This window comes from Xiphophorus hellerii, chromosome 3 (genome assembly GCF_003331165.1).
Source record: "Xiphophorus hellerii strain 12219 chromosome 3, Xiphophorus_hellerii-4.1, whole genome shotgun sequence".
Taxonomy (NCBI): domain Eukaryota; kingdom Metazoa; phylum Chordata; class Actinopteri; order Cyprinodontiformes; family Poeciliidae; genus Xiphophorus; species Xiphophorus hellerii.
In genome coordinates, this window is record NC_045674.1 from 13716962 (window position 1) to 13954316 (window position 237355).

A 237355-nucleotide genomic window follows, 5' to 3' on the forward strand; every position below is an offset into this window, starting at 1 on the left:
GGTCATAACCGAACCATAGCCATTAAAACCGAAGATGGGAAGCGTCTTATCTTATCAGCTGTGGCTGGTTTGTGTTTTTAATTCAAATAAGGTAGCTGATAGCATTGGTGAAAAAAATGTTAACATTTAATTTTGTGATTGGGCTCCAATTGAGCCTTTCTGGCCTTTTTAAGTACAGCATTTTAGAGACTAGTCTGACTCAAGGACACTCAAGCAGGTCGTCCTAATGCCGTTGTGTCAAGTTTGGATGCTGCAACTGAAACAACGTGGCCATAATGTATTAGGCTAAAGGTCTGACAGAGTTATTTACCTCTCGTTTAATTTACTGGGCTGTAAGCCCAAACAGCTTCTTCAGAGTCTCATCACTCCTTGCAAACATTAGTATACGTCTGAGTCCAATAAGAAACTCACGAGTGACCACAGTGACTAAGCCTGTGTATGTCATATTTTAGCCAGTGTCAAAAAAAAAAAAAAAAAGTCTGTCTGATGTGTGGCTTACTCAGGAAATATGTGGATGCTGTAACTGGGATGAATCATAATAATCTGTGCCTACCTGCATCTTACTGACTCCCTCTGTGTGTGTGTGTGTGTGTGTGTGTCAGGGCTGCTGATTGGAAGCTGGATGCTCCTGACTGGACGGGACGCATGCGTGTGACGGCTCGAGGCAAAGTAGCCTATGTGAAATTGGAGGACAAAGTGTCCGGTGAGAAAAGAAAAGCAGACAGGACAGTGCTGTGGTTTACTACCACAGCTGTAAATCACTTCACTATGTATAGTCTTCTGCTCCACCACTTGCTGTCGATTACTCATCATATCCAAGGTTACCCGGCTTTGTGCCCAAGTGAGCTGTTTACGCTGAAATAAAAAAAAAATCTGATATTTACAATGCTATGCAAAGGTATTCATATACTGTGAAGCTTTTCCATTTTGTAATGTTACAACTACAACCTTCAGTGTAATTTCTTGGACTTTCATGTGATACTTCAACATTCAGTAGTGCGTAATTGTAAAGCAGAATGAAAAGGATACATGGTTTTCTTCATTGCCTGCGTGGTAGGCAGCAATGTGAACGCCATCCATGTTTTTCTCAGTTTCTCTGCTTTTACAACATCCACAGAATCACAGAAGGTGGGATCTAATCCTCACCCTTCCCTCCCCCCCAAAACGACACATAATCAGTGAGTTGCCGAACCTTAACTCGTTCTGAGTATCGATTGCAGTTTTCGTGCCGATGATTGATCTTTAAAACGCCTGACCTGCCAATTTCGATTTTGGCCAATACCTATTTGTTTTGTCTGGAAAGTCGCTAAATATTATAGCGACACAGTCGCTAAGTTAGCAACAGTGACTATTGTTAACCACGTAAGTGCAGTTGTGACCTGGCGGGCGGGTCTGGCAGTCAGCCTTCGCTCACGGCAGAGCTTAAGGAGACAGTGGCCGATTTTCAGGCCTTTGCGGCCTCATATGTATCGGTATCATATGTATCGTCTGAATGCCCGAAATTAAGAAAATCGGATCAATTTTATTGGCTAACTAATTTATTGGTGCACCCCTATTTTCTGCAAAACTGGCCTGGATTTGGCTACATTTCAACCCTTTTCAGTGTATATAGCTTTGGAAAAAATTAAGAGACCGCTGCAAAATGATTGGTTTATCTGAATTTACTTTCTATATTTTTATGTTTGAGTAAAATTAACATTGTTCTTTTGTTCTATGAACTACTGACAACATGTCTCTGAAATTCCAAGCAAGGATTTAGTATTTATTTGCAGAAAATGAGGAATGGTCAAAATAAGGAAAAAGATGCAGTGCTTTCAGACCTCAAATAATGCAAGGAAAACAAGTTCATAATCATTTAGAAACAACAACACTGATGTTTTAACTGGCTCCATTTCAAGAGGAACAGTTCAGAAATCAATATTTGGTGGAATAACCAGGAGGTTTCACTGGGGTTCAGTGCAGTGCTCTCTTAATTTTTTCCAGATCTGTAGTTTTTGCATCAGCTACAACAGTCTGATACCATGTGTCTCTGAAGTTTATCTATAGGCTATCATTTTTGGTCATTTTTCTTTAGAAAATAGCCAAGGCTCCGTCTGATTCCATGCAGAACTTCTGTTCACAATATTTTTCAAGTCTAATTAGAAAATGCAAAGTCTGGCCTTTGACTGGGCCATTCTATCACATGATTTGTTTTGATTTAAACCAATCCATTGTAGCACTGGCTGAATGTTTAGGGTTGTTCTCTTCTCAGGCTCGATTTATTTGTAGCCTGTAATGAGTTTTCTCGCCGGATTGCCCTGTCCATCCGTCTTCTTCACCATCGACGGTTTTCCATCAACTTTGACCTGTTTCCTTGTGCACTCAGAAGAAAAGCATCCCCACAGCGTGACATTGTCACCATATTTCAACGTGGGGATGACGTTTCCAGGGAAATGTTTGCATGTTGACCAAACAGTTTATTTTTGGCCTTTTCTTACCAGATCATATTTTTCTCTCCTACACAGCTGAGTCAAACTTAGCCGAAATGGGACTTCAAAAAGGCTTTTTTTTGGTCTTTCACTTCTACCTCACAATCATGCACTACTTTGTTCTGTCACATAAAAACCCAATAAAAGACTGCGAGGCTGTGGTTTTAATAGGATACAATATGAAACGGTTCAAAGGTGTTTAAATACTCTTCCAAGGCACTAAATCTGTCTCCTTTTGTTTGTATTTCATTTTCCCATGAAGGTCTTTGAGCTGAGCTTCACATGTTTTCATTTTGACCCTGCAGGGGAGCTGTTTGCACAAGCACCAGTGGAGGAATACCCTGGCATTGCAGTGGAAACAGTCAGTGACTCAAGCCGTTACTTTGTGCTTCGGATCCAAGATGACAACGGTGAGTAAACTGTTTATTGCAAGTCTATAAATATTTGAGCTGTCTTATAATAATATGATTCTCCAGAGTTTGGATGCAGTTCTCTGCAAACAAGAAGTGCAGCAAAACAAGGGAAAAATCCTGGCATTAACACAGCTGTTCCACCTTTCTCAGCAAAACGCTGAACTTGTATGTGAAAATGCTGCCAGTACTCGCAAAGCGCCCGTTTCCTTTTGCACACTTACTGCGCCGATACCATGAACCTTAACAGCTCGATAGGTCAAGTAGCAGTAAAATACACAAAGTGCGTTTTAAAGTGAAGCATTCATGTAAAGATTTTTGTGACTTAAGAAACGATGCTGACAAATTGTTCAAAAACAGAAATACAAACAGATCTGTTTGGGGGGGACATGTAAAAACAAAAAGGGTGCAGAGAGAGTGTGCCCATTTTCAAATGTCTGTCATCATGTCTGTGTTTTATGATGTACTTGAGTTACAGTTGCCATGGCTACCATTTTTCAAACTAATTCTTTGTTAAGGACTTTTTGATTTATATTTCGCATTCAATCTCCTTTTTTAGGAGTCCGTTAGTATTTCACATCTTTCCTTGGTAATATTTGTCCACTCTACAATGTCTGAATTCTCCAGCTGTATCAGATCCGGAGGCGTCTCGTGTCTACAGCCCCCATCAGGTTACCCAAAGATTTTGTTAGGTCATATTTAGTTCTGGAGTTGCTAGGCTATTCCAGAATTTATTTATTTTTTCTGCTGAAGTCATTTTTTGGTCAATCTGGATGCCTGGTTGGACTGGATGATGCTGAAAAATAAAACCCCTCTCCATCTTCAGTTTCTTAGTATGTATCTAAAAGTTTCAGGCCTGCACTGATAGAAAAGTAACCCCATGACATGATGCTGCCACCACTGTTTCTCTGTCATTATGGTGTGGTTTTGCTGATGTTTGGTGTGGTTTTTTGGGGGGGGGGTTGTAGCAAACATACCTTTTAGACTTTTGGCACAAATGTTACAATTTGATACTTTTAAGACCAAAATTTTTAACTCATTCTCCAAAATGTTCTTGGCAGATTTCAGCTGGTGCAGGATGTTTTCACCAGAAGAAAACAATTGTGTTTTGTAACCGTACTCCTTCATCCTGACATGTGGACAACACAAAAGATTGTTGTCACATGTAGAACCCAACCAGAACGTACTTCCTGCTGCTCAATTTCCTTTCAGCGTTACTGTCGGTCTTGTGTGCAGCCTCTCTGAGTACTTGCAGTCTTGTCTGTTTGTTACTTTTACTAAAATTTCCAGTTGTTGTAAAGTCATTGTTATCACATATATACTCTAATCACTAATGACTCTTTACTGCACCATACAAGTATTATGTTGTTCTCTAGAAGTATTTCGGACCCTTCTCCTAACTGGTACCTTTTCTTACTGACATTTGTTTGATCTTTTAAAGCATCACCACAATCTGTAGCTTTAAAGTATGCAAACATAGCAAAGTTGCTGAAAAACCTGCAAGGGCAGCTGGACTCTACTTCACGTAGTCATATTCTCTGTAATTAACTACATGTTTGAACTCAAGAAGACTGAATCGAAAGATGCTGCAGGAATGTATTTGTCTCATATTATCAAGAAACTGATGAACTAAGTGAGAATAATAATTTAGTGATTTAATTTGCACAAAATATAAAGGGTTATCTGAGTAGAGGTAGCATCTGCTAGATAACTTCCTGTTTCATGCTAGCTGAAGCGTTGTGACTTAAACAAAGTCCTCCATACTCCTCATGTCTGTGTTTTATGATATACTTGAGTTACAGTTGCCATGACTACCATCTCTTTTAACTAAATGATGCATTACAAATCAGAAGTTACAAAAAACACACTGAAAGTCCAGTTCAAAAGTTTGTAGTAACTTTTAGGTCAAATATCAGATACCGATTAAAAACAAAAATCTCTTGAACTTAAAAAACGCGCGTCGTTTAAACAGTTTCTGTCTGAGTTCACATTTTAGTAAGCAATGAATCTAACCTATTGCCCTTTATCTTTTTGCTTGAAATATTCTTCTGAATGTTTTTATCCATATTTTTCTTCTGGAAGGCCGCAGCGCGTTCATAGGCATCGGGTTTGGAGACCGAGGCGATGCATTCGATTTCAATGTGGCTCTTCAGGACCATTTCAAGTAAGCAGCATCTTTAACAATGTGAACTGTCACCACTTGAGTTGCTATTGATGGTTTTACTTATGTTTTGCATTTTCATCTTTCTGTCTTTTTCTGGTCTCCCTTAGGTGGGTAAAACAAGAGAACGAGTTTAAAAAACAGGCTCAGGCTCCAGACTCTACTCCTAAACTCGATCTGGGCTTCAAAGAGGGACAAACCATCACTCTAAACATTGGGGTACCTTTATTTTTTGTGATTTCTAGTTACGTTTGAAATGTCAAAACTGTGTTTACGGTGGTATTTAGTTTTTGGTTTTCTTCAAAAATAAAAGGGGGCATGCTTTAGAAATGTTTTCCTCTGAAACTCAAATGGGTTTCAGATAAACAGATAAACACTGGATTTTGTTTATCTGTCGGGGCTTTTGAAAGTTGCACTGCTTTCAATCTAACACCATCCATGGATCCTGTCGTTATCTAGCAATCGAAGAAAAAGGACAGGTCTCGTCCGCAGAGTTCAGGAGGCCTCGGTTTCCTTCCGCCTCCACCTGGAGGCAAGCTTGCACCTCCACCTTCATCCAGAGCTACCAATCTTAACACACAGCCAACAGCAGGGGGAGCTGACACCGGTAAGTGCTCCTAAAGCATGACAACTGGGAGAAGTAGTCCACCTAAATGGTTGTTTTAGCCATCAACAATTAAATTGACAGCAATTTCAGTGTGTTTTCTTGTGATTTTGTTAACTAAACATTTAAGCGGTTGAAAAAATTTAATGTTTATAAGTTGTTGCACTTTGCCTTTCTCAAAATCCTTAGCATGAATTTATCTTTTATACCAGTTGTAAAATCTTACAATGAAAAGAGGACTAATCTACTTGATTACATTATTCATTGGGGGAAAAATCCAGTGTTGGTCTTTTATCTTATTTTTTAACAAAGTCAGGTACAACACCAAACAATTAGCTACTGCAAAATCAATTAAGCATTTTAAAATTTTTATTTTCTAATTCCATCACATCTATTTTACTTATATGCAAAATTCAGTGTATTATGTAGTAAATAATGACTACTGGTCAGTCAGAAAAACATTTTACTCAGGTTGCCAAAAAGAGTGGGGTGTGTTGTATGAAGCTAACAATATAGGCAAAGAATCAGATTTTAATCTGAGGTCTTCTGTCTTCACATTTACTGCATGTTTGGCTGAGCCCTTGTAAAAGTGATTAAATATAACTCACAAATGGTAAAAAAAAAAAAAAAAAAAGTAAACATTACCCAATTTTATTGCAGTGATTTACAGCTTGCTGTTCCATTTCCACAGTTCGCAGCAGAGGTGTGTGGTATTGTTTATATAAATGGGTGTAACTCTTCAAATTACAACAGTGTACTACTTTGGCTCATTTCCAGTGGAGCACTTGTACCTACCACCTTTACTGTTACCATAGTGATTAGCTGAGGTGCTGACCCACAGGAGTACCTACCCAAAAGACTAATAAATAGACTGTAAAATGTTCGAATGTGAATGTAATAAGCAGTGCTGGATGTCGCATGTGTTCTGGGCTTTTGAAGCACAGCTGCATCGGTACCAAAACCACAGTTTCCAGTCGAAGCTTTATTCTCTGGTTTGATGTGCCAAGATTTAAAGATGCATCTCCTTAGAGATTTCTGCAGCCATCTGAATATAATTAGAGTGAATGGAATTTTGGTTTTGGTGCTTAAAACATTTGAAAAATTCAACAGAACCCTGAGGAACGTTTTCCCTATCAAAGATTGTGTGCCCAAGAAAACAGCTTATAATATGGCATGTGTGGTTTTTCCAGAATAAAGTGGAAAACTTTGCAAGTGCAGGGAGTCATTGCTTCTGCGTTTCAAAGTTGGGTTTATCTTTGTTGTGTTTGGGTGGTGGCTAAATGTTTCAGGATCTTAAAAGCTCAGCACATTAAACTGAGGCCATTTACAGAGCAGAAACCACTGAGGTAAGCGGTTAAATGCAGAGAAAATATTCATACACACTGAGCTTTTTCACATTTTGTCCTGTTAAAACCACTTTAATGTAGTACACCGCAAAGTGTTTTCGGGCTTGTCTCTGCCAGCTTTGGACATGTAAAGAATAGATTTTTTTTGTCATTTCCTCTTTGTGAAAGTCAGGACTTTGACTGGGCCATTCAAACTTGTGAACATGCTTTGAACTAAACTATTCTTTAGTAGATCTGTCTGTTTGGGATAGTTGAAGGAGAACCTCCAGGCCACTTTGAAGTATTTTGCAGCCTCAAATAGGTTTTTATCGGATATAACTTTGACACAGCATGATTAAATATAAGTCATCCTTAATGTCTTTTATGTTTTCGTCCCAAGAAGCCAGATGTTCCTGTTGTCTTTTTAAAAAGTCTTGATGAATATTTCTCTGATCTTTCTTAAGGAATGTAAGTTTTCTGTAACTTTTGCTGCTCTTTTACTCATTTGCTGTCTAGTCCTTCACCTGGACATTTTCTGAAACTAGTAAGGACAGAAAATGATCTTGTATCTGAAGCTAATATCTGTCATTTTCTCTCAAACCATCAGGTTGCTTGCTAGATCTTGACTCCAGCAATTCCAACTCAGTGGCTCCATCCAACCCGACATCCACAGCCAACAATGACCTGTGGGGAGACTTTGACTCTGTGGCCCAAAAGTGAGGAGATATGTGATCTGTTTTTTTTTTCTTTTTTTTTACAATACAATTATGCAGCGTTTTTGCAAATTAATTTCCCCCAGTCTGGGGTCCCGTATCTCTCCCTGCCGAGCAGGGTAACCCTCTCTTGTTTGCTTTGGTCCTGGATTTCTGGCTGCAGTCTTAACCGGGTCGTTTCTAGCGGTTCCTTGTTCCCGTGTCGATATATTCCCACTTTTCCTCCTCTTACTTCCAATAGTTTCTTTACATATTGACAGAGTAAACATAATAGGCATATCAACAACTAATTAACTGAATTAACCTTCTGTACAGAGACATTTTGCTTTAAATGTTATAGTGTCAGTAGTTATTGGTGGTTTTGCCTTTAATGTACTCTAGCTGTGTTTTCTTTCCAGGTCTCCTGCTGTGAGACTGAATATATGCACTGACAGACAGCTGACTCGCTGTGTAGGTATTAATTCATGAAGTGTGCGTCCGACGCAGCGATCTTCTAATGTCGGATTGAGATTATTGTGAAGTTGACCGCAGAATGAGTTCATTTGAGAGAACTCTGTCAGCCCGGTGCTGATTTACGAAGTGGTCGGTCTCTTTGGCGCTTTCTGTTCCGCTCTTGCGGCCGCGCAGCTGTTTAGCACTTACTCCAGTGGGGATGTGTTGTTTTAACTATAAATCAGGACACATGGAAGTGCTGGATGGGAGAGGGTGTTAGGGGAAGGAAAAGAGGCAAATACTTTTATCTTCGCCTCAAGGGGAAAGAGAGATTATTTTTTAATGTTATGTCATTTCCTCTCAGCACAGCTGTCTAAGCTGTGAATTGTGAGTCGTTTGGGTCGTGACCTCTCTGAAGCTCAGTGAACAGGTCTGATTCTGCTCTGTTCATTCAGTCAGAGGAAGGATTTATCTACAATGTGTTAATTCTGTTTGAAAATATGAAGGTACTTTTGGCATGCTGCAGACAAACAGAACAAGGAACCAAGCTAATACGTGTCCTTTAGTGTGTTTGGTTGTGAAATTATGTATCAAGAGCTGGACTATGTGTCACCGATATCATGTGTTGTGTCTGATGTGCACTGACAAGTGGCGTGGTGATGGGTGTTGACCGGAGCACACTATAAATGTTTATTGTCTTAAATTATATGTATTTATCCTAAATGTTACCTGTTGTTTAAGCTGTAAAGTGTATAAAAATATGCAAATGAGAATAATGAAAATGGAAACATAAAATATAAGCAACCATGCCATTCTTTTCTTAAATGAACAAAATAAACCTATAAATGAAATACTCAGAATCAAGTTTTGTTGTATTTTATTGCTTAAACTGATGTGCACAAAACTGGAATGTCAGTAAGTTTGCAGTGAAGCTTTACTTTTTGTTTCTATCTAACATAAAATAACTCATTACTACAGTACCTTAAATGGATCATAAACCATGGAAGTCCCAAAACTCTCATGAGCGGAACATGACATCAGTATTCACAGACAATAAAAAGGTTGATACATGAATAAAGACATAACTGAAAAGTGAAAAACTCCTTCTGCTGAGTACTGTCTTTATGGTTTTGCTATTCCCCCCTGATGCACCATCCTCACTGATGGATGAAATCTCCTCTCTGGGCCACATCAGGCCTGGTTTGCCCAGGTCTTCGGCTTGTTGCGACGGCTGCGGCAGCGCTTCCCAGAAGAAGACCTCGCAATACGTTTGGGCCACCCAGACAATTCCCTGCACAGTTCAGCTGTCAGAAAGGAAACAGACATGTTTTTATGTTCTGGCCTTAGACAGGGTTCCTACACAGTCTTGAGAAGTTGGATTTGTTGGAATTTGTTTTGCAGGTCTGGATTGGTATGAAATTCTCTACTCTTTTGTCAATTGTTGTTATTTTTGTCCCTTTTTCTGTTCGTCCTTCTTTCCTTTTTTGTATACCTACTTGTGTCCCTCCCTCACTTTTTCTTCTTTGTTCCTGTACTAATTCTTTCTTGCTTCGTGTCCTTCCGTATGTCCTTCTTTCTGTCTTTATTTTTAATTATATTATGTTCTTCTTTCCTTTCTTTCCTTGTGTCCTTTCCTCCCTCATCTTCATTCATCTTTGATTTACTTTTTTGTGACTTTTCTTCCTCTTTGTCTTTCCTACCCTCCTTTTTCCTTCCATTCTTGTATCCTCCATTTGGCCCTCCTTTCCTTTCTTCTGCCCATCATTTTTTTTTATATCCTTTCTGTTTTTCTTCTTTGTGACCTTATTTAATTTATTGTTCTTCTTTGTGATGTCTTTCCTTTCTTCTTCATTCCCTCCTTTCCATTCTTGTATTTCCTAATTACTCCTAATATCCTTCCTTCCATCATTTTTTGTGTCCTTTTCTGTCCAGTTTCTTCCTTCTTTCATTTCTTCCTGTCTTCTTTGATGTATCCTTATTTTCCTGACTTACTTCCTTTGCCAAATAAATATAAAAGACAGAAGTCTGGATAACTATACACATTTTTTTTAAGAAGTGTTTTTAAACAAAGATTTTCTCACCTTTCAGATATTCGTCTTGCTGGCACACCGTCCGCACGCAGATCTCGTTATTGATCACATATACGCGTGGAAGGCTGTTTCAGCAGCAGAAGTAAACATAAACACACGGCTTTATGTCAGAATAGTGTTTAATAAAGCGTTGCAAGCATCTGGGCATTTCATAATTAATTAAAAAATATTGCTAGTTGTATAATGGGGAACCTTTAGAAAAAATTTAGAACCTTATAATCTACAAGACTGAAGTGAAAGCTAACTATCAGAATGAGGAAAAAAGCGATTTTAGTTACTTTGGATGTGGTTGGTTGTGCCAGACTCTGTTTCAGAAACTGTTGATTTGCTGGGATTTTCACACATTTACAGGCAATAGTTAAATAAAGGAAAGTTATATCTACCAAACTGGGTCACCTCACAGACTGGGACAGAACCAAAGGTACATTTTATTTTTCAGTTTCCTTTCAAATACAGTGTAGTGGTGACTTAAGTTGAAAATGTCAAACAGGTTTTCTTCTAAACCGCATAAAACAACAAGATTCTGATTTACATTTATTACTTTGGAAAACGTGTTCTCCACAAATGTTGTTACATTTACTGTCAGATTTGTAATCTTTTAATTCTGCCTTAATAAAGAGGTCTCTACACTTTAAACAAGGGCTTTCAATATTTTTTCTTTCAACTTCATCCAAGAAGAAATTAGACAAAACCAGACATCTGACAGAAAACCTGAAAGGGAAGCAAGTTTGTTGGTGCAAAAAATAAAATAAAAGTTTGTGTCAAACTTTTATTTTCAATGTTTTTCTTAGATCTGTCTGAAAAGTCTCTTGATGAAAGACTCCTAGTTGTTTTTCACTGGTCCATCTCTTGAGATTAGGACCTTTTTTGTGTGAATGTTGAATACCAAAAAATACTTTAGTAATCTCAGAGGGAATTTAATTGTTGTTCTAACTCATACAACTCTCTTCAAGGAGTTGTTGTAGATACTGATGGCTGTGGGCAGGAAGAATCTCCTGTCTTGTAGCCATCCTGAAGAAATTTCTGGCTGAAGACACTCTGTCACAGGTCTCAGATTAATTTAAAAAAAAGAAAAGAAAAACAGCTTTGAGAATGGTCCCATGCTGAACAGGAAAGAAACACTTGAAACTTGAAATAAATATTAACACGGCAGAAAATATGAAGCCAAACCTCATTTAAAATAAATCTGTGATGACTAAAGCAACATCAAGAACTTCTTGAAATTAAGCTGCTACCAAAGAGCCCAAACTAAACCTCCGTGAAGGTTTCAGGTCACCTGTAGAGACAAAGTCTGCCGAGACACGTCTTGATGGGTCTGTGAACTGAGTACATCCTGGTGCAAGGATACATCTCCTCCCTGCAGTCTGAGCATGCAACAGTAAGAAAGTGAGTTAGAAAAGAATAGAACCATATCAGCATCACATAAAAAGCAAAAAGGTTGTAAATGCAACTTTAAAACAAACAGTAAAACGATGCAATAATATCTTGGCGTCATGAAGCTGCTGCAAACAATCATGTTCTAGTCTTGATTTAAAGAAGCAGGAATAATTTTCCAGTACATCTCTGGTCTGAAGATCATAGAAATTAATGTTGCCTCCCTTTGTTTATTTCTGATCTTGTGAAATAAGAGTGAAAAGGTATCTGTATATCTGAGGATCATTTTATACCTGACCACATGCTCTAAGTTATATGTGAGTCCAATAAGACTCAGTGCTTTAACGACCAATAAGAATACTGAACATTGATCTTCTTACAAACAGAGACTCATTGCAGTGATTGAAGCACTGGCATGAAAATATACATCTAATGAAAGGGACCATAAATATTTAATAAAAGTGTCCCAAGAATAAAGCCTTGAGGTGTTCTGCATTATATATTTTTCCCATTCCTAATGACAATTAGAGCAGTACAAAGCAATCCCAGCAACTCACTCTTCTATAGAGAATCTGTTAATTCTCTATATAGTAGACATAGTGAGTATATTTATGAGTGACAGGAAACGGAAACATTCTCATCCCTGTAGACAGGCGACTGAAGACTTTAGTTTGCTGGGATTTAAATTTTGAGGTATAAGACTCAGAACAAGCAAACCGTAGAAGATCTGAACCAATGTGGTGTAGTGTCTGATCACACATGAGGACTTTCTTGGCAATGGGCAAGAGGAGAGTTGAAAAAACAAGTTTCATATATGGACTCCAGTTGCCTTAGCAGACATACCACCGCCGTGACCTGAACATGCCTATATCAGGAAGACAGGCATCTGATAATATACGCTTTGGGGAAGGGAGAGTGTTGGCCAGAACCCTGTAAACGGGATGCTGTCCAACCATCGGGATTTCACTTTGATTGGGCCAGGATTTCCTCGCAATTCGGTCGTGCTGACTTAAACTGCAGTATTGTTATAAAACTTTGCTGTTCAACCAAAATCTGTAGCTTGTAGAGTCTTTTTCCTGCAACATCCCCACACCAGCATCAAGAGAAGACTGACCGAAGATGCCACAGTAGCATTTCGTGGTGTCAAGTCTATCAATCAGTATGTTCTTATGTCTCAAACTCAGTTAGCTACAGAGTTTTTGGATGTATCTTTAAAAACCTTTACCACTGCAATCTCTGCTGGTATTTAAGCGATCTTTGCAACAAATGCTAGGTTTGTTATGGGCTCAGAGTGACTCATAGTTAAAGCATCCAGATTTGGCTTGTCTAAAAGAGAGACACTTACGAGATGGTAATGTGATATCTCCAGGTGGCACTGGAAATAAGAAAAGAAAACAGGATTAGACTGGGACAACATCCTTCTACTGAGAGATTTCACTTGTCCCGATCAAGAGTGTGACTTAGGAGGAAAAGGTCGTTACCGGTCTCCTGGGCTTGGACTACAGCTGTGAGCGCTGTGGAACAGAAACCAGAGGAGGGGAATGTTTCGCAAGATGCAAAAACAAATCAACTCGGTTGTAATTAAACGGGATGATTTGTGTGTTCATTTTGGCAGCGATTACCGTGGAAAACGCAGAGGAGCAGGACCGCTGGGAAGCTGCCCATTCCTTCAACTTGTGAGAGGTGAGCTTTACAAGCTGGAGGAAGAGGAAAAGAGTCAGGATGATTTCATACGGTGGAACTACTCAATATCCTCACTATGCTGTTTATGTTTCCTCCAATCCCAGGCTTGTGTGAATGCTCCCCACATTCTGAGCCACAGTAATGTTTTCCTTGAAAGTTTTCCTTTGGCAAAAAAACACAGATGTGCTGCAGAGAGCCATGTTTTGGGAAGTTATCGTAGCTGTAAAAGTGCCTGATGTAATTTTCCAACATTTATTTAATCTGGTATTTATTGGAGGCTTGTAAACAGCTTGATAAAGTAGCAGTGGAGCAGCTAAGGAAAACACCTCACCTCTGTAAATGTGTTTTTCCTTCTCCGCCTGACTCCTTGATCTCCTTTCCTCCCTTCCTTCTCTCCCGCCTAGCATCATTCCATGTGCAATGTGTCAGAGCAACTTTAGAGTCCAAAATGTGAGTCCTCACAAAAGAATGTGATCTTTTTTTAATTCTTTTGTGTGCCCTGTTTGAGCGCCCCTCAACCCCTCCTCTCCTACACTCTCACATTCTTTCCCAGCTTTCTTTCTTTTCAGAAAACATGTTACTGCTTACAAACGTTACTGGTCAATCTGAACTCGAATGTTTGTTATACACTCGTTTCTCTGCATAAGTTTGGTTGCTAAGGACCAATGTTTTTTGTTTTCTCTTGACATTAACGTTGCAATTAATCATAAATTGCACAACTTACATGTCTGTAACAAATGTAACAAGACAAGCTCCTAAACAGTTGGATAATTCCTACAGTCAGTGTTTTTGGAAGTCTGCTGATGTTCCTGAATGTGTACTTACGACATAATGTGTAAAAATTTGGTTGAAAAAGTAATGAACTCATACTCACAACTTTTGCTGTCCTGCACCACTTCTTTCTGTTTTTATGGATCTTTTGTCTTCTCTTTTTTCCCCTCCTTCCATCCCCTGTACCCTCCTCCTCTTCACTTTCTTCCTCCTCCTCTTTCCCATCACAGAAACCATGTTTTCATCATTTTTCCACTACAATCAATCTCAAATGAATAGCTTTGCATTCTTTCGCCTTCTTTTGGTTTGACCATTTTCAAAGCTAAAGTTAAATATATGAGCAGTTTGTTTACTTTAGGTACAAGGTGTAGATTAAACTTTATTTAAAAAAAAGAAACCTTCCCATCCTGATAAAGAATTTTTTTTCTACTTTCTCAAAAAACTCAAATAAATCATTTCGAAATGTACGTATTTACATTGCATGAAAAGACTTATGGCCTTTCTATTTTGTGCTAAATACCAGAAAACTAAGTCAGAGAATAAGGGAAGTTTATTATTCTGATATTCAAATAAAGGGACTAAAAATTGATAAATTGGGTCAAATGTTTTGGATGTACTTCATGCTTCTCACAGTAATTTGCTGGAAATTTGTCTCATTCCTCCAGACAGAACTTGTGTAACTGAGTCAGGTTTGTAGGCCAACTTGCTCACACATTTTTTTTTTTTATGTTGCTGCTTTGGAGAAATGGCTTCTTTCTCTGAGTTCAGTGTGACAGTTTCAGTTGAACTAAGTCATCAGGATCCACAATATAGAGACTTATATTCATCAAGTAGCTGAAGTTTTTTTTAGCTGTCAGGATTACACAATGTTTTTGTGTAAAAATAAATACAAAAACCATGGTATATTTCCTATCCCGTGGTATTATGTGGGGATTGAAAGTACCAAATACTTGTGGGTGGATGTTGCCTATTTTTGTGATACTTTGCACAAACAGTAGGTGGCGTAATGCACATTTAAAATATATCTTGCTTTAAGGACTAGTCCATTCATGTTCAGTAGTCTTGCAACTTCCATCTTTACTGTATCTTTGAAAGGAAAAACAAGAAATGAAAAAGGTTTCACATGTATGTTCACACTATAATCATTTCAGTTTTCAAACCGAGTTCACGTAAGATTTGGCAAGTAGAGAAATCTCACAAACCTGACATGTGTGCCTTGGTTTCTGCTGAAGTTGAAATTGTTAATTTCTTTTCTCTTTTTTTAAGTGAGTTGTATCTCATGATTAAGGATGTTCCATAAATTTGAACAGAATACCAGTTTACTACTGATAGACCCAGTCAAGAAAATGCGCTAAATGATAACCTGTTTTGTTTTGTTTTGTTGAATTTAGCTATCTGAAATATTCCACAGCCTCTGTGATATCATCTTCAGTGTTGCTATTTGCTTAGAAAGGAAGTCTTGTCATATAAATGAATCACTTGCGTTGCTTATGATTTATGCCTGCTGTATATTTTACATGTGAATTAGGACCAAGGGTGTAACTTTCAGCACTCATATGCATCAGAACATAATACAATACTTTTGCCATGATGTCACCATCTTCCTGTTTTTTTCATACTTCCAATCATCACCTGAACATCTGGGAATTAAATTCTTTATGCACAGTGTATGAGGGATGTCAGGGGGTTAAATTATTAGCTGAATTAATAAAAAAAATAATAAAAAATGGGTCGACCAGCTGTCATTTCTCCAAGCATCGGGAATGCGGAGTTGTATTAAATCTTCATCAGCGCAGATTAAGTGCCTGCATAGTTTAGCATGACAGTAAGACACAGTACTGCTAGCCTGCCAAAAACATTAAAGTAGCACAATGTTGTAGTAGAACTCTGTCTTCAACATGTCAAATAAATTGTAAGTAAGTAAAATTTATTTATCTAATAACAGACAGTAAAATCACAAAATGTTTCACAAAGACAAAAGTAAAATCAAGAATATAAAAGAATATTGTGACAGCTTATATGAGCAAAAGGTCAAATTACCAGGACATGTTATTTTCTTAAAACTTTTATAAAATATATGTTTTTTTATTTGTTAAAATGGTCACTATGTGGTGACGGTGTGGTATAAGAGAAAAAAAATCAAGCTTCTCCGCCTTCTCCCAGTCCTCCAAGTGCTAATTTCAGGAATACACAGTTTAATCAGGAACAACCAATCAGGAGGAGGGTGTTAGCGTTGTCAATCCTCCTTGTATACAAGCTGCTCACACCCTCACCTTTTCTCTTTGCTGCGCTACAGCCAGTGACAGAGCCTGCCATGAATGTTCAGGATAGTCAGCATACAAATCTATGTTGGCGAATAAACAGTTTTTCTGTAACGGTAAGTTGTTTCTCCACTATTAGCACGTGAAGCAGAGCTACAAGATTGATTGACAACACTAAGACTTTCCTCCTAACTCTGATTGGTTGTTTCTGACCAGGAGCTCCTCCTAATAATAGCAGCATTAGGAAGAGGTGGAGAAGTTAGACTTGTTTTCACCGATTATCTGTCATTTATACTGCCATGACATAGTAACAGTTTTAACAACTATGAAAAAATCATATGTTTTATAAAAGTTACATGGCAGTAAAGTACAGCTTTAAAGCCATGTATCTTTGTAGGATGTTTTAATGTGAGGTAGGCACACAAGTGTGACTGAGGTCTAAACATTTGGATAACTGCCAGTCTCCTATTCCTGTAAGAAACATTTAATAAAAATTAATGTAAACAGTTGAATTTGAACTGAAACTTTTAATTATGTTAGTTGTGTATCAGTGTGATAACCATGCTTTCAATCAGTCCAATGAAATGTGAAGAGAACCGTAGCTGAAGCACAGATGCAACTGTCATGGGAACATGTTCTCCTCCTCTTGATCTGTGCAGGGTGTGTTTTCATGTTGATGCAAGTCAAGCCAAGAATTTCAAACAGCAAAGATCATATTTGATCACTTATTCCAATTACAGTTCAGTTATATAATTTTTATCACCCTTACTTATTTCTGTTGGTAGGTTTGGCATGTTGTTCTTTAAAACACTGGTGGAAATGACACCGTGCTTATACTGCATTTCTAGATGGTTTCTGATCCATCATAAGCCGTGATAAGTTTCTCTGTCACCAGCTCGAGCCTCCTGGTACGTCCTCTTCTTGAGTGTGCAAGTAATCATGGTATGATGACGCGCAAAAGGCATCCGTAGAGCGGCGGCAGTGGTAGGGATATGTTGGTTTTATCTGCAGAGCTTGGCATTCATACCATTTGAAATATTTCGCATTTTATCACGTAACATCCACAAGCTTGAATATATTTTATAAGGGTCCTGTGTCATAGATCAACATAGGATAGCTCAGAACTGAGTGAAAGGAAAAGTGTGGTTTTCGTTTTTTATTTGCTCGCCTGCATCAACAATTTGTAGAAACTACATTTGCTGCAATTACCTCTGCAAGTCTGTTAGAATGCCTACCAGATTTTCAGATCCAGAGACAGATTATTTGTTGTGCATTCTTCTTTCCAAAATAGCTGAAGCTCAGTTAGATTGGATGAAGGTCTATTTTAAAATCTTAATTTAATCATTGCAACTTACAAATACGCTTTGATGTAAACCATTTGTTTAGATCAGACTGAATTTTTAGTGGTGTTCTCGTACTGGAAGGTGAACCACTGGCCCAGTCTCAAGTTGTTAGCAGTCTCTTTCAAGTTTTTCTTCCAGGATTGGCATCTATTTAGTTTTCCCAGTGCAAGGCTAGTTTTCTTGGCCACCATGTCGTCATCGGTGGCAATGCTAACTAGCCTTAACATTCATGGGAGGCTCCTTTCTCGGGAACCAGCCGTAGCGTAGCAAAGAGCAAAGGGAGGATGTGAGTAGAGTTCACAAGTGTGATTGACAGCACTAAGACTCTTCTTCTGGTTCTGATTGGTTGATTCATTTTTTGTCTCATGCTACCATATGAGGACATATTGGCAGTTTTAGTAACCATGTAAAAAACATTTTGTTCATAAAAGTTACACACCGCAGCTTTAACAAGAGAAAACTTATAATAATTGCAGGTAAAACAGGACACAAAAGTTCTGGCACGGGCAGAGCAATGGACATAACAAGGAAAACGAAGCAAGGAACCAGTGGAGAACAATGAGAACCAAGAAACTTATAAATAATGGAGAGGTGAACTTGAAAAAGCAACTAGACGGATCAATCAGAGGAAAATGAAAACAGCTGAAGGAGAGTGTGTGCAGAAAGAAATCAGAAGATAGAGGACAGGAGTGAAGGGGAGGAAACAGCAGACTGAACTGAGGGAAGGTGAATAATAAATACAAAGAGCTGAACTGGGACTAGAAAAGGTAAAGATAAAGAGAAAAAAATAAAACTGTTCAAAGAGAAAATAAATCCAAAAGGCCAAAACACAAAACTAACAAATAAAGTGACACAAGAAAATGAACTGGCATGAAAAGAGTAAATACACAATACATAAATGATCAACACCAAAACAGGAATGAAACCCTGTTTGGTGTTTCATTCAAACACCAAACAGGAATGAAACATGGTTTCAGAAATGAAATAGTAATTGTTGCAATTACTATTGCAACAACACATTATCAGTAGGGTAAAACTAACCGACGGTTAGTGGATGAACAATCCAACGCTTGGTGAATTCTGCTTCACAATGATAGGAAGAGCCGACATCGAAGGATCAAAAAGCGACGTCGCTATGAACGCTTGGCCGCCACAAGCCAGTCATCCCTGTGGTAACTTTTCTGACTAGAAATTTCAAAAGGCAGTTGGTTGGATAGTTTTTTTTATTTTAGGGCATCAAAATAAATAGTTGAATATTGATGTATAAATTATTTTTCTTTCTTCTAACAATTGCAAGCTTTTTGTTATCTTCATCTCATAAAATCCACATAAGATTCATGGAAGTTTAAGGTTGCAAAGTGATATAATGTGAGACAGTTTATTGTTTTCTAACAAAGTGTAGCCACACATGTAAAATAAGCTGTTCTTTAAGCTTTTCAGGCGTCAATTCATACGATAATGAAAGTGAGTGTAAGGAACATAGTTTCTGACCTTCTGTCTCAGAAACCTGGGTACAGTTGCTGCAGGACGGAAACCTGATCTGTTTGGCTTCTGTGGAATCGACCAATATAAATATTGCCACGCATACCCCTGAAGTTTGGGACGACGTCGCTGTCACTGGCTACTGCTCTGGCTGCTTGGCTCAAGACGAACACACTCATCATCCCCTTGACATATTGGGGCTACGCTGAATCTGGGGACAGCCTGTGGGGGGGCTCTAACAAGGTCGACCGGGTGAGCCCGATGACAACTTGACAGATGGGGCCGACTAAGCAAAAGGAAGGTTGAATAGAGGCAGGTGGGGTAGATCGGATCGACATGCCAGTCCACTCAAGGCGCTTCCACGTGAGAAACAAAAAGAGCTGAGATGGGTTGAAGAAAGAGACGAGTAAATAGGGCAGGTGGGACAGCTAGGATGGATAAAACACACATACCAGACTGTAAACAGCAGATAATTTCCCTACTTGTTTATTAGTTGGAAGGCATGTCAGGATGCACGCCAGTGCTGCATGCAACTCAATCTGCCTCTTTCTCACCCTGACACACGCCTTACTTCCTCCTCCTCTCTTCTGTAGTCCTGACATTTAATTTACTTTAATGAGGTGCAGGAGTTCTGGTAAACAAACCCAGAAATTATTCATAGCTGTTAATCTCTGCACTTGACTGATAATTGAGTAGTTTTCCAGTTGCATTTCTAGTTTTGCGTCACAATCAGGTGGGTGACAAAGAAAGTTCCTGATATTTTTCCTACACCTAGTGAAATCCTGTTTTGCTGCGCTGTGAGTGTCATTTTTATAAGAGGTTCATATGAGATTCTTTTTGCCAAAATATGCTTCATTTTTGACAATTTTCTGGCTATTTTTATTTGTATCCACTCTACTGTTCTGAATGTTTAAATATCTAAAGTACTGCCATCTAAAATAAGCAAAGCATGGTTAAATTATTTACATAAATTCATTAAAAGCTCAAGAGCCTAAAAAGTATGAACTTTTACGATTAAGTGTTCCTCACACCAGTACCACGAGATCATAGTCCTGTTGACATTACAAAAATAAATGCGAGTGTCTTTGGTATCCTGTTAAGACTGTGTGTCCCTCATATTTGCGGACCTGAAAGGACATCCAAAAGTAAACCAAGCCACCTCTGCCCAACATGGGATTTTTGTTAGAGCTCCAGCAGTCCGAGTGTCTTGCTGTCCCTGTTTCTCCTGTTTTCCTAATCCCAGGTACTGTCTGTCCTGCTGGCGTTCCAGCAGATTTGCACCTCGATCAGCATCTTTGCGTTGGCTCTCTGCGGCCTCTGTGGCTGACAGCATGTGTTTCCACTCGTCAGGCCTTGCTCCTCCTTTTACTCCACAACTGAGTGTCACACGAGCCTTGTTCCTCCTCTGTTTTCTCAGAAAACAGAGTATCTGTTACAGTGACCGTCGATTTGGGAGGTGCAACGCAAACATACACCCAACTGTTAACTTGGTCACATTTTGTTATGTTGTAAACAGAATATTTTTTCATATAATTTGTGGAATTTTATGAGATACAAAGTGGTATGTATTTTATTCCAGTTGTGGACTGGAATAAAAATGGTTTTATTAAGAAAAAAACTGAAAGTGTGGCATGCTTTCTGTATTCAACTCCTTTATACGCTAAATAAAATCCATTGCAACCTATCTATCATCTGTCATTTGAAGTACAATACACTGACATCTGTGGCTGAATCATCACAAAATGTGTAAAGATCAGCTAATGCACTGTTTTCAATATTCACTCTGCACTTTACAGACAGAGCTGCAGAGATTGAAGGAATGAGAGGAAGACAATACGCAGAAAGAAGGTCAGAGGCAAAATGTAAGAAACATCAAAAATCTGTGTAAGAAAGAAAAAAATCAGCATAAGATCTGGAAGTTTAAGCATAAGAGAGGTCAAGGGTAATGATTTCAGTATTCTACCAGATTGTGTTGCCGCAAGCTTCTGGACGCCAAGAAGGCCTCGCTTCTGTATTTGCAGGCCTGCAGTAGTGCAGATAGTCAGAGAAGTGATGATGTGCACACCGTGTGAATGGATGGGCCTGAGATCTATTTATAAAGTCATCTGGAATGGCCCTTAGCAGGAGTTAGCAGACCTCATTGGCACACACACTGCACATTAACAGTTCCTACTAGCAGGGAACCACTCCAAACTGAAATGGTGATATTATTCACATTGCTTAATGGAATGTAAGGCTAAATTTAATTCAGTTCCTTCTAAAGCTGTTAATCGTTTATTGTATTTAGTGCCAAAATCATGTGGAATTGCAGCTAATATTAAAGCATGGTTAATGTGGGGTTCGCAAGAGTGCAAGAAATTTAATTTCTGAGTCTAAATGTTAGGATTTCAACCGGCCTGTCTGTATTTATCACTATTTTTTATAGCAAAATGTCAAGAATGTGGAGTTTAAAATGAGGGACTTTAAGCTTTGAAATTAATTGAAATAAGTAGCTTGGCTCTTTGTTTACAGCTAGCTATGAATCACATTAGCAGCACACAGATTTGGATGAAGAGCAAGATGGTAATAATATCATGCTGTATTGTTCACTCCAATTTTAGATGTGCCTTTGCTGTTGAGCTGCACCTGTTGCTCCATCAAATCCAAGATTTCACCAGCCTCCACCGATGTGCAGTTTGTAGAAACTAGGTTTTATGTTTTATCCATAGACAGTACGTGCAAATATATATTTGATTCATTTATTGACCCGCAGTCTGAAGATTAAATGTTAACACTGCTGTAGAAATGCTGAATTGTAGAAAAATGATCCTAGGTTTGAATCCCAATCAAGGCTTTTCTGTGGGAAGCTTGCATGTGTTCCTTCTGCAGAGTTCTTAGTCACTCCTAAGTCTCCCAAGCTTACTTATAACATCAAACCTATTCACATTTTGTCAGGTTGCAACTATAGATCAAGGTTTTTTATTGGGAAATGAACCAACAGACCAACAAACAGTAGTGCACATTCTGGAAATGGAGTCAGTTGTTTGTAAAAACACCTTTTTATTGTATTTAGTCTTTTAGGCACCAGGTTTGTGTATCTATAGATTGAAATTGTTGTTTTTTGCAAAAGGGCTCAAATTGAGTCATATTGGATGGAAATCATCTGTGAACATCAATTTAAAGTCTTCTCATATATTTTTATATCTTAACTTTGACTAGGCCATTCTAACAAATCAATATGCTTTGATCTACTCTGTCCCACTGCAACTCTCTATTCCCAAAATGTGCTTGGACTCAATGCGTCAGCTCATCAACTCCGGCCAGCTTCCCTGAAGAGAATTGTTTCCACAGCATGATGCAGCCACCGTCATGAGTTATAGTGAAACAGTTTGTTGCGTTGGGCAACATGAGGTCTAATCTGTGAAAAAACAAAATGTTTTGCATATTGAGATAAAAATGCAATATTCTGATCTCCTCTAACCAGAAGAGCTGGCGTGTTCACTGCATGTTTGTGTGAAGTATTAAGAGGATTTCTTGTAGGTTTTTTTTAATCAGTTAAAAGATCAGTGGAGTGCTCTACAAATACTTTTTTTATTGACAGACTCCCCTACCTGAGCGGTGGATCTCTGCATCTCCTCAAGACCTACTCTGTGCCTCTTGGCTGCTTCTTTGAATAACCCCACTGTGCAAAGTTTAGCTGAGTATGTAAAATGTGGTGGCTTATGATGACTGTTGAGACCATGAAAGGTTAAAGAGATTCTTGAAGAATTATTTTATTAAAACACTTTCACCAGAACTGTTTGTATGCAACACAAAAGAGATGATCATCTGGCCAAATTCGAATCCTTCCTATGCAATTCATTCATAAGAACACACACAAAACAAACCAACAATATATATAGCAGTGAAAGTGAAACCTGGATGAAGGATATTTACAGACATATGTAAAAAGCAGCACCTTATACATATGAATTGCAGCATTATCTACAAAACTCATCTCTCTCCTCTACCTTCTCTGAGGAGCTCTTCCTCCACACCTCCTTTTTCTCTTATACTCCTGGCCTCCTTCTCAGCCTCCTCCTTCCTCCTCTGCTCCTCTCTCGCAGTCTCCATGAGCCACGGCCCACCCAAGTAGCTGAGGATCTCCTCCGGGCTCCCTCTCTGTTTGGGGTCGGGATGAAGAAGCTCCTTTAAAAGAGTCATCACTAGAGGGCTGAGGCCCTCAAACTGCGAGGGAGGAGGGTTGCTTTTCTGCTTCTGTTCCATGATTTGGTAACTGTCGGCCTCCTGAATACACCCTGTTTTGTCCTCGGTTTTTTCAGCCTCACGGTCAAACCACGCCTTGTATTTACGGTAGCCAGGGTCGTCGTGCGTGCTCTCCTCCCAGGGGAAGCAGCCGGTCAGCAGGCAGTAGACGAGCACGCCGAGGGCCCAGCTGTCAATGGAGGGCTGCACTGTTATCCAGATGTCCTCCAGCTCCAGCTCCACCTCTTCCATCTCCATCCCCTCCCCAAGCCTCCTCTCCATCTCTTTCTCAAGCGCCTTTTCCGGTTCGACCTCAGGGGTGCAGAACGGAGACTCGTACCAAACGGCTTTGACCTTGGTGCCGACAGCTCGGGTCAGGCCAAAGTCACCCAGTTTGACCCAGCGACAGGATCTGTCACACAGGAAGATGTTCTCTGGTTTGATGTCGCGGTGAACGAACCCCAGGGAGTGAAGATATGTGACAGCGCCGCTCAGCTGGGACATCACCCTCTGGACGCAGTCCTCGTCCACCCCGACCTAAAGCACACAGAACGTCCTGATCATCCACTCTGTAAAATCTAATTAGTTCACCTTACTTGAAAAAATTATGCAAACTCATTGCCTTACAAAACAATAAGCATAAGATTAATGAGTAAGAAAATCTAATTTATTTTAAGTAAGCAGTACTAAATCAAGTAATTCAACTGATGGGGGGGAAAAACTTCTTGTTAATCAAAATTACGGTGTTATTGGCTCTCGTGACCTTCATTTGAAAGAGGTCAGATAGGAAAGTGTGTAATGAGAGAGAGGGAAGCCATGAGCCAAGGGTCATCAGGCCGGGAATCGAACCTGTGACGGCCATGTCAAGGACTAAGGCCTCCTTATGTGGGTTGTGCTTTACCCCTGCACCACCACAACACTCTGTCCCACTTCACAGAATTGCTAATTACATCAAATATTTGAAATACACAATAAATACAAAAGATACATAATTCTGGCTCCAGAAAAGAAAAGAAAACCTCAATAAAGCATTTGCACTGGTCTTGGATACATGTACTATTGAGTCTGAGTACTTTCCAATAATGAAAAAAAAATCCACAATTATCAAAAACTTACTTTTACTAAATGAATCCAGCTCAAGTAGAGTGAGTTAGAAAAACCACAAATTCCAAGTAACTTACTAATAGTGAGTGTTAATAGAAATTTGATAACAACTGATTTGAGTCAACTTACTATTTTCAAATAAATAAAATTTTGCATTTACAGTGTACACTGTAAAACATTTGAAGGTGGTTTAACTTGAAACTGACATTAAATCTCAGTTAAATGATTGTATTTCCACTATGTTATTTTGGGATCTGATGATTACTCTAACAGATTTTACACATTATACTTTTTCCAGCTCTGTCATTGGCAACTGAGTAACAAAATCTACACCGCCCAGATCGAAGGGGACAGATAGCTGTCCAGTGCAAATAAGACAGGGTTAAAAGATTTCAGCTGCATGAGACTAGAGCCATAAAATGACCAAAAAAAGTAACCTTGAAAGCCTCTCTGATTAGTTTTAGTTTGATTCTCACTATTCTTCCAAATGAGAACCATACCGTTCCACTCATATGGGGTTTTTCTTCTTAGTATTTTGGCAAAACATGGACCTTTCTCCTCATGGGTGAACGATAGTGATCTGACAAGTCTTGGAGCTCCTCAGCAGCGCCTTACTGAGAATCAGATCTACGTCACTACAACAGCCGGTGATGCTCTTGGAAATCCCTGCTCACGTAAAGCAAGCTGTCCTTTGTCTTATCTGCTCTCTGCTGTGTTACTGGCAGAGGCACAAACACAGAAATAGGTGTACTGGGGGTATCTTATCAGGCCTGTCTCAAGTTTTTACTGGCATAATAAAGAGCTCAGAGCGAGTGGATCAGCAGAGAAACAGCTGATGTGCGTCGTAACCATCACAGCTCCTGTATATCTGCCTTGCAGATTTTTTGAAAATATGGATTTTTATGATGTGCTTTTGCATGTCTATATTTTCTGGGCTTCAAACTGACCTCTGACACAACAACGCTGTAGAGATCCCCATACAGACAGGCTTGCTGGGCAAAAACATAGTAGGACGGCGTGGAGAAGAAGATGCCGAGGGCCCTGGTCAGAGAGGGATGGGTGCAGTAAGCGAGGGAGAGGTTGTATTCCCGCAGGAAAGAGGTGAGTGAGGTGGACTTCCGCGGGAAGAACTTCAGAGCCATCGGAGTTCCTAGTGGGAATTAAAGCAATGTTGAAGATTTTTAATTGAAGTGGACTATTTAAAACCTGTCATCATTTATGCAGCGCAAGTGCTGCCCATCGCTGACACTGTTAACAAATATAATCCCCCCCCCCGAGCAACTTTGCTTCACGGCTTTGCTCCAGCTGCTGCAACTCTATCCGGAGGAATGCTTCAGAGCCATTCATTACAGTTACAGAAGCACTAAAGATTAAATGAACTCCAGCAAAGGCTGACCAAACACACATACTGTCTTAATTAGAGAGAAAACAACCCCCCTGCATACTGTACTTCACACTCTTACAGTCATTCACTGACCTCTCTTCCTGTGCAATGCTAGCATGACCTTTCCATACGATCCCTCTCCCAGGAGCTTCAGCACCTGAAAGTGCTTCAACACCTTCAGACTGGGCAGGGACTGTGCTGACAGGAAACATAGCTCGTCGAGTTCCTTGGCTGCCTCGGCCTGGAAGGTTGCATGCAAGCAGACACACAAATCCAGATTCTGTGACAGAGCTGTGAGAGGGTGAGGATTTGATTCTGTAGCATCCAGAGAAATTAGATCTACAGTTCGATCAGCATTTGATGATAGACAACGTAAGAAAAATGAAGTGCGACTCCACGGCTGTACATTCTGGAGCACGGCATGAATCTGCAACACGACAAGACCTGGAAAACATAAGTCTCATGTGTCTTATTGATTGCAAAATGAAATTCTTTTTCATTTCTCTGGTTGCAGGATAGAAAATCCATGACTAGCACCTGGCAGAAAGATTAATGGAACATATTGTGCTATTTTACTTTCTGCTAATCTAGTTTGATCTTCCCTGATGTTTACAATAGGTAAGACTAATTCCTGTCATGTCTCTTTGGGACAATCAGACCATTTGGCTCTGTCATTCAGCCGCTATGTCCATCATCAGTCTTTGTCTCATCCCCAGTGATTTCCTTTGAAGTAGAGCCTCTACACAACATAAACCGGGTGTCAACGGCTTAGAAATCCAGCTTAACACAAAATATGAGGTGATCAAAGGTGGCTGGCATGTTTTTACTTCTGACCTTTCACATGTTGTGTAACCAAGCGACGGATCTCAAATACACCGTTGCCTATATACTGTAGCTGTGGAAATAATTATCGCCCAGGTTTCAATCAGTAAGTCCTGCTTTAGCTCAATCAGAGCAATGAAAGTGGCTGCATCAGAAGGCCAGCTGATGCAAAATGACACTGAAGGTTTGCTTTGTAATTTCTGAGGAACCGTTCAAAATAAGTTGCTGTGCACAGCAAAAGTATTGATTATTGAAGTTTTTCAACATTAGAACCACAGACTTTTCTGTATCTTAAAATTGGGATTTTACACAAACGAATATTAGTATGAATTAGCAGGAAACGAGCACATGGTTTTCAATTTCTCCTTTTTTATTCAAGTAGAAATGTCCCTATTTACTCTGATGCTTCTAGATAACCTTAAATAAACTTTCAGAAGTCACTTGGATAGTAAATAAGGTCCACCTGTGTGTCGAGGTTATGGGGAATGACTGTGAATTTTTTTTTCAAGTCGTTCTCTGGATTCTCAATTGGATTTAGGTCTGAACTTGGAGTCACTCTAACACATAAATCAGCTTCAATTGTAGCTCTAGTTGTATGTTCAGGGTTATTGTCCTTCTTAAAGGGGAACATAAGTCATTTTCCTTATTGTAAGGAGCCTCATCTATCTTTCCGTCAACTTTAACCAGCTGCCATGCTCCCACCATCATGCTCAATCACTTCAAATATCCATTAAAATACACAGAGGTTTGAGGTTGTAATGTGTCGAAATATAGAAAAGTTCAAGTAAAACCTTTACACGTAACTGTATATCAGCTTTTTGTTGCTTCAGAAACAAATGAATAGATCAGATGTAAAGCTTCAACCAGTTTGAGAGACTAATATTGCCTTGATGTGATCAATTGTGTCAAGAGTTATGCATCTCCTGAATGTTTTTCAGACCTTCAAGATGTTATAAAAACAATACTTTTACAACTTACTAATGGTTAGAAAGGAAAATATAAAACAGATACAAGCATCTTAACTTTAAACAAAAATTTCAGATTGCGTTCATATATTAATTATTAATTCATATATTTAAACGGGTTTAGGATTAAACTGTTCTTGAATACGTATCAATTTTAGATCATTTTCATACTATAAATATGGGTTGCAGCTGTCTGCTTATTACATTAATCATTTGCTCTTTATTTCTCTTATAGCAATAAAACAGAGTTGGTCTGTAACTTTTTGGTTAATTTAAAATAGATCAAACTTTAGTTTGCAGATAATTTTGCTTTTTTATCTCAGCTGGTGCAGAATCAGTATAGAGTTTTATCAAGAGCACTTCATTAATTATTAAATGTTTCGTATTTGTCACCAATTAACAAGTGCTAAAGGATTTTAATACCATTCGTGACAGAGCTAATTCTTTTAACGCTATTGAAGGAGGCATTAAAGATCTAAAGCCTCTAGCTGGAACATTAAAATACTTTTTGCAATAACTAGCAATCAGAGCAACGCCTGCATGCTGTCTTAGTGTACAGCTGCAAAATCACTCTGCACAATGAACATGCATAGCAAAACACACATATATGCAAAATGTCTAATCTTTTATTAGCATTAGTGCTCACACAGTTTGACACAAACAGACAAGAACAATATTTAATACTTACTGTCATTTCTGGTTCTCTGTTCAGGTTCTCTGTTCAGTTTGTCTCGACTATTTTCATCATCAAAACGAGACTTTTCTAACCTCTGTGTTCAATGCTGGAAATATGTAGTACATCTGCTGCTAAACTGATATATAAACTGGAATTAAAGCTTGTATTTTAGGCTTAGCTCTGTTGATCCACGCAGCTGCCTTGCAGATACGCTCTTAGATGTTTATGGAAACCCAGATATTGGCCGTGTGCATCTCCCCTGGGGATATACACACTCCTCTCTCTCTTTTCCCACTCCTGTGTCAAGACTCCCCCCCTACACACTTTCTCTCTTGTGTTGTTCTGGCAAACATGCGACAACCAGCTACAAAGTATTTCAAACGTTTCCTTCACAGTCCCTACCAGCCCCCTCTTCCCCCCCACTCACTGTGTTGCACTGATTTTACTGGATCCAACATCTTGAAGACTGTCTCCCATTTTCCTTCATTCCAGCTGTCACTCACGTTGTGACCTTCTGCACCCTGCCCCTCCTCCTTTATTTCCACGTCTCTTTACAACCTTGTCAGTAACTGTGTGTCAGTGAAATTCCCCATGCTGTCTAGGATTCCTGTTATAAGCAGTGGGTATGCTGGAATGGCTGGAAGAGGCCATCAAGCTAGTTCTCGGATTCCTGAATAATTACTGGGATTATTTTACAATATGTAAACCTCTTTATTGCCTATTAGAGTAATCACTATTGATCATTTTCTTGCTTTCATTTATTAAATACTAATTTTATTAATATCACAAGTATCTATTTATGTTTTTCTTTAGTATTATAATAATAGTTTAACTTTTTTATGTGTGATTAAAATGTAAATAAACTGTATGGGTCATGTGTATTTGTCATAATGGCTAAGATCATTTACTGTTACATAAACAGTAAATGAAATCAACATAAATCAATTTACAACCAGCACTGAATAAAAACAGTTTAAAATCAGAAACTAAATAGTCTTTCAAATGTGTTTCGTATTATTAAATAGATAAATATTTTGTAGCCATGTGTAAAAGTATCCTGTGTAAAAGTATCTTATTTCTGCATTCATGTCATGATGTTGTATCTTTTTCAAGTCATCTTGAAACGAAACGTTTTATGCATTTGACACTTTGTTTTCTTTGCAGCATATCAGTTCAGGGTGGTTTCACATGATACATTTGGTGTCAATTTTTATCTCTTTCTCTGTTTCCTCCTTTGGTATTTACATTTTTTTTTTGCATAAATCTTGCCTGTCTTTATTGCATTTTGTTTGCATTTTATTGCCTGTCAGCTAAAACTGACATGGCTAACACCTGACATAAAAACCAGCTTCGTCAAACTCAACTTCATACTTTCCTTGTTAGTACCAGCTGCAGGTCAGGCCTCTCCTGCAGCTCCCATGGCTTTAACACCCTCTTCTTCTTTCCGTCCACCCCAGTAAAGTTCACTCATAAGTACAGCTACAGTACTATTATTGCCACCAGCCTGACGGCTGCGCATTATGTAACCCAAACACAAGCTGCTATCACAAGAGCCTGTCTCTGCTCGGGTTTCTAGCAGCACGTCTGTGTGTGTTCATGTTCATGCTTGCACTACAGAGTCATTTGGCCCCTGTTGTGACAACCAGTCTTTACTGCTCCAAAACTAAACCCCACCTTTCCCCATTAATACAAGTTGAGCCGAACACAGTTGCTTTCATTCATGAAATCTGACATTTGTACGGATTATAAAAATATACACACTGCACACAGATGGGTAATGAGGCACAGAGGGATTTCCACTTTTATGCCACAAGGATAGTCTTTGTTGTCAGTCATAGAAGGTTCACTTTCGTAACCAAAGTGTGGCAAAGTGTTACAAAATGCAAAATGTGTAACACTTGGGATAGTTTTTCATAATACAAATCAGTTCAAACAAGATGTGGTGTCCCATTTTTTCTTTTGCATTTGAAAAACATGCATACATGTGCAAAACGTCCGGTCAACCTTATTTCTTCATTTAACTCTAATCTATGAATTAAACATAAAAAGTTCCTAGACTCAGCAGAGAAATTATTTTTAATTAGCACTTTGAATATTTGTTTGCAAGATGACTGTCAAAATGTCACATTTTGTCCCAATTTCCTTTGTAATACTAATGAAAAATCTTAAAAACAACACATTACAACTGAGATAAAGTATTTTAGCCCAATCAAGGTAATTATCAAACAGCAATCTGGCACTCTCTGTGACAAAGCTGAAGAGAATCTCTCAAAATGCTCCCTCTATTCTAAGTCTCCTCGACTGGTTGGCACTCAGTTTTCCTGCATTTAATGATAGGATGACCGAAGTGACGCTTATTAATCCTGGTGGTCCCAGTTTTGCTCCCTGGTGATGCTCTCCTTCAGCATCACCAGTTAATGCAATCATCAAATCCTGATTTTTCATGTCATGCTGCTGACTAAAATTAAGTCTGTCTTTACAGAGAGACAGTAAATAAATACTTATATAACACCCTGTTGTAATTCTCTCTTAGTTGGCATCAGCCGTTCTAGCTAGAACAAAATACTGCTGAAACATTTTTAAATGACACAAGTAAATGAGAACACGTGACTCCGTTTTTAGCTTTTTTTTGATTGGCACCCTGTCAATTTACAATATGTTTTAAAATTCTTGTAATTGCTTTTACGTGTTTAAATTACATTGTCACTTCCCCATGCCTTTTCTTCTTTATAGCCCATCACCAGGCATGGAATCAAGGCTGGTCCTCCAAGATCAAGACTGACACCACACAGTTCTCTGCTACAGTGTGTGAGGTTTTTTTTGTCTGTCCTCTCCAATTCCATGTTGCTGTTAAATTACAGCACTTTATTCAGCTGTAATTGCTGTTTTTAAATGTGCTTTAGAAATAAAATGGCATGGTATGTTATAGTATGGTGTAGTATGGTATGGTATGGTATCATATGGTAAAATGGGTATACACAGTTGTAAACTTTTCTGCATGCTTAAATGTTTGCATCACTAAACATTCAGCAGAAGAAACAAAATCATTCAGCTACATGAAAGGAGAGTCTTCATCGCTGATGTAGAACAGGAGTCCATGTTGTTCTGATTTAAAGGGCTCACATTGCTTTTCTAATTATTATTTTTGATAGGAATCAATTATGGTTTCATTTGAAGCTACAAGTAGCTGAACACTGCCTCTCTGTGGATAAATTGAGCTAATGCATTTCCGGGAAAAAACAGCAAAGATAACGGTGACATAATTTACGGTGGTAATTTTGGCTGGATTTAATTAAACATGTGTCACTGTGGGGCGTGCTAACCCCCTGCGCCGCCACAGCACGCCCCACGTTTGGAGGCCTTAGTCCTCGAGGCGGACGTCGCGGGTTCGACACCCGGTCCCGACGACCTTTGCCGCATGTCTTCCTCACCCTCCTTCCTGTCTGCCTACTGTCGAAAAAAAAATACGAGCCACTAGCGCCGCAAAAACTCTTCGGAGAAAAAAAAAATTTGTCACTGTTGTTTATATGTGCAGTTAGTCTATTGTTTTACTTGAGAAACTATTGAGGAAGTCTGTTAATGAGTTTTCTTGTCTCTTGTCACAAAAAACTGGAATCCTGAATTGATAAAGGAGAATAAACACAGTGAAGTACACATTTATAGCAAAAACTATAGTTTTTGTTTACTTTTTGTCTTCATTATTATGTCAAAAACAATGAAGTCTAGGCTTTTCATATAAAATAACGATGGAAAACAAACCAAAACAAAGAAATAAATAAAAGTCTTGCAAAGAGGATGTCTTTCCTTACAAAGATTAATAACATTAGAAGTACCTTTTTGCAACTTTGAAGACTACAGTCTTGTGTGTAAATATTTGCATTGTTCCGCTTTAGTACTTTATTTTTAACTGATGTTTTATATGATACTAAATTATTCATGAGCTCTACTACCATCGCAGGAAAACACAGCGACAGGGGGTGCGGTCTTTCCTGTAGGCGAGAACGGAAGCGGAAATTCGGCCATCTCCTCGTACATTCAGGCTTCAACAGGGTCAGTGCACACTTCATTTATATATATATTGTCGTTTGTTGTCAACATTCCTTGTGGTTTTGTGCTTTGGGTGAGGGTAGTCAACACTGTCCTGAAGCAGGACGTGTCTTTGCCATCTAAATCCCGTCCAGAGGGAGCAATTAGGCTGTAAGTTGCGAACTAGCATGAGATGCTAGCCAGATAGCTAGCAGCAAGTGATTTCTTTATCAGTCAAACTGACAGGTAACCTTAACCCTTGTTTATAGAGGGGGGTAATTCACTGTCATGACTGGGATAGCTATTTTTGCTCTAGGTTCCGTTGCCTACTTATTAGGGCATTTCTGGTCCAGGCTTGTACATTTCATTTCACTTAAAAAGCCAGACTATGGGGGGAAACTGCTAGTCAACAGTTTCGATTAGCTTTGTGGGAAGAGTTGCTTGCTCCGGGGACCGTTAGTAGGGTGGCTTCTCTCACTCTCTCTTTGTTCAGCATAGACACTCAGAGGTGCAGAAATGCTTGTTTAATGCGAGTTTATGCCCATGAACTTGATTATTGTTGGGTTACCCATTACTAACCTTTCGTTAGCCTCTCAGCTTGCTGTGACAGGGAGCAGGTGTAGATGTGTGTGTGACTGGGCAACCAACCGTTGTTTGGCTTATCTCTGGATGAGTTTACTGGGCGGGGGTACTTTATTACCTGATATAATACACTGAAAGCAATAAAATAGTGCACGTTGCTCTCGATATATTATATAAATTAAGCTTTTTTTTTCTTTCTTTTTAAAAAAAAAATCTGTTTATAGGCATGGTTTTGTATTGCCAAACGTGAACTTTTCAAATGACGCATTTCTGTAATGTGGCAAGGTGTGGTGGTTACAGGTAAACAATTAGGGCAGCACAGCATGTAGCTTTTATTGTATTTGCAATTGCAGTTTCAGCTTGGTTGATATTGATATCACAAAGGACAGGTTGGACCGTGTTATGTGCTAGGTAGAGGATGATAAGAATCAACCATTTTTACAAGATTGGTTGGTAGCGTTGTTACCTTGCAGCAAGAACATTCTGGATTCAAGTCCTGACCTGAGGTCTTTCTTCTCTCCAGCTTCGTCCCACAGTCCAAAACACATCTGTGAGGTTCATTGGTCTCTCTAAATTGACGTTAGGCATCAGTGTGTGCATCCATGGTTGTTTGTCCTGTGTACCCACAAGGATAAGTTTGTATACACAAGATGGATTGCTTTGACTAGACCAGGACAATGTATTAAATGTCAGTCACATTTCAGTTTCAGTGTATGATGTATCCCAACCACAGAGGACGTATTAGTTGCAATATGTGGTGGGCTACAAGATTATATGTGCCGCATGTTTAAACTGCGCTTGCCAGCAAATTATTCAGCGACTTTGATGGGCTTGAATTGTATTTTATGTTCACACACCTGGACTATATCTTTTTAGATCTTGATGTTGAAGCTCATAGAGTGTTGTTGGGGATACTGGAGTGATGGGAAAAACAACTGAGGAAAATACCATTATAAAAATTAACAAAATAATAGTCAGCTATAATATTATGTTTCATTTTTGCAGCCCTAGTTTTGACCAGTTGTTGGAAGGTTTTAAAGAAAACTATTAATCGTTATTGGCCAGTAAAAGCCATATTGGTGCGTCTCTGACAATTGTTAATTACCTTGATTTTATGTTCTGCATGGAAAGAATATATTTGATAATATTTCAGAGAAGCATTGAGGTGCTTTCTCATTAGGATAGTATATTGCCATGAAACTATTTTTTTTTATTCAATTCAATTATCAAATTATGTGAAGATGGAATTCGTGTTATCTTTTTTACCAGTTGTCTGCATAAGCTACTCACAACCTATGTTTGCAGTGAACCAAAAGTCAACAGGCATTAACACTTTAATTATCACAATATTGTTGTGGCAAAATTAAGTAACCGCATTCTTTCCTAATATCATGTAGCCATTAGGGATGGGCAACATGCATTGTTATCACAATACTTATTGTGATAACAACTTCTTTGCAATCTTTTTTAGGTAACTGTGTGGTTGTGACTGCAGATCACACAAATACTGCTTTTAAAAACCACAACCATTTTAAAATGTGCGTCTTCAGGACACCACTTACATTAGGAAGTGTATTTTTTAGCGCTTAACTGTATAGCCTCTGCATTTAATCATATTTTCAGACATGACTAATTGTTAGAGGTGCAACAATATTATCCACCAATCTTATCTACCTCTGCAAAAGTCTGAAAATGAACCTCTGTCCAGTTCCATTGAAAGACGACTGACTGACAGATCTGCCCACCAGGTCATGTCTGCACATGTGCGGTTAGCAATAGTCACCTCTCCGTTGCCATCTTAGTGAACCTTATAACACTTCACAGTGTCAGTTATTTAAAAATTGCATGGCTGATTGAATGTCCTCTACCTATAGCTGTATAGTAGAGGGTACTATACAGTAGAGGGTTGTCTGTGTTGTTTTCTCCTTTTACAATCTAGACAGCAACACATAGCTGCTCACAGACAGGCCTAATGGGCTTGAGGCTAATTATGTTCAGGGAATTAAAAAAAAGATGGGAGTTGTAAGAGCAGATGCTTTTTATCTTGCAGTTTTTCAAACGGTTGAAAAAATTGACTTTTCAAAAATCAATAGATGCAACAAGCAGTGATTTTTCACTCTGACTGGACATTGCAAAGCAGACATAGTCAACATGATGTCACAAAAACATTCTTAGTATCTTGATATTGAAGTTATTAATACAAACGGTTGCAACAAAGTCATGGTTTTAAGCCATAACTAACCACACATCAAGTTTTTTTAATTGTTTTCTTCTCCATTTACAAAAGAGTATAAAGGAAAGGCAAAGGAGTTGTGATGTTGTACTAAATGTAGCACTGGTGGTGAATTTCCTCTTTGTTGCTTCTATGTTTTACAGGTTTTTTGGAAGCATGTGCATTGCTTTAAGAAGTGTTATGGTGCTTTGTCTGAAATAGTAACTCTATGGCAATAAATAAAAATTAATAACCATGGACTAAATTAAGTACAGGCGGCTCAGTAATCCTGAGTTTAGGCAACAAACGTCTGGAATTTTAAGTTTGGAAATGTACAGTAACCTAATTTACATAACAGCTTGGCATGAAATTAACAGCTAAAGTTTTCTGTCAATATTTGTGATATTTATTGTTGTAAAAAGTCAACATCAGGTCACCAGGAAGCTGCTTTTCTTTAACGTCACTAGATTCAAGAACCACAGAATTCCTGGAGGTAGAGGTATGAGCTAAAGAAAGCTAAAATATTGCCACCAGTGAATAAGATTTGCACTTCAGAGATAAACAAAACAGACGACAGATTTTTGAATGATTTAAAATATAGGAGTGCCACAAGACAAACCCTTTGCACAAGCCAGTTCTGAGTTACTAACCAGTTCAGTTATCTGAAAGCTACTGGAGTTAGTTTCATGTTGCTATGCATTGCTTCCATTAAGGATTTTTAAAAGTGGATGTACATTCAGATGTGTGTCTTACTGCAGTTTCCAGAGAGTCAGGAGAGGCACTATAGATAATCTAACAATCACATAGAACTGATTTTGACTCAATTAGAAGCTAGATTCTATCCTTGGAGATGTTAATTCACTTATTGGAAACAACCTTATTTATATTAACCGCTATAAATTCACCATTTTTGAATTTGAGCTATTTTTCATTTGGCTTTAACTCTTCCTAAGAACTTTAAATTGTCTAAACAGTGGAAGGAATTATAAGAGGTTTGCCGTGCCTGATAATTGTAAATGCAGAGTATGGGGCCAATGTCTGTTGTTTCCATTGAAATACAGAACTTTTCCTTGCCATGTAATATCAGAATAAAGACTCGGTAGCTGTGAGATGAAGATGTATTGCTCTAGTAGAGAGCAGCCGTATTTCACTATAGTTAATGTAACCTGATAGTTACTCAAGGTGTCAGGGACAGTGCTGCCGTCTGACGGGGACACAAAGGACATATTATGTCTCTTATCGTAGATTAGGCTGTGTATATGAACTTTGTTATAGAGCTTCACTGATTTCTGCAATAGTAGTTTTGTGTGTAACGTTAAATTTTAATTTCTTGTTCTGTATGAAGTTGCTTTAACTTGCCAAAATCTTGTTTGAACCACCTAAGGGTTTTGTTTTGTATCAGATTTGATACTTCCTGAACTCAAAAGCCAAGCGTCTCATTAACTTATACACTAACTCCAAAGAATATCAGGTCTTGTTTGAGAAAGCAGCTTAGTCTAAACATCCTCTCTCTATCTGTTTCAGTGAACATTTTGTAGAGACTAGTCTTCATGTGTATTTTGGTATATTTGTGTCAAAGTGCAGCAGAATAACAAGGTTTTCCTAGAAAATGAAGGAATATAAAGAACACCCTTGTGCCTTGGTTACCTGGCAATGCTTAGCTGCATAATTATAGGAAGATGTTCATTAAATTACTAGTTTGAAGGGAGTTGAGAGAGCAGCAGAGCACAGTATTGGTTATATATTTTCACAGCACTTTGAAAAACATTAGTAAAAATCTGAATATGTTGTCAGGGAAATTAACACTGTAAGGAAGTTTTTAGAAAGTCTTTGGTTTCTAGCAATTTTTTGCTACTTTTTTGCCATAGGCTTTCTGTTTCGTGAGAAACTGTAGATTGTGCCAGTGAAAGGATGCATCCGGTCAGCAACAACTGCTTAGCCTGCTCTGTTAGCAATATCGTACGTGCGACGTTCAGGAGTCGGTGTGGGATTGACCAATTGTGCTGCAGATGTCATTCATTTGGTGTCATTAAGCTATTAGCAGGATAAGGCCATGATGTTTGTGTCCAATTTAGATTCTGGCATCAATTTAGCATCCAGTATAGAGTAGTGGTATTCAAGGTTAGATCTCAATGGTCCCATTTATTGTTACCCCTAAATGAAATCCAGAATAACTGGTTGCCTTGAAAAGTTACCTTGTTGTTAATGGAGCTTGATGTATTTTAATCTGAATATAAATAAAGCTGTTCTGTGGAGACTTCAGATTTTTGTTTGAGAACATTAGTGATCAAATGGCATCATGAAGACGAAGGTCACTATAAGTTGGGGTTTAAGTTGTGGAGACTATTTAAACTGGGTTAGGTTATAAAACAATACACCAACCTATGAACATGGCAAAGAGCACGGTTTGGTCCATTTTCTAAAAGAGGAAAGACTGTGACACAGCTGCAAACTTACCAAGACATGTCCACCTACAAAACGTGCGCCAGACTGGACAAGGAGAGAAATATTCTGGAAAAATCAGATAAGAAGCCCATGGTAACTTGACCTTTTTGGTTTACATGCAAAACATTGTGTGTGGCAAAAAAAACTAAGACTGGACATGCTTTTGGGACTGTGGGAAGGACTGTCTTCTGCAGGAATAAGATCCTTGTCAGTTCAAGGGGAGATGGGTGGAGCTAAACAGGGCAGTCCTGGAAAAACACCTGTTAAAAAGCTGGAAAGGATTGAGACTAGGGCAGGGTTCACCTTCCTGTAAGACAGCAACACTAAACATTCAGCTAGAGCTACGATAGAAGCATGTTCAGGTGTTACAATGACCCATTCAAAATCCAGATTTAAATTCAGTTCAGAATCTAAACCAGGGCTTGAAATGTGTTTTCACAGATGATCCATTTCCAGTCTGAATTGGCTTGAACTATTTTGCAAAGAAGAATGGACAGAACGAATGTACGCTGCACTTTAAAGATTTTTGTTCGTACAAACCCGTAAGAACTGTATATCATCTTTTCCACTTCACTTCCCAATATAATCCGTCAAAGCTTGTGCTTGTGATGTGACAAAATGCATATAGTTCAAGGGGTTTGAGAAATTTTGCAAGGCAGTGTGTTAAGCAAATAAAGTGGGCCAGAAAATCTATTTTCTGTGTGGTGTAGTGACTGACAGCTGTTTTAAAATGTAATTCCTTACTTTAAAACAATTCCGCACACTTTAATATCATTTTATTATGAACATATTAGGCTTATTTTAGGACAACAAACACATCCATTTATCTAGCTAAATGTGCTCTGTTGGTGAAAGCTCATGGGTTTCTGGTCATTTGAAGGGAATGCAGTGATAAGGGATATTATTACCTGGAGTTAAATAAATAGGTTGGTTGCAGAGTTCAAAGTTCAGATTATTATCAAACTGACTGAGCCACACAATGTTTTGTACTTTTACTTTCATGTACTAGTACACCTTATCGCTTACAGCTTAAATTTATCTGCATTTGCTTAAAGACAATCTTTGTGTTTTATCTGTCAAATTAATTTTAAACTTCACTTTTAGTTTGTAAATAGTGCAAACAGTAGATCTAAATTTAAGTATTTGTGTTATTGATTTAAGTGTTTTAGCATTTCATTTTTAGTAGCTATAGCACATTGCTTATTATTGTATTCTCCATACCTTGTTGTGTATATATCTATGTTAGCTATCTATAACCTGGGTTCTATTAAAGGTAATAAAAAGGGGGTGTTTGGATTGGAACTCTGTGTATGGCATGTATAGAACTTGCATCGAGAGGCATTGGTGGTAAACAGAAGTGTGGTGGTTAGAAACAAATTCACAATAATAATCTACAACAGGGGTGCTCAAGTCCAGTCCTCGAGAGCTATCATCCTGCAACTTTTAGAAGCATCTTTACTCCAACAGACCGGAATCAGTTCTAAACAGGTCTGGTTACGAGCCATTCATTTGATTCAGGTGTGTTGGAGCAGGGATGCATCTGAAAGTTGCAGGATGGTAGCTCTTGAGGATTGGACTTGAGCCCCCCTGAAGCATATTTGGACTCTCTTTCTCTTTTAGAAATTTCAGTGAAATGTGTTGATTCTTTTGTGTTGACTTTCGTGGTAAAATATTGATGCTTTTTGAGAAAAACTAGAAATAACAATTGGTTAATGTTATGTGTTTCTTGAAATAGTTAAAACTTCAGTTCATTCTGCAAGGCAATTCTCCAACAAATGTTAGGTTTTTCTTCATTTTAGTTTAGTTAAATTCTTTTTAACTGAATTGTGAATTGACTGTTTTTTATTGCTGGCAATTAGGAAAATTTATCTCCTTCTCTGGAGCAGAATATTTTAACTAAACAAAATCTTTCTTTCTCTGTTGATCATGTGTGGGTCAGGAACAAATCATGTGATATTCTCAAGATCAATATGTGCTTTGTATTCTATAATGGTTATTTAAAGTTAGTTATGACATAAGATCTTCCCTGTTTGTTCTGCACATTTTTTCTTCACTTCACTTCAAATTTAATTTTATTTTCCTGCAGTTTCCGTCGTCCATCATCTGTGGTTTTCAGACCCAATGTCGTCACGGGAAGAAAAAGATAAACTGAGACAAAACGCTCCATGAATGAGTGGTGGCCAAGGTTGAGAAACAGAAGTTTGCAAAGAGGGAGACCCTTTCTTCACTTCACTTCTTGAGAAACAGATGTATGTGGTCTTTTGTTCTGTTGAAGACAAATTTTCATACAAATGCTGTCTTAGATTATGTCCATTTTAAGATCTACCAATCTTTCTGTGTCTTACATATTTTGAAGATCATTTTCTCTCTTCTTCCTTTTTGCTGTTGGATATTATTTAAAAATATGTTGCCTTATCACCTTTAATCTTTTTAATCCTGCATATCTTTATGTTCAGATTGATACTGAAGTCTGTGGCTAGACAGTTGCCATGTCGACCTCTTCGCTGCGGCGACAAGTAAAGAACATCGTCCACAACTATTCAGAGGCTGAAATCAAGGTTATATTTTTTCGCTTTATCTGGATTTCCTTTTTCTTTCGTTATTTTGTGTGCATTAGACATTTATGCAATCACATAGACCTTGAATAGAGGACAATTTAAATTTATTCCCTCCTGTGTTGTTATCCAGGTTAGAGAGGCAACATCCAATGACCCATGGGGCCCCAGCAGCTCTCTTATGTCAGAGATAGCAGATCTGACCTACAATGTTGTGGCCTTCTCAGAAATCATGAGCATGGTGTGGAAACGACTGAATGACCATGGAAAGAACTGGAGACATGTATACAAGGTATGCAACGTCATGTTAAAGATAGTAATCATCTTAAATCTCATTTAGAGATTCACCAGTCAAAAATTAGTGCCCAACATCTGATTGCTTACTTTTCCAAAGAATTGACCTGTTGGACGTCATTTGATCTGGTTCTGATTTTTAATAAGAACACATACAAGCAGCATTCAAATGTACCTGCCTTGTTGGTCGATAGTTATTTTTTTTAGAATTAGAAAAAATGCCACAGCGTGTGCAAGACAACAGTTACAGTAATCACAGGTTTTGCTTTTCTATAAGATAAAGTGATAGCAGAGTTGAGATTGCATATTAGTTTATTGATCCTATGTATATAAATTTTGACCTTCCACCCTCTTTTAAACTTTATCACTGGTGTTTGTAAATGTGATTTTTTTGGACATGAAGCACCTTTTTTCTGTTACCTTTTTGTCTTTATGCTTTTTTCCCATTATCAGGCTATGACTCTTATGGAGTATCTGATCAAGACAGGCTCAGAGCGCGTAGCTCAACAGTGTCGGGAAAACATTTATGCAGTCCAGACTCTGAAGGATTTTCAGTACATAGACAGGGATGGCAAAGACCAGGTAACCAAACATGACCATCCTCGCAAAGCTGAAAAGAAAGTTGACATGTTTAATCAGTTTGATCTCCTTTTGTTGACTGTAGGCAAACTTTGACTTGCTACTTGGATCATTGAGGCACAAATGTAGTTTGTGCTACATTGTTTCTGACCTTTCACACAACCTCACAAAGCCAGTTGTTTGCTGGTAATGAGTAATTTAGCAAAGTTAATGATTTAGAGTGTAACTATTGTATTAGCAAAAAATCTTAATCCACCCATAATTTATGTGTAGTTTTCAAGCGTGTTTTAACAGATTTAATGATTGAAATTTAAAGGGTTTATTTTCCAAATGGGTCAAAATAGAAGCACAGAAAAGACTCTAGAGACATTTAAAAAGTATTCTGTGACATGTAGACAGAACAGGGGTCCAGATTCTGAGTTAGGTGCTTTTTTTTGCCTGAATGATTCATATGCCTTCCCGAAGTTGATAAACATATTTTATTGGAATGTTCAGATAGAGGTACATCTAAAAAAAATTATATTGTGAAAAAGTTCAATATTTTTTGTCACTAATTTCAAGTGAAGCTTGTATATTACATAGTGAAATCCTTCAAGCCTTCATTTCTTAAAATTGTATATTTGAATTGATGAACCTGCACAAAGGATTACATAGTTGTGAAATAAGAGGAAGAAAATAAATGGTTTTCCAAATGTTTTACATACATGAGAATATTTCTGAAGTGTTTATTTGTTTCAGTAACTCACTTTACTGCAGTAAAACACGCTAGGCAGATTGCAGACACTGATGTTTGCAAGCCTTTACTTCTGTTAATCATGCAGATGTTCTGCTTACAGCTAATGAAAACATGACGTTTAAGATTAGAATATTACAACAGACCAATAAAATAGGCATTTGTGACACAGATGATTGGTTGATTAAATGTATGTTTAAAAAGCGTTAAAGGTTATTTTCTATCTGACAAACAAAATCAAATACAGCTGAAGTCTGTGGCCGAATCACGATGAAATGGCAAAACGTTCAGTCTGTCTACTTTCCTATATACAATCAAGATGTTAGCATGTTTTGCATTCATCTAATCAATGTCAAGGTAACAAATACCTTTCATCTGTGCCTTTAATTCGTCCAGGGTCTGAATGTGAGAGAAAAAGCTAAACAGCTGGTGACATTGTTAAAAGATGAAGAGAAACTAAGAGAAGAAAGGATCCATGCCCTTAAAACCAAAGAGAAAATGGCACAGACCACCAGTGGTAAGACAGCTGAATTAGATACAAATAAGCCACTCTTGAATGAGGGAATTGTTTCATTGTTGCCTATTTGTCTCTGCTGCAGCCTCCTCGGCCCCCTCAGCGCCCAGCCTTGGGGGCAGCTTGTCCATGGGCTCTCATTCTGGAGATCCTGACCAGGCATGGCCACAAAGCTCTGGAGAGGAAGACCTTCAGCTTCAGTTGGCGTTGGCCATGAGTAAAGAGGAGGCAGAGCAGGTAACTTAGTGTGGTTTAACCCGACCAGAAGGGGTTCCTTACGCTGCGCTTTACCTAACCTGTTTCCAGTTGCAAAACAGGAGCAGCTGTACACACACAGAGGAATAATAAGGAACTTGTTTCCTGCTGCTGTACACCTAGCTTTGCTCTCACAATTTAACTGCTGACCTCCCCCAGACTAGCGCGGACCCTCTGGAGGATGCAGAGCTTCACTATGCAATCACACTCAGCAAAGAGATTCACCAAAAGGTCAGGGGCAAGGAGTGTGCTGAGCTGACTGGGGAGCCAGTCATCAACTATTTGTCTTTCTGTCAGATGGAATTTCTCAACTCAATACTAAATATTGATTAATCAAGAAAATTAATTAATGCTAATGTGATTTGTGGCATTTTGCTGCCTATACACATTTTCATCAGACCATTAAAATTCTATTGAGATAATTGAGTTTGCTGTTGCTTTCTGTTTTTACAGTGCTTGCATTCACAGAATACATGTAAAGCCCTGATTCCAATCATTTTAAGATACAGTGCTGTCAAAAAGTGTTTGCCCCTTTTATAAATTCTGTTTTTGCTTTTTTGCCACACTTAAATGTTTCAAACCTATTTTATATCAGACAAGCATAACCAGAGTAAATAAAAAAATACAGTTTTGAACTGATGTTAGAAATGAAAGAAAAAAAACTTTCCGAATCAGCTCAGCACTATGTGAAAAAGTTCCTCTAAAACCAATAAAAAGCTGTCTCAATGACTGCTATAATTGACAATTAGTCTTATACATTTTCAGTTGATAGGAGAGTTGTTAACATGCTTGGGGCTAAACAGTCGATAGTAGATAATGCTTGTTGTGATCAGCAGTAATTTTGGCCTTGGAACTTTGCTTGAAGTGACGTCTTATTGTCGTAAACACTGACCTTAGCTGAAGCAAACAAAGCCTACAGTTCTTGGGTTGTTTTGTGTCTCCTTCGTTAAGTCGTTGATACGCTCTTAGAATAATTTTTATTGGCCGGCGACTCTTTGAAAGGTTAACGGTGGTTCGCAAGAGTCTCAAAGCCTTAAAACAGCTTGCTAACCCTTCCCAGACTGAAAGGTGTCAGTGATTTGTTTCTTTTGCTCCACATTTGTTGTCAGATCATGTTTGAGTGGTTTCTTGACCTTTCTAAAGGTCAGGTAATAATCAGGCCTGGACTGACTAGTGACATTCAACCACAAAATGTGGCTAAGTGTTTTTGTGTCAAACAGAGCCGGGTTGGTTTGGATAGTTTTTTTTTGTTTTGTTTTGTTTTGTTTTTTTTCATTTAAATGAAATAACTGTTTCAAAACCGATTTGATCTGATACTTTTAAATACAACAAGCAAGCAAAATCAGAATAGATCTGTGATGGGGAAATGCCTTTTCACTTCACTGTATATTAAATATGATCTTTCAAGCATTTGATCAACCACGATTACAGTGTTAAATATGCATGGCAAAGACAAATATTTTTCCAAAATGGTAATCTAAGCGTGGATTGTAAGTATTGATCCCTCTTCCTTTCAGCATGCATCTAACTATTGTGTTGATTTCAAATAAGCTTCTTTTGTCCCGTTGCACTTTTTGTGAAGTTGACACCTTTGTTGCTGAGTGTTTGTGTGCAAAACAATTTGTCTAATCAACAGTTAAATCATTTATACATCTTATTACTAATGCTATAAAAGTTTTAAGGAGCTTTTGGACATGATTTCATTGTTGTTTTTACTTAAAGGTGTTCGATATGGTCCATTTATTCAGGGATTAGTTGGTGTTCTGCTGTGTTATAACCAGTCTTCCATGTAATACTGTAGCATGAGAAATAGCATTTGTAAGAATGTCTTATGCTCATATGCAGGCTTCACATTTCTACATTTCTCTTCTGTTAGCATTTGTAATTGGTTGAGTGTTCTCAGCATTTTGCTTCTGCCTTTCTGTCTCAGGGATCTCAACTACAGGTCATTCTGTTCTTCATAGAGTAAATTTTAAAGAGTCTCGACTTTATTCAGCCAGTTCCTGGTATGATAGCCAAGCAGGAGCAATGTAAGCAAGTAAAGCACATGCATAACTATCCTGCAGCTAGGATAGTTATGCTATCCTGGCTGCAAGATAGTTATTCTGCAGCTAGCATAACTAGCTGCAAACAGTTCTGGTTTGGCTGATTGAAGCGCATGAACTCTGATCATTGACGGTTTTTAGGATTATTTTTTTCACAAATTCAGATTTCTTTTGTTAACTTGTAAATGGATCAAGTGTCTCATTTCATGTTATTTTATTAGGTTACTAACATCAGTCTGTGTGCATGCATGCATGTGTGTTATTTTCAGGAGGAGCGGCTGCGGAGAGGCGACGACCTGAGACTGCAGATGGCCATTGAGGAGAGCAAGAGAGAGAAAAAAAAACCTGAAGAGGTGTGTGTCAAAATACTGACCTGTATAGTCATAAATTTTATGGCTTTTTTGGTTGCATCTCTCAATTAGAAACCTTTGTTTTTGGTGGACATAATAGCCATTGATATATTAAATGTCCTTCAAACGAATTCAGACCTTTACACTGCAAAAATTCTAAATCTTACAAAGTAGTTTTGGTCTAGTTTCTCATGCAAATATCTTTGTACGCTTGAAATAAGGCAAAACTAACTTACAACAGGATATATGAGCTTGTTTAGAGTCAATAATACTTTCCACTTAAAACAAGCTTCTATATCTTGCTTGAAAGTTACCTGGAAGTTAGTACACTTGAACTAGACCAAAAGTACTAGCTAAGATTTTGTGTTTTTGCAGTTTTACGCTTTTTTTTTTAACGGTTCAAACAAAAACTTCAATATATTTATTTGGGATTTTTGTGATTGACACAGGTTTGTGATTTTCAAAATGTTTTAGTAAGAAAAATCTGATGAGTGCTAATCCCCTAATTAAAATCCCAAAATAACTTGATTAGTAAATGGAAACCAGCAATGTTTAATTAAAGCCTCAGAAAGAGAGAACTTTAGTGAATAAACGGCACCATGAAGACCAAGGAACACAGCAGATAAATCGGGGTTAAAAAGTTGTGAAGACATTTAGATGAAGCTTATGTTATAAAACTATGTCAGGATTTGAACCGGTCACAGAGCTCTATTCAGTTTATTTTATGAAATCAGAGAGCATGTTTTGTAAACCTACAAAAACTTGGCCGTTATCTCAAGCTAATAGGCTGAGCGAAGACGGCTTTAACCAGAGAAGCAACCAAGAGTCCCATGGCTTTTCGGATGAAGTATGTGGGTGCCTTTAAATTATGGGTTAGCGATGGGTGGGTGTAATGTGGGTGGAGTGACTTCAACCCCACATTCCATGTCGGAACCTTAGAGTTGATCACAAAGCGTAAAGAACAGAACGAAAGGATGATCTGAAAGCAGTGTAAGTTTCACATCCTATCGCCGTAGTAACATTATTCCACTTTCTGTTCCCTGTTCAGGGTGCTCTTATGGAGCTGAGTGCAGTGGACCCCTGGGGGGCTCCTGCTAACGCCACTGTGAGCTCTGCCGGCCCCTCCCCTCCCCTCACACTATCTGGTCCCTCTGCCTCCGGTCCATGGGGTCAAGCCCCAACAGATCCATGGGGAGTAGCTTCACCCACATCCCCTACGAGTACTGACCCCTGGGGTGGAGGAACCGCGCCCCCTGTAGCCCCTCCTCCAGACCCGTGGGGGGAGACATCCCACAAAGTTAACAACGTCGACCCCTGGGGAAACTCAGGTACGCTGCCACAGCTCTTGGTTGTTGTCACATCAGCTCAGTGGATAAAGGTCAGAGGTTTAAAGCAGAAGTTTGTTTCTGACTCGAAGAGGATGTGAACACCAAAGCCTTTGCTTGTTTCAATCCTCATATTCTCTGTTCAAAATGTGTATATTTACATCCAGTCATGTCATGATCCTTTCATAATTAATCTTCTCATCCATCTAAGGGGCGTTTCAACCGCAGGAACCTTTTCCAGGAGCCAGAGTCTTTTACTGGGGTCCTTTCTTTACGTGCCCAGGAAGTTAAACCGAGTTCTGGGGTAAAAACAGCCCTGCTAGGGGTGTAGTACATTAAGACTGCTCTGAAGCCTGAGGGTAGGGTTTGTGGTGGAGGGGCGCTACACATTTCTAATTGGTTGAGTGTTCTCAGCATTTTGCTTCTGCCTTTCTGTCTCGGGCATCTCAACTACAGGTCATTCTGTTCTCCTAATTTCAAATTTTAGCAGAGAACCTTGAGATTTTTCTGCAAAAGAAACATTTAGACAGCTTCAATCTGCTGAGGAAACAACTCTCAGTGGCAGCTCCAGCTACAGTACAAACTTTAGAGTAATAGAAGAAAACATTAAATCAGAGCAATTAAAGACTGCTTCACAAAAGGTTGAATTATGAGGAACTATGGAAATCACTTTAAACTCAGCTGAAGTGATTATCTGTGCAACAGGTTTAAAATGAGACCTCTCCAAAGAGCAAAAGAACATTTAGGTTAGAACATTCACATTTAAATAAGCAAAACAACCACATATTGGTAACAGACTTAAAGCATGAAAACACTGATGCACGCTGCCTCTGTGAGTGTGTTCATTTTATGCAGCCCTTTTCTGTCATCTGGGTGAGAGTACAAACATACACACAGTTCATCCCTGCAGGTTCAGTGCTCTGTCGGCACAAGTGTTTCATCTACAAATATGCTGCAAATACTCATGAAACGTTCAGACGACCGCTAGTAGAGAAGTTTGAAAAGTGCTGCAGTCTGAAGCTCCCCCTGCTGACTTTCTTCAGTTCCGACCTCCAGAGAGGAAAGACTCCGACAAAAATATCAGGAAAAAGTAACAAAATGAAACTTTAACTATAGTTAAGCCCAAAATAATTCACATCTCTGGCAGATTTCTGCTGACTGAAACGTACCAGGATTTTTACAAAATACCAGTAGAAACATGCAAAAAGAAATTGATCATCAATCTATTTGTTCTAATGGCAATACATTGAGGATGTAAAGATCGTATTTTAGATGAAAACAGATAAAACATTTTTTTAATGTTGCTCCGTTAATAAATGTCAAGTCTCAATAGCTGTCAGAAACAAATTTACTGTTGGAATGATAATTATTAAAATTAGGTTTAATTTAGGGCCTTAATGTTTGAGGTCGCTTCCTGCTGTGTTCATAACAGAGCCAAATGAAAGATGTTAAAATTGGATCAATTTCTCTTTTGAGTTCCCGATGGAGCTTTTGTTGCAGCAATTTGAATAAACCGAAGGCTTAATATTTAATATTTCTGATGATGATAAAGAATTGATATATGGAAGTCAAATAATTAACCAATTAACTCCAAGAAACTTGATGAATATATGATTTAAGCAGTATTGGTGAAAGATGACACCAAGTTTGTTTACAATATTATTAGAGGGCTAATTAATGTCATTCAGAGCAAGTGACTGAGCACTTTGAATTTAAAAGTGGAAAATTAAACATCATCCAGGTTTGTTTTCCAGAGATGCCTGACTGGATTCATCAGGCTTTATGGATAAATATGGACGAAAATCAACAGCATAAACATGGACATAAAGTAATAGAAATATGGGTCATATCGGGCAGCTTTGGTCGAAACTCCCCTCTGTGTGCTTTGGTTTTGTCTGAAGGAAAGCAGGCATGCTGAGTCCGTTCTCCCTCTGTGTCTAAACCAGGGATTTTTATCCTCTTGTTTCTACTCAGGGACTGGCTGCGTCTCAACCAGAGCACTGTCTCCTCTGTTGCCCTTTTTTGGCTTCTATTTTTTATTTTTTTTAATGTTTGAGGTTGCTTCCTGCTGTCTCTCCTTCACCTCCACTGAGCTCAAATTGAGTCACAGCAACAAATACAGCTGACCTCTTCTGACCTCAGTCAGGACGTTTGTGGGGTGGAGAGGTTAAGGAGAGAGAAGTGCTTCTGTTTGAACCCGGCTCAGCTTCCACCTCCCTCCATTCTGTGGGTCGTTACCTGTATGGTGTTGTGTTAACCCCTCCCTCCCCTGCATCTCCTCCCCTCCCCTTTAGCCATGACCCCACCCAGTGCTGACCCCTGGGGCTCCCCTGTGCCACCCAGCACGTCCTCCTCAGGGGGACCGGTGGACCCCTGGGCAAAGGATGGGCCTGTCCCCGCCTCTGACCCTATCACCTCCGACATCTGGAGTGGCTCCGCCAAACACACTAATGGCACAGGTACATTCACACCTGAACCTACACGGACTCACACACACTCAGGTGCAGACTCTCAGTAACCCCACCCAACAGTTGTCTAACATTTCATCCTCTTGTAGTGTGTGTGAGTGAATCATTACATTCAGCTTGCTTTGTTTTTGTGCGTCTCGTTTTGTTTACACACACACGCATACACACCTCCCTTTTCACTCTCAGGGGATCCAGAGCGAAGAGGCTCTTCAACAACGGGCTGCGACAGCACGGGCTCACCGGTGCCCTTTGACCTGTCGTCACTCGGCTCTTCGCTTCCTGTTCGTAAGACTCCGGAGTCGTTCCTCGGCCCCAACGCGGCGCTCGTTGATCTCGATTCCCTGGTGTCGTCTAAACCCAAACCCAAACAGCCTCCGCCTCCTTCCATCTCGGCCTCTTCGTCGAACAACCCCTTCCTTCAGAACACGGGTGAGAAACCAGCTGCACCACAGGCGTATCTCAGATGAATACGTTCTTTATCTCTCATTTCAGAAAGTCAAGCTTGTATATTCAGGTTGTTCGCAGATCCTTAGAAAGTCTGAAATTGGTGTATTTAAAATGAAGGCTATAAAATGTCCTTTTGAAAGGATTTTTCTTGACAATCCTCTCAAGACTGCAATTATCCCTGCTGCTGGCAAACCTTTTCCTTCCACTAAACTTCTTCCTGTCAACAATCCGCGTCTTCAAGAAGATTTTACATCCTTGCACAGAAATGCAAGTCACTTTTTTTCTGTTAAGGTGCTACAATATTTAGATGTGGGAACTTATTAAACTTAGAAATATATCCAGCCGATAAATCGACCTCGATTTTCGTAATTGTATGGGGATCAACGCTTTGCCAATACTTACATGTGAAGCCGATCTGATCCATCTGCCTCAGCAAAGGTCTAGAAATCAACCACTGTCCTCTTCGGCTCTTCAGTGAGAGAGGTTTGACTGACCAGGTCCTGTTTGTAACAACAGTCACTTCACTGTTACCAACTCGGTGACTTTCTTGCTATATTTAGCGACATTACAGACAAAGAAAATTGTCTGTAATGTAAACCTGTAAAAAAAATCAGCAGGTCGGGCATCTTAATGATTGATGATCAGCCAGAAAACTGCAGTCTTTGTGTCCCTACTTAGAAGTTTTTATGATTGAATATTGAAGACTTTATTAATAATAAACCTGTTATCTCTGTATTGCAGGCTCGTCTCCTGCTCCTGGCATGGCCGTGACTCCAGGCAGCACCATCTCCAGCAGGGGCGTTTCACCAACACCCGTCTCCTCCAACCCGTTCGGCGTGGCTCCATCCATGACCTCCATCTCCCCCCAGCCTTCGTCCCTTGGCCTGAGCGGCCTGCGTACCAGTCCTGTGCCTCCCAACCCCATGCTGGGCATGGTCCAACCAGGAATGGGTCTGGGGCCAATGAGCGTAGGAATGGGGGCCCCCGGGATGGGCCTGGGCATGATGCAAGCCAGCCCTATGGGGATGCCGTTCAGCGGGCTCTCCCCGATGGGACCCCCGGGCTCTGCCCTTTTGGGGCCCGGAGCTATGCCACCCCCTCAGCAGATTTTGGGTGGGCCTGCAGGAGCAGGAGGAATGATGGGAGCAGGAGGCTCCATGGGCGGCGGAGGAACGGCGGGAGCAAGCACCAATCCGTTTCTTCTTTGAGGACGCGTCACCACTACTTTGCTCACCTTTCTGCCTCAGCTGTCGTTCCTGCTTCCCCCTTCATTCATTCATCGACACCCCCAAAAGCTCTCCCAACACAAGATTTATCCACAAAGAAAGAACAAAAATGTTGTTTATTTTTCTTTAAAGGCATAATATCATTATTGTTCCACTTTTTTTTGTCCCTTTCATTTCAAAATTTGTGTCAAATAGAAGTATTTATTTCCAATCTGTTTCTGTTCTGTATTTTCTGTTTCTGTCCAGTCTTTTGTTGAGTTGAGATGAAAGGTGAGTAGGTGAGAGCAGGGAGTTTTTTTGCTTTTTTTCCCCAGTAGTGTCACTCTCTACTCATAGTACTACTGCACACGAGAGGGGGCCGGAGGAAGAGGTCACACAGCCACTAACGAACTGAGCAGAGAAACTGTCGTACCTGCCTCTTCCTCCTCCCTCCCTCCCTCCTTGTAGAGCAAAGACAAACACTGAATCACTGAAATGAAACGAGTGCATGAAGGATGATTTTTAAACGGAGCCCCAGACTGAGAGAAAAACCTGCATTAACATTTCGGTCACAATGTGGTCAAACTGTTTCAACCAGTTCACTTTTAATTTAATTTAATGTTGAGTGTAATTTATTTTTTTCCAATACCTGGGAACAAATAAACAAGGAAGATCATGCGATGATGCCATTTAAATCAGATGCTTATATATTTTTTTTTTCTACAACAGTAGGGAAAAAAAAAAAAGCTCTGACCTGTGGTCTGATGGCAGGAAAAACAAACCGAGTGTGTGTTTGTGGCTGAGGGCGAATGAGAACACAAATGCTTATTTATCAGATGCCAGTTTGTTTGTTTCAGTACTTTGTCCCATTTCTCCTCGTGTCTGATCTCATTTTAGCGAGTGAATGGGGGGGGGGGGGGGGAAGCATTTCTGAAAATTATCACATGTGATGATATGTAAGGTTGGATTTTAAATGAGGTATTTTATGGGTCATGTAATTTCTCTGCCAATCTTTTATTTTTAATTACCTATTTCAGCTGGGATACCTGGCGTTCAGGCAACCCAAAGCAACACTGTCCTCATGTGTCATCCTCTTTTCCTTTGTAAAGGGAGCTTCAGCCGATGCTTCTTTAAAGAAACAATTATTTCATTGAGTGAACGGAGACAACACAGGGACATGAAAACATGCTCCATAGTGCTCTTTTAATTTAGCTGGATGAATTTATTATTTTATATCAAGAGAAGTATCTTTTATTGGGTAAGTTTGACTTTTGGGTGGTGTCAACTGTGAACATTCACATTTGAAAAGAAAAATGGAGAAAAAAAAATCTACAGAAATTTATGAAATAAAACAGAAACAGGGAGTGTGTGTGTTTCATGACTTCTGTATTTGGGGGGAGGGGGAAAATCTAACATATGAAGCCATTTACCCACAAAAGATAAACAATAGAATTTTACAGCCTATGAATTTAAAAGAAAACAAACATAAAACTCTTAAGATTCAGTCATTAGTGACAAACCTGATCCCAGACTTGCTGTCAGGGAAACAGGAAGTGAAATATTTGGTGTTTTTTTTTTTTTTCCTCCATCACAAGAAAGCGAGGCTCAAAGGATGAGAGAGTCCCAGTCAAAGTCATCCTGGAACTCCTCACTGTTGCTGTGCAGGTTCTTCAGTGGAGGACGCTGTCGTGGCGCCACAGGCTGAGGATGGATCCCTGCTGAGACGTAAAAGGGAAACATGAACTGAAACATGAACTGACCTCAAAGGAAGTGTGAGATTTAAAAAAAAATTATTTCTAATTAACTTCTCCTTTTCAATTGTCGCAGTGACAAACCTACTTTCAGTTTTCACAAGGAAAAAATAGCCAAAGGGATGCATCAACACGTCCAGAACCCTTCAAAAAGTTAATTTATTTGGGCAATTCAATGTAATTTCATACATTTTGATGCATTTATTTCTTTTCAAATAATGAGTCATAGTTAATGAAAACCTCAAACTCAGTTTCTCAGAAAATTAAAGTATAACTGGGCAGATAAAAAAAAAATAATTATTTAACAGTTATGGATAAGACAATGTGCGAGTAGATTCAGCAATGCCCTCTACAAGAAAGCAAAGCCACAAAAAGGTAAGATGGATTTATCCAAGGATATTAGGAGAAAGTTGAATGCAAGAAAGTGGAGACATAAACATATCTCCACTTTCTTTGCAACATTGTAATTTGAAATATTTTTTTAAGAAATGGACAAAATGCTAAAGCTCATGGAGACATATAAACATAAAGTGTCCTCAAAATTAACGATGTTCATAATCAAAAATATTTTTCCAAAATAGTGCAACACCTTCTGACCTTTTGCTCTTTATGGTATTGAGTTGGAATAAAAGTGTAGATTCTCTTCATTCTGTTGGGATTTTACAGTGAATACTACTTAAATGATACATTGACTGAAGGGACCAAAACTGCCTATGTTTGGATCTATGAACTGCTTACCAAGAGTAATATCTCTGGGAGTGAGAATGGTTTGTTTGGAAAGGTTTGTAACTCTTGAGTCACTAAGGGTTTTCCTTAGCAAAAGCATAGCAATGAGGTTTGGATAAATTGAGTCCATTTTTGTCAACAATTTTCTTAAAACAAATTGTAATTTCTGACCAATAGATAAAATATGTTTGCCGTAATTGCTTGATAGCTTGAATAACTTCTCTAACTTAAAATATATGGAAGTACTTTGGTTTCAAAGAGCACAACGATTGAGAAGGTCCTTTATATTGGAAAATTGTTTGAATAAAAGTTATGAAATGTGTGAAATTTGAATGGTTGAAATAGGAAGAGAGAAAAAAAAGCATCTCAATCTTCCAAATGTTTTACATTTTGTGTGTAAAAAAAAGCCAACAAGGGTGATAAAGGGTCAAGATTTCCTTGAAGCTTCCCTAAAATCAGCTTAAAATGTCTGCTACTCACCAGCTGCGTTTGCCAGATGTGGTCTCTGTAGAGCAGGTCCCTGCATGGGTGGGGGTCTCCGGGGCAGCTGGGTGCCATTAGTGGGAGGGAGAGTGGTGGGGTAGGGCAGGGGAGAGGGGTGAGTGAGGCTGTTGAGGGTCGGAGGAGGGTTGGACGTCAGCGGCGATGGCTGCAGGAAGTGAGGTGCACCGTGGGTAACTGGGGAGTTGTTTCCAGGACTGATCATGCCTTTCTGAGAAAAGAAGCGGTTCAGAGAGTCGCAGAGGGAGGTGAAGAGGCCGGGGTCGAGGGCCCAGTCACAGAGCTCAGCCTGCTTCATGCTCTCCAGGAGGTCTGGGACACAGAAAATAAAGACGCCTTTGTTAAAATACAGAAGATCAGGTGACTTGTACTTCAATAAGTACAACAAAACCTTTGATTCAATTTCTGAAATGAATCAGCTGTTCACAAAAGAAAGATAATAAAGAAATAATCTATAAAATCCTGTATCCTGTATTCAGTTACGTATACTTGAATAACTGTTCGGGGGAGGGGGGGGTACTTCAAGGAGTAGTTTTACTATAACATGCGTTATAGTATCATTGCTGTTACTTGAGTAAAATTTGTAAGTATTCTACTCTCCTCTGGCCATAATCACCAAAATAAACATACATAAACACTATAAACGTATCGCTGTATGTGATGAAGCTCTCTATGCATTTCAGTTTATGAACTGAATTACTAAAAGAAATATCCTTTTCATTACATCTTGATTGGTTTGACGGTGTTGTGAGCATTGACGAGAGAACATCTGGAGGCAGATATCCCAGAACCTTGTTATGTAAATCAAAAGCTCTTCCATGACAGGAGGGGACAATGTTGTTTTGAAAATGTTGTGAACTGGCCCTTTAAATCAGATTGTGGCGAGCAGCACAGACCTGGGTGACTGGACAAGTCTATGTTTGCCCAGTCCAGATTGCTGGCGATGCGGAAGCTCTCCTTCAGCGAATCTGTGTTACTGAACCAATCGGCTGGCACCGCTGCAGGGGGAGAAGGGAGGGAGGGAAATGGTCAAAACTTAAAATACTTTTAGTTTTAGTCATGTCGCAGGTTTTATTAGCGTTAGATAATCTTTGGGTCGAGATATTAATGTGAGACTCACTGAGTTGCGAAATGCGCTCCGACTCTGCAGGATGTGGAGCTTGCATGGCCGCTGCAGCTGCTACAGTCGGTGGACCTGCAACCGGTTGTTGACCTGCAACTGGTGGTGCAGTCAGCGCAGGCGTGGGGTGAGGGGAGAACGGCGGCAGCGTGGGAGTGTGAAGAGGCGTAGTGTCGTTACTGGGAACAAGCAGGGGAGCGACGTCCGCTTCAGGGAAAAGAAAACAAGTGATTCCTCCGAGTCGCTCATGTGTGTCGTGCTTGTGCGTCTTGAACGGGCCTGCATACTCACAGATGGAGCCTCCCCTCTCACGCATCGTCTTGAAAAGGGACTTGAAGGAAGCGTACAGGTCCGGTATGTTCAGATCCTCGAAGGAGAAGCGCAGAGGAGGATCGGCAGTGTGGTGCCCCGAACCCGCCGGAGGTGGGGCTACGGCGGGGCAGGAGGAGCTGGGACCAGACACGGTGCAAACGGGTGTAGAGTTGGAAGTGCAGGAAAAAGTGGAAACAGGCAGAGGGCCTGAGTTGGCGGGAAAGGACAGGACTGAGTTAGAATAAGAGGGAGCAGCTGCAGACGCTGCAGGGACAGAAAAGGTGGAGCCAGGTGGGAGGGGAGGAGGGAAGGAATTGATGGATGACATGGGGGCTGCTGGCGGGAGCTCAGCTGATTGAGAAACAGATAAATGAGAGGCAGGTAGAGCGGAGGCATGGGCTGACATGTAGGGCGACGGTTCCTGCGAAGACGAAGATGAGACTTCTATGCAAAACCCGTCAAACATGGCTGTAATATGAGCTGGAATGACGCGAGTCTACCTCGTGTGGGGGAGGAGATGGAGGGTGGTGGGTGGGTCTGACTGGGGACGCGTTGAACTGGTGGGGAGAGGGCCCTTTCACCGCTGCCACCTTTGCAGGTGGAGGAATCTGTAAAAGCACAGAATCAGTCTTTAAGCATGGAAAAGAAGAGGAAATCCCACAGGAATGCAGCATTACAGCATACACAGAACAAAACAAAAACAACAACAGAGTTGAGTCTGCGCTCAGGTCCTACACCCACGCTCTGAATGCAGAGCAGAAAACAGTGACTAACCTCCAAAACCTGTTCACAGGCTGACAATCTCTTCCGTTAAAAAAAGCACAGGAATATTATTTCACACCAGGAAAAGTGAAGGAAAAGCTCTTAAAGCGTATCTCTGAGACGCAGTGAGGAGTGAGCATCAGATCTGGATGTACTGCTGTAGCTGTTTTAGTCATCAAAACAACCATTTAAATCATTCCTTGTATTTTACTTTTTATGGAAACAATATTTGAAATTGTTTTCGATTTTAAATATTTGAAACAATATACATAACAGTCGGAGTTGGGTAGTAACTAGTTGTATTTACTTGAGTAGCATTTTGGAAAAGTTCTACTCTTAGTATTTTTACTATGCTGCATTTTTTACTTTTACTTGAGTACTTTTATTATGAAGTATTGATACTCTTATTTGAGTAGACTGTCTGGGTACTCCACTTTAACCAAAAAGGCACCAGACACAGACTGGTGCCTGGACGATGCAGTTTTTGCTAAAGTCTCCTACGTTTTAAGTTAAAGAATTTGATTTGGAAAACTGTTTATTTTGCCTGAATTTATTTTGCAATTCATTATTTATATAAATTATCTTTAATATGTCCTCTAAAATATCAATATTTTGCATGACTTTGTATTGTGATCTGTCTGATGATATAATTTTTAAGCATAAATGATCGATGATTTGATCAGCTACTCAGTATTTGAGTGCCATTTATACCAAGTACTTTTTTACTCTAACTGGAGGGATTTCTTGGATGGCTACGTTTTACTCTTACTTGAGTAAAACCATGTTGAAGTAGCGCTACTCTTACGTGAGTACAATTTTTTAGCATATTTTCAGTAGCAAGTGAAATTGTATAATTATCCCAGTCCAAGAAGGAAACTACACAAAGACTGAGCCCTGCTAATCTATTTCAGCCACTTGTTTCCAGGATCTTCTGGTCATGATCCATATCTATTGACCACAGGCGAAGGTCAGAATAAAGACAGACTGGTAAACTGAGAGGTTCACTAATTAACTCAGCTCTTTTTCACCACAACAAACTGTAGCAGTGTCCACATTACTGCAGACGAACAATCAACCTGTTAATACAATTCCCGCTACCGTGGATTGTGACCCAGGCCCTCTGATACTTTGAGGCAGAGGCTGACCTCTGACCCAATGGGAGCAGTTCGCCTTCCCATGGTTAAGCGCAGTGACTGCAGAATTAGAGACGACCGTCTCTTTTCAGAATCGCCACCGTAATGTGGTGAAGGGGTTTGAGTTCAGGGTTCAGACTTGAATAGGAAATGAGTGCGACTCCTAGGTCAGCAAAGTCTGTCCACTAGTTGAATTCAGTTTCCATGGTAACAGAATATAAGCAAGAACTTCTGTGTGCAAAAGTCTTGAGTCAGTTTTATGCGGTGGTAATCACAAACTTTCTTTAGTCTTTGGCTTCATTTTACTCATAATTTAGCAAAAATAAATCAACTTCTGCATTTATGCCTTTATATATGACCACATCTTGAACCAGAAAGTAGTTGAATGACATCATAGCCGCCACACATTAACACTAGAGGACGAAACTAGACTCAGAAAAGGCAGAAAAACTCAAAAGAAAAACTATGAAAGACCCTCAGGAAGCCTTTTGAAATCTGAGCGGAAAAATAAAGGATTTTGTTCTATAACACATCTATAAAATTGATCTGCAAAACATGAGCAATTAAAGATCTTTCAATTTAATGGTATTGATTAAAAAAAAGACATTCCAAATCATTGTGGGTTTCTGTAAGGTCTTACGGCACAGGTGTCAAACTCAAGGCCCAGGGGACGAATCTGGCCCGTCGTAGCTTTTAATGTGGCCCACTGGAGTCCAGAGAGTCACATTAAGAACTACATACAAGCCTTCAAAAATAGTTTTGTGCTTAATTATTATTTTATCAATCAAATCAAAGTAGTTCTAATTTCTTTTGTGCCAAATTACAACAACATGAAAAGATGTTTAATACTGTCTAATTTTAAGCAGTAGTCGTCAAGTGAAGAGACACTTATTTCCTAATATTTTACGTTTGATAATAGGTACGTTATCAACACATCATGGCACAACCGGCCCTTTGAGAACATCCATGGTCTTGATATGACCCAAATAAAAATTTGTTTGACACCCCTGTGTTAAGGGGCTTCGCTGGTTTAATGGGCTTTGTAAAGAAAGATTTAGACATTATTACAGCCCCAAAATGAAATATATATGTACAGTACAGACCAAAAGTTTGGACACACCTTTTAATTCAATGAGTTTCCTTTATTTTCATGATTATTGACATTGTAGATTCACACTGAAGGCATCAAAACTATGAATAACACATGTGGAAATATGCACTAAACAAAAAAGTGTAAAACAACTGAAAATACCCCTTATATTCTAGTTTCTTCAAAGTAGCAACCTTTAGCTGTGATTACTGCTTTGCACACACTCTGCATTTTCTTGATGAGCTTCAAGAGGTAGTCACCTGAAATGGTTTTCACTTCATAGGTGTGCCCTGTCAGGTTAATAAGTGGGATTTCTTGCCTTATAAATAGTCATGAAAATAAAGAAAACCCATTGAATTAGAAGGTGTGTCCAAACTTTTGATCTGTACTGTATGTATGAATAAAACATGAGTAATGTATAGATGGAATAATTAAGATCAACCGTACATGCTGAAGCTCCTCTTCCTCGTCTTCCTCAGGATAGGGGCGCTTTGGAGCCCTTGCGGGACTCATGGACTCTGGAGGCCCATCCATCGTCCAATAGGAGCCCTGGAAATACAGGATTAGGATTTTATTTTTTTTCCAAAACCATTTCTTTATCTTATAAAATGAACATTCCCACATAAGCGTGTTAAGTGACAGCATCAAAGAGCCCACCTTGCCGGGGTCATTCTGTGGCCGAGGAACTTTCCTGAAGCATTTGTTCAGGGACAGATTGTGTCTGATGGAGTTCTGTTGAGATCAAGAAGACTCAAGTTATATCCAATACAGTTAGGATAATGTTACACTTTAGTATCATGTGGATGGTAGAGCTTGCCTTCCAGCCTCGGCCGACTCGGCTGTAATAAGGAAAAGTGTTGCTTATCCAGGTGTAGATGTCGTTTAAGCTCAGCTTCCTCTCTGGTGCAGCTGCTATCGCCATGGCTATGAGGGTCGCGTAGCTGTGGGGGGGTTTCCCTTTGCAGTTTGATGGCAAGGGGCTCGGGACTGACGGCACAAAGTCGCCCCTCTCCCTCCCTCTGTCTCTCTTTCTCTCTCTCTCCCCTCCTCCTACCCCTCCTCTCTCTTTCCCCGAGCGCAGGCTGCTGATTCCCAGTTTGGGCAGCCAGTCAATGCTGGTGAGACTGGAGTCCAAGTCAGAAGACATTTCTTTTCTTATTTCCTCTGTCCAGGATCTGGAGGACCAAAGCACACAGTACTGGATTAACATTCTCTACAAAGTTCTTTTTTTTTTTTGAACAAACAGTGACCGGTCAGAGAGGAGATGCCCGTCATCCTGAACTATGAGAGACTCGGCTGCTCTGTTCCCGTTCCTCCAGCCAGCTTCTCTTACAAAACAGTTTAGCTCACACACAAGACACACTGTGCTGCTCTGAGAACTTTCAGTCGACAAGCAAAGACACGGTGAGCGTATGCAGTCATGCAAGCGTGCCACCTCCACCTCTGCTTGTTGTTTTTTTGAAAGAGGAAGGCCGACTTTGCTTACCTTTCTTTGGTCACTCGAGGCCCGGGGCCTTGAGAAGTGTTAATATTTTATGCTGTCATCAGCTGTGCACGTCTGCTGTCAAACTGGCGCCTTCCCTCCACCGTCGGATCTCCCTCCTCAGCGCAGCAGCGTCCTCCAGGAAACCGATCACACCTTCCGTTTGAGAAAGTTTGTGTAACTTTGAAGAAATATACACAAAATACTAATCGGAGAGCTTCCTTTTTCTCTCCTTCTGCCCTTCCCCTCCCTTTCTGACTTTACCAGAAAGACGTCACTCACTCCTCCCCCGGTGTGAGCTCACTTTCTGCTCCCGCCTCTGGGAGAAGGTCCCTCCTCCTGGGCCTGTCAGGTTTGCATTGCAAAGAAACACGTGAACTTTGCACCACACTAAGTCAACACATCACATATGTGGAGGGTGGACTGACTGAGACAAGGACAAAACCACAGGACAGAGGAGTTACAGCAAAAGCAATGTTTTATTGAAGTCCCTGTGTTAAAAACAGAGGGTTGTACAGTGGAAAGTAACAACATGAGGCGATCCCTCTACAGAGCGCTGAAGAAGGCGAGGAGGCCGGTGTCAGGAGACGGCTGGGTCAAGAGCTTCTGGATCTGCCAACAAAGATCAACATTTGTTATTTGAACATAGTCATAAATCCAGCTTGTATAAAAAAAATAGTCTAAAGAGATATTAAAACTGTTATTCTCTGGATATCGATTTTTCAGTTTTTGGTTTTTACTTATCAGGACATGATCAAAGATCTCTCCATTACCAGGCTGTAAAATGACCACTCAGCGTAAAAAAAAGCCCCCCACCATCCTGCTGCTTATTAAACAAAAATGAAGTAAATACAGAAAAACAGTGAGTGAAAACCTCAGCTGATTATTATATTTAGCAGCAGTCACTTGCAGGAGTTGTTTTCTATTGGATTTTCTTAGGATTAATCTCTCTTCTTAGGATTAATCTCCAGAATACGACTGAATGTGAGAATCTCTCACATTCTCAAGGAGGAATCTTTGGTCTCTTCCTGTTTATGTAACATTTGCTTCGTTGCTTGCATGACCCAGTTTCAATCAAGTTTTAGCTAAAGGAGTGATGACCTCAGATTTGACTCCAGAATACATAGAGAGCAAGACCAAATCATCATACTTCCACCACTGTGCTTATAAGTTGATATAAAGCTTTTGAGCTTATGTTCTGTGTTGCGATTTCTTTAGACGTCCTCATTTTGGTCTCATCTGACCAAAGATCAGAAAATCTTAATATGTCCTGATGAGTAAATCCCAGAATTGAAAAAATTTGCACTTTGTTCATATAGTGGCTTTATAAACTGAATTTAATATGAACTGGTGAGAACACATCTCATCATTCATTCACTGGCTTTCTAGTCATTCTAATATCAGTTCTAGGATTTTCTTGTTTAGGGTAGAGATCACTAATGAGTGATCTCATGGCCAAAAACCATTATTAGTTATTAAGAGCCACTGTGGCTCTTAATAACTTTGGTCTAAAATGCTGAAGAATTTGTGTTTTACATGGTAAGGCTAATTTTAAAAATCCAGTTTTTGTGGAATATATGAAAGGACTTTCCATAAAGAATGACAACAGTAGCACAAGGAGGAATATTGTTTTTTGGTTGCAAAGTATGTGGTTTTTTGGTATTTTTTTTTGTTTAAAAGTTTAGCTTCCCTTGAGAAATAAGGTTAATTCCTTTTGTGTAAAAGTTTGATGATTTTCTTTATCTTAAAACCTAAAAAGATGTGTTTGTATATCTTCATTAAAAAAATGTATTAAAGAAGATTTTTTGTTAAAATAAGCTAATTTGTTTCCTGTAATTTTCTTCAATCTAAAATTTTCTTTTGCTGGTAAAAAGACAAAAATGGCTCTCAAGATTGTAAAAGGTTGCTGCCCTCTCGTTTAAAATTTGACATAGTTTTAGCTTTGATTTCTTTAACTGCTCTTAACATTTACACAAATTGAAAGCCATATAATCCTCCATTCAGTTTGTTTGTGTAGATATCCTTCAGTCCAAACAAAAACTGAATTTTATCCATCTTGGTGACTTCCTGAATCATCATTTAGCGTACGTTCCTCTGCTGATGTTTCATTTTTTTGCCCTGACATTTAATTTACACAGACCCAAAGTAGCTTTTGTGTTTTCAAGCAAGTTTTGTATCCTTTATTCCTATTCTTTAGCATGTTGAATATAATTTCTTTAAATTAAATAATATATTAATATCCAGCTGTTTGGCTTAAATGTGAAGCGTGTTGAGCAGATGTAATCAGGACCTCCTTAAAGTTGGGGTGTTTGGCGTCCTGAACGAGCTGCAGCAGGACGGCCTCTGTGGTGGTGAGGTAAGCCCCGCTTTGCTTAATTCGGGACAAAGCAAACAACCGATCCGTCTGGCTGCGGAGTGAAGCATAAGTATTAGGCTAAATATTATGCATATACAGAATGCAAGTGGAAGAAAGGAAAATCGACAGATACCTCCTGGAGGAAACGGCATCAGCCACAATATGGACCTCCATTCCCTTCTCAATAAGGTCATATGTAGTACACTGAGCAAAAGGAGGGAAGATTTTTTAATACTTTAATCAGAAAATATAACTAGCATACTTACTCTTTCCAGCTTCCTTTCATTATTATCAACATTAAAATAAGTCTAAAGTCTGTAGTCTAAATATGATGCAAAAACAAAAATATTAATTACAGCAATGCAGGCATGTGCTTCTATTCCACACAGAATGGCTTGTTTAGGGCTCCCCAGAGCCTTCAGCTCCTTCTCCACTTCTTCTATGATCATAGTGAAAGAGGTCTTAGCATGAGCGGTCAGATCCCCTGCCCCCAGCTCGGGCACGGTGGGTCCCAGGCCTTTAGGGTACTGCTCTGTCAAGATGGTGGGGATGCCCAGAATACGACAAGCCTGCAGGAGCAGTTCAAGGTTAGAGGCGACAAATGACTACAAATTAACAACAAATAACAGCAATAACTCTCTGAAGAATTATGAATTAACAACAACATTTAATTTCCCTTTGGGATCAATAAAGTGCTTTTGAATTTGAATTGAATTAAAATGAGTTGATCGGTATTAACAACCTGGAGGACCCGGGCTGCGTTGCTAACGATGTTGGTGAACTGGAAGATGTTGGGTCTGAACTTCTCCTGCATGTCACACAGGAAGAGGACAGCATCCTTGGTGGAGAGCCTGCCGATGTTTGCCACTGCAACAAAGACATTGCAATCTAAGAAATATAACATCTGGCAACACTACCATTACACATCAAGCAAATTTCAGTGTATTTGTTGGAATTGTACATGTTCAGGCCGCATGAAGTAGTGTATAGCTGTGAAATGAAAGGAAAATCATTCAAAATGTTCATTTTTTTTTTATTTTTACAGATAAAAATCTAATAAGTAAGAAACGCACTTGTATTAACTCCCCCTGAGTCGATACTTTCTAGAAGCATCTTTTGCTTTAGTTGCAGCAACCCTTTTGGAGTACCTCTCCATCAGCTCTGTACATTCAGAGACTGACAGTTTTGCTCCGTTTATGTTCATAAGCAGAAATGTTCTCAGTCAGGTCTGAGAAAAAACTTATACCAAAATGAATGCAAGGTCGTAGTTCTTGTTCTGCAAAGTAGCCACTTGTAGATATCTGCAAATATTGTTTTTAAAAAAACTAAATACTATAGTTTTTAACTCAAATACTGTGTATAACTTTTTTTTTCAGTGCGTCATTGCATAACCAAAGAAAAGAAGCGATAAAAAAAGCAGCTGTGATCCTAAAATGATTTATCAAAAGTAATGCGACTTACTGTTTCTGTGCTGAAGTGAGCAGGATGGGTGACAGGTTCAAGGGGACAGTAAAAACATCAACTACCAGGTTAAAGTATTATTTCCCATGTGACGCGTCCTGAAGGGAAATATCTACAAATTAGTTGCAAGAAAAAGTGGAAGTACTTGAACGCCGAACATAAACAGCCGATAATGCTAACCGAAGAATGAAAAACGTCTGCAAAACAGACATGCAACATACAAATAAAATACCTGAAACTAACCACGATTATCGGGAAATACACGGAACACAAGGCTCTACAATAAGCCCACCCCCTTTCAAATAATAATGGCAAATAGAATTGCCTATTGCTCAGATTGACGTCCCTTTCAACCAATAGCAGGGAATGTTTGCTGCAGCTAGGTTTGCTGAGCTGAGTGAAACCAAAGTACAGCTAAAGATGTCCGACAATGCTGAGTCTCCAACAGAAACACAGAAAGAAGAACTACATTCACCGTCAGAAAACTCCGCGACCAGTGAGGAGAAGAAAAAAAGTAAGGACGCCGAACAGATTTGACGCGAGTTACAAACAATTGCTTATTTGTTGTTGACATGTCTTGCTAACGCTAACAGTGTGTTTTTTTTGAGTGGATGACGTAGATGATAATTGACAGAAGTTTCAACCAATAGGAAGAATGCATTTGTACTGTTCACCCAATGAGCTACGATATTTTAAACACGTGCTAATTTCAGTCGAGGAGGAAAGCTAATGCTATTGCTAGTAAAGGCACAGCATTTACTTGTCCATATTCTGTAAATTTAACGTTAGATTTGTAGTTCTCTGTATATTTCCAATGTAGTTTACGGCAGTTTATATAATCTTAATATTTCCTGTATGTACGTAATGTTATAATTTGTAAAATAAGATTAAAAACGTCCAGTTCGGGGTGGTTCCTCGTCAATGTTTATATTGAACACTGAAATACTTTTCTTCCTTACTGTCAGCCCTAAACATAGAACTGACAATCCTAAATACAGGAGTGTCAGTTCTAAATACGTCTGGCAGTCGTTGACTGTGGTATTTATTTCCCATTACATAGTGATTCTTCTAATTTCAATAAATTTCGCAATCAAGTATTTAAAAAAAAACATACCATGAAAATGATATATGGTAAAGCTATATGCAGCAGGGGTAGAGAAGTCCAGTTCTTGAGAGCTGATGTCCTGCAACTTTTAGATGCATCTCTGCTCCAACAACCCTGAATCAAATGGCTAAAGTCATTCACCAGCAGCCATTCAGCTCTGCAGAGACCTAGTAAGAGACCGTTCTTTTCATTCAGGTGTGTTGGAGAAGGGATGCAAGTTGACATCCACCCCTAAACATTACTGGCCTTGCAGGGGTGTTTATTGCAAAAATACATTTCCTGCTTTTCACAGGAACTGTCATAGATTTCTCGTAAACACTGTGTTGCAACAGAAGCTGGTTTCGTTAAATGTTTATTCTTTCTACTTTTACAGTCGATGTGCTGTTGAAGGCTGTGGGAGACACTCCTATAATGAAAACAAAGAAGTGGGCAGTGGACAGGGGGAGGACGGTACAGTCCCTCTCTCAGTTCATTTCTCGCTTCCTCAAACTTGATGCCAATGAACAACTGGTGAGGATGAACTTTCTGTAGTACATTTGAAAAATATGTAAGAAATTGAGTGCTTCTGTTCTGTGAAGTCCTCACTCAGGCTGTTTGCTTTTCTTAAGTTCATCTATGTCCATCAGTCATTTGCACCATCGCCAGATCAGGAAGTGGGAGTCCTTTTTGATGTGAGTGTTTAAACACTTATAATACATTATTGGGGTATTTTTAGTGTTAATTAATTTTTTTCTTTTAACTTTAAAATATATTTTGTTGTTATTAAAACAGAATACATACAGCTAATTTCTTTATCCTGTTTCTATAGAATATTACAATATATAAACACAAACAGTATCTCAGCAGAAGGATTTTTATTTATTTTTTCTCCTCTTTATTTAAAGTGTTTAGCAATAATCTGATTTACAATTAGGATATTCTAGAAAATGTTGCAATCATTGCCAAGTGGGATTCCGGAGAAAAAAATTTAAAATGATTTATAGATGCAGTACTTTCTGATTTTTATTAGAGTTGCATTCTGGCTGCAGGGAGGAAACTACGACGGAATATTGTGGCCATTGTAGATCAAGGAAAAAATTATGTATCCATGAAGAAGTACATTTTTGCCAGAATTTACGTATTAACTTAACATATTTATAAGGAAAAAAATTATATTTTCTGATGCCAAGTTCCAAGTTTGCAAAAAAATTAGTTTTCCTTGAATAAAGGCATAAATTAACTGTATTAAGACAAAGATATTCTCTGACATTGTAAAGTCAGACATTTGTAAGAGTGAAATTAATTTAGTTTGGAAAAAATGGACTACTCTGGTCACTTTCTTTAATGTACAATGACCCTAATACTCTGTGGTAGGAACTGAATAAAAGAGGCAAAAAGAAAAAGGTTTCAGCTCTTAAATTACCCCCTTGAATGTTCTTTCTTTTTTTTTTGACAAAGAATTTACACAAAATATTTATACACACTTTTTTACTTTGCATATTTTGCTGGAACCCTTTTCACATTGACATTAATGGGGTTTTTGTCAAAAAAAAAAGAAGCAAAATTTACTTTTATTTCCTAAAAGTAATAAAAAAAGGTAAAGCCTCCAAGTGGGTGAATACTTTTTGTAGGCACTGCATATTTCCCTTTTTTGTGCCCTTCAGTATCAGTACAATGACAGAATCCCACCTGCCTGAGTTGATCAGCAGAGGGCGCATGAAGAGGGAAACTTCATAGACCAAAGCTTAAATTCTTCAGCCAGTTCTCTCAGAAGGTGACAGCGAAGGGAAAAAACACAGAGGAGCGTCGATTTTCACTTTCAGCTGCTATGCCTGTTCTTTTCATCTCGGATATTAAAATTCAAATTCAAAAATACTTTATTAATCCCAAAGGGAAATTAATTGTTGTAGCTAATTAATTCAGATTTTTCAAAGAGTTTTTGAAGATGGTGATTCTTTACATTTTCATCAAAATGCAGTTTTGTTATTTTTTAAAAATTCTCTGTCACTGATTTTATTTTGCGTTTGTCTTTTTCTCTGTCTCTCCTAGTGCTTCGGCAGCGACGGGAAGCTAATTCTTCATTATTGTAAATCTCAAGCCTGGGGTTAACTTCTTTTTTTGATGTTTAATGAATTTCTTGTATGCTCCCTCTTTCGATATTTGCTGTCTTTCAGATTGTATGTAAATGCTTTTAAATAAATAATTGCAAACATTTTTCTGTGGCCTTGTTTCTGTTTTCTTCCAACAGAAGTAAATGTTGATTCTTTTCATTCGGTTTGGGACATATTCAGAAAGATACAAAAGAAAAAAGCTTTAGAAAAGCTTACAGCTGGACTTACACCCTTAAATAGTTCATTCATCCTCAAAAACCCTTCACTGTGGCTAAATTAAAGTCATTCTGACACCAAGAAGAGAGGAGCAAAATTCCTCCATTGATCTAAGAGATCCAATACTGATGTGTGTAACAAATGTTCAAGTCAATGTTGCTTTAATTAGTTGATAGGTTTAGAGGGTAATTACTTTTTCACATAGGGCTAGGTTGATTTTAACTATTTTCCCTATTAAAATCATTTGCAAACTGCTTTCTGTAGTTACTTAGGTAATCCTTCAAGCAAAAATTAAGAGAAAGAATCTGTAAGATGGCAAACACTTCGTCACCCTGCTGTAAATCAGAAACTCAGGCTGGTGATTAAGTTGTGATGGATGTTTAAAAAAGGAAGCACCTCTGAAATTAGACCAACATGAAGAGAGGAGGCACCACAGCAACAGATGGATGCAGCAGGATTATGAGTCAGGATGCGTATGTGACATAAACTCCAGAGAAAGAGAGTAGATTGGTGATTGGCGTGGAGGCAGATGCTCTGTCTCTCCATCAGTTCACATCTCCGTCCATCCGCTGGACTGGAGGTTTCACAGGAGAGGAGAGTGGAGCTGGGGAGGTAAGGACCAGCGAGGGAAAATAACAGGCGATAAATGAAGAGTGTTACAGAGGCAGTTCACCATGGAGGATTTAAGTTTAAGTTCCTAAGGAGCTTTTTGATCAAGAAATCTTTTACGAGAAGAGTCCAAGAAGTGACGGATTAAGTTTTTTCTTTTCTTATGCCAGGATATTTTGTATCAAGAAGCAAAAAAGAGTTTGGGTAGGTACATTTAACATTAGAGAAATATATATAACTAAATCATTAAGAAATGGCTGTTATAGGCTGTTTTTTGTCTTTGTGGGAGGAGGAGCATCTTAATAATACATTCTAAAAAAATTACACCTATTGGTAGATTTCCCTCAAATTGTATTCAGTTATAAATGCAAAGATAAATTTGATGACGTTTTATCAAGACAAGTAGCCAAGTCTATTTATTTTTCTCACTAATCTTTCTCAAGATGAATGATTTAAAATGATTCACTTTAAATGATAGACATAAAGCTGGAAATAAACTTTTTTTTTGTACTGCTTTTAAGATTTAAGCTGTTACCTAGCATAAGCTCATTTCTTCGTTCAGTCAAGTCACTAAAACTGCATAACTTCTCCACCTGCACATCCTGTAGTTTGTCAACTGTCCTGGTAAAGGAGAGGCCAAGTCCAGTCCTCAATAACTACTATCCTGCAACTTGTGTGTTGAAGCAAGTGGATCCTTGCTTCAACACACATGAATCAAATGGTTTCAGCTCTGCAGAGACCTGCTAACGAATCATTTATTTAATTCTGGTGTACTGGAGCAGGGAAAAGTTTCAGCAAAGCAGCTCTTACGGACTGAACTTGGCCACCCCTGTCCTTGTATGTTACTTTATTTTTAAATGGCCTCTTACCAATTGGACAGGTACTAATACTGCTGGAATATTTTTCACATTTTGCTGCAAACCTTTGTATGTTTTGTTGGGATCTTATGTGAAAAACCCAGAGTAGTGCATAATTGTGAAATGGACCGTGCATGGGGTTCAAAGCTTCTTACATATAAACATTTGAAAAGTATGATGCACTATACTCATGAGTCAATTCGTAGAAGTATACTTTACTGTAATGTAGCTAGAAGTATTTTCTGGTAGATCTATATAAGCTCTGCCCTGCTAGAAACTAAAATTATAACCTGCTACTCTGCAAAATATCTCAAGCTAGATTGGATCTCAAGCATCTGTGAACAGATATTTAGAATCTTGTCCCAGAATTTTAGCTGGATTTATGTCTGGACTTCAACTGGGCCATTCCATAACATGAATATGCTTTAAACTAAGCCACTCCATTCTAGCTCCGTGTAGAGCTGACCTGCTTTAGATGAACCCCTGTCCCTATCTTAAGTCTCCTGCAGCCATTATTGAGTTTTCTTCCAGAACTGCCCAATGAGGACTTGTTCCATTTTTTTGTTTGTTTGTTTTTTGTCTTTTTAACATCTGAACAATATCACCGCGGTTCAGTAGATGTCAGATTTGTGAATAACTGATAGTTGACTTGTCAGCAAATTCTCCAGAGCTCTTGTTGTCAGAGTAAATACGCATTTCAAATTTTATTCATAAATAATTTTGAATAATATATAGTGTTTTCCTTTCATAATTAGGCACAATTATCACATAAAATCCCAATAAGACATATAAAAGCTATATTATGTGATGAAATGTGTAGCTGTGACAGATATAAACATTTCTGCAAGGCACAATAAATGTTTTAAAGTAATGCACTACTTGAAAGGCTTGTGTAACATTTATTGAAGCAGTGTTTTATTTTAGCTGAGCACAGCAGAACTACAACTGCTACAATAAAGCATTAGTAGCTGCTAAGTGTCCCACTGTACATCTTGGACTGTGTTTCAGCCAATGAGATCGTCTTGATTAACGCCGGTAAATTAAATTTTTTTGTTTACCATTTTCTTTTCTTTCCTTTCAGGGGCTGTGGACTGACAGAGAGGCCCTGCTAGAGAGACAACATGGTCACACTAAAATACAACTAACACAAAGAGATTAAAGCAGATTTCCATGGATTATCTCAGGGGGGGTGGGGGTAGGCGTTTAAATCTGTGTCTCATCCATAAAGTCACAAAAAAGAAATATTTTGTAATGTGCCCTGGTGTCTAGTCCTAAAAGTTCAGCTGGAGCCACCTTAGGAGGAATAATGATATTAATGATAGTCAAGTCAGTTTGTAAAATCTTCCCATAAACGAGTAAAGGAGTTTTTTGTGTGTGTGTGAGCTGAAAGAGCATTCATCAAGGATAAATGTTGCCATATGTTGTTAAAGTTTCTTGACAGATAAAGAAGCCTACTTAGCTTGCAGAATGTATTACATAATACTAAAGTCCTCTTTGCCTTTCTGATGATGCCCAGTCACTGATCTAATACCACCTCAGACAGAATTTAAGGTCAGGGGATTTCTGGACATTTCAGTTCCCAAGAAGACCAATAAAAAGTAGTTCTTTCTTTACATATGAATCAGTCTCAGAGTATCTTATCCTGCTGCTGACTCCTTTTTGAAATCACAGATGTTACTATCTAGCTCTGTTGGCTGTGTTTATTCATCTGTGAGATCAGATTTATCATTGCTTCCTGCTTAAAGCTAGCAAATCAACTCTTAAAAACCAAACCAAAGCATCTGCCCCGACCTGTCCGATCTGTTACTGCCTCTCTCCTACTTGCCTTAAATTCCTCTGTGTTGTGTCCACCTTTCGCTGTCCCACCTCCCCTGCCTCCCTCCTCCGTTTCGTGGCCATGCTCGAGCGTCTGTCCCGCCGCTCTCGATCCATGCTTTCTCTGACATTAACCTCTTTGGCTCTGGCCCTGTCCATCCTGGCTCTCTGCACCTCCTACTGGTGTGAGGGCACCCACAAGGTGGTCAAGCCTCTCTGCCTGTCGCCTGTCAAAATGAAGAACTGTGGTCAGAACAACAGTGAGCCTTACACAACAGGTAATAGATGCTACACATATTGTTTTATTGTGTTATTAAATGTAATGTGTGCTGCAGCTTTGATTGATATTTTAGGAATGCAAGCAGTTTTTAACAGATGTTCAAGCAAAACAATTCCGTGACATTTACATAATTTTCCTACTTTAACACAAAAGCAATGGAAACTGATGTAATAACTGTTCCACTAACACTTCATGAATCCTTTAATTAATTTTCTAGTACATATAACACTTCACATTTATGTTTAAATGTTTAAAGGGAATCTATTATGCAAAATTAACTTTTTTTCACATTTTTTTACTTCCATTTGGGTCTCAACTGCTTCTACAAACAACCCAATCATAAGAAAGAAAAAAAAACCATCAGGCTGTTTTTTGGCAATAAGTTAACCTTTTTGGTGTCTTGAAAATGAGCTGTTTCAAAAACCTCCCAACTGTTCAGTTACAGCCCATCACTTAGCAACCCAAGCCTGTCACCTAGCAACCCAAGCCACTCCAGCATGTTTGGTCAGCTGGTTTTACGTCTGTGTGTGCTGCTGGAAAAGGCAAGAGTTCTGCTGTTGGCATATCATTCAGAAGCTTGCTGCATTCTTATTGGTTGTGCAGGAGCCTCTTCTTCTGCTTTTCAAAGATGTACTGTTGTATAGTTGCACATCTGTTTGCACCCATTTTCACGTGTGAGCGTAATCGTTGAGATGGGGGGCGTGGCCAGCAGGAATCTATTTGGATTTAAAGTGACAGATGTTCCTTTCAGAACGAGCTGATCTGAAAGGAGCTCAAAATGAACAGAACTGACCAGAGTGTAATCTCATTAGCTAAGAATGATTTTGTGCAAAAAACTTTGTGTAGCTCATAGTCCCATCCTAAACTGTTCAAATAAGCATAATAAGGCTGTGGAAAATTTTTCCTAGGTGACTAATTAATTACTCTTTATGTTGAGACATGTTAACATGGGCATGTCACACTTTGTTTTTAGCAGAATCTTATTCTTTATACTGAAGATCAAACCTCATGATAATGTTTTTTGCACTGGGCCTTTGTTGCATATTATAGTAATTTAAAAGGTTGAATTCAAAAATCAAAAAAACAACCCAAAAAGTTTCTTCTGTTTGGGTGGTTTTGCCCAAAACACACACTCAAACATAAATCAAGCAATACAGGAATAGACTGATTAAACAGAGGTGGTATTGGTAACAAAATTCATACTAAGTATATAATAAAATTTTCATTTTATGACTTGTTGTTTGCTAAAAATGTCATTCATCCATCTACTGATCAATTTTTTTTTATTGTTCCCATTATTTAGCAATTTGAGATTTTGCAATGGGAAGTGCATTACAAATTAAAGTATAATTATTATTTTTGAATGTCTCTTCAGTCAGGATTCAAATTCAATGAAAGCTTCGGGAAAGAACAGTGCATGTCTGAGTATTTGTGTTAAATGAGATCCTCCGAAAGCTTTTCATAAATGTCTGACCTGGAATTCACCAAAAACTCTCATCTTGAATTTCAGATCAGCTTAATGAGTGGTGATTAACTTTTGATGAATCTTTCTATCTTTAAACCACCTCTGCATAAAAAGCTGTACCTAGAAATAATCCGGATAGATCAGTCCTGTACAGACAGTGATTTTTCTCGTTTTAATCTCTTTTGTCAGAAGGTGAGTTCCAGGGTGGGGTTAATTGGGATTTAGCAAAGGTCTTCGGGTTGTGATGACGCTTTCTAAACATTTCCTTGTCCACTGAGGGCACGATGACGCCGCCTGCTCTCAGTGGTTTGTGTAAAGCTTGATCCACAATGAGATTACTTTGATCACTACTTGTTTTATTTGTGCAGAGATCTGCTTTTATTGACGCACACTGTTATGAAAACTGCTTTAGAAAAGGCACATGGCGCAGTGAAGTATGCATTAACAGGGATGCATGTGATTGTATTGTTCATGGTGATGCTTCTATAAGTTACAGTTGTTATGTTTTCAGGTGTTTCTGTGTTGCTTAGACAAAGTTATTAAGAGGGTTTTTATGGGACTTTGGTTGTTTTTGCAGGTTTTGAGAGGCCTTGTATCCCTGTCCCTTGAGGTATTTTTGGGTACCAATGATGGTTTTAAAAGCTAGCTGGATCCGCATGCTGTGTCGTCATCCCCATCAAAAGGTTGAATTTGTTCCTGATTCAAGGTGGAGTCCACCAAACTGCCCCTTGTTACCAATCTTTTTTGGTAACAAGAGGCCTTCTTCGAGCGGAGGACTTTATTTGCAAACTTTGGAGTCTTGCCTTTGCTTGTAAAAGATGATTTGTTGGTTCTTCAGTCCGTGTCTTTCAATGGGGATCAGAGTGGTTCACAAAAATGTATAAAGTTATCTTAGTCAGAAGTCATGGTTCTTACCTACAAACCTCTTTCTCTGGCTTGTGGTCTCTGCCTTAAGCGAAAAAGTTAAAGTCCGTTGGTGCTATAAATAAATAACACAGCATAACTTCACATTACAAAATAACAAATCCAAGCAGAAGAAAAACTTTCGCTAATCAAATTTGTTTAAAATAAAACCTATACTCAAAGCACGATGTATTAAAGACCTTTACAATAAATGTCTGAACAGTGTAGAGTATTTACAATTTATAGGTGTTTACTGTACTTGTTCTATCTCCAAATGTCCCAGAAGGCTCAGCAAATAGAAAATAACATTCAATGCTTGTGTATAAACAAGACGTCTCACTTTGACATAAGGTATAGGTGTGTCTGTATTTAATTTTTGCTTGTTCTTCATTCACTGAAGGTACTTGGAGTGGGTAGAGTATCCAGATATTTTATTCAAGAGTAGCGATACTTCGTAGTCATTTTACTAAAGTAAAAGTAAAATTACTTTTACTTTTACTTTAAAAAGTAAAAGTAAAAGCTACTCCAAAAAGTTTTTTTTCTCTTTTTAAAGCTATTAAAGTGAATGTAAATTAGTAAATGTAACTAGTTACTACTCACCTCTGTCCAGAACTCACTGGAACAACTTTAAAATCTGTTGTTGCTCGATGTTTTTTTTGAAAGTCTTGCTGAGGAATGAATGTTTTGACTTTTTTAGCATGTCGGTTTTTCTCCATTAGTTAAACTTTCGCATATGTTTACTGTTTATGTGTCCAAATGTAGAGTATGGTCAAGGTAATATGGCCTTTATTTTACTGTGCTGCTCCTAAAAGGTTAGAAAGATAGATTCTCGATGAGGTGCAAAGATTTTATGCTAACAAGGTGCAAAAGTAAACCTAAAAAACTTAATTTGTCTCCTGTCACACAGAGAGCCCCACACAAAACCCTTTCAACCGGACACTGTCTCCAGCCAGAAGAGATGAGCTGGACAAGATCAGACAAAGACAGCTGGCCAATGCTGTACACTATATCTGGGAGACAGGGGAAGACAAGTTTGCCTTCAGATATTTCCATACAGGCTTCTGGGAAAGCTGTGAAAAGCAGAATGATGGTGAGACCAAGATGCACATTTTGACCCTGTCATATTAACTCATCTTGTAGAGAGAAGTGGGTATGTTAGTTGTTAAAGATCTTTATGATCATCTAAATCTGCACATGCTGTTGGCAGGAGAGGTGTGTCGCAGCTTTATCGACTTAACTCCAGGGGAAACACAAGGTGAGCGGTGTTATAAAAATAGATTTTATGCAATATACACTGTTTCATTTAATGCTTCTTTACATCTGTTCCCACATGTTGCAGGTGTGCTTTGGCTGTCGGTTATTTCTGAGTTTACATATATTGGCCTGCTGGGGATGGGCTTCTTACTGATGTGCCTGGAAGTCATGTGCTCCCATAAAGAGATGCACGCACTAAAAATCAATGCCTTCGCAGCTATTTGTACTGTGCTATCAGGTGGGGGTGCAGCTTGGATTACAGCGCCAACCTCAAGTGTTGGCCCCTGGTAAAGATGTGGAAATAATCTTAAAATAAATTCATCTTTTGCTGCAGGAAGATAATCTCACACTGAAAAGTGCAACACTTGAGAACAGGAATTAACAAACACTGACACAAAGCATGAGATGGTTACAAGACAATAGCTACCTATCCATATTTACTCATATATCCCAAGAGATCATGTGAAAAGCTGAAACAACTTCAACTGTGGTAAACAAGCCTAGGTAACGACTTATTTTGTCACCAAGGAATTTAAGGAGGATGGAGGACAGTGAAGGAAGAAAAAGAAACTCCACTTTAGAAAATCACTGCCATCTTAGGGTCACCAAATCTTCTTGACCACTGGACACTATCTACATACCAACTTGATTATTTAGAACACATAATAGGCAAAAACCTCTATTATACTATCACAATTGGTGTTTGATAAAAGCTACTGAATTAGTGCAACAGGCTTTGGTCAAATGAGAGTAAAACTGCTGTTACATTGATTCCTATTTGCCATGTATGGCCTACTGGAGACAGGAAATGAAAGGAATTATGTTTACCATCAAGTTGTGTCACTTTTAGATGTGGGTTTGTCACTTTTGCTGGATTAGGGTTGAGGGTCGTTTGGTACTAAGAGTGTAGAATTTACAGTGTTCTTCTGTGTCTGGATGGGGTACTATACTTTGGTCATGATGTTACTGTTTTGTTAAACTTTTTTTGTCATATTTAAGGATCATCAGGCCACTTAGAGGTGAGATTTTAATGCTATAGAAATGCTCCAAAGTGCTCAAATAATTATTAGCTGAATCTGTTACAAAGTGGGTCAAGCTTTAGCTTTGCTTAATATTTTCTTGATCTGCCATGCTAAGGTGAGATTAAATCAAGTTATTAACGTGTCATTGCTGCGATATTTCAGTTACAGTTGCATTGATCCTTTAGCAGTGGCATACATGTACGATAGAGTATTGCAAAGTTAACAATGAAATGACTGCCTGACAGATTTCTGAAAAACTCAGTCAGAGGTTGTGTTACTGCAATTAAACATGAATTTATTTGGAGGCTTTTTGCACACCTTTTCCATGGGCATTCTAGTGTTTGAACGGTAGTCCTAGTTTTTCATTTTGGTTTGCTTCCTGCATAGGTCTTCTTGGGATGGTAGCACATATGATGTTCACCACAGTATTTCAGATGACAGTCATCGTGGGCCCTAAAGACTGGAGGCCTCAGTCCTGGGATTACGGCTGGTCATTTGCGTATGTTGCTACTAATCAAAAACAGAATTCAAACTCAAAGTTATCAACATGCTCTAAAGTTTTGGTCGCTTATCTTTGAATTGTATTTTTCAGCCTTGCCTGGGTATCCTTTAGCTGCTGCATGGGGGCTGCTGTCGTCACACTCAACTCCTACACGAAGACCATCATTGAGATCCGTCGCAGGCAAAGACTCCGCTTGGACGAAGCAAGAGCTGCTGCTCGGGCCCCGTCATATGACGAAGTGGTTCCAGGAGGAGGGTTGTACTCTGTCAGTGGCCTGCTGCACTGTCCGGATGGGATGATTGATGTGGCATGGGCTCCGAATGGTAGCGTTGTCGGAGTGGGAAATGGGGACGTGCCGACACTGGTTTTAGTGGGAGGCTGTGGCCCAGAGGGGTGTGAGGACTGCGAGCGTGAGAGGGACCAGATGGGAGCGGTCTTGGATCGGATTGATTCACCTTGTTAGGAGGGCCAGCTATTCACATAAACTAAAAAGGGCAAAATAAATAAATAAAACACTGCATTGCTGCAGTGATCAGAGATGCTGGTTTGCTTTGACTTTTGATTCCTTGGAACACATTTACGAGTCAAAGGTCAAACAAATTGCTAAACAGAAGTGGAAAGTGGGTGTTGAATTGAGTCGCCAACTGATTTAAAATGGAGGCTTCTTGCCTTATGACTTGCACTGAGAGAAACATCCAACCTTCACTTTGCATCAACCTATAATGTCTGCTGTGTGACTGCAAGTAGCAACTGACTGCTTGTTTCCAAGATTCAGGTATATTTGGAGTTTGAAAAGGTCTATCGTTGCGGCAGACCTCTCTCAGTTCTTAAGTTTTGACACAGATATGCTTAATAAGATGGTTAATAAACAAAGAAAAGGTGCTGCAATAGAGGCAGCAACTGAAAAAAGAAATCACTGGAAAATGATGCCACCATAAATATCCCATTTTAATTCTATTAAGTTATTAAGTTCATATTCAAAAAAGACTTAAGTGGGTCTCACAGGCTGTAAATGACGCTCACTCAGTTAACTCATATCAAGACGTGAAGACTTCAAAGCATACATCGCATGCAAATCTGCATGTTATGTGTGTCTGTGCCTGATGATAACAAAGCAAATGTATTTTTCTACATGTAAAAATGTTTAAAATGTTTACCTTACTTTATTGGTTACCATGGACACCCACATATTTGCAGTTCAGTATAGGCAAATTCACATATTCACAAATATTTTGTGGAACGTGACTCAAAATTATTTGTGGAATTAAGTTTTTGCTAACTAAGATATAAAAAAATAGAGCTTGGGAAGATAAAACACCTCAGCACAGTACTACTTGACACACTATTGGATGATGTTTGCAAAGTAGTCAATCCTTGTCGCTGATTGGCTGAACTCCTAAGAGCAAAAACATGGAAGACTGAAAATATTAGTTTTTGTGAACGTGCCAAGATTGTTTTGACTGCGTTTTAAATCATATTTAGGAATATTTGGAGCTTGCACTATTAAAATAGGCGATTATAAGCATTTTAGAGAGGAACTCACAATGGTATATGGAATATCTAATAATTAACCTGAGTTGGACAATAAACTTGATTCTTTTTTTCAGCATCTGCTTTATCTGATGACAAACTTATGTTAAATGATGAACCTTCAACCAAAAGAGCCACCAAATACAGTTTTTTGTGTGAAGATGAGCAGACAGATCCACAGAGATAAAATGATTACAGAGATTTTGGAAAAGTCTGCTCTCATGTTGAACAGAAGATTATGTGTAAACCATTAATCCTGAGTTGGACGGAGCAGAGAAGAGACATGTTGAGGGGACAGAGAGGACCGAGTTGTTGGGGGGTCAGAATGAAAGTTGGAAAGAAATTCTGGCACACTCTTCAAAAAGAGACTGACTGCATGCACTCTGGCCCCAGCTCCACCGTAACGTCAAATAAATCCAGGTTTTGGACATGTGCTTGCAATACTTACTGAGTTTAACAAAAGATTATATAGGCATTAATTCACAGAGCTAGATAAAATGGCCTAAATGTACCTTCAATATCTGTAGGTTACACTTTTGAGATTATCCAGGATTTACTGTTGGGGATTATACAATTGAAAACTAAAAAAAAAAGAAAGGACAAAAAAAAAAAGGAAAGCGTCATTTTTGTCAGCCACAAGAATAATGGTATAAAGTAAGTTTCTGGGTCAAAAAGAAGATTAGTGGAACAGATAAATAAATTGATTTCCAAACAACAGATGTATGAGAAAACCTTTAATTTATTGTTCAGTGAATAAAGTACAACACTTAACAGCTAAAATCTCAATCAAGATATTTCAAGTCTGTAAAAAAAACTACTAACAATTAGATTTTGTATTCCTAACATGTTGTTCTGCAGAAAGAATTTTTTTTAAATACTTTTAAAATTCACCAGTAGTACAATATAACCGATGCATACTGCTATTTTAAGTGCATTAGTTTATATGTAGTTATGATGTTTTTGGGGGACTGTAAGAACTATTCCATAATTTGCTTCTACTAGGTTCTGTTATATTGACATTTATTCACAAACAGTAAAACAACAAAAAATCAAAAACTTTCTTTAAAGTTACAACGGAGCAGAAATTAGTATTTACACAGATGGACGAGTGAAGTGAACGACGGCATCTGATGTGAGGAGGAGAAAACGTACAGGAGCTTCAGGAGTGAAAGACAGGAAGAGAGGGAAAAGTCGGAAGGACTTCATTGTTTAGGGGGTTCGTACTGAATGAGACGCATTGCATTCTCGTTTTCAATCACTCCCTTGATAAACTCTCCTTCAGCCAGTCGCTCTGTGATGGAGTGAAAAAGAACATTAAAGAAAACACTGAACAGATCAATAAAAGAGAAGCACAGAAAAGGTTGAATAAAGACTCTATAAATCCGCTCTTATCTCTTGCATTTGTCAGAGAGACAGTTGCATGCAATGATAGTGTCACTTAAGGTTTTGCATGACTAAGGGATTTTACACACAGTGAAATGAAGGTTTTATGGTTTAAGTGTGGATGTTCTCCAAGTGGATCTACGTCAGGTTATTTTCATTTATTTTAAATAATAAATTGAAGAGTTTTGTTTTTGTTTTACATCAGTTTAAGAAACCAAGTATTCCTAAAACTGTATATGTTTTCAATTATAGAATATCTTTAATTTTTATGCAAAATAAATCTTCCAGAAAGCTGAACAAGAAGAGTGTTTTAAATCACTTTTGGTTTAACATGTTTTACTTCATATACATATAACTCGACGACTCAAGCAACTAAGTTTTAAGAGCAAAAATAAATCTGCTCTTATTCTAAAAACAGATATATCTTAATTAGAATCCAAAAAAGGTAAAATAAACATCAAGTTCAGTTTAAAAATAAATCCCATATCAAATCTATTTTATATAGAACAAAAATATTTTTTTAGGAATTCAATTTAGAAGATTTTATACAAAATATCCAAAATATTTCGTATGACATAAATATATTATAAAAAACATAAAAGTATTAGTTGTAAATGTACAAATATTACAAACTAATTAAAGTTTGAAATAAGTCATAAAATGTATTTCTAACAATCAGAAAAAAATATTTTTATTTGTAACATTGATTTTCTGTGCAGTAAAGCCTTTTAAATCTATGAATAATATTATTTAAATAATAATATTTGACTAATTTGTTTAGTTTGTTTTCCCCTACTTTAGACCACAGAACAATTATATGTAGCTAATATAAGTGCAGCAAAGTCCTACTAAGCATAACATGTTTCAAAGCAGTCCAACTACAAAAATTGTAACTGTGATGTAAAAGACAAACTGTTTTATAACATATTTGTCAAATAATCTAGTTTAAGAAAAACTTTTAAAATGACACGCTGCAGGGGCCTTAGTTATATGTGTAAGAATCCAAAATGTGATGAAATATATAACAGGTTTCAACCCTCCTGAAGACTTACTTGCACCAAAAAAGTGCAAAAATGTAAATAGTTTTTAATCTTACATATTTATGTAATTTTAAAACACAGTTCACATCAAAAAACTATTTTTGATGTGAACTTTTTTGGAGATTGTTAATTATTTATTGTTTGTTTTTTGCTTTTAATTCAATACATTTTGGGGAAACATGAATGTAGATAATACTTAAAGGCAAATAAAATTGTAATTTTTAAAATAATTATAACAGAACAACATAGTGCTAAAATCTTTTGTTTTTCAACAAAATCCTCACAAGTAGACATTTTGCAAATTTTGTTTTTATTACTTTAAGGGAATTAGTTCAGTTATAAGTTCAATTCAGAAATTCAGATTTATTTAGAAAAAAATGTTGATCAAAGTAACATTTTCTTTGTCACTAAATTCTTACAGTTTTATTTAAAATATACTGAAGCTGACTTAAACAGAAAATCATAATTATTTTAGATGGACAGTTTTTAATTTAATGTCACAGTAAAAAGAATATATAAAAGATTACAAATGTGTTTGAATATGGAGCAAAAACTGTGAACGATTAACTAAATATATGAAGGTAAAAATAAAATTTGGAGATTTTTATTCATAAAAATGCCCCAGTGATGCCCTTGCTGTACATTGCAGGGGTAGAATGTGGTGTTCGTGTGAAGCCTCTCACCATTGTCTTTCTTGTCAAAGTAAGCCCACAGCTTGTTGGCTCTCTTCTCGGGTGTGTTCTCATCCTCTGGTAGCTTCTTCTGCTCGTCCTCGGGAATCAGCTTAAAGATGGCCTGAGAGGCGGGGGTTGGGTGGAGAAAAAGAAAAAGAGGATAAAAGTACTGCCACACTCCTTCTCAGCTGCTCTGAACATGCACAAATCACAGAAATGAATGAATGAAGATGCAAGTCAAGTTGTGAACACTTTAGAAAACTAAATGAATCGACATTGTTTGTGTGTGCTGTGAATTTGAGCCTTTGGTTTCAAATTTCCCCTACAGCAGATATTCTGGAAAGATTTCAATAAAAACAAAAGTTTGCAGCTTATGTCAAAATAATGACAAGTCCTCAACTGAAGAGAGCAAGCCAGTCAATCTGCAATGAGCCACTTAGAGTAAAGGGGGCTGAAAAAGACTAAAACTCTGTGTACTTCAGGTTCAGGCCTTTAAATGTGTGTCCCACTTAGAAAAGATGCTCTCATCTCCCAACATTTAAGACACATAGATTAACATGGATTAGTGCCAAGACTCAATCTGCCAACCAAAGGACCATGAAGTCAACTCTTTCTCTTACTTCACTTTACATCAGCCTCGCTGCACTGATCATGTGGTCTCCATAGTGCAAATAGTGTAGTTAGACATGGCTATCTATTCATAATCTTGTTATCTCCGTCTAGATAACAAGGTTGTGAGGATGCAGTCATTTATAAACATAGAAAGGAGCTGTGCCAAAGCGGCTTATCAAGCTCTAATAAAGTCTGCTGTTTATGTCATTTATTCTGCCCAGATGAGGCATTTGTTTCATCTTTAACTTCAAATCTAAATTTAAAAATATGTTCTGTAAAATGGCATATAGTTTTTACAAGACAAGTTTTTTTTTAAATTCAAGACAGACTTGAAAATAATCTGTTGCTCAAGGCTACTTCTTAGTTTTGTTAATAATTTCGTTAAGTTTCTTTGAGTCTTGCAAAAGTTTTAAAATGCAGCTATTTCACATAGTGACCGTAAACATGACTCTTTGTTGGACTGAAGCCAGTTGGCCAGGAAATAAATCCCATTACAATTCAAGCTGGATTCTCTGCTGATCTTCCTAAACCTCTTACAAATCTGTATCATTTGTCTTAAAACAGAATATGCAGACTGATGCTACGTAAACAATGTGTGGTATTTAGCTTGGTGCAGCAGAGTCCAACACCTGTCAAGTAAAAGATTAGACCAAAGATGATTGATAGTCTCCCTATCAGAGGTAGAGCTCGAAAACAGCCCCCTTGCTACTGTCTGCCTCTGCCTCTACTGTCTGACAGCTAAACCAATAATCAGAGAGATTATCAGGAGGTCAAAATGACAGGCTAATTGGAATGACAATCAAGACTGAGACCTACATGCGATGACAAGGGTTGATTATCTCCATTTATAGGCAACAACAGCTACGATGGAACAAACAGAAGACAAGCAAAATGAGAAAACCCAAGCCATATGCTGCTCAAAGTTTACATTTAACAAGCTCATAGTACAAAATGTTAATCTCATAAGTCTCACAATCACAAGACTAATGCAAAACTGTTGAGTTGGATTACATAATGCCAGCTAATACACATAAAACTCACAATTTGAGAGTTGTTTAATAATTAGTGTGAGAGAAAAGTAAACAGGGAGCCATGTTTTCTCATGCACACAATCTCTAAGTGAAGCCAGCCTTCCTACTTCATCGACCCTTTCACCTCTGTTTCTTCTATTCTCTAAAGCTGACCTCACCTGGCAGATTTCCTTCACCTCCGACTTGTTTATGTACCCATTTTTGTCCACGTCGAACAAAGAGAAGGCCCACTCAAGTTTCCTGGTGGTCTTCCCGCTGGAGGTCATGTGCAGGGCAATGATATACTCCTTGAAGTCTAATGTGCCGTCGTCGTTGGTGTCGAAGGAACGGAACACATGCCGTGCGTAGCACTTGGCATCGGTTTCGGGGAAGAACCGGGTGTAGATCTCCTCAAACTCCTCCGGCGTGATGCGCCCCGTGGGACACTGCTTCTGAAAGTTCTCATACCACTGGCAGATTTCCATCTCAGTGAATTTGGTGGTGAGCTTGAGATCCTCCAGGATCTCCTTCGATATCGCGCTGCTGGTGGCATTTCCCATGGCAGTTGCTTTCAGAGTCTTGGTCAGCTGTCAGTTTTGTGCTTCTTCTCTCAGTCCTTCAGATGCTTTTTCTCTCCTGTTCAAAGAAACTGTCTTGAAATATGTTTTTTCTCACTTGTTTGAGTTTTCTTGATGTCAAATGCCAAACAGAGTCCTGCAAGACATTGTAGATATGTCATATGTTACATGTCAAACACAGAAGTTATTTACAATTTTATCTACTTTATAAGTACCATTATGGTGTTGATCGAAGCTGCATAGAAAGTCTTACCTGGGGTTTGTGTGAGCAGCAGATAATGGCTGAACAACTGACTGTTTGTCTCGACTGCCGAACTGTAAGAGATAAGGATGGTGAAGGGAAACACCCCTCCAGGAGGTGACTAGGTTAATTCTGTTAATGCGGGATTTAAAGTGGATGAGTGTTTGACCAAAATGAACCCACTATCCTAATGATCTCTGTTAGATCTGGAAATCTAGAAGGATCTACAACATCCACAAGAGTTCAAAGTGATGCCATGTGTTACTGCACCCAAGACGTTACTTAACAGGCCAAGGTATCGTCTTGTTGTTGCAAAGAAGTTGGATGTTTTGACATGTCTGGCACATAATATCATTAAGAGATCTAGAGAATAAAAAGGAACTTAATGACACAGGGTTCGAGGCTGAAAACCAATGCTAAATGGCTGTTGATTTGTGGATGTTACAGCAGGATCTCTGCATTTTCTGGTTTTGTGCCATAGAATAGCAAAACCAGTAAATGAGTGTAGACCAGAACTCCCAACCCAGCCTGAATGCCTCAATACCCACAATCAAGGCTCACATCACCAACCACATTTTCATGGACTGTTTTCTAGTTTACCTACTTCATTTTGTATTGACAGCATGAGCTCAGAACTACTCCTGAACATTATTGTTAGTGAACAGCGCTTTGTACCATCAGATCATTTCTAAATGTATGCATTTTGGCAATGCGAATGGAGAAATATTTACAGCATAAACAAGATACAGAAAAGCAGCTGGTCTCTAATTAGACTGAGGGGAAGCGGAAAACAGTCCCGAGGCCTGACAAATAATCCATCTATCCAATTTCCAAAATACGCTTTGCTCTGATCTTCACTGCTGTCGTCCGAAAGGTGGCATACTCTCAACTCCATCACATGAATACTCGCTTCTACCACCAGTTCGCCAGCTATCCTAACAGGCACTTCTTTAACTCTGGGAGAAAGCCAGATTACCTGGTGAAACCCAAACAGACACAGTGACAAAACAGAGGCATCAAATAGAAAGGCTTAAACCAACATTTGAACCCGTGACCTTCCTGCTGTGAGGAATCTAATGTGGGTTAAAGTCTTACTTTTCAATCATGATTCTTCTTAAATGAAGAGTAGAGAAACTACCTGGACAGACGTAGAAACACAGCTGTGTTACTATTCAAGTACAATAAAGCTTAATGATAGTGGTGTCTGTAAAACATTCAATTATGAAAACTAACATGGTACATTACAATGATGTGATGGTAACATTGGTTAAGAGTAGTATATACTGCCATCAAATATCTTTTTCATTTAAGTTTTCAATGCCAAAGTGCAGCTACCTGTGCAGTTCAAAAGTATTCACAAACTTCAATGTTTTTTATTGGGATTCTATTTGATTGACTATTACAAAGAGGGTGAATAATAAAAAAAAAATTATACACAGTTTTTAAATTTTGGACAAAAATCATTAGGAAGCTGTAGTATCTGACGCCTCTTAAACTGATAATAAAACCCAGAAGCCACATAACTTGTTAGCAGATTTCACCTCTAATTTAGCTTAGCTTAAACACAGTTGTTTTGTGAATGTCTCAGAGGCTTGTTGGTGGACATTAGTGAACATCAGCACCATGAAGACCAAGCAGATAGTTCAGGAAAGTTGCAGAGAAGCTTTAGATAGAGATTTAGACAATAAAACAATACCCGGGGCACTAAACATCTCCAGCACCCAGAAGTTGGAAGATTAATACAAATACCTACTAAGACATACGTAGTTGCCCATAAAAATTTACAGGCCAGGCAACCAGAGCTTTAATCAGACGATAAAATCAGTGCACCTGATTTTACCGATCTTTCTGTGAAAGAAAGCAATAAGAAGTCCAGGTTTCAGTTTGCTGCATGTAGAGAGCAGCAAACATGGAAGAAGGTGCTTTGATCAGATAAAACCAAAATTAAGCCTTTTGATCTGCATACAAAATGCTGTGTATAGACAAAAACCTACAATGACTACACACCACCCTGAACACACTATCCCCATGGGACAACATGGTAGTGGCAGAATTATGCTATGGCAATTACTTTCTTCAACTGAGGAATGGAAGTTAGCCAAAGTTGATGGGAACATGGATGGAAGCCATTTGTAGACCAGAGTTTTAGCCTCCAGCAGGAAAACTACCCCAACATACAGTCAGAGCTATAACAGAATAGTTTAAATCAGAGCATGTTAATGTGTTAGAGTGGCCCAGTCAAAGTCCAGATCTAAATCCAATTGAGAATCTGTGGCAAAGATTGGAAATTGATACTCACATATGCTCTCCATTCTATCTGATTGAGCTTGAAGACATTTCCTGAAGAACAATGAGCAAAATTTTCAAAGTTCAATTGTGACCTATCCCACAATGAAACATAGTGGTGGCAGCATTATTCTGTGGGGATGCATTTCCACAGGAGGAACAAGAAAATCTGATATAATAAAATAAAAAGTACACGGAAAACTGGGCTTGTAGTGAAGTATGATGAAAAAATAATGCATATTATGCTTTTTTCCAACGCTGTGCTAATTTGTCGCATTTGCAGCCCAGGCCAGTCACACTCAATCTTTTTTTTTTGGTACATTATAACATAAAATATAATAGAGAGCCAAACAGCATTAGAATCCAGCAGGAAACAAAATTGTTTTTTTTTTCTTAAACAAGAGAAAATGCTATATTTATCCATTTTTATCATTTAATACATTGCAAAGATGTTGAATTAGATATAGATCTTTTTGTAGGACACAATTCCTAAGCTTTAACATTTAATTTCTCTTCATGCTATTTTTGAAATGTGCGCCGATCCCTGCTTTGTGACTCTAAAATAATTGCTGACACTGTAGCATCATGTCTCTATATTTTCAGGGTTATAAATTACAATTTAGAACCCATAATTTAGAACCTGTAGTTTACAAGAAACTGAGTGCCACAAAATCTCAAACTTAATCTACACCTTGTAAAATGACAGACAGCAGACATGCAATTGGACGAACTGTGAATCACCCTCAGGCAACATTTCAAAGCTTGCCTTAAGGTTCTCAGCATCCTGTATGCCATTTCAGCGAGCTCTGCCATCTAAATCCAGACAACCATCTGTCCAGTTAGTTTGACTCTCTGCCTCACCTCTAATTCCAATCCCACCTACACCCCTCAAATTACCAACAGTGCGACTGACGTCCTTCCTGTCCTACATGAGCATGGCGCCTGTTTTAGACTGAGCTGTCTGTCGTCCAGTTGGATTTACTAAAGTGAGCTGGATGCTGGAATGCGATTTCTGATTTTCCTACAGTCTAAAATTACATTTGTGGTAGCAGCATGGCAAATCATTTAACATTCACTGGTGAAAATAACTTTACACAACAATTTAACAGAGTGCAAATGCATTGTTGTTAGCTTGTATTTTCAACCAGATTGAGAAAGCACCACACTTACATCAGTGATTTTATTGACCATCAGGAGGGCGGCCATCTTTGATACATCAGTTTGAGTCAGGTAATCATATCATGTGATCCTAATTGTTGATTTAAGATTAATCCTGAATGAAAACGGTGGAATGCTATGCTACACTTAAAAAAAAAAAGATAAAAATATTATAGTACAGCAACATGTGAACTACTCTGAAAACCATACTTTTGGTCTTGAAGGGTGTTTTTCTCCAGGAATATGCTGAGAACAACTATTGGATTACTCCTGCTCTGTCCTCTACCATTAGCCAATTACCATCATCCTGTAAGTGCTACAGCCAAAAGTATTACCCCCCTCCTCTCACACAAAACAATCCCTAACATGTGACCTGAACTATAGCATGGACTAATTGCCAGTGCTAAAACGGGCAAAGATTTGCGGCTACTTTTAAAATGCTTTTTTTTCCAACTGTGATGATGCATGCAACATTTAGGATAAAGCTTACATCTTCGCAGATAGAGAAGTGGCTCACGCCAGCAGGCAAGGCGGTGTAATTATTCTTTAAATCAATGTGTTTTTTATTATTAAAATAAATATATGCCGATTCTGCAAGGTGTGTACATAAATTGTACATGTTAAAGTTTATAGGGAGTGAGCGTTAGTCTGAGAACACCTAAGAAGATCTATTTGGCTCATGGCAACAACCTTATTGGCTGGGCAGGATTATACCCTATTAATGGACTGTGTTGAGCTTTACTTGTGCTACAGTTTCAACGGTGAAATGTCAGCCTGAAATCTGCATTACTCCGTTTTGCTCACATGTTTCCATACTCTCGCTAGGAGCTTATATGCCATATTATTTTGGCCCTTTAAAGGCATATTTGAATTGTTCTTTTCCCATTCTTTCTAGGCACAAAATCAAATCAAAAATCAAATCAAATTTTATTTGTATAGCACATTTCAGCAGCAAGGCATTTCAAAGGGCTTTACATCGTATCAAACACAGAAACACAATGCAACATAGAATCAACAATCAAAACACGACATTAAGTCAGGTTCCATCAATAAATTTGTTATTGATTACTGTTACATCCCCAAGGCAGTCTAGGGGTTTTGGAGGGGGGGGCTGTAACAATAGATAAGCCAGGAAAAATGAAGAGACAAAAACCAGGAGGGTAAAATTAAAGGGTTTATTCTGGGGGATCCAGAGAAAACTCAAAGATGAAAATGAAAACCTACAAGAAAAGAAAAGGGAGAACAACAATGAAAACCAGGGTTTCTAGTAGACCAAAATCCTCATTTGCAGCACCACCAAGCTGCAGCACACATGCTGCCCAATTGGCCAAGAGGCACCGAAAGTCAGTTTCCCAGCTAGTTTTATACTCTGCTCATCAAGAGACAGAGTGAAACCAGCTGGGCCTGCTTAACCCGCCGGAGCTCAGCAGCGACCCGAACTGGGAGGAATCCCACATGCAGCCACCACTGCATGTAACAATTACGTTTCAAATACAATCCTAAACAGGTGGGTTTTTAGTCGAGTTTGCATCCATAAAAGGTTTACCTGTTGCACTCCTACTGTGTTATATGGAACAAAATACCTATTGTTATTTTTATTCCCACTCACGCTCACAATCACACAGTTTAAAACGATGTAGACAGCATTTTAATGGGCTTCTGGCACATAAGCATAACTTGATTATGCCCATATGCATTATGCATATTCATTTAGTATAATGATCTTGTCCACCTAACTCTGACACGTCTCTTTATTTCCCTGTAGTTGTAAATCACATTAAAACGCATAAATTCGACCCTACTTAAAACTGTTTAGATTTGACTTGAACTAATAATGGAAACAAATGGAATTTTGAAAAGAAAATATTATCCAGAACCCCCTTGTCCCTTAACACTTCAGAGGCGTTTTAGATGTATTGTTGGAATATTTGTACGTCACAAGTATTGCCATAAGAGGCAGAGTGTGAATGCTGAGCTGGACAATGCTTTAGGAAAAGAAAACTTCTTTCTTAACCAATACAATGCCTTGGTTGGACCAGACTCATATCTTAAGCTGAAAGAAAAAGAAAAAGAGGAAGGGAGTTGTTTCTAGATAAATATCTGTTAATGGGTCATAATGACAGGTAATGACAGACGAGAGCTTCCTAGCAAAACAAGGAAGGAGAGGAATAAACAAACTATAGCTACAATCTTGATTACTTTGTCCATAGTTTTGTCCAAGAACCCAAGCAGGGAATATTTGTGAAGACTTGGGATTTCCCATTTCTCCATCTCCCGGTGGAGAGAGAACATCAGTAGCAACCGCAGGCTTTCATTTATTACTAGACTATATATTAAAAGTATTTTTAGTGTTAATTATATCGGAACTTTACCGCATAGCTTCCACTGACTTCTGCACTCCCAGTTCAACTCTGAGGTAAGTAGAGATGAGCTTTTTATGGACTATAAAACTTAGCTGTTTGCTTAAGATATATATTTTTTTATTTTGGGTCTGGATATTGGAATAATAAACAAAAAATTTGAGTTTCCAGATTAGCTAACTCACAGTTCTCTAGATCAGAACTAGAGAACTAGTTCTGATCTAGAAAGAGATGCAACTGAAACTAATATATCAAGAAAATGTAATGCCAGAATTATGATTTGGACACTTAAGTGTTTGCATTTTTATTAATTAAATAGCATCAGATCCCAATTATAGCTTGACACGTTTTCTTCTTATTCTCGCACTTTTTTTATATCTACCAAAAATAAATGTTAGCTGATCTCATAGATTCCAGATTTATGAAAAATGCAAAATATGTTTGTCCACCTTCTCAAGATATGTTACAAAAGCAGCAGTAAGGAATAACAATCTACTTGATATTCCTTATCAAGGAATATCAAGTAGATATTGATAATAAAGTAAAATATTTATTTTACTTTAAATATTTTCTCTTCTATTTAAAATGCACATTATAGCTTTAAGAAAGAGGTATAAGTCTCACCTGTGAAAGCAAACAATACTATGTACTTACAGTGTTTTCCAAAAGTATTGACACCTCTTAGGCCTTTCATATCTTGTTATAACCAAACGATATCATTTAATTTATTGTAATTTGATGCGATGAACCAACACAAAGTAATTTTTACTTGTGTACTAGAAGAAAAATGACTCAAGGTTTTCAAATTTTTGACAAATATTTGAATTCGGACCTTTTTAGTCTGATACCCTTAAATAAAATTCAGTGCAAACAGTTTTACCTCCAGAAGTCCCCTATTTGGCTATTTGAGTCCTGATGTGTATACTTTAGTCTCAGTAGGAATAACACTTCTGTGAAGGCCTCAGAAAAGAGCATCTGAGAAAAAATACCATTATGGAGACCAAGGAACACAGCAGTTATAAAGTAATGAAGAAGTTTAAAGCAGGGCTAGGTTATAAAAAAACATATCCCACGATTCGGATGTCTCAAAGATAACAGTCTGATCCATTGGCTTAGTAGGAACAGTGCTGCAAAACTGGATTGAACTTTTTTTATTTATTTTATTATGTATACTGTACACCAGTGTACCTTTGAGGCAGGTTTCTTTTGAAAAACGGATTTCATCCAAAGCAATTTCCTGGTAAAATAAAGGCTAAATAAAAACTTCAAGTTAGTGTAAAAGCATTAATTGAAAAAGCAGCCATGGTATCTCAGGAGGAGCTGCAGAGATCCACAGTTCAAAAGGACAGATATTAATTGGGCATTTCACAAATCTGGTCCAAAAGATTGAAAGAAATTGTGTTCCCATTTGCAGCTTGCCAAATAATGTAGAGAACAGTTTGAAGAAATGTAAGCAGAAATTGAAAAGAAAAAGTGGATAAGAAGTTGTTTTTTTATACATGACTCTGCTTTGTGAAATAGGTGCAGGACAGAAGAAGAGGTTCCAGTGAGATCCTTCTCATCTGTCTTGAAACTGATAAAAAAAAAAAACAGCCATGGCAGCCCAGATGGAGACCCTCGATCCTTCAGCTTTACCAGATATTCCTCCAACCGTCTCCTACCAATGTCAGCCTGAAACTGTTACCTTTTCAAGTGGAGTTGTCTCGGTGGCGGGCATCACTGTGGTGACTGGGGGCGTTGAACTCTCTTGTAGGTCCTGCATCCTGGCCTTTGGTTTTTGGGGAACTCTCATCGGATTGAGCTGTTTGGCTGTGGGGCTCTGGGACCAGCTGTATCAGGTTATAGAAGGGACCTCGACCTTGCTGGGGCTTGGGGTGGTGATACTTGTTCTCAGTTTTTTGGTGATGGCCAGCGTGCTCATGTTTCACCTCCTGACGAAGAAGAAGAGAGGTATCAGACGAGAAGAAAAAAGGGAAGGAAACCAAGTTTTGGTAGAGGAAGGTGAAGTTATAAAAAAAGTCACTGTATAAAACAGCATTATGGCAGAAATTGTTGTGAGCTTATCAAATTCCTCTACAGGATTTAGTATAAGAAATGTGCAAACAGCAGTTTTCCTGCTCCAAGCCTGGAGCATTTTTAACACACATTAGCAGCACACCACACTTCCTGTTTTGTCACATAGACAGTTCTGCCTTCTCCCCCCGGTTTCTACACTTATCTCACTGAGAGGTCAAAATAAATACAAAACAATATTCTTTTGTTGTACTGAAAACTTTATAGAGGTTTTATAAATCTCAACACATTTCAAAGAACCTTTGATTTGGCCAATTTAATTATTTTAGATTACAAGAGATGATTAAATGCAGTCTAGAGTTCTTAAATGAACTGTAAAACAAGAGTTTAATTTCCCAACAATATTGTAAAGCCATTTGCTTATGGCGTGCACATCACATATTGGCGCCCAATTCCCATGAAAACATTGTGCAGATCAGTAATACAAAAGTTGTTCAGGATGCGCCTAAAATAATAACTTATTTTTTTCTAACTGCTGATGACACCCCAATATAACTGCATTGCTTTCATACTAATTAAACATATACATTTATTTTACTCGATTTTAATTTTATTCACTTTAAGGTCATTTTAAACAGAAAATATAAAATCTTTTTAATGCATAAAAGGGTTTTGTTATTTGCATTGGATAAAATAGTTAGAATTTGTGTTTAGTTCTATTTAACAATATGATGGTGTCTTAATTCAGGATGCCGTGTTACATTTTGTTGTGTAAGACTTTAAGCACTTTGTGCTGAAAACTCAAATTCTAGTGTGTTATTAACATGAAACAGTTCTTCTTTTTCCTTGTGAGAATGCCAGCTATGTTGTGTTTGGAAACGTCACATGTAAAATGTTCTCCACAACAATCATGCCAAATATGGAATAGGCAACGAATTATCTGATATGTGAGTTTGTTTTTACATTTGCTTTAAGATTTTTCTTTGTCTGTCTAAAACAATGTTCTTTTTTATACCTCATTATCTTTAGGCTTATAAAGTTTTATAGAATATTTTTTTCTGAGTTGCACATTTTTAATCATTAGTTAAAAATTTTTAAGAAAAGCAGTACAATGCAAAAGCTTATGTATCAGTATAGAGAGAAAAGAAGAATGAAGATGTTTTAATGTAATGTTTAATGTACAGTATGAATTTATCACAGCATGTACAAATAATGTAAGTAAAATGTTGGAATGAAGGTATAAGTGTGGTCTTTAGCATTCATTTAATATGTAGATTGTGATGTTTAAATTCTTAACCTTAGCACTACTTAAAGAACTTATGTGGATGGGTTTGAATTTGGCGATTTGGAGCAATGCACAGTAATCCCACAGGACTGAGATAGGCAAATGGTCTGTGGGTCTGTACATCTAATCAATGATGATGATTGAATTTTAAAACAAAAATCTAATTATCAGCTTATCGGTAAATATAATTAACAGTAGTAAAACTTTGTTTAATTAAGTAAATTCTTCCTGTAAAAAGTTTGCATATTAAAGTCAAGATAACATATTTAGCACCATATTTGTCTCTAAAAAAAACAAATCTTTAATTAGAAACAGTTATATGACCTTCTGACTTTCTCTTTGAAAGGAAAATAATTGTTAAAACAATATAAAGATAATACTTCTATAGAATGAATTTCTTATCGTTATGTTATATCATGGTAAAAAGCAGAAGTTAGAAGTTACATGCAGCAAGGAGACGGTCAGATAAAGAATGTGTTGGTATCGCCCCCTGCTGGAGGAAAAACAAACGTCATCTTCTAATTTGCAGTGAATGTTTCTTCACATTCTATATCTATAGTAATATATCTTTTGCTAAATTGTTTTATGGAGACTTTAAGTGTATTGTAATGTTGAAGCTTTTGCAGAAATAACACTCAGACATTCAAAATTGCTTACACCTGAATATTTCCACCAGCGCCGTTCTCAGTCCCAACATTTTCCAATTCAACAAGCTGCTCTAATCAGCTGACACGGGACAACTCGTTTATTCTCATACATGTAAGGTATTTCAGAAGGTATGAGGCTTGGAAAGGTTTCACCAGGATCACCTGACAACTCGCTGTAACCTCCTCAAGTCACGTGTCATCGTTCAAGTTTCAGGGAACCTTTTTTTTTTCTTTCCGAAAACAAAACTACACATGTCCCGCCCCTTTTCCAATTTCATTGGATACTGTCCACAATATCGGGGCTCTGATTGGACAGTCAGAAGACATGTCTGTGCACGTCAAAAATTGGACAACAACCTCCTTCTTTAAACTGGTTTCAGTAATTGATATCGTCTCCGACGAAAAAGCACGAAACAGCTGAGTGATATTCGGTTGTAGAGTAAAAATCAGCCCAGAATCGTCGGTGGAGGTAAGTTTGTTGCTACACGGCTGAGCATGCTAGCCACACGGCTAGTTTTCTGGCCAACTGACAACTTTGTAAACTTGCTGCCAACGGTCTTCAAGGTGTCCACTGTCAGTCACTTTATTTATTTATACAGGCTGGCAAGACATAAGACATCCAGACTGGACTTATTTATGCTCTTATTTTAATAACTAATGTTAATAACACGAGTCTTTTGCTGGATACAACCTGTTGCTAACCTATTTCCATTTAAAATTAATCTTATAAAGTTCTGAAATTTGTTTGTGGCTATATTTCACAGAAGAAGTCAGGATAATTGGTTTGGGTATTTATAGTTACACAAATCCCATTCGTTGGTTGATTTACGTTTATGTTTTTTAAAATGATTTCTGTCTTTTTTTTTAGTTATACTACTCAGTTTTAATTCAAAACTGCATGAATCCTTCATCTTTCTCAACATTAAACTCAAAATGTAATTGCCTATATTCATGAATCTATTTAAGGAATATTGGCTTTTAAAATATTTTATCCTTTGCATCAATTAATTTCTGAATCCATGAAAAACCACGTCTAATCAGATCTACTGGCTAACAACTTGGCATGCAGTAGATCCTCAGCTTAAAGAGGATCAATTTCTCATGTTCTACAGTCAGTGCTTTACATGACCTCTACAAAATTAAATGCTCTCAAAGAAGCTAGTGTATAGTATATTTCTGTCATAAATGTTATAAGGAATAATAATAATAAGGATGAATGTGTTAATTAAAAAAAGTAACACAAATTATTGCTCAGGCTGTCCATCATGCCCTTGCTTGCCAGGTTTGCTGTATAATTCAACAGTAAATAGCAAGTCCTCAGTTTCCCAACACCTTCAGCGCCATCATTTTTCTCAGTTCAAACCCACCCATTTTGTCGCTATATACTTTAAGCAAGGTATATCAGTTTATTTCTCTGTGTTGTTTGGTATATTTGTTAAATTATGAAAATAAATGCAAGAAAAGCTAAATTCTCAGGCATAATTAAACACGCTGCTAATATATTTTTGAAGACTACATGCTACGTCCTCTCAGATTTTGGGGCTAGTCTCGGTATACCAGCAGACTCTCATGAACCATGAAAGATTAGGACCCCTGATGAACCCATAATTCCTTTGAGAGACCTGCTGTGAGGACGACACCATTGCCTTGCATAAAGAAGGTCCTGGGTTCGAATCCCAGCCTGAAATCTTTATGCGTGGAGTTTGCATGTTCTCTTGCTTTGTAAAAGACAATACTTCACTGATCATCTCTAATAATATTGTTTGAAAAATTGCTGTAATTTATTTTACCAAACAGCACTCAGATATTTACATAGTAAAGTAAAATAGAAATTAAAATGGTAGTAAATTACAAGCATTCTGACTGTCTGATGGCCATGAAACTAAAGAGACTTATTATTTACAAGTTATAATATAAAGAAAAGTACTAATCACTTTATGTTTTTTGTTTTTTCAGGATGGGATCTGAAACTCATTCAGTCATCATGCAGAGTTTGTTGGCAGGCCTCTGAGAGGATGCTCCATTTACTGGTCTGCAAACAAACTTAATGCAGTGAAAAATGGGTGGTGCCAGTGTTAACAGAAATGTCAGAGAGCTAGCTAGACTAGTTATATTAGTTGGGAAGGAAGTCCACTCCAGCATGTTTGTCACAGGATTGTAAGAAATTACTGTTTGCCTCAAGTTTGGAGGACGTTTTTGTAGTAAATTATACCGAATTTCAAAAACTAAAACGCCGATGGACTACAGCGAGAAAGTGCTGTGTGGAACGGGGGAGGTGGAGCTGGATCCAAACATTGTGAGTGAGGAGGCAGGAAAACTTTATGCAGAACTACAAGTAAGTATTTTTTTTTCTTCCTCTGAGTACTTTTTTTTTCTTATCAGTGTAAATGTGAGTAAAATATTATTTGGATATGGTGAAACACCTGGACTCTCTTTCTGCTGCTTTACCCTTCCATAGAATGTCATTGAGACTCATGGTGAAGGAGTGGTGGAGTCCCTGGTGCCCACATTCGTGTGGGTCTTGGAGGGGCTGGCTAACTGCAAGGCCCAGCTGAGAGAAAGGGAGGAGGAGGCAGAAAGGGAGAAAGCTGAGCGAGAGGAGCTGCTGGAGAGATACCAAGCAGAGAAAGCGCTGAGGAAGGAAAGTCAGGAGGTGAGAACTGATCCAGCATTAAGTAGCAGATTGATTTAGTGTCCTGATTCCTGGCAAAGGCGTGTAGCATTTTAAACTGCTACAGATTACCACCAACTTGCATAAAATGTACATACAGCTAAAGCCAGAAGTTTATACACTGAATAAAAAGACAGATTTACTTTTTTTGTCTCACTGTATGAAGTTAAATCAGACCACGCTTCTCTTGTTTTAGATCAGTTAGGATCACTAAAATTATTTCTATTTGCTAGATGCTACAATAATGAAGGAAAGAATATGTCCGATTTATTTAATAATATCTAAAAAATAAGTTTACATACAGAATGATTACTATCTCCGAGTTGACTGGAGGCTACATCTGAAACACAATTCTTTCTTCTTTGATATGATGGGAAAGTCAAGTGTTTTAGTCTGAGATGTGCAAATCTCCCCCAGAAGAAAATCTTATGACTTTGTGAAGATTCTGGCTCAATCTGGTAAGATGGTGTCATTTTGCACAGTGAAACATGTCCTGTACTAACATGGGCTGAAAGTTACTGAGGCCACTCAGTAACTAAAGGGCTAACCTTAAGCATAGTTTGCAACTATGTGATTATAAAGTGGCTTAAGGACAATAAAGTCAATGTTTTGGCATGGCCACCACAAAAACCTGATTTCAATCCTAGAGAGAATTTGTGGTCGGATCTGAAAAGGCGTGGGAGAACGAGGTGACCTACAAGCCTGACCCAGTTCCACCAGTTCTGTCTGGAGAAATGGACCAGAACTCCAACAAATTATTGTGAGAAGCTTGAGAAACAAACACCCAAGTCAGTCAGTTCAAAGGTAACACTGTCAAATTCTGAAGAAATGCATGTAGACTTCTAATCTTTAAGATTATTTAAGATATAAATAATTCTAATTTTCTTTCTCTCATGGTTGTGGCATTAACACATTTTTTAATGCTAACTTATCTAAAACAAGAGAAGTTTGGTCTGATTTAAGTTCAGACAGTGAAACAAAAAGGCTTGTGTCTTTTTATTCTGTGTAGGTAAGCTTCTGGATTCAACTGTATACAAGATATTTATTTAATCCATAAAAATGAACTTTTCTATATCCCCGAGCTGTTAAATATTTGTTTCTTTTAGAAATATCTAGAACTGGACGATCAATTCGAACAAGAGAGGCGAGCCATGAGGGGAAGAGAAAAGGAGAGAGAGCTGCGGGAGAGAGACCTGGAGAAGAAAGCAAGACAACAAGCTGATCAATGTGAGTTTCTGAGGATTAAAGAATATACATTTAAGTAAATTCCTATTTACAGAGTTTATCAGTTTTATTATTTCCACACAGGCTATAAAAATTTCTGTCTTTGTGTAGTAAAAATCAAAGACTAAGCTAGTCATTGATCTATAATTCATGCAGCTCAGAGGGAAAAAACTGAAACATTTTTTGTACAGATTTGTGCATCCATTGACGGAGGGAAGTTGAGGTTCTTCTTCGTCTGTAGCTTTCTACCAGAAGTTTGAACGTTTTGTGCCAACAGTGACTCATGTTTGAAACTATTCACACTTCTCTTCACCTAACCCAGTTCTAACATATAAAAAGCAGCTGCAAAGCATGATGCTGCCATCGCTATGCCTCTCTGTGGTTATGTTGCTCTTTGGGAAATGTGTTTTTGTGTTGTTGGTTTTTTTGCACCAAATATACTCTTTTGAATTATGGATAAAAGTTCAACGTCAGTTTCGACACATAATGTGTAGCACATTTTCTGCGAGGCTTTTGGTAAGAAAGGGCTTCCATCTTTTCACCTTGCCCTATCATTGAGACACGAGGATCACATCTAGGGCTTTACAGAACATCCTCCAGTTTCTTTAATATTCCTGTGCTTCTCCTGACACACTATCAGTTCTCTGGTTTCTTCCAAAGTCATGCAGGTTGGTTTAATTGGCCTAAATTGCCCTCAGGTGTGTGTGCATGTGTTTGCACGGTTTCCCTGTTGTCCAATGACTGCTGGAATGAACTCCTGTTTCTCTGTGGCTCTGCAGGGATAAAATGCAAATTGGTTGAAAATTAGTGGTAAATCACACATTTAGACCGTATCTCCATTTATTTTGGCTTGAAAGACATTCTAACAGTGTCTTCTGTTTCCTTGCAGTGGTGGCCTTGGAGGAGCAAAAGGCAAATCTTTCTAGAGAGCTGAGTACACTGAGAAATGCTCACAACAAGGTCAGATACTCCTCTGCAGCCCAAATATTCTCAATTCTGAATAGAAGTGTGTAAGCAACCATTAAAGACGAAAATTTAATACCAATATGGAGATCCTAGGGATCATTAGACAATTTGTACAAATTGTTGTTCAGACATGAACTGGTTTCAGTTTTTAAACATTTTAGTAAAATGAAATACACAAGAGATACAAATGGTGACATAAAATTGGATAAGATAAAGGATAAAAGTATGTCTGTGAAGTTATATGATCATCATTTTTAATATTTTATATACCAGAAAAGTTACACATTTTTTATTTTAGGTTGTCAAAATAACATTCTGCCCCAGATAAATAATACTGATAAAATATTAATTTTCTCTTTTGTTTACTTTGTTTACCTTCAGTTCAGTTTAACATGGCACCATTTGTATCCCCTGTTAAGAAAGTGTATGTGTGGTTTCTAATGTCATTCATTATCTCTCCTTTAGTTGACTAACTCGTATCGAGAACTTCTGGAGAAAAGGAAGGACTCTGAAAGGGATTCTCCTTTAAGGTTATTTACAGCTCTCTTTTTTGAAACTCAACTTATTCTGCTCAGTTTCTTATGCAGGAAAGCTATAAATTATTCATGGTGGAAGCTTTTTTTTGTGACCCACATTAAGGTTCCAAGATTATTGAGCTTGTCTAAATATCAAACCAGCCTGCTGTTTCAAAGTCTCTGTTTACCTTCTAAAATATTAACAGTAGGAAAGAGACTTGTAAATGTTTAGGTTTGGTTGTAGATGCTGTAAATGAGTCACAAATCATAAGATGATTATTTCTGTTACTTATGAAGAAGTTTTTGTAACTTTTACTCTACATGTTCGGATTTAGAAACCACATCCGTCCCAAGAACGCAGAATTTCTATCTCCAGTGTTATCCAGATCCAGTGTTAACGAAAAAGTGAGTATGACTTTTTCTAACGGCAGCTACAGTACAGCTGCAAGTCTGATTGTAAAATCTTTACCCATTTTATTTTTGGCAAAATAACTCCAGCTCAGTAAGGTTTTAAAATGTTTGTCTTCACCTGTGTTGTGTAATGTTCTCTAACAAACCTCTAAGGCCTCCAGAGAACTGCTGGATTTTTACTAAGACTAAAGTACACAAAGGGTGACTAGGTTTACTAATTTGGGAACTTCTCAAGTTGTGCTTCACTTTATTTAGGGGTGTTAAAGAAAAAGGGTGTAAATATTTTGAAAACCAAGTATCTTTTTGTTTTACTCCATTATTATGAGCTGAATTAGTGTTTCTTGTTGTTTTTTTTGCAGATTTTTCAGAGACCACACTCAAACTCTGGCCCACCAGCTCTGGAAGCTCTAGAAGCCAAGGAAGAAAAAGTGTTTGATGCTGCTGCAAAACCTGCAACGGATCGGTTCGTCACCAGCATAATAAGCTCCACGCCTGAGCTTACACAGTTTCACAGCAGTGTAAAAGCAAGGTAATCCTAAACCATAAATTGGCTGATAAACTTCTGAGATTTGCATGGAAAGCTTGTGAGTGACTGTAATTATTAACTAAGCCAAAGTTCACTTCAGGTTACTGATTTGTTTTGAAAACATCTGGCTCTTCATGCTTTGACTTCCCATTCAGCACCCCTGACAAATCTAAAACCGATGAGCCACTAACGGATGAACTGGAGGACGAGTTGAGGAACTTGGATGAGATGGGAGAAGTAAAAGGAGATGAGGTGGAGGAAAAGAACCAGAAGCACGGGGAGGAAGGAGAAGAGGTGGATGAAGATGACCGCATGGAGTGGGACCTTCGCAACACAGACTCAGTATTCTCCGAACTGTCAGAACTGAGTCGAGATTATTTGGAGAGTGTAGACCAAGGGGCCAGCATCAGAGGTAAGAGAGATCTATTGAGATATTCCCCTCAGTTATTATTTTTTTGTTGAGTTCATGATAACAGAAATAAATAAAGCTAACAAAAAAGTTATATTGTTTTTTACAGGGATTGTGGCATTAGCTCAATCTTAGTAACAAAGAGTTTTTAAATTCCTTTTCCTGTTTACGTCTTGGTCATGAAAACACAGATTAAAGTCATACCACTACTTGCTATCACCAACAAGTGTTTTTAGACAAAAAGTTCTGCTTTTTTTCTCTGTTTAGGCGGTGCAGACCAGTTTGAGGAGATTCTTGCCCAGTTTGAGGAACTGAAAGTCCTCCAGTGAGTCTTACATTTGCATGCGGTTTCATTCACTGTTGCCTATTAGTGTTCTCTTTTTTTAAAGTTTATTTTCAGGTTTCCTGACATGTGAGTTTGTTGCTTCTGTATATACACTAGTTACACAGAACAGAAGGGAAGTGTGTAGATTTACTGTATATTTCTACCAGCATTTAAACATTAGGAAGAACCTTAGGGGTGCATGTTCGCAGATGTTTAGAGCAAAAAAAGAAAACCTATTTTTTGGTTTCTTAAGCAGTCTTGTAAGCATCAAATTTGCTTTCATATTCTTTCTCTAAAGTATGGGAGGAAAAATAGAAATATTCTGTCTGCAGTGAGTCAGTTGAAGCTGCTCGTAAGGCGCTGATATCCCGGGTGGTTGAGCTGACCGACGATCGCTCTGCCCTCACCCTGGAAGTGGCGACTCTTCAGGAAACTGTGGCGCATGTAGAGGGACGGCTAAAGGAGAAGGAAGAGGAAATCAAGAGGTGTGGAATGCATTTCTACATATTTCATTGATTTCAAAACAGCCATTTTTTCCCCTTTTCACCTGAATATATCCTATCCTCTTTGATCACTGCTTGTTGTAGACTACGGAGAGAACTGGAAACATGCCAGCCTGAGGATCCTGATGTAAGGAATTTATTTCAGTTTTAAGAAGAATTGTTTTTTGAATTTAGTAACTATTGTGAATTCTGACCTTTTTAAATCAAATATTAAATCCATACTTCCCTTCAGGCTGCTCTGCCCACATCCATGCGTCCATTTTCTCGCTCTGAAATGGCTCGCGTGGTTATGGAGAAGAACCAGTACAAGCAGCGTCTGTTTGAGCTGCAGGAGGCTCTGAGACACAGTCAGATGATAAGGTAGTTTTAGTACTTTTGTCTCTTCATTCTTTACTTTTTTTAAGGATTTCATAAAGCTGTTTGCATATGTATTATATTGATTTTTTTCCCCTTGCACTGAATTCTTTTTTATTGTTTGTTTTTCTAGAGCAACAAAGGTGGAGAAGTTTACAGAGGACAAAAAATCAAGTGTTTGGAAAAAGTAAGTACAATTACCTATTTATTTATCTATTTATTTAAACATTTTTCTTACCCATAGCTTTCTTCACATAAATTACAGTTTAGTTAAAGAATTGAGCTCTGTAATAGCAAAGCAGACTTTGTTCCCATGTCTGTGTGTGTGGTCAGTAATTAAAGCAAGCTGTAAATGTGTACTGGTAATAAAAAAGAAATATAAATAAAAGAAATTCTACAATACCCGACAGACTCACAAATTATGCCGATAATAAAACATTGCCTTTCTGCATGCTTTGATTTTGGCAAAATGTTAAATATGCTTCTCAGAATACAAGATAAAATATTCAGTTTAATACATGATGTGTGTACCTTAGGGACACGCTTTTGATAAACAATGTTTTGATACAACACTCTTTAGTCAAATCACACCTTAAACATAATTATTTTAGTTAAAACAACCAGGCTTATTCTTAGTCATAAACATTTTATTTTACGATCTAATTATTTGGCATTACCAAATATTACTAAATTGTTTTTTATTTATAGAGCGATTTGTCTAAAATCATATGTAACATAAAAGCTTTATGGGAAATGTCTTCTGTCAATTCAGGGCCATCCTTAAAAAAAATAGATTAAAAAAATACTCGCACTTACGTAAACTCATCCGTAAGATATCTTTTGTAGTTTAAGCAGCAACACAACGGAGTGGTTTCATTTTCAGACTTGTAACCAAATGTTGAATAAACCTTTGCTGCCATAGTTGCTTTTATAGTCCAACTAAACTGCAGGGGTCTCAAACTCCAGTCCTTGAGGGCCGCTGTCCTACAGCTTTTAGATGTGCCACAGGTACAAAACCCTGGAATGAAATGGCTTAATGACCTCCTCCTTGTGTAGATCAGTTCTCCCAGCCTTGCTAATGACCTAATTATTCTATTCAGGTGTGGCGCAGCAGAGGCACATCTAAAAGTTGCAGGACTGCGGCCCTCGAGGACTGGAGTTTGAGAACCCTGAACTAAAGTGAAACCATTGTGGCAATAGATGTTGATGTTTTATTAATTTTATCAACTGGTTCATATTTTTTGTTTATTCAGATTCAACCGCTTATTTGGCCTGTCCAAGGAGCCTCTGGTACCCGCTCCGACATCTGCATTGGTTCTGCCAGCTTCCTCATCACTGAGCCGCTCTCCCCAGGGGTCTTCACAGCTACCAACATTTAATAAAACCCAAGCTGAGTGAGCACTTTTTCCTATTCTTAGCTGATTTATTTTTTACAGTGAATGTCAACTCTTGAGGAAAATAAGATAAATTATACTTTCGCATGAAATTTTAGGAAAATCTTAAACATCCTGTGCAATTTAAACATTTTAGTTTTAAAATTGTGTTGATGAACAAGCAATGGACATTATAAGAGGAATAAAGCACTTAATTAAATTGTGATGGACAAAATATTTGCTCTTTTTTTTTCAAATTCATTTATACAATAATCCTCTAATGTAATGATGCCTGAATTGGTATTAATATTAGTATTAGTATTTTTAGTGTCCTACATTAGCAATTAGCACAGTGAAGCTTGGATGTTTATTTTCTTGGAAATTTATATTTTTGGCTTACCTAAGAGATTTCCAGATGGCTGACAGCAACTTTGCTGTAATCTGTTTAGCCTTCCTGTTATCTGCTGAAAGTCTTGATCTCTCTTGTAGCCTTAATCAACCACAGAATGTAGAGAGAATGTATAAAAAACACTTTTCTTTTAGAAGTGTCCTAACTGCAATTATTCCACATTTTTAACAAATAAAGTCTGTTTAAATGTCAAGTGGTTAAAACACCTTTTTCACCAGATCTGCTGCTCCTGCTGGTGTTTCACCGCGTGCCCGGAGGAGGGAACTCTACAGAGAAATTCGTTCCCATGTTTGGGGAACTCTAGGAAAGCGACACATACATGGCTGGAGTTTGCCACTGGCAAACACTCAGGTACTCTTCTGGCTGCTGTTTTACTATTTGCTTCTTACCTACCTACCATTAATTCTGCTAAAAATTGCAGGAAATTACACAAGCACTAATTCATTAGGATTAAATGTGATTACTCCAGGAGTCTGGTGAGCCTGTTCCAGAGCCTAAAGATGTGCCTGTCTTAGTTCAACTCAGACTCTTAGACCAACGGGACTCCACCGCCAAGGTAAACTCACAAATGTTAACATCACACCTTTTGGAGTAAAACTACCTTCTGACTTTATTTTTCCTGTGCAGCTCAACTGTGCTGTTGCAGTCACACCTGAGATCTCAGGAGAAGCCACAGTAAGTCTGTTTAATGCATCCCCAGTCATCTTCTAATGACGCCTCTCCACCCGGTCATGATTAACACCGCCTAAGCACAAGTCGGCTCATGCTGCTCATGTTTCCACGTTCTGTCATCCCTGCCCTATCAGTGTTCTGTGTGGGTTGTTTCGGGTCCTGCCTCCTGCAGTGAAATCACGGTGATTGACCCAGCACGGTCCAACACAGTACTGGATCAGTTCAGCCTCCCTCCCACAGCCCCTGCCCTCTGCATCTGCGCTGTAGGCCCCACAGGTCAGTCTTGCATTAAATGGCTGCAGCGTCTTTGTTTTATTTTTTAAATGAACTTTCTCTATTGATTTAATGTTTTGCTGGAATCACTTGGAAATGACTCAGCGTTTCCTTTGACACGTTCTGGTTGGTTTTGTTTTGTCAGAAAACTCGGCAGGGACTGTGTGGATTGGAACTCAGGAAGGAAGGTAGCATTGGCTGAGAAAGCAGATCTCTTCCACATGAAACACATTTTCTTGACCCTCATACACAGCTCCTTTCCTTCATCTCTTGTCTTTGTTTTGCAGTATTCTAGTACATCCAGCTTCTGCAGGAAGGAGGCGATGTGTGCAGTCAGTATGTCTCACAGAGGGTGTGCATTCACTAGTGTGAGTACGGTCTGCTCTGTGTTTACATATTAGCATATATTGGGTTCTAAAAACATTTCCGCAGATATTGCCCCCTTACTAAAAATAGTCTACTTTATATTGACTTAACTTTACAGGTACTCCAATAACCAGGTTATTGCTGGTTTAGCTGATGGTTCTCTGGCATTTTTCTCTCAAACTTCAGGTAATCAGCATATTGGTTTCTCATGTTTTATGGTATTAATGTTCAACGACAGAAACGATGAGATATTGTGCGCTTGGATCCACAGACGGATGGAATCTGCAGTCGCACTCCGTGATGCCTCTTGGAGTAAACCCTTTGCAGCCCATTCGCTGCTGCCTCGCAAAAGGTGCTCGTCTTTGGGTTGGATACTGGAACAAAGTTCATATCATAGACACTGACAACAAGAAAGTAGAGGTGAGAAACAAAAATATTCTCTATTATATGGTGCTGACTGTCTTATAAAACCTGTATCAACTTTTTTTAAGTGTATTTTTTTTTTTTTTTAAATGTGGCCTTCATCTTAAAACCAGGACCTCACTATTTATTTGAATTTGAGACCATCTACATAATTGGATTATGCTTGTTTGATTTAATTATTCATTTCGAGATTCATATATACAATGCATGACATCCTTAGACTGTAGCACTGTGTATGTATATTTTTTTATTCGAATAAATATTTACATCATCATGCAGTTCAGAAATGAAGTCACACTTGATGCTTCACAAGAAGAACTTCATTTCATCACGTTTGGATCATATTCCAAATATTTTCAAATACACCAGCACAATATTAATTTGGCTTCCTGTCAAGATTAGATAAGTCTACAGAAATATTGATTCAGTGTTGAGCTTGTTCCTGAGGAATCATTTTAGCTATGGCCGTTATCCAAAACTCTCATAACTAAGATGATTCCTCAGAAACAGGTTCAGCACTGGACTGATATTGATTTTAAAAAGCAGCCGAAGTGCAAAAAAGGAACTTTGAAACAAGGGATGATTCAAGACTTTTGCACTTCTGACTTCTGTGTGTATGTATTTAAGCTTGCTGTATTTGTCTTTGCCATCGTTATTTCTCATCTTTCTTCCCAGCAAGTATTTTCCGTATCGGAGCGCAGTGAACAGCAGGTCCGTTTCCTGTGTGCTGGAGGAAGTGGGGTTTGGACGTCCTGCAGACTTGACCCAATCATCAGGCTGTTTGACTGGACTACTGGGCGACCGCTGCAGGAAGTCGACTTCACATCTTTGGTCACTAAAACATTAGGTGCTTAAACTATGTTTTTTTTTTTTTCTCATGACCCTTTCAGTTTTACATTTATTTGACATCAGTTTGTTTTCTTTTAATTTGCGACCAACTACATTTAGTTTATTGCTTTTGTTCACATTCCTGTTTGTGTTGCAGGTCAGCCCTTCTTGACGCTCTCACCTCTCCAGATCTCCTCCCTCTCTATCATCTCTGGCCGTCTGTGGGTGGGCACTGGTGGTGGCGCCATTTTCTCTATCCCCCTGTCAATAAGTATGTCAAAATGATTATATTTAATATCATTAGAAATGTGCTCTGGTATTAAGGAAACTAATTGTCCACAGCATCAGAGGATATTTCCATCCCATACTGCTCCACTACATCAGTCCAGCTGTCATATCATGGACACAGACAAGCAGTTCGATTCATCATTGCTGCTCCTGGTAAGAAATTAAGAGCTGTTATTATAATGTAGTACGTTTTTATTTTTTTTTTAAATAAATGTTGTCAATTTATTGCAATCTTAATGGGTAGAGTGTTTTAAAATTATGACACCAGATTAAAGTCTAGTTATATTTTCAGGAATATGAGCAGAACAGGGTCTGATCAACTTTTCAGACCATAACTGCAGACTGATAAGTGATAAATTCACTAACCTAATGACAGAAATACACTTTTAATGTCTGTAAATGTTATTTTTTTTATAATGACCTCATGAGCGTTCTGTCTTGTCTTTACAGGCTGTTTGATCACGTCTCCTGGCAGCAGCCATGTAACCACAGCTCAGCTCATCCTCAGTGGAGGAGAGGGCTACATCAACTTCCGAATAGGTGAGTTCAGTTTTAACACAAAATGATGAGTGAGGAGTACAATCAACGCTTCCATAAATGCTGAACAAAATGAACCTTTCAGGAGACGACGCAAGCGATGAGTCGACGGATGTGTCTCAGTCGACGCCCCAGCGGTCTGAACGTAGTCACATGATCATCTGGCAGATTCCCAGCCCTTCTGTGCCCAACCCTGCACTCTGAATGTTCATCTCCTGAATCATGTTGGATGTAAACAAGCATTTACAGCACCAGAGTTTCCTCTCAATGGTGCACTGATCTGAACAGAAATCTCACTGTGGCAACAAAAAGCCTTTAAGATGTGATTTTGTTTTTTCTTTCTTTTTTTATATATTTCTAAGTCCTGTACCTTGTTTGTTTGACTAGATTATGTCTTTCTATGTGCCTTCATCTGATTTTTATACTCAGTCTGTATTTTTCATCAATTATCAACTTTTTTTTTTTAATCTGATAAACTTTTGCACAAGCCATGAATTCAGGTTCACAAACATTGAGATCTCCAGTAGAACAAAAGAACGATCCTCCATCCTTGGATCATGTAGCTTGGTTTATCTGGCTGCTGTTTGCATAACTTTACTGGCATACTGGAAGCGGGTTTGTTTCTTCTTTAAGCATAAAGACAATCATGTCAGAATCTTTTGACGCTGCATTCAAACTGGGAACTTGATGTGTGGTCTTACGTCCTGGGACAGGTATCAAATCCTGCCTCTTAAGTCCAAGTGGAGTAATTGCAGCAACTTGCACATTTTAAATGCGTCTGTGTAGAATGTTCTCTTGAATCTCTTTAAGAAATTATTTATTTTCCTTGTTTGCCTAATGAATCAAAGTGTTTCATGTCTTAATGTGATTTTTTTTAGTGCTTGTAAAATAAGGGAAAGATGTTCTTTAAAGTGTCGTGTACAGTATTAGTGTGGCATTACAAGTTTAAGCAAACATCACAGAAGCCTCCTTTTTTTATTGGACAGACTAAAGTATAGGTTCTCAATCAAATCTTGCAGCATTGGTCATTTTTTTATGTTATTGTGTAAAGCTGTATCTAGATTCATATCAACAAATTAAAATATATTTAAAAGGCCAAGTCAGTTAAAGTAAAACTTGTTGATACACACAGTGATATATTTCAAGAATTTATTTCTGATAATGGCTTCCAGCTAAAGCATGTCTAAACATTTGTGACTCCGGAAATTACAATATGACTTTCAACTGCTTTAAATGTAGATTTTTATTGTTATTATTTACTGACTTGAAATTGTTTTCCAGTAGAGTGTCAATAACACATTTGGCAAAAATGGTAAGCCACTAAGAAGAAGCTGGTTGTTCAAACCGCTATGTAGTAATCTAAAGTTTAGTGGAAGGAAAAAGCGTAGTAGGTCCACAAGCAGTAGGGATAACCAGAGCCTATTTCCAGGCCTCCCTTGAAATGGAGTTTCTTAAGCATTTGGTGTGTTAGGTGTTTTCCAGGCATGTTGTGCCATTTTATAGCACAAAGTCAAATTAAAACATTTTTATATTCGTGACTTCAAGAGAAGAAAAAATGAACTAAACACTTTCTCAGTGTGAAGATCCTCAGATGATTTTGGGTTCCATATCATCTGCTGGTGTTTTTCTAGTATGTTTTATAAAAAAATTTTTAAAAAGTCCAAAATCTGTTACAGGAACTATTAAAGCACCCTTCCCTTTACTGACAAGCTTAATAGAGATGTTTTCATTTCCCAGCAGAACCTTGGACCTGCCCAGACTGCCACAAGTATCAATACCAGCTTTAATGACCATGGTGTTGCTATACTTGAGTGACATGCAAACTGGTCTGATCTGAACCCCAATCTAGAGCATTGGCTCCCAAACCTGTTCCTCAAGCACCCCTACCCTGCATGATGAGATGAGTCTCTGTTCCAGCACACCTGATTCAAATGATCTCCTCTGCAAACACCAAATGCTGCGGAAACCTTTTAATCCACCATCCATCTAAGTCAGGTGTTTGGAAGCAAGGAAAGTGTGCCTTGAGGACCAGGTCTGGGAACCACAGAGGATTGTCAAGTGGAAGATGAGGACACCAGACCCAGCAATGCAGACAAACTGGAAGCCAGTAATAAAGCAACTTGTGGTTCTTTAATGTATCAGCTGACCCAAAGGCTGGTCGTCTCCATGCCAAGCTGTACAGATGCTATAAATCATGCAGTTGGAGTCCCCACTAAGTATTGAGTGCATTTATTTTCTTAAAAGCTAAATTTTGGGTTTTCATTGAGTGTAACCCATGATCATCAAAATACATAGCACTAAATAAATATAAATATATTGAAATATATATTCTGTTTACAATTAATATATGTGAGCATAACTTTTTGAACAGATTTACTGAAATTAACTTTTTGAGGACGTTTTAAATTATTGAGATATACCTGTATAATAATTTAGCAAAGACAATAAATTATTAACGAGGCAGCTGAGAAAAGACATTAATTGCAATAGTTTTAATATTAAAGACTATATAAACTAGTGCATGTGCACATACTTAAGCAAAACATACATATTCTGTTTCTAAAAACAAAGGTTGACAGGTCTTTTTTATCAAAAACTGACAGAAAGAAAAGCCCTGAATTATGCTTTTGTTTCAAGTAATTTGGCTCAACAAGAATCAAAACCAGGCTGATGTCTCGACTGTTTAACTGGGACTGCTGCGCGTCCTGGGGAGCCGCATCTTCCGGCTGACAGAGCGAGCCAATCGGTCCATAGCAGAACCCAAACGTCCATTCAGGTCTTTTTGTAAATGCAGACCTTCGATGTTGCCACTATACCAAAGCACCCAGCCGGCCATGGAAAACAGGACCAACAGAACTCCAGAGTACACCAGCAGATCCCCAAAGTCTTCGCCCTGGATCTCTAGGGAAGCGAAGACGCCTACCAGCAGGGACGTCACACCCAGCACGTCCATCACCACGGCAAACACCAGAGCGAGCTTACAATGGGACAACCCGTCATACTTCTGTCCCATGGCTGGACTGAAAGAGAAAGAAGAGCTTATTTAGACAACAATGTTGTGTATCATGTTAGCTGTTCACACTTGTGACCTTTTGCTCCTCATATAAAAATGGGTGATCTTATACTGGAGACCTAGACCACCCCAACACTAGACATCTTTGGTAAAGATGAGTGAAAAGACAAGAAATGAATCCAGCTTTTAATCAAATTACATTTATCCAGCAAGGAAACAATTCCACATTTACTTTTAACAAAATCACTTGGTGCCACACTGATCCTATCCCCTGTTGTTATTGCTTTGTTTTTTTAATCTTTTCTTAAAAGACCTGGTCCTCTCCTGTACAGTATACTGCAAAGAACAAAAGAAGTGAAACAAGAGACTATGGAAATATATATATATATATATATATATATATATATATATATATATACACACACACACAAATGAACCTAGACATACAAATTAAGGGAACGAGGAGCTTTGAAAAGCAAACCCTGTTGCAAAGATAACATAGAATAAAGTAACTAGCCAAAAATGAGGAAAGAAATGGCACCAGTAGATGTGTCACAAAAATTATTAAAACAAGATAAAAAAAATAAAAAAATAAAAATAAAAGTTAAACAAAAGTGATTGGATTTTGATTCGGTTTAATTCGGTTTGAATACAGAGACAACTCACAACAAATGTCTCCTCTGGTGAACTTTAACTACAAATGCGACTCAAAAACATCATAATTACATGATCTGAAAAGGCAGCATAATGAGATTCTCTTTTAACGAGTTAAAGATAAAAGAAACACAAAAGAAATGTATTCAGAAAAACTACAGGACATGTGTCGTAGCTCTGACTGTCGTTTTAGGACATGTTTACTCTGGTCTGGCCAAAACAGTTGCCACACCTGTCCTGATATTCATCACATTTATTTTGTAAGGCAAACTTAAAACGAAACCTCATTTGAAAGATTGTTTTATTGGTTTTAGAAAAGATTAATCACTTACCTATTTGTTAGGAAGGTGAATGTTTGATATTAAAGAAGCAAATTTGGACCAAGATCGTATGTTGTCTGCCTCTCTGTATCGTGTGTGTGGAAGAAACCAGCCGCTGAAACCTGACACCTTGTCACCTGTTTAACCTGTCCCTCAGTTTTACCCAACAAGGCCAGTAACAAAGGGCACAGCACAGCTGGGATCTTCCCCTTTTACTCTCTAAAATTGTGTCATTGAATTCTTTACACAAACTTAATAGCAATGCGCTTACGTAAACACTTGTCAAAGAATACACAATTATTTACAATAGTATGCCAGAGCGGAAAAATAGTGTACATTTTTGACAGTGTTGAAGTTAGCATCTGATTCAGCTCTTCACTAAAGGGTTATTCCGCTGAATTTCATGAACGCATGACTAACTTCGATAGAGGCCGTAGGTGCAGTTTCATACACCTCAAAGTTGGTGTCCTATATATGTTCGTTCTTCCACCAATAGACAAATAAAGGTGGACATGAAAATATTAAATATAAACAATGTATCGCAAACACTCATCTATAATCAGTGACATAACTTGGTGAATCAATCTTACTACTGAAATTTAGTCAGAAAACAAGAAATTATGGAATTTCTGGTTGTTGCTTCTATTTTTCTGTGAAGTGATGCCTTTATTATTATAAAAATTAAAACAAATAAATCAAAGAAAAGTTGTATTTTCAAACGAAAGAACGCGTGTTTGAACTGGACTTATTTTAAGAGGTAAAGTTAAAAGCAAAAAAAAAAAAAAAAAAAAGACACTTGAATTATTATTTTTTTGTTTTCACAAGTTGAATGACCTTTACAATTCATAAAACGTCAAAACAGTAATGACCATAAAATCACTTGGTTCGAGTTTAACCGTCCTGAATCTTTAGATTTCGATCTACTGTATATCAAGTTAAAGGTAAGATTTTTATTTTTAGAGTGAAATAGCCCTTTACTGAAGGACATACTCGGAATCTACAAATCTGATTCTAACTTCAGCGTTGTTGCTTTTGAGCAACATTTAGTCAAAGAAATATAACTTGTGGTTCATCTCGTTTCCTTTTTTTATCGGCTTATCTTTCAGTATAAACTAAATCCAAAGATATGAATGCTCACTACATAAAACCTTTTGTAAATGTTTTCTCACTGGCATATGAAACGTCAGTCAACAGCCGGAAATGACGTCACTCGGTGCTAAAAAAAATGCTGTAATTGTTATTGTTAGCTTGTTAGCTAGCAGACGAACCGCTGAAATGGCGATATGACTGAGTAATAACGGCTTATTACATATGCACCACTAAGTTATAACTAATCCTAAAGTGGTACGTACCAGTTTCTACGGTATATATTTAAAGCAGAGAGATTTTATTAGAGCAAGAATGACGGAATTAAAGTACTTATTGTGCATAAAAAACAAAATGGTGATTATAGTCTGGCTACATTTTCTGGGCTAACAGGCTAACCTTGTTTTGAGCTAGCTACTTTCTTCAAGACGCTTAAAACATATATTTTCCAAACATTTAATCCGTGTGAAATTATTTTTGTTTAATCGAATATAATTAGCTCTGTTTTTTGTCCTTTTTTTTTTGTCCATCTAGACAAAAAAAGACACAAGTGAAGGTTCCTCGGTGAACAGAGGTTTAGAAATATTGTCTCTATTATTAATAGCTTAATTAAGAATTAAGCTTCATATTTTCTGCACGTGTATTTATGTCTTGATAACATTATTTTTGGTTCACTTAACTTTTGTCTGTGGCAGATGGAGGACGGTAACAGGAGTGATGGAGCTTCCACATCAAAGAGCCATGTAGGCTCTTTTCACCTGCAGAGTAAGGTCTTAGTTGTCAGTATCTACATCTCTGTTATTATTGGAAGGAGCAGAAAAACAGACGTTTCCAGTAATACGTACCCCAGTATAGACAAATTGTCCTAATTTTGAACATTTCTCCCTCACTTGTGATCTTTTTGGTCTGATTTTAAAATTGCACATTGCACACTTCCATAACATCACAAAGATAGTAAATAGAGGACTAATGGTTTAATAAAGACATCAAGAACATTTATTAAAATAAGTCGACAATGAGTAGAAATAACATAATAATCACAAATGAACTAAAAACCCACTGGAACAAAACCCACGCTCTTCTAGCAACTAGACAAAATTAGTGGAGAACTAGACTGTGGAATTATCTAAGTAGTTTTGTATTCTTCTGGACACGGTCACTTTCTGCTCTGTGTGCATTGATATCTGTTGCTGATAAAAGAAGCAATTGGTTATGCACGGGACTGGTTTTATTTAGATTTCTTTTGAAATGCATGAAGAAAGAGTTGGTTGAGAATTTCTAACCCTTCAGCAAAAAAGATTAGAACAAAAGTCTTTGAAGATCTCCAACTGCTGCTTTTCATACCATAAAGGTCTCCAAGAGACTCACAGAGTGCAAGGATGCCTCCAGCATAACCCAGTTTTCCTTGGACTTGCACATTATTCATACATCTGTTGTAGCTGGGTCAGCAAACTCCTATTTGATTATTTTACAGCTTAGCATTTCAAAAGGAGAAGTCACTGTAGAGTTGCAAAATATATCTCTTGATTAGTCTTTAACCATGGACGTATTAAAGTATTAGGAAAAGTAATTGTATATATATTGTACTAAAAAGCAACTCTAAATCAGCAACTGATTCTCCAAAACACAAAACACTCCAATCACTCAAGGGAGGTGAGGGAAATTGGCAACAATTTGCTTCAGATTGCAACCTTGTAGTTAATTGCTTCAAGTAAATGTGATTATCCTGCTTTAGATCATGAGATATTTGATTATTTTGCCTTTTTTTCAGCTCCAAAAAGTGAGGACACTTATGAAATTACCATTCCCTTTGAAGAAAACAACTTTGAGCAGCAGGGATTCTTCAACCAGAGCGATCAGAACTTTGACGGTAAATGTCACACAGTGTATAAAGTAATTGCTGTCACAGTTATTATTTTGTGGTGCAGCACCTGTGAACACTGGAGCTGTTCTTGCCATCCTCAGAACCAGCCTCGAGTGCAGGCCCACCTACAGTCAGCAACTCATACATGGTGATCAACAACCTGCGGACCCAGCTCCAGATCTCTGTGGAGAAAAACTCGTGGCTGCAGAAAAGAATCGAGGATCTGGAGGAGGAGCGGGACTTCCTGCGGTGCCAGCTGGACCGCTTCATCTTTTCCACGAAGAGCCAGGGACCGGAACAGGGTCAGAGTCAGTACAGTAACGGTGAGGAAAGACTCTTGCCGTCTGAAAACACTGTCAATAATAAGATTAATGTTGAAACGTTGTTGAAGCGGTTTTTAAAATAAAAATGTCCCTTTTTGTGTTTTGCTTAAATCAGGATATGAATCTAGACGATTCAACTGGAGGGCAAGAAGAGAGGAAGACCGTCCTGCTGGTAAAAATTCACTTATGCTTTTTGATTCCAGCTTGTGGGGCTGTTTGTTTATTTATTACATTGTTATGATCTCTAAGTCGCAATCCACTTTGTAATTTTCTTTTTTAATAGAACAGCAGAAGGCAGACCAACAGCATTTCCCTCAGCGCCAGTTTGTCCAGCGAAGGCCATGTCCTCCCACTATGGTGCCTTCCAAAAACCACATCTCCAATCCAATGTCCTCTCAGCTCTCTAATATGAATGCTTTGTACAACACAACACAATCACAGGCCCTTTTGCAAGGCCACAGTCAACAGGCAAGTACAACAGGCAGTGGAAGCAACAGCAAACACAGCAATGCTGCAAGATCATCCTTAAACCAACTGAGTGGACGCAATGGCCCAGGTAATGCAAATTAAATCATGTATCTACTTATTTGATTTAATGAGGACGATCCTACAGACCAGTATCTCTTTTTTGTCACCTTGGAGACTTCCACTGGAAAGTTACAAGATACAAGTGTTATGTTAACATTAACACAAATAAATTAAATAAAAGAAGTCAGAGTAATATGATAAAGATAAAAAAAAAGTTAGTTTAAGAATAGCAATACTGCTCTTCACTGACAATCAGTTTGAAAAAAATGTGGTCATTCAGTCAGTAATATAAATACTGATAGGTAAAATGTTTACACTAGGAGTAATGGAGCAAATCAAGCCAAAAGCAAGTCATTTAAACATAAATTGCAAACACCCGCAAGTATTAAGCATTTATAGATTTTGCTCCTTTAGAAGCCTGAAAAAGCAGAAAAAAATCTGGAAAATCAAACCATACTTATGTATATTACTTCTTAATATCTTCAGAAAGATGTGATTATATCCATCTGCAAACACTGTTCTGTCTTAAAGCAATCCCAAAGCCGCATCACTCAGCCTAATATCACTGAGGCGATTTAACAGCATCCATTGTATTATAGTGTTACTTTAATGAAGTCAGTCGGTCACACGTGTCCTTTGCCTACTGGGTTTTGTGAAGCAAATTATTTTTCGCCCTTACAGATTCGCTCTCACTGCTGGGAGAATCGGATGAGTTCTTGGAGGAGGATGGCTTCATCGAGGAGGACGAAGGGGACGATGTAATGTCAGAGGCAATTAGCACCAACAGGCAGCAGTTAAAGAGGAGGCGAGTCCTCCGAGCGCCACGAGAGCGACAGAGAGGTGACGCAGAGATCCTGAAAAAAGACTCCGAATTTCAGTGTCATTCAGGCTGCAGCTAACTCTGCTCTGCTTTTCTCTTTGTCAGTGAAAGACGCTGCAGGAGTGCTTTTTCGCTATAAGAAGATTCTCCTTACGTACCAGCGCCTCAAAAACATGACCAAGGCCTTCCAAATCCACGGTGTTGACCGCAACACCGTGGCCTCCACCACACCCATTGCTGAGCTGCATCTCGTGGCCCCCGAGAAAGTGGCCGAAGTGGGAGAGTTTGACTCCTCCAAGGAGAAGCTGCTGGATTACGCCCGACGCTGCTACCTCGCCCTGGACGAAGAGACGCTCAGCAGAGTGCAGGCGTTGAAGAAAAATAACCTCCTGCTGCCCATCTCGTACCGATTCAGACACGAGATGAGCTGATTAATGTCAGCTGTATTGTGGAGGTAGAGACAAGGGGATTCTTTTGAAATGAAAATAATTGTTTCTGCAATCACAGAGGACTGTAATTATGGTAGTTCTTTAGTCATTTGTTCTTCATTTATGCTTTGCAAAGACATTTTTTTTATCTTGACGTGGATCTGCTGGAGGGCAGGAGTCCAAACACTACTGTAGATGACTGCAGCTTGTTAAATATCCAAATTTATATAACTTTATTTGTATTCTGCTTTGACACAATCCCATAAGTGTATAAACTTCCAGTGTATTTTTAATTTTTATTTTAAGTTTTGACTCATTTTTGGAATACTTTGAACAAATTATGACCATTTCAGGATACTTTTCATTGCTTTATTTTTACTGTGGCTATATTTAGTGTCATTTTTATTTGCCTTAATGCATTTTTATATGATCCACATTTAGAAAAGCTCCATATTTTGCTGCAGACCTCCATATTTAAAGACAAGGAGAACAATCATTAAATGACAATTAGAAAAATACGTAGGTATGAGAGGATAGGTTAGGTCTCGAACCTTTGGCGCCAGGGCACCATATATCAATCAACAACTCACTGGTTTTATACCTAACATAGCATTTTGTCTCAGAAATGTTAGTTGTTTTTATTTATTCTTACTAATGGGAACACCAGTTGCACCTCTGCCTAGTTTTAATGCTGCATTTCTTTCTTTCTTCAAAGGACTCCAAGCAACTTTTGTATATGACTTCTACTATGTTGCTATAAATGTAACCTCCTATGCTTCTGATATTAGGAATCTTGTATTGTATTGTGAAGTTTTATATATTGTGGATCTGAGCAATTTCACTACATAACACTATAGATTTTTTGTAATACTGTGTAGGTTTCGGTTACTTGTAAAAAAAAAAAAAAAAATTGTGGAAACAGCTAAAAATCATCAGCAGAAACAGAGGAACTGTTCTCCACAACGTGTGCATGTAAAAAGAGCGTTTGTGATCTGTTGTGCGGTCTTCAAATTTGAAGGAAGCTGATTGTAATTTGCTATGAAATGCGACTATTTTGGCAGTGAAGGCAATTATTTTGGATTTTGTTCTACAGCAGAATGATATTGTGTAACCATGAGTCCATGAGTAAACAGTTCAAGAGCAATAAGGGAGCTGCAAAGTTAACTGAGATTCCTGCCAGTTCACACATTTCCACCTGGAACAGTTTCTACTTGCAGCATGAGTCAAATGACAGTAAAGCATTTGAATTCATATAAAAAATGTAACATTTTATTCTCTAACCTTCAAGAACAAATCTCTCCAATGAGTGCTGATGATTCAATAAGAAATTGTGTTAATAGAAGTGAAATAAACTATTTGTTTTTCCCTCACTGATTTCTCATTTTCATTACGGTGTTTATGTCATTAACTGTGTTTGATGTTTGAAACAAAGTGATTTGCTCTGACTTTTTGTTCATGTTTTTAGTCTTACTCATGATGGATGAGAAATGCTTCAGTTATTCCAGTTAGAAAATACTGATTGTGTCTGAAACTTGGGTGTCAGTGATGAACTCATGCCTGAACCTTAAGAGACACATAAAGACATTACCAAGTCAGCCTTCTATTACCTTAAGAACATTTCCTAGGATTAAATGACTACTGTCCCTACAAGATCTAGAGAAACTCATCCATGTGTTTATCTTTAGTTGAATTGATTACTGCAACAGTGTCTTTACAGGTTTACCTAAAAAAAAAAAAACAATCAGACAGCTGCAGCTGATCCAAAACACATTCTCACTAAAACTAGGAAAATAAAGCGCATCACCCCAGTTCTAAAGTCGTTATACTGGCTCTCTATATCTCAGTGAATAAATACTTTTGCGGGTTTATAAAACACTGAATAGGTTAACACCAAAATACTTTAAGATCCATCAATCTTCCAGACCACTGAAGCCTTCTGATTCTAGTCTACTCTGTACCACCAGAATCAGAACCAGACATGGAGAAGCAGCAGTTTATGTTCCTTTAATCTGGAACAAACTCATAGAAAACACTGAAACACTTAGTTCCGTTAAATCAAGGCTAATTAGATATTGTTCTATTGCAATGTTGTGTCTTGTCTGTTGCTTAATGTCTTCATCATATAAAACATTTTGAATTTCTTAAGAGCTGAAAGCACGAATTAATTCATCCACTAGATCAGTGGTTCAAGCTGGGGTGGTGGTGTAATGGTGAGTGAGGGATACATTGGCAAACATTGGGCTAACTGAGCACCGTTTGAGTATCACAACAACCCTCGGATATTGCTGATTATTGTTTCCATTCATAAATGCACGCAGGATTGTGAAGTATTCCAGACTAACCATGTTTCTTTTTCATATAAAGAAATACGTTAGCTGAAAATTGTGAGTTATTTCTACTTATATCTACTTGTATCACTTCCTCTTTAGAGAATGAACAGTTAGAAGACAAGTTTAATCTTCGCTTTTATTCTGACTCGATTACTACTGGTAATCTGGATGAGCGGAAACCCCACAGTCATCAACTTCCGATGTCAGGGGCTGCCTGGGAGACGGAGCAGAAAAAGCGGGCATAGCGAAACCTTTATTGTTTTGTATAACGTTTAAACTTCCGAAGGCGCTAATTTCTGGCTTACAACGTCAAATAACTTCAATTTGTAGGTCTGTGACCCTTTAGGACTTGCATCTAGCTCGGGAAAGTGTCTCATTCATTCGTCCGTGGTGTGTGTTGCAGCAGGCCTATTCTTCTGGACTTTGCTACAAGCTAGTCGGCTAACGTTAGCAGGCTAACGAGCACGTTTTCCTTTCTCAATCATTCATGTCGGTTACGTTGTAAAATACACACCACTACGTTTTATGCGTGTGTTGGTCATTCAATTTTGGTAAACCCGTCGTGAAATTATCCGCTCGTCAAAGCTAATTCGTCGAAGCTATTTCAAGCTAACCGCTTGTGTTTAAAAGTGTAGCTCACTTTGTTGCTAGCTGAAGCTAGCCACCGCCGACTGAACAACGCAGTCCCAGAGAGCGTAACAAGCTTCCACCCAGCGATGTCGGACTACGACGAGTTTGAGAGACAGTTGTCTGAAAACAAGCAAGGTAAATAAATTAGCCGCACAACAATAACCAAACAACAGGTTTATGGGTCAGATTTAAACCGCCGCCATCATTTTATCCAATCGTGGATGTGTCTATTTACAGGAACGCTGAAAGGCTCTTTACTGTCATACAGTCTCAAAACCCCTCAAGTGTGATGTCGCTGCACCATTGTTCTCAAATTAACTAGGGTAGTTCACTGTAGGTTATATAAAACAATGAGCTTATTGAAAACTGGACAGCGGTACTTTTTAAATTTTTGATGTACAACGTGGGTTTCCTAATGCCTGGCATCCATCCGCTTCAGCTGCGTAGTGTACAGTGAATATTTATGTGCCACTTACTTTTTATCTACCGATATCAACATTGCATTTAAAAATTTTGCCGACCACGCCTTTAACATCAGGCCTAAAGCAAGCTACTCCCAGGGTCCATAAGTTTAATTTTTTTTTGTAATTTTCTATATCTGATTAAGTATGAAAAAATTTAATTGCAGATTTATTCAAATGGCAAAACTGTACATATTTAGGTAGCGTTGTAGGTTTTATATTGCTTTATGTTAAAATTACATCTTTCAACTTTTTGCGCCATCACTCCTGGAGTTTAGATTTTTAGTGAGCATATTAGCAAAGTTTCAAGAGTTTATTTCAAAACAATTCTACTTGAAAGGGTTGTAGAATATTTTGCAAACACTTCTATTTATTAGGTTGGAAAATAAATGAAGGAGTGGTTTCTTGGTCTAAAGAGTCTCATTAAAACCAAATTATGTTCTGGTTTAAACAAGTAATGCAACAGCAAAATGGCAGCACCTCAAATAACTAATATACTTTTATTTATCCCTCAGTGGGTGAACATAAGTGTAGCCGCAGGAGAGGTAAATGGAAGCACACACTTAACATAAGCAATAATAATAAGAAGTTGTACAGCAGTGACAAAAAAGCAGCGCAAGAAAAAAAAACATTCAGCCATGAATAAATGGCAGATATTGATTCTAGGTCTGTTTTCTCTTTAGTATTCATCAGAGGTGAGTTAAAATACTGGAGGGTACGCTTTTACTTTACAAAGTTAACTTTATATCCTTTTCCAAAAATATAAAGCAGTTCTATTGGTTTACAAGCTTTTTATTTCCACAGCGGAAAGGGACAAAGAGAACCGCCACCACCGCCGCTCCTCGTCCCGCAGCCGCAGCAGAGAGAGGAAACGGAGAAGCAGAGACAGGGACAGACGCAGCAGGGACCGCCGTGGAGACAGTAAGGAGCGAAGACACAGGCGCAGGTTAGTATGGACGTTCAGCAACGTCAACAAGCTGATGAACTTCTGTCAGCTTATGAACGCTGCAGCTGAACTGCTGTGAGGTTTGATTCACTTGACCAAACCAAGCAATTTAAGTTATGCAGCTGCACATTCCTGGCTTTTAATTTGATCTAGAAATATTAAAAGGTGTATTATTGGGTGTGCTGTGGTGGCGTCGCGACCCACGTTTGGAGGCCTTGAGTCCTCGACGCGGCCGGCGAGGGTTCGACTCCCGGACCCGGCGACATTTGCCGCATGTCTTCCCCACTCACCTTCCCACTTCCTGTCAGCCTACTTGCGTATATTCATATAAGGGACACTAGAGCCCACAAAAAAATCCCCTGGAGGGGTAAAAAAAAAAAAAGGTGTATTAATTAACTGATGGGACCGCTATTATACTTATGATTATTTTCCCAAGCCCTTTGCTCCTGATCCTTAGTTTTGTGCACCAAGCATACTTGGTATAAAAGACTTTCAACACACAAAGAAACAACGTATATCTTTGTTTTTGAGTATTACTTGAAAATATCGAGACTCTTAGAACCACTAAAGATTTAATCTGTAACTAGAACATTTAAACTAAGTTCTCCTGAAAACATTGCACAGTTTAAATTACTGAGCTGTTCAGGTTAAAAATATTAGCTGTCAGCATGAATCTTTTCATACAGATGTAAATGCTAGTGTTCTTATACAGCCCCTGTTATCCAGAGGCAGCAGACCCACCTGCTGTAAAAGGAGATGCAGCCATCAGATTTGTGGCTGATGCCATTTGCCAGTTTCCCCCTAAAGTTTATCCGATTCCACTAGCTCTAAGAAAAATAAATGTTTCAGGTTTTTTGATCAATAATATTTTAACCCAAGAGATTAAGATTATTTTTATTTGTGTGTCAAAGTATGTGACTCCAACCTATTTATCTGTTTTATTTCTACTAAAGTCAAAATTAAGTGCATCAAAGAGCCTGCTGTTTGCAGATTTGCTTACAGACAGAAAATGTTTTTCACCTTTGGTTCATTTATTGAGCAGCTGAAAAATGTTTGGTTGATAAAGGAAAAATGGACTGATTTCGATCACTGTAATGGGGATTGAATGACTTTATTCCCTTCTGTAAACAAACATCTGTTTGTTGATCATTAATATCTTCAGCAGACTGCCGGAAACAAGATGTTAACAGTAATGGGAAGATTGACGGTTTAAATGTGTACTCTCTCTCTCTTTTTTATATTATCCTGAATCAAGTTTGCCTGTTGATTCCACCTTGTACAAAGATATTTTAGAGTATTGTATTGAGAATGAGTTGATAGTTTAAATACCTGAACCAGGGGAAGAATTTGTTTGTTGGGTCCAGACAAACAAATGCCAACAAGCTTTCTTTTATTCCCATTCTCATATGTGGGATTTTGATTTGCATGCAACCTCTGGGAAAAGATCAAACATATGTTACCTGCCACTTTAAAAACACACCTGCATCACACACTTTCTAATGTAAAATAATAGCTAACTTCTCAGATTGTTGTAAAATCCTGCAATCTAGTGCCCAGATCTGGTGAGTGTGAGGGTAAAAAGGGCTCAGCTATTTTGAAGTGTCAATGTAAACAGTTAAATTGATGTTAAGAGAAATGTCAATCCCTTCCAATGTCATTTCAGCTCACCATCCAGCTACCCCCAAGACAAAGCTGGAAGGTAATACAGCAAACTAACACAAAGCTGGTTTGTGCATTGTTGCAACAACTGCAATTGTCTGTGCTCAGACAGTTTGTACTGTTTTATTCACATAACTGAGATGGGGGTCCAGTGTTGTATTTTTTTAATGGATGCAAATTGTCAATAGGTTGTTGTTTTTGTATATTTCAGAAAATACAACCTAGTGTCCACTTTGTTAGTCTTTTGGTTTTTATGTAGAAAGTTTAGTTGAATTTTAATAACATCACCTTAACTCTGTTCAACAGCCGTTCTCCTCATCGTGAGAAGAAGAAGAAGGTGAAGAAGTACTGGGATGTTCCTCCACCGGGTTTTGAACACATCACTCCCATGCAGTACAAAGCCATGCAAGGTATCATTTACCTCCATCCATTTGTGATGAACATCATAATCAGAGTTAAACTTACCTCCTTGATAAAGAACGACTGTAATGTCAGAGTTCCCACACAGTCTGGACAAATAGGGAGATTTATTATGTATTTTAAGATCTAGTTAATGTGGAAAAATACAGTAGTAGGATATACTTCCCTGTCCTGTTGTCTAGTCATGGCATCCATCTGTCTGTCCACATATCCGTCCATCACTCACTAAACATTGATGAAACGTTGAGATGTATAAAAAGTGTCTAGGTTTTTAAATATTTTCTTTCTTTATCTCCCAGCGGCCGGACAGATCCCAGCCACGGCCCTGCTGCCCACCATGACCCCAGATGGCCTGGCTGTTACTCCCACCCCGGTGCCTGTGGTGGGCAGTCAGATGACCCGGCAGGCTCGCCGCCTCTATGTGGGCAACATCCCATTTGGAATCACAGAGGTGAAAACTCCTTAATTAAGCATTTTTGTGGTAACACATTTTCATTTTAAATAAACTATGAAAAATTTGAACAAATTTACTGACCTTTTCCCTCCTTTCAATGTAGGAATCTATGATGGACTTTTTTAATGCTCAGATGCGTTTGGGGGGTCTGACTCAGGCCCCTGGGAATCCTGTGCTCGCAGTACAGATCAACCAGGATAAGAACTTTGCCTTCCTGGAGGTAGGAACGTATTACAGGGACCATCGTTTGTGATTACGATGTAAAAATCAATTCGTGTTTGATTACATTATTTTCTGTGCAGTTCCGTTCGGTGGATGAAACAACACAGGCGATGGCCTTTGATGGCATCATCTTTCAAGGCCAGAGCCTGAAAATCCGCCGCCCGCACGATTACCAGCCCTTGCCTGGCATGAGCGAGAACCCCAGTGTCTATGTGCCGGGTACACAGACAATTAATGGTTTTTAACCTCAGTTGCTTGTCACATTTCATTAATATTCATAAAATTCTCTACATAGCCATGACCTGTAATCATCTGATTTGATGTTTTTACTTCCATCCTTGAACATGATGCAGGTGTGGTGTCCACAGTGGTGCCAGATTCGGCTCACAAGCTCTTTATAGGTGGTTTGCCGAACTACCTGAATGATGACCAGGTCAGTGTTTTTGCCTTTAAGCTGGGATACAAGCCATAATCTAACATGCTTTTCAATGTTCACAGGCCTTGAAATGCTAGCTTACATTCGGTTAATTTTTAACAGATCATATATTTGTAAGCAATATGACTCAATGTAAGAACTTTGTGTTTTTCTAGGTGAAAGAATTGTTGACATCATTTGGCCCGCTGAAGGCCTTTAATCTGGTGAAAGACAGCGCCACAGGCCTGTCTAAAGGATACGCTTTCTGTGAATATGTTGACGTCAACTTGAATGATCAGGTAATGGGTCACAACAGAGGAAAATGTGCATCAGTGGAGCTTGTTTCAGGAGGGTGTAAATAATTCTTGGTATCTTTGCAGGCTATTGCCGGGCTGAACGGCATGCAGCTGGGAGACAAGAAGCTCCTGGTGCAGAGAGCCAGCGTGGGCTCCAAGAACGCCACTCTGGTGAGTTTCCAGCTGCTGGCAGCAGGATAGTGGGAACCTCGATGCTAAACTCAGACACATTCCTGTTAAGTTTTCTCCAGTTTGTCTCCTTTTAACAGTGGTAGCAAGGGAAAGTGGGAATCTTTTCTTTTCAGTAAAATTTTGTGTTTTCAGATGGAAACAAAGTGTTTGTCCCACCAAAAGTTACTGTAGTTCTTGGGCCACTATTAGTGCTTGAGCGTTTTTTTAAAGAGTAAAACTGTTAAAGGTCTTCTGATCTACATTTGTTTTACTCTGAATTTTTGTCAGAATGAATATGTCATGTCACCCATTTATTTTTATAAACAGTTTCAAATACCTTTATTGGTGTGACTGCTCTTTACAGTCCTGTCATTCATTTCAGTGCACTGTTGAAAAAGCCCACCAGTGTTTCTATGCAGAGCTACAAACAGCATTTATAAATGCATTTGGAAATGACAAATGTGGAGAAAAGCAGCTCTGTATGTATTGGACTACATTCATTATGCAACAGGCAAATAAACCAAACATCAGGTTAATAAGTCAGCTTGTGTTGTTCCACTGCTAATCTCACATTTTAATGTTAAACATCTGTGTTTCTATTCTTTTGGCCTTAAATTAAGCAGACCAAACATGATCCTCACAGCATTTTAACATATTGATGTTTTCTGTAGCCTAACCTAATCCACTGACAAAACTCTGCAGAAACAGAGCTGATGCCATGATAAAACCAGTGTTATGGTCCAGCAGATGACTGCTGTTGATCCAGTTTAACACTGGAATTGGTTTGGTGGGGGGAAAAAATACATTATTTCAGTTACACATATTAAGCTTAAGATAAATTGTTTTTTGTTTAGCCATTTTCAAAAAATAAGAAAAATTCTATTGTCTGTTCATAATAGTAGGAAAGAATGCACTACTGTTTCTTTTAAATATTGCATGTACTGCAGTGTTTTACCTCCAGACCTGGTTTTGTTTTCATCACAGGTAATAGTTTTTCTCTTAGTTTGTGGAAATTATGTTGCTAAAGAGTAAAATAAAAATCTAAAATATACTATAAATGATAAACATGGAATATTTTGTTGGTTCTTCCAACAGATTACAAGTTAAATCATGCAGTTTTCATAAACATTGTTAGGCAATGCATGAAACTCACACCCCTGACCTCCTAAAATGCAGATTTTTGTTCTAGTGGAGTAATGAGGAAGTGAGTGAATAGTACATCGCTCCCCTTTCAGCTACAGTGTTTTTAAATGACATTTAATAGTGAACATGTCTGTGTTTATCGTATAGTGCAGAACAGAAGGACTGCCAATATGGTGGGGTGGCTGTAAATATTACATGTCACATTGGTTGTTGATGTGGTAGACGTTCTGCATGCTTAAAGCAATCTGATTCCAAATAAATGTAACCTTTTTGCAATCTGTTTTTTTTTTTCTTCCAGACAACCATAAACCAGACGCCTGTGACGCTGCAGGTACCGGGTCTGAACAGCTCTGTGACTCAGATGGGCGGCCTGCCCACTGAAGTGCTGTGTCTGATGAACATGGTGGCCCCAGAGGAGCTCCTGGATGACGAAGAATACGAGGAGATCGTGGAAGACGTGAGGGAGGAGTGCAGCAAGTACGGCCAAGTCAAGAGCATCGAGATACCTCGCCCTGTGGACGGCCTGGAGGTGCCCGGGACCGGCAAGGTAGGCGGTCGAAATCCAGATTTGAACATTTCTGCATGTAGTCACGTTACAGCCAGATATTCAGTTTGGATTTTACGTGATGGATCAACACAAAATAGTGCGAGGTGGAGAGAAAAAGATCTCAGAATGCTTCAAACATGAAAGATGTGGCATGTATTTGATTTTCAGGGTCCATACATCCTTTAAAAGTCTTAAAGTCATGCATCTAAAATTAAGGCCATAAAATGTCTAAAATTCCTTAAGAAATGCAAGTTGGCCTTAAATACAGAACTATTTAATCTTGAATATTTTATGTAGATTTTTTCTTTCCACTGAAATTTTCTGTCGGGCTTAATTTGAGTCGCCTGCACACATCTCTATTGCGTTCTGTGACTCGAAGCGGTTGAGGCTTCCAGTAACCAGCTGCTAATATTCTCTTTATAGCTAACTAGCTTTATTTCGTCTTTTATGGGTAAGGGCAAATTTATCATCTTTTGTACATTTCTATTGTGATATGGGGTGACTTTATTTACATACACCAGAGTAAAGAGGGCTGAAACATATGTTTGCCTCAAAGAGTTTATTAATAAAAGTCAGAGTATTTCCCTTTCTCCTTATATTCATGCACAACTTTAAAAATGCTTAGCTGTAGAATGACAAAATATGAGAAAGCTCAAGAAAGATGAATATTTGTGGCGAGTCGTGGTCTGTTCTATCACCAGACTTCAGTGTTTTGTGTTTTTTTTCCTCTTTTTCCAGATCTTTGTGGAGTTTACTTCAGTTTTTGACTCCCAGAAGGCCATGCAGGGGCTGACAGGAAGGAAGTTTGCCAACAGGGTGGTCGTGACAAAATACTGCGATCCAGATGCTTATCACCGCCGGGACTTCTGGTAGATGGGGTGGTGGGTAACAGCTTGGAGGGGAGGGGTGGGGGAGGAAGGGATGGTAATGTTATGTAAATTGCCCGTTTCCAGACCAGCCCTGGGAGTAATTCAGTTGAGCAACATTTCAGGTAGATCTTTGACTTTTAATCATTTGACGAATGACTTCTGTGATATCCAGTTTATTGTTTCAGATCTACATGACATGTCCAGCTGTTAAAACCTATATTTGTGATCGTAAGGGATGAAGGTCGGGGTTTATAATGAATGCATAACAGAGCAAGGTTTGGGTACTAGTTGTGTAGCTGGGTGGGCGGGTGGGGAAGGCCATGAGGATTTTTGAGAAATGTGTGTATTAAAAAGGGCCAGGGGGCGGGGTTTACTGTTTTTTTCTTTTTATACTTTGTCCGACCTGAGTGTCAGCTTTGAGAGAAAGTTGGGAGGGAGGGGAACTCCTTACTTTAAAGGTTTGTATTTAAAGCCTGTTTTAAATAAATTCAAAAGGAGCTGCCGTACAGAACGACTAGACAATTCTGATTGAAAAGAGTAGAGGAGAAAAAAAGTATGGAGTACGTGTTTGTGAAAGGGAGACGAAGCAGAAGACGAAGGGCATTTTCAATTGATTTAATGTAGATACACGGTAGCCGTAACAACGTCCACCTGTTTGTCATCAGCGTAGGAGAGGAAATTTGTTTTACTTCTGTTATCTCTTCATGTTCCTTCGTTTGATCACTCTGCTGCCCCTACGTCTGATTGGACTCTTATCTGATTGTCGGCTGTAATCGTTCTGATATGTGCATAGCTTTTCTGATTCGAGCTGTAATATCACCTTGTATTCAGTCTGCAAAGTAACACAAACTGCTGAAAGAAAAATTTCAATGATTCCATTTGCATTTTCTTCCTTTTTCTTCCTGTAACTTTTCATGCCCAGGCTTTGTTTTGTGAACAGCTCTTTATATTTTGACCCTGATTCAGAATAAGACGAAACAGAGAAAATGAAAAGCAGATTTCTATTCAGTGAGGGAGGAGGGGATACATCTCATCTTTTACCAGCAAGCCATCACGTCGTTAAATCAATTGGCTTTGGAGAGAAATTTGGCTTGCCCCTCTTTCAGTGATGTCTGTACTTTCATACGTGTCACAATCTTGTACCCTGGACAGCTCGGTTTTCTTCTTGGATGTTAAATGTGTTGGATCCAGTACGTTTTTGTGCAACATCTCACCACCTTTGACAAGACCAAATAAACACATGACTAAAATCCCACGACTCATGTTGTCCTGTAGAATGAAACCAAATTCAGCTGTTTTATGTCTCTGTCAGCAGATTTATCAAATTGATACATTTATTATCCAACACTGGCCTGTTCCATAACATTTGGACCCTGTAGAGATGAATGAGGCCTGTTTCTGCTTTAGTCAGGACGTTGACAACCTGCTGTATGCCCCGACCAACTCACTTCTTTCACTCCCCCAGTCCTTTCACTTTTATTCCTGAAGGACCACATTTCACACTGTACGGGCTTGATGATAAAACTTTCATTTCATATTTGCGGCTCCGCGAGATGGCGCTTAAGAGTGTGACAGAAATAACACTTTTGAAATGTTACTCCTTACTTTTTCAAAGTCTTCTGTGTCTGTGTCGATTTCTTTTTTTTTTCTTCTAAAAACAAACGTGATTTCTTAAATGATTTAAACCTATTAAAAAAAAAGCAGCATCTAGTTTGTACAAGCAGTCTTTTGTTTGTCCAGTTTGTTTCCAAATGTTGATTAAAAGCTGAATTTACATGACTGCTGCCTTTTTTTTTTTTTTCCTTTTATCGTGCACCCTCATGGTTGGCTCCACACTAGAAAAGTCTGGAGTCTTCATTCAGTTGATATCATTTAGAAACATCCTTGTACTTAACAGTAATGTCCAAGTGATGGCGCTATTTCACAGGCACAGCTGGCAAAATTTATATTTATTTAATGGGTTGTATTTATTTTAGGTTTTCAGTATTTCTCTTTATATTAGCACTTCAAGATAAAATTTATCTTGCTGAGAAAATTTACCTTTAAATAGGTCAAATATTTTTGGAAAAGTTTAGAAAATGCCCATTATGTATAAAATCAAAAATGTTTTTCTATCTTTATTTTTTATTATAACTTTATTGCTTTTAGACCAAACTTTTTATTTTTTTTATTATTTTTTTAGCTCAGATTAAAAATTAAATAGTTTTAAGTCTTAATGCTCGTCACATTTTCACTTTTAGGCCTGTAATTTGGACACAAATTGCACACATGTAGAAATGACGGTCTAAAAATAATAAAAAAAGACATCTAGGTCATTTAGATAACCTAAATCTAAATGACATTATCTTCTTCCATAAGGTCATGTAATATTTGCAGCTCCAATAGGAGTTTTATTTAGCTGGACTGAGGATAAAAATGCCTCTTTCCATTGTAAAGGTTGCAGACCCGTGTTCTAGTTATCAGCATTAAACATCCTTAAATTTCATGGTTTTCTTTTGAGCCATCAAATTCTTTTAATCACTAAATGTTTTGCTTCTCCCTCAAATTACATGTTAGCCTATATCAGTAAATATATTTCAAAGACAAGGTTACATTTTTAACTTCAACATTTGGTCCATCAGTGGAGTCAATTACAGCATTTAAATATTATTTGAGCCAGAACAGGCCAGACTAACTTAGTTGGTTTCAATCACACACTGGAATGATAATTTAATAATGAATTTGCAACTACGGTAGGGGTTAAATATACCTGGCGACAAACAGAAGAAATGTATTTAATATTGAACCAGTGACTTTAAATTTTGGCTAACATACATTACAACTGGTACATTTCCTAGTTCATTTGCATCCTAAGTACGTGAAAATATTACAAATTAAAATAATTTTAAATCTGCTCCTCATGAACCATCAAATATACTTTAGTTATCTATAAGTGGAAGTAGACATTTACACTGACTGGATAGCTGAGTGCTCTTGGCGCCCCCTGTTGACCCATGTCCCAGTTTGCTTGTGATTTGTATTGGCACTGGTCAGCTTTATTTGAAAACCAACAGTCTTTTCTTCTAACACCTTTTTTGTAAACCAGTGGTTCCTAATATTTTTGGAGATGGTGCATTCTTTTCAAATGATGTAGGCTGAGCTCCCTTGTTTGCGTTATTGTCGTCTGTACCTATTTATAAATCGCCTACACAAAGATAATTAAATCTCCCATTCGCTGCCGTTAGCTGGCATACGGACACATTCTTAGCCAGCAGTAATGAAAGCCATAAGGAGCATCCTGACTTATTCAATAGGGAGTTCATGTAAAACAGTTATAGTAAAGCAGCCATGCTCTGACATGGAATAATGGCCTGTGTCAGCTCTATACCACCCATCTTCATCCGCATGGCTACACTCCACTGCACTAGACCCAGAGGCAGTTGTCTGTGATGCAGCACTCTGTGCCCGGCTGCTCCCTAAGGACGGAGCTGGAGCATCAGAGCTTTCATGCATCTGAAACCTTTACACACCAGAGCTCGCATGTAAAACCTGACACAGCCGCACCTAGAGACCTGGAGACTCCTCTGACCAATATGAGAGACCCTACATGTCATTGCCGTCCCCTCTCCCACCCTGGTGCTGCAGTGAGGATTGTAAAGTCATCGTCGCCCTCTAGTGGTGAATGTGTGACTCTGTCAGTGATCATTGGCATTCCGGGCAGAGCTTCCTCATTGATCTTCATTCAGAAAGATAGAACACTGCCGCAGCGGGAATGCAACACTGGAGCTGGATGCGGTGTCTGAGCAATATCCTGTGTTTATTCTACACACAGGGGGTTAAGCTCTGCAAATCATCTTCTGGAGAGGGGCTCTGCACCAGCTAAACACATGGATGTTATTAATATGGCACGAAACCTTTAATATGTAAATTAAAACTACAGAGACGGATGAAATACTTTGAGATGCTTCATTTGGTCATGTGCATGCTCCATCGATGTTAGTCATGCTTTGACATGACAGTCAATCATTACTGTTAGTAGCCACGTATTTATAACGTCTCAACAAAAGCCAAAGAACTTAATGCAAAGAGAGCTTTTCTTATTTTGTTTGAAGTGTCCTTCAATTAATAAGTGAAATTATAGGTTTAACTTGTTGGAATGCATCTGAACTTTGCCGTTATGTAAGGAATAGAGGGCGTCATATGTGTACACATTTTGGATCGTTGATCCCTGCTAAAGATAAGCTTCCCCACAGCATGATGCATTCACCACTATGTGTCGATGTGGGGACGCTGTGTTAGTTTCTGACTACAAATATAACTTTGCATGCAAGCAAAAATGTTTGATTTACCATACCAGTTTATTTTGAAACCTCTAAAAACCACAGGAAAACTGACCAAAAAAGCATAACAAAAACCATGAAAGATCAACACAGGTCAGAGAATAAGAGGTAAAACAGAACAGAACACAAATTTTAAAAAATCTAGAAATGCCACTAAAAAAACAAAAAAAGAGAGAGTATAAAACACACAAAACCATCTCACCCTCCACACAACATAGGAGCTTCAGCAGAAAAAGCTTAATCACCTCTCAGTATAGATGATTTTGGAACCACTAAAAGCATCTGTTCTATTGATCTGAGAATACAATGTGCTGCAAATGGGCACATGAGTGCAGACAAATAAAAAATCATTTTAAAATGAATCCAGAAATGATCTGGAGTCCACTGAGGGAAACCAGTAATGGTGCAATCAAATCATACCAGTTTAACTAAAGAGACCATTACAATAATTGAGGTGCAAGGTTAAAATCGTGTCTTTCTGTCTCCAGGCTGGATTAAAAAGACTTCATTTTTGACAGTGGACACGTTTCCAGTGTCTTTTTAACATGATTTGTCAGACATTGCTTTTTATAAGGATGGCGGTTTTCTTCTTAGTACTCTTCAACAAGGCTAAATTTGCCTCTCCTGGTCCTGTAAACAGATTCTTACACCTATGCTATGGATCTCCGCAGCGGTACTCCGTACCAGCGGTACTAAATCCTGTTTGTTGCTTCTCTGATCAGTAAGTTGAGATTTGTGGCTCTTAAAAAGTTACATAGTTAAGTCGTAAGAATCCTTTTTGAATTCACTGTAGCTTTCAAATATTTGATAAACAAAATTATAACCCTATGTTGGGCTTATAGCTAGACATAATTCTTTAGGTCTTTAATGTGATGTATTTTATTGGGGAAAATTTTTACGCTGCAGCAGCAAAGTCGGTAATTATTGCATCACTAATGTAATGCGTGCGCCCACACAGGTGAACACATGAGGACACATGTAAGCCATGCAGAGTGTTGAAGCATAAATCGGTGTTGCTGACAGAAGCCCAAGAGTGATGTGGAGACAAGATTGTTCACATCAGCATGCTGCAGATTATTGATGGCTTCTGACTGTCTTTGGACATTTTCCATCCATCTCACATGATGGAGGAGCGGCGGGACTCTGTGAACTCAGGTGTTTCGAAGAATCGACACACTATTCGTATTAACACAGATTGCTGTCCTCTCAGTTAATAGATTAACTGCAGCTGTTACAGGTTGAACATATGTGACCTCTCTAAGGAAAGTTCGTCTACAGACTGCACTGAGACGGTGTGCAATCTCATAGTGAACATCAGCTACTTTAAAAGGCTTTAGTGTTCATAACTCTATCAGTACTGTTCATCATGAAGAATATTAAAAGTTGATCAAAATGGACGCTATTAAAGATTTTTCAGGTCGAGAGTTCAGTTCCGTCTTAAAATGGAAAATGTTAAGTACTTTGCAAAGTGTTCATCTTTTAATAACCACATTGTTTTCTTTAATGTTAATTTTATTGTGAAAAAACCCAGACACAACCTTTACTCCATAGCAAGCCATTTATTAAACTTAGAGCAAGCGTTTCCAGCAACAAGAAATCCGTATCCCATTCTTTTTACCTAACAAAAAAATTATTCCTCCCAATTTTTTAAAATTAGATGTCCTTTTTTTCCTGAAACATGTGAGACTCTTTTGATATTCTATAATAATTACAAATTCCCCTTAAAAAATCTGACTTCTTTGAAAATATTGCATGCTAAGTTAAGTGTTTGATAAAAGAAAAAAAAATGGAAGAGAGGCGAAACGCATTTTCAACTAAAGAAAAAATTATGTTTGTGAGACGGAAATATTTTCAAAAACTTGAAAACAATTGCTTTATGGCATCTGTGAGACAGAACTAAAGTGGGCAGGGGAGCAGAGTCTCTGGAGATGAAAGGTCAAAACTCAGAGGTGTGTGTCATTTCGGGGGTTTGATAGTTTGGGATGAGGCAGGTGTTTCTTTCGCTGTCACAGCCTACAGCTTGTTTCGTCCTTTTTCTCTGATTTTGTCCCGTTCTGTTTTTCTGTGCCCGACTCACTTTCAGTTTGCATCCTTTCTCAATCCCAACCCCCATCCCTCAACGCTCACTGGCTGCCGGGTTTGGCCTCTCTCTCTCTGACTCTGTGTGTGCCACGTATGTAACCTAAACTGTGGAACAGCCAAGCAGGACGGAGCTATGAGAAAATCTTTCCAGTAGGACGTTACACTCACAGGATTTGGTGTCTAATTTGGGTTAGCCGTTGCTACACCAGCCTGAAATGTTTCTTTAACATGTTTTAAGCTCATCTCGTCTCCCACTTTCCTTTTTAATTTCTCCAGTTGCACTTTTCCTGGATGTGGCTCTCTGTTTCCATGTCAGTGTGCTGTGTAGCTGTCCGTCTCATATAAACACAGGCTCCTCCCTCACCCTGACTTAATGTCATTAACAGGTGGCTGTCAAAAATAGACACACACACTGACAGTAGGGCGGTCGCAGACATGTTTTCACCCAAGCTGGCAGAACCTTCAGCATGACAGCAGACCACCCTGCAGCACCTATCCTCCCTGATTTAAAATTTCAAACATGTGTGGAGCACGAACAGGGTGCCTTTCAGACTGAACATGAGCTGCAAGCACAGTCAGTGGGCCAAAACAGCAGCGACACATCAATAGTGCTAACCAACCAGGCTGCAGCTCCAACCCCAACTTACACCCACTTTCCATAGCTCCTCTGTACCTCCCTCTCTTCACTTCCTCCCCCTTTCCCCCCTTTCACTACCTCTCCCATCACTGCTCTGCCCCTCTATTAGGTTTCAGGCACCTCTTCCTCCCGAATTGAACAACACGCACCAAACAGGTCAGATTTATTTTTCTTTTCACTCACACGCCTTCGCCTGATGTCACTCTGTGGTTGCCACGCATCACACAGACGGCGGCAGTGAGAGAATTCCTGATTTCCACAACAAAATCTGCACGTGTCTGCACAAGCTTGTCCTCTGCGCAGCTTGCTTTAGAAGTAAACGTAGCAGAGCTGCAACAAAACTAATTTTTAGTACTTTGACTGGGAGAATTGCCAGTTCCAAAGCATGTATTTGTTTGCATCACTTGCATTTGGAACGGCCTGACGGTATCTGTGGTTAATAGAATGGTAATGTGATCGAGGTTTGTAACTCTACCTCCACTAACTTGGCTGTCAGTAGCTGTATTCTAGAGATTCTCTGTTACTGCTGGTGTTGAAAATAGGCCCTAATTGTTTAAGGTCTTTGCTTCTGCCTGCTTAGGTCCAACTGAAAACTTTTGCTTAAACTCAAGTTTATAGAATTGTGTGAAATATGTAAAACATATATAAATAAAATATAATTTAAGCCACAAGTGGACATTAGTAAGACAAAAATGTGAAAACAGGATATTTCTCTGTGAATAAAATAGGCTATTAGTTGTAAATTTTAAAGAGGAACAACTCATTTTTGTTTAATCAAATAAATCATATCTAATATAATATAAATAAGCAAAAGCAAAACATGTGTATGGCAGCTGTACCCAGATTTTTATATATGCTTTTTCACAACCTTAAATCAGACTAAGCTTTTCCTGTTTTACCTCACTTTCTTCAAATATTGAGATGTTTTTTTTTTTTTAAAAAAACTAAGATAATTATGCCTTAGACATTTTGGGAACGAGATGTCATGGCTGTGTAAGCTTCTGATTAATTCACAACATTTGAGTTATAAAAGGCACACCTGTAGATGAATTGTAAGACAAAACATCAAACACAGTGCTTTCTTGTGTGACATCATGGAAAACTCAAAAGACCACAGTAAACATATTAGGATAAGATATTTGGAGCTCCACAGGTCCATTTCAATTTCCAGAAGCCTGAAGAAACCACATTCATCCGTTCAAACAATTATCACGGGGATGTCTAGTTGTCTCACTGCTCTGATAGGAGATGGCTTCTGTGTCCCCGAGATTAAAGTGTTTTAGTTTGTAATGTACATATCAAACTCAGAATAAAAGCTGAATCTTATAAAAATGCTGTCTGCGACTAGTAAGAGCACGTCATTGTCCAGTAGAACAAGTGCTGTACTAAAATAGGCTGAGTGGACACTCAGAAGGACCAAGGACATGTACCGACATGAAGACACCATTACCCCAAGCGCAACGTGAAAACCCAGTTCATAGTTTACCAATACACCCAAGGGCAAAGACCTTAAGTTTTAGAAACATGTCCTTTAGACTAAAACTTAACTTTTTGGACATAATAAACATTGCTGCATTTGGAGGAAAAAGTAGGGAAGCTTGCAAGTCTGCAAACACCATCCTATCTGTGAATTATAAAGGTGGCAGTATAATACTGCAGAGGGAGGGTTGCTGCACGTCACAGAATCCGTGACGTCATGAGGTAACAAAGCTATGCAGAAAATTACTTAAGTACAAATGAAATTCCATCAAACTATTATAACAAGCTCAATCCAAGTTAAAGACAGTGGAAAACTTCAATTCTATTAAATAGTAAGAAAATCTATGTGCACTTCTGACTGAAAAGTTCTTTTAAAAATGCTTGTTTTGTTGTTATTTAGCATATGTCAATAATCCAGACAGGAAAAGTTTGTTTGATTAATGTGAAATAATGGGGAAAAATATATTTTGTCCTTTCATAGTGTATGAAAGGATTATGTTAATGTCTTGTGTAAGCTGTATGTCAAACTATAAATTGTAGACTGCTTCATAAAAGCCACGTGCTGTAATAACAAAATACAACACGTGCATTTACAAATAGCATTGTGTAAATGATTGCTAAATAGAGTTTTCACAGTGCTAAAGTGAGATTTAAAAGAAAATCTGGGCTGATGTTTGTTATCAGGTAGTTCAGATTTGTTCAGCTCTGACATCAAATAAAAATTTGATCAACATAAAATTTTAAAAAATGACCCATTCTTTGATGAATGTAAACTGTTTCTCAGTTTAAATCTGGTTCTGGTCACTAATCTTATTCTAACAGTTTTTTGTTTGTTTTTTTGTTGTTGTTGTTGTTTTAGCAAAAATATATATTTTTTATTGAAATATATTCTGTTTGCTTTTCAAGTTACACAGTTGCCCAACAGATTTGCAGGTTAGCGCTCAGTGACATGTTGATATTACTGTTAATGTTCTTCAGAAAACCATTTTGTGGTTATTTAAGCTCTTATTGTCGTGGAAACCGGCCGTTATGACCAATGAGTCAGGCTTTCAGAAGATGGTTGTCATGAAAGTAATGACTGAAAAAATGGTTTGCAGGTTTATATATATATATATATATATATATATATATATATATATATATATATATATATATATATATATATTTTTACAAAATCCCTCACAATGTCTGCACTCGGATTTTTTTTTATTTTGCATGTGACAGAGCATACTGTCATGATACTCCTGAATAACTGCACACGGAGGACTTTCAGTGAGAGGGTTCACGTGTTGTGTTGACTATTTAAAACCGCTGATGGTGTCATGGCAAAGCTCTGAATTAAGTGATCCAACAACTGCGAATAAGGCCTGCTGGTGCTGGCCCCCTGCCTCCTCTCGGCGTTCTGCTGGACGACACGGCCGAGTTAATTACTGCAGCCCCCTCTCTGTCAGAGGGCTCAGGCTTAAATTATCACCTCTAATGCACCCCTGCACATGGCAGCAACACTCTTGTGCCCGGTTGTTTGCATTGTTAGCCACATTCACTCGCATTAAGAAACAACTTAATACCGTGCCCTGCAGAAGTATTCACACCCTTGAACTTTTATAAATTGCGTCATGTGAATACCACAGCCTTTAATGTTTTATATCTAAAAAGAAAGAAAGTGATTGATTCAAAATCTGAAGTTGTTCAAACTAAAACTTTATTGTTTGCTTTTGTGTATAATTTTGTTTATTCTGTTATTACACTACGTTCAAACTCAAACTGCCTAGAACAAAGAGCACAGTCAAAGTTCAGACCTAAATTCATTTAAGCACCTATCTCAAGACGTGAAAACCGGTTTTCACACACAATTTCCATCAAATCAGACTCAGCTTTATCTACTTTACAAACCCTCTTTTTGTGCAAAGTTGGTAGAAAAATACACCAAAAGACTTGCAGCTGGAATCATAGCAATAGGTGATCCTACAAATTCATAAGTCTTGAGGGCTGAATAAAAATGCATGCCACACTTGTCAGATTTTTATTTGTCAAAATACTTAAAAAAAAACCATGTACACTGTAACTTCCTTTTTAGTTATTTTCTACTTTGTGTTTAAGTATTACATAAACTCAGTAAGATACAGAGACGTTTATGTTACAGTGACAACATGTGAAAAAGGGACTGTAAGGTCAAGACCCTGTAAGCTGGTTCTGGAGTTTTACATCTCGAAGACATTTGGAGTGTTCGCCAGAGAGCACAAATTAGGTTGTGGGGTATTTGTAGCAACCCTTCATCCCCTGAGATCAAAGCGGTTCTGTCTCTGAGCTGCAGATAGTGTACCTGCTCAGGGAGAAGCTCTGCTGGGGAAACAAAGATGGGTGGTCCCAGTCATCTCTCATCTTGACACAACACAAACCCACCCTGCTAGCTCCTCCACACCCATTGTTTCTTCATCTGAAGCAGAATCTGCCTTTGAGAGGAATGCCATCTGCTTTATCTGCTGTTGGCTGAGAGCATGTCATATGGCTTTTAGGGAGGGAATATTGTAGAGGCTGATAAAGCTGGTGGAAATTAAATATTATGCTGGTGATGAAAGGATTTTGCTCTGGTGAAGCATATGCTGACTGCTCTTTCATCTTTGTGTTTTATCTCTGTGTTTCAGAAGATTGCACAAAAAAAACACGCAGACTGGCTCTTCTGGTCCTTCTGTGTTTCATCCCATCGTATTGTTACCTTAGTGCATCCGCCCCCAACATCACTGCAGATCTATTCATAGCTCCTTGTGTCTAATTTCAGCATCCAGCCCACTTTTCTTTTTTTTTTTACTAAATTTCTCACAGTTTTTGCTCAATTCACTCATCCAGAAAAGCACAGCTGTGTCACACAGTCGTTACAGAGTTACAACCATCCGTCTCACACCCACTTCATACTGAATCCCTCATTTGTTCCTCTCGTCTTTATCCTGTGATCTCTGCTGCTCCTCGTCTTTGGCCAGTATGTGGTCCAACTTCTTTGTGCAGCAGGAAGAGGAGGGCCGCATGGGGGTCGCAGGGGGCGGTCAGGGTGGGGGTCTGGCCGGAATGAAGGGTTTTAGAGGAGGACAAAGAAGGACCAACAAGATGAGTGACAGCCAGGAGGGTAAGATCAAGCTGGTCTTTTTTGTGGCGATCGTTGGGGTGACCCTGACGGTGCTGGGCATGGGAACAGAGTTCTGGGTAGAGCTGGCCCAGCCAAAGAATTACAGCGGCAACCAGACCTGCCAAATGGCCCACTACGGCCTGTGGAAGGGCTGCATCCGCACCCTGTGGGTGGCCGACATCGACCCGGAGAGGACGAGCTGCGGCCCTGCTGAACTACCTGGAGGTGAGATCAATGGGTGCTGAGTCTGTGGTTGTCTGTCTGTCTGCTTTGTGAGTGAATGGGTCTTACTCTGTGGGGATTTCATAGCTGTCCATGAATGCTCCAAGAAAGCCCAGTCTGAAAAAGGGATAAATTACAGACGTTGTTACCAACACCTAAATAGTCTTTTCATAGATTTTTAGACTTGATTTTTGCAATTTATCCAACACATTTCATTAAAATTTCCTCTTTTTCTTTAGATTTCTGCCTGGCTTCCCTCTGTTGTAAAGATGCAGGAACATAAAACTGTAAACAACATGTATCTACGTCATCATATAGATAATGTGCATACTGAATCATTAAAGACATGGAAACTTATCCAGTAAAATTACACAGCTATTGTGGTATATATTTTATTTTCCCTATCTAATCAAAACAACACTAAAATAAAATAGTGATTTTGTTTCAGTCAAATCTGACTGAACTTGAGCTTTGTTGCTAAGAATAAGCAAAAATGAAAAGCGTCTAGATAATAAAAACTGATAGAAACATACACATGTGAGCAGAATATGAGCGTATAGCCATATTTTCTAGATTTCCAATCGGAATAAATTTTTCACAATTATGCGCTACTTGGTGTTGGTCTATATTGATAAAATGTATCAATGTATGCTGCTGTCCAGGTATGAATATATTTACAAATCCCTGCATATAACCTGTCATGTCCTGTTGTACATTAGGTGATAAAGACCACAGGTTTCTTGTTTTGACAGACAACCATGTTTACTGTAGTGACGGCTCCTTTCCAATAGCGCTTTATGCAACTTGACCGCGGCTGGGTTCTCCGGAGATTATCTGCACAATGACCTATTTCTGTCTGAAAGGTTAGTTTAGACATGGAGAGAGGCATTTACTGAAAGACCTTCTGGATTCACTGACATGCTCAGAGGATTTCTCAAGAGAAAAATAAACATTTTCCTCACAGACATCAAAATGAAGAAGTGTGTGATCCTTCTCAGCCAGCCTGGGAAAATTTACTCTAGGGTGATGGACAGAAGGTTTTGACCATTTGCCTCATATTCAGGAGGATAGTGTTGCTTTCCTCTTGGCCACGGAGGAGAGAGGACTAGATCTTTGCCTGCCCAGAGTTGCTGAGGTTGTCAAGGTGGTTTGGTTGTCCAGTCCAAATGTATCCTGGGGATCTATAGATGGCTTATAGCTGCATCCCCTGAAATTTCTTGTGGTAAGTGAAACAAGAACTGTGTACAGTATGTAGTCTTGGCACAAAGTTGAGCTCTGCCAGGGGTGCTTCTTGTCCACAATCCTGTTAATGATCCACAATACTTTAAAAAGCATATTCTAGAGATTGCTGAGACAAAGGGAGAACTCTTTGAAAAGTATGTGCCTTGCTATATTTGCCCTAAAACTAACATATATGTCTTACAGATATTTCCTAATAAAGCATTGGAAGTATGATGGGGTTGCTTTGCTGCTGGAATGATAAATTCTGGGAAATCCAAAGGGATTGAGTTGTGCAGTAAGACCTTGATTTGAAACGTGTACACCTCTGAATGGCTCAATGAAGCTTCAAAAGTGGCCTAATTAAAGTCTGGACTGAAATCCAACTCTTTGCCAGTATCTCAAATAGTTGGGAGCAACTAGGTTTTGACACTGGGGTATGTTCTGGATCACTGGCTGTTTCTGGCCAGCAGATCTGACTACAAGATGGTTTGTCGATGTGTGCGAGAAGTCAGCATGCTCCTGACAATCTCCTTCTCACATCCCTCCACAGTTGGCCCAGGCTGCCTGTCACAGATGGCTGTGAGCTCATCACATTTGTAGAAAAACAACTGTTTTCACCATCCTCTGCCTTTTCCCTCTCGTATCAATGTTTACGCGCCTCTGGCTGCCGTCCCGGCCTGCTGATGTTGCGTCTGTCATCTTTAGACCAGCAATCCATCTTCGTTGCCCGCTGGACCGAGAAAGTGATGGCTCAATAATTACAGTCTCAGCAGGGGTTGCGAGAGGAAAAAAAAACAAAAAAAAAAAACAAGCTGACTGTGGAAGCGTAATGTGTGACAGAATCAGTGGGCTGATAAATGCCGGATCAGTTTCAGAGTTGCACGTGGGCTAAAGCCATGTTTGTGTGTGGAGGAACTGTGTGTAATCATCTTGGACAACATAATTTTTTTCTGTGGGTTAAAATCATCACTATGCGCCTGTGAAGCCAAGTGGAATCTGACTACTTCACAGTTTTTGTCTAAATATAGAGAGAGGGGGGGCAAGGAAGAGGGACAGACAGGCAGAGAGGGAGAGTGTGTGTCTAATGCAGTATTAACCAACCCCTCTGTGTTTTCTCTCCCTCCTGACTTATCCTCCTCCCTTCACCTCCTTCTCCATCTGTGGCTCTCCTCTATCCTTGCCTTCACTCACCACCCCTCCATCTGCCTGAAACGCACTACTCCATATTCGCTTATATCCCATCCTTTAAACTCTTCTTCTTGTTTTCTTTCCCTCTGCCGCCACGTCTCCTCATCACAATATGCACCATTCTCTCAGTCTTCCTGTCTTTCTCCTCTCTGCTATTTATCCTAATGTTTTGCTGTCTCTCACCGTCTCTGGCTGCACCTTATGTGCAGTGGTATGAGATGTATGCGTGTTTGAGCAGAGGTGTATGTGTGTGTGTCTGTTTTTTTAAGCTCGACTCTTGGATATAAATAGGAATGATGCCTGGAAGGACAGAGTGCATGGATGCGTATAGTAGGCACATCAGAGGAGACCAGCAGCCATCCAGAGGAATGTGGGCGTGAGCTGGTGTGTGTGTGTGTGTGTGTCTTTGTCTTATCTTCTGTTTGTACCCACAGAATCCAACTGCACCTACTTCAAGTTCTTCACCTCTGGGGAGAACGCAGTCATATTCAAGAAGACGACCAACAGAAGTGAGACATGTTTATCCTCTTTACTCCATCACTTTCTGACGAACACACACCGGGTACACCTACCGTCCAATAAAGATGCCCACTGTGGTGCTCACAGAACTGTACCGGCGGTGTTTGTATTAGCCCATTAATTTCCACAGCCACCCATTTTCCAAAGTAAGCTGTATGCTATCAGACTGATTAATGTGTTTACCATCCTGCACAGGGAGCCACTTGTTTCAGTGCAGTTTTCAGATTAGCTTGCTGACACTTAAATCTCGTCTCACACTGAGCATTGGTTATCTTTATCAGCAGCTAAAGTTGTGTTGCTAATGCTTAAAAACCCACTTTTCAAGTAGCTATCATCTTTAAAAGGTGCAGATAAACCTTGTAGCTGAAATCAGATATTTTCATGAACTGTTTAAACATTTTTTGCTACATTAAACATTTCCTGTTAAAGGTTTTTAGAGAAGCGTTATGTCCATCCAAATCAGAAGTCTATATTGGCAAACGGTGCCTTGAAACAGTTTTAGACAGTGTTAGATTACCATGTAATTGCTTTCCAAGACTTCTGAATCTATAATTTGCAACAATTGCATGAAATTGAGGCATGGCAGTTTTAGTTTTATAACACACATCGAACAACAAGGCAATTCAAAGCGTTTTACATGAGGCAACACCTCAAACACACTTCTTCCCTGTGTGACATCATGAGAAAATTAAAAGCCACCAATCACAGGATGAGGAAGAGAATTGTGGACCTTCACAAGTCTGGTTCATGCTTGGGCACAACTTCTAGATCCTTGACAGTATTTTATATGCAAATACAAAATATTTGCATATTTTGTATTTGATTCCCATCACTTTAAAAACTTCAAACTCAGATTTTTATTGGGATGGCAGTTGAAGTAAATACTTCTAAGATATCTGCTGTTAGAGTTATTCCCAGGACAAATAGAAAAACAATTAGCTAATGGTTTTGGGGGTTAAGAGTTCTGAACGAATGCACAAATATCTCAACATCTTCCTTTTTCAGACTATTTTTGTGTGTTTTCATATCTTTTTCTCCTTCAGTTTTCTAAGTTTATGGCACGCTAGAGACCGACAACTCAACTACCTCACCACAAAGAAAAAACATTTATGATAATGTATAGTAAGTTCAGATAATATTATTGTACGGACACTAATAGTGCTCAACTAATAGTGCTATTATTATGCTGGTAAGCCAACTGGATGTCACAGAAATTAATTAGATATGCAAAATCTGTTGTGGTTGTGCTAAGAATTCATCCAAAAAACATACCAGGGGAAACATAACACATGATGGACACGCATATTCTCAGAGAAGAGAAAACATTTTTAAGTCCTTTCAAAAAAAGTTTTAATCTTTAAAAGCAACAAAAATATCTTTGTGTTGCATCTAATCTGGCGGATGATTGGCTTGTAAAGTGACTCCTGGGTGTGATGAAAGCAAGAATATGAGTTTTAAGTTTAATTTGTTATAGAATATTCCATAATAATGAGCAAATATGCAAGAATGAAAGATGTTATTTCATCATAAGATGTCTTATGATGACAGAACATAAATGTATGTTCATTTACAGAGTGGAACATATGGTTGTTAATATTTTGTTCAACAGAAACTGGAGGCAATCTTTGCAAAATCCTACTTTAAACTGCAAAAGGTTTTTATACAACTTTGCATCCTAAATTTTCTGTCTTCTCCCTTTTACAGATTTGAACCTAGCAGCAGCCATTTTGGCTCTTTTGAGCCTGACCATGATGGTGATGGGCTCCATCTGTATTGCCATGTCGCTCAACAAAGGAGTGCCCTTCTTTCTCAAACCAGCATCCTTCTGTTTCATCCTATCAGGTGAAAATCAAGATTCCCATTAAGGCTTATATATTTATAGAGTACAGACCTTATATGCACCTTATTGTCTGTACATGTATTTTATCTGCTGACAGGCTTTAGAACACCTTTTGAAGCTTTGAACATCTGAACACTTTTGCAGCCCCTTTCTTCTGACAAGCCTAAATAAAATGGGTGGAAAATGTTACTTTCTGAAGTCACCTAATTAGTGAATATTATCAGGCTCTTTTCAAACTATTTTTAGTATAAATACAACAGAGAACAATGAACAGGACTAAATCTAAGTTATAGTGTGTAGCAATTACTCACTACTTTGTGTTAGTTCAACACATAAATTACCAACAAAATACGATGAAGTCTGTCTCAAAATGTGATAATCAAGGTGGCATAAACACCTTTGGAAGGCACAGTTTATTTTAGGCTGCAACCTTCACCTAATCCCCGTTTATCATGTGTTCCAACTTGTGCAGGTGTTCTGGTTCTCCTGTCAGTGCTGATTTTCCACCAGTCTGTACTGGCTTTGCTGTCCAGTGACCACTCCATACCTCTTCACCACGAGCTGTCTTGGTCTGTCGCCTGTGTCGGCTCAGCCGGGGCCATCCTCATTATTGGAGGTGTCCTGTTCATCTTCCTTGCTCTCCCTTTTAGTCCCTGGCAAAAATGCTTTCCACACAAGGATAGCACCACCTAGCCCTTAAAATATGAATACTGCAAACGATATCCTCAGTATTTGTTTTGAGGAAGCGAACACCAAATTCCAACAGCTGTGACTTTAAGCTTGCATTTGGTATGTAACTTGTCATAAAAGACACACTAGGTCTTAACTGAAGTTGAGAAGAGGAATGAATGACACATAAAACACAGGAAGGCCTCTAGACTTAGGATTTTACAATAATCTTTGTTATGTCAGTAATGTGTAGCGATAAAGATGAAACGACTCTTTTAGAATTAAAGCCGAATCACAAATAAACCAATATGTCTTTGCATGCCAAAAGCTGTAAAACTGCAAATAAATATTCTATTTTTACTAATATGCTTTTCTGTTTGCTTTGTTTTGAGGTTTGCTTATATTTATCACCGCCGTTATAAATACAAAAACATAATGTAAATCATAGATCTAAATGATCAAATTATGGAGTTATGTTAGTTCATGACAATCATAACTTTTCTGAGATTTTCAAGACATTAGCCATAATGTAAAATGCCAAAATCAGTTGCCATTGTTGTACTTGTTGATCTTTGGACCTTGTACAGACTTTTCCCCGAGAGCCACCAGGGACGAAGTTTGACACAAACAAACTGAACAAAACTTTTTCAAATTTTATGCAAAATGTAATAGACAATGCAATTTCTTCTGCTGATACATAAATTAAGAACTTCCATATTTATTCCTACTTAAGAGACCCATAATTACTTAGATTGAAGGTTAAAACATTGTAACTGCTGTTTGAAGAAAACTGGCACATTTCAAACCTCAGATATTTCGTTCAGTGATTCTGACTTTAAGAAAGAATATAGTGGTGAGACTTTAAGTGCTGCCTGAGGCCTTCAGAAAGATTGTAGCAGCTTATGAATCTGATAAGGGGTTCAAAGAAGTCTCAAAATAATGTGAAATCAGCCAGCTGTCTTTAAAACTGCAAGTGGATGACATTCAAAACAACTGCTGACAGGTACAGGTGTAGATGTTCAAGCATGTTCTAAAAGCAGACCACAAGATTTAAAAATATGTTTCCAAAAACCCTAAAATGTGATTAAAGGACCTCTAGCAGGCTATCGTTTTTGTTGACATGAAAATGCATGTTTCTGCGATTAGAAAGAGACTACACAAGTCTAACTTTGATGAAAGGTGTGCAAAACAAGAAAATGAGGGACGAACGTAGACCAAGACCAGGATTTCTGGAATTATATTGTTTGGGCAAAAGTATAAAAAGTTGTGTAATTTGGACTCCAAAATAGAGTACATGTTTGGCATAAACTATATTAAAAAAATTTCAGATTTTAAGTCTCAAAGTCTTGGGATCCTTTGCTGCAGTAGGAGTTGACATCTTACTGTCAAATAATGAATGATTGGTCAATTCGTACAAGTTTGATAGTACATTTTTAAACTATGATATTGTGTGTGAAACTACAATATCATTGTTGTTCTGATAAGTACCCGAATTATATGAGTTTTATAAGCATTTAAGTGTCGTCAGTCATCATTGTGTATAAATCTTTGGCCTCTCTGCCATTCCGCTTCTACTCGCAGGTTGTCAGATCAACATTTACCAAAATATGAATTGAACATTCAATTATTATCTTACAACTATATGTATTTAGTTTCTTCAAAGTCAAGAGTTTACATACAGTTCCTTAATGACTGCTAGCACTTCCTTTTAATAGTAAGACCTGGGCCAAATATTTAGATTTTACTTTGGCAAGCTTTTCACAATGGTTTGCTGGACCTTTGGCCTATTTTTCCTGACGGAACAGATGCAGTCTGTCTGGATCACACACACCTTTTCAGGTCTGCCCACAAGTTTTCTCTGGTGCTGGTGATTGCCACTCCAAAATATTACCTTTGTCATTCTTAAGACAACGTAACTAACTTGGCAATGTGCTTTGGGTCGTTGTCCTTATATCCAGTTGTGCCTAAGGTTTTACTTCCTGGATGATGTCCTGATAAGTTGTTGAAATATCTCCATGTACAGTAGTGTTATTTTCTCATGATCCCATCTATTTTGTGACAGGCACCAGTTCCTTCTGCAGCAAAACACCAGCACAAAAACAAACTGCCATTCCCGTACTTCCCAGTTGGGACGATTTTTTCAGACTTGCAAATTTCCTAATTTTCTTCCAAAAATAAAAATTGTCATTATGGTCAAACACTCCAGTTTTAGCTTCATCACAAATTAAAACATGTATCTAGAAAATGTGTATTTGTACCTGTGAGCATTTAAAACTGTAATTGGGTTTTTTGTGTGGTTTTTCCAAGTAGTGGAGTCTCCCATGAGACCTTTGAGTGCATGTCGGCTCAGGACTGGTGTTTTGAGTTAAACAACATCTTTATGCAGAAGAATAACTTTCTGAATGGGTTTGCGTAACACATCAAACTGAATGGTGTCCCGTCTTCTGTTTGTGTTTTATGATTGTTCAGCGATTTTCTTAATGAATGCATAACTTCATTTGCCATGTTAATGAAATGTTTTGCTACTTTTCATCCTGAGAAGCAGCTACTACTTTAATTTTCTTAAATATGACAGTGCACTTTGTTTACTGTTGTCATGTATATAGCATCTGTTTTGGTCATAATTAAAACAATATAACATGAAGCAAATGCCTCCCTTTGTTTAGGTATGGCATTTTGTCTGCTCTACTGTCTGACAGCCACCCATTCCCACCACAACTCTGTGTGACTGATAACCTCTCAGCTAAATGTTCCCATTCCCCAGAAAAAAAACAACAAAACACTCTTCTATAATTAGTCCAGAGCTCATTGCCATGCATTTCACTGCAGAGGTTCGGGAAACCTTATCCTTGAATTTCAACCTCATGCCTGGCCCTCCAGCTTGTGCTCATACCTCTCCAACCCTGACCTCGATGCGTCACTTTCCCAGAGGTCTCCAGGAGAGGCCGGTGGGTGCCTTCCTCACCTCACCTATCCACCAGGAAGCCGACATTTTTACGCCACACACGGACAACTGACCGATCTGCTCAGGAGCACTTCAATAAGCACTCGTGCATCCAGACTCACTGGAGAGCAGACGGCATCCAGACAATCTCACCTGAGCCATACTCGCATGCGTTCAGCTCCAAGCAGGCAGAAACTGAATCTACATGACACACTATCCTGCTTGTATATACAGCCATTAATAGCTCCACTCTGACTATGTGAAGTGTGGTTCAGGGGCTTTGGCTGCTTGTTTACAAATAGCAACAAATTTGAATTCTTGATGCAGAACCAAGAAATTAAAGGTGGAAATAAAAGAAAAATAAGCTATTGTTGCTAATTTCTAAATTAAGAAAAAGTTAGTATCTGTCTATTAGATTTAACATATTATCCCAGTGCTTAATTTCCTCATTGAGGTCAGACTGCAGGAGGTTTAGTAATAGCAGACAAACTAATCCTCAAAATCCAGGAAAACTTCTTGGACTTTTAAGATGCTTGTCAAAGATGTCACACCGCTTCTTCCCTTCGGTTACTGTAAGAGACAGGTGTCAAACTCCAGTCCTCACGGGCCGGTGTCCTGCAGTTTTTAGATATGCCACAAGTACAAAACACTGGAATGAAGTGGCTTAATTACCTCCTCCTTGTGTAGATCAGTTCTCCAGAGCCTTGCTAATGACCTAATTATTCTATTCAGGTGTGGTGCAGCAGACGCACATCTAAAAGTTGCAGGACACCGGCCCTTGAGGACTGGAGTTTGTCCCCCCTGCTGTAAGATGAGCCATCTCTCACTCTCTTGCCAGTCACTATCCCACTGCGGTCAAAATACACCAGCAGAGCAGACCTTGAGTGCAGTTTCTAATTGTTCATGCAAAAGTATGCATAAAATAACAGATGGCTCCATCTAAAAACAAAAAGTAAGAGTCACACCAAAGGACACTGAGATAACTTTCTGTTGATTCTCTCACTATGAGTCTCTGCTAACTGCCACCCATCTGCCATTATCTATGTATTTGAACATTTAAAGAGCCGCAGGTTTGACAGGGAAGGTCAAAGTCATCTCCACACAAAAGATTAGACCTTGAGCTGGGGTATAAGAAGCACTTATAACTCAGACACATAACTCAGTTTGTAAAAGTCAAGTTGTAAAATACAAAATTTATGTTCCCATGCAGTGGCTTCCAAAAGTATTCACACTCTTGAATTTCAAGTTGTCGCGTTACAACCTCTAACTTCATTCTGTTTTACTGTGACACACTAACACAAAGTAGTGCATAATTGAGAAGTTTAAGGAAATGTTATTTCTTCAACAATTTTTTTGAATGACAATTGAAAAGGTGTGGTGTGCATTTGCACCCTCACATGTCCCCTCTTTTTAGTAAACAGAGTTCACACAGGTGTAATTTAATTTCAGTATAAATCCAGATGTTTGTGAAACCCTCATAGGTGTGTTGAAGAACATCAGTGAACAAATAGTGCAATAAAAGCCAAGACACATAGCAGACAAGTTGGAGGACATTATAATGAAACTTTCTTTCAAACATGCCAATTGGTAACGTGGTAACACTGAACTTATGGCAGATAGACGGTGGTTCACAAGGAAGCCCTGGACTTGCTAGAATTTACTAGACCAAGTGACCAGGTTAGCTATAAGTAGCAACACAAGGTTTCTTTTTCCAATTTCAAGCATTTAGATATTAAAGGAAAATGTTGACAAAAACAAGACAATTGATTTAAAACCATCAGAAATTCACTCCTTATTAGATTTTGAGTTCTGAGTTGGGAAAACACCTTTTACATTTGAAGGTGGAAATTAAAGTTCAGTTTTCAAATTGGAAACTCAGAAATTATGAGCAGAAAGTATAAACTAAGGACATCCCAATACATCAGTCATTGTCATTATTTTTTTAGATAAATCCTTGATTGTTATCCTTGTTCTCTATATAGTCATATTTGATATTACTTCAAATTGATGCGTTTTTGTTCCTTCAATTATCTACAAAACCAGATCTAGTTTTCATTTATTAAACAAGTTCAATTTCATCTGGTCAAGGCTGGTAAGACCAGCACCTGTTTTTGAAGACACTGGTGGTACTGAATCATTACATATAAAGACAAAAATCGATCTGTTTTAAAAATCTGTCGATATAAAAAGGTTTAAAATCCAAAACATTGATCAAGTTAGAATATTTTATTCTCTCTGCAACAATATCTAAAGCTCTCTATCCTAAGATTGATTCAAAAAAAACAAAAAACTAGCTAAGGCTTAAATAGTAACTCTGATTTAAAAAAACAACCCAAAACAAACAAAAAAATGTATTTCTTGAAATTTTCAAATACTGCTTAGATGTAAAATGATGGAACAATGAAATTTGAAACTCCAAACTGCAGAATTAATATTGAAAAGTAATTTTTCCCCAGATAATGACAGACATTAAAACGGTTTACATCTTCACATACTGTAGATGTAAACTCATGCTTGTTAAGTCTTTGTCTCACAGTAGGAAACAGTCTAACATATTTTCCTTAAAAAATGAACAAAAGACAAAAGTCTGTGAATATGTCCGTTATTGTTTTTTTTTTATAAACTTCGTGCAATACAGTGTTTGAGTTTATCACACATTTAGATAAATCATAGTCATTTGTCTAGATATATCTATTCTCAACTACATACTATTCATATTGCCCACATAAATGCTGTCTGAATGCAGTTTAGACAGATTTTTTTTTTATTTTTCTGAAATGAAATCAAACAAATTAAAAACATATAGAATCTGGAAGCATCTGGTTATTATTTAGTTTCTTCATTTCATCACGTAGCAGGTGAATCCCAGGTTTCCACCTGGATCTGCAGTCACTTGGAACAGTTTAGCAGAGCGGTGGGAGGGTGGGGGAGTTCACATGTGTTTACATTCTCATCAGCATCAACAGCTCTCACTCAGGAGTCGGCAGTTTTATGGGAAGCACAGTGAAAAGACTCTTTGGGGAGGTTTGGGAGTTTGTCTCTGTGAGGAAACTATTATCAGAGATGTGATAAGGTAAAGAAAAAAACTGACCAGATATGGACTGGCTTTAGGTTCGAGTCTGATGGGAACTCAGCCGACAGGTGTCCATCAATCTGAACCTGCTTTTTCCAAATGCTTGAACTGTGGTTCCAAAAGAACGTATCTATAGAGTTTACAAATATGCATAAATTACAATGTACATGTCGTTTTTCCCAAGTTTCCTCTTTGTTTAAACCCTTTTAACCCACATAGATGTGTTTTGTTCTGTGACTGAAAATGATTATTTGCATGGGTCCCGTTAGGGCTTTTTTTTAATGCAAAAAAAAAAAAGATGGATTCTTTGTTGTTGTTTTTTTTCTCTCTTTTCAGGAAGCAATCTTTACCTGATTCTGTACATATGTTATTTTGCTTCTTTGTTTTTTTATCCCCTCCAAAAGAGGTTTCCATTAATGCCCAAGAATAAACATCTTCAACACAATAAAGCTACAAGTACTAACTGCTAACACTGATTAGAATGGAAATAAGACAAACAGAGGCCCATAGAAAACCCAAACCTGCACTAACAATGGAGATTGTTGGCTGCCTCAGTTGCTCATATTATCGTTGCATTTCTTTTAGCATCAGCATTTGGAAGACAATTTACAGTATTCACATCTGACTTCTTTTTTATAAAGGAAAACTACATTATGGGAGTTAAAAAAATAAAACAGGCTCTCATTCGCCAACAATTTGTGCACACTCATTCTTTAACACACGGCTACACACAGCTCACTGTCGGCTCTCAGTGGCTCTGCATGGATTCACAGTAAAAGTCATAAAGATCTAAAAAAAAGTTAACGCAGAGAAAAACAACACCATAAAAATCAACATTTCATTCCAAACTAGTGTTTGCAAATACAACTAGCCTGTAATAACACCGAGAATAATCACAACAACAATTTACATGAATGATGCTCTGGTTAAATTAGCGATACTCTTGCACAGAAATTAAGTGAAGTGTTTTCATAGTAGCCCAAGGTTAATTGCATTTGATCATTAACAAAATAAATCATTTCTAGCACATCGAAATATCAAAATAGTTTATTTTGTGAAAGTTCATTGTTGTTGTTATTATCGTTCTGTTATTACTCTTCTTTTTTTTGTTCTCAGTGAGATTGAGTGAACTAAATAACAGTGAACAAGGAGGAGAGTTATCTGCTGTCCTATTTTTTTTGTTCCCTCTTTCACTATCCCACCATCTTTCTTCTTACCTCCCTCTACACAGGTGTTGTCTTCCTATTAAGAGTGTTAGAGTTGCTCTCCCTGTCTCCCTTCAGTCTGTCCAGAGTCCCCATCCCTCGTTCCCTGTCTACTGTGGATGACGTGAACGGCGGAGGAGCCACAGAGTTAGCCATTGGTGCGTTGGAGTTGGAAGTGTTAGAAGGGTTATGTGACTTGAGTGAGGGCAGCGTGCCGCTCATCATGACTCCCCCTCCTCCGCCACCATCTTTCGGGAAGCAGTTGTGGAGCTGGTAGAGTGTGGCCCTGTCCACGGTGCCGTACATGGGCGGCAGACCTGCCAGTTTGGGGTCGCGAGACAGCGTGTAGAGGGAGATGTCTCCTCCAGCCAGGGCCGTGTGCGAACGAGAGTGCGGGTTGGGCAGAGTGGAAACTGAAATGGGCCCCTGGGAGAGCAGCGCAGAGGGAGGCAGGCCGAAGTTCTTCCCTCCACCTCCTCCGACGGGCGAAGGGTCTCGGGAGCGGGACGGGTCGGTGGAGCGTGACGAGGAGCGTGAGCGACGGCGGAAGCGGTAGCTGGGCAGGCGCAACATAGCGTGCGTTGTGCTTTTAAAGATGTCGGTGCGAGAGCGGCAGCGGAGCTCTTTGTTTTTCTCGATGTAGATGTTGACAGCCAGTACCCCAACCATCTCGGCCATGATGAAGGATAATCCTCCAAAGTAAAAGGACCATCCATAGGAATACTGCCATTTTTTGTCTTCATCTTTCTTAGGCGAAATGTCTCCTAGTGCAGCCGAAATGTAGACGATCACACCAATTATGTTACTCAGACCTGTAAGGGCAAAAACAACGTTCTAATTGTAAAAAAAATATCTCAATTAGTGATTACAATTAAATGTTAAAGAAAAAGCCTGAAAAGTATTCATAAAGTGGATACTTTTATAAAATACTATAAAATATCTCAAGCAGTGATTACAATTAAATGTTAACGAAAATGCATGAAAAGCATTCATAATGTGTAGGCAAGCATCACTTGAAATACATTGTTTATCTTCAAACATCAGGTTACAGGGGTCACAAGTTCACCAGGGAAACCTAGGTATCTCTCTGTCCAGCTCATAATAAAGGATTCCAACGTGTTTCCAGTTGTCTCTCCACTGGGTCCAGGTTTAATACTGGTGTCATCCCAGTTCAGCATGCCTAGAAAAACTGCAAAGAGAGGCATCGGGTCCTTTTTGATCAAATGCCTGAACCATTTGAAAACATTCTCCAGAGAAACACCAAGGATGAAGAATTTTATCAGATGAGGATCTTTATTTCAGCCTCTTCTTCCTGGATTTCATTCTTTCCTCATAGGTGAGGGTTTGAGTATGCATTGCAATTGAGAACCTTGCTTTTCGTCTTAGTTCTTTGTTCCTCATACCAAAAACACTCCAGTGCACACTGAAGACTGTGGCCTTAAAGGTGCCAACCATCTGAAAAAAGCCAAGATGAGACCCTAAGATCCCCAAACCAGAAACAATCCTTTCTAGGACTGAGTCATAGGATCACGTCCATGAACAACACAAACTCAATTGGCAACAAGGGGAAGTCGTGGAGGAGTTCAAACCATTTTGGGAACAATGGTCATAAGATTTTGAGACCTGGCCTAAATGAAGCTAGAAGTATGATCCCTTGACAGGTGGAACAGACTCTCTCGTCACCTTTCTTAGAAATCAGGACCGCCTTCGTTACAGGTACTGTTACACTCTTCCATGGGACACTGGAAAGGCGAGTCAGCCATGACAGCCTCAAATTATTAAATTCTTCAGCATCTCATGATGAATCTCGTCCTTCCGTTGTGCCCTTCAAACAGGGAGCATATTAAACACCTCAATGCCTTCAACCATTATTATGGAGTTACTGTCACCCAAATCCTATGACTCTGCCTCCTCCATGAAGGACATGGTGACTAAATTGCAATCCTTAAAGTGTTCCCTCCAACACTTGGGTCAGCAGTTCTCCCCTAAACTGCACAGGGCCCACAGTGATTCCTGCTGATGCTTTCTGAAGGTTGAAAAGTATTTTTAGAGCTTCCTTGAGACCAACCAGTTCAATTATGTCATTTTCCACGTCTTCTAAATGTCTTTTTGCTTTTGAAACTTTAGATAGCTTCTGGCCACCCGAATCTGTCACGTGTTTCAGGAATCTCTAAAGAAACCAAGCCCTGACGGTCTCCTTTCAAAGTACTTAATTTTTCAGATAACATCTTAGAACTACTCAGATGAATTTACACACACATGTACATATCACAAGTATGTAAACATTTCCTACAAGGTATCTATGCAATATTCATCTATTACCTGCAGCTACAAACAGGATTCCTGCCCCAAGGATGATGTTCCTTTTGCTTTTATAGAAACGACTAGCAGCAATGCAAACCCCACCCATCAGCAGCAGGATGGCACTAAGGATTGGGAAGATGTTGGAAGCCCTGACTACTCCTGAAAAAGAAAAGAGGGATAACAGTGAGCAACTAGCAAGATGACTATGACAAATAAACATAAATAAATGGAAAGCCTTTATACTCCTCAAAATGTGTCAGGGTTAAAGAAACAAAGGTAATGTTTTGGCTTGTTCTTCAGGCTGACTTTGCCAATGTTGCTGGCGATTAATTAATTAGTTAAGAAACTGTTATGTTTATGATAACCTCCTTTTTTATTGGTTACATATCACAAAATGTATAATTTATAACCAGTTACTGTTATTTTATGTTTCAAAGTTTAGAGTATTGTCCAATATCAGTGGTAAAAATGTTGATTTATTTGACTTCACTGGACATGCATGCCCAAAGAAAGAAGTTGATTTAAATTACCCAATTTTAATAAATACATCTATTCTTAAAGGTTACTACAAAAAATTAGGAAGACCCTTAAAAAATCATGTGCCACAATACAAGAATTAAAAATGACTTAAAGAATATTTTACTGTTAGAGAAGACATAGTTTGCTTGATTCTACACTCGCGTTTGAATTAAAATGTTCCCATGTGGCTTCAAATCTTTCTTTAGGTTTGTTAACCAAAAACACAAACACACTCCCCCACACACATTAACACTCCTCTCTCATCTAGGACAACTAGGCCACTGGAGAGAAAATGCCACCTAAATGCCAGCAAAATGCCTCTGCAACATTGTAAACAGAGCACAGGCTTTATGCATGCACAGGCTCACATGTAGCATATCACAGAGCAGAAAGACATCACTGCAGGGCACTGAGTGCGAACTAGGGCACCCCAGCTCCCTACTACTGCATACTGTCATATGTTTGTTTGTGTGTTTCTTTGGGACAATGTCATCAGAGGAAAAAGCTATTTAAACCCCAATTTCTACACTTTCTGCACTGCTATCTGTCTCATCATTCCGATCATACACTAAAGATTTTGTGAAAACCATCTAATGACTGAAAATGGTCAAGTTTGTAGCTTGACTCTGACAGGTAGCCTAAGCTGCTTTCATACTGTTACTTATCTTGCATTGCATGAAGGTAACACATAAATCTGAGCATGAATAAATGAAGGGGAATTTCTGAAATATCAACTCCTGCCATGTTTTCAAAGTATGTGTTCCTTTTAATGTGTTCTCATTTTTAATACAGCATGTAGTCTAAGACCAAAGTGGTGAAATGCCATTTTCTGTGATGTCGTCATGAAGTGTACACATTTTTTTTAATAATAAAAGATCAAAGTTTCATTAGTGGCTGGAAATGAAAGTAGTAGTCTATGAGATGTCACAAAATAGTGACATCTCACAAAATAGTCTATGAGTGCCTCCAAGTGGTCAGATAATTACTAACCAACATAATTAGACAGTAAAGACTACAATAACTTTCACATTCAGTTTCAACCATTAAGCATCTTGAGGTGAGTAAACCATGCAGATTAGCATAACATGAGACAAAGTAATAGTCTTGTTGGGTCAGTACAGGGATATTTGAGTCATAGTTACGCCACTTCTGTTACAGTGGTGAACATTTCCAGTCTACATATGAGCTATAATAAGAATGTGATGTAAATATTTGACATATATAAAGAATCTCTTGGTTCATCTAGTGATCAGTCTGTGTGCGTTTTCCAATCTCTAAATCCAGCAAAACAGCAACACTCTTTAGTTGGATGTTGATAGTAAGGGAAGAAGACTCAAATTGAGAGTTCAGTGTCAATGAGGAAATATAAGTGGGAAAACACATAAAAGTAAAAAGTCATTTTTGAGGGTATGCAAAAACATGTCTGGGATTCATTTTGGTTGTGAGAAACTGAGAGAGGACAGAAAAGAACCACCTTGATTTTTAATGAATTATTGTACACAGCAATTGCAAAATTGTGGTTTTTCGACATTAGCTGAATATCAAAAAAGTTGTGCACATATTTGTAATGGAAACACAGCTAGAGTAGTACTGATTTATTTTTTTGAACTGCACTCTTGTAAATACACACCGAGTGTTGAAGTAATGCAAACCAGGCTTTGTGTACTAGTTATAAATGTGAGATGCTAAAGATAATTAAAAGTGTCCCCTGCAAAATCATTTTGTTATCGTTTTCTAACAGTAAAACCCTGATTTACGGTTACTTATCCTGTTCTGATTCATGAGCACTGACTTACGTAGGACATACTCTGCTCCATCATGGTCAAAGTCTGCATCCTCTGGGAAATGATTAATCTGAGAACACACTCCTCTCTTCACTCCTGGGAAATAAGAGAAGAAAAAGGGTGACCTGAGTCAACAAAACGCCCAAACTCATAATTACAGTTTTAACGATAGAAAACATCAGCAATCCTGGAGAACAGGATCTAAATGACATGAAAACAGTGGTATCTTAATTTTTTTAAATTTTCATCTCAACTCTCCACAGAATAGTAAACTTCAACATATTGGGAGAAATCCCAAGCACTACTGGAACTGCTTCTGGAAGCAAAAGGTGTTAGTGAAAACACAGAGGTTCATTTCTACACATATGGAGACACACAGCCAGACAGATAACTACCCTCATCTTGCATGTAGACAGACAGATGGACGCATGATGATGAGAGCACAAAACTGTTGCTGATAGATGGATTGTGAAACAGATGAAGTGTTGGAATGAAGAGACACAGACGGAGGGAGATGGAAAGATGTGAGATGAGCTGATTTCTGTCTCATAGATCTTTTATTTCCTCTGGTTAGTCTGAAAAAATAAAAAATAAAAAACAGATGTAGGTACAAAGGAGTGGGAGGTCAGTTAGGTCACATTCTTGGATTTGGCCATAATAGCTTCAAGGCAACGATAAGCTGGACATACAGCAACTTACATATGTCTCTCACCACTTTTCATATTTCCTCAACTTATGAGCACAAAATTCAGTGTCTTTACTGATTTGTTTTGTCATAAATTAACACAAACTAAATTGTATTTGTGAAGAGGAAGATAAATGTGTGCCTTTCCATTTTGCAGTAATTAAAAACAAAATATTGTGTTCCTTCAGAGTTAGAAAACATCTGACAGGATTTTGTTTGGGATTTTCCTATGTTTAGCTCCCTTCATCTCCCACCAACCCTTATGAGTTTCCCTGCCCCTCTTTGTGTAAATCACCATGTTTAGCCATATGGATAGGATGTTAAGGATGGTGTGCAGGATTAGTTTTCTGGCACACAGCATTTTCAATGTAGGCCGAATGGTTTTATTTTATTTTATTTAATCTTTATTTCACTAGGTTAGTCCAATTGAGGTCAAAGATCAATTTTACAAGGGAAACCTGGTTAGGGCAACAGTGGCACTTTTACAATAAAAGCAAACAACAAACATTAAAGTTTGTTCACCATAAACACTCACACACGGACAATGTATACTGCAATGAAACTACGATATTTTTTAAACTCTTCAATAAAATCCAAGTTTGAAGTTGAAGCTTAGATTGTAAATTATTCCAGACATTATGTGCCAAAAACTTAAAGCTTTCTTTCCCAGTTCAGTTCACACTTTGGGACAACAGATTTCAGAACCTCCATAGACCTGAGATTGTAACTTCTATATTTCCTTGTAAAGAAATAAGATAGATAAGAAGGCGTAGTATCCAGAATAGTTAATACATAAACACATACCAAATGACTTAGCTGCTTTATATATAAAGATGTCCAGTTAATTTTAGACTAGTGCACATAAGGCGTAGGGAAACCACAGTTGGTAATAATAACCTTATTTTGTGACTCCTCACAAATAAGGTCCCATGGAATACACTATGTGAAGACAGTGGCTCAAAGCATCCATATACAAAGGATCTTCATAGTTCACAATAGGTGGAAAGGTTATTTTCACCAGATTTATTACAACATATTGAACATGGTCATCAAAAGTCAAATGGTCATGATGTGCTCTGTCTTCTCAAACCTACAGCTGGTTGTTGCTGAAGGTTTCTTCCTCTTAAAGGTGAGTTTTTCCTCTCCACTGTCGCTATGCATCCTTGGTAGGAGGAATTGTTGTAAAGTTCAGCGACACAACGCAAGTGATTGTCTACTGTTGCTATATGACGCAATCTGATGGGTTTCCTCAAATAGGAATGTATATATGATTGGAAAGAAATTACTTTTTTTGTAACATGCTTTGAGATGGCAAGTTGTGAATTGGCGCCATGTAAATAAACTGAACTGAATTTGTGTACTTGTAATTCTCATGGCCACATCTCTATCAGTAATCTGCAAATAAGATTGAGCAGAGCAGTATGTCTCCATCCACAGCATAATACTGCTGCCCACCCACAGACATAAATCTTTTAGAGCCAGCCTGTCCCGCATTTCCACCACAGCTACACCTCACTGCATCACTGCGCGACCACTGAGCATCTGTCTCTGATGAATACTCCACATACATCAAGGATACATGACCTCCAAGCTGTGCCAAAACACTGTCAGCTTTACTGCACCACAATGTGAGCAAAAGGACTGAATGGAAGTTACGGAGAGGGAAACGGGGGAAAGCAGTGAAAGATGAAATGTAATGTTTAGAGAGTGAGACAAAGCATGAAGAAGGAGGAAACTGGGAGAGTGGGGTAATGAAAGAAGAGGGTGGGGGTTGCACTGCAGCAAAGCTGCAAGGGCTTGAGCTTATCTGTAATTGGCTGCTTTGCTATCAGGAAGCTTAGCAATGAGGACAAATTAGCTTTATACAATGACCAAGCTCGGAATGGGTTGGAGATGCTTTAAAAAGAGAGCCAAGAGATTTTATAAGGGACCAGAAAGGCTTCCACCTCAATGTGGATGTGAGGAAAGGCACAGATCACTCAGCGCACACACCCCTTCGACTGTGGCTCCTTCGCTGCTAACTCCATCCCAGCGTTCAGTGTTGAGCTCTAGCCAGGCAGTCAAATGTATAATGAATTAGCAGCTTGTGCTGCTGTAACAAACTGAAGATCGAGAGATGGATGCTGCCAGATTTTGTATCAACTGCCTCTTTCAAATCTGAAATCGATGAGAGAGCAGAGGCTTTTGTTTCAAAACAAGACTGAAATAAAGGCGACCTGAATCAAAGACAAGGAGTAATGAATTATTTTGAGAGGAGGTTATGCTTCAGTGTCATGTAATTAGAAAGCAATTGTGCAAAAAATTGTTTTCTTGTTACTCTGGCACCATGTAACAAACACAACTGAAAATTACTGTATATTCTATAATAATACCACTCTCTTCTAAGATGCTTCTCTGACATCCAGTTAATTGTAAAAAGAGTTCTAATCCCTTTGCGCTGAAACAAAGGACACTACAGGATTTTAAAAATACTTTTCAACATGAAATTGTATATATCTCAGAAAACTGTGAGGTTTCTAGAAGTTACTCAAAGGTTTAGAGATTTTTCTGTTGGGACATGTTGTTTGAAGCATTTTGGGGGATAAACTTAAAAATCCTTTATTAATCCCTTTTAAATTGATTTTAGATCTTTAAAAATGCAATATCAGACAAAAAATAATCTAAGTAAAAAAAAACATTTTCAAATGATTATATCATTTGTCAATCGAGACAACTTGGTCTCTTGTGAAAAAGTAATTGTCCACCAACCTAAAAATTCTTTGGATAATCTGAAAAATGAAAAAAAATCACAAAAAAGCAAAAACAGAAGAAATCTGCAAATGGGCAAATCATGTTTAATGGTCGAATAGTAGTTATCTTTAGAGTTTAAGATAATAGTTCAATTTATTCGTTCTAATTTATTTAAAGACAACAGAAGCTCATCATTTTTCTAGAGGCCTGATTATAGGACTGCATGTAAAGTCCTCCTAAATAAAATATCTGTAGTTATGTTGCATCTCACAGTAATACCTGTTTCTTAATCATCAACTTTCTAGTATTTTCAACACTAATTTTGCTTCAGACGTTTGAATATGAACGGTCAGACTGGATCCATTTAGACAGACGGCTTGTGGAAGAAGAAATGTAATTTTTTTTTCAGTCCCTAGAGATCCTAAAGGCAAAAGTTTTACTTCGATTTACATAAAGTTCTAATTTGAAACCACCTATATTTATTCCTGAACAGCCAAATTTTAACCAAACGTCAGATCGCACCTTTTGACATAAATTTTTTCCCATACCTTCCAGGCAGCATATTCTCCACAGCCCCGAGTGGGTGAGTGCCCCAGGGTCCTTCTTATCCTTGTTGTGGGGATCATCCTGCGTGATGTTGGCTGTGCTGTTGCAGATGAGGGCACGGGAATACAGCCAGTAGTCCGTCCCTATGGCCACCGTCATCAGGCCGAAGGCAGCGAATGCCCCCACGGTGGTGAGGAGGATCTGGATCCCCTTCTCACACACCATGCCTTTAGGAGAAGTGGAAAGTGAGGGAGGGGATGGAAAGAGTGGACATTAAAAGACGCAGCCCGGGAACAGACAAGCATTTGTTGTGCAGGAGAGGATTTACAGTCATAGACACTGTGAAGTTAAGCTGAAAAAGCAGCGGGTGAGGTGATAAGCGGGAGGCTGATATGAGAAGTGAGATGATGAGACAAGCAACGACAAGAGGTGGAGGCAGGTGTGGGAGGTGTGTGAGTGGCCCTCATGATGTGTCCTTGGAGGAGAGTTTAATGACTCTGCTGACTCTGCTTAACAAGACTGAATTGATGTGGAGCAGAGAAGATCACACTCCCTCCCAAGCTCTGTCTGCTACATATTCATGAGCAGGACTCTGTTCTCAACCTCACAATCAGCAGAACTGGAGATGAATGTACAAACACATGCACACCAGATTACATGTGATCACCTTGTACCAGTCATTATTAGAAGCTGGTGTGCTTTTAACAAACCAACTCCTTTGCATGCACTTGCACAGACAGCACCCCATAACCTGGTTACTGCATGCCGTACTGCCCTGTGCAAGTGTGCTTTGTAAAGTTGCTCACTATTATACTGGAGCCACGTCTTACTGATGAATCTTTTTTACTGCATGCAGATAAAAACCTGTGAGGAAAAAGACTGGTCCCTACCTGACGGCGAGTTTCTATCCTTCGACTCAATTTTGAAATCTTTTTTTTCCTCGTCAGTGAAGAACTTGCTGCCCCCTCGATCCGGACAGCATCCATCGACTGTTTTCACCTGCTCCCCTCGCTCCTTCTTGCGCTTGTTTTTCCTCTTGTGCCTCTCTCACTTTTACCCCAGTCTCTCTTTTTTCCTTTATTCTTCCTTTCCTGGAGAAAGTGAAGCTTGTGGGGGTTGTGGACAGCTACCCCACTCTGTCCGTCCTCCGTTAGCAGAAAATTTGCAATAGAAAACCCATGGTCACCGCACCTCCTGTCTGTTGCTGCAAAAGAAAGAGAACAAAAATATGAAGTTATTACTAATTATTTAAAATGTTAAGTTGTATTTATAATCTACTAGATCTACATGAAGTAATGATATAATTATCAATAAATAATGTACTGGCATAGATCATTCCCTAGTGCAATGACAGGAATAATAAAAGCATCCGCCTAACATATTTTTTAAAAAACTGTGTTAATTAAATACCATTTGTTGACCTGCAAATTGAGTTTTTGATAACAGAAATTAAGAAACTCCATTTGTGTTGCATTGATGTGAACTGCTTATCAAGTGATAATTAAAAATTACGATGTTGTTGTCTATCAAGCCTACTGTTAGAAACCAGTCATTACGTAACCACTTTTCTGTTTTATTACCACGTCAGACTTGCTTTGTCCTGACTCTGTTTTAATTTAGCTTCATATATAAGCTGATAGGGTCAATTAACAAAACCAGAAGCTGCAATCTCAGAGAAATTGTGAGCTACAATTCACCCAGAAGAACTTCAGCAGTTTTTAGTATCTTCGTTTGAGTTTTGATGTCTGTAGTAATGATGGTATTACCACATGGTGGTTCAGCATTGTTGTTGAATCCCACATACTGCATGGATGCAAATTTTGACAAAAATAAAGTAAAGAATCTGGGTTTAAAAATGATCCTCAGTAGTCTAGTAAGGAACCAAAAAATGTGGCAACATGTAAATGTTACACTCTTTTTCCCAATATAGATCTGATATATTTAAGGGGAGTGCCTCATAACTGACATAGACTTTTCACAAAGTCTACTTCATTCCTTCACATTTTTCAGTCGGTCAACAAATTTTTCTATCGGTCAAAACACATCCACCATAAATAGCATGACAGCATCAAAGCTGTAGCCATCTTACAGAAAGGCAAACTTCTGGTGGTATTTGCCCCAAATTGTGCTTTTTCTAGTTTCAGATCCTCTATGTGGGTTATTTCAAACACTTGAACACACCACTTTGCACAAGATGACTGAGCTGTGACCACATTGCAATCTTGAGCATAGTGTCCTCAGCAAAACCTAGCGTGTCCTCTCAGGTGCTCCTTTCCCTTCACTGCTGACTGACTTCCTGTGATTACCACAGAGAGATGTGATATAGGACGAAACACCAATAAAACATTCTCTCAGTGCATGCAAAAGTTACGTGTTTGCAATATTTTGGACCACTGGGAGAAGTGCTTTAACCTTAAACTTAGTCACTTAATTATTTTCCGGCTCCCAGCTTTTCTGTGAAACCATATTTGCATCCTGCTAAAGAGGGTAATTATAGCAAGGGCACTGTGACAGGCTAAAGTGAGAGTGACTTTAGAGCATGTGCACAGCATCTAGTCTGAAAAGGGAGAGAGGACCAACCCGACGTTGTTACCATAGCAACCGTGAATTCCAAAGTTGGGATCAGCAGAGAGCAAAAGATGGGAAACGAGATGGGCCGACGAGAGACGCAGAAAGGGAAAGGCAGAGAGGAGAGATGGAAATAAAACATAAAAGGGGATATTTCCAGTTACAGTTATTGACTCTGAAATCTAGCCAGACAAACCAGTAGAGAGGTCCACTGCCACTGCAGCCCAGATGCTACCAAAAGCACACACAAAAAATATATTTAATTTACAATTAAATGACCTCAGTTGAAAAAAAACAAACATTCATCCTTGTTTTTTTCTTAATAGATCCAGATAAAGGATCCAAGTAAGCAGCACAGAGCATTCTACGAACACCATTTAGCAGACATAATGCAGTTCAGTTGAGTCTTTGAATATTTAACGATGCAATATGGCACCGTGATCAAAATAGGTTACATCCTGTTTGCATTGTAAGACCCAAAGCAGAGATCTGCCTCAGAGACAGAAGGAGAGCCGGAGTGATTTTTTTTATGTGTATGTGTGTGCAGCCTTATCCTCTTCAGAACATCCAAGGATGGGTCTAGTCCAATCTTATTGAATCCCGGTAATGTTTCCCTCCGCTCCCAATGTTAGACAGTTAGCCTCATATCTCTACGTTCAGGCTCCTCATTATGTAAACTGTCTAAGGACACCACTGCAGTGTGGCTTATTTATTACACACAGCTTGTTTAAGCTATGACACAGAAGCTATTTTGTGTCATACAAACATACTGAATTTTCATAAGGAATAAATAAATAAATTCATCACACTCCAATCACCAATGTTATAATGTGCACAAGTGTGTGTGTGTGGCTCTGGTATTTAACAAATGACCTCAAGGATAACCTACTATGTTATTCCCCAAGGCAAAGCCTCCCCTGAGTAGTAGATTATAATTGTCACTTAATTATCTGTAAATTGCATTTCTCTCTCATAATTAAGGAAAGAGGGGGATGACAGGGAACGTTGGGAACAAGACCAAGGGAGAAACAAGATAAAAGTAAATGAGTGAATAAGTGAAAGGTTGTCAAATTCCAGCATGCTTTGTGTACAAGGCAAGTAGAAGGGCAATGTGCACATTGGGTATTTAGGGCAGGAAATATGCTTACATTGATCATCAACCACTATGTGCAGTTTAGAGGTATGTATGCTTCTTCCAAGCTGGTTGGACTTTTATTGCAAGGAAATTCAAACAAGATGGCGACCTTATTGCAGAAGTACTGTACATACCCCATCCTGATGAAGCACAACTGTAAATTTCACACCCCTGATACTTTTGCACATGCACTATTCAGACCAGGATCACATCAGAAGCAACACAAGTTGACAATCTAAGAGGACTTGATGTTCAACAAAATCTAGTACATTTCATTTCCCAATTTTAAACCTGTTTTTACAGGCTGCAGGTTTTTACAGCAGCTTTAACATTTTAATATTTGTATGCTTTATTCGTAGAACACCTACATAGAGCAAAGCAATCGTTAAATTCCTGTCTGTGTTTTTTAAAATCATTTTTATACCCAAATACAATCCCTTGTTATAGTACACTTTTATGACAACAATGAAAACCAAAACTAACAGGCTTTTATGACAGCCAGTTAGTTTTGAAAATCAAAACTAACTGGCTACTGTTAGACAAAGTCCATTATGTCTAATGTCAAATATGACATTAGACATTGGCTCCACCAAATTGTCTGCATAGTAGGAATAAACAATTTATTTGCATGTCTCTGTAGTTAACATAACTATGTGGGAATGATGCAAGGTACATAGAAATGCAGGTCAAGATGTTGATTTCAGCCTTTACTGGTTATAAGAGTAGATATAAATATCGCCAGAGAGCAGAACTACGATCCAAAACGTTTTTGGATATTTTGTTGAATTACACATAAATAGTCCAATTTATTCCCTGGTGAAAGTTCTTCTCAGGCTAATGGCTAATGTTGACCCTTTGAATGCACTTGTTAACTTTTTTAATTTAATTTTCAGCTTGATTTAATAAGCCAGTATGTTATGTTTTGAAGAAGGACAGTATAAGTTTGTATGTTTTGTATAACAAATACTCCGTACTACAATGATAGCCTTCAAAGTGAGGTTGTTTATAATAAGTCTGCATCACCCAGAGCAGCACAGGCCAGCCAGAGGCCTATTAGTTGCAGCAGGACAACTGCAGCACCAAACACAGCAGCAGCCAAGCCAGTGGCCGCAGAGCCCATTACAAAGCAGGTGTTCACCTGTCAGAAAACCTCAAATATAATCACATCTACCTGCATGACTCATTCCCAGCACGACAGAATGCTTTTGTTTTTGTAGAAGCCCACCCAATATGTTGTAGCTATAATATCGTAGCCATAAATCACAGAGCAGATTTGAGTCTTGTAGCAGCTGCTCCATTAGCTATTCATTGCATAAATCAACCACCAAACTGCTTGTTGAATAAATGATGACAGCTGCAATAAGTTTTCCACACGTGGAAGGCCCTGGTCTTGTGTGAGAATCAGCATAACAAAGTGCCATCCCACTGACTAATACTAGCAAGGTTGAAGAAACAGGTCTTGTGTTGAAATATTAAAAGTCACATTTACAGCTGGTGGAAATGGCAAAGGGATTTACTGATTCCTTAATTGAAAAGAAAAGAAAATGCTCTAGGCCTACTTAAGATGAAAGTTTCTAAAAATAAAAACAGTGCATTCTATTCTGAGACGGCAGCAGAGGGAGCATTTGCAAAAACACACAAACATCCAAGTCATTCTGAGCAGAAATTATTTCTGTTCTCTTGTTGTACACCTGAGCTCACTGCTGAAATGCTGTATTAATATTATTGGAACGCCCGTATCTATGTCAGCAGAAACGACGCACATGTGCAGGTGCACAGAACACGATCCACAAGCAAGGAAATCTTTGGCATGTAAGCACACACACAGGCTTAAGCCCCCACAACTGTCAAAATGATAAAGAAATCCTAAAATAGGTCATTTTTAAAAGCAGCTTCAAAGAACAGCTGAGCAGCCATTAAGCCAGAGTGAAAAGTCCACTAAGGTCCTCAGACTGCATGTAACCCAGGGTTTCCACAGTCTTAGCAGATCTGCCAGAGAAAGTAACACCTTGGTCTAAAAGGTTCCCAAAATAAAGTGTGTCAGAATAACCTTATGCTTATGAACCCACAAACCTCTGCTTTAAAAACAGACATATTAGCAATCATGCATACATAGTACCTTCACTATTTTGCTTTCTGCTGCAAGATGACCCATTAAATGGGAAGATTTTATACAGAAGGAAAAATGCGAAAATGTTACATCCTCTGCAGCAGTGTCCAGTGTTGTTTTTTATTTGTTTGAAAACAATAAATTTGCTTATTATGATTTTGTCATTTTTACCTGCTCTTTAAACTACAACAAAAAAAAACAATAGAAAAAATAGAATATAAAAATACAAGTAATAAATAATAATTGTAGATCTGAAATTGAAAGAGTCATGCACGTTTGCCTTAAAAGGAACATGTGAACAATGAAAATCCAAAATTTAGTGTCTCAAAAGATTAGAATATTAGATAAGATGATTAAAAATGTAACGGAAATGTCAGGCTTTTGAAAAGGATGTTCATGTCTATGTGCTCTATTGAGCATGAATTCCTGCATCAATGCAGTGTGGCATGGAAACAATCAGCCTGTGGTTCTGCTGAGATGTAATGGAAGCCCAGGTTACTTCAGGTAATCTGTAATGTTGGGTCTGGAGTCTCTCATCTTCCTTTTGACAGCAGATCAGAGGTGCTCAAAAGGATTTAAGTCAATCAAGCAGAGTATCATAATTGTCAGTGAAGCAGCTTTTAGTATATTTGATTAAGTCCTGCTAGGAAATTAAATGAGCATCTCTGTACGTTTTGACACCAGATGCAGGCATGAAGTGCTCTTAATTTTCCTGATAGGAGGTGGTGCTGACTGAGTACTTCAGAAAACACAATGGATCAACACCACCATATCCTAGCAAAAGTCATCACTAACTGTGGGAACTTCACACTGGACTTCATTCAGTATTGATGTTATGGTTTTCTACTCTTCCTCCAGACTCTGGGATTTTGACTTACAGATGAAATGCAAACTTTGCTCTCATCTGAAAAGAGGACTGTGGAAAAGTCCAGGTTTTTTCTCCTTTCCACAGGTGAGACTGTTCTTAAATTGTTTCTGGTTCAGGAGTGACTTGACAAGAGGAATGCAACATCTGTAGGATTCCTCTCTGAGTAATGGGTCTTGATGTGCTGACTACAGCTTCAGTTCTCCTAGTGAAGCTTCCCCAAATATTTGAGTAGCTTTTGCTTTTGCTTGACAATCCTCTTAAGAATGTGATTATTCTTTTTGCTTGTGAAACTGTTTTTCTTCCACTAAACTTTCCGTGACGCTGCTTGGATACAGCAATCTGAGTACAAACAACTTCTTCAGCAATTATCTTTTGTGGCTTAAGCTCCTTGGGGAGGGAATATTCTGGAAATCTACCAAGACTCCCCATGACTCTGTGCTCCATATATTGTCAATTTATGAGGGTTTTTAAATGCTTTATTGCAAGCCATAATCATCAAAATTAAAATAAACATTGCACTCATATTGTCTGAAATGAGTGAGAAACATTTAAAATGGTTTCATGATGTTTTAGATTTATCTTTTTGAAACAGATATACAAAGTCCAAAATATTTTAGACTGATGACTTTGCTTCCTATTATACAACTTCATTTTTGAGCAACACCCACTGGATTTGTATTACTATTTCCTTCATTCTGACTATAGGATTAAAAAACAAGTAATGTTTTAAATTAAAATGAATGCTTTGTGTTGTGCCAAAAACAATTTTCATTTTTAGAAGAAGTTAATTTGTCAGCATCTTTCATGAAAACCCTCCCCTCAGCAGAAATGTGACACAAAAATGTTCAAACATCCATCTGGACAAACCGCCTGCGCCCGTGCGCTACATGTTCCATTTTTTTATATTTATCAAAATGTATACAAAATTATTCTAAAGGCCACAAATGACACAGGCCACATTTTAGACACCCATGCACTAGTAATTCTAAACAATATTAGAGTAAGCACAGCAAAGGCAGATAGTTGATCATTTTCCTTTTACTCAAAGAGTTTGCATCTGCCTGCTATGCAAGAGCCACATGATTCACATCACCAACAGAAACAACTCATTCTCAACCTGGATAAAACCTTAAACAAGACATCAACAAGACATTTTAAAACCGTAAAATGTTGATTAAAAACATGACAACATTCTACATTTCTTTTAGCTCCTTATTTGATCGCTCAGGGTTGAAGAGGGAATGAGGAAATATTTATGATGAGGAAGAAAACAGGACCCTAAAAGGTGGACTTCAAAACTTCCAACAAAATGTAATGTATTTACATGAATTATGCAAGAAACATAATGGGAGATTAAATGCATACAAACTCACGTGCAAGTGTTTAACTGCTCTAATGTGAGGACGTCCTCTTTAGTTCTCCAGTATCAGCACTGTGGTGTAATTATGCTCCTAACTGAGTAGGCTGTTTTCTTCAATAGCTTTGTAAGGTTGTTAGCTTTATGAGAATACCCAGAATCCTGGGAAATATTGGCTGGAAGCTAAAATGCTTACTAGATATTAAGAAATGAGAAGTACCCTCAAAGTAACTTAGCACAATAAGATGATACTCAAGAAACCTGACATGAAGACATGAAGAATATTATCCTTTCAAATCCAATAAAAAGACTAATTTGTACAAAATGTAAGAATTTTTTTTAAGTTTACAAATCTCACACATTTAATTTATCCTAGCAATATTTTTTTTTTATCATTTACAAGTCAAAAAATGTGAATTCTCTTACTTTTATTCCAAACCATCACCATTAGGTCTTTTCAAAGAATACATGTCAAAAGCTTTGCTGCATATGGACTCCTTTATATAAATTGAAAATATTTCACTACAAGAAAAATACAGTGAATAGCTAAGTGTGTAGCTTGTACATTACTAAACTAATGGTGAAAATATGGGTGCAGCCAGATGCCATGAGGTTTCGATCAAGGCCTTGAAAGCAATACTGAACAAAATCCAATGATATGGGTTTCTGAATTCACTCTATCCAAATTGTGGTTCATAACCAGACCATCAGGGCAAAGGCCTGATCAGAGATTCCCAGACCTCCCGTCCACGTCTACCTGTTGTAGCTCACTGCAGAGACTCGGGGGGGTTTCCCACTCCATCTGTGAGATGTCATCTCTCCAGACTCTCATGGGTCTGCCTTCAGGCCTCTTCATGAGGACCTCAATTGGAAGGCCTCCAGAAGGAATATTTAGCACTTTAACTGGTTGCTTTCATTGCATAACTCCTTGAATTATCCACAAAGCTTTTAGTTTTTGACAAGACTTGTCATGTTTTGAAAACTGGTTTCTACTGAAGTTAAAGGTTTAGGATTCTTTTGAAGCCCAACAAAGGGTTTAGACAACTGTATGTTTGTACCAACAAATACAGTATGTTCCCCTTGTCCAAAAACATAGGCTCATTAGTTTGATTCAGTGTTGTAAAGTTAGTGATTTTGTAGTTGTATTTAGCGAGTATTCAAATCCCTTTATTGACCTCTGATTAAAAATGAAAGTGACAAATCTAGCAAGCTTTTCTACATCCTTTCACCAGTACTGCTCATAATAACGAAGCACTAATAGTCTATCAAGCTGATGAAAGGTTGTTAATTACTCAAGCTCTGCGTTGGGAGAGAAAACTTTGGTGGCTGACATTTTCTCTGATGTCTTATTAAAGGATCTTGGAAAGGTACGAACAGTCTGACAGAAAATGTATTCATTTTGAAACTGAAACTTTTTAAAACCTTCTATACTTTTGACCAGCCCATTCCTAGATCCTAAACCATTAAAGGTTAATATAGAGTAATACTTCAAAGTACAATTACTTTTTTCTGTTCACACTATTTATCCACTTCCATGTTGCTTTTTATACCAAAATCTCTATTTGGCACGCTCATGTTTAAATTGTCACTATTTCTAATTTAACTGTCCACAGCTGGAATGGCACCACAGTATTTATGGCATGTTTACTTAATAAAAAACCCTTACAATTCTTGCTGGAGAAACACTGTTATATTATTATCAAAATATGTTCATTGTGGAAGCATATGGCATCACAGTTCTTCCAATCATGAATATATTACAGTATTAACATGTGCTCATATTCAATAAGTTAAAATATTAATTCCTATGAAGCCCATTTGTCAAATTAAGATAACTATTTGAAAATAACATTTAAGCTGATATTAAAAATGCTTCTCATTAAACCCACATTTCCTATTTTTATGGGTCTGATATAATATTATAATCTTAAATTATGAGTTTTATCAACTTTGAGTAAATGAAATATCATAGTTAATTCATTTTACTAAAAGATACCAAAACTACGTAACCAGAGGCTGTGTCATCTGTTGGCTGTGATTTTTCAGTTTGAACTGGAAAGCATTTCTTGGACTTGTACTTTACTTACATTTGGAGTTCACATTTTTATTCCACTAAACTCTGAAGTCTGCACAGCTTTTGAAAACCCTGGAATGTTATTTTTCTTTTATGCCTACAGAGACATTTAAAATGTAGATATTTTCTCAGTCCATGGGATGACAAGAAGAAACAACTCATAAATTTGGACTGGTGCCAAATTCAGATCCAGTATCTTATCGCACAGAGTATTAGCATACATGAAAAAACAAACACTAATCATTGTTTATATAATATTTTTAGCACTAACTTCCCACACCATGGCAATTCTGTCACAGTCAGAGAATCACAGACAAATCGATCGGCAACTCAAATCAACAGACCGGCCAGTTGGAAAGTCAAAATTCTGATATTTTCTTTATTGAATGCATCATATTAAGAGACAAAGCTTCACACTGACAGCAAGACTCTTAAAAATGCTTCTGGGGGAAGAAGTCTCACTGGTAGCTTTTTCTAATGCCAGTGAGATGTTTGAAATGAAGCACTGGAAGGAAGAGGGTCATTAATCACACATGGGTTTGTTGTAAATTTAAATTTTCTGCTAAATGTCGAGGCGTGTCTGCTGTTCATTTGAATGAAAAGAGAGCAAGACTTTCTGCTGACAACAGGAAGGCCAAATGATTTAAAGCATAGATTCTCCGCTTTGTTCTTTTAAGCTTTTGTCTGATGAAATATGATTAATTTGGAAATGATATGTTGAAGATCTACAGCTTGTAGAATCTACACAAAGCGACTGCTGCACTACCAAACACAAGCTAATCTGTTACATAAGATTAGCTTTGTTTTAAAATAACGGTAAGGCCTCTTTAAAAGCAACTGTTCTCATTATTATGTCATCTCTCCTCCTGACATAAATAATAAATGATGGCTCACAGCAGAGAAACTAGAAAAAAATAATTTGAATGGCCTCCTAATTTCTATCAGTATTATAAGACCTAAACAAAAATCAGGATTATGAGGTTGGCCAAAAAAAATGCACAATTACTAAAGAAAATGTTATCTTTAACCCCTTTAATAAAGAAAAAAAAATCCACAGCAATAGACTGGAAACATTTGAACATACCACCATTATCTGCTACAGTGTTGTCAGAAATAAAGTAATTATTAAATTAAAACTGTATGATAATTTTACCCTTTGGACCATAAAAAATTATAATTTCTAGTATAACATAAAGAACAACAATTTCACCTCTTCATTATTTAGCTAAGTCAGCTGACGAGCACAACTGGAAACAAATCCTACAGTGTTGTTACTGCTGCTCATTTAATAATTGCAAGCTGTAGCTTAGAGCTGCAGGCTTCAGCTATGTTACTGTATTCACACTTTTTGCAGAATAACACTACTTACATATACAGAGATGCACTACTTCCTATCACCAGACTGGGTCTCCTGTAACATTACTGCACTTGCAATCATCTTAATGTTTTGTCTACAGCACTCTGTTGGTGAAAAAGAACCTAGACCACAATAAGGACGGTCTATCATCACAAGGCTATGAAGCAGAAAGTCCTGAGTCATGTAAAATTGCAACTCAGAGTCATTTTCCTAACAATATGATAATTTTAATAAAGTCTGAATGCAGAGTCTTTCTACTTGGTTGTAGGAGGCTGTACTTTTCCAGTCACACTAACTTTGAGTACATTACTATAGAGGTCTTTTCCACTGAGACTGAAGTCAATTAGAAAACTTTAATAACAAACTTTCTCACTGGAACTTTGAACAATTTTGTTCTTTTTTCCCCCATGATTTGGATTTCCTTAGTCTAATTACTTAAATGTAGCCAAAACAGTGTTTAGATGATAAGTATTGGCTTAAGTTGCAGTATTTGAAACTGACGGCAGTGTTTTGGATTGCTTAATTTATTTGGGATCCTAGAAGCCTATTTAATTGAAACACACAATGTTGTTACACAGCACTGCAAGGCTTTTCTCCTGAGTCTCCGCTTGACTAAAGAGAGGGAGAGTGGAACAACTCTGAAACCTCAGACTACCATAAAAATTGCAACAAAGGCATTGATCCTCTGAACAATAGCTACATGACAGATCTGATGATGGCTGCAGAATCGTTTCCCTGCAGAGGGGAACAGAGAGTAAGAAACAGACCTGGCCACCCAAGCAGCTATCATATGTGAGCAAAACAGCTCAGAAAAGCAAATAAAAACACCCAGAGAGATTATTTCAGGTCACTGGGAACCACTTGAGTATTAGATGATTATGATTTGGCAATCAGTAAAACAAAAACCTAACCCTGAGTGGGCTTCGCATCACTACTGTCTGCAGTGAGTCACCTCACTGTGTAAGCAGCAGATCTCAGAGCCAACTAAGAGGGTTCAGTGTAATCTAGCATCCACAGAGATGATCATCAAAACCTCACAGATCACACCTCGCACACACGGCGCAGAAAAAGTTTAACACACGGCAGGTGGAAGAGCTGAGGGGGCGACCAGCAGACAATAGACCAACTGTCTCTAAAGAAGGAATTTCACATTTAAAAAAAAAAAAAACAGCAGGGAGTCAGTGGGAAGAAGATGAGGCAACAAACTATCATAACTCAGCAGATAGAATGGGTCTGTATTCTGATCCATAGCTTCAGCAATTCACATGGTGATGTATGCTTAGAACAATGTAGGGTACTGCATTGCATCTTATCGTCTGTGTGAATGAACATAATAATAAAAAATGCTCTTTGCATGGGAAGAGTTGAAGAGGGCAGAAAGATCTGAATCTTGAACAGTAACTGAACATTTACGTTGATGTTTAAATTATGAGCAGTAATATGAACTGTTTTTATAATAAGTATATGAACAGGAGGACAGAAGTAGGAAGGTAGATAACTTCCTACTTAGCTTAAAATAGTTATGCTTTCCATTCCTAAGGGTTAAAGTTTCTAATGAAGAGAAAGTAATAAATTCTCCCCCATCTACCACTTGTTGCTGCTCACTGCTAGTCAGCAGACTTATAAACGGTATACTCTTCTTTCTCATTTAAACAATAGATAAGCTGGTCAGTTTTTAAATATTCATGGTCAGTTTATAAAACTGACGTCAGCAGGTTTCAAGCGGTGTATTTCAAGTGATGTAAATTATGCCTAACAGGACTTCACAGAGTTCCAGCTCCAGCCAAGTTTTGTTTCCATGCTGACTGTACCCACAGACAGAGACAATAACACCCAGTCCAAGTGTAAGCACCAAATACACAGCAGACAGGAGAAACTGCAATGAGGGCAAGAAAGGGAGAAGAAGAACAAAAAGACTATGTTTTACAGTACAGTGTGGGATATCTGCTTTATTCTCCATCTGGATAATTTATCTCCCTGAGATCACAAAAGACACCAAACCGATTCTTGCTTTTAAGTTTTGTTTTCTTCTTCTTCTTCTTCTTCTGTTCTGAGGAGACACTGTTCAAAACAGAGCATTAGTGCCCTCCTATGAGCCTGTAGTTAAAACTGTTTATATCTGAGTGAAAGGCTGTGGTTCAATGTAGCCAAAGTATAAACAGCAGAGCGGTGCTGCTGAGGTCCAAGCAGCTCACGCTTACAGACAGGGACAGGTCTGAAAGAAAATGTAAAAAAGGGCCAATATTCTGTGCAGTTAAACACATTATTTTCACTTAAGTCTCTGTGTATAAATTAAAATAACAATAAATAAATGCAACATGGAAATTTTAGATGCAATAGTTGTAATGGTTTCTTTTGCATTTTAAACAAAAGCAATATCATAATCTCAATTTTGTGCACGTATGCATATGAAAAAGAAGTGAAAGTATTTTTGATCAACATTAGAATACTGGGAGAATCTCATGGGGGCCCATACCTAGTTTCCAGACATTCTGAAATGACTGATACATGTGTGAAAAATGAAATGCTTGTCAAACTCATCTACATCAAGAAGGTGGATCAGCATTAAACTGCAGGAGGGGGAACTGCTGGACATTCAGGCTGCATTTGTAGCTGTTCCTGAAACTGCAGCACTTTGCAGACAGATCACCATAAGTACATGAGACAACTGCAGACTTCAGAGTATTTGTTTGCCTCTGTATAGAAAGGTTGCAGTCAGAGTTCAGATGGCATTAATTTGCACAGAAACTCCCGTCTGCTGCAGTAAACATTCTGGTTGCTTTATGACTTTTCCTTCCACTTTTTGCTTCATGTAATCAGCTGCATAGGCAGCATGTGAACACTGACAGCAGTCTGGTAGGAACATGAATTTTCAGGATTCATCACGACGTGTTTCATGGGTTCAACATGGAGCTGTACATTTAGCCCTTCTCTGCACTGCACTGATGGGAGCTCAGCAGCAGGAGTGCAGACCGGTGATTAAACGAAACACCTTTACGAGTTTGGAGCTACAGCGCTGCCAGCGTGGACAGCTCAGTTATAGTGATGCGGACTGCGGTGCATTTATTAGCAGAGAAAGGCACGCACACGCACGCACACACATCACCATGCATGCAGAGGCTACACGGTGGAAAATGGACGCCAGCATCAAGCCACAGAGCAGACAAGAGAGACAAATCACACATTAAGACGCGGATTTTGTCCAGTCATCCATTGGTTGACCTATTTCTGCAAATTCAACAGATATTTCAGCCTCACACCTGCCGTGCAAATGCAGAATGGGAGAGTGGGAGCGGGAGGAAGAAGGGGCGCGGGGGGGGGTTCATCCAAGCAAGCAGTTACAGGGGTCGAATATGCATAAAAGACGTTGTAATAGCTAATTATACACCCGGGCAAATAAGATGGGAACATTTATCAACAGCGTCTAATTAGAGCGATGGCAGAAGTCTGAGAATTACTATCATTATTTGTCGCTGCAGATCCCACACTGTAGCACTGTTAATAGGTGAGTGAAACGGATTAATGTTGCATGTAAATTGCACTGGGTGAACTGGTGAACCGAAACACTGCAAAGTCAAAACACAACGCTGCCACAGTGGGATTATTAAAAGAAACGTGCAGATCTCTTACCTTCAGTTCCTTTTTATATATAAACATATATATAAATTCACAGCGTCCTTGCACTCCCCCAAGAGATGGAGACTGAGGGGGGGAAGAAGAAGACAAGGGGGGTGGACTGTTGAGAGGATAAATAATCGCGGCAATAAATAAATAAATAAAAATGTTTTTAAAGGGATTGCAGCAAGAAATGATAGAAATAAGAAGAAGCACCCAAGGGAGGTTTGCAGCAATTCAAATTAGTCTGATGGAAAAGGGTTGAACATGCATTACAAAAAAAGGCGAATACAGGACACGTCACTGAGCACGGATTTGTCTGCCGTGGATGTGGCCGCTGCGTGTGTGTGTACTCGGAGAGAATGCGTCTCCCCCGCCCCTTGGGTTGGTTGGATGAGCGCTCGCTTGCCTCCCTGACCGCCATGAAGTTAGCTTCCGACTTGAAACTTGACTGGTGTTCTGCTGCATTTGAACTACTTTGGACTTTTTAATCATTTTATCCACATTGTTACGAAATCTAAGATACTCCTAGCAGTCAAATCTCCACCGATTTGATTGTGTAATCTCTGAGGTTATCGACTATTCATTGCATATTCGATAAAACACATCTTATTTTTGAAACCTTAATGTATTGTGGAAAAACAAAAACTTTCCCCCCTCTTGTCAATATCATAATTGCTTTTCTAAGAGTTTTGTAAATTAGATAAAGATGTCACACTAACAAATTGTGTTTTTTGATTTTACTGATTATAAATAAAACCACAATTCTCTCCCTGTAATATTACATAAGACTAACAAAATAGTTTTTTAATACAGAAATTTTGGCCTTCTATGAAATATGTCCATGCACTCTTGAGTACAGTATCTCTTAAAAGCAAGTGCGCCCTTCACATTTATTGTATCTGTTATTTGGACAACACTGAAGACATATTTAATGCATAAAGTAAAGCTTGTATGACAGAATAAATCTGCAGTCCTCTCAAAATAGCTTTCAGAGGACTCCCTACTTCTAGGGCATAAAGTAGCTTGATACTTCCAGAAAGACCTAAACCTTACTGAGCATCTGTGGCGCATCCTCAAACAGAAGGTGGAGGAGAGCAAGGTCTTGAACATTCACCAGTCCTGTGATGCCATCATGGAGGAGAAGCAGAGGGCTCCAATGGCAACCAGAGAGGCTCTGCTGAACTCCAGGCCAAGAGTGTTAAGGCAGTGCTACAAAAATAACGGCAGCCACTGTCACACAAAATATTGACACCTTAGGCTCAATTGGGAGGTATGTGTGTTTTTGTTTACAGCGGTCAAGAGGTATTTTGAGGGGATAATAGAGTTATACTGTTACACAGATAAATTGTATCAAAGTGTTATATCTCCACTGTTGTTCCATAAAAGGATAGAGTGAAATATATATATTTTAAAGGATTTTTTTTTGGCTTAAGCAGCCTTTATTTGAGAGTAGATAGACAGGATAGTGGGTAATGAGATAGGAGGAAGACATGCAGCAAAGGTCATCAGGACTCGAACTTGTGACGTCCGCGTGGAGGACTAAGGCCTCCACACATGGGTTGTGTTTTACCAATGCACCACCACAGCACCCACAATGAAATATTTACCAAAATGTGACGCGTGTTCTCATGTTTGTGAAAAACTGTAATTTGCTCAAATTTGTTCATCAGTGCAGCGCTGCATGATGTAATCCACCTGTGGTTCTGATGAGGAGTTAATGAAGCTGTGTACATACTTCAACTCCTCCAGCATTGTGAGAGTTCATAAAACCTGAAATTACCAGGGTTTTGTGTTGCATTTTTAAAACGTCTTATTGATCAAATTCACCCTGACTGAATAGCATGCTTAAGAGGCCGCTTTTTGGATTACCTGTAATAATGAAGGGTCTCTGAGGCCCTTAAAGCAGAGATTATGGCCCTGAAACTTTCACTTGTCTGGCAGTTTTGCTCAGTCTCATTCTTGTTGTTGAACAATGCTTTTTGATCAAAACGGAGGCAAGTTAGCCCTGCAGAGCTTTAGATGTACTTGCACTTTTGTGACCTCCACGTTGAGTCGCTGGTTTGCTCCTGGAGTGATTTAGTTAGTCCAACCACTTCCGGGTTTCTATTCCATATTTTTTCTATTTGTAGATAGTGTCTTTTTTATTTATTTGTTTGTTTTATTTAACTTTTATTTAAACAGGTTTTCCCATGGAGATACAAGATCTTATTTAAAAGAGAGACCTGTTTTGAAATAAAAATGGTTCTCAAACCCTTTGAAATGGCTTTGTAAGACTTTCTGAGAATGACATTTCAATGACTTTTTGTCTCATCTGTTATTGAAATTCTTTAGGTCAGAGCATGATGTGTTGCTCCTTGAGATCTTTTATGAATCTGTAAGAGGCAGGGCTTGCTGTGCCTCTACTCTATTGTATGCATTTCTGAATTGAGTTAACTTATCAGGGTTATTCTAATTCATGTTGACTTTGTAATCTGTAAATTAATTCTGACAATATTTGAATTGCTACTGACAATGTAGTTTTTAAGTTAGACTGTACAAGCCAGGTGGTCTTAATCCACAACTCAACAAACAAAAAGAAAATTTAAAATCGTTCTGTTTCAAGTTTTCACAGACGGAATAAAAGTTTTACAGGGTTCAAGCCGCAGCTTGAGACCGAGTCGTTAAATTCAGCGGAATAGCCCTTTAGTCGAGTTGCGCATCGCAAGCTATATTTCGGACGCCAGCTTCTGTTCGTTTCTTCCTGCCTGTCTGCTCCTCTATTTCATCCACATCACACCAGACGCATGCAGGCAACTTGTCGCACTCAGCCTAAGAAATGCTAAATAAAGTAAAAACAAATATACCCCTCATTATTGTCAAGTTTCTTGTGAGGTTATGACACAGGATAATAACTCCAACAGTCTGCTGAGATCACGACGCGGGTTTAAACCCCCTAATTTTACCTCCTCTCTACTGCACTGTGGTCTGGATGTGCTTACTGGAGCGTGTGCCGTGCGCGCAGGGCTTTGTTAGTCCCCTGTTAGACCAGGTTCAGTGTGTGCGTGTGTGGGGTTGACTGTAATATTTTGTTACTGGAACGCCTCTGCGGGACACTTGTCCTGCGTGGAAACGATGCTGATCACAGTCGATCTGGGACATGGAGCAAGAGCGCAGCCCTGCGGAGAGATGTTAAGTCACGGCAGCACACTTCCACAGGTTAAGATGTAAAAATGAATTAGAGAGGGGAAATTAACATTATTCATAGCAATTTAATATCATTGTCATTAAATGAAATTAGTAAAGATGTCTTGTTTTTTTTAATAAGTTGTTTGACTGGATTTATTCATCAGTATATAGCCTATATATATTTTAAAAAGTACTAGTGGCAGGGCTGTTGCTTGTTATGACCTTCAATTGCCATAAAATGGCTTTACTACCCAGTTCACCCCCCTCTTAAACACACACACACACACACACACCCCCACACACACACCCACCCATACCCACGCACAAACACACACAGAAAAGAGGGGAGAGACCGAGCTTGATAGAGCTAATCCAGAGTGACAGGTCTTTCATGCAGTAATGGTGAGGGTGAAAAGAGAGATCCACTCAACCCACACACATAAAGTGGAGCACACACTCACACGGATAAACAAAAGGAAAGGACAGAAGCAAACCCACAGACAGAGAGTGTGCTATCACAGAGAGTGTATCAGGAATAAGGCTGGCTTTAGTCTCAGCTGTTGACAGAGTCACTCAGATAATGTTGAATTTCGCAGAGCACACATGCTTTTTTATTGACCTGCTTGGTGAAGTTTGACGTGTCCAACAAACACAAATGTCTGCAGAAGGTGTTTGGTTTTCAGGAAGCCTTGCATATACAGCTCAAATGGATTTTGACAGGTAGACATTTTTTATTAATAGATAATGTCTCTCTTTTTTTTCTTTTGGAATCCCTACTGATTTTGATCTATTTATTAATTTCAGAGTTACTTTTAGGATAAATGGAAATAACCTTTACACAAATGCATAGTGGCAAATGCACAGTCAGACTCGTGCACTCATACACAACTCTGATCAATTCTTGGCTCCAGGCTGTGGTGGCTTGGCGTGACTGAAGAGGGAGGCTGTAAACACCCTGTGGTTCACTGCAGTGCACCACTTGCAGAGATTCCCTGGCTTTTTTTTTTTAAAGGAAAAGCCAGAAAATATTCCTTATTCTGCATGTTTTCACCGAACACAATTAAGATAAAACTTATCTTCATTTTAAATACTGATTAAGTAAGACTCTACTATTCTATTTTTCGGTCAGTTAATATTATTAAAGTTTCTTCTATTTAGTAATTTCAAGAATAATGAGAATTGTTTTTGGAGGGCTTCTCTCTCCAAATATTGACTTTTGCATAGATTGTCTTACTATTTGTTGGACTAAATATCTTGGGTCAAACGCTTTGTGTATCTTTCTTCAAACTTACAAGAGTTTACTAGAAATTGGGTCAATTCCTTCCAACAGATTTAATGTGACACAAGTTTGCTCACATACACCCCTTCAGCTCTACACACATATTTTCTATTGATCTAAGATCCCAAACATTGACTTTGTTATCTGTAACTAAAGTAGCAATATCATTAGAGGTTTTTTTTTTATTTGGTAGATAAATTTGTGACCAAACTTTATCTTCCTGGGTGATGCACTGTGCTGTTTCTTCAATATTTGTACATACTATAATGTTCTTTCCTGGTAATGTCATAAATTTTGTGGAGTGCAATATGATGCTGCCATCCCTGCCCCTTATTTCCACATTGGTTTATATATGTACAAATAAAAAAAAAGCCCAGATTTACTACCAAAGACAAACAGAACCTGCACACATAGATGCTAAAACATGACAAGATGTATCCCCAATAGAAGTTTTAATAAAACAAATTGAGTTACAGATGTCAACTCTATAACAGCAGTAATTTTGTCAGTATTTCCTCTATTGCATTTGATCAGATTTTAAAGCTGCAGTATCATTGAAGCACTGAAAAGCAATTACTTTAGTTTGGTGATATATATATATATATATATATATATATATATATATATATATAACAAAAATAAAATGTGAACTGATTTCTGAGAGAAGCTTAAATTCTTTTGTTGCATTAATACACAGTTTAAAAAAAAAGAGTTGCGTATGCAGATAAAAAACAGCTACAACATTAGAAATAGTGATGCAGTATAACAGCTCGGGGACTTTTGGAGATAATTACATAATCAAACAAATGATTAAAAAAAGGCTGTTTATTTAAAGCAAGATCAAAGCATTCATCATCCACTGGTCATGATGGCGGTTGCGGGAACCCAAAGTTACTGAAGCACATTTTGATTGAAAAAGTTTGCAATTGCAATGTCTGGAGAATTTCTTTTATCTTCTTCAACAGATGCTGCAGAAATGCTTGTGGGCAAGGCACTGAACTGCCTAACAAAGAAACAGTCAACAACTGGGGGCTGGAGTTACATCAACTGCCTAAACAGAAAACAGGAAAACAAACCAGACTGTAGGACATTGGCGATACAACAAACCCACTTCATATTTTCCTTTTTGAGATTTTTATCTTAGTTTTTCCCCCACAATAAATTGTAAGAGCAGGTTTTATCTCTCTGAAGCATCACAGTGATAATCCAAACCAATTAGTTCATGATGACACAATGGTTTTTATTTTCAACTAAAAAGAACAAATGAATATTCAGAATTAAATCTGGTTGTTGGTTATGCTCTTGCATTCTGTTCTTTGTACAGTGTTGTATAAAAAGAGCAATTAGGCTTTTGAGAAAAAAACTGTCTTAACTTTACAACCTGAAATAAATGAGGTCGAAATGCTTCACTGGAAAAGTCTGAATTAATTTCAAGTGCCCTCTCTGTTGTAGGACATCTTAAAGTGAAGTACTCAAGAAACAAGATTAACTTTTTCCCTCTATGAGAAGTCATTCGCAGTTACTTCAATAATCAATTAAATTTAATTACGCTATTCAAGACAAGTTTATTTGTATAGCACATTTCAGCAACAAGGCTGTTCAAAGTTCTCCAAATGCAGGGCTGAAAACCATGGACTACACAGTCTTGCAAATGTATTCATACCACTTTAATATACTTACTGTAAGTTTGATTTTATATGATAGACCAGCAGAACGAAGCATATAATTGTAAAGTAGAAGTGAATGCATGGTTTCGGATATATTTTTACAAATGGGAATTTGAAAAGTGTGCTGTGCAATGAGAAGCAGATTTAGGTTTAAAAGCACAGGTGGAAGAATTAATTGACAGGATCACTAGCCCTGCTCTTAACCAGGCTGGTCTCTATAGAAGAGTGGCAAAGTAAAACAAAAAATCTATTTTTGAAAAAAAAGAGAGAATTTTAGTTTGCGCTTTGCCACAAGCCACAGGAGATATAGCACCTGGTAGGTAGAAGGTGTTCTGTTCAGATAAAACAAGGTTTTACATTTTTTGTATAAATTATGTATAGTGAGGAACAAGCACTGCACATGTGTCACAAACACATCATGCATGCAAAACCTTTACATTTGTTTTTCTAAAAAAATGCATTGTTTTTCTCTGTGTTGGTCTATAACATAAAACCAGTATTGTAAGTTGTTGTAAGTTGTGACAAAAATGTCTAAAAATATGTTTGCCAGTGTAGTTTGTAGTATGCATCAGTGTGATGGGAAAAAGCTGCTCAGTTGCTTTGAGAAAACATTATTTTCTAGAAGTTCATAATTACATGGTCAGTGGAGGCTGATTTGTAATTTAGTTTTGGTGAACTAAGGCTGCTTAGCGATTTAGAAATTAGATTTAATCTAACTGGTCAGTCTAAAAACAATTTACATTGATGCACTATTAAAATTACAGTGAAAATTTTAAGATTAGAATTTTTGTAGGGTATGAAATTTCTGGGTAAAGCAGACGAATTTATCTATTTAGTTTTTACCTACTGAGGATTTGAACCCAGACATGTATAAAAACCGTTCTGCCATATTTTCTTTAATACATTAGAATAAAGTGGGAAAGATGGTTTATTTAAGATTTTAAGTGGCTAAAAAGCTGCATGAGACAAACAATGGCGTTAAAATTATTTGCAAATATAACAAACATTTTTATCAAGTGGGTTTTATAATTATATTTAAAGATACACTACTAATCAGATTATTAGTTTATTTCTGTTTTGCAGTCCTTATTTGTGTGTCTAATAATTATGGATTTACAATTTAAAATTTACAAAACTCTCCATCATTTCTTTAAGAGCAATACCGCACAGTAAAGGCAGAAGGAAAGACAAAGTTGAAGAAATGTTTTGAGCCAGAAACGTTTGCTTCGGGGGTTGCTTCATGGCTGCGGCCACTAGAGGGCGCCAGATTCCTGTAAAACCGGAGAAAACCGAACCGCTCTGCATCCTGAGGCTGCGTTGCTACAGCTGCTTCCCTTCTATTCAAAGATGAATAAGTAAAATATTTTCTCACTTAGACTTGTGCAAAAGCTTCATTTGCCATTTCACAACTCTAGTTCTGATGTGCAGCTATGTACAAGAAGCTGAAGATCTGTATCTTAAATATTTAAAACAATACGTTGTTTGCATGATATTTCTTAATAGTATCTCTGTATGTTACAAAGCTTAACAACATTCATTCTGTGCAGATTAATTTAACAGTTACTGTATTAACTAATACTTAATAACACGAGGGCACTATTATGACTTTATGGGTTGTGGAATCAAACTGATGATGTCATAAAGTCAGACATGAATAGAATATATTTAACCACGCTTTACCGTTTGGCAAAAACGTATGTAGTCCACATGTTAGCGTGACTTATGCATGTAGAACTCTGTGAACATTCAGTCCTTTCAGATCAGTGCTTTGCGTTGTACATTTCCAAGTGTGTACAAAGTCCTGCAGCAATGCAGCATCTTTGTATAACACTGCAGCCCCCTGCTTCACTCTCCCTCCCTTATACCTGCTCTACCAATCAACCTAACCTCTAATGTCTTTCTGGAGAACAGTTTGCCTCTTTCTTGACTTTCTCTTTAACTTCTTTCTTCTCTTTTGTTTGTTTCTTTCCATCCATCACAGCTTCTTTGAAATCTTCAGAAATCAGTAAAAATCCCCTCCTTCTCTCTCTTTGATTTATAACGTCTCAAAGCTACATTTTTCTGCTTCATTTGATGCTAGATCAAAGCTCCGCGCTTACCCTGATCCAATTCAAAATGTTCAGTATATTTAATGATGAAGAGTCAGTGGCTCGTCTTCGTGTGGCTCCCCCTTCTTAACAGGGGGAGGCGCTCATGTGCACATGTGTGTGATAGTGAGGGGGGGGTACAGGCGATGGAGGCATGGTCATGGGAAGAGCCTGGCCCTGAAGGTGGGAGGAGTGGGACCTGGGTAGGGTGTGTGTGGAGGGATAACCAGTGGTCTGTGGCTGCATCTGGTAGCTCCCTGCAGAAGAAGACATGGAGGGCGGGCTCCCCTGGCCGCCAACTTGGAGGGTGCATTTCGGTGGCGCCGGTGGTGTCTGGTTGAGCTGGATGGAGATGTCGCTGGACGCCTCCGAGGTGCTGCGGCCTCTCTTGGGTGGAGGCCAGGAGGATTCTGGGTGGAGGTACTGGCCGCTGTAGTCGCTGCCCTCGGACAGACGGGGGCGGTAGATGGCAGGGTGGGGGCGGTACATCTCTTCCTCTGCGTATCGCTTCATGAACAGATAGACTGATAAAACTCCGGCACCCTGAGAGAAAGTCAATTTTAAAAGAAATAGAATTAGCATTTGAAGTGTTTGACCTGTCAACTATCTTTCCATGAAATATATCACTAATGAGGCTACTGACATGAAATAGGTTTGATGACATGAAGAAGAGAAGCCACAAAGGAGCATGGAAGGCCAAAGTCACTGATGGTGTGCAAGACAATTTCTTACACTAAGGTAAAAAACTAAGCAACTGACAAGAAATACGAAGGAACGGCACAAAATATTATGAAAGAGTTAGTAAACACAAAATGTCAAGGAAAAAAATAATTTTAGCTAAAATGATATCATTTGTACTGAAGCTGCTTTATTCCAGGTTTCCAACATGTATTTGTTCTGCTGCTTATAGAGGATTTAATCCAGTAAGCGTTTTTTTTTTTTAAGTTAACTAATTATGGATCATATAAGAAGCTTTTCTGTAATTCTAAATCATTTTATGATGTTTCATAAAAGATGTATTTTGAGATGTATGCACAGCATTTCAGGAATAAAAATATTCTTGGAATTTTAAGATTCTGGGACATCACTAGCAGCAGATAAGAGGTGCGTTAGCTGATATAAAGAGTCTATCAGGTATATGTTGAAGCACTCTTAAAGGACGACAGGAGTTCTTGAGGGTTAAAGGTCAGATCTGCTGTGTTGGAATGATTAACTTCTGATGTTCATTCCCATTAACACACAAAAACCACAAACTTCAAGCTATGCTGACACAAAATGAGTTAGTGCTTAATTCTGCTGTGCAAATACCAACTTTACTCTTTTGTTACTATTTGATGTGTGTTTTTATGAGATTCAATTCAAAGCTGCAAAAGCTGAGTCCAAGATGAAACAAAGATAACAGACTTACACAAACGAGCAACATAAACGTGTGCTATCAGACAACAGCTCGGACTACGCTAACAGACAGCACTGCACACACACAACCCACACTGACCTCTTTGAGTAAGAAGGAAGAGGCAGCGAAGGCGAAGGACCAGCCGTAGTGGTAATTGAAGAACTGCTCTGGCTCTCTGGGCCGGTTCATCACCTCATCATTAATACTGGAGATGTAGAGCACCAGACCCACCACCAGACTGAGGCCTGCATGCAGCACATTTACGAGGACAATGACAGAGAGAAACAGAGTCAGACACATGGAAGTTCATTATACTGTGATAGAGACACTCGTAGCAGTGTGCCCGAGGAGAAAAAGAGAAAGATATGAGCTGACCATGAAAACCAATTAGCCTCCAAAATGATATTGATAAAGAACAAAGAGATGAATGAAAAAGTGCTTCAGAGTGAGCGTTTACCACACAAATCCAAGTGCATACAAAACATGTTTTTTATTTAGAACTTTTTGCTATGAAACACAAATAAGTCTGAGGTGTTGAGAGTTTCTACAGAAAAACGTAGCGATATTTTTTAAAGTTTATAACTCGGTTCTGTACATAAATCCTCCCTCAAAGTCAAGTTGTTTGCAACAATGAAAAGAGTTTTAGTTTGTGTGACAATAGTAGGCCAATCCTTTTCTGAAGCATTCAAGTTGGGTTTCTCTGAAAAAAGTACAAGAAACCTCTATTAATGGGCATAAATGGTTCCCAATGGTGAAGGATCAGAGATATGCAACAAGACGTGTCCTAGGAGACAAATAGAGACAAGTGTGTTTGCATGAGTTTCCTTTTTTCTTTAGATAAACAATGATGACATTTCAAGTATCTCTAATCAAAACCACAGCCGTTACTTAAACTTGACCCACTGCTTTTATTGATTTATGTTATAAATGGAGCCTAAATGCTCTAGTTTAGCTGGATGTATTATACTGATACCGTACTGATTGCTAAATATATTTCTTCTTCATTCTTTAAAACTACAGATAGCCTGTTCTTTATGTTAGCATATTTTAAAATTATTTTAACAACTTTAAGCCAACATGTTTCTTGTAGGCGTTTATAAATAGAGGTAAATATAAATGAGCGCAGAAGAATATTTTTCCTTATATGTTGTACATCCACTGGACAAAGTAGTTTCAAGGCAAGTTTAGTGAGAAATCAAATATGAATATGTGGGAAAGACCCTCATGCACACTGTTAAAGTAAGGTGGGATATCTGTGATGCTATGGGTCTTTTTTCCTTAAAGACACACTGGGGGGCTTGTTAGATTGCATTCTGGACTTTTTTCCCCCAAGAGATGTTGGATAAAATAAGCTGCACAAAACTGGAAATTGATTTTTTTGTGGGACAATGACGTAAAACATATCAAGATAAACACCAGAAACCTGCAGGGTGAGCTAAAGGAAAGAGACCCAGAACGTAGAAATTCTATTGTGTGAAGAGGAGCTGTTCTTAAAAGGCATTTAATATATATTTTTTTTACCAGGTGTGCTAATAATGTGGCTAGTACTGTAAAACCTTTTTACCCCAGATGTAGCCCATGCATCTTTAAAATCCCCCTGTCCTTCCAGCAACCAGACATGGACTCTTCACTGCCTTGAAAATGTTAAATGCATGAGGTACAACATATGGCACCCATCAAAGAATCAATATTCAAAGACAGAAGCCTGCTGAAAGAACCAGATATGATTAATTTTAGATATGGCTGGAACATTGAGATGAGGTGCTGCGCTGTCTTCAGTTGTCTATTTTTACTCAAATGGCAGGTCTAAGAGGTTCTCTTGTCGACTTAAAAGTTTGAAGGCATGGAAAATGCAGAAACCATGCTGCTGTCCACTGTGACGTGACAGTACATGTTCATTCACGCATTCTCAGTGACACAGAGAGAAATCTTCATGCACATGCCCAACGAGAGCAGATGACAGAAAAGGACGAGTGAGCGTTGGGCAGAAAAGGAACAAAGGCAATTTTTTTTAAGAGGACACGCACGACTGTGGAGTAACAGAAGCGAGGAAGAGGAAAAAAGTGAACATCAGCCTTCAAGCAAGCTCAAACATCTGCGGCTCTATGCTGTTGTTTTTTTTATCATCTGAATTGTGCTATATTAACCAGAACATGGTGTTACCGCTCGCAAACTGCAATATTCACTAGACCACTGCCTCGGGGATGTAAAAGGAATATTCTGAATAATCCATATATACCACCAAAACCACAACAACCACAACGGACAGAGAGGGGAATGTGAGAGGAATGATAGAGCTGATAGTTTACTGCAGCATCACAAACAAGCAATTCAGTGCAATTACTGTCATCATCTTTCAGCCGAAATCTCTGACACCTCAGCGCATGCTGCTCAAATTTTATAACCTTTGTTACATAACTCTTTGCTTTTACAACACTCTTTCTTTTACCCCGGTCCCTGCTTGATAAAGCTGTTGTATCAGAATCTGTTTGATAGTCCTTTCATCTCTGCTTACTCTTCAAAAAGCATCAAAAGGAAAAAGCCTTCAGAGAGCTTAAGCTGCAGCGTGTCTCCTGATAGTTTTTACTCTTATCTCCAGCACAGGAAAGGGGATCATTAGTGCCATCTGCTGCTCAAGAAGCATCCCTACAGAACTGAGGAAAAATCTGCTTGAAATGTCTTTTTCTGCAGAACGTTGACATTCTGCAAACAATTTCAAAAGCCAACTTTGAAAAAGATGAGGAAACTTTAAACCCTGGGGTTGGGATGTTGAAAATGAATCCTGTTACTTCTTCTAATGACAGCTGGCAAACCTGTATCCCAGTCCAAAAATAGAGTCATTAACAAAGCATCGCCATGTGTGACGCAGGACACGGCCGACTGCTGTAATCAATCATAATGTGAGGGAGCAGTGACAGCGCGACATGAGTGATGGGTCCCACCTGAGAGAATGAAGAAGATGCCGGACACAAAGGCCAGGATGGTACGCTGAGGCCGGATGTGTCCGATGTTGCTGATGATGAAGGCCGTGAAGACGAAGAGCAGAGACACCATGGGGAAGGGCGTGGCCGTACGAACCATCTCTGTGGGAACAAAAGGTCGCCGTGTTAAAAATAGCTCATCTGATGTTACCTGGGAAGAATGTTTCCACGGAATAAAAAAATATTCAAAGACAATCAAATGCAGCATGTTGTAAAAATATTCAGACCTCTTTCTATGAGATATATCAACATGAATTTACATGTTTTTCTATTTTATTTCACAAACAAATATCTGAAAAGTTGGGTGTGCTCTCATAGTCAGAATCTCTGATTTGGTATTTTGTGGAAACTTTTCCCCACAGACCAATGCTGCCACCACCATGTCATACAGTGGTGATAATGTGCTCAGGGTGATGTGCAGTATAACATTTTTGGTTTACACCTGAGCTGTGGTTCTCTGTAGCTCCTCCACAGTTACCTGGGCTGGCAGGTTAGGTGGACAGCCATGTTTGTTGGTTTACAGTTGTGCCTTATCCCTGCCATGTTCTGATGCTGGACTGAATGTGATCTTACAAATGTTTAGGACTTTGGATATTGTTTTATAACCCAACTCTGCATCCACTGATAGCACTCAGTTGCATCTCACTTCAAAATAAAGACAGCTTTCCCCAACACTTCTGAGGTTTTATCCTTTTAAATATTTGAAAATTATGTCTCACTTTCGTCCATTTCGAAATTATATGCAACTTTGTGTTGGCCTGTCACATAAAACTGCAATACAATATAGTGACATTTGTGGTGGCAAATTACAAACCAATGTCTATTGTTTTAACTCAAACAATTTGCAATAGCAGATATGTATAAGCAAAACAAAATCTTTCTGTATTTGGAGAAATGTTTGTTGCTTTTTATACATAATCTCAGAGTAAGCAAAAAAGTGACAAAACACAAACATATGCTTTTTATACGTTAGACATTTGAATTCAGGTAAAGGAGCTAGCTTCAGATATAAATTCCCTTCAAACTCAGCTCTTTTTTTCATTTATGACAAGAACTCTGAGTGAAAGGAGGGAAAGTCCTCTGAGACTGACCCCCCCTCTCTGCGAGTCCCTCTTCACCTGAAGGCCTTTTTTCTTTCACTTCAGATTCTTCATCCTCGCCCTTCTCCATACCCACTTTTTAAATCTAGTCAGCTGCACATTACTCTGTATAATTCCAGAGTAAGTTCCCTTTGGTAAACAACAGACGCGTAATATCACATCCATCTTTCACTCACTCAGGATGTTTGCCGTGTTTTCGGTGGTGATCTCTATTTCGGGCTCAGTGAAGTACTCCGAAGCTACGCACCTCCCGTTCTCTGATCCTGTGAGGAAACAGAAATTGGAGAACGTTAGGTTTGCTTTTAGGATCAGAGTCGGTCATGCGTGAAGAAGAGCAGGTCTCAGAGGCCTCTCTCACTGTTAACAATCATGTTTTCTGACAGATTTGATTCCAGAAGCCACAGGCTCCTCTCTTTCTTTTCTCTCTCTAGCCTGACTCTCCCTCAAATTGCCAATCTTCAATATCTCTTTATGATTATTTGTTACTTTCTTGTGCCTGGATATCATGTGTGTGTGAGTAAGTGTAAACATATGCACACAAGTGTGATGATATATTCCTACCAGCCACAAAGCAAACTCTCCAGAGGCCAGAATGCAGAGCCATCTTCACCTCCATGCTCTGGTTTTGCTGCAGGATGATTCCCTCCACCATTATGAGCCAGTAGTCGGTGGACACAGCCACCCCCACCAGCAGCAGTCCGCAGGCTCCAAACACTGTGGACAGGATGGTCAATGCACGGCTGCTGCATGAACTCATCTGGAGGGCAGAGGGGCAGAGAGAGGAGAGGGGTAATTCAAATTCAAAACTGTGGAAGAAGGAGAGACAAGAAGGAAAAGAAGGGGCTGTGGAGAGGAGATCACTGAAAACGGGGAACTCCTTTTATCGAACGTGAATCTTATTCACAGGGACACACCGCGGCTGGCGATTCCTCTGTTCTCGCCTTGTTATTGCTGGAGATGATTTAGTGACACACACGCTGGCAGCCAATCACATTAAAGGTCGGAGAGGAGCCAATGTAACAGATGATGACCTCACCGGCGAAGTTAGACAAGGATTTTAAAAACCCGGCGATGGAGGGAACAGAAGCATAAAGGAGATGGTGACTCAGTCGCAGGCTTTCTGTGGCTTAGTTCTGGCTGAACGGCACATGCACGTTTGAGCGAGATGTCTGTATAGATTCATGTTTCTCAGCGCACGTGTGCTGCATGTGGCTGCTCCCCCTCTGGCCTCTACTTAATTTGGACTGTTGTTCATTTGAATCAGCACAACGGATAAGGAAAAGCACAGAAGAAACAGAGACATGTCCTTTACTCTAACCAGAGAGCCTTGCAAAAGTATTCAGGCCATTCAAACTTCACGACATTTTGTTATGCTGCAACAACAAAAGTTTGATGTTTGTTCAGCTAGAAGTGTTGGGGCATGGCTCTAGCAGTTTTGCACATCTAGGAAATTATATTTTCACTTGTTCGACTTTACAGTCTCAAGTCCTTAGCAGGTTTTCTTCCAGGATTGCTCTGCCTGTAGCTACATTCAACTTTCCATTAAATGTCTCTGCTGAAGAGAGTATGATGCTGCCACCCCCATGTTTTACAATGGCAGTGGTGTGTTCAGGGCGATGCAGTGTTAGTTTGTGCACATTTTGCATAAAGACCAATAATTGGAATTATGAACTATTTCCAGTCTAGGCCTTTACCTCAGCATTAAAAAATTCCCTTCTGTCTCTCCAGTAAAGGACACTTTCAAATCCTCCTCATGCTTGTCGTCTGTGAATCATTTTTCTATTTAAACAATACCATGGAGGATTCAGGCTTCTGCAGCATAACTTGAAAAGCCACCCTGAACTCCAAACAAATATCATCTAAGCTCCCTTGCCCCCTTTTTCCATTTCCATCTCACCTTCTCTATTAGCCTTTCAATTGTAGTGCCATGTAACACCAGAATTATGAGACTGAAATATAAACAGATGGACAAATTTAATATATTACATGTAGGCCAAAAAGTTTCCTAATGAAGCTCTGAGGCTTTCACAGAGCAGCAGTTGAAATTATGCACGAGCAGATGCTATTTACTAATTGGGTGTTTCTGAAGGCAGTTGTTTGGAGAGTAATATATTTATAGGTATCACAGAAGAGAGATCTGAATGTACATGCTCAGCAAATTTTTTGGGTCTTTCAACAACAACAAAAAAAACATCAAAGACCATGTTTTGTACTGTTTTAATTTGACAGACAGGTGCCACTTTGTGCTGTCGGTCACTTCTATTCCTGTTACAATACGTTAAAGTTTGTGGTTGCAACAAGAAAAACTGGGAAAAATTGAAGGGGTAGGAATACTTTTACCCTCATATTATGTTATTCATGTTATTTTATTGACGTTTAAATACCATGCTGCAGTGTAAAATCTAAATCTGTCTCTCTAGCTCATATTTTTATTTTCTTCAGGAAGGGTCAGCTACTTCCTGAACTGTCTTTTAACCTTGTGTGGAACCACAGTAAAAATAAAATAAAGATTCTGGCTCTTCTGATCTTGTCCTCACTTATTACGCTGCACTACACACACAGCAATAAGCCTAACAAACAGGAGGGAGTGCTCAGCAGACTTCATCTTCCACTGGTTTCACCTCTCAGGCAGCATAATGGCTGCCTCACCTTATTAACGCTGGCTGTTTAAGAAAGGTAAAGAGGCTTACTCACCAAAGACCTGCAGACATTCTTACTAATTGTGTGTTGTCCCCTCTGTGTTAATTTACACTTTCTTTTTTTTTCGCATATACATAAACTGGCTCTTCAGTGTATAATATAATTAAAGTTTATAGAGTTTTTCAGGATGATACGCTTGACAGTATTTTAATTGGATATAATTAGCAGAGGGTTAATGAGCAGCTTTTTGGATTCAAAACCTCTGCCTGCAATACAGCATTTGTCAGCAGATGCCCATGTTTCTGTGTGTGGAGGCTGTCGAGCTCATGTTTTGCAGAATATTTGGACACAGTCTTGATAAATCATTAAAAAAATAGATGGACAGTGCCAAACTGCAGCTATGTGACAGCTTCACAGATCCAAATTCAGCAAATTCAAAAGGTGTTGATCCAGCCAACTTTCAATCACATGTTAATTCCCTGTTATTCAGAACAAATGCAACAGACTCTTATTTATATTTTCTTAACAAAAACTCGCTGAGAGGCGTTACCATCATTTTCACTTTTTGGAATCAATTGCAGCAGAATTCAGTGGTGTGAAATGTGAAAAGGTATTCCCCCCCCCTCACAGTTTTTGCTCTCACTCTGTTTTTGCTGTTTTGTCCCACATTGATGTTTGGAACAATCCAACAAGTTTTAATATTAGAAAAGCACAACACAGGAAGATCCAAAAATACATTTTCAAATAATGATTTTAGTGATAAAGGAAAAACAAGTTATCCAAACCAACCTGCCATGAACATATGAAAATGTGCTCTTAACTATTTGTGCATTAAGTCATTAAATAATTGTGATTAATCACTCTTTATTTTGGAAAAATGAGTTTATTTTCACTAGTCACACCTATTACCACCAGGTAATGAAGATGCCATTTGTTGAAGATGCAACAAATGGCTTGAATAGAACCCACCTGACAACATGAAGTAGGCTAGAAGACTTTAAAAAGCAACACACCATGCCCAAATATAAGGGAATTCAAGAACAAACAGGAAACAAACTTATTGAAATCTATCATTGTAATTATCCACAAATCAAGAAATCATGGAATACTTCTGGACAACAACTCATCCAGGAGGCCATAAAACAACTCAAAGCAGCATTCACAGCTCTGCAGATCTCACTTGGCTCAGTTAATGTGTTCATGATTCAAAAGTAGGAAATAGACTCTGCAAAATGGCTGTGCTCTCTGTCTGAAAGTTGTGAAGGTGAATGTCCAGCCATCTGTTTGTAAACTTTGGTTGTGCAGCAGTGGGATGATCAAAAACACACCAGCAAGGCCACACCAAAGACCTTCTCAAAAAAGAAGGTTTTTGGTGTGGCCCAGTCAAAGACCGGATCTAAGTCCCATTTTAGATGCTGTGGCTCCAGTTTTCCCAAAGGTTGATGCCAGCTGTTGCCCCCCACGAGTCAGCAACCCGTTATGGTTTAAGGGGAAATTATATTTTTATGCAAAGCCCGACTGATTTGGATATCTTTTTTTATTTTCCGTTTATGCATTATTTAATTTTGCAGCTATTTAATTTAATTTTGCAGCTAGGTGCAACTTAGTGTCGGTCAGTCACTTCAATATAGGATATATAAAGTATGTTAGATACTTCGATATCTTAAGTATCCAAAATAGATACTCAAGATATCTATATTGTATTGAAAATCAGATAACGAAATGAGGATCAAAACCTCAATAAATGAAAATAAGTTGTTATGCAAAGCTGACAGAAAATAATATACAACTACATTTTAAACATCAATGAGAAATGTGCCTTTTCTGTTTACTTACCTACATTTTGTAAGGGAGTATTCAACTACAAGGTAAAATAAATTGATTGGCAATGATTGAAGCACAGAATATTTAATGAAAGTAGGAAAGTACCGAAGAACTGTCAGGCAGAGACACAATCACATGAAAAATAAACTACAAAACATCAGGTTAAATCTTAATGGTGCCTTTAAACATTTATCAGTTACTTTCAAATCTACAAACAAATAAACCTGCAGCAACATAAAAAAGCCATTTCTTTATCCTGCCTCGTCTTTGTGTGACTAATCCTGGAGGCCTTTTAGAGCGAAGCTATAACAGTAACAGTCATCCTACAGGGGAATGAAATCTTAAAGATTAAGCCTGGTCCCATCTTATCTGGACAACCATTGTGGAAGATGTGACTGCTGCAGAAGTTCTTTGCTGCAGCAGCGTAACTGAATAGAGGCTCTTTGTCAATGAGGGGTGAGAAGGAAAAGTAAAAAGAGAAGTAAAGAGTGCACATCTTTGAGGTGAGAGTTTTCAGGCATCTGATGTGTCAAAGTAAGAAGATCAAGCAAGAAACTGGTTAGCAATATGGGAGACAGATTTAAGAGGAAAGTACAAATCTAATCAGACAAACAGGGCATATAAAAGATGCAAAGCCACTAAGATCAAACAGATTTACAAGAGCTAGAAAGCAAATTGGCTCTGTCATCTGAGGCAGTAGGGCAAAACTAAAGATTTGTATAAACAGTTAAGCTAAGCATTAGTCTGCTGCAGATCTTAAACATCCTCTTGTTTTTCTCCGTTCTCTCTTCTTAACTAGAAGCTTATCTATCAAGGCACTGGGAATTAGACAAAGTGTACAAGAGGAAGTTATGAGTAATTTCACATTAAATCAATAAAAATTCACTGAAATGACAAAGCATGACTGGGCGCAGAAAGGAATGTGACAATATGATCATCAGCACACAAAAAAACTCCAGAATGAAGAGTCACACAAGGAACCATTATGAAAAAATATTTAGAAAGAGTTAGACTGAATTAGAATCTGAATACTGTAGAAATTGAGAATTATTAGTAAATCAAGTTGCTAATAATTTTTCAGCACCATGAACAGCACCTACACCATCAGCATTAGACAGAGAACATGTATTGTTTTCTGTTCGCTTTAAATACAAAACCAGTTTTATGACAAAAAACTAGCATTTAAGGTGAAAAGGTGGTTAAAGTGTGAAACTTTTAACCTTTAGTGTGGATTCATATCACTTCCTCTAAAGCTGACAATTGGGTCACAATCAGTCCCATAAGAAAATAAGAAAACGTACTTCAATCAGAACATTTCCTTTGTGATCGCTCACTCTTTACTTTGCAGTTTTAAGAAACACAAACCCTAATGAAACAGTCAGTCAATCAAACTTCAGACAACTTTGTGCAACACAAGGTGCTATAGATGATTAAAAACCAACATGTCTTCTACAAAAAAGCAAACATGCAGACATAAAGCACTAAAAAGTAAAACAGGAAAATAATTCAGCAGAAACATGACATACAATCTCATCATCATACTTTCGAACCACAGAACATTAGTAAAAATAGATAAATAAAAATGAAGTGGTAAAACCCAAATATCAATAAAGCCTCAAGGAGATTAAAAAGAAGCCAAAGTATAGAGATAAAATTATAAAATCTACCTATTTCTCAAAATCCAGATAAAACCTGTCAGCTCAAAAGGTAAAAGAAAATTATTCAGATTTAAAGAAAAAAAGAAAAGAAAACATCATTGATACTTGATGGAGACGCCATAAACAGCAGAAGAAAACAATTTCCTTCAGAGATGTGTGATTGTAATCCCATTTTAAGGCTTTGACACCTCAGCCTTCTTGGCCTCTTTCTCCCAGAAAGCAATGAACCAATTTAGCTGGTTAGATAGGAGCCACAGGGGGACAAAAGGTTTAATTCACTCTAATCTATCTCAATCTACAGATTGGCACAGCCTTTATAACTCACAGGACAAAGAGATGCCAAGTAAAAAGAGGGTGTGATGGATAACAGGGAGGGATAAGAGTTTTGATTTGGGGGATGTGGCTTTCTGCCCAAAGTGGCAGGACCTGGAGTGGGCAAGCAAAAACATAATCTGGCAGGGAACAAGCTTTCTTCTGCTCACTACGATCACACAGTTTTTACTGTAAATGACGGATGGCTGATGATCCTGAAGTTCGTAGCTGATATGGAGCTTATGCTTCGCTCCTGCTGTGATTTTTGATGTGGGAAATATAGGAAAAGTACTTGGAAAAAAATTTCCTAGGGACACTAGTGGGTAAAAAAAGATTAAAAAATGTTTGAGAAACCAGTGTAAGAAACTAAAGTCCTCTGGTAATTGCAACCTGAACAACTTTTCTGTCACTGATCCAGTCCAAAAAAGAATGAGTGTCCCTCTCTAGTAGCCAAAGAAAACACTGTAAGATAATATTTCTGCGCTTGGCAACAATTAATGAAGCTTAGGCAATTAGAGATTAGAGACTTATTCAGAAATAATTGGATATTTTACAGTGTTTTAAGAACTGATGGCTGCATTTGATCAGAACTAGTTCAGAACCAGAGAGACTTGGACTTTTGAGGCCAGAAAGGAAGGATTCCACACTGGACAGGGTTTATTTGCAAATGGAATCAATTTGTGAAAACACAAAACATTGTGAATGCATACCTGAGACCCTTTGAATGGAGTTAATAGCTTTGTAAGACCCGATTAGCTTAATATGTACTTGACCAGGCAAACCTGAACTGAATTAATCCGCACTGATTACAAATTTTGTGTTTAATAAAACCTTCATTTCTAAACAATAAATAAAAAGAAACAGGGAGAATATGACTGACCCACCCAGACCCCCTCTGGGTAAGAAGATGTGAAAACCTTCAGAAAACACAGCAGTCAAAAAAACAGGAACCGAGAAAAAGTGAAGAATGTATCAAAAGAAAAGTCCTTGGCCCAAAAAATGGAAGGAGTATCCAACGTGGGCGCGCACGACAGGAGTGCGTCCACGCACTGGAACTAGAAGATGTGCTGAACTAATTATCCCTGTGTGCAGCGTCTCACAAATCGGGCTCAGAGAAAAATCTATGAAATCACTCACGGGGAAACCAACGACTTCCCGACAACTGAACGCCGAGATGCTGACTGAACGGGAGGCTTTGGTCTCTGCGAACGGTTTCTCTGCGCAGCACCACCAACAGAGAGGAGAGCTGAACATCCACACTGTCATCTCTGTTGAATACATGTGTGCACAACCAGAACCTAAGCCAGAGACTGCGCACGGAGTTTCTGAGGGACGATAAAGACAGAGTGAGGAACATGTGAACGACGTGAAACTGCAGTGGAGTTGTGTGAGGATAACTTGGCTGTCGGAATAAAATTATTTCCCAGTGCGCTCCGGAACGAGCTGCTGTCTGTCTTTATTAACACGACGCCAGGACGCGTCATGAATCCTGCTCTTTTCACAGCTGTCACACACACACACACGCGCGGGCGCCTACAATTCAAATGACTCATTGTAATTACTGCCAACAAAACACAGGAATTCAGAAGGAGGAATACTCACAGTGCCACTAAGAGTCGTGCGCACACGTCAGGAAGCCAAGAAACCCCACACCAGGGGAGGCTGTGCTGGGGGTTTTGTCCCTTCCTCTCCTCCTCTATTTCTTTCCTTCTATCCTCTCCTCTTTTCCTCCGTCTGGGTGTTTACCCTTAAGTTCCCCTTTCCATCCTCGAAATGTCTTTTCTCTTCCTCTTCCACGCAGTCTGTCCCAGGCACTGCGGTGGATCGTTTACTGAGCTACTTTGGCTACAAACACAGAGAAATGCTGTAGCGGGGGCAGGAGGGAGAAGTGCTGAGGGAGGGAGAGAGACACACAGAGAGAGAGAGAGAGCGAGAGAGAGAGAGAGAAATTTGGACTTTGTGTATTGGTTTTATTATTTCTCAACTGAACCATATCCGGATCAATTTTATTGCTGGTTTTAGTGTTTTCTCACACTGCAAATATTTTAAAAATGCTCGTTCAAAAGAAATCAATTTTTCTCTCTTTTTTTCAGTATTATCCGCTAACCCAGTCCTTTGCCAGTCGTAGATCGATCCAGGTCTGATTATGGGTTTAACCCAGCATACTGGGTTGGAGTTTATTCACCAAAAATGGAAAATTACTAAAAACTGTTAAGCCAAGTAGCAGCCGGTTAGTCCTTGCAGGGTTTGGGGGCCTGGCGCCAATCAAGGTTCTGTGATCAAGGTGAGTTTATTAATACCCATAAGTAGATTTATTTGACAGACCAGAAGCCATCATTAAAGTATGTCAGTATAAAAAAAATAAATTACATGGAAGTAGAATATTTAAGAAGCTCAAGGCTATGCATATATAAATAAATAATCTTTTTTTAAAAACGGCATAAACATGTGGATAAATATTACAACTGCAAATTATTAAAAAATAAGAACTGACTGCAGCAAGGACAAAGCTCTCTCCAGTGGTCAGTAGGGTTTACCCAGGACAGGTTGCTTCAAAAGGCAACACAGAGACACACAGGGCCAACAACTGGAAATGCACATTTTCACACTCAAATATTTTTTTGCTATTACTGAGAAGGTGAGGTTTGGCAGCCGATTCTGTGGTAAAACTCTTTATTTAAGAGCCTCCAGCTCGTATACTGTAACAGTTCAGGGTCATTAATCTGCAGAAGCCATCTTTCAAACATTTGCAACATTTTTTCTGCTCATGTTTTCTTTCATTTTTTTTATCTTCCTTGAGCCAGTAAGATGTTCTTCACTTCTTAAGCTTTACAGTGAGGAGTTGGTGCCTGTATGACTTGCATCACCCTGGAGAAACAACCCTGTACACTCATTCACATCTTGAGGTAGTTTGGGGTGGCAAGCATGTACAGTATAAAGCCGGATTTCCCTGAGAAAACCCAGAGAGAATATGTAATAACAGAAAAGTTCCACTAGCCATTCAGCCTGCACCTTTTATTATATTTATTATAGATTATCATCAGCATCAGCGCCCTTTCCCTAAAGCTGTTGTGTCTTTGGCTTTGTGTCTATTCGAACACCTTATTATAACACAGCCAGAATGAATTTACTCAGAATTCTGAGCTAGAGTTGCTTCTGTTTCTACGTCCATCAATGAGCCTTGGTCACCCATGACCCTGTCTGTCTCCTGACCACTGCAGGCTAAAAATAACCCACAAGAGATGCAGTTCTGATGCTCTGACCCAGTCGTCTATAGCCATCAGATTTTGCCCCCTGTCAAACTCACTCATATTTTCAATTACTAACAAAACAACTTTCAGGATAAACTTAATATTTATAATGAGGGCAGAAACATTTATAAGGAATGTTATTCCTTATAAATTTTATTTGACCTGATGCTGTTCTTTAATATCCTGTTTCTCTGCTAGTGAAACATTTGCACAAGTGTCTCATTATGTGATTGTGCAGGGCTTTGTTCTTTTTAATATCTTATAAATTAAAGGCCTTATATTCATTGAAAGTGTGAGAGTTTATTTACATGTGATATTACTATAATTATATTTAATTAGTGTATACATTGCTGTTTACCGTACTGATTGGGTGGGGTGCTTTTGCTAAAGGAGATGCTCTGCCCCTGTGATGCATTTCCTGGATTAATCAAGATTATGCAAACACAAAAATGACCCTTACTTGAAAAGTGGTAATAAATATTAAACATCAAATCACTGAGTGTGAGTCAAACAACGTCAAAGGTTTAATCAACAAATACAAGCAGCAAACAAAGGTCATGGTATGAATATTCATTTTTATTTCCAGTTATGAGTCCCTTTTATTCAGCTGCAGACTGTGGATGCAGATGAATATGTGACTCTATAGGACCAACATCCTTCACTCTTTCTGCCCCCCTCCTCCTTCTTCGTCCCCTGTGAGCCGTGTCCCTTTATTCTATTTATAACCCGACTGGTGGAGAAATCCTATATATTTAGCAACGATATCAATAGTCTACAGCACACTCTGACCTGAGGGCATGATAGAGAGAGACTTGGAGAGTAAGAAAGGAAGAGAGGAGGAGAGATTAAGGACAGATAGAAACAAAGGAAGGAGGAGGCAGTGCTGAAGAAGAGGGACAATATAATTTCACTGCGACTGACAATGATGGGGCATGAATGCGTGTCCCTCCGGTAAGAGGTCAGGGTTTGGTTTCATGGAGATAGTTAAGCGCCAACAACAGACAAGTTTTCATCTAAAAATTTATGTAGTGTGAGCTGGTTGTTAAATTTCTGCTTCCAGATCAAATAAACAGAGACAAGACTAGAGGGACATTACCTGACGGAGAAAAACATGAATTCTTATTGGGCTTTTTCAAACCTTTTATCATCACAACCTTACACTTTGGGGGGATTTTATGTCATAAAACATCATAAAGTAGTCAATAATTGTGAAATGCAAAGAACATTGCATTTGATTACAAAAATATTTTACAAATAATAGGCTCACATTTGCATTTAGCCCACTTTTATCTGATGGCCCAAAAGAATCAAACCCCTTCAGAAGTCACCTATTAAACAGACTTTACCTGTGTGCAATTTAATGCCAGTAGAGCACTGCGGTGTTTTGGCTTCGATCAAAGCATATTTATCTGTTAGTTTTCCTTTGGTCCTAATCCAATTAGGAGTATGTGACATGACTTGAAAGTGTTCACTGGTGCTCTCTGTCTATTCTAACTTAGCCGCAGCCATTTTCAAAGAAGAATGGGAAAAATATTTGTATGTGTGTAGATGTAAAAGTGGGTGCGGACATGCCTGAAAGACTTACAGCCACAGTAGGAGTAAATGACTGACTATAAATTTACATTAACGTTTCAGAGTTTTAGAAAAACAAAATGTTATGTATTACTTTTCTTCCACTTTGCAAATGTAAACTGTCTTTGTTTGTGGTTGTTATGTGACAAAAACATAAATAGATTCAAATGGAACATATACTTTGTGCATGATATGTTAAGAAACATTTGAAAATAAATGTTTTCACAAAACCTAAGCATTTATAAGCTAAAAAGCCATGTTCAAATTACTTATAAAAACATATTTTTTCAAAATGGCATATAAAACAAATACAATTGTTCCAGATGCTTATGTCTTCAAAATAACAGAGATCTAACAGCAGAATATTTTAAAGAAAATTATTGATTTTAAGATAGGAAAAACCTTACAGTCAACAACAGGGTGTGTAAAAAATCTGCTTACACCAATAAATTCCGATTGTATAGCAAACAGAGCATAATTTAAAAATGTGCAGCAAAGGAGTGGATGTGCCAAACCGTCAGAAAAGTACAAAAGAGCCATGAAGGACGTGCAGAGAAAAAGAGGGGGAAGTACGGAGGGAGATGGGAAGTTGATGAGATTTTAATGTGAAGGTCAACTTGTTATAACTTGGGATCTCTACAGGGATATTAGTCTCTGCTTGGTGCTGGAGGGGCTTAAGAGACGGGGGAGTGGGCGGAGCAGCTGCGGGGGAGGAGGAGGAGAGAGTGAGAGGCTGCCTCAGAGGAGAAGGGAGGGAAAGTGAGACGCAGGGGGAGGTGTGTGGAGGTGTGGGGGGGGGGTTCGACAACTCCGGTCCCACAGCAAACAGAGCGGTCAGCATCTTCTCTCCCAGCATGCGTGTGTGTGACAGAGAGCGTTACCACGCTGGAGATTGCCCTTTTTTGTTGTGTTTTGTTCTGTTTTGAGTGTGAGTATGTGTGAAAGTGAGGGAGTGACAGAGAGGCGTGTGGAGAACACGAAGCGGGAGGCATTTCTCCGCAACTTCACACGATAACAGAATGAGACACGTCACTGTGACTTTCTCAGTTGGTTTATTTTTGAAGTTATTTTTTTCCAGCACATGAAAACAAAAGAAGTTAACTCAACAGACAAATACATAAACTAGCCATAATAGGCTGCTGATTATTATGTATTTCTCTTGTCTCTACTGTATTGAAACACTCAGAAAGTGGTTATAAACCCATAAGTTCTATTAAAGAAATAAAACTCATTTGTGGGACTACTTTGGAGACGTTGCAGCCACCTGCTCCGATCAGGCAGGTTTAAATAAACGCACTGCTTGTATTATTTTTTTCCACGTATTGAACAGTCCCATTGAGCCTCCCTCCTAATTACTCCCAATCGATGCTGTGTGCTGTATGTCATTACACAGCAAAAAGCTTTCCAGTGTACACAGATAAAAACACAAGTTTCTGTACTTGCCAACAAACTTGTTTGGATAAGACAACACGAAGGGCAATGTTTTCTTAATGTGCAGTAAAACAACCAAAGGTTCTAATCAAGGTGCCGCACAAAAATACATCCCTTAAGCCTTTTCACAACTTGTCCCATTACACACAACAACTTCATTGTATTTTATTTGATTGACCAACACAATTAAATAAATTGTAAAGTGGAAGAAAAGGGGATTTTAGATTTTCTTTGTAAAAAGAAATGGTCAGTTGTCAGATAACACCAAACTTGAACTTTTTGACCTCCATATGGGCGAGAAACATGGTGGTGGCCGCATCATTGTGTGGGGATGCTTTTTGTCTGCAGGAGCTGATCAGAGTTAACAAAAAGAATAATGATGCTAAATACAGGAGAGTTCTGGAGAATCTGTCACAGGTCACAAAAGAATGTGATAATGTTCCTAAACAACAAGAGCTACATTAGTTTAGATCAACACACATTCATGTGTTGGAATGGTACAGTCACAGTCCAGATTCATGGAAAACCTTCAAAAATTGTTTTCACATCCAATCAATTGTGCTTGAGATATTTGGAAAGAAGAATTGTTCAAAATTTCGGTCTCTAGTTGTGTAAAGCTGGCAGAAACATGTAATGTAATCGCAACAAAATGAGGTTCTGCAAAGTATCAACAGGAGAGAGGTGAATACGTACCAAACCTTTTTGAAAACCGTGCATCATTTTCTTCTCAGTTCTTAACACCACTGGTGTTGGTCGCTCTTAAATCCAAATGAAATCAAATAAAGTTTGTGGTTGTAACATATAAAAATGTGAAAATAAAACGTTTATGGAGTATTAATGCTTTTGCAAGGACCAGCTTTAATGCAAACATGGTGTTTAATTTAAAGTAATGCAACCCAAAGTCCAGCAGTTTGAGGGCAGCATTGTTGCCTACAGTTACTGTCACGCTGCGTCCGCTGCGTCATTTATGCACCTTCATGAATCAGCTGAGGTCATGACATTAAACTGAGAGGTTGAGGCAGGCTAAAAAGCCCCAGTGAGTCTTTTTATGATGATGTAATCAAATTGGGAAAGAGAAACATGTCTAACCATTTAGATAGCTTTATAGTCTGAGTCAGTTTTAGATATCTAGTCTATCAGTTTAGATCTAGATTTCAAAATTCACAGTTAGGTGCTGTGGAGGCCATCTATGATGGGAATGCATTTGAGCTAAATAGACCTTTAAGGAAATGTAATTTATGAAAAGAAGATAATGAAAAGAAGATTTCTTTTGCATATTATTTTCCGAATAGCTGTACGAATAAAGATGTTACTGGTAAATTGCCTGTTCAGAAAACTGAGGACTTTTATCTTCCTTCTAGCTCTATAAAAACTATCCGCATGCAAAGAGATTCATTTATCTGTCTGACACTACAATAGTCTTACAGCAGGTTAGGACAGATCTTATATAAAAAAAAAGAAGTCTAGAGTGGCAAGCCATAACATTGGCATGGTTAATACACATGCAGTAAGAAGACATGCACATGTCATAGAGAGTGAGGGAATATCGACTTGTGTTGGCATTTTAATGTAAACGTCAGAAGTTTGTTACAAGAGGTGAAATATTTGCTGCTAATTTTCATACTCTGGCTCTCAGCTATAAAACTACTATCTGATAAACAACAGGGGGAATTAGAGGGGACAGTTTTCAAATAGCTGTGAGAGGTAACGGAGCAAAGTCTGGGTTGAAGAAGGAGAATCCCTGGAAATCCTCCTGGTTGATGGCTGCAAGCACATCTGGATCTGATGGAGTGAGAACGGATGGGGCCGCTGTGAAGAATTTGTCGAAGTTCTCGCCTTTTCTCCCGCCCTGATGAGGAAAGGCAGGTAAGCACGAAATCAATCACTCCAGCCTCACAAAAATGCTACGTTTAATCACTTAAAAAAGCACCAACTCCCTTCTAAAGATATATTGAAACAGTCTGCCAACATGTCTCTCCTGCCCACCCACAACCTTCATTTCTTGCTGTCTTAGGATGAAAGCTGGCCACATATCTTCCCCACCTCCTTAACCCCACATGACAGCCATTCTGGTGGATGAAATGAATCTCATTTGGCTAATGGGCCTGGCCTCTAACCCCTGAGCACAGTCAGCTTCCTCCTGCCATGCCTCACCATTGGGCAATGTGGCAGCAGACTAGCATGCGGCGAGCTAATGATGACATGCATTTGCATATGGAGGAGTAAAAAGCAGCCCTGGGTTCAGAGGTCCTGTCTGTTATTTCTGAGCTTTCTGTGTGTGAGCTGGGGACCGGGAATCCGCTCAGGTGATGAAAGAGTTGATGGAAAGGAGCGACAGAAAGTAGAGTCAGAGAGTGAGGAGATAGAGAGAAGAATGAGGTAAAAAGGAGAAGGAAACTAAGGAAGAAGTGGCGATAAAATAAACACACAGAAGCAAATAAAAATTTCAACTGACAGTTCTGGGTTTGAACGGTGGCGGTATTTCCAGTCGTTCCAGACGGTCCCAGTCTATCCAACGGAAGAACGGATGCTCCTTGATCTCCCTTTCGGCATCCTCTCCTCCACCCAGACGCTTGGCAGGGTGCTTCGTCAGGAGCTGAAGAAAGACAAAAGTTTCAGAACATTGCAAACTTTCCTGAAATTAAACTTGTAACTAAACATATTGTGTTTTCAGCAGTAAGTTCTATTCAGTTTAGTTAAATGTAAATCTTTTTTTTTCGTTCTGTGGTTGGATAAGAGGGAATCTCTCAACTAAGGATGCAGAGGACAATCCCCAGCAGCCGACAATCACTCATCTTAAGTCTTGTTCTGCTGGAGGGATTTTTTTCCTGTTAAAAGGAAGCCATTTCTTTCCACTGTCGCCAGATACGTAATCAGAAGGAGGACAACTGCTACAAATCATTACATTTATACCAAAAGTCTGTCCTGGGAAAAGATATAATATCAGTAGACCTAGTTAAAGTCTGAAGAGTACTGTACTCCATGTTGAACTTGAAGATGTGGACTGGGAAGAAGATGAAAGCCACCAAATCCTGTTTGTTTTGTCAAACTGTTAGAATCACCTCTAACTTCACAATGAATCTTTCACTTTAAAACAAAAAAAGCACAAACCTGGTGCAGATTCTGCTAACTCCAGAAAGGACGGAGAAATAAAAGTAGATCCTAGTGTTAACAAATTCAGTAGAACATCCAGGACCCAGAGGAAGACGTGAAACTGCTTCATCAGGGAAAGGATCTGTTTTATTGGAGAGGTTTTTACTGAGCTGATCCAACTCATCTAGAAAATAAGTTCTGATGGGATCTGATTAAATCAGATTCCATCAGGAAACCGAAGTGAGTTGAGGGAAGGAACTTCAGGACAAGTTGGAGCAGAAGATCGCTGAACTTAAGAGGAAAGACGTTGAGCTGGAGCAACTCTCAAACACAAAAGATCATAACCGTTTTCTGCAGAAGTATCCGTTGCCGTCAGCACTCAGTGAGTCTACACACTCATCCAGCTCATTTGTCCTCTGAGGTATTTTGAGGATGTGTTAGCAGCTGTGTCAGTGCTCAGAGAAAAACTACAGGACATCCCGAGAGACACATGTACACAGATCTCAATGACAGTCACTGAAGGCAATGTTTTACTGCCAGAACCAGAACCAAGAAGTGAAGCTGGATTATTAAAATATTCAGGAGAAATAACTCCTGGGCCAAACATAGCAAACAGAAACCTGTACTGCAATAAAGCAACTTTAATAGATCAAAAACAGTCTTACTCTGATAATGCAGATAATTTTACTCATTGGCAAGTTGTCACATAGTTTGGGACCTTGAAACACTTCTTACCCCACATTAAGACAACCCATAAAATTAAACTAATGCAAATGAACACATCAGGGAAAGGATGTGTTCGTGTAACAATCTTTGTTCAGATTGTTACACGTTAAGGTAATCGTCATTTTCTTTTCAGTTCCCAATTATGCTGTACTTTTTGTTGGTCTATTACAACATAAATCCCAGTCAAGCATATTGAAGATTATATTTGCAATGCAACAAAATGTGAAAAAGTTAAAGTAGAATAAATACTGCTGCGTAGTTCTGCACCTCAGGCCCTGTAATTAGAGTGATTTGTATTCAGAGCTAGTTGAGTTCTGTTAATTTCAGTCCAGGCCCGCCGTTTATCCTTCTCATATTATTATTCCTCAGAGAAGATAAAACTTCTGACGGCTGCATAAAATTTTGCAGAGTGTAGCCTGCCTGCCTCTAATAAATATAAAAAACTAACTTTCAAATAATGTGTAGGATTAATAAAACTGTCCTAATGCACGTTTATCAAATTTTCTAATATAAATTTTGCTCTCAATGTCTGGAGGCTGTAAGTACAACAGGAGGGGAAATGAACTCACTCCTTTGCAGATAGCCACAGCTTCCCGAGAGAGATTTTTGGGGTAGGAGACACTCTGCTCCATTATGGACTGAAACAGCTCCTCTTCGTCGATGCCATCAAACGGCGGCTTGAAGGAAAAAGGGTAAAAAAAAAAAAGAAAAGAAAGAGTTTCACCAGAGATCAGTGCCGGTTCCTGCGTTTGAAGTGATTACAAAGCACTGCAGGCTTTTATATTATTGCAGCGTAGTTAGACTTATTCTGAGAGTTACCTGTCCTGCAAGCATTTCATACATTAGTACTCCATAAGACCACCAGTCTACTGCTTTATTATACGGCTGATATGCCACAATCTGAAAGGAACATGAGTGGAGATCAATTAGAAGAGAAGCCGTGTGGAGATAAGAAAACAAAGAAGTAAACATGAAGTGAAGGCAAACAAAATTATCGCAGTAGGAATAGCCAGAGGAGGAGAGCTGTCAGACACTGAAAAGAAAAAAATCAGCGCAGGAAAATAAAAAGCAGCAAAGAGAGGAAGTGTATGAATGGGACAAGACTTTGGATTTTTGTGTTTGCCTGATTATGCATTTTCCCCCGTGAGTGTGAGTGTGTGAGCATCCCTCTTTCCTGTGGAAGAGGGGCACAAGTGAACAATTCCCAGCCCCCCGGGGAATTATATTGTATCCATTCCAAAATGGCAGATGCAAGAGAATCAATAGGTGTTTACATAAGAGAGTCAATGCGTAGTGGTTCCACAGTGAGGTTTACCATATCAAAGACAAGCTGAACAGTCTGGTCCTCCCTCTGTCTCTTCTCTATCTCTCAACAACAAGTCCAAACAGGTATGCACACACACACGCACACCCCCCCACACACGCACACCCACGCACACACACCTCTTTTAACATTTTATTTTGAATATAAAAATAGACTGTTGTGCAAAATTTGCTATACGTTTTCATTATTTCCAAATGTTTTGGTCTTCACTGGAGTTCTTGTTGGACTCTTGTGCAGGCAGTTTAGTAATCTCTTTAAAATTAAGACTCACAGTTTCAAAACAGTACAGTATTTAGCAGTTTTATATGTGTAGAACCACATGTAATTATATTTTTGTTTGCTATTTGTAACCCTTATTCAGAGTACATCACAAATACAAAATGATAAGAATAGAGCAAATAGTTTTCAACTGGATCACAAGAATATTGTTGATGAAAAACTGACAAGCTTTCTAGAATTTTATGAAAGTCATGAATTTTTCCTCCATCTAAACTAGTGATTACACTGGACTCCCCCGTCAAATCCAGCTGCAAAATAGGTCTACACCAACTTTCACAATTTAGAGGCTAGAAACATTGCCGCCAGGTCACATTTACTTGAAAAAATATTAACATGCATATTTTTTTATGCTTAAATGTGTGCAATGCACATGCTGCACTGCTTGTTTTCTATTTGGACTAATGTAAAAAACTTAAAAATATCAACATGGTAAGAAAGAGTGTGGCAGCAGCTTTAATCTGCAAGTAGTAATAGTAGTAATAGTAATTTCCAGTTATTTCCAGTTCCAGTTATGTTTTATTTTACACATTTATTTATTTTTTACTACATAATAAAGTTTCTCTGATAAGTTGTCCCCGAGTTAGGGTGACACGTCCTGTCGCTGGCAAATGCTTTGCCCTCCATTTAAGAAGAAATCTCCTCCCTTGTTGCTCGTCGTCACTTCTACCCGGGTCATTTGTTGGCTGATTGTTAAAAAAATGCAGCCACTCACTTTACAACCTGTCTCTGTAAGACTATGAAAGGATGTTAAATCTATACAGTGACGTTAACCTTTTTAAGGTGAGGCAATTCCAAGATGTTTTGGAAACTGCTGAGAACACAGGTTTCTCAACCCTAAAGAATCAGATGAAATGGATAAAAGTCCTATCTTTTTTCATAAGCCTAGAAAAACACTGATTAAAATTATTTTTTTAAAATCCTCTGTCTTGAAAGTGGATTTTCTTTCTATATTACTACAAGAGATCAAGAAAGTGACCTCTTGCAGTTTATGCTCTTTCACTGGGTTGTCCTGATCTAATCCCACATTTTGGATAGTACTGTATTCCCTTACAAAATTGCATTACAGATTGTGCATATTATATTATTAATTTAATAAATGAAGATTTACCCTAGTAACCCTAGTAATCTCTGAATAGTGAATGGGAGACTATTGACTGCAGCACCTGTTTGACTTAAGATACTGATGGAATTTGTGGGTTAAACTATTTTGCAACACTCAAACTCAAGCAACCAAGACTTCATTTGAATATAAATAGAAACATTTTAAAGACATAAACAAACTGTTAGCCATAGAGTCATTTTAACCCTCCTGTTATGTTCGTTTCTGAGGTACAACAATAATGTTCGTGGAGTGTTTAATCATGCAGGGGTGTCAGAAACCAAAAAAATTCCTCCAAAACATTTTAGTGTCTGATTATTAACTCCAATACTAACCATTTCAATCAATATTTGTGCAGTGATGTTTTTTTATTTCTCAGAAATTAAGGATCAATGACGACAACCTACTCATTTACTCATTTGGACATAAAAAATGGAATTTACATTTTTATGCCCACTAAAAAAACTTAGACACAAAAAACAACAATAATTTCCTTGAAATTGATCTTTGGTAAATTTTTTTATATTACACTTTTTTTTTTCTTCAATCGGTGATCTTTATAATTGAACTTGAGACACACATACTGTTCAGGGTCAAATTGACCCGCTGATTAAAATCAACACAAATGAGTCATGCAGAGATTATTTATGTTTCCCTCCACCTCTGCTGAGTGTCACTCAGTGTGGGTGGAGTTTGTCCACAGGAACAGAAAAGGTTCCCGTCAAAAGTTGTGTGAACACCTGCTTTCTCGCAGTTTCCTAGTGAAGTAAAGAGAATAGTGAGAAAGTGGGCTTGTGTGTGTCTTGGTGTGCAGGGGTGGGTGTGTGTGTGTGTGTGTGTGCGTGTGCGTGCGGGTGTGTGTGTGTGTGTGTGTGGTGAAATGTGGTTCATAGCTGCAAGGAAACATAGAGAAATGAACATTTTTTTATCGTTTTTTGCACTTCAACTTGACTGCCGGGTCAAATTGACCCAAACTGTATCTATGTAAAAAGTAGACCTAGGGGTTGGTACAAATGTGTAAAATTAATAAATTTTCAATTTATATGTAGAGTGCACCTATTAAGACAAATAGAAAAAGTTTCATGCGAAAAAAAACTTCCAACTATTTAAAAGAAATTTTTAAACTTTAAAACGGGTCAATTTGGCCCACAACATAGCAGGAGGGGTAAGTGTGGAAAAATCACGGGCAAAAATCACAGCAAAATAATCTACCAACTCTTAAATGACAATTTTAGAGTTACAACCACGAGTATTGAGGTGAAGCTAGAACAACACGGCTTTTGTTCTGTTCAACAGTGTTAGTGCACAGGCCCGCTGCTAATTGAATAATGTGAGGTTAATTATTTAAAAATGCTGACAAGGTCAGAGAGGACAGATCAGACAAGAGAAGCTGCTGTGGGTGTCTAACAGTGAAGTAAAGCAGGTCATGCATGCACAAAGGGGTGAAATAGTGAATCTGACACCATAGTGAGAATAGGGAGTCAGAGAACCTCAGGGGCGATGTAGTCGGGAGTGCCACAGAACGTGCGAGTGGTGTCTCCCCCGAACATGCCCTCCCTGCACATCCCGAAGTCAGCGATCTTTATGTGGCCCTCGCTGTCAAGCAGCACATTATCCAGCTTTAGATCTCTGAGACAAGAGGGAGATAAGTTACACAGCCATAAATCATCCTGATGCATAGCGTCTTCATCGGTCATTGGCCACAAAAAGGCGTGATAAATCTGCATCAGATCCGTGTTCTGCTGTGACAGCCGGGCCACATCTTTACCTGTAGATGATGCCTTTGCTGTGGAGGAAGAAGAGGCCAACTGCGATCTCTGCTGCATAAAACCTAGAGTGAGAGAGGAGATGGTAAGAATAAAGAACTCTGGCTACTTTTTCAGAAAACTGACCGAGGTTTTTTGGGTAACATATGGGAGGTTGAGAGGGTGATGAAAGTGGAGAGTAACCAAACAGACATGAAATAAATCTAATTGGAAAAAAAAAAGAAAAGGAAATAGAGAACAGGGTAAGAATTATCTTTAGGTGATTGACCAAAGATTATAGATCGGATGAATAGCCAGAGGTAGGGAAACTGATGAGAAGAATAGATTAGAATGAGGAGAAAGTTAGAGGAAATGGGAGAGGGCTGCTACTTGAGTTGATAGCCTTTTGTATGAGTCACCAGGTATAATGAACAAAGCTAAGAGATGACTGAGGAGGTAAGTGAATACAGAGATAAAAGACAGAAAGGTAATGAGACTTGTGTAGATGAAGGTGGAGATCAAAGCTAGACTTTATCGGACTACATACGCTGCATGGGGCTCTTTGAACTTCCCGACTTGCTGAATGTGAAACATCAGATCTCCACCGTTGACATATTCCATAACATAATATAGACGATCCTACAGAAACAAACACACACAATGCGAATACAGAGCCTTGCAAGCCCATTCATACACTTAGAATTTTTTCTACATTGTCACTTTATTAACATAGACTTTTGAAGACAAAGTATTTCTTCGAGATAATATGTGGTAGACCAACAACAAGTAGTGGATAAATGTGGTATGAAGGAAATAGTTGGTTTTCAAGCATTTTTATTTATAAAATTATTAAATGGATGATGAGCGTTCCTATTAATAAGCCACCTTCACTCTGACTCCCATACATTAAATCCAGTGTAACCAGCAGCCATATGAAATCATTTAATAAACAGAGTTCATATCTGTGTGTTTGTTCTAGGTTTAAGGAAACAAGTAGCATCAATAAGAGCAAATAATTGAATTACCTAATTCACATAAATACCCCGTAAAATATAATGAAGCTCGTCATTGCAATATAACAAAATGTGGAACATTGGTAGGCATAGTTTTGCAAAGTGTTGTATTCTCTAAAATAAAAGGCACTCAGCTAAAACCAATGCTTTAAGAACAATGACTTCACTAAAGAGAACAACATAATTTTGTCATTTATTAAAAGCAAAAGCAGCCAGCCTGCAATGGAACAACTCCTTAGAGCCCAAATATCAAGCCTATTTATGGACAATTTAATAAAGCTAATATGTTTCATACACACACACCTCGGTCTGGAAGGCGCAATAGAGCGATGTAAGGAAGTGGGGACGCGAGGGGAGCGCCAGAACCCTCCTCTCCACCAGAGCACTCTCCGTGTCCTCGTCCTGGAAGAGGACGTCCTTTTTAAGGACTTTCACTGCAAACAGATGATCGCTGCCTCGCTCTTCTGCCAGCAGCACCTGAACAGGACCAATGAATGAAGAGAAACCATGTCAGATGAAGCAACATATCTCCCAAGAAAAGCACAAAAGCTGTAGTGTGACAATTTAAATTGTAAAAAGGTTCATAAATTTTACCTTAAACGTTTTCTGATTTAATAATCATGACACACTCAAAACATCAGGGGCCTCTACCACTTGTTTTTTGTTGTTTTTTATTTTATTTGTCATTATCTTAAGATAAAAGGTGATTCTCAGTCAATCATTCGCCGCCATAATTAGAACTAAACGTGTACTGTAGCACTTCGCTGCTAGCTTTGACACATTTTTAGGTCATTGTGTGATGAATGACAAGGTGCTCTAGTTGGGAGAAAACTAGTTCTGTCAGTGTGCTTTTGAGGCAAAATTATGGCATGAAGGAGTAAAATAATAATCTAAAAATGAAAATCTATAAAATTAAATGATCTTCAGGATCAGTTACAATAGAGGCATTCCACTTTATGCACTTTATTTCTGCGTGCCACAGTTTTACTGCAAAAAGATGTTAAATATTTGTATTTTTGCTTTGATTTTTTGATTGTTTAAAAATGCACTGCATGTTTTATTTTGCTTGGAAGATACTGTACTGTATATAGATTATTTTTAGCTAGTCCTGTAATTTTCCTCATCAGATTTCTTCTTGCTCCCCATATGGAGGCACAATATGGTTTGTGTTTCTGAACCCTTCCAGGGTTTAGGCTGCCTGGTTTCTTCACTACGTGGAAGATCCTCTGATACTTCCACAGTGTCTTGCATTGAGTTTTGAGCTTTGAGTTTATTTCTTTTTCTTTTTCTTTTTTTTTTGCTTGTATTTACTTTTTGCTACTCATCTGCCTGTGGTATCCCTTGCATCTTCTCGGTTTCTTCCATCTCACTCTTGTGGCACAGAAGGGGAAATTTACAAAACTATTTTGAGGCTGTGTGTGGAAACCTGTGTATCATTGTATTTCTAATTATGAAACTAAATGTAGAAACACCTCTGCTCCTAATGTAGCTTTGAGCTAACAGCAACCCTAGCTGATGATACAACATCCCCACGTTTAACTGATGTACTATCCATGCATTTACCAGTATTGATGAAAGAGCAAATAGCTATTTACTTTTTGAAACTAGTGCAGAAAATAAGCCTAACCTGGAGCAAAACTGGAGCCTTTGCCACAGCCCCATGCATTTCTCCCCTTGAGACTATGAGCAGTACTATGCTGCTTCTGATGTGGCTTTTTCCATTGCCACCATTAGTCAAGGACAGGTCAGGCTTCATGAATACTCCTAAAACTAAAACATGGCACCTTATTCCAGCTGCCTGGGACTGTGAAAATTAAAATAATTGAGTCCCATAAAATGGAGGAAGATAGTATTTTCATAGAGCAGTTCCCCTGCTTCATAATGTGATTAAAAAAATGGAAGCTAATAGAAACTGTCGAGGTCAATTTGAGGTCTGAAAGATAAAAAAAACACTTTTCCAAAGGCTTTCAGGGAGATTAGCAGAAAATGCAGCAGAGGCTGACTGTTCTAGCGCAACCAATTTTTAGAGAAAAGTCAACAGAAACAAACCCTTTCTGAGTCATTAATAGCTGCTTTCACAACAAATATTTGCATATTATCTCAGTAATCTCCAGCTGCACAGTAGTTTATACAATTTGGTTTTCATACAATAAACAAACAAAAAATAATGCGCAATTGAAAAGTAAAAGTGAATGTTTATTACATAAAATCTCAAAAATGTATTCAGTACACTGAAGTTTGAGGTTGTAATTTGACAAAATATAAAAAAAGTTTTAGGGGTATGACAATGGTTAAGATTCTCTGCTTAAAATTTTGAGATAAAATGCCTCTCAAACCTCAACTTGCTGAAAATGCATTAAAAATGTGTAAAGAACAAGTACATCACTTTGTGGAGACAGAAGTATGCTCAGCTTGGCATAATGAAGGGTTTAATCAAAGAGAAGCCGTGCCTGAAGACTTCCAGAAACATTAATGTCATAAATGAAAAAAGCAAAGCAGCTCTTTGGTTATTATCAGACATTAAAAATACATTGAGAGGAGATTTGAAATTGGCTGCTTGTGGGCAGCTCTGACTGCTAATGATGCTATAATTTTCCACATCGAGAGAACCACATGATACTGGTCTTAGTGAAGCGATACGGTCAGGAGCAGTGCAATATGCTGACAACAACCCTGTTTAAAATTGTGCTGCCACTCTGCAATGCTGCACTGTAAGGGGTTTCTGGCTGCTGGAGATAAAGCATCTCATTTCAAATTGAATGGTAGAGAAAATTAAACTTTTTCATATTTTATAAATCAATGCAACAGCAAAAATAGCTTCTTGCAGAAGATTATGTGTGTGAAGTCGCTGTGAGAAACACTACAGTCCCTCTCTGATTGTGTCTACTGCTTTGTCTCGTGATTTTACACAAATTCACAAAAAAAACTGGACTCCTCATCCTTCATACTTATACGAATCCCTGCAACACATACTTTTTTCTCATTTCCGGTGTAATCCAATTTTCTTTTGGTCATTTTGCTACTTCCTGCAGCTCAGTAATCCTCCTCTGTTTCTTTCCATCTCTGTCAGTTTCATTCTCACTTTTCCTCACTCAGCAGCCCCGGGGCCTGTCTCTCCTCTTCCTTTTTTTTCCCCACACATCTTATGTAAGTTGAGTCTATTTCTCCTGTCCTCTGAGGACTCTCTGATAGTTATGAAATAACGCTGGGGGATTTTAGGGGAGGGGAAAGGACTCAAAACAAAAATTTCTTCATTATTCTTCATCTACAGGGGAATTAAAGAGAGAGTGGAAAGCAGAGTATTCCTTGAAATGAATACCTCCATGAGCGCTGCCTATGTGGCATATACCATCTGGAAGAAAAACTCACGGTCAAGTGAATCATTTAGCAGAAGAAGAGACGATCAGGGCCTAAGTATAAATGAAAAATGTGTTTTGAAACTGGTTCAAGTTTGTTGTTCCCAGGAGTTTTAAATGAAATGCCAGTTGAAGGTCATGACAATAGCAGGAATTCTAAAGCCAGGAATAAATGCTTTTGTTTTCATTGCGAGTGCCCTCTTTGATATCACCTGCAACTGTTGGATCAGAGGCGCCGATTGTGTGCAGAGAGGATGACATTTTGACTCTGAATCTACCGCGGTTACCTTGCCAAAGCTGCCTTTGCCCAGCACCATGAGGAAATTGAAGTCATGCATTCCCACTCTGACTTTGCCAGGACCCAAAGAGTGGATGGGCGGGCAGGACGGGACAGGGGTCGGAGACAAGACCACGGGAAAAGGCTCTGGGACAGGGGCGGCCAACACCTGAGGTAGAGATGGCGTTGTAGCATCAGGCTGAGGTTCCTGGAGGGTCATAAGCAGAGAGATGAATTGGTGGATGTAGTCATAAAAAAAAAACACCCTAGCCACTTTCAGTCAAACAATTCTGCACCCTACTGGATGCAAAAAGTAACAAGGAGGTGGATTTAATTTAATCTATTGGGATTCAATGTTACAAATTGGCAAATAACTGAAAAGAAAATAGAAATTTTACAAAAACAAACCAAAGAATTGTGGAGAGCAAATGCTTTCAGTCTCCTTTTGCCTGATACCCTTAAATACAATCCTGCACAACCAGTGGCTACAGAAGTCACCAAATTTAGGGGTTGTAAATATTTTGTGGCATATTGCATTGTATAGCTCTCAAGATAAAAACGATAAAATAAATCATCAAGACAACTCAGGACCTAGAAACAATGTAAGCAGGTGCAACTGTTTTTCTTAGGTCTCAATAATTACACACCCATAAAAGCTTACAAAACAAAATATTTCTCTGTGAACAAATATCATGACCAGAGGTCAACAAATGTCCTCCTACCTGCAGATCTGGATCTGGAACTGGGATATTGTAGTATTCCCCCTCATCCTGTGCAAGCAGCTTGAACCAACCGCATATAGGACGTCTGAAGATCTCGCTGACGCCGAATGAGAGCGCTCCCATGAAATCATTCCTGGACGTCCGGTCCCAGTCCCACACCTCCACAGACAGACGCCTGTCCCACTGACTGCCTCGCACTGAGCTGAGGAAACCCAAAATTCACACTCAAGTGGGGAAGTTTTAAGTTTTATCTGACTTGACTTACAAGACGTAAAACAGGACAGAATAATATCTTAAACAAACATAATACATCTCAGCATATTTATACATTTTCTCCAGGACTTTTATTCCTGCTGTTAGATTTCCACCTGGGATTAAATTTCGCAGGGACTCACAAGGTGAAACTCTCATTCCAGACCGGATTGAGTGTTGAGCGGATGGTCTTTGTCTTCTGTTTGCTGTGGCTTTTTGGGTCTGGAATCAGTTTTAGTTTCACATATGGGTCTGACAAACCATTCGGATCCATGGGCATCAGATTGCGAGCCTCCCGAACTGCAGGGCCATAACAGAATAAATCAATTAAAAAGGGAATAAATCTTTCATCATGTGGATGAAAGTGCATTTTGGTTTATAACCCAACACCTCCTCTCACCTGTGACGTAGATATCCTCTTTGTCTCCTCTGATGGTCAGGTGGATTCTCCCTCTTTTCTCCGTGTGATCCTGACCACACAGACTGGGAACGCTGGTCTCGCATCTCCGATGGACATTCATGTCACAACCTTAACGTGCAGAAGACGCAAACAAAACAGCTGTAACACGTGACAATACAAAAGATATGAAAGTGTGAAACAAACAATATGTAAAAATGTAAAATAATTTTAAAAAGAGACCTTTTTGAACTCCTTAGATTGATGAAATAGTATTGAGTTTTCCCATATTTGTTTGGATAACCTTGAGAGTACAGCAATCAGTTCATGTCATGTGTACAAAATAAATAAATATACATTTCCTCTGTAATAAAAATGTTGCTTTGTAAAAAAAAAATCGTTTTCTAGACTATGATAATGGAAAGCTCGCTATATTTGTCCAAATGCTTGTCAGAAATCATCATAAAATTTATTTAATCTGGACAAATTGTATTGTATGGGACAAATGTACTCATTAATCACCATTGTGTGATCAATTGTTTTTGATTTTGCAGGGTAAAATATGGGCTGGGTGAGTTCCAATTTCACTTTTCACAACTAATTTCCCGTCACAACCATTCCTGTGGTCGGAAGTCCTTTTACTGAGAAGCTAGAGAAACTCCTAACCCCTTCCCTACTTTTGCTGTACACTGTTGGTCAGATGGCTTAAAGAGAACTACTACACTTCTCTCTTGCTGACAAAACATACAGATTTTATCATATTTTTGGGTACTACCAAGCTCTCTTACTGAGATAACACTGTTTCAAAACCACAGCTGGTGAGTTGCAAGACTCATGTCTGTGAAGCAGCTGACTGCACATTATTTTAGGTTAAAAAAAAAAAGTGTTCCTTCTCAGTTATAAATTTAATTAATTAGATCATGTTGAACATTTTGCAAAAAAAAATTAGTTTTTGCAAAACAAAACTGATGTTTTCACTCTGTTATCTCACTGTGAGAATCTACCTTCCTGTCATTTTTCACGTTTTCCCTCCCTTTGAAGATGCAGCGATGAATTTTACGTTTTCTTCAAAGCAAACTGATATCAAACCCAGCAGCTCATTAGGAATATCAGCACAGTGCAGTGGGTCAGACTGGACGGTGAAACTCACTGGTACATTTCATGCCCTGGTGTATGAGTCCGTACAGCAGCGATCCACAGTGATCGCAGAACGTGGGGCTGGAATATGTGTGGATCTTAAATGTGTGTCGACTCTTCAAGTCCTGGGATGAAAAAACAAACAAGCAAACAACCAAAAAAAAAAAGAGTGAGAGAATCCACTCATTAAGCAGCACAACCATATGCACACATTTTCACACATTTATGGTGTGGGTGACTACTGATGGTACAAGCCAATATGATCTCTCCACTGGAAGAGGAAATTCACTGCATCTAGGCAAGGTTGTGAGTATGTTAGTGTATATTTACTGTACAGGAAGGAATGATTCATTTTTATCTCTTAATAACCGCTCCGCTACCCTTTCTCCCAAACCGTATTCCCTCCCTCGTTGCTATTAATAACTGCTGTCACCCCACTTCTCCTGAGGAAAAGACAAATCTCCCTAATATCCTCAAGATGCCACACAGAGGAGGGCTGAGGAGTCTGCTGCTCTCTCCGTCGTCTAATTCTCACTCTTATCAGTCTTTCTCACCCCCTCCTGCATCCCTCCCTGCCACACAACCTTCCTCTCTATCTTAAACTCCCTACATCCTCTTGCAGGATGACATGACATGAGCGTAGATGTCACAGATGAGACGCAGAGGAAGAACGGATTGACGGATGAGTCATGCACGCATGCCATCAGCGACGAGCGGGAAGGCTAAATGTGTGGATGATGGTGCGCCGCATAAGTCCAGGCGAAGGTGGGAAACTTGAGGATATAAATGGAAGTGCAGAAGCCGATAACAGGAACACTCACATCAGGCCTGGGGGCAGTCACAGATCCGGGACATGTGAAGGTGACAAACTCGTGGCATCTTTTATGGACCACAAAACTGCAAACTGGAGAAAACAGGGAGGATGAGCCTGAAAATTGTTATCAGTTTTCCACAGAACTATATCAGAGAAAATAAAAATAACAGGCAACAAAACAGCAGGCTAATCTCTACCTTGACACTGGAATCCCTGCTTGCCGATACCCCTGAACGAGAAAGACACATGGCTTAGGACACAGAAACAATCTGCTCTCACTCCTTTTCAACGTGAAACTGTCCCATTCAACCTCAACAAACTATTTATATAAAAAGAAAGTAAAAAAACAAAAAAAAAAACATCAATGGTTGTGAAGCAGCCAAGTAGCTGACTTGGTCATACAGAAGCACACAGACTTAATTCTTCTAAAACACCAGCTTGCTCCCTGTGTCTCCTCAGCGCTTTAATTGAATAATTAAAGCCATTGATTGGCCAAAGCGTCCATTCAGCAGCTAGCTCGGTGTGAGTCAAGTTGATTTGGTTGTTTAAAAAGTCAAACAATTGAGATACGCTGGAGAGCTCCACAACAATCATACCAAATGCGCCAAGGGAGTTTAAACTGACCATAATCACTGATCAGCAATCAGTTCACCATCTGGCTGAGAAACGATTAAAGATGGGCTTGAAGGAGGCAATCTGATCCCTGATCAGCATGCAGCCGAAGTCTCTGGAGCCCCGATGCTAGAACAGTATAGATGTTTCACCAGCAGGGGGCGCTAAAGAACCAGACATGGATTTACAGAGAATTCACTGCTTTGCTTGATTAGCTTTTTTTTTTTTTTTTAAATATGAAGAAGTGCATCTTAGATTTAACTACTGAATAGACTGAATAAATGCTTCAGTTAACAGGTAAACAATACCAGCTTCTCCTTGGAAAAGTCTTGTTAATAAATCTACAAAGACAGGAGTATTTATTCTGAAAAATGCTTAGATTTCTTTACTGTATTTAAAGTATTGGAAGTGGCACAGAATGGACAATAAACTTATAGAAAATAATGTTAAAATATCACCTTACCCACATGTCCAGGACATGCTGACCAGGTTTTAACTCATGGTTGAAATATTTCGATTAATGATTAATTCTCAAATTAAATTATAACATTTTAAACACACTGAGACATATTTATACCATGGATTATAGCTTCATGTTCCAACACTGCTTTGTGTCTTTCCTGACCTTTTTGCTTTGGCCTCCATGTTGTTGTTTGTTTACTTATGTTCTCTAAAAGACCTCTGAGGCCTTCACAGAACAGCTGGATTTATTCTGTGATTTGATTATACCTGACTTTGATTTCACCTGACTTTATTTTGGGTTATCAGACCAAAGGGGGTTGAAAACAAACACTAAAGTTGATTTCCCTTTTGGTGTAAAAAACCCCACACATATTTGTTCACTCTTAATTGCACATTTGTTGGTCTAGCAAATAAAATCTGATAAATTAATATTTGTCAGTGTAATATGTCACAATATTCAAGGAGTATTAATATGTTTGCAAGCTACTTTTTGCATGTTTAAAAACAACTGCTGCAGACATAATACTAGGAAGTAGAAGGTGAGTTGCTCTAACCTGTGATGTTTCATTAAGATGTTTTTCATTTAACATGTTTTTATGACTTTTGCTTGCTAAACACATAAGAAATACATATCTTTTCATACATATGTGATCTTTTCTAAGATCACTTAGAATTTATTGCTATTTTCTAAGTGATCTGCTCTTGTTTTGCTGATCACTTCACGTGCATCATGTCGGTCCTCATCCGCAGTCATTCTAAATACTCCCTAGTTTCCTTTATTCGGCGTCAGCGCCTTGCCTTTGTTTCACCTGGTACTATTCATCATCATGTCAGCTTGTATTCCTGCTCTCTTTAGTTCTGGATTACTCCATTTGTGACTTCCTGCGTTGCAGCACATTCAGCTTCCTTTTAGTTAAACAAAAGTTTGATAGCACACCTGACTGCTTTCTAACTGTCAGGGTGCATCTGGGAGCTCATTCACACCACGCCTTAAAAGATATTGCAGATCGGGGATGAAGTGGAGTGAGCTTGCATTTAAGACTTCCTCTAACTTGGTTATTGTTGTTATTACTGCTGTTCTCCAAGACTGTGCACTTCGTTTGAAGCATTTGCAAAATAACTGAAGTCAAGGGGATCAAAACTGCTGACTGAGTTAATAAAATATTATTTCAGTAGATAGTTTAGATATTTGTTAGAGCAAATATTTGTTTGCTCTAACAAACAAATATTTGCTTGTCCTACTAATTTGCCTCCAGTAGGACAAATTAAAACAAATTACTGTTATTTAAATGTAAACCCTTAAAGCAGATACGGTGGTTTAAAGTGTAACAAAAGGCTGTGTGAATATAATAAAATAATTAAATAATAATCTGGTCGCTGTAGGATAAAATGCTTGACTGAATGCTTCAATATGGCATCCACAAATCTAACAAAGCTGTTTTATTGACAAACTATAACTAAGCAACTGATGGCAAAAACACTAAATATCACAAAACATGTCAGCAACATTTTAAAATGAATGCATTTTATTACTGACCGCTATTTTCTTCTAAGTATAAGCATGTAGAAGTCTTTGTTTTGTATGAACCACTGTGCGAAACTGGTGCCATCTGTCACACCTGACTATTTTACAACTGGTTTTCATAAACAAGTGGGACTTAATGAACTCACTGCTGCCATTCAGGGAACATGCTCAGATTAGCTTTCCACCTCTTCTCTGCCATCTGCCCACATCCACACTGTTAGCAGCATGGAAAAGTGTGCTAAACATTTCATCAAAGGAAACATAAACCACAGGTGAAAATATTTTATGTCTATGGGGGAATTTGTCTGCTTGTGCCTCTGAGATTGGGTTCCTCCCTATTTATCTATTAAAGTTGTTTTGTCATTATTTGTCCTCAGAGATTCTGACAATGACAAGTAATCTGTCACATTAAATTAGAGCAGACGTTACTACTCATTTCCTCTTGAATCTTTTTCCTTTCTTTATCAGCGGTGATTATTTTAGACATTTATGTTTAGTTGTTTAGTTTGGTGTTAAAAAACACATGTTGTGTAAATTAAAATAAATGTATTAATGTTTTATTATACAAAAATTTTTGTTTACGTAATAGGAAATTGGTAACTACAGCTTACAGCTGGAAATGAGCAACATACAGTAAGTCTTGGATGCAAAAGTCTTGGATGGTGGCAAAGACTGACTTGAAAATTGAGTAGAAAACATTTCTACTGAAGTCAAATATTTACATGTCGCTTTGTTTTATTTGGAGAGGTTACATGATCAAATAAATCGGGGCCTCCTTTATGTATTTTGAGGTATGCAGTGACACACTGTAGCTGTAACTGAGCTGAAGTCATCATTGAGGCTACATGAAAATCTAATTTAAACAATGGATCAATGTAAAGTCTGAACCTAGTCCTGAGTTAGACTTGTATATTTCACTAAGAAAAGTTACTTGCTCATCACCGAAAAGCATGTAAATCATGTAGAAATGCTAAAACGCATAAACTGTAATTGAAAGAAAACATCTGACTCAGTGTGAGCTGAATTATTTTACAAGGAACAGCTACAGTTATAACACTTTATCTATGCGTTAAGTATTTAAACAATTTAGAAAACAGTGGTAAATATGGAAACATATTTATGTATTTGTCCTGTACTGGTGGACAGTAATGACATATTATATCTATATTTTAAGCAGGTTAGATGTACTGTGCAAAGGTATCACCAGAGACGATGTTGAATTAATTTTATATGTCAATTGTTCCACATAAATTTTCATTTCCAACCAGATATACTGCATTCTTGAACAGCAGCAGTATCTCTGTGCTTTTGAACTTGACTTAATGAGTTTCCGCAGCAACATAGACACAATGAGTTGCTTACACAGTGTTTCCGAGGCAAATGGGGATACAAGTTTAATTTACATTATTAAAATGTCATTAATCCTTGATCAACATTGATAAAACCATAAACAGTATGTATTTAGGACCTTGGACTTATAAATCATACGCATAGCGTCAAATAGAGTTTGTACTGATGTGTAGCACAGCAGATAAAGACACTATGCTGGGAAATATGAGCTTACTCTACTCCTTTTCAAAATTGCAAAAGTTATATTGCTATTATTTTTTTACTATTCATACCTAGTCATGTATGTATGGATGTATCATTGTATCCAATGCATGAAAAAAATTTAGAGCTCAGGAACAAGAATTTGTTAAGGAACCTTCTTTCATTCTTGGATTGTGATTAAACAGCACATATTAAAATTTGTAATGTCGTCTTGCAGTAAAACAGCCCTTTTTTTCACCACAGCGAATTTTCCCAGAGTGTGGAAGTTGTCTCAGGGTTTCTTCTGCACTGTGGCAGTTCTTGTATGAATGGTGCACTGGCCTGCACCCCAAACCAAAAGATTTATGCAGAAAATGATATCAAATTCCAGACCAGGATCAAATGCAGGGCAGCCCTGCATAATGCCTGTCTCCCTGTTCCCAGCAAGCTGACACCTACTTAACACTTGGAGCTTCAGACTCACCAACTGACACCTAACACATACACAGCAGCAACAGAGAACTGTTTTAGGCCACAATTACTATGTATTTCTTAAAATATGTTTTCACTGTGCACTCCCTTTGTTAAGGCTGTTTATATGCCCATGTGGACCTTATTAAGAACTTGCACTGCTCACAGAGTTCAAAAACATACAGATTGTTAACTAGTAAGTTTAGGCTTGACTCTGTGCGTATACAGTTGTAAGTCCTCTGTGATGCTATATTGGACTTTTGATAGACTGGAAGCCCATCAAGAACGTAGCCTGCCTCTTGCTTATTGACTGCTGGGTCCAACCTAGTTTCACTGCAACGCTCCACATGAAAAGCCTGGGCTTTTTATCCTCTTCCACAGAGAAAAGCAGTTTCTCTATGTAAGATCTGCAGTTTTTCTCATTCATCATGCATTGTTAAACAGTTTAAAAAATTATGTTTTTCACCTCCTCCAAATATTACCGAGATATAATTCCGTTATAATAAGTTGCAAAAGACAACAACATTCAGCTTCCTGAATTCTGCACATTGACTTAAAAACCAAAGTATTCACTATAACATTAATCTTTTAATTAATCAGAAAAACCCTCCAGGGGCCTCAGACAGCCAGGTGAGGGCCGCTGCGCTGACATCTTGTTTAAAGGAAGACGGTTTTCACCCTGAAATAAGTTCAGCTGCTGCCAGCAAAGACAGCAGCCAGTTGGGGAAAAGTCCTGAAAGATACCCAGAGGCTGCTGGCAGAGTTGGCGCCCTGCATCAACATATGGTACATCCCCACCATATGCCCACGCATACGAGTTCTTCTACACACAAATGGCTGCTACGAAGTCTTCTACAAACTGAACACACTCACAGCTTGGTATCGTTTTGTTTGTTTGTTTAAAGAATATCAGCGTGACAGAGGTTGACTGTAAATTGTTTGGTAGTTACTTCACTGCTCCTACTTTTGCAGAAAAAAATTTAAAAATTCCATGAAGCTGTTTTTGTAAAACTGTCAAGGCCAGCTAATCATCACCAGGAATTATAAGTCTGTTTTTTAACTTACACTGCATTCTTCACATAATTGAATTAAAATGTATTTTCTAGGACAACAATCTTACAAACTGCTGGAAATATTTTCTAAAATGCAAACTTTAATCTAAAAAAAAAAATAAAAACACACACACACCAAAGTTCGTGTTGAAAGTGTACAATCCTGCCACTCCTGTTTGATCTATCTGGTATTTGAGGGTGAAATATTTTTTAGTTCAGCATCACTGAAATAATAATGAGGAGGCCAAACTAAACTCAATAGTTGTCAGTTTGGATATTTGAGCTCGGTTCTGTTTCTGTTTTTTATCATCCTGACTATGCCACTTAGGATTAAAATTGACTAAGGTCTTAAAAACACTTTTCTCAAGACTGCTGAAATTTTCCGGCATAGAGTGTCTGCCATTTAAAGTCAGCTTAATGAGATCCCAGAAAAAAAGAGCAAGAGTGACCTGACTGTCCTGAAGCTATTTGAGGCATCGAGTAACAAAACTCTTCCCCTTTCTGACCCATCACTGAGCACTGCTAGCCAGCCGGCTGAAAAAAAAGCCACTATGAGAAGGAGAGATCTCGGTGTTCGGAAACATTTCCTGTCATAAAAAATACAGTCATTGTGGTGCAACTTTCAGTGGCATGCAGGTAAAGCAGCTGGATTAACCTACTAACCTCAGCTTGCTATACTTGAGTTCTACCCGTTAAAAAAAGAATGACAGATGCATTCAATTCAGAGCAATAAACGCAACAAATAAAGCTACAATGAGGCTTAGCTTGATTTTTGTATTTGCTTTAGTCAGTGTATTTGAATCAAAATAACTGCAACCAAAGGATGTACATTACACTATTTCAAATATGATAAAATTTTGGCACCAAGATTAATTATTGTTCGTTTGTTTTAGCTACAGAAAATAGATCCTGCAATGCAATTTTGTTTAAACAAAGTCATCAGCTGTTCTGATTGACAAACCTGTAAATTTGAAACCCATCTCTGTATTTTTTCATAAGTTCACAATTTAATTTAATGCTTGTATCTTCAAATCCATCTGGAGTATTGCACTTAAATTATGAACAGCTCTTCACAAGTTCTCTGAAAGCTTTGAAATATCGTTTAACCCTTTGGGGTCCCTTTATTTTGTTTTCCACCTGTGTCCCTTGCACACAAAAAGGCTTTTTTATAGCTTGAAAGGTAGAATGTTTTTGCATCGGTATATTTTTTCAGATTTTTTAATGAATACCATTATTGCTTCAGTCCTCAACATACAAATAAGAAAGTTAATAGCACTCTTAGTGATAAAAGTTTCTGTTTTGTGAAATTTTACAAGAATCCCCCCTAAAACTTGACCAAATTAGATGCAATTTACAATAGCATTGTGAAAGTTATGCAAAAATAAGCTTCAAAGAATGTGCCAAGAGACCTAGGGGAGAAAAATTTGGAAGCATTTTTGTTCTGAGGAAATTGTAGTTAACTATCCACCCAAATGGACATCATACATCACTGGCAAAATCTCACCTCATATTTCTACCATCTGTTCTTGAGAAAACCTCAACAGCAGTAGCTGCAAAATGTATTTCATAAAATTAGACTGAACTAAATTATAGCTTACAAAAAACAGAGGGGGTAATTTTTACATTCAGTATCTTTTTTTTATTTCATAAGACTGAATCACATGACTGAATGATCTCCAGGTACAGCAAATTAAATAATATCTAAGTCAAATGAAGGTTACGCTAGACACACTGCTAACATGTTATGAATGTTACAAAAGAAAGGACTACACTGAATCAGGTGACTATGCTGAAATATCCCTAAGATTAGTTTTAGGAATAAAAGAAAGCAGAATATCAGATATTGAAATTCCTTGGTTGTAATGACAGTGCATTGTAATTAGGTTTTATATCACTCAGTTCATTAATGAGACTTTTTAGCACGATGAGCAATTAGTTTGTTGTTTTTGTTGTATGTGAAGTGTTTGAAGGTTTCAAAACAAAAAGCTAAATAATGAATGAAGGAGACAGAAGCATGCAAATGGCAACAGCTGAAGAGTCAGGGAGTCAAGGTTTTTATGCTTGAACTGAGCAATATTGGTAAATGGCTGAATATGTAGCTTTAACAATGTTTTTACATTATTTTAAAGTTTGCATTCAGGGTTTCATGTAATTATTTGTCACATGTGTGTTTAAATTTCTAAATCCATGATGTTCGCTTAGGTGGACAAAGGAAATCCAATTTACAAAGTCACAAACTGCTCAGATACTGGCAAGTTTAGAAAATGATTTTCATTTGACCAAGAAGGTTTTTTTTTTTTTACATGAAACGAGGCAGGTATCTTTCAAAAGGCATTAAAATCTTCTAAATCCCAAATCAATTTAAAGAAAGCTCTTTATTCACATCTAATTAAAACATATATTTGATAGATCAATATAAAACATTATTTATACTGTTCTCAATAATTAATGGGATTTTTTAAAAGCATGACACCAATCAAATCCTACTTATAAATTGAACATCACTTTTTGTACATTTCCACTGGTATATTGACAATTTATCTGTGGTGATGAGCTCCAGGTCTTTAAGGCTGGAATGCCTCGCTGCCATCACCCTAATCTTTAGGCACTCTGGCTGCTTTAAAATCTTAATTTTACTTCTAGTCTGAAAAAAAAAACATCTTGGTCAAATTAAAAGAGGTTTTAACATAAATCTACCACGGCTATGAACAATTTTGGCCAAAAATCTTTTTTTCTTTTTTTTTTTTTTTTAACAAATATCTGAAAGTCATCCATGCACTTTTTTGAAAAGGACGTATTATAAGAAAAAATGGAATGAATGTTTTGGATTCTTTGAAATAAACAAATCCTGGGTGAGTGCATTAATGTGTTATATTTTAGTGTAAATACCACAGTAATGTAAAATTCAATCTCATATTAATTCTTGCTCAGTCCTGGCAGGGTTTTGCTTGTGTGAATTTTGTGCGAGACAGCGCATGAAGTTCCCAAACTGACTCCTGCATGGTGTGGGCAGCAGTGTGGAGATGAGGTTGTGTGAACACATCAGGTCAGTGTGGGCAGTATCTCCAGCTGGCAGCTGGAATTGAAGGAAAAGGGAAAAAACGGTGAAAGCCAGCACTAGATTGGGAGTTGGGACGCCTGAGGAGGCAGCATATGATCTGCTGGGGTGGTTTCTTTGTGAATGTGCAACAGTGTGTGAATTTGTGTGTGTGTGATTTACCATATAAAGTCGGTGCAGTGGCTGCAGAAGGTGGGCTGCTTGAAGAAGCGTGCTGTGAACTGATGGTCTTTCACCTCGACAATCCTCTTGTGTTTGAGCGCTCCCTTCCTCTGAAACACAGGGACCCTGGGCGGAGGGGAGAGGGGTGAGGGCAGCGGGGAGGATGGCGATGTGGGGGAGGTCAGCGTCAGGGGGGAGAGGGAAGGGGATGGGGAAACCGGGGTGGACATCACGTCTGCGGGATGCAGGAAGAGGAGGCTGAGAGCTGTGTGTTGGGGAAGGTGGGTGGCGGGAGGAGAGGCCAAGGACATGGAGGACAAAGGACATAATAGGTCATGCAGAGACAGGAGTGATATTAATGGAAGAAGAAATGTAGGGTAAGGACCAGAGACAGAGTGGCGTGATGAAGGGAAAGATCGAGAAGAAGGTGATGGAAGGAGTGCAGAGAGAGCGACAAGTACAAAGCGAAAGAAAAGAAAAAGGAGAGAGGCATGATGAAGAAGACAGGAAGGTTAATTCAAATACAGACAAAAGTCTCCTGAGAAACTCAGAGAAGCTAAACAATTAGCTCTACTTGCTGTGTGTCCCACATACTGGCTGTCCATCCTGCTGCACCCCTCATTTGCTATGAATACCCGCACCTCCACCCATACCTCAGTTGTTATGTCAACTACCTCCTGTTGCCATGTCAACAACACCCCACCAGCTGCTCCAGTATTGGAGCCTGCATCCTCTCATCGTCTTCCTGCCTGCCCTTATTAGCAATTAGTCCTATTTCTGCAGAAAAGTTTGGACCAGAATATCATGAGCGTGTCTGCTGGGAATGGGACGTGCAGAGAAAAAGTGCAAAATGGCAAATATTAGATGGAAGAAGTGAGTTGCATGCTGCTGAATGATAAATGAGATTCAATGAATAAATAAATAAGACTTGGTCAAAAAAGAAATGATAAAATGATGATGTCTCAGCAAAGAAGCAGTTAAAAAAGATGAGTGGAATTAAAAATGGTCTAGTGATACAAACATGTGACGGAAAATACTAAAGATGTGCACCAAGCTGTACTTGAAATACCTTAGTTTGTAAGAAATTCCTTGCCAAAAACAGTCGTCCCCTCTTCCTGTCCTTGACTCTTCGTCTGAATGCCTTCAATTGATAATTTGGGATGCACCTGTAGCTGGTCAACTCAAACGAGAAAAAAATAACAAACCCCAAAAAAGAGGTAGAGAAGCCAGAAAAAACAATGGCTAGGAGAGGAGAAGCAGCTCAAGAAACAAAAAAGAATAACATAACTTCAAATGAATGCAACAGGCAATTGGAGTGGTTCAAGTTTTTAAAGAAGCAAACACAGGATTGAAGTGGTATATATCCTTTAACCCAGAGGCAGGGTGAGTGGGAGTACGAGATGGAGAGGTGGTATTCTCTTTCCAAGATTGATTCGGTTTTACGAGGAAGAGGATGAGAGATGGAGAGAGAATAAGAGAGAAAGAGAGGGTGGAAAAAGTAGAGAAAGAGAGAGAGAAAGAGAGAGGAGAAAGATTGAGGGGAATAGGCGGCGATTCATTTTGAAATCTGGGTTACTTCTCTCAGGAGAGGGTGAGGGAATCACAGCAAGGAGGACGGAGAAAGCAGAAGCTGCCATTTTGCCACAATCAGTACAGTATGGATATTTAAGTGCCAACTGCTTCCCACTTCCTATTGAGCCAAACAAAAGGAGGAAGAGGAAGAAGAGAGGAAGAGCCCTGCTTGGACCAAAAAACCTCCAACAACAACAGAGGCAGAGAATCCGAGGAATGTTCAATTTGGTTCTGGTCTAAGATTCGATCTGAATGACAAGATGATCACCAGGCCTGAGGAATGAGCAGTGGCAGCATGTCTACTGCATATCAATGATCTGAGATCAGAACAAGTGGTGACATGATAAACACAACAGTGCCCCACTCTGCACTGAAACCAGGTCAGCTGAGCCGAAAGGGAATGGTAGTTTCCTTCTGAGAGGGGATAGCGGGCTATCGATAGTAAATATACACACACAAACAAAAAATGTTACAAATAAGGTCATCAGTCAAATAAGTTCAGCATTTAATGGGAGAACAAGATTTATAGAGACGATAGCAGTGGATGGAGGGGATTAAACCTTTAAATATTCTGTCCTTTTAAAATCCAGACAGCAATTTGAATGTATTTATTAAGGTAGGGTGCAGGGAATGCATTAAAAAAATTATTGTTTTGAACAAAACTATTGATCACTTGTCACACCTAAAAGCTGTGGGCCAGTTTCTCTTCCAAAGGCACTGGGAATCTTTCTAAAGGGCACAGCAGGAGATTTCAAATAAACATCTGTCCTGAAAAAGTTCAGATTCAAAATTCTGAAAAAATAACTCAGAAATGCTTCACCACACTCAAAGAACCCTCTCTCTGTGAAATGTTATCATGGGAAAATGCTAAAAGCAAATGATAAATGGGGGTGGTCCAAACTATTAACTGTCAGAGAAGTAATATGTGATGAATAATAATAATGTATTGTTTTGTTCCCAAAGAAATAAATTAAATGTTTTTGGTGCCAACATTTGAAAAATAAGAGTAAAACGTAATCTGAATGTCTCTCCACATAAAAAATAAACCAAGAATGTACAAGATTAAAAGTTTATGCCCCTCATCTGCATATTTTTGTAAGGTAGAGACAATTCCCGCTTTCTGTGTTCAGGTCTTATGTCTTGCAGAGGTTACCAGCAGCAAATCCACTATCATATTTGGCATCACAGAGCAGAACGGCAGAGGTTCAGATTGAACACCATGTTGTTCAATAATTACAAACCCTGCTGATTTCAACCCATTGCATGTGCTTTGGGCAACAAACACTAAAACCCAAGTAGATCATGTTGGCTGGTGAGCTTTAAATATGGCAGCTTTTCAATAATTGCTATGTAACCACATGTGTTTGCAAAACCCGACAGCAGGGTCTTTGAGGAAACTTGTTAAGGTCCAAAAACCAAACAGAGGCAGAGTTTTAATGTTTACATCTAACTCAACAGAAAAAACAATCCATATTTCCACAATGTCAATTTCTTTAGGCCTAAAGAACTTAATGCTTTCAAGCTGTTTTGGACCAAATCATATTTCAGTCCCTACAGAGTGAACAAATGTTTGCCCTCTCAATGTCAGAAATACAAACACACACACACACACACACACACACACACACACGAGTAATCACTGTCCATGCACGGCTGTGGTCCTTAGCAGATCCTGCGAGGCGGGAGCAGAGAGGCAGGCGAGCAGGGGGACGATGGGGTGGATTGGTGTGGGACACAGAGACTGAGAGAGGGAGCGAGGGGTTGAAGGTCTAATTAATGGAAATGTAGGTTATTAGTCTCCTGATGAGGACACAGGCAGAGAATTAATTAACAATTATAATTAGCAAGATTGTTAGAGAGCAAAATGGTGTCATCCAGAAAGATAAGGATGAGTTTGCACGCAGAAATGTGTGTATGTGCATCAAAGGCTATCGCTGAGTGCCTGTGGATGAAAAAATGAAACAGCTGTGTGAACATGCCGTGTCTGACAATGATATGTTATTTCAGCATTAGTCATGCAGAAACAGCAGCTGATTGGGCATGATAGGGGCTTTCCTGCACACAGACCGTCACCAAACGAGCCGCCTTTACTGACATCATTTTCTGGCTCATAAGACTCTCTCTCTCTCTCCATCAGCCTAATCTTTTATTAGTCATATTCTTCCTCTTTTGTCACAAACAAATGAGGAGGATGCATATGCAAAGTGATGCACAGGGAAAGGAAAGAGTGACATCGTCACAAACATACAAGCTGAGGTACTGAAGTTAAACAGCACTTTTACGAACAAAACACAAAAAGCTTCAATTTCTTCTCCAGGCAAGATGAGTCAGCACTTGTGACTCTAAAGCTTCTGTATCAGGATGCTTTTGCATTCCCAACGAAGCGTGGATTCCAGTGTTTGATCATAAAAGCAAGTAGTGAGCTGGTGCACAGCCAGCCAGCAATGCATTAAACAACAAAAAGCACACACTCAGCAAAAACTCACTAATACAGCCAGCACGATTAAAAGCAGTGACAGGGGCCTTCAGAAAAGCAAGGATAAATGAATTAATAAAGCAACATTAAAACTAAAGTGTCTCTAAATTGCTCCTTACCATCAGCCTCCATTCTTTCTTTTTTGGTCTACAGATGGCTATTTTATTATTTCTGACCATGGCTTAATGAAACAGAAAATTCTGCACTGATAGAATCTTTTTTTGGGGGGGGGGAGCAATCAACACTTCAGCAATTACATGCATCTATTATCATGTAACGAGCGCTCATTCGCATCGAGCTGCTGCTTCAACCTGGCAGGCTGGCTTTCTCCTCCAAAGAAATTAAGGTAAATTGAGTTGCCTATCTGTTGTTCTTGGAATCAGGGGAGAAGTGCTGTCTGTGGTAATCATAACTGTCTATTAAATTTGTCTGCTCTGGACCAAAGTGGCTCAGTTTGCCAGTTTATCATGTTTTTCTGGTAGGGAGTATTTCTATTTGTTTTGTTAATGAAGAGTGGGGTCTGCTGTGTTTTTGGAAGAGAGCAACCAACCTCATAGCCAGTCAGATGAGACATTTGGCAGGCGATTATGGTGTGTCAACATGGACTACAAACTCTCAGTGTGGAAGCAAATATGCCTGCCCTTCATATTTGTTTTACTCCTGACCCGTCTCTCAGTGCAACAGAGGCTGGAATAACAAGGCTGAAAGTGGAAGCAGTATAGAAAAACGAGAAACAATTGTGCTAATCAAATCAGCTCTATAGAAAGATAAGGATGTTTAACATTTGCAGATATAACTATATATAACGATACTATAACTATATTGCTATATAACAATTCTTGGTTTTCAGTTTATGTTATCTCATGTAAGGATGTCCTGATCTTAACCCAGGTAATAATTTGGGTTCATTATTACATCTTTTAATGTCCTAATTTTGACATCTGCACTCTCAGCAAGATGCATTGCCATTTTTTTCACAGCTAATGTTTAACAAGACAGATTTGTTTTCTTGCAAAACTGCATTATGGTTTGTACAAGTAATTATTTTTTCAAATTCGGCATTTCCACTTAGTTTAGTTTAAGCCTGTTTCACCCTTTATGTTGACCATGTGACCAACTCTGCCTATTGCCACTGTTGCTAATGTATTGGTTTCTGATCCCATATTTTGCAACACGTGGTCAATTTAACAGGTTTATTGTGAGATAGAGAAACAAAGTGTTATTGGAAATTAAAAAACAGATCAGTAGAAGAAGCTAAATTTTTTTTTTTTAAACAAACTGAGGGTTAATTTTGTTCATTTTTTTTGCAGTATCACACTAAGTAATCATTTACATTTGGATGCACAGAGTCCGTTGTAAATTGGGTGATCATCAAGCAACTTCTACAACAACCAATAGCTACTCTCCATACTGTTGTCACAACTAATTTAGTAAACCAGCTTATTGAAGCTCACCTACAGCAACACCTGTCGGGACAAAACAGCTGCCATTGTGAAGAAACAGGGAGCCTGAAGCATCCAGAATGTCACTGGGAAATAAAGTATAAAACTGACATGTAGTCATATTTCATTTCACCTTAAAGCTACAGAGTTTTGAAGCACCCATGGCATTCATTGGATTAAATTTAATGAAATTCTAGACTGGAACTCAGCATTGACAGATTCCTAATCTTAAGTAACTTAGACTGGTATATGATTCACTTTACAGGGTTTGGATGTCAACAAACCGCATTGAGATAGATTCAAAGAATACAAATGGCGCAATGCTAATGAAATAAATCCAGACTCCTACCCCTGGACAAACAGTCGAGCTGTGGCCTAACCAAGTTCTACTCATAGCAGCAGTGGCAATAGGGCATAAGATAAAATACCCCCTCTGCTCTGTCTCACTGTGCTTTCCTCTCACTAGCAGTTCTTCCTTTGTATATTCTGGCTCATAAAGATAGCCCCTTATTTATTCAGAAAATGCAACTCTTCGTTACTGTTGCAATGGCCTGTTTTTATTTTTATGTAGTTGTTTTGAAATAACACCAATAGTGTTACTCAGCTGTTCAGGCAGACTGGCACCGTTTGCAGCCTAAGTAGATCTAATTCAACGTTGTTTGTTTAAGAAAAGTGGCAACAAGCTTAATAACTGCATCATGCAAAAGGACAAACATGATTGGTTGGCTCTGGTGTAATCATTTTTAGTTAGACTTGTTTTATGTGGCTAGAAATAGCAGGAATGGTCATTAGCCTCACTCTACTATGAAGACTTTATTCCTCTTTCTAAAAGGTCACTGACATAACTTCACCTTTGCAGCTTCCTGTTGTAATGAATTATGTAAAAATGGCCAATTTAATCAACATTTTTGAAATATTCACACATTATTGTTTAGCCAACAGTGCAATAAATTACTATATTATGGGGGTGTTCTAAAAAAATTATCTAAACAGATAAATTGTAGTCTAAAACCAAATTTTAAACTGTAAAATTTGATGTGTTCTTCATGAGCAAAATGAGTAACAGCAGCCAAAATATAGTTTTGGGGGGATTTCCCTGAAATGCAGGTCCCCTTTATATATGACAAAATAATTGGCTACATGCTGTAGTAGTACAACAAAATACTACTATGATATTGATTGATTATGATATATTTTCAATTGTTAATTTATAACAAGTTATTATATGTTTAGCTTTATTGCTTTTGATTTCACATAATCCAAAATAAGCGAATATAACTTATCTTACCTAACTTTTAATTTATTCAAAACCAAGAAACTAAAACAAGAAACAAGTCCGAGTTGAGGTGAAATCTTATTCGAATTAGCTTTTGAAAGATCCAAATGCAGGCAACCAGGAGTGAGCAGATAGGCAGGTGGTGGTACCAAAAACACAAAACTTTAATAATTAATCTAAGGCACTGAAGGTCCAAAGGCAAAATCAAAGCAATGCCGGGAACACGGAGTCTGTAGTACAGAGGATCTGAGAACTGGCAGAGAAAGAGTAGTGAGAGGGGCTTATGGTGAAGGGAAACAGGTGAGATGATTGAAAATATTCAGCAGGAGGGAAACTGGGGAAAACAAAACGAGAAACTAGGAACAAGAAGCTATGGTTAAAAAAATGGAAAATCAGGAATCCAAATAAAAACATGAAGAGATGTAACATTCAGACATTTTATGCCTTTCCAGTTTTGAATGTTTCCTACCCAACTTTATTTGATATGATATTGAATTTCCTGTTGTGAACTTTTTTTTTAATCCCATTAATTTTCACCCCAATTTAGATCATCTGGACTTGTCTTGACAGCTGATACCTTTCGTGTCATTTTTATAAGCAACTCATACTCCACTGTTAATGCAGTTTTTTTCTTGACTTCAATAAAAAATAAAAATGGACCAACAATCAGCAGCTACTTCTAATTCTTTAGCATGATCATGGAGTCATAAGCTGTCATATTTTCTAGGATAGAACGAAAATCTCATGAATCATAAATTTGTATTTATTTTATTTTTAATAAGTAGATGTTTTCAAACAAAAAAATTAAAAATGATGCAGTTTTATGTTATTAAAGCTAAAGTTTAATCAGTAATACTTTTATAACAAATTTATGTCAGATCATGATTTTTTGGCTGCACAGTGGCACAGTTGGTAGCACTGTTGCCTTGCAGCAAAAAGGTCCTTGGTTCGATTCCTAGCCCGGGGTCTTTCTGCATGGAGTTTGCATGTTCTCCCTGTGCATGGTGGGTTCTCTCCGGGTACTCCGGCTTCCTCCCACAGTCCAAAAACATGACTGTCAGGTTAATTGGTCTCTCTAAATTCTCCCTAGGTGTGAGTGTGTGTGTGCATGGTTGTTTGTCCTGTCTGTCTGTGTGTTGCCCTGCGACAGACTGGCGACCTGTCCAGGGTGACCCCGCCTCTCGCCCGGAACGTTAGCTGGAAATAGACACCAGCACCTCCAGACCCCACTAGGGACAAGGGTGTTAGAAAATGGATGGATGGATGGATGGATGGATGGATGATGATTTCTTGGTTAATGTCAAGTTGTCATAACAAAGACATTCTGAATAATGTCAACTTTGTATTAAAAGTGTCATGATTTACCAAATGACACTTTATGACAACAGTCATAAATATTCATGAAGACTTACTTATGTTCATGACAGGTGTTATGTCATGTTTATGACGGTGTCATGACAGTCTTATTCACAACCCGTCAAATAAAGTGTTATCTGAAAAACTAACCATAAAAGGTTATAGCTAGAACTAATGAAAATGGTGAATTAGTTTCTAGTTTAGTTGTGTGTAGTTTCTATTATTGGTGTCAAATATTACATATTTCTGAACTTTCACAATCAAAATTAAGAAAATTAAAGAATCTGCATTTTGTGTAGGTTAACTGAGTCACAATGTGACCAAACTAATTGTTTTGGACGTTAAGGTAAAGCTTATTTAGCTTGCCAAAAAACAAACAAATAATTAAAAAAAAAAACAGAAACAAAAGTCTGCATTATGTTTAATGATTCATAGAAAACACAGACTCACATTTTTGGCTCAAATGCCCATAAAAAAAATAATGCTGTTATTAAAACCTGGACCAGAGAAGGAAATTATGATGCTGGCCTTTATCAACAGAAAAATGGATGATTTATTTCTGTTACTAACATTTGGTCAGATCCTGTCAATAAAAATGGTGCATTTGAATTCACAGCCAATCAATCCAGAAGCTTGCTTATATAAGTACACCAGCCATGCACATTGAAACATATCACCATCCACAGTCAGCAACACACTAAAAAATTTTTAAAATCAACTGTGGGCTGCTAAAGTGTCTGCTGCGGGAAGGAAGAGGATGTTGTGAACAAACTGCGCTTGAGGGGAAGGATGAAAGCGAGAGGGCAGGGGAATTCAGGATAACGGGGGCGATTTGATAATGAGGCGAGAGGAGAACAAGGTAAAGTCTGTGGATATCTTAATCTTCATCCCAGTTTTCTAGGATGAATTCCCGCTGGGCAGGTGGCACACACACACAGACACACACCACAAGACAAACAAGGGAGAATCATAAATAATTATAGTGGCCTAGATGTGATGGTAATGGAGGAAACTCAAAAATGTATTTTAAAATCTGTCAAATGAGCTTTCAAAATCAAGGATGTACAAACTGGATTTTCAGTTATCAAGGCTTTATGGAGTTAACAAAATGCAACATCTGGCTATAATATTTAGAGAAATCAACAACCCTGACAGCACCAGCATAAAAGTCACATCAGGCATTATGTGACAGACATTTAAGGCTACAGTTACTGTCAAAATAAGTAAGAAAATGTTTCTTTGTGTAGTATATCATAACCATGGTCGAAAGACCTTCAGTTTTCCTGTTTGCTGATACTGCTTAGCACAAATGTTGTCATAAATGAAGCTATTACGGGCGTGCCATGGTGGCGTAATGGGTCTTGTTTTAGCGCGACCCACATTTGGAGGCCTTGAGTCCTTGACGCGGGTTCGATTCCCGGATCCGGCGACGTTTGCCGCATGTCTTCTCTCCTCTCCCTCTCCTGTCAGCCTCCTTTCATATAAGGGACACTAGAGCCCACAAAAAGACCCCCTGGAGGGGAGAAAATAAATAAATGAAGCTATTACTATCATTCACAATGTGTACCCTCATTGTTTTTCCTTCCTGATGGAAAAGACTCCTGGCTTAGAGCTGCTATGTTTAGCCACTTCTATGTACTGAAAGGAGCCATCAAGCCAGAGGTTTTAAGCTAATGTAGAAAGTAATCCTGGATCACTGCTTATATACTTTTTCCTTCCTTTCTTCTCAAACCCCCATCTGAACTGTGAATTTGGACTGAACAAGGTTCTAGATAACAGAATATGAAATGAAAAATAACATGCACACACACATTTAAAATGTTTGCTTCTCACACACAAGTGAATTTGGTGGTATCAGCTGTGCCTCCGTTCGGTCATTTATCTCTGGCTGGGGCCCAGTGAGGCTCATGTGAGAATAGAAGAAACAAGAGACTGGATATGTAGCTTATAAAAAGAATGAGATGAAAGGATGCTTGGATGTTTTTTTCCCGACTCCAGAGATCAAGCTGATGAGCTGTAGACGCCCGCGGCCCTGCACACATGATAAAAATGAAACAGAACATAATTTTCACATGTGCTGAGTGCATGAAAGTGAAGTCTGAGTCAATATAATCTGACAGTTATATAGAATTTAGAAACATTTCAGAAAGATAAACATTTGTATGTGGAAAAATGCCTACATTCATCATGTGCAGTTTGCCAAAGGGAACCAATGGAAGAAACGGTAGAAAATAAATCAACAGAATACAGTGAAAAACTTAGGCCTCTGAGACTGCAAGGAGTAGGATCTAGCAAAAAAGAACAGTAAAACATGATAAGGCAGAACACAACTATAACTTGAAAGATGAAGGGTGTGTGCGGCAGATTCCTGAAACAGATGGAAGGTGCCGAGGTGCAGGAGGACGAAGTCACAGCACTGCATAGCAAGAGACAATCCGTCGAGATAAAATTAGAGAGACAAAGACTGAGAGAGAGAGCGAGGGTGTTAAGCCCCGTGCTGCAGGCATGCGTTACAAATCCCCAGGGAGCCGGCGGCAGATCACTACAGAATCAATCTGCTGCACCTCAGCAGGAATGCAGCACACACCGGTCACAAGAGTGTGTGACTTCATACTGTATCTGCTTTAATGCATATGTTATGCGTGTGTGTGTGTCTGTCAGAGAGAGGGAGGGAGAAAGAGAAAGATTCATTGGAAGTGAAATGACAGAGTACTTGAGGATGTAGTAGCAAGGGGGAAAGTTGGAGAACAAAATGATCAGATGGAAATCTGGAATATTGTGGACTGACATAAGTCTGGTTTTCAGATGCCAGAAAACTCCATTTCCATTTGTTCAAATAATTTTGCAGTAGTATAAACACCAGGGAAATGCCCGGCCATAATAGCATTCAATAAAGAGATGGTTTTATATCTCAGACAAAAATGTTTTGGGATGCAGCATCCCAGAACAAAAATAAAATACATTTTAAAGATGCTAGCTGAAGCTGGTAAGAGAACACAATGAAACAAGTCATGCACTGCAAAAATACAAAACCTTACCAAGTATTTTGTCTAGTTTCTAGTGCAAATATTTTAGCATGTAAAAATATTAAGAAATTACTGACTTAAAACAAGCTCCTATTTGTTCCTGAAAAGTTACTTGTACATTAGTTTCCTCTTATCTCAAGTGTACGGAGATGCTGCACTCTAAACTAGACCTATATACTTGGTAAGATTGTGTTTTTGCAGTGATGTTCGACATGACTGAAAGGCTACTCAGACAGGAGGAAGACTTGAAAAGTAAGATAAAAAGCCAGATTACTGTACAGTTTGCAGACACAATCAGAGACTTACATTCTGTAGTCTGATGAAACAAAAATGTAAGTGTTTGGTTATGACACCCATTGCAAGCTTGAGCAGACGATTCCAACTTTTAAGTATAGAAATGACGACATCATGCTGTGTGGCTGCTTTGTTGCAGGACAGACTGGTGAAACAAATGAGGAATATGTGTATAAACGTCTCATGCAATGATACTGTGGGCTTGTTTCTTTTATGAAGGTTCTGAGAAATTTGTCAGAGTTCATGGCATCAAAGACTGAGCTGAAAACGGCTCATCGTTGGATTTTCAAACAGGAGAATTGTTAAAATCACATGTCCACATCAAGGCAGCATTTGTCCACTAGACATTTTATCAACATTCCTTTTTGACCATTTCAGTCTCCAGCCTTAAGAGAACCTGGGAAGTGCTGTAAAGATGAGAGCATAAGAAATGATACATTTCTGTACAAATGCCTAAGCAGGGGTCTCAAACTCCAGGCCTCGAGGGCCGCAGTCCTGCAGTTTTTAGATGTGCCACAGGTACAAAACACTGGAATAAAATGACTTAATGACCTCCTCCTTGTGCAGATCAGTTTTCCAGAGCCTTAATGACCTAATTATTCTGTGCAGGTGTGGTGCAGCAGAGGCACATCTAAAAGTTGCAGGACTGCGGCCCTCGAGGACTGGAGTTTGAGACCCCTGGCCTAAAGGGACTGAACAAAGTATTAATGATCTTTGCACCAATAAAGTTTTTTAAACAATACTTCTTAATATGATAGTTTTCCTCTTCACAAAATAAATGTACCTAAATTAAAAGTTTTATTTTTCTAAATCTTCCAGTTTGGGTTTACGTTTCTGTTGGAAAAGACTAATTTATTTAAGATGTTTATCTCATCTCTACAAGGGAATGAGAGCACTGTATTCAGAAAAATCACATTACAACAAAATTACACCACATTCATCTAAGTTTACCTCTAAGATTTGTGATGGATCCTAATGAAAGCGATCTAAATCCCTTTTGGGAGATCAAGGATCAGCTTATCTCCCACACTCTCCTATGATTATCATTAGAGAAAAAGCATAGTACTGACCTCTGATCAGTGTTTGGGGAGCCTGTGATCCAGCTGCCTGTATCTCAATCTTATTAGAGCGTTAAGTCATTACTGCATGTACACACGGAGGCCTCACAATGCAATTAGCCATTCACCCATCATACTAACAAAGCATGGCTAATTAGTGGATCGCAGGCGCAAAGGGAGCAGAACAAAACACATTTAAGATCCCCTCAGCACTCTGGCTGATTACAAAGTCTTGGTACGTATTAGACATGTTTTTATACTTGACTGAGCTGCATTTTTACATACATACATTTTTTTTTTTTGAGGGGTGGGGGGAGCACATGACAGATTAAAAGTAACACATATGTTCAATAAAGTAAAAGCTAAAGATGTTTTACTCTCATAAGTAAAACGTGTGTGGTGTGTGTGGTGTTACATCCATCAAGATGTTCAGGTGTTTCTGACTTGGTCACTCGCTGCTCAGGCTGAGAGCGCTTCGGTCTCTTTGAGGAAAAAAAGAAATAGATTATATTTGGTCCACTCTTACAAGATCAAAGAAAAAAAGTCTGTCAAGAACTTGGAAACATCTGAAAATCTTGCCACA

At 38.5% G+C, this 237355-nt stretch overlaps 17 protein-coding genes across 32 annotated transcripts in view; 8 read left to right on the top strand and 9 right to left on the bottom strand.

Moving 5' to 3' along the window:
• LOC116717414 (adaptin ear-binding coat-associated protein 1-like) overlaps positions 1–8977 on the top strand; it is a 9293-nt gene extending 316 nt beyond the window's left edge. The window contains exons 2-7 of the mRNA XM_032558782.1: positions 603–703; positions 2774–2878; positions 4961–5042; positions 5150–5258; positions 5499–5646; positions 7576–8977. Coding sequence (XP_032414673.1) covers positions 603–703; positions 2774–2878; positions 4961–5042; positions 5150–5258; positions 5499–5646; positions 7576–7688 — 658 coding nt within the window. The 3' untranslated portion in view covers positions 7689–8977. The remainder of the gene's footprint in view (positions 1–602; positions 704–2773; positions 2879–4960; positions 5043–5149; positions 5259–5498; positions 5647–7575) is intronic.
• mfap5 (microfibril associated protein 5) lies at positions 8974–14223 on the bottom strand. 2 transcript variants are annotated; one of them, XM_032558785.1, is made up of 7 exons: positions 14135–14223; positions 13200–13274; positions 13059–13091; positions 12923–12952; positions 11480–11567; positions 10195–10268; positions 8974–9417 (listed from the first exon to the last, which is right to left on the bottom strand). In XM_032558785.1, exons 2-7 carry the CDS (start codon positions 13240–13242, stop codon positions 9305–9307), a joined length of 381 nt encoding a protein of 126 aa, XP_032414676.1. In that variant the 5' UTR covers positions 13243–13274; positions 14135–14223; the 3' UTR covers positions 8974–9304. The 2 variants fall into 2 exon arrangements, with proteins under 2 accessions (XP_032414676.1, XP_032414675.1); XM_032558784.1 differs by lacking the exon at positions 14135–14223 and adding an exon at positions 13592–13696.
• An 8616-nt stretch (positions 14224–22839) lies between these two features.
• Positions 22840–28679, bottom strand: sbk3 (SH3 domain binding kinase family, member 3). The gene is made up of 4 exons (XM_032555742.1): positions 28305–28679; positions 25923–26070; positions 25393–25595; positions 22840–23878 (listed from the first exon to the last, which is right to left on the bottom strand). Exons 1-4 carry the CDS (start codon positions 28308–28310, stop codon positions 23090–23092), a joined length of 1146 nt encoding a protein of 381 aa, XP_032411633.1. The 5' UTR covers positions 28311–28679; the 3' UTR covers positions 22840–23089.
• A 3568-nt stretch (positions 28680–32247) lies between these two features.
• On the top strand, positions 32248–51005 carry epn1a (epsin 1a). Of its 4 annotated transcripts, none has more exons than XM_032555687.1 (13): positions 32248–32342; positions 39644–39806; positions 40014–40115; positions 40246–40404; positions 40860–40988; positions 42115–42235; positions 42318–42469; positions 42647–42718; positions 44802–44885; positions 45931–46210; positions 48502–48666; positions 48862–49104; positions 49864–51005. In XM_032555687.1, exons 3-13 carry the CDS (start codon positions 40047–40049, stop codon positions 50328–50330), a joined length of 1941 nt encoding a protein of 646 aa, XP_032411578.1. In that variant the 5' UTR covers positions 32248–32342; positions 39644–39806; positions 40014–40046; the 3' UTR covers positions 50331–51005. The 4 variants fall into 4 exon arrangements, with proteins under 4 accessions (XP_032411578.1, XP_032411598.1, XP_032411592.1 ...); XM_032555694.1 differs by lacking the exon at positions 32248–32342 and adding an exon at positions 37628–37650; XM_032555707.1 differs by lacking the exon at positions 48502–48666.
• A 529-nt stretch (positions 51006–51534) lies between these two features.
• Positions 51535–59531, bottom strand: foxj2 (forkhead box J2). 2 transcript variants are annotated; one of them, XM_032555726.1, is made up of 10 exons: positions 59209–59531; positions 58540–58897; positions 58380–58454; positions 58170–58271; positions 55238–55345; positions 54717–55158; positions 54426–54632; positions 54202–54303; positions 53285–53617; positions 51535–52042 (listed from the first exon to the last, which is right to left on the bottom strand). In XM_032555726.1, the coding sequence occupies exons 2-10, from the start codon at positions 58867–58869 to the stop codon at positions 51933–51935; spliced, it is 1809 nt and encodes a 602-aa protein (XP_032411617.1). In that variant the 5' UTR covers positions 58870–58897; positions 59209–59531; the 3' UTR covers positions 51535–51932. The 2 variants fall into 2 exon arrangements, with proteins under 2 accessions (XP_032411617.1, XP_032411609.1); XM_032555718.1 differs by having other exon boundaries at positions 51535–52045.
• Positions 59532–59665: 134 nt separating this feature from the next.
• isoc2 (isochorismatase domain containing 2) lies at positions 59666–63377 on the bottom strand. Its single transcript, XM_032555754.1, has 6 exons — positions 63023–63377; positions 62304–62428; positions 61918–62130; positions 61695–61765; positions 61496–61613; positions 59666–59817 (listed from the first exon to the last, which is right to left on the bottom strand). Coding segments are annotated over exons 1-6 (594 nt in total). The 5' UTR covers positions 63024–63377; the 3' UTR covers positions 59666–59751.
• Positions 63371–66320, top strand: atg12 (ATG12 autophagy related 12 homolog (S. cerevisiae)). Its single transcript, XM_032555763.1, has 4 exons — positions 63371–63536; positions 64501–64637; positions 64736–64798; positions 66156–66320. Exons 1-4 carry the CDS (start codon positions 63389–63391, stop codon positions 66213–66215), a joined length of 408 nt encoding a protein of 135 aa, XP_032411654.1. The 5' UTR covers positions 63371–63388; the 3' UTR covers positions 66216–66320.
• A 2466-nt stretch (positions 66321–68786) lies between these two features.
• On the top strand, positions 68787–77301 carry LOC116715607 (germ cell-specific gene 1-like protein). The gene is made up of 6 exons (XM_032556094.1): positions 68787–69992; positions 73270–73452; positions 73570–73617; positions 73702–73854; positions 75026–75137; positions 75231–77301. Exons 1-6 carry the CDS (start codon positions 69797–69799, stop codon positions 75601–75603), a joined length of 1065 nt encoding a protein of 354 aa, XP_032411985.1. The 5' UTR covers positions 68787–69796; the 3' UTR covers positions 75604–77301.
• An 88-nt stretch (positions 77302–77389) lies between these two features.
• On the bottom strand, positions 77390–82341 carry rcvrn2 (recoverin 2). Of its 2 annotated transcripts, none has more exons than XM_032556074.1 (4): positions 82221–82341; positions 81569–82103; positions 79777–79888; positions 77390–77961 (listed from the first exon to the last, which is right to left on the bottom strand). In XM_032556074.1, exons 2-4 carry the CDS (start codon positions 81947–81949, stop codon positions 77873–77875), a joined length of 582 nt encoding a protein of 193 aa, XP_032411965.1. In that variant the 5' UTR covers positions 81950–82103; positions 82221–82341; the 3' UTR covers positions 77390–77872. The 2 variants fall into 2 exon arrangements, with proteins under 2 accessions (XP_032411965.1, XP_032411972.1); XM_032556081.1 differs by having other exon boundaries at positions 81569–82025; positions 82221–82304.
• A 9953-nt stretch (positions 82342–92294) lies between these two features.
• On the top strand, positions 92295–106041 carry LOC116717188 (C-Jun-amino-terminal kinase-interacting protein 4). Its single transcript, XM_032558368.1, has 28 exons — positions 92295–92426; positions 93914–94292; positions 94416–94610; positions 95735–95855; positions 96742–96812; positions 97284–97348; positions 97669–97738; positions 98104–98273; positions 98426–98682; positions 98947–99004; positions 99337–99489; positions 99592–99634; positions 99740–99867; positions 99995–100048; positions 101115–101255; positions 101862–101994; positions 102113–102199; positions 102271–102318; positions 102450–102591; positions 102734–102776; positions 102876–102956; positions 103073–103140; positions 103226–103374; positions 104053–104224; positions 104363–104476; positions 104548–104646; positions 104944–105033; positions 105116–106041. The coding sequence occupies exons 2-28, from the start codon at positions 94194–94196 to the stop codon at positions 105232–105234; spliced, it is 2970 nt and encodes a 989-aa protein (XP_032414259.1). The 5' UTR covers positions 92295–92426; positions 93914–94193; the 3' UTR covers positions 105235–106041.
• Positions 106042–107138: 1097 nt separating this feature from the next.
• On the bottom strand, positions 107139–109197 carry LOC116717190 (transmembrane protein 238-like). The gene is made up of 2 exons (XM_032558373.1): positions 109030–109197; positions 107139–108050 (listed from the first exon to the last, which is right to left on the bottom strand). The coding sequence occupies exon 2, from the start codon at positions 108041–108043 to the stop codon at positions 107714–107716; it is 330 nt and encodes a 109-aa protein (XP_032414264.1). The 5' UTR covers positions 108044–108050; positions 109030–109197; the 3' UTR covers positions 107139–107713.
• Positions 109198–110116: 919 nt separating this feature from the next.
• Positions 110117–115436, top strand: ccdc106a (coiled-coil domain containing 106a). Of its 3 annotated transcripts, none has more exons than XM_032558372.1 (9): positions 110117–110361; positions 110799–110868; positions 111875–111973; positions 112069–112290; positions 112406–112462; positions 112574–112647; positions 112732–112846; positions 113500–113658; positions 113744–115436. In XM_032558372.1, the coding sequence occupies exons 2-9, from the start codon at positions 110799–110801 to the stop codon at positions 114067–114069; spliced, it is 1122 nt and encodes a 373-aa protein (XP_032414263.1). In that variant the 5' UTR covers positions 110117–110361; the 3' UTR covers positions 114070–115436. The 3 variants fall into 3 exon arrangements, with proteins under 3 accessions (XP_032414263.1, XP_032414262.1, XP_032414260.1); XM_032558371.1 differs by adding an exon at positions 110638–110677 and having other exon boundaries at positions 110183–110361; positions 112574–112846; XM_032558369.1 differs by having other exon boundaries at positions 110194–110361; positions 112574–112846.
• A 1146-nt stretch (positions 115437–116582) lies between these two features.
• u2af2a (U2 small nuclear RNA auxiliary factor 2a) lies at positions 116583–126408 on the top strand. Of its 4 annotated transcripts, none has more exons than XM_032558358.1 (12): positions 116584–117161; positions 118292–118433; positions 120097–120132; positions 120399–120502; positions 120812–120963; positions 121070–121186; positions 121269–121407; positions 121542–121621; positions 121780–121902; positions 121984–122070; positions 123512–123760; positions 124499–124644. In XM_032558358.1, the coding sequence occupies exons 1-12, from the start codon at positions 117113–117115 to the stop codon at positions 124631–124633; spliced, it is 1413 nt and encodes a 470-aa protein (XP_032414249.1). In that variant the 5' UTR covers positions 116584–117112; the 3' UTR covers positions 124634–124644. The 4 variants fall into 4 exon arrangements, with proteins under 4 accessions (XP_032414250.1, XP_032414249.1, XP_032414248.1 ...); XM_032558357.1 differs by having other exon boundaries at positions 117113–117161; positions 121269–121425; positions 124499–126408; XM_032558359.1 differs by lacking the exon at positions 120097–120132 and having other exon boundaries at positions 116583–117161; positions 121269–121425.
• A 5297-nt stretch (positions 126409–131705) lies between these two features.
• cacng6b (calcium channel, voltage-dependent, gamma subunit 6b) lies at positions 131706–144570 on the top strand. Of its 4 annotated transcripts, none has more exons than XM_032559319.1 (5): positions 131706–131823; positions 135795–136492; positions 139333–139407; positions 141122–141259; positions 141730–141950. In XM_032559319.1, exons 2-5 carry the CDS (start codon positions 136126–136128, stop codon positions 141948–141950), a joined length of 801 nt encoding a protein of 266 aa, XP_032415210.1. In that variant the 5' UTR covers positions 131706–131823; positions 135795–136125. The 4 variants fall into 4 exon arrangements, 3 of the variants coding, with proteins under 3 accessions (XP_032415210.1, XP_032415209.1, XP_032415208.1); XM_032559318.1 differs by having other exon boundaries at positions 131715–131823; positions 135792–136492; XR_004338795.1 differs by lacking the exon at positions 131706–131823 and adding an exon at positions 142967–144570 and having other exon boundaries at positions 136126–136492; positions 141730–142935.
• A 2894-nt stretch (positions 144571–147464) lies between these two features.
• On the bottom strand, positions 147465–173150 carry cacng8b (calcium channel, voltage-dependent, gamma subunit 8b). Its single transcript, XM_032556839.1, has 6 exons — positions 172816–173150; positions 158607–158920; positions 157719–157943; positions 153768–153851; positions 151471–151611; positions 147465–149960 (listed from the first exon to the last, which is right to left on the bottom strand). Exons 3-6 carry the CDS (start codon positions 157939–157941, stop codon positions 149167–149169), a joined length of 1242 nt encoding a protein of 413 aa, XP_032412730.1. The 5' UTR covers positions 157942–157943; positions 158607–158920; positions 172816–173150; the 3' UTR covers positions 147465–149166.
• Positions 173151–177682: 4532 nt separating this feature from the next.
• Positions 177683–194806, bottom strand: cacng7b (calcium channel, voltage-dependent, gamma subunit 7b). The gene is made up of 6 exons (XM_032556853.1): positions 194515–194806; positions 187040–187235; positions 186655–186741; positions 185340–185480; positions 182497–182642; positions 177683–181544 (listed from the first exon to the last, which is right to left on the bottom strand). Exons 2-6 carry the CDS (start codon positions 187233–187235, stop codon positions 181089–181091), a joined length of 1026 nt encoding a protein of 341 aa, XP_032412744.1. The 5' UTR covers positions 194515–194806; the 3' UTR covers positions 177683–181088.
• A 3958-nt stretch (positions 194807–198764) lies between these two features.
• On the bottom strand, positions 198765–231834 carry prkcg (protein kinase C, gamma). Of its 2 annotated transcripts, XM_032556826.1 has the most exons (17): positions 225342–231834; positions 224273–224537; positions 215598–215629; positions 215408–215490; positions 214600–214711; positions 213453–213581; positions 213196–213352; positions 212801–213002; positions 212089–212286; positions 208749–208922; positions 207980–208071; positions 207456–207518; positions 207178–207316; positions 203805–203885; positions 203555–203662; positions 201622–201762; positions 198765–201015 (listed from the first exon to the last, which is right to left on the bottom strand). In XM_032556826.1, exons 2-17 carry the CDS (start codon positions 224500–224502, stop codon positions 200854–200856), a joined length of 2103 nt encoding a protein of 700 aa, XP_032412717.1. In that variant the 5' UTR covers positions 224503–224537; positions 225342–231834; the 3' UTR covers positions 198765–200853. The 2 variants fall into 2 exon arrangements, with proteins under 2 accessions (XP_032412717.1, XP_032412708.1); XM_032556817.1 differs by lacking the exon at positions 225342–231834 and having other exon boundaries at positions 224273–225328.
• Positions 231835–237355: the final 5521 nt, after the last annotated feature.

What these genes read in the sequence shown, in the direction of transcription:
- prkcg (XM_032556817.1), bottom strand. Translation starts at nt 224,583, where the DNA reads ATGTCCTTGGCCTCTCCTCCCGCCACCCACCTTCCCCAACACACAGCT. An exon ending in ATTGCGCCTTCCAGACCGAG is followed by an intron (nt 208,072 to 208,748) that starts GTGTGTGTGTAT and finishes TTGTTTCTGTAG; the next exon opens with GATCGTCTATATTATGTTAT. An exon ending in AGCAAAGGCATCATCTACAG is followed by an intron (nt 207,317 to 207,455) that starts GTAAAGATGTGG and finishes CTCTTGTCTCAG; the next exon opens with AGATCTAAAGCTGGATAATG.
- isoc2 (XM_032555754.1), bottom strand. An exon ending in ACGCAGCCCGGGTCCTCCAG is followed by an intron (nt 62,131 to 62,303) that starts GTTGTTAATACC and finishes CTGCTCCTGCAG; the next exon opens with GCTTGTCGTATTCTGGGCAT. An exon ending in AACACCCCAACTTTAAGGAG is followed by an intron (nt 59,818 to 61,495) that starts GTCCTGATTACA and finishes CTTTGTTGGCAG; the next exon opens with ATCCAGAAGCTCTTGACCCA.
- LOC116715607 (XM_032556094.1), top strand. Translation starts at nt 69,797, where the DNA reads ATGCTCGAGCGTCTGTCCCGCCGCTCTCGATCCATGCTTTCTCTGACA. An exon ending in CTGTGAAAAGCAGAATGATG is followed by an intron (nt 73,453 to 73,569) that starts GTGAGACCAAGA and finishes TGCTGTTGGCAG; the next exon opens with GAGAGGTGTGTCGCAGCTTT. An exon ending in GATTACGGCTGGTCATTTGC is followed by an intron (nt 75,138 to 75,230) that starts GTATGTTGCTAC and finishes TGTATTTTTCAG; the next exon opens with CCTTGCCTGGGTATCCTTTA.
- mfap5 (XM_032558784.1), bottom strand. Translation starts at nt 13,670, where the DNA reads ATGATGCTAGGCGGGAGAGAAGGAAGGGAGGAAAGGAGATCAAGGAGT. An exon ending in GGCAGACTTTGTCTCTACAG is followed by an intron (nt 10,269 to 11,479) that starts GTGACCTGAAAC and finishes CTGCTGAAACAG; the next exon opens with CCTTCCACGCGTATATGTGA. An exon ending in GCAAGACGAATATCTGAAAG is followed by an intron (nt 9,418 to 10,194) that starts GTGAGAAAATCT and finishes CCTTTCTGACAG; the next exon opens with CTGAACTGTGCAGGGAATTG.
- foxj2 (XM_032555718.1), bottom strand. Translation starts at nt 58,869, where the DNA reads ATGTCTTCTGACTTGGACTCCAGTCTCACCAGCATTGACTGGCTGCCC. An exon ending in AGGAAGAGGAGCTTCAGCAT is followed by an intron (nt 55,346 to 58,169) that starts GTACGGTTGATC and finishes GTGCTTTTACAG; the next exon opens with ATTCCTCCACCTGCAAAGGT. An exon ending in TGAGAGGGGAGGCTCCATCT is followed by an intron (nt 54,633 to 54,716) that starts GTGAGTATGCAG and finishes TTTTCCCTGAAG; the next exon opens with CGGACGTCGCTCCCCTGCTT.
- epn1a (XM_032555687.1), top strand. Translation starts at nt 40,047, where the DNA reads ATGTCGACCTCTTCGCTGCGGCGACAAGTAAAGAACATCGTCCACAAC. An exon ending in ATTCAGAGGCTGAAATCAAG is followed by an intron (nt 40,116 to 40,245) that starts GTTATATTTTTT and finishes GTTGTTATCCAG; the next exon opens with GTTAGAGAGGCAACATCCAA. An exon ending in CGACCCCTGGGGAAACTCAG is followed by an intron (nt 46,211 to 48,501) that starts GTACGCTGCCAC and finishes CCTCCCCTTTAG; the next exon opens with CCATGACCCCACCCAGTGCT.
- cacng8b (XM_032556839.1), bottom strand. Translation starts at nt 157,941, where the DNA reads ATGGTGTGTGAGAAGGGGATCCAGATCCTCCTCACCACCGTGGGGGCA. An exon ending in GAGAATATGCTGCCTGGAAG is followed by an intron (nt 153,852 to 157,718) that starts GTATGGGAAAAA and finishes CTTATTTCCCAG; the next exon opens with GAGTGAAGAGAGGAGTGTGT. An exon ending in TGGAGCAGAGTATGTCCTAC is followed by an intron (nt 151,612 to 153,767) that starts GTAAGTCAGTGC and finishes TTTCTTTTTCAG; the next exon opens with GAGTAGTCAGGGCTTCCAAC.
- rcvrn2 (XM_032556074.1), bottom strand. Translation starts at nt 81,949, where the DNA reads ATGGGAAATGCCACCAGCAGCGCGATATCGAAGGAGATCCTGGAGGAT. An exon ending in AGGTGAAGGAAATCTGCCAG is followed by an intron (nt 79,889 to 81,568) that starts GTGAGGTCAGCT and finishes CCCGCCTCTCAG; the next exon opens with GCCATCTTTAAGCTGATTCC. An exon ending in CTTTGACAAGAAAGACAATG is followed by an intron (nt 77,962 to 79,776) that starts GTGAGAGGCTTC and finishes ACTCCATCACAG; the next exon opens with AGCGACTGGCTGAAGGAGAG.
- cacng7b (XM_032556853.1), bottom strand. Translation starts at nt 187,235, where the DNA reads ATGAGTTCATGCAGCAGCCGTGCATTGACCATCCTGTCCACAGTGTTT. An exon ending in CATCTTCTTCATTCTCTCAG is followed by an intron (nt 182,643 to 185,339) that starts GTGGGACCCATC and finishes TGCTGCATGCAG; the next exon opens with GCCTCAGTCTGGTGGTGGGT. An exon ending in CTTCCTTCTTACTCAAAGAG is followed by an intron (nt 181,545 to 182,496) that starts GTCAGTGTGGGT and finishes ACTTTCTCTCAG; the next exon opens with GGTGCCGGAGTTTTATCAGT.
- LOC116717188 (XM_032558368.1), top strand. Translation starts at nt 94,194, where the DNA reads ATGGACTACAGCGAGAAAGTGCTGTGTGGAACGGGGGAGGTGGAGCTG. An exon ending in AACTTTATGCAGAACTACAA is followed by an intron (nt 94,293 to 94,415) that starts GTAAGTATTTTT and finishes ACCCTTCCATAG; the next exon opens with AATGTCATTGAGACTCATGG. An exon ending in TGCCACTGGCAAACACTCAG is followed by an intron (nt 101,995 to 102,112) that starts GTACTCTTCTGG and finishes TGATTACTCCAG; the next exon opens with GAGTCTGGTGAGCCTGTTCC.
- ccdc106a (XM_032558371.1), top strand. Translation starts at nt 110,799, where the DNA reads ATGGAGGACGGTAACAGGAGTGATGGAGCTTCCACATCAAAGAGCCAT. An exon ending in TCAGAGTCAGTACAGTAACG is followed by an intron (nt 112,291 to 112,405) that starts GTGAGGAAAGAC and finishes TGCTTAAATCAG; the next exon opens with GATATGAATCTAGACGATTC. An exon ending in GAGTGGACGCAATGGCCCAG is followed by an intron (nt 112,847 to 113,499) that starts GTAATGCAAATT and finishes TCGCCCTTACAG; the next exon opens with ATTCGCTCTCACTGCTGGGA.
- atg12 (XM_032555763.1), top strand. Translation starts at nt 63,389, where the DNA reads ATGTTTGCTGCAGCTAGGTTTGCTGAGCTGAGTGAAACCAAAGTACAG. An exon ending in CAGTGAGGAGAAGAAAAAAA is followed by an intron (nt 63,537 to 64,500) that starts GTAAGGACGCCG and finishes CTACTTTTACAG; the next exon opens with TCGATGTGCTGTTGAAGGCT. An exon ending in TTGATGCCAATGAACAACTG is followed by an intron (nt 64,638 to 64,735) that starts GTGAGGATGAAC and finishes GCTTTTCTTAAG; the next exon opens with TTCATCTATGTCCATCAGTC.
- sbk3 (XM_032555742.1), bottom strand. An exon ending in AGCATTGCACAGGAAGAGAG is followed by an intron (nt 25,596 to 25,922) that starts GTCAGTGAATGA and finishes AATTCCCACTAG; the next exon opens with GAACTCCGATGGCTCTGAAG. An exon ending in ACAGCGTTGTTGTGTCAGAG is followed by an intron (nt 23,879 to 25,392) that starts GTCAGTTTGAAG and finishes TGTGTGCTTTAG; the next exon opens with GTCGGGGTGGACGAGGACTG.
- u2af2a (XM_032558357.1), top strand. Translation starts at nt 117,113, where the DNA reads ATGTCGGACTACGACGAGTTTGAGAGACAGTTGTCTGAAAACAAGCAA. An exon ending in AGAACTTTGCCTTCCTGGAG is followed by an intron (nt 121,187 to 121,268) that starts GTAGGAACGTAT and finishes TTTTCTGTGCAG; the next exon opens with TTCCGTTCGGTGGATGAAAC. An exon ending in AGGTGCCCGGGACCGGCAAG is followed by an intron (nt 123,761 to 124,498) that starts GTAGGCGGTCGA and finishes CTCTTTTTCCAG; the next exon opens with ATCTTTGTGGAGTTTACTTC.
- cacng6b (XM_032559319.1), top strand. Translation starts at nt 136,126, where the DNA reads ATGTGGTCCAACTTCTTTGTGCAGCAGGAAGAGGAGGGCCGCATGGGG. An exon ending in CAAGAAGACGACCAACAGAA is followed by an intron (nt 139,408 to 141,121) that starts GTGAGACATGTT and finishes TCCCTTTTACAG; the next exon opens with ATTTGAACCTAGCAGCAGCC. An exon ending in CTTCTGTTTCATCCTATCAG is followed by an intron (nt 141,260 to 141,729) that starts GTGAAAATCAAG and finishes CAACTTGTGCAG; the next exon opens with GTGTTCTGGTTCTCCTGTCA.
- LOC116717190 (XM_032558373.1), bottom strand. Translation starts at nt 108,043, where the DNA reads ATGGGACAGAAGTATGACGGGTTGTCCCATTGTAAGCTCGCTCTGGTG.